At 41.1% G+C, this 258,941-nt stretch overlaps 11 protein-coding genes, 2 long non-coding RNA genes and 1 other non-coding gene across 27 annotated transcripts; 5 read left to right on the forward strand and 9 right to left on the reverse strand.

The window, feature by feature from the left end:
• Positions 1-60,823: 60,823 nt before the first annotated feature.
• Positions 60,824-82,322, forward strand: LOC120443096 (protein FAM163B). 2 transcript variants are annotated; one of them, XM_039620954.1, is made up of 3 exons: positions 60,824-60,951; positions 66,445-66,560; positions 81,302-82,322. In XM_039620954.1, the coding sequence occupies exons 2-3, from the start codon at positions 66,468-66,470 to the stop codon at positions 81,746-81,748; spliced, it is 540 nt and encodes a 179-aa protein (XP_039476888.1). In that variant the 5' UTR covers positions 60,824-60,951; positions 66,445-66,467; the 3' UTR covers positions 81,749-82,322. The 2 variants fall into 2 exon arrangements, with proteins under 2 accessions (XP_039476888.1, XP_039476889.1); XM_039620955.1 differs by having other exon boundaries at positions 66,445-66,549.
• On the reverse strand, positions 70,596-71,729 carry LOC116310278. Its single transcript, XR_005615130.1, has 3 exons — positions 71,570-71,729; positions 71,407-71,487; positions 70,596-70,916 (listed from the first exon to the last, which is right to left on the reverse strand). It is a non-coding gene; the product is annotated as an uncharacterized LOC116310278 (long non-coding RNA).
• Positions 78,736-80,113, reverse strand: LOC120443097. Its single transcript, XR_005615131.1, has 3 exons — positions 79,529-80,113; positions 79,364-79,444; positions 78,736-78,873 (listed from the first exon to the last, which is right to left on the reverse strand). It is a non-coding gene; the product is annotated as an uncharacterized LOC120443097 (long non-coding RNA).
• A 9,170-nt stretch (positions 82,323-91,492) lies between the features above and the next one.
• adamtsl2 (ADAMTS-like 2) lies at positions 91,493-124,741 on the reverse strand. The gene is made up of 19 exons (XM_039620343.1): positions 124,442-124,741; positions 113,074-113,179; positions 110,747-110,889; positions 108,235-108,310; positions 107,879-107,981; positions 106,383-106,528; positions 105,369-105,492; positions 105,110-105,190; positions 104,818-104,993; positions 102,824-103,124; positions 99,842-100,187; positions 98,317-98,420; positions 97,198-97,324; positions 96,886-97,099; positions 95,817-95,972; positions 94,635-94,805; positions 93,586-93,762; positions 93,325-93,469; positions 91,493-93,107 (listed from the first exon to the last, which is right to left on the reverse strand). The coding sequence occupies exons 2-19, from the start codon at positions 113,176-113,178 to the stop codon at positions 92,980-92,982; spliced, it is 2,823 nt and encodes a 940-aa protein (XP_039476277.1). The 5' UTR covers position 113,179; positions 124,442-124,741; the 3' UTR covers positions 91,493-92,979.
• trnac-gca lies at positions 93,845-93,916 on the reverse strand. The gene has a single exon. It is a non-coding gene; the product is annotated as a tRNA-Cys (tRNA).
• Positions 124,742-133,241: 8,500 nt separating the features above from the next.
• Positions 133,242-141,140, forward strand: mymk (myomaker, myoblast fusion factor). Of its 4 annotated transcripts, none has more exons than XM_031731343.2 (7): positions 133,242-133,319; positions 136,221-136,360; positions 136,480-136,594; positions 137,774-137,922; positions 138,234-138,350; positions 138,511-138,651; positions 140,121-141,140. In XM_031731343.2, the coding sequence occupies exons 2-7, from the start codon at positions 136,226-136,228 to the stop codon at positions 140,328-140,330; spliced, it is 867 nt and encodes a 288-aa protein (XP_031587203.1). In that variant the 5' UTR covers positions 133,242-133,319; positions 136,221-136,225; the 3' UTR covers positions 140,331-141,140. The 4 variants fall into 4 exon arrangements, with proteins under 4 accessions (XP_031587203.1, XP_031587204.1, XP_039476487.1 ...); XM_031731344.2 differs by lacking the exon at positions 133,242-133,319 and adding an exon at positions 133,346-133,458; XM_039620553.1 differs by lacking the exon at positions 133,242-133,319 and adding an exon at positions 134,680-134,816.
• Positions 141,141-144,446: 3,306 nt separating this feature from the next.
• Positions 144,447-153,689, reverse strand: LOC116313596 (tetratricopeptide repeat protein 16). Of its 5 annotated transcripts, XM_031731348.2 has the most exons (14): positions 153,504-153,689; positions 152,973-153,151; positions 152,602-152,692; positions 152,271-152,408; positions 151,365-151,465; positions 151,061-151,190; positions 150,125-150,339; positions 149,883-150,006; positions 149,699-149,795; positions 146,884-147,028; positions 146,603-146,768; positions 146,078-146,211; positions 145,835-145,976; positions 144,447-145,696 (listed from the first exon to the last, which is right to left on the reverse strand). In XM_031731348.2, the coding sequence occupies exons 1-14, from the start codon at positions 153,534-153,536 to the stop codon at positions 145,661-145,663; spliced, it is 1,731 nt and encodes a 576-aa protein (XP_031587208.1). In that variant the 5' UTR covers positions 153,537-153,689; the 3' UTR covers positions 144,447-145,660. The 5 variants fall into 5 exon arrangements, with proteins under 5 accessions (XP_031587208.1, XP_039476991.1, XP_039476990.1 ...); XM_039621057.1 differs by having other exon boundaries at positions 144,447-145,693; positions 145,853-145,976; positions 149,699-150,006; XM_039621056.1 differs by having other exon boundaries at positions 144,447-145,693; positions 149,699-150,006.
• Positions 153,690-153,746: 57 nt separating this feature from the next.
• slc2a8 (solute carrier family 2 member 8) lies at positions 153,747-166,871 on the forward strand. Of its 4 annotated transcripts, none has more exons than XM_039621059.1 (12): positions 153,747-153,852; positions 153,986-154,155; positions 154,242-154,473; positions 156,156-156,318; positions 157,249-157,455; positions 158,057-158,156; positions 160,393-160,604; positions 160,717-160,866; positions 161,158-161,266; positions 161,353-161,475; positions 162,460-162,605; positions 165,475-166,871. In XM_039621059.1, the coding sequence occupies exons 3-12, from the start codon at positions 154,385-154,387 to the stop codon at positions 165,619-165,621; spliced, it is 1,446 nt and encodes a 481-aa protein (XP_039476993.1). In that variant the 5' UTR covers positions 153,747-153,852; positions 153,986-154,155; positions 154,242-154,384; the 3' UTR covers positions 165,622-166,871. The 4 variants fall into 4 exon arrangements, with proteins under 4 accessions (XP_039476993.1, XP_031587170.1, XP_039476994.1 ...); XM_031731310.2 differs by having other exon boundaries at positions 153,795-153,929; positions 154,059-154,155; XM_039621060.1 differs by having other exon boundaries at positions 153,795-153,929; positions 154,059-154,155; positions 154,338-154,473.
• A 2,305-nt stretch (positions 166,872-169,176) lies between these two features.
• On the forward strand, positions 169,177-187,320 carry LOC116313566 (protein HIRA). Of its 2 annotated transcripts, none has more exons than XM_031731313.2 (25): positions 169,177-169,213; positions 171,945-172,007; positions 172,196-172,306; positions 173,441-173,531; positions 174,701-174,795; positions 174,951-175,046; positions 175,167-175,327; positions 175,461-175,628; positions 175,722-175,835; positions 176,074-176,144; positions 176,369-176,474; positions 177,552-177,773; positions 178,078-178,163; positions 178,601-178,801; positions 178,978-179,121; positions 179,196-179,418; positions 179,531-179,638; positions 180,362-180,510; positions 180,918-181,079; positions 181,289-181,347; positions 182,029-182,134; positions 182,224-182,346; positions 182,440-182,603; positions 182,853-182,941; positions 184,214-187,320. In XM_031731313.2, the coding sequence occupies exons 1-25, from the start codon at positions 169,177-169,179 to the stop codon at positions 184,328-184,330; spliced, it is 3,066 nt and encodes a 1,021-aa protein (XP_031587173.1). In that variant the 3' UTR covers positions 184,331-187,320. The 2 variants fall into 2 exon arrangements, with proteins under 2 accessions (XP_031587173.1, XP_031587174.1); XM_031731314.2 differs by having other exon boundaries at positions 179,199-179,418; positions 184,214-184,330.
• Positions 187,321-189,690: 2,370 nt separating this feature from the next.
• LOC116313567 (interleukin-6 receptor subunit beta) lies at positions 189,691-202,323 on the forward strand. 2 transcript variants are annotated; one of them, XM_039620956.1, is made up of 16 exons: positions 189,691-190,014; positions 190,125-190,178; positions 191,475-191,579; positions 192,005-192,125; positions 192,211-192,338; positions 192,457-192,587; positions 193,706-193,853; positions 193,963-194,042; positions 194,151-194,364; positions 195,151-195,351; positions 197,089-197,187; positions 197,522-197,659; positions 197,863-197,988; positions 198,991-199,075; positions 199,597-199,678; positions 200,058-202,323. In XM_039620956.1, exons 1-16 carry the CDS (start codon positions 189,987-189,989, stop codon positions 200,574-200,576), a joined length of 2,259 nt encoding a protein of 752 aa, XP_039476890.1. In that variant the 5' UTR covers positions 189,691-189,986; the 3' UTR covers positions 200,577-202,323. The 2 variants fall into 2 exon arrangements, with proteins under 2 accessions (XP_039476890.1, XP_031587175.2); XM_031731315.2 differs by having other exon boundaries at positions 189,693-190,178.
• Positions 202,324-202,459: 136 nt separating this feature from the next.
• On the reverse strand, positions 202,460-209,838 carry nudt12 (nudix (nucleoside diphosphate linked moiety X)-type motif 12). Its single transcript, XM_031731316.2, has 8 exons — positions 209,736-209,838; positions 207,692-207,898; positions 204,891-205,194; positions 204,542-204,809; positions 204,284-204,451; positions 203,599-203,712; positions 203,229-203,428; positions 202,460-202,991 (listed from the first exon to the last, which is right to left on the reverse strand). Exons 2-8 carry the CDS (start codon positions 207,895-207,897, stop codon positions 202,881-202,883), a joined length of 1,371 nt encoding a protein of 456 aa, XP_031587176.1. The 5' UTR covers position 207,898; positions 209,736-209,838; the 3' UTR covers positions 202,460-202,880.
• A 1,027-nt stretch (positions 209,839-210,865) lies between these two features.
• LOC116313570 (solute carrier family 12 member 2-like) lies at positions 210,866-231,231 on the reverse strand. Its single transcript, XM_031731317.2, has 26 exons — positions 230,348-231,231; positions 228,529-228,651; positions 227,719-227,794; positions 226,990-227,085; positions 226,700-226,839; positions 226,502-226,612; positions 224,105-224,213; positions 223,874-224,001; positions 223,485-223,569; positions 223,021-223,169; positions 218,272-218,379; positions 217,972-218,095; positions 217,775-217,876; positions 217,328-217,483; positions 216,223-216,322; positions 215,831-215,942; positions 215,600-215,740; positions 215,411-215,517; positions 214,781-214,860; positions 214,568-214,708; positions 213,995-214,108; positions 213,646-213,757; positions 213,465-213,551; positions 212,990-213,125; positions 212,835-212,902; positions 210,866-211,523 (listed from the first exon to the last, which is right to left on the reverse strand). The coding sequence occupies exons 1-26, from the start codon at positions 230,795-230,797 to the stop codon at positions 211,388-211,390; spliced, it is 3,291 nt and encodes a 1,096-aa protein (XP_031587177.2). The 5' UTR covers positions 230,798-231,231; the 3' UTR covers positions 210,866-211,387.
• Positions 231,232-235,712: 4,481 nt separating this feature from the next.
• Positions 235,713-238,023, reverse strand: LOC120442941 (testis-expressed protein 43-like). Its single transcript, XM_039620282.1, has 4 exons — positions 237,943-238,023; positions 237,226-237,334; positions 235,919-236,100; positions 235,713-235,804 (listed from the first exon to the last, which is right to left on the reverse strand). The coding sequence occupies exons 1-4, from the start codon at positions 237,972-237,974 to the stop codon at positions 235,759-235,761; spliced, it is 369 nt and encodes a 122-aa protein (XP_039476216.1). The 5' UTR covers positions 237,975-238,023; the 3' UTR covers positions 235,713-235,758.
• Positions 238,024-240,900: 2,877 nt separating this feature from the next.
• On the reverse strand, positions 240,901-253,919 carry LOC116313571 (GRAM domain-containing protein 2B). Its single transcript, XM_031731318.2, has 14 exons — positions 253,712-253,919; positions 252,850-252,972; positions 251,171-251,258; positions 249,589-249,658; positions 249,216-249,319; positions 248,103-248,198; positions 247,916-247,987; positions 247,563-247,652; positions 246,042-246,144; positions 245,529-245,666; positions 244,031-244,106; positions 243,685-243,789; positions 243,232-243,316; positions 240,901-241,684 (listed from the first exon to the last, which is right to left on the reverse strand). Exons 1-14 carry the CDS (start codon positions 253,801-253,803, stop codon positions 241,643-241,645), a joined length of 1,284 nt encoding a protein of 427 aa, XP_031587178.1. The 5' UTR covers positions 253,804-253,919; the 3' UTR covers positions 240,901-241,642.
• Positions 253,920-258,941: the final 5,022 nt, after the last annotated feature.

Genomic DNA, 258,941 nt, shown 5'->3' on the forward strand with positions numbered 1-258,941 from the left:
TTTTAAGCTTCACTGGTGAGAGTGTCCAGGTGATACACGTTGAGGGAAGATGAGAACATAGCAGGTTGATTGCATGCATGCTTACAATACATAAATCTAGCAACAGGCCTGAGCGCAGGCCCAAGTGTCTTTGACCTTTTTGTAACTGGCTGCCCTTTTACCTACTTAGTAGCAGATGACGGGAGGCAATAACCAGCCCTCAGACACTCTGAAGGCTTAAGACTATGATTGTGCATGGAAGGTGTTGCAGAAAGGGGAAGTTATATGTCTGTTATATGTCTGTTTATAGCTATTGAAGATGTACCAGATATACCATTGACTGTACACGATGAACTTTTGTTTTGTGTTGACGCCATGGGGGGGCGGATACCCCAGTGCTTTAAAATGTTCTTCACATGTATTTTTGTCAGAGGACATATCCTGATATGTCTTCTCCGCTGCTAATAAACTCATCGTTTGATTGCACTTTTCTGGGGCCTCCGTCGTTTGTTGTCTGGTCTGCAGTTGATCGATCTCGCTTCAAGGGCCGGGCTGATTTTGCGATCTCTGCTGCCACAACAAAACCAGCCTTTACAGCAGCCTCACTCTGTTATATGGCTTTTTTGAACATAGTCTGTTGTGAAACAAAACTTCTTTTCATCTCTTCTGCTTTCCGGCGCCTTTGAGTCATGTCCAGGTCCTTGTACTTCTCTTGGTGTTTCGTTTCATAGTGTCATCTAATGTTGTACTCCTTGGTTATAGCCACATGAGCTCCACATACAAGACAAACAGGTCTGTCTTTTACATAGGCAAACAGATATTCTGTCTCCCACCTGTTCAGAAAGCTCCTGTTTTCGTTCTTTGTTTTTGCCATTTTGGGAGAGGTAGTGCGGCAGTATTCGCACGGTTGCTATGACTATGGTCAACAGACCATAGTCAACAGAGGAGAGGGCTTTAATGGGTCCTGTCGTGATTGATGCGCCAAAACACCAACAAACCATTCTAGGATTTGTAGTATTAGCAGTACATGCGCTGTATAAGACCGGCGGGCCAGCTCTAATAGTAATTTGGTATGGCCTCGCGGGCCAAATGTAATTAGGCTGCGGGCCAAATTTGGCCCGGGGGCCAGAGTTTGACACCTATGCCCTATGGTACAGATGTCGAACTCCAGGCCTCGAGAGCCGGTGTCCTGCAGGTTTTAGATGTGTCCTTGATCTAACACAGCTGATTTAAATGGCGAAATTACCTCCTCAACCTGTCTTGAAGTTCTCCAGAGGCCTGGCAATGAACTAATCACTTGATTCAGGTGTGTTGACCGAGGGTTATATCTAAAACCTGCAGGACACCGGCCCTCGAGGCCTGGAGTTCGACACCCCTGCCCTATGGCATAGGTTTCTTCCTGTTAACCCTTTAAAGCCGGTCGGAGCGGGCACGCTCCGTTTTGCGTAACTATTTTTAAATCCTGGTAGCACTGCAACCACATAAGCTAGCGCAATAATTTTTTTTGCATATGAAACCGGAGGAGTTGTACTTACATCTTATGCCATCAGCTTGTCCTAAGTCACGGTTTCCTTCCACATATAGCTTTGCAAACATTGCATAAAAAGTGCTTGCAGCAACAAAAACATAATATTCGAGAAACACGCTTTGCCGATCCGATCGGCTGTTTATAACACTTCCTATGCTGGAATAGAGGTCAGCGCGAACTATCGCATGTCCGCCATTACCTGCCCGAAAACGGAAGTGACGTCATATTCGCGGAAATGTAGTTTTTTACCATCATGGCCTTGTAAGGCTATACTGGTGTTTTTAAAAGTTATGTTTGACTTTATAACTTTCTGTGTTGTTTCTGGGATGCTTAGAAGTCAAATTGCACTGCTGGAAATAGTTAATTTTGATGCATATGCTGTTTTTTTTTTGCAAATTTGCACTATAATATTTATTTTCTTTTTTTACTGCAGTATATAAAAATTTGTGTATTTCAAAAATAAAACTAGAAGACACTCAGAATAAATTTCCTGTGGTAGGAAACTATTTTGTGCAACTTTTTTGTATTTACAGTTTTGAGGGATAAGCCTCTTAACTTTTTCTGACTAGAAATATATGTTAAAAAAACAAAAACGATTTTCAATTTTTTGTAGTTTATTGCACTTTTTTGCAATTTATGTAATTGCTATGCACTTAATGCATACATATTATTAAAATTTGGGCTATAATGGTTGTATTGATGTATAGCAACTTGAAATGCTCCCAAAAATGGCACTACAGCATGTAAAAATATAATATAAGCTCTGGCGGACTTGGTTCTATGGTAGGTCTTAACCCTTGAACACTATCGCTATAAATAGTAACACAATCACTAACGCCGGGTGATTTTTACCCGATATAATATGACCAACTAAAAGTACTTGTCATTAAAATATATCAAACACATGACAAATCAGAGTGGTCAGCTTTTACTTTCAACTGTGCCATGTCTAACAAAATGAAAAAAAGTGTTGGGATGCTAAAATAATGCTCCAAAATTACAGAAAAATCTGGGATTCAAGAACAAAAAATTCCTAAAAAAAAAAAAAAGACGCTGGAAAGCTGGTCTTTGATACACCCATTCCTGGGACATTTGAGACTTCCCTGGTGAAGGCACAATCTCCTCGACACACTAACAGCTGCAGGAGACAGAAATCATGTAAATGTATTTACTTGGGTGAAAATCACCCAGCGATAGTGTTCTAGGGTTAAAGGGTTAAAAGGGAGCTTTTTTTGTCTCGCTGTCACCAAAGACCTTGCTCAAAGGGCTTATACAATTGTCTGGGTTTTCTGTCTGTACAATTGAATTAAATTGCTGGACAGATGTTTGAAAACATTAAAATTGGTACCTTTTCCCTGCCCATTTAATTTTAATGAAGCTTTAAGATTTTTTTTTTTTTTTTTGCCATACTGTAGTATTTGATATCATATTCAAGGAATCAAATCAAATCACTTTTATTGTCACATCACATGGCACACTGGTACAGCACATGTGAGTGAAATTCTTGTGTGCAAGCTTCACAAGTGACAGTGGTGTGCAAAATATAAGAAACATAAGATACAAGCTGTAGTGGCGAATTTCTGTCCCAAGCTTTGAAAAAATAATTCTTCCACTTCTTAATGTGAGCTGTCCAGATTTATTTCTGACGCGTACATACAAACAGATGATGTCACGGTCAAAAAACCATTTGCTGCTACAGCGCACATTTCTATTGCTGTTCTGGCTGCATCCTAACCTGCTACCACACATGCGCTGTAACGTTTTCTTACCCGACACAAATTAAACACGCAGCATCTATTCTCTAACAACATGTTATACAAAATCACACATGTAACATAATAACTGAAACAGTATCAAAATATTTTGCAATAGATTGGCTCTAACATTTCCAGCCCCATAATTGGAGGGCGTGAAGACTGACAATTATTGAACACTTACAAAAGAGCCAAATAACATCAATACTTTCTGTATCACACATGGTCATTCAAATTATCTTTCACAAACCCTGTAACCGATCAGAACATACACGGTATTTTCTCATTCCAGTTTACATGACATTCTCACAGATCAAGCATAGCTTGTCAATGGGTCTTTCTAAGGTGTTAGTCTTTGTCTTGATGATCACACGCCGCACCAGACCCTTAGCATCTGGAATGACACGAAGAACTCTCCCCAACACCCACGAGCTTCTTGGCGCTGACTCATCGACCACCATTACAACGTCCCCCACAGTTAAGTTTTTTCTGACCTGAGTCCACCTTTGACGCTCTTGAAGCATAGGCAAGTACTCGCGCACCCACCTCTTCCAAAACAAGTCAGCAAGATATTGCACTTGCTTCCAACGGCGGCGCGAGTATGAGTCTTCCTTTCTGAAAAGTCCAGGAGGCAAAACCGGCTTTTTCTTCATCAGTAGCAAGTGGTTAGGAGTCAGTGGTTCCAGGTCTGTTGGATCATCTGTTACTGTAGTAAGCGGTCTGTCATTTAGTACCGACTCCACTTCACACATCAGTGTCAGTAAACCTTGATCATTGACCAACTGTTCCTTCAGTATAGACCTCAGGACCTTCCTCACGGTTCTGATCTGCCTTTCCCATATCCCTCCAAAGTGAGAACCAGCGGGTGGGTTAAATACCCACTGGATTCCCTTTGCATGAGACAATCTAGGATCTTTGACTGATTCCACTCTTGAATGGCTTCGCGTAACTCCCGCTCAGCAGCAACTAGGTTGGTGCCATTATCTGAACGCATGACAGATACCTGACCTCTTCTGCACACAAAGCGCCTGATGGCGTTCAGACATGAATCAGTGTCCAAGGTGTGTGCAATTTCAATGTGCACTGCTCTCGTTGTAAGACAGGTAAACAACACACCATACCTTTTTACTGTGCTGCGGCCATGCTTCACATTAAACGGTCCAAAGTAATCCACCCCAACATTAGAAAAGGGGGGTTCATCAGGTAGAAGCCTATCCTCTGGCAAATCTGCCATCTTCTGTTCCAGTGGTTTGCCTCTAGTTTTCCTGCAGATTACACACCTTGACAGAAACTTCCTCACCTCTGAGTTAGCGGATGGAATCCAATACTTCTGTCTCAGCCGTGAAAGCATATACAGTCTTCCACAGTGCCCAATCTTCTCATGTATATCCTGCAAGATCAGTGTGGTGATATGTGAGCCCTTTGGGATAATGACTGGGTGCTTCACGTGTTCTGGCATCCCAGCAGCTGCGAGGCGACCACCAACTCTCAAAACTCCATCCTGCATCACTGGATCAAGCTTCCTCAAGTGACTAGTCTTCGTCACACACTTGCCTTTCTTTAACATGGTGATTTCTTCTGGGAATTGTTGACTTTGACAGAACTTAATGATCTCTGTCTCAGCTTGCACCAGATCCTTCAGGGTAAGTGTTGTCTGCATTGATTCGTTGTCTTGTTCTTTCTGTTTGACGTATGTCTCTTTCCTTTTTTCACATCGTCGTAGCAGTAAGCCTTTGAGTTTGATCATCCATGCTACAGCTCTCTTCACTCGATGCCAGCTGGAATAGTGATTGATCAGCTTGTTCAACGTGTGAACATTCTCAGCTGCATCTGTGAGATGTACCATGGCTGCATGCCTCACTTCGCTGTCGTCTTTATCAATCCTTTCCTTGTCAGGTCTTTCTGGCCACTGTCTTTCTGGGGTTTTCAGGAAGGCTGGGCCATGGAACCAGCTTAGATTCTTCATGAGCTTAGATGGTGCAAGCCCTCTGGATGCACAATCAGCTGGATTGATTGCTGTACCAACGTACCTCCACTGCTGAGGCTTTGTTAGCTCTCTAATGACCGCAATGCGATTGGCCACGAATGTCTTGAAGCGAAGATTCTCATTTTCAATATACTTCAACACAGTTGTGCTGTCAGTCCAGAACGTAGATTCATGAAGAGTCATCTTAAGCTCTCTTCTTAACATTTTGTCTGTCTTTGCAGCAACCACAGCTGCAGTCAACTCTATTCGTGGAATAGTGGTTTGCTTCAGGGGCGCCACTCGGGGATTTTCCCATCATTAACGCACAGTGAACACGTCCGTCTTTACTGGTCATCCTCAAGTATGACGCTGTTCCATATCCACATTCGCCCCATCAGAAAAATGGTGGAGCTGTGCTGTTGCGACAGGACCGAAGTCCAATGGTCTGACACACCTGGGTACGGTTACCTCTGACAGCTGGCACAGCTCTTGTAACCACTTGTTCCACTTACGACTGAGCTGTTCTGGGATCTCATCATCCCAAGCAAGACCCTCCTGCATAACTGCTGCAAGATCATTTTGCAGGGAGCGTGCCTGGGGAAAGGAATCCCAGTGGGTCGTAGATGGAGCTGGTGACGGAAAGTATCCCACGCCTCGTCACAGGTCTGTCTTTGATGTTAATCCTGAACTTGAATGCATCAGACTCAGGGCACCATAGAACTCCTAAAGCACATTCCATAGGCAGCAGGTCATGGTTCAAGTTCAGGTCTCTGACATCTTTGGCTCTCTCATGCTCAGGGATGAATGTGAGCAAGGCACGACTGTTGCTTGTCCATTTCGTTAGGTGAAATCCCCCACCAGAGCACAATTCAGTGAGGTCTGTGTATAACTCCATACCTTGAGTTTCCGTGGCAACAGACTTCAAGCAGTCGTCAACATAAAAATTTTCCAGAACTGTGCTTACAGCTTCAGGTGATGATTTGCTGCGGTTCTCCTCTGCTGTTCTTCGCAGTGCATAGTTGGCACAACTGGGAGAAGAAGTCGCACCAAAGATGTGCACCATCATCCGGTACTCAGCAATGCCTCGATTGAGGTCCCCTGCTGGCCACCACAGAAAGCGCTGCAGGTCAGCATCGTCATCCGGTACGCGCACCTGATGGTACATTGCTTCGATATCTGCTGTAATGGCAATAGGCTCTTCCCTGAACCGTGTCAGCACTCCGATCAACGTGTTTGTTAAATCTGGCCCTTGTAGAAGTTCACTATTCAGTGAAACTCCTTGGTAGCTGGCAGCGCAGTCAAAGACGACCCTCAGCTTCTTTTTTTGTGGATGGTATACCCCATGGTGGGGAATATACCACTGTTTGCCATCCTTGCGGTTTAACTGTGTTGTTGGAACCTCAACGGCATATCCCTTGCTCAACATGTCACTCATGAAGGCAGTGTATTCTTCATGGAGTGCAGGATTCCTTTTCAGCTTGCGCTGAAGGCTCAGTGCACGCTGTAATACTGCACTTCGATTGTTCGGCATCTGAACACACAGCTTCTTCGTAGGAAGACTTATGAAATAGTGTCCATCAACGAGATGAGTAGAGCTTGACACAGACTCCATGAAGTGGTGGTCCTCTTGAGACATTCCTGCTTTATCATCACAGTGACGCTCTGGAAAGTCGTGGTTATACTGTCGTACAAGCAGTTGTTCCACATTGTCCATGACTATTCTGTTCACAGTAGCACATGGTTGTACATCATTGGCTGCAGTATCTGTTTCTCTGAGTGGTCCATTCAGAATCCATCCAAGTGCTGTCTTTACGGCATATGGACCATTGTCCTCACTTGGGATCACCTTCCATGGCTCCAATATGGTGTTTTCTTTAGTTCCAATGAGAAGCTCCACTTCAGCGTCAATATGAGGCAACCTCACCTCGCGAAGGTACGGCCACTTGTCAACCTCTTTCTGAAGTGGGATGTTCTCTCTGGAAACAGGAATACTTTTCTGTGTGAAGACCTTTGACAGTGCGATAAAGTTGTTGTCTGCCAGACTGCTGACTTCTAATTCTGTGAGCACATAACTCTCCTCTCGACTTTTGGAATTTATGGTCCTCAGCGTTAGCTCAGTTCGTCTGCCTTGCACCTTCAACTGCCTTGCCAAGGCTTCGGTGCAGAACGATGCAGAGCTACCTGGGTCAATGAAAGCGTAAACCTCCACAGCCTTGTCACTCTTGCAGGACTTCACCCTTACAGGTACAATGGCAAGCACGCAGCTGCCTCCAGCCCCAGTACAGGCACTTGTCTCCTTTTCTTCAGACAACCCTGCTGGGCCTTTAGCAGTGCTATCCGTATTGACCTCAGTGGGAGGCTTCTCTTCCTCATAACTTGAGAAGTGCAACAAACTTGGATGCTTGAGTGAACAAACCTCGCACACCATCTTCTTTTTGCAATCTCTGCTCATGTGACCTTTTAGCAGGCATCCAAAGCAAAGTCCGTTTTTCTTCAAATAGTCCACTCTATCCTTATGAGTCTCCTCTCTAATCTTGTGACACTCTTGCAGTGTATGAAGTTTCCCACAGAACATGCAAGGTCTTGTGAAGGCGCAATTGAGTGACAGGTCACTCTGGTTCTTACTCACTCTGCTTCTTTTGTCCATTTCTGAACCTTGGTTAACCTTGATAGCAAAGCTGCTCCCATGTCTAATGTCTTTCTTCAACTTGTTTCCTTGCTGTGGCTTTTTTATGACCTTGTCTGACACTGCTGTTTCAAGATCGCCAAAGAGTGGGTCGGACATGATCTTTGCTTGGCGTTCAACGAAGGCCACCAGCTCTGTGAATCTTGCTCTGTTGCAGCGCCGCTCCTGGATGTCATATGCATGGGTTCTCCAGCGCTCTCTTATTTTAAATGGCAACTTGGAAATGATGACCCTCATAGTTGCTGGGTTGTCCATCTCTTCCATATAGTCGACATCCTCCATGGCATTACGACAGCTCACCAGGAATACAGAGAATGCGCTCAACGCCTTTCCATCTTCAGCCTTAATTTGTGGCCACTTTGACACCTTTTCGATTAGCGTGCTAGCAATCTGTAGCTCGTTTCCATATTTATCTTGAAGCAGCTGCAGGGCCCTTTCATACCCCCGATGTTCAGGCATATGCTGACAACTCCTCACAAGATCACGAGGCTCGCCTCGAGTATACTGCTCCAGAAAGTATAGCTTGTCTGAATTGCTATCAGCTCTGGTGTCGATAGCGTGCATGAATGCCCTCATAAACGACCTGTACTCCAAAGGATCTCCGTGGAACACTGGCACTTCCCTTTGTGGTAACCGAGCCAGCTGTTGGTTCTTTACAAGCATCTCTGTGATATCTGCCTGTTTCTGCATAACTTGATGAAGCTCACTTGGTCTGGTCTCCTGAAGTGAGACACCCTCTTGGCGTTGGCTCGGCCCCTGCAGTGGAGTTCTATGTGTCTTAGGTATGGCCCCTGCTGCAGCACCTGGATCACCAGGATTCCTCCGAGAGGCAGACCTCTCTATCTCTGTTGGCTTCCCTGGTGTGTGTTTTACGTTGCCATGACCATTTTCGTTGTTCATTTTCAGGAGGTCACGCCATGGCGTTACCGTAAGTCTGGTTTCACTCACGTGAGACTTAACACCTTCACATTCCTCATACACTTTCACTTTGGCAGTAGACACTGCAATGGCTGTTTCAATATCCAGCCTTTCTTTTGCAGCTTTAATTTCTGCTTCTTTTAACTCTAGAGCCTGTTTTTCTTTCAGAGACGCTGCTCGTGCCATCAGAGCTGCTCTGTTAGCTTCTTCCTTGATGCGCTCTGATGATGCTGTCGACACCCTTGACGTGTTGGATACTTTAGACGTGGTTGACGCTCTAGATGCTTTTGACACTCTGGATGCACTGTCCATTGGTGTTATCTCTTGATCACATGTTTGTGCTTCAATCCATGTATTAACTCTATTAATGAACTGCAAACATCGTTCTGACATTGGCTGAAACCAAAGTTGCTGGTCAGCCTCCTTTTCCTCCTCATCTTTAATACACAGCAACACTGCATAATTGCATTCTTGAAACTCTTCATACAACTTCTTGTAAGCCTTCAGTGCCCCTCTCACATCATTTACAGCCGGCAGAATTTCACGGCTCAAAAGTCGCTCAGTTTCATCTTCCTGTGCTGTCACTTGTCCTAATTTGCCTCTTCTCACCTTTGTGAGCTGATGCAGTTTGAACTCCAGACCCTTGTCTGTCATCGCCCTCTGGCGGTCATCACGCGTAACTACACCCACACTGTTGTTAATGCCGTCCGCCATTGTAATTATATAACACCGCTAATCCGTAATGATTTTTCTTCGGCACAGCTGACGGGTGGTGTACTGCACAAACTCCTTTATGCTACTTCCACAGGTAAGATGCATCTGAAAAAACACTTTTTACTTAGCTGTTCGCCGTGTTGTTGTGCGTAGGCGTCCTTATGCCGATGATCCGGTGACTTTTCTATGACTCAGTCGGTGGCTCCACCGTGCAAACATTCCTCCGTTATTCGCTGGTTTTTTGACTTTTATGTAGTGGCGAATTTCTGTCCCAAGCTTTGAAAAAATAATTCTTCCACTTCTTAATGTGAGCTGTCCAGATTTATTTCTGACGCGTACATACAAACAGATGATGTCACGGTCAAAAAACCATTTGCTGCTACAGCGCACATTTCTATTGCTGTTCTGGCTGCATCCTAACCTGCTACCACACATGCGCTGTAACGTTTTCTTACCCGACACAAATTAAACACGCAGCATCTATTCTCTAACAACATGTTATACAAAATCACACATGTAACATAATAACTGAAACAGTATCAAAATATTTTGCAATAGATTGGCTCTAACACAAGCCAACTGTAGAACAGGAATGTGAGAATTATAAGAACACAGTACACATCTAAGAATGTATGCACATTACTTAATATTTATAGCAAATGTAAAAAAAAGAATAAAATTACCCCCTCACTCCTGCGGGCGGTCTGTCCTTCAAGTTCGGGTCCTCTACCAGAGGCCTGGGAGCTTGAGGGTCCTGTATAGTATCTTAGTTGTTCCTAGGACTGCACTCTTCTGCGGGAGCCACTCACCTAGTTTGGGAGTCACTGCACCTAGTGCTCCGATTACCACAGGGACCACTGTTATCTTCACCCTCCACATTTTCACGAGCCCTTCTCTGAGCCCTTGGTATTTCTCAAGCTTCTTGTGTTCATTCTTCCTGATGTTGCTGTCATTCGGTATCACTACATTGATCACCACATCTTCTTGTGTATTTCTATCACCACTATGTTTGGTTGGTTAGCCACCACCATTTTGTCCGTCTGTATCTGGAAGTCCCAAAGGATCTTGGCTCAGTCATTTTCCACCACTCTTGGAGGCACATTCCATTTTGACTTCAGGACTTCCAGGCCATATTTGGCACAGGTGTTTCTGTACACTATACCAGCCACTTGGTTATGGCATTCCATGTATGCCCTACCTTGTAGCTTCTTACACCCTGCTGTTATGTGCTGGACTGTCTCAGAGGCATCTTTACACAGCCTGCGCCGACCTGGGGTCTTGCCTGGTGTGATAGACCCCAGCCTCTATGGATCTTGTGCTCAGAGCTTGTTCCTGTGCTGCTAGGATTTGTACCTCTGTGCTGTCTTTCTGTCAAGCTTTGTCCAGCCACTAGCAGGATTTCTGGATCTCAGCCTACTCTGCTATCTCGTGAAAGAAAGATGCTTTAATCACAGGAGTCACACATGTGTCCACTGTACCATCTGGGAACTCTTCTTGTTTAGCACTCGTAATAACACAAACACTAAATCCTCCTTCTCTTGTGCTGTTTTGTAGCAGTGTATACACCTGAGACTGTCACCTGTCTGTCTGTCCTGCACTCTCTCTCTTTTTCTTTCTCTCTGATTGTGGAATAAAAGTATGAACATGTATTTATAAGTTACACTTGTGTTTGAATCCTACAGCTTATCACACATTTGATTTCCATGTGTGACAACTGCAAGTGTCCAGAGTGAGGACAGACTGAGGGACATCATCTGTTAGGCTTTGCACCCCTGATGATCCACCAGGACAAACTCAGCAGTGTGTGAGGAAGAGGAGGAGGAAGATCCAGCAGCAGCTGACTGATGGAAAGAACAGACAGACTGCTCCCTGTTTGTGAAGGACTGCTAGAAATGTTTAAAAGAACTAATTGTCTGTCCTGAATCAGTCTTATTAGGTAATGTTCAAATAATTTTATCATTCCAGTGTTTTCAGTGTGGGAGAAAGTACTCAGGGCCTTCAAGTTACACACTATGAAAGGCAGCAACAAGTTTAATATTCAGAAATCTAAAGTATGTATCAGCAGCAGAATGGAGCTGAAAATAAATGTTTGTTTCAGTTCTATGAAGCTTTGAGTATTTTGGATTAGTAGTACTGCTGTGTTTGTTGCATCATATTGCTGTAATTGTATATATGCTTTAGATATTCTGAGCTAAGTTGTCACGGTCCTGGGTCGGTTCGACCCAGCATTTTGAGTTTCTTATGTTTTAGTTTATTTTCTGCATTATGGATTGTTCTTTATCCTCTGGTGCTTTGATTGCGATTATAAATATGTCTTATTCTTGGTGAGGGATTAATTCTTATGTGTTTGGTTTTCTCAGGATTATTAGTTATATGCTGTTTCTTTGTGATACTGTTTTGATTATAAATATGTTCTGATTCTGTAGCTATCTGATGATGATGATGATGATGATGATGATAATGATGATTATTATAATTTCTGGTTTAGGGTTTTGTTATCTTGCCCTTGTGGAGGTAAACACACATGACACGAGAGCTCTCGATTATCACTCGTCGTTTATTCTCATCACCACAGAACTGAACTCTTTTCCCTCCAAAACATAACAACAACACTTCCTGAGGACTGGGTGTGAGTGGAGCCCTCCAGTGGTCCACCACACATGCCCCCCGAACACCCAGTAGGGTCATCCCCTAGTCCAGAACCCTTGCCTTAATCAAACGTCCAGAACGGCTGAACCGGGGAGGTGGAGAGCTGGCTGAGGGGAAATGTGCCTGAGGACCAGGCTGGCATGGGCGGCCAGGAGAAGCTGAAGATAGCTCGGGCCCTGCCAGGTGGGGGGTGCTCCCAGAGGAAGAGGCAGGGTTGTCCAGTCCAGTGGAAGGCGGGCGGCCACGGCGGGGGGCCTGAGCCGGCACCAACTGATCATCCTGCAGCACATGTGCCGGCTTAAGTCTGTCAATAGAAACAGTCTCCTGACGACCCCCAAAGTCCAAAAGGAAATGCTTCCGGCCCGGTTGAATAACCCTGAAGGGGCCGTCATACAGTGGACGCAGCGGAGGCCTATGAGCGTCATGCCTGACGAAAACAAACTGCGAAGAGTCCAACGACCTCGGAACAAAGGTGTCGGGCAGACAATGGTGCACTGGGCCAGGAAGAGAAAACGAGTCTCTCGGGGGACGGAGAGACAGCACAGAGGGAGCGAAGCACGGGGGTGGGCTCTCGGGCAAGAATTCCCCGGGGACCCGGAGGGGCTGACCGAGGACAAGTTCAGCCGGGGAAACCCCGAGGTCTTCTTTAACCGCGCAGCGCAACCCCAGTAAAACCCATGGGAGGCGGTCAACCCAGTTGCCATCCGTGAGAGAAGCACGGAACGCGCCTTAAGCGACCGGTGGAAACGCCGCACATCCCGTTGGCCTGCGGGTGGTGTGCGCAGTGGTTTGGTGGACCTTGACACCCAGGCTGTCAGCCATGGCAGACCAAAGCTCGAAACAAACTGGGGGCCCCTGTCTGAGGTGATGTCGGCGGGGGGACCGAAACGCGAAACCCACGTTGACAAAAATGCCCTGGCCACTGCTGCAGCTGTAGTGGACTCCAGAGGCACTGCCTCAGGCCAACGGGTTGTGCGGTCCACCACAGTCAAAAGGTGCGTGAAACCTTGTGACTGCGGCAGGGGACCAACCAGATCCACATGTACATGATCAAAACGCCTCCCTGGAACGCGGAAGGATTCGAGGGGCGCCTGTGTGTGCCTATGGATCTTAGCGCGTTGGCATGAGATGCACGCCGCTGCCCATTCTTTCACCGATTTACGAAGGCCCGGCCAAACGAACCTAGAGCTGACCAGCTTGACCGAGGCCCGGACGCCTGGATGAGAGAGGGCGTGCACGGAGTCGAAAACGCGACGACGCCACGAAAGTGGAACTACAGGCGTGGTCGGCCGGTGGAAACGCACAAAGCAGGCTAGGCCCGCCGTTCCACACGGGTCTGTCCTCCAGCACAAGGCCCGTTTGCTCAGACCGAAGGGCAAGGACGTCGGGTCCGCCCGTTGATCAGCGGCCATAGCGCCAAAGTCTATGCCAACATAAACGGGAGAAACCAGTGCGCGGGATAGACAGTCGGCCACGCAGTTGGACTTACCAGCCACGTGCTGAATGTCAGTTGTGAACTCGAAATGGCTGCCAGCTGGCGCTGCTGGCGCCCGCTGCACGGGTCAGAGACCTTGGACATCGCGAATGTCAAGGGTTTATGATCAACGACGCGGTGAAACTCCGACCGAGAAAAACGAAAATGCCGGGTCGCAAGGTGCAGGGCCAGCAACTCCCTGTCAAAAACGCTATATTTGCGCTCACTGTCCCTAAGCGTGCGACTGAAAAAGGCAAGCGGTTGCCAGACACCGGAGACCCGCTGCTCCAAAACTGCGCCCACCGCCACGTCCGACGCATCGGTGGTCAACGCGATCTCCGCCGATGGAAACGGGTGGGCAAGCAGGGCGGCGTTTGCCAGCGCGGCTTTGGCATCAGAAAACGCCTGGATGCGTTCAGTGAGCCAATCAATCGGGTCCTTAGCAGTTTTACCCTTCAAGGCAGCATAGAGAGGCTGCAGCAGGTGCGCGGCTCTGGGGAGAAAGCGGTTGTAGAAATTGATCATCCCCAAGAACTCCTGCAGTGCTTTAACGGACGCGGGGACGCGGAAAAGCCGAAACGCCCGGACCTTGTCCGGCAACGGAACCACACCGTCAGCGGAAATGCGGTGGCCCAAGAAATCCAGAACCGGCAAGCCGAACTGGCACTTGGAGGGGGTGACGATCAGGCCGTGTGCCGCCAAGCGCTGGAAAACCTGACGCAAATGTGACGCGTGCTGACTCTCAGAACAGCTGGCCACCAATATATCATCAAGGTACACGAAGACGAAAGGCAGCCGCGCAAGAGACAGAGTCCATCAACCGCTGAAAAGTCTGGGCGGCGCCTTTCAGGCCGAACGGCATGCGCAAAAATTCAAACAGGGCGAAAGGGGTAATAACGGCAGTCTTCGGACGTCTTCGCGCAAGACAGGAACCTGGTGATACCCCGCACCAAGTCAATTTTAGAAAAATCGAGGTGCCGGCGAGGTGGGCGGAAAAATCCTGTATGTGGGGAATGGGGTAACGGTCGTTCTCCGTGACATTATTCAAACGGCGAAAATCCCCACACGGCCGCCACCGACCGTCGGACTTGGGCACCATGTGTAGCGGAGAGGCCCAGGCACTATTCGAACGCTGCACAATGCCGAGGCGCTCCATGGCGGCAAACTCTTCCCGAGCGACGGAGAGTTTTGCGGGGTCGAGGCGGCGCGCGCGTGCGAACACCGGGGGACCGACCGTCGGAATATAATGTTCAACCCCGTGCTTCGTTGCCGTGTTTGAGAAATTAGGAACAGTCAGTGAAGGGAACTCAGAGAGCAAACGCTGAAAAACATTCCCAGAAGTCACCAAATTAGCCCGATTCAGGGGCTCGATGGCGCGAGTGAAACAGGGTACTGAAGAAAAGACTGGGCGCCGATTAAGCGTCTGTTAGCGACATCGACCAGCAGTCCATGAGCACAAAGAAAATCAGCGCCCAAAATAGGAACAGAGCTAGCGGCAACAACAAAGGTCCATTGGAAATCCCGACCATGAAAACAAACAGTCACGAACCTTTCCCCGAACGTTGCGATGGGAGAGCCATTAGCCGCAATGAGCTGCGGTCCGCAGCCCGCTGCTAAACTGTCGGCGCCGGACGGGGGAAGGAGGCTCTTCTGTGAGCCGGAGTCGACCAGGAAACGTCTCCCGGAGCGCGAGTCTTCTATGAAGAGCAGCTTTTCCTTGTCGCCAGCGGTCGCGGCCGCTACAGCGCGCTGTCGGGTCCCGTGTCCCAGGGTAGGAAAAACACAAGGCAGCAAACAGCGGCGCGCTCTGGAGCCAAAACGCTGATGGTAGAAACAGAGGTCCCGTCCGCGGTGTGGCTACGCCGCGACCTTTGCCGCCAGCGAAGGAGCGGACACGTCGGGGCAGGTCAGCGGGGAAGTAGGAGGCGAGGCTGGATCTAGGTCGTGATCGTGGAAAGCACGGGTAGCCAAGAGAATACGATCCGCGTCCTCCACCAGGGAGCGATAATCCTTCGTGCCCAGAAGTGGAGAGTTGGCGAGGCCGGCTCTCACGGCCGCCGGCAGCTGTCGGAGGAAGATGTGGGCGAACAGGAATCCCCCGTCGTCCGGACCGAGAAAGGACAGCATGCGCTCCATCAGTTCGAGAGCCGCACCGCCACCCAGGCCTGAGAGGAGAGGAGCTTCTCGGCTCGCTCTGCGTCGGAGAGGGCATAGCGCTGAAGAAGCAGCTCCTTAAGGGCGGCGTACTTCCCTCGGGCAGGTGGGTCCCGGAGGAGAGGCAACGCACGACGGGTGGCTAGCGGGTCGAGAGAGGCCACCACCTGGTGATATTTCGTGTCGTCAGCCGAGATGCCACGAAGGGCGAACTGAGCCTCCACGTGCATGAACCACGACGGGGGATCGTGAAGCCAAAAGTCCGGCAGCTCGAGCGGCACAGCAAACGCAGCCGCAGCCGGAGGCAGAGGGCTGGCGGCTGCTGATGCATCCAGAGCGGAGTCGGTGCCACCATCGGACTGCAGCATGTTCGAGTCAGGGGTCACCAATGTGGAGGTAAACACACACGACATGAGAGCTCTCGATTATCACTCGTCGTTTATTCTCATCACCACAGAACTGAACTCTTTTCCCTCCAAAACATAACAACAACACTTCCTGAGGACTGGGTGTGAGTGGAGCCCTCCAGTGGTCCACCACACCCTCATGTTTAGTTTAGGTTGCCTGTGCTTAGTCTTCTCTGTCTGTCCATGATGTCTTTATGCCTGCTTATGAGTCTGCATCTGTTTCTCTGTCTGTCGTGTGCTTCCTGTTTTATTTTGTAGGTCTGTGTCCTATGTCAGTGCGTTCAGCTTTGTGCTCTCCCTGTCTCGTCAGTGTAATCAGCGTCAGCCGTGTCTCCCAGCTGTTTCCTCTTCGCTCCCTTCACCTCTTGTATTTAGTGCCTGTGTCTTCCCCTACTCGGTGTCGTGTCGTTAACGTCTTCTGCCCTCACTCCCTGTGTGTTCTGTTTGCCGTCATGCCAGTCTAGTTGTTTTTCAGTATAGTTAGTTTTCTGTTCAGTAACTCCTGCATTAAAGCTGTTTGTTTGTGTAGTGAAGTAGATTATGGGGTTAGGATGTTACATGATGTCCCTAAACGCACCACTGACATCCACACCTTTCAGCCAACAATTACCTGGCTATAAGAAACAGCTGCGCTTCACTACTGAGAGAAGGCATTTGGCAGTCTTGGCAATCTAAGGTGGCTGCAGCACTAGGCAGTTGAGCGCCACATATCTCTCAAGGAAAGCTACTCAGTTGCCCTTAGAGAGTGGTAAGTGCGACCTTTGTTTATCATACTGTGGCATAGTAGGGTGGACTTTTGACTACTGTTTTCCTCTTTTGTTGCAGGTGTATATTATACTGCTGCTGTCTTGTCAGATGCCGTTTTGTTTGTTATGCACTACTTTTATAATGTATAGTGATTTGGGATGTGTTGGTTTTATGTTGATCTTTTATTGATTGTTTAACGTTTTATCTTTTCTTTTATTGTTTTAGTGGAGGTGCGGCCGCTTGTTCAGAGGCTAGGCACATGAGGTGGAATCCCCTCCCCGATGCATGCGAGTGTACACACCGGGCATAGGCAGATTGCACCCTTTAGAGTTTAGTGGGAGTGAGGTTTGCTGTGAAATCACACGGGTGAGTAATTGGTGGCACCCTTGGGCACTCCTCCCGGTAGGTTGCCTCCTCAAGTGGCGGTCTCCACCATTTTGTCTAGTTGCTTCTTTTTAACATATTGTGCTTGTTTGAGGGTAGCATTGTGGTAGGGAGTATGTCGTTTTAATCATCGTTTGGTAATAAAGTGTTTTAATTAATTATTTTACCCTCTTACCCCTGCTACCCTAGGTGCCTTTTTAATCTTTTAGTTATGTTTTAGTAGTTTCTCTTAATAAACTTTGCATTATAAACTCCCTTTGTCTCACCTCTGCCTTTAAATAACGAGTCTGTGGGCTTTGGTAGCCAGTGTAATCTTCTCATTGGCTAGAGAAATCTGTCCTGGGGTTGGGGCGCTCTCCCCCAGGTGGCGTTGTCACTACTTTAGTAACCGTCTCCGGTTATCTCATTTTCGCGACACCACAATCTGGCGTTGTCGACAGGATATTTTCAGGCAGAGATCTGTTGTATGTTTTTTTTGTGTTTTGTTTTTGGGGGGTTAAATCTGTTCAGTTTGTTTGGTTATTGTAGTGCAGCGGCAAGACAGCAGCAGTGGCAGCGTCGGGACGGACTTTTTTGGTTTTTATAAAGTGATATTTAAATACTCTGGTTTATTATGGAGGAAGAGCTCACACAGCTACGAGACTTAGTAGCGCAGCTGCAAGCAGAAAATCGGCGGATGCGGCAAGAGCGAGGGTCGGAGCAACCTGGCACCAGTGCTGCTGCTGCAGGATCATCCACCAGTGGGCATTCTGCTTCAGCTCCCGTGACTGAGAGACTGATTTATATTCCTCGGGAAAGGAAGTGCCCATGGTTCAACGGTAAGACTGGTATAGGTATTTCTGAATGGGTGGAAGAAGTGCAGGCCTGTTTGAGGGTACGACATCTTTCACCAGCCGACCAAGCCCTCTTCATCTATGATCATCTAGAAGGCGAGCCCAGAGAAGAGATTAAATATCGGCCTTCAGAGGAGAAAGACGATCCCGAAAAGATTTTGACTATTTTACAGGAACTGTATGGATGTACTAAGTCCTATGTCTCTCTGCAGGAAGAGTTCTTTTCAAGACGACAGCAGGAGGGAGAAACATTGCAAGAGTTTTCGCATGCTCTTATGTGCCTCATGGATAGAGTTGTGAAACAGTCCCCTCATGTTCAGTTGAACAAAGATGTGTTGCTTAGAGACCAATTTGTTGAACATGTGCTTGATTGTTTCTTACGCAGAGAATTAAAACGGTATGTCCGCAGCCACCCTACTGCCACCTTGATGGATGTTCGTCATGAGGCTATATTATGGGAGCGTGGAGGTATGCCAGGGGGCGGGAGGGATAGAAGTTACTCGGTTCCCCCGGCGCTAGGCTTTCAACACACTGTTCAGGAGGTCCCTTTTAGAGGTAGTCCGGCAGGTATTGCACCCTATGCATCTGAAATACGGGAGTTAAAAGAGATTCTTAAAAGTCAGCAAGAGCAGTTGAATCAGCTCGCAAAGAGTCTTGCTGCTTTGAATAGTGCTTCCAAACCATATCCTGCCCCACGTAATAAGGCTGTCATTTGCAGACGGTGCCAACAGGTTGGGCATTTTGCCAGAGAGTGCCCTGGTGAGCCCACAGTCATGACTGTGCAGTCAGCTGGTACAGCAACGCAAGTCAGTTTAAGTAATGTTGTTTGTTCTTCCATGCAGGAAAACTTCCACCCCCTGAACCATTGAGCCGAGATTCAGGTGGGGGCATCCTAGGCTCAGAGTCTGTACTACCTGACCCGTTGCCGCAGGTTACTGGTAGGAAACCAGTAACTGGTAGGAAACCAGTAACCCCCGCTGTCAAAACCATCACTTCGCCCCTCTCTGGGTACGCATTGTCTGACCTTCGTATGTTGCAGGAGACGGACCCCGTGATCCGGGAGTTTCTGCAATTTTGGAGGCGGAGGCGGGGCCCTGACGCTAAAGAGCGTGGTCGCACTTCAAGGCTGGCCCTCGGATTGGTCAGGCAATAGCGTAGGTTAGTGGAGCAGGGTGGTGTGTTATATAGGAAGGTCTGTCATCCAAGGAAAGGAGACACGCTGCAGGTATTGCTGCCCAAGTCCCTTCAGGGTCAAGTTTTGCAACATGTGTGCCAGGAGCATGGTCATCAGGGTGTTCGGAGCACGGTAGATGTGGTATCTCAATGGTGCTACTGGGTAGGGATGTATAGAGACATCCAACGTTGGTGCCAGGAGTGTGAGCGATGCCATTTGTCTAAGGATGCACCAACCCATCGTAATGTGTGTGGGGGCCATTTGCCTGAACCCCAACCGAAACAAATCCCTGTAGCTGATTGGCGTAAGATGCGCCACGACCAGCAAGCAAAGGATGCTCCCCTGCGAGAAGGTCAGCTGGTCTATTTGAAGAAAGTTGGGCTTGGAGGTTGTGATAAAAGTAAGGGTGCTTTGAGTTCATTGGCGTATAAAGTGCTAAAGGCCACTGACCAAAATGGGTCCATGGATACCACTGCCCCTGTAGAAGAACCGATGGAAGGCGGCGAGTGGTTTTTATTGGTCTCTGAACCTATTTCAGCCCCAAGCAATTGTCAACCAAGACCAGAGAATCCTAGCCCTCGTAGATCAGATGAGCTAGAACCCTCAACGTCCTCCGCGGGGTCGGCCTGCCCTGATCAGCTGCCAGCTATGGCTGGTGTTCATAACGATATAGCCCCTTTACGCAGGACTAATCGTGGTAATGCTGGGACGCACCCAAATCCACACCATTTGCCCCAGGCAGCAGGAAGTAGAGCAATAGAGGCCGTGAACTCACAGGCACCTGTGCCTACTACAGTTACCCTGTTTAGACCTTGGCAGTGAGTGTCAATCGTCGGGACGATGATTCAAATCTCGGGGGTAGATTGTAGTGAAGTAGATTCTGGGGTTAGGATGTTACATGATGTCCCTAAACGCACCACTGACATCCACACCTTTCAGCCAACAATTACCTGGCTATAAGAAACAGCTGCGCTTCACTACTGAGAGAAGGCATTTGGCAGTCTTGGCAATCTAAGGTGGCTGCAGCACTAGGCAGTTGAGCGCCACATATCTCTCAAGGAAAGCTACTCAGTTGCCCTTAGAGAGTGGTAAGTGCGACCTTTGTTTATCATACTGTGGCATAGTAGGGTGGACTTTTGACTACTGTTTTCCTCTTTTGTTGCAGGTGTATATTATACTGCTGCTGTCTTGTCAGATGCCGTTTTGTTTGTTATGCACTACTTTTATAATGTATAGTGATTTGGGATGTGTTGGTTTTATGTTGATCTTTTATTGATTGTTTAACGTTTTATCTTTTCTTTTATTGTTTTAGTGGAGGTGCGGCCGCTTGTTCAGAGGCTAGGCACATGAGGTGGAATCCCCTCCCCGATGCATGCGAGTGTACACACCGGGCATAGGCAGATTGCACCCTTTAGAGTTTAGTGGGAGTGAGGTTTGCTGTGAAATCACACGGGTGAGTAATTGGTGGCACCCTTGGGCACTCCTCCCGGTAGGTTGCCTCCTCAAGTGGCCGGTCTCCACCATTTTGTCTAGTTGCTTCTTTTAACATATTGTGCTTGTTTGAGGGTAGCATTGTGGTAGGGAGTATGTCGTTTTAATCATCGTTTGGTAATAAAGTGTTTTAATTAATTATTTTACCCTCTTACCCCTGCTACCCTAGGTGCCTTTTTAATCTTTTAGTTATGTTTTAGTAGTTTCTCTTAATAAACTTTGCATTATAAACTCCCTTTGTCTCACCTCTGCCTTTAAATAACGAGTCTGTGGGCTTTGGTAGCCAGTGTAATCTTCTCATTGGCTAGAGAAATCTGTCCTGGGGTTGGGGCGCTCTCCCCCAGGTGGCGTTGTCACTACTTTAGTAACCGTCTCCAGTTATCTCATTTTCGCGACACCACAATCGAATTCACTTTCGCTTCCGTGAGTCCTGCATCTTGGGTCCTTCCTCTCTGCCTGCCTGCACACAGCCGAGACATGACAGAACGACACGACCACAACCTGGACCCAGCGGGCTCGTCCCGGGAGTGTGATATCTCCCGCATTCAATGTCTGGTTAAGCGGATTTCCCACACAACGGACGCTAAGGTGATGGCGATTGGAATTAACGCTATCAAGGCGGTCCTGGAGGGGAATCCTCATTTGCATCAGCTCAGAGAATACATGGCCTTGATGGACCAGCTGCATGAATCTCATGAGGTGTTACAAGCTCGGGAGCTTGCGGCCTTTGCCCGCACCCAGTATTCTTCGCCGAAGCCGTCGCATCGGCAGCTGCCACAACATACGGAGCTCTCCGCGGAGTCGTCCGCCGCACAGCAGCAATCGTCACGGGGGAGAGGCATTTCCGCACCGCAGCCACAGAGCTCCACTACTTGCCGCTCAGGGCTTAATTCACCTGCCTCCTGCTTGGCAGCGATGTGGTCGCAGGATGAGGACGAGGATGTCTTTTTTCCATCATCACCAGTTTCTCCTGTCACCTCAGCCCCTGCCGCCAGGAGGAAGCGGCGCCACCGCCGTCATTCCTCACTACTACCGGAGCCCAATCACTCGTCAGAACTGCAGGCAATGGTGAGTGACGTTGACTGTACCCCTATCGCTTCACCTGCGAATAGTAATGGCGACTGTTTTCCCCTCACGGCTAAGAGTAGTGAGGTGAAGGCGGTTTGTTCCATGGACATTGACCCCGGCCCTGTAAAAAGAAAAGACTCCCTGACTGATTACGTTGATGTTTGTTCCGCTGAAGAATCAGAATGTACAGGCAAAACTCTGATTGTGCACCCTCTGTTGGAGCCAACTAAGAACTTTTTTGTTGATACCAAGCCAACCCCGGACAGTTTGAATTCAGTTTTGACATGTACTGCTGAACCGATTAATAATGCTGTGGGTTCGCAATCCAAGAATGGAGAGGGAGACTTAATGGGCTGTTTCCGCCCTGTGCTCTTAGAGCCGAGAAGCCTAAGCAGAACTGTTTCTCCTGAACTCGTTCAGCCAGTTAAACCAAGCCCTAGAGGCTCAGGGGAGCCAATACCACCCCCTGCATTACGTTCACTACAAACACCGCTTCAACCGTTAGCTCATTCAGCAGCCCAGCTAGCTATCCAGCTGCCCTCAGCTCAGTCAGCGGCCCAGTTAGCTACTCCGTTACCTATAGCTCAATCATCTGCTCCTTCACTAGTTTCATTCACACCACAACCATCACTTCAGTCTTCTGTAACCCAGTCGCCTCCTAAACAGTCCTCTTTTCTCACTCGTGTTAAACAGAAAGACACACCCAATAAGACTGTTCTTGTTTTTCAAAAGCTGACCCGATTAGAGACCGTTACTCTCTCCAGGGCCTCCCCAGAGTCTGCGTTTCTGCCTGCGGTTAACTCTGGACCCCTGGAGGCTAAAAAGTCAGCCCAGGACTGCACCCAACTGTTGCTGTCTGAGCCTAACCTAGGGGTTACTCAGTTCCAGCCAGTGTCAACTTTGCCAGAGGCCCGTGTGCCTGCTGGTTCCGATCCGTCCCTGCCAGAGGCCCGTGTGCCTGCTGGTTCCGATCCGTCCCTGCCAGAGGCCCGTGTGCCTGCTGGTTCCGATCCGTCACTGCCAGAGGCCCGTGTGCCTGCTGGTTCCGATCCGTCCCTGCCAGAGGCCCGTGTGCCTGCTGGTTCCGATCCGTCCCTGCCAGAGGCCCGTGTGCCTGCTGGTTCTGATCCGTTCCTGCCAGAGGCCCGTGCGCCTACTGGTTCTGACCTGTTCCTGCCAGAGGTCTCTGCACCTGCTGGTCCTGTTCTGTCTCTGCCAGGGGCCCCAGTGCCCACTGGTTCTGAGACTGTTTTCGCTGGAGGGCCCGAGGAGCCCGTCCAGCCTTCTGCCTTGCCAGCTGGAGGTTCAGGAGAACCTAGCCAGCTTCCTGCCTCGTCAGCTGGAGGGCCAGAGGAGCCCGTCCAGCCGCCAGCTGCAGCCGCCTCCTCATCCTCGCCGCCAGCTGCAGCCTCCGTGTCTCCGGCTTCATCCTCGTCTGGTCCAGCTCCCGCATCAGCTGCATCATCCTCGTCTGGTCCAGCTTCTCCACCATCAGCCTCATCCACGCCTGCTGCAGCGCCTCCGTCTCCGGCTTCCACGCCGTCGCCAGCTGCAGCCTCAGAGTCTTCATCCTCACCAGCTGCTGCCTCAGAGTCTTCATCCTCGCCAGCTGCTGCCTCAGAGTCTTCATCCTCGCCAGCTGCAGCCGCCGTGGCTTCATCCTCGCCAGCTGCTGCCTCAGAGTCTTCATCCTCGCCAGCTGCAGCCGCCGTGGCTTCATCCTCGCCAGCTGCAGCCTCCGTGGCTTCACCCACGCCGTCGTCTGGTCCAGCTTTCTCATCCGCTTTACCCACGCCGTCGTCTGGTCCAGCTTTCTCATCCACTTCACCCACGCCGTCGTCTGGTCCAGCCTCCTCATCAGTTTCTTCAGCGTCGCCTGGTCCGGCTTCAGCATCTTCAGCCTCGCCGTCGCCCGGTCCGGCTTCAGCATCTTCAGCCTCGCCGTCGCCCGGTCCGGTTTCAGCATCATCAGCTTCATCTGGTCCAGCCTCTGCTTCAGCCTTGCCTGGTCCGGTCTCCGCCTCGCCTGGTGCTGTGGGGGCCACACAGCCTTCAGGTCCCCAACTGCCGTCTCAACATCGTCGGTCATCTGCCAGGCCGCTTGTTGGGCATCTTCGCCGCTATGTATGACCTCCTGAACGTCGCCACTGCCTTCCGCGTGCCCGGCCTCCGGACTTGCATTGCTGCCGCCGCTGCCGTGCGCACGGTCGGCTCCCTGAACTGCTTTCTCGCCGCCGCCGTTGCCGCCCGCACGGTCGGCCCCCTGAACTGCTTTCTCGCCGCCGCCGTTGCAGTCCACACGGTCGGCCCCCTAAACTGTCTCCTCGCCACTGCCTACTGCGTGGCTCGCCTTCGGACCTGCCCCGCTACCGCTGCTTTTCGCACGGTCGGCCTCCGGAACTGCACGGTTTTGGCCTCCTGCACTCTCGACCGAGTCACAGCCTTTAGTGGCCAGCGTCTACCAGACATTACTCATGTTACAGAACCGGTTTCCCTGACTCTTTCTGGCAATCATGTTGAAACCATACAGTTGTATGTCTTTAAAGCCCCGCTCACACCACTAGTCTTAGGCTATCCCTGGCTACGTCTACATAACCCTGTGATTGATTGGAGAAAGGAGAGTATTTCGGGGTGGGGGGAGGAGTGTCACATGTCCTGTTTAAAGGCCGCCACCCCCGCCATGAGCCTACCACCCAGTAAAACTATTTCAGAACCGCCTCTCCCGCTCCGTCGCCGACCACCAACGCCATGTCAGGCAAGTCCTCCAGCGTCTCCTCGAGAATCGTCTCTTTGTTAAAGGGGAGAAGTGTGAGTTTCATGTCTCCACTGTTGCCTTCCTGGGCCACGTCATCGATCATGGTAACCTCAAGACTGATCCCGCAAAAGTTCAAGCCGTGGTTGACTGGCCGACTCCTTCCAACCGTAGACAGCTTCAAAGCTTCCTGGGGTTCGCAAACTTTTATCGTCGCTTTGTTCGCGACTACAGTAAACTTGCCCTGCCTCTGACCCGTCTTACTTCTCCCAAGGTTCCCTTCTGCTGGGATGAGCTGGCTCAACGAGTGTTTGCCCATCTGAAGGACCGCTTTGCCTTGGCGCCCATTCTCGTCCAACCCGATCTCGACCTGCAGTTCATTGTGGAGGTGGACGCCTCGGACGCTGGAGATGGGGCGGTGCTTTCCCAGCGGCAAGGAGGTAAGCTGCACCCCTGTGCCTACTTTTCACGCCGTCTCTCCTCTGCAGAGCGCAACTATGATGTGGGAGATCGAGAGCTACTAGCCATCAAGCTAGCCCTGGAGGAGTGGCGCCATTGGCTTGAGGGCGCTGCCCAGCCGTTTGTGGTCTGGACCGATCACAAGAACCTGGAGTACATTCGATCGGCTAAACGCCTCAACGCCAGGCAAGCCAGGTGGGCCCTGTTTTTTACTAGATTCCAGTTCACGATCACTTACATACCCGGCTCCCGTAATGTCAAGCCAGATGCCCTCTCACGCCAATTCGCCGCCTCCGAAGACGCAGCTCGGGACTCTCCCATTCTACCGCCCACCTGTGTAATCGGGGCTCTGACCTGGGAGATTGAGTCGGCCATTCGAGAGGCTCAACGGACAGAACCAGACCCCGGAACGGGACCTCCAGGGTTGCTCTTCGTCCCCTCCTCAGTAAGGTCATGAGTGTTACATTGGGCTCATACAGCCAGATTCACCTGCCACCCGGGGGTCCACCGCACTATTGCCTTCCTTCAACGTTTCGCCTGGTGGCCTTCCCTTGCCAAAGACGTCTGCGAGTATATTTCCGCATGCTCGCCCTGCGCTCATCAACAAGAGCGTCCATCAACCACCCTCTGGCCTCCTCCAGCCTCTGCCGACTCCGAGTCGTCCCTGGTCGCACATCGCCGTTGACTTCATCACTGGTCTGCCCGTCTCGTCAGGTAACACTGTCATTCTCACCATTGTGGACCGTTTCTCCAAAACTGCTCATTTTGTCGCCCTCCCTAAGCTCCCCACTGCTCTAGAGACCACCCGGCTGCTAACTAACCACGTTTTTCGCCTCTATGGAATCCCCGCGGACATTGTGTCAGACAGAGGACCGCAGTTTACGTCACGTGTTTGGAAGGAGTTCTGCAGTGCCCTCGGAGCTCAGGTCAGTCTCTCCTCTGGTTTCCACCCACAGACCAATGGCCAAACAGAGCGTGCCAACCAGGAGCTCGAAGCGGCTCTCCGGTGCCTGGTATCCACTAACCAGTCAACTTGGAGAGAGCAACTGTCATGGATTGAGTATGCTCATAACAGCCTTACCTCCTCTGCCACCGGTGTGTCCCATTTTGAGGCATCCTTGGGCTATCAACCGCCACTTTTCCCAGCCGTCAAAGGTGAGCACTTTGTTCCCTCTGTCCAACAGCATCTTCGGAGGTGTCAGCACGCCTGGAGGGCGACTCGGGCCGCCCTCCTCCGCACAGTGGAACACAATAAGCGCCTGGCGGATCACCACCGGACCCCTGCCCCCACCTACGCACGTGGACAAAAGGTTTGGCTGTCCACCAGATTCGTCCCACTCAGGTCTGAATCCAAGAAACTGTCCCCCACTTTCATTGGTCCCTTTGAAGTCGACTCTGTGATTGACCCTGTCTCTGTCCGTCTTACACTGCCCCGGAATATGAAAATCCATAACACCTTTCATGTGTTGCAAGTGAAGCCGTGCCTCTCTAGTCCTCTGTGGTGACTGCTGTTCGTCGCTGGATCGTTGTCTACCACGCAGCTCCCTGGATTTCCCCCCCGTGTGATTCCCATGTGGCAGTGTCGGAGTGTAAGCCTGTGATCGTGTGAGTGGATATTCTGAAGAACGCGTGCTTTCCCCTGGACTTCCCTGGAGACCCCTTCTCCCCTCACTCAGCTGTATATAGCACCCCCCCGCACATTCTTGTATATACACCTGGTGCATTGTAAATAAACCCTTCTTGTGAACATCAGAACCGGAATCTTGCGCTTGAGACCTCCAAACCGTAACATACTGCTGTAATATATCATAATAATCTAATAATATTGTCCATATTATATTTACATTACCAAAGTGAGATGACTTTAGTCTCATGAACAACATCAGCTAATTGTTATTATTATTAGCTAATCTTAAAATGACTGTTCAGTACAGAAATTAAGCCCAACAATAATGTTTTTACAGTCCCGTGGTCTCAGCCTCAGATACTTATCTAATCACACAAAGCTCATATAAAAACAAACAGATGAACGAAAACAATTTTCTCCTTTATTTCTGTCAAACAATGCTGTATGTATTCTGTTACTCATCAACACTGCACTTAGACTGTCCCTATCAGCGAGCTAGTCCAGTGGCAAATGCATTAGTGAAGCATTGGTTTCATTTATTTTGGTCTCCAAGTCACAATTTCGAAGACATTTGGATAAGAGCCCTGAGTACAGCGGATTTTTTTTATGGGTTGCTGGGACTAAAATTGTTGATGATATCACTCTTAAAGAGTGGGTATAGAAACATCATCAGTCTTTGACTGCTGAAAATGAGTTTGTACAGTGACGGCTAGAAGTGAGAAAGGGCTCAGAGAGATTTCACTTCAATTTTCTTTTATTTATATAGCACCAAATGATAACAAAAATGGAGATATGACAAGCAAGACATGCTGTGGAAGAAAGCCAGAGACTGATAATAACTCATAATTAAATGCAGAGGGGTATATAAACATATAGTGAGTGTAAAGGGGAACTCTGCTGTGTGGGAGTAGAGTTTAGTTCTAGGGACCAAGAACACAGGGAGGAAAATATGACCTGTTTGGTTGGAGTGTCTCAAAGGTCAACAAGAAAGTATGAATTAAGAAAAAAATAATTCAAACCCATTCTCTTTCCAGCTCAGTAGCAGGTCACCGATGCACTTTGAAGGGAAAGCTTGGAACCAGTGCCACCATGTTTGTTCAATTTTATTGAAGCAGGAAACATTTTTAGTAATGTAATAATGTGGAATGTTCAACCACCTACTTCCTTAACACTTTTACCCTGTTGTAGTTCCTCGTTCCTTTGAATTAACAATTGTTTGTCAGAGATGAAAATGCCAAATATGCACAAGGAACTAAATATGCATATGTCTTCAATAGCACTGAACAGAACAAAGTGCACAGCAAAGCATAGTGATGAGTCCACCGTCAGAGGACTTTAGATCATTTGTTCTTCACTACGTGTTTATACACCACTTTGCATTTAATCAATTAATTGGAGTATTTTTTTTCTATTTTCCTCCCTTCATTATTAACTGGTCATGGCAGATGGCTGGTTCTCCCTGACCCTGGTTGTGCTGGAGGTTTCTTTTGGTTAAAATTACTTTTATCCTTGCTGCTGTCACAAAGTGCAGGCTCACAAGAGGTCATCTGATTTTGATGGTTTTCTCTGAATTCATGTAGGGTCTTTGTCAACCTATTTTTTTTAAACATTTTCTTATTTGGTTCTATATAATTAAAACTGAATACAAATTGAATGTTGTGCTGTGCCAAGGACCTAACAGGAAAAGCAGTGACATACAGGAAGTTTCAATTAAAAAGAAAAATCCCCAACATTTTTTTTTTATCTTCCACTGGTCCAGTTGGACCAGCAAAGACAAAATGAAAGTATCCCCAAAGGGGCTCAGCCACATTCCAGCTACAATATATAAACCTGCAGCAGACTGAAGGTGTATCATGCTTTGCAGATTGGTGCAATGGTGAGTACGACTTAATGCCTTTTCTCTCTTCATCTTAAATTTGAATTATCAATTAATTTTTTGCTTTCCTTGTAGTGCTCACATACAAATGATTAAATGGTTTATTTCATTCATGTGCTGTGCCTTGAAACATCAAAAATACTCTGTGAAAGATGTGTTCTGATGTGCTTTCTGAGAAACTCACTGATTTGAGTCAGTCCAAACTTTTGACACAGTGTCTTAATCACTTACAATTTACTGACTTAAGGTTTTTTATACAGTGCAGATAACTGATAAATATTTTTGCCGTTTTTTCTTTTTTTTTATATCCAGATGAATCTGTCAGTGTTGGTGCTGCTGGCCTTGCCAGTTTTTTCCTCAGCTAGTCTTCATGATACTGAAAATACCATAGATGTGAGATGCGGTAAGCACAAAATTACAGCTCAGATTTGTGACCTTTTTCAAAGTGATAACTTATTACCATTTTAATGTTTACTTATTACCATTTAAAACCAAAAAGCAGGAATAACATTTAACATTGCAGGCCTTGAATCATATCACAGTACGGAAAATGTAAAAATGATGAAAAATTAGGGTCCTGGGGAAAATTGGTTTGGGATATACTGTTTCACAGTACCCCAAACCTAAGTACATAAAAAGAAGCATTTTAATTTAATAGAGGATACAGTTTTAAGAACAGATTTTAAAACCCCTTGAGATGTATTTGTTTTATGCAATATTTAGTTACTTAATTAAAATGGAATTTTTGATCTCTGTTTTGTGTTAAAAATGTTTGTTTGTCTCCCTCTTCTTTTTTTATGCACTAATGAACAGATTTAAATGATTGTCCTGAAGCGACAATGGACACATCAATGTTAAGAGTGGAAAGTGCTTCTATGCTTTTAAGACAGAAAAAGCAGATTCAGTCTTCTGCTGGAGAAAGAATGGTGGTTTTGGAGTGGGTGGCCTTCGGAAACTCTCTCCCCAGTGATGCGGTCTCAATTTACAATGATTATGTTGGTCGCACTGATTATATCTGCAAATACGGTTGTGACACTGGCTTTTATACCCCTGGCAAGGGTCCTTATTGTTATTATCCCTCCAATGACAAAGAACACAAAGGCACCCCCTTTGATATACTAGTTAACATAGACAACTTTGAGCTTCTGGAGTGGAAAGATGATTCATATGGTTCAGTGCCTCAGGATTCAGTCTGTCCCTGCTCCAATATATGTGTAGGCAGGGATAAATATGGACTTGGCAAAGTGGACATTAAAAATAAGGCTTTCTTCTTGCCTTATAATGGTTATGAATATTGGTACAAATATTATCAGGTCCTGACCACCAGTGACAATATAGTCAGTGAGCACATCGATGATGTCCAGTACGATCTGCAAAACTACAAAATCTCCAACTTAGGGATTGTGACCATGACAGAATCAACCATCAAAAACTATGATTGTCATCCAGCACAGAAAACAGATACCCTCACAGCAACATATCAAGTAGAGAAGACCTGGGAAACCACCTCTTCTATTTCGTTGGGTGTTGAAACAACCATCACTGCTGGCATCCCTGAAATTATGGGCACAAGTGTTAAGATTAGCGTGGATGTGACATTCAAGTTCACTAAGAGAACAACTGTCACAGAGAGCATAAGCGATTCTTTTACCTTGACTTACACTGTGCCGCCAAACCGCTCCTGCAAAGTTCTAATGAAGGGGCAAAAAGCCTTGCTCTACATCCCATTCACAGCACGTGTCAGCCGCACCTATGGTGATCAAAAGAGGACCACAACCACAACAACCATCAAAGGAATGTATAATGACGTTCAGATGATAAATATTGAGACTGTGTTGGGCCAATGTGAAATTTTAGATGAATCTAAAAAATGTCCATAAAATCTAAAAATCTAAATAAAATGACCAGTTATATTCTATACTTAAAAAAAATAATCAAAATTGCTTAATGTTTAGAACGATGCTGAGGAGGCAAAGTTTTGCTTCATGTTTTAAAGTTTGCTTTAGTTTTACTTTTTTTAATCTCACATTAAATATCAAATATTAAAACTTGGGCAAGGGCAAAATATTTGAAAGTTTGATTTTTGTGTCAATCAATAAAAACTTATTTTTAACTTAGTTATATACTATCAATCACATACTTGTTTGTATATCCATTATTTTTAAACAGACTTGATTGATTTATATTAGCATGAATTCATTTGTATTGGTGAACATGAGACTTTAAAATGTTAAATGAACTTACATGTGCTGCATAACATTTTGCTTGTTTGCTTATTATGCAAATAAACACATGTAATTAAATACATTATTTTGCATATCAAAAGTCTTTTCTTTCAATGTGTAACTTTTAACTGGTTGAAATGTCTATTAATTAATGACTCCTAATTGAATTCCACTGAATCTTTCATATAAAATAACACAAAGAGAGAATTTGAAGCTTACTTCTGACTTGCATAAACATATAATATGGAAGGACTGACTTGCTTTTGGCAGAAATCAACATGACAGTAAAGCTTTCATTAAGCACAGACTATTTGTGAATTAGGCCCAGTGGTTTGAGGACAAACAAAAGGCACTCTTTGTTGGGTCCGTGTTTAGCAGGCCCACTAGTTCAGAGACTCATCTCCCATGAAGAAAGCAAGACAAACAGCTTAACCAGTTTTAACTTGCTAGCAAGGGGAGCCTGGTCAGCAGCACTTCTGCCCTCGACCTCAGACGACTCCAAAGAACCAGTCTCCCCTGCAGCCTTTTATTCTGTGACACAGTTTCACAAACACCCATTGTAAAACCCCGCTGTGATGGGCCATAAAACTAAGGCACTGGGTATGTGTGTATGTGCACGTGAGTGAGTGTCTCTCTCTGTCACAAAACGGTGTGTGCATGCAAACTCGCAGAGACGAAAAGTAAACTCAAAAAACACAGCTTTATTTCTGGCGTGGAAGGGAAACAAAGAACAAAACGAAACTGGGAAAACTAATAATAAATCATACATTGAAACACAGGGAGAACCACACAGCTATGATGGAGGACGCAACACTGACAAAGAGAAACATGGGGCTTAATTACACTGAGGGAAAATGAGGGGGAATGAGCCACAGGAGGAGTGCACAGCTGGGAGTAATTAGGCAGGACGAGACAATGGCAACTAGAAAAAGTTGCATTTCCTGCGAAAATGCAGCGTGAATGCCTCGTATTGGAATCTGCTGAAAACAACTGAAAAAGCAGAATTATCTGCTGAAAAGAGGTGTAGAAGCAGAAGTTCTTGCTCAAGATTGCTGTATATGAAAGGGTACACTGAAGAGTGTCAAGAAAGTGGAGTGCATGCAAGCGTGGAAGATGTGCGGCATCCATCACAGGTAGGATTTGAACCTTTGCCACCGGGTCTCACGGCAGCTGCTCAGCTCTCTGAGCCAAACAAGTTCTGGTCACAAACAAAGATATGATGAGAGGAAAAATGTGCACTATCGAGCAGAAGATGAAATTTGACGAAAAGAGGTGAAGAAGCAGAACTTTGTGCTGAAAAGAGGTGAAGAAACTAATATTTGTGCTGAAAACAAGTGAAAAAGCTGAACTTTTAGCTGAAAAGAGCTGAAAAACTGAAGATTGTGCTGAAAAGGGGTCAAGAAGCTGACAATTCTGCTAAAAAGAGCAGAAGAGGCTGAAAATTGTGTTGAAAAGAGTTAAAATAGTTGAACTGTTTACTGAAGAAAATGTTGCCATAAGCAGGATTCAAACCCCCTCCTGCTCTGAGAACGGCAGCTCATCTCACTGAGCTAAAACATGGCTCAGCCCAGTAAGCAAAACTGCTCATCACACTGATAATGTTTTCCCATTCAGCAAAATGGGCCAAAAAATGGTGTAAAAAGCTTAATATCTCAAAAAGTATAATAGTAATAAGTACCAAAAGTCACAGCAGGCATTAGCAGAAAGAGCAGAACAGTTTAAAGTTTGAACGGTGAAAAACAGCTGAAAACTGAGGGAGTAGTTAAACTGCAAAGAAAGCAGCAACTTGAAGAATAAAGTATAACTAGAAAAAATTGCATTTCCTGCGAAAATGCTGTGTGGATGCCTTAACGCTGAAGCTGTCTGCTGAAAAGCTGAAAAAGATGAAAAGATGAAAAAAGTTGCATGGTGGTGAAAGAAAAATGTTGTCCTAAGCAGGATTTGAACCTGGCCCTCCTAGGCTCAAGCCAGCAACTCATCTCACTGTGCCAAACTCACTCTGACAAAGAAAGAAATGGAGAGACTGACAATTATGGTGGAATGAGCAGAAGCTGCTGAGAATTGTCCTGATAACACGTAAAAGAGCTGAAATTTTCGCAGAAAAGAGGTAAATCAGCAGAATTTCTGCAGAAAAGAGGCAAAGAAGCAGAACATTGCGCTGAAAAGAGGTGAATCAGCACAATTTCTGCTGAAAAGAGGCAGAACAACCTGGTTCTGCTCAAATTCACCAATCAGAGGTACTGCTTCTGTCTGCTTCATCAGGCTGTGTACTTGTATATATTTCTGCAAATTTATTGTGCTGATAAGAGGTGAAAAGGCTGAAAATTTTGCAGAAAAAAGGTGAATCAGCAGATTTTCTGCAGAAAAGAGGCAAAGAAGCAGATACTTGCACTGAAAAGAGATGAATCAGCAGAGTTTCTGCTGAAAAGATTTTTTTTTATGAAAACAGCCAAAAAAGCTGGAATTTGTGCTGAAAAGGGGTGAAAAAAATGAAAACTTTGCTGAAAAGGGGTGAAGAAGCTAAAGTATGCCAAATCAAAGTATTTGTACCAAAACTTCCATATTGTGGTACTACTACATTAGAACATGAATACGGATTAAAGATGAAATAAACTGGCAACAAATTCCTCCACTACAAACCAGTCTGATACCACTACTTTGCAGTGTTCACGTTTACTAAGGCACTACCCAAAAGGCGCCACAAGAGGGCACTCCAACACAAGAGATGACCTATGTACACTGATGCACTTAGTAATAGTCAGCCTCCTACTTTGCCACTACGTAATACAGCGGAAATACAGTAGCAGAAATACAATGTTTTTGCAGAAACACTGTAATTTCACTCAAATACTATGAAATAGCAGTAATACTATGATTTGGCAGAAATACTGTACTTCGTACAAATACAATGCTTTGGTAAAAATACTATATTTTGATTTGAACTCTATGATTTGAAAAAGATGAAAGCATTGAAAAAGGTGAAAAGGCTGAAATGAGCAGAAAAGAGATGAATCAGCAGAATTTCTGCAGAAAAGAGGCAAAGAAGCAGAATGTTGCGCTGAAAAGAGGTGAATGAGCATAATGTCTGCTGAAAAGAGGCAGAATTTCTGCTGAAAAGAGGCAGAAGGTTCTGTATGTAGAAAAAGAAACACGATGAACCATGTGTGAAATAAATAAAGAAATGAAATGAAAGAACAACCTGATTCTGCTCAAATTCACCAATCAGAGCTACTGCCTCTGTCTGCTTCATTAGGCTGGGTACTTGTATGTATTTCGGTCCATATTAGAAAAGCTGCTAAAATTATAAAACTTTTGCAGAATTGTAAATCAATATAAATTACAGGTCTGTGATAGTGTATAAATTTGTAGTGAAAAAGACAAATGTTGACCAAGGTGGGATTGAACCCACGACCTTTGAGGTGCAGAGCCGTGAGAAGAAACGGCTTCATTTCCAGAGTTTGAAAACTGAGAGAAGGACAGATTTCTGCTAAAAAAAGAGGTGTAGACGCGCTTGATGGAAATGGCTTTATGTGTAAGGGTACACTGAAGAGTGCATGCAAGTAGGGAAGATGTGTAACAACTGTCACAGGCAGGACTCGAACCTCTGCCACCGGGTCCCACAGCAGCGGCTCAACCCTCTGAGCCAAATGAGGTCTGGTCACAAAGGGGGCGGGTGTCTAAGACACAGAGACTTGAGCAGTCAGAATTAGATCGCGGTGAGAGGCGAAAAACGCCGGTTTTTGGAGTTACAAAACGTCGTGTAACTCAAAAACTAGGAGGGCTAGCAGAATAATTCTTGTACTGGGTGAATCAGCGGACTTTGGTGTATTTTGACTGCGATTTTCATAGCTCTTTGTACCTCCGTCGCGGAGATATGATGAGAGAAGAAACGGCTTCATTTTCAGAGTGTGAGAACTGAGAGGAGGACAGATTTCCACCCCTCAAACAAACGTAATTTATGGCTCAACTGTAAGATGAATGTAAAAACTGCTTCCACTGTGAGTGTCAGCAGTATCTGAAGATATATTGGCACAAGCCTCATGTCCTAACTTTGTTTTGTTAAGGAGATATGGCAATTTCAAAATGCCTCCCGTTACAGAATTTCAGCTCTGAATTTCAAAACCTCCACATAGACTTTGAATGGGAAGTAACCAGACTATGTGTCACTTCGAGGCAAATTGCGAAAAAACGGTAAATCTCACAATAAAGATAGTAACATTGTCTGAAAGCCAGCAAAAATATCTACGTTTTGATGTATAATTTGTTTGGATTGAGTAAAAATTGAGCGAGTAGTAAGAAGTTGTTCAGACATGAAGAGAAAATTCAGAACAGACTAGCACTCACTCTGAGTTAATTGCACAGAATTGTGGAATTTTCCCATTCATTTCAATGGGATGGGACAAATTAAAAGAAAAAAGTGTAATATTTTAAAAAGTATAATAGTAATAAACACCAAAAGTCATAGCAGGAAATAGCAGAAAGAGCAGAACAGTTTAGAGTTTGAACGGAGAAAATCGGCTGAAAACTGAGGGAGTAGTTAAGCGGCGAAGAACGGAGCAACTTGAAGAATAAAGTATAAAGAATAAAGAGAAACAGGAACTCAATAGTGTGGAAGCCCTTTAGGGCATCCACACAATAAAGAGAAACAGGAACTCAATAGTGTGGAAGCCCTTTAGGGCATCCACACAATAAAGAGAAACGGGAAAACAATAGTGTGGAAGCCCTTTAGGGCATCCACACAATAATAAAGAATAAAGAGAAACAGGAAAACAATAGTGTGGAAGCCCTTTAGGGCATCCACACAATAAAGAGAAACACGAACTCAATAGTGTGGAAGCCCTTTAGGGCATCCACACAATAAAGAGAAACAGGAACTCAATAGTGTGGAAGCCCTTGGGGCATCCACACAAATAGTGTGGAAGCCCTTTTGGGGCATCCACACAATTAAAGAATAAAGAGAAACAGGAACTCAATAGTGTGGATGCCTTTGAAGGCATCCACACAATAAAGAGAAACAGGATCTCAATAGTGTGGATGCTGGAAGCATCCACACAATAAAGAGAAACAGGAACTCAATAGTGTGGAAGCCCTTTGGGGCATCCACACAATAAAAGAAACAGGAACTCAATAGTGTGAATGCCTGTGAGGCATTCAAACAATTATTATCAAAATCAACCTACTACTCTTCACTAACACCAAAACCTCATAAACCTGTGAAACATGGAAACATTATTGGTAACTGGGATATCTTGAGGCCTTGAGGCGACTTTTGTTGTGATTTGGCGCTATATAAATAAAATTGAATTGAATTGAATTGAATTGAATATCTTAATAACTATCTAAATCACATCATACAAGATTCTAATGCCAGACAATTGGTCTTGTACATAAACCATTATATCATTACAGTCTGAAAAGTCTTTAAAAGTGTACAATAAATAAAAATGTCATTTTAAATAAAAATATAGGGGCGTTGTTTAACACTGTCACCTCACAGATAGCTAGATAGAAACAACTTTATTAATCAGCAAATATTTAAATAAAGGATTACAAATGTAAGCAGTGTTTTCTGTAGCCTTCGTTCTCCAGCTTCAAACGTACCTCGTTTGATGTCAGTCGCACAAACCCGGTTTTCTGCGCTGTCATCTATCGGCCCCCCAAAATACAATAAGAACTTCTTTTCTGACTTCTCTGATTTTTTTTAGCTGGGATTATGCCCAACCATGATCATGTTCTTATTGTTGGAGATTTTAATATACATGTGTGCTGTCCTTATAAACCACTGGTAAAGGACTTTTTAAGCCTTATTGACTTTTTTAACCTGGTACAGTCCGTGTCTGGCCCTACACTTGAGCACAGACACACCTTGAAAAAGGACTGCAAAACTGCATGTATCATTTCAAATTCTAAAAAACTGCTGGCATCGCTACCAGAACACTTTTAAAGAGGCAAAAAGGGAATATTTTGTCATAATACACGTGTGTTATTTAAGACCATTGATTCTGTTCTTAATACTTCACCAAATGTCTGTTTGGAAGTTTTTCCTGATCCATCCATCCATCCATTCGCTTCCACTTATCCTTTTCAGGGTTGCGGGTGGCGCTGGAGCCTATCCCAGCTGTCATACAATATAGGGGCGCCCTATGACAGCTGGGATGACAGTTTTTCCTGATATGTGCAATAATTTTCTGAACTTTTTTTATCGACAAGGTTGTCACCACCAGGGCTCTTATCACAGCTTTTGACTCTGACCTCTCTGCCTCTGTCCCTTGCACTGCTGTTTTTACTCAGTTTGAGCTTGTGACTCTCTCCACTTTAGAGGATGTGGGTCGCCATTTTAAGCTCACAGGATCCTTTCACTCCACAATTTTTTGAAGAAATTTTTCCTAGTATAGGGCAGTCTGTTCTTGACATTATTAACAGCAGTCTGTCTTCTGGTGTGGTTCCTGAAAATTTCAAACATGCAGTAGGGCAGCCACTACTTAAGAAACCTGGCCTTGATCACACAGTTTTAGCTAATTATAGGCCTATATCCAAGCTGCCCTTACTTTCCAAGCCTTTAGGGAAAATAGTTTTTCAAAAACTGAAATATTTTCTAGATGACAATGGCATCGTTGAGGTTTTTCAGTCAGGTTTTAAAACCCTTCATAGCACAGAATCTGCATTATTAAGGGTTTTAATGACATCCTTCTTCCATGGGATTCTGGTAACCACATAGTTCTGGTCTTGCTTGACCTAACTGCTGCCTTTGACAGGAGTAGACCACAGTATTCTAATATCTAGATTAAATGATGTAGTGGTCATTGGTGGCACTGCACTTAATTGTTTTAGGTCTAATTTGACAAATAGAACTTTCTCTGTCAGCCCTCCTGATTCCAAATCATCTTCTGCTTGTCTCTCATGCAGAGAACGGGGCTCAATTTTAGGGCCACTGCTATTTTTACTGTATTTATCGCCTCTGGGTTCCATCCTTAGAAGGCATGGGATCGCATTTCATTGTTATGCTGATGACTGCCAGATCTATTTGCCACTAAAGCAGAAGGATGGTATCTTCATAAAAACTCTTTTGATGTGTTTAGATGACAAATTTTGGTTGGCTTTAAACTTTTACATTTTAATGAAAAGAAAAGAGAGGTGTTGGTGTTTGGACCTATTGGTCCCTGTGAGTCCTCTGTTGATTTGGGACCCCTGGAAAGTTTATTTTAAACCTGTTGTTGCTGACCTTGGTTTTAGTTGGACAGTGATTTTAAAATGGACAGCCAAATTAGAGCAGTAGTGAAGTCCCGTTTTATCATTTCAGGCAAGTGGCAAGAGGGAAATCTTTTCTTCGAGACAGCACTTTCTTCCTGTCTGGCCTACTTTGACTGACTTTGTGGGGTCTGTCCGTCGTTGCTCTCACGTCTGCAGCTGGTTCAAAATGCCGCTGCACAGCTGTTAACAGGAACTTGTAAAAGAGAGCATATAACCCCTGTGCTGGCCTCACTGTACTGGCTGCCTATGTGTTTTAGAGTTCATTTTAAAACTTCCGACTGCCCTCCAAGGTGCTCAGGAACTTTTACTCGTGCACCATAGAGAGCATCCTGACGGAAACATCTCAACCTGGTTCGGGAACAGCACCATGCAGGACAGACAAGCCCTACAGAGGGTTGTGTGATCAGCTGAGCGCATCATCCACTCCGAGCCCCTGACCTGCACTCCATCTACAGCAGGCGGTGCTGGACCAAGGCCAGGAAGATCGTGAAGGACCTCAGCCATCCCAACAATGGACTGTTCTCTCTGTTGAGGTCAGGAAAGCGATTCCGCTCCCTGTAGACCAACGCAGAGAGACTGAGGAGAAGCTTCTTTCCGCAGGCTATACGGTCTCTCAATCACACCACCACATAGTACTGACCCATACACATGGTTTTTACACACACACTGGACATTCTGGACATTTGTTTACACTAGTAGCCACTGCACAACTACACTGCGTGGTCATCTAATCACTCTATCACAAGTCACTTAAATAAATCACTTTTAACCATATTTGCACTGCACAAGACACTTAAATATGTGGATTGCACAACCCTGGGTTTATGCTTGACACTTTACAACAAAGCTCCGATTGATAGTTGTGGATATTTATAATGCATTTATGAAGTACAATATTATATGCTAAAAAATATGTTTACAAATGCTGATTGTGCTTACAAGATAGTAACTTAGTCTGAAATGTTTAATATAGCAACTCTAGATGAAATATATAGGTTAACACATTTGGCTCACTATTTGGCAAGAAACCGGTCAGGTTTTCTCTTTCTCACCCTTAACTAATACATAATAAACCATTAATAATTTTTATAAAGCATTTACAGATTAATTAATAACATAGCTATAAACTATTTATTAGCCATCTATAAGGGGAGTCTTATGGTAAAGTGGTACCCAAATATGTTTCTTTATTATTTATTATTCAAACCTCCATACAATTTTTTGTGGTGATGTTCACATTAAATCGCTGCATTCGAAATCCAACTTGATATTAAACAGCAAAGGCAAAAGTACTCACTATGCAAAATGTCAGATTATACAGTCAATGTCCATTACGTACTCCATTACAGTTATTGGTCCATAAAAGTTTACATTCTAAAGTTGAAGCTTTAGCTGTTTTCTGAGACAGAGACAGAGACAGAATGCACTTTCACTGAATTTGAGAGAAGAGAAGTCAATAATTTCAGTTTAGTAGGTAAAAGCATAAATCAATGAGACGTTGAAGGAGTTTGTCTTTGTGCTTATGCTGTGGTTATGAATAGATTGACCATTTCACTATAATTTTACCTCTTTAAATATTTTTTCAGTACTGTAACCACATAATTTAGGTTTGACAGCATTTCAGCAGGTAATAGCAGATGGCGTGAGCATAAACTGAGCCTGCGATGTTGATGGAGATCCAGTAAAATTATAAATTATCCTCTATAAACATTAATACAAATGTAAACATTGAAATAACATTTATATATCTTAAAGTTTAGATATCTTGACCTCAACTTTCTTAATGTAGGTCCCATGGAGTGGAAGAAATACTGTTGTATTTTTGTAAATCAAAGGAAGCAAAAGAGATATTTTCTGAAACATTTTGGAGATTCATGTCAGAGAAAACATTTCTGAATAAATTTTGGTCAAAATTTTAGTTTTCTTTATTTTGTAACTGAAGAAGTCATTATGGATTACTGGTACAAACAGGTATATTATGTGCTTTATTTCTCTGAGGCTTCAAATGGCATTAGCAGAGCATAAGCTTATAAGTGCATATGTATGTAGGGCAGAGAGTCAGCAGGAGGCAGCAACTGACTAGAAAACTCCAGCTTCTTGTCAGAAATGAATTCTCTTCCCTCATACGCATGTGTTTATGCTGCCTGACTATAATATCTGTAAATATTCAAAGATTTTGTGTGTAAGTAGGTAAGTAAGTAAAACTTTATTTATATATGAATGACAAGTAGACCCTCATTACATGACTTCAGAGACCTGCTGGGGACAAAGGACTGTAGAAGTTCAGTGATGTAGGCAGCAGCTTGTCCATGAAGAGCTCTATAAGTCAGTACCAGAATCTTGAAATTGACTCTGAATTCACTTGTGCACCTTTATTTAAATTGTTTAATTTTTCTATCCATTGTTCAAATAATGTTATTTAAATACACAACTATCATATTTATATTGTCCTACAGTATGACAGAGAATCTCAATAATCAGATGATCCTCTAAGACCTCCAGCAGAACCAGGCTCAGAGAGCAGCTGCCATTTATCTCAATTGGTAGAGAAGAAAGAAAAGACAGGAAAGAGCAGCATAAGCAGAGCACTAATGACAAAGAGGAGAAAACACAAAATACAAAAGAGAGAGCAAAAACAAACATGTAGTGGAAAGAAGGTTGGAGAAACAATGGTTGTACAAAATGGGACACTATCCCAGCAACCTCAGAGTATAACAATCTCACTAAAAGAGTGGTTCAAGGTCACCTGGTCCAGCTTTAACTTTAAGCTTTTTCAATCAAACAAACAAACAAAGGAATTAAAGTTAAAATGAAAGATTGTAAAAGTAGAGAGGGCTTCTGTCAACGGAACCCAGACTGGGAGCTGGTTCAAATGGAGAGGAGCCAGGCAGTTGAAGGCTCTGCTCTTCGAGACCCAAATAAATCTTTGTTAGCCTAAAATATAATGAGGGTTTTAAAAAGTATCAACACTTTGTGCTTTTCTGACAATTCCAAAAGCTCAGAGCATAAATAATAAACGGTGCTTATTCAAACTTTTTGTTCTGAACTTTGGATCGACTAAATTTTCTTAGCACACAAGGTGCTATGCTGGGTCACAGAATGGAGGTATATCAGGGACAGTGAGTGGTGAAAAATACTGATTTTAGTTAAAGAACAGTGCTCTGTAGGGCTGGTAGTGTGTTCTCATCCCAAGGCATCAAACATTGCTGTTCTGTCAGATACTACTCATGTCTTCAAATTATTAAGGTGTCTTTCTTTCTTTTTTTTAATTTTTGCTTTGCTTTCACTCATGACTCATGATTTTCATTTGTGCTTACTTTTTACTTTAGTCGCTGGTTAAGCTTAGACATCAGAGAGTGAAGTGCTTAAGTTTGAGCATTTACGTTAAAATACTACAAAAATCATGCTAAACCCTAAACGGTGCATTTAAAAGTGAGAACTTTCCTTGACAAACATCCATATGTGACACATCGGCAGCCACAGACCCACTATTTCTTTAGCCGGGTGTGTCGGGCATGATGCAGGTTATGCATAATTTGGAGACGTCAACAGGAGAGGTGATGTAATGGCAGCACTTGATTCGAATGAGGATGACTGCAGGACACTTCCTGCACACTTGGCTGCTGCTTTGGACGTTCCAGTGAAATGTTCTCATGCAGCAGTTTTACTGCAGCTCTCACTGCCACTTACCCACAAATAAATAAATCATAGACTCCCATCTTGCCATCTATCTATATCTTTCTGTCTCTTTGTCTCAAACACTCACAGATATACTCTCAAAGCTTCAAGTCCGCTGGCTCCTACTGAAGATTTAAATCTTTAAAATCCCACATTATAGAAGACGTGTATTTTATGTTTCCTAAAGCAGCTGGTCACAGTTGTTCTTTGCAAGCATCACTCAAACAGAAGATTGCAGCTGCAGATTTATTCTCACATGGGGCTCTGCTGAGTTTTTGTGAAGCAGAATCAGATCCACTGAGGGCAGCGCAAGCTAGCAAGACAGAAGCTAAGCTCGTTGCAACATGGCAACTGCCTCAACGCTACCCGAAACTGAACCCCCCCCACCCTCATTCAGATCTGGCCTTTGGAACTATCTTGGTTTTCATGTGAAGCATGACCCTGATGGTAAGCGCGTCATGGACAAAAGTAAAACAGTATGTCGGATGTGCCATGCAATGCTCAATTGGTGGGAACTAGTGCGTTAGCGCAGTTACCTTGTTAACGTGTTGACGCCGTCCAGCCCCACGCACGGGGCGATCCGCGGTAACTCGTTAACGGAGATTTGCGGCGTTATGGCGTTAAAGTCATTTTAATGAGATTAACGCTGACAGCACGAGTGGGAACACAACGAATATGACTGCACATTTACACCGACATCATCCTAGTGCAAAGACAAGTGGAAGCAGACAAAAACAACAAGCACGCATGCTACAAACTCATTAGACAGCCGTTAGCACATGATTCTCCTTATGGAGACCTGATATGTTTAATATGCTGCTGAGAATATATCCCAGAAGAAGCGTATAGTATAGCTTTTATTTTGGAAAGAGCCATTTCTCTGTAATAAACTCTCTTTTCCAAAGATGAGTGATTTCTCGATCAGATAGATTTTTTTTTATTATTATTATTTTGTTGTTTCAGCAACATTAAATTTAAAAACTGTACTTTTGAGTTAAAATATATATTTATAATTTTAATAAATGATAAATTAAAAAGGCATGAACATTTTTTGTATCGAAAAAATATCGAACCGTGACACCAAAGTATCGAACCGAACCGTGAATTTTGTGTATCGTTGCACCCCTAGTATCTACACTACACCTGAAAGTTTATTGAAGTGAATTAGTACTAAATTAATACTGAATTTAGTCGATGACTACATGTAATGTTTTCATTGGGCAGTACGAGCTCCCCATCAAGTCTGAATATAAAGAGAGAGAGAGAGAAGCCAACAGGAAAAACATCATAATCTTTGCAGATTTTTCATCCTGTCAGCTCAGTTGATTACAATTAAAAACTTACAAAAAAATGCATAAAGTATGTCCAGATATCCTGTTAGCAACCAATGCACTGCTGTTGAATTGTGGCACTGTAAATGCAGAACAACACTGAACTGAATGGACAAAATCGGTGCGCACAGTGGCACAGTTACCCGATCCAGATCAATATCTGATTCAAATATGAGATCCCTTAAAACAAGTACAGTTTCAAATGATTTCCAAGAATGTCAGACAGTCACAGTTCAGACCCTGTCAGCTGTGTGTGTTTACAGCAGCACATTCTGCAGACTGGGTCAGCAGTGCAATGGAAAAAAGGTCAGACAGGGTGATGAGAGGAGGTATTTTACTGTTATTTTATCATTGCATCAGAATCATATAATGAGCATTGCATTAAAGCATTTGTTGAAGCTATTGACATTACAGGGAGTGCAGAATTATTAGGCAAGTTGTATTTTTGAGGAATAATTTTATTATTGAACAACAACCATGTTCTCAATGAACCCAAAAAACTCATTAATATCAAAGCTGAATGTTTTTGGAAGTAGTTTTTAGTTTGTTTTTAGTTTTAGCTATTTTAGGGGATATCTGTGTGTGCAGGTGACTATTACTGTGCATAATTATTAGGCAACTTAACAAAAACAAATATATACCCATTTCAATTATTTATTTTTACCAGTGAAACCAATATAACATCTCCACATTCACAAATATACATTTCTGACATTCAAAACCAAAACAAATCAGCGACCAATATAGCCACCTTTCTTTGCAAGGACACTCAAAAGCCTGCCATCCATGGATTCTGTCAGTGTTTTGATCTGTTCACCATCAACATTGCGTGCAGCAGCAACCACAGCCTCCCAGACACTGTTCAGAGAGGTGTACTGTTTTCCCTCCTTGTAAATCTCACATTTGATGATGGACCACAGGTTCTCAATGGGGTTCAGATCAGGTGAACAAGGAGGCCATGTCATTAGTTTTTCTTCTTTTATACCCTTTCTTGCCAGCCACGCTGTGGAGTACTTGGACGCGTGTGATGGAGCATTGTCCTGCATGAAAATCATGTTTTTCTTGAAGGATGCAGACTTCTTCCTGTAACACTGCTTGAAGAAGGTGTCTTCCAGAAACTGGCAGTAGGACTGGGAGTTGAGCTTGACTCCATCCTCAACCCGAAAAGGCCCCACAAGCTCATCTTTGATGATACCAGCCCAAACCAGTACTCCACCTCCACCTTGCTGGCGTCTGAGTGGGACTGGAGCTCTCTGCCCTTTACCAATCCAGCCACGGGCCCATCCATCTGGCCCATCAAGACTCACTCTCATTTCATCAGTCCATAAAACCTTAGAAAAATCAGTCTTGAGATATTTCTTGGCCCAGTCTTGACGTTTCAGCTTGTGTGTCTTGTTCAGTGGTGGTCGTCTTTCAGCCTTTCTTACCTTGGCCATGTCTCTGAGTATTGCACACCTTGTGCTTTTGGGCACTCCAGTGATGTTGCAGCTCTGAAATATGGCCAAACTGGTGGCAAGTGGCATCTTGGCAACTGCACGCTTGACTTTTCTCAGTTCATGGGCAGTTATTTTGCGCCTTGGTTTTTCCACACGCTTCTTGCGACCCTGTTGACTATTTTGAATGAAACGCTTGATTGTTCGATGATCACGCTTCAGAAGCTTTGCAATTTTAAGACTGCTGCATCCCTCTGCAAGATATCTCACTATTTTTGACTTTTCTGAGCCTGTCAAGTCCTTCTTTTGACCCATTTTGCCAAAGGAAAGGAAGTTGCCTAATAATTATGCACACCTGATATAGGGTGTTGATGTCATTAGACCACACCCCTTCTCATTACAGAGATGCACATCACCTAATATGCTTAATTGGTAGTAGGCTTTCGAGCCTATACAGCTTGGAGTAAGACAACATGCATGAAGAGGATGATGTGGACAAAATACTCATTTGCCTAATAATTCTGCACTCCCTGTACATTAACGTTTGTATTACAGTGATTGTTATAACCTCATGTTAATCTTCTATTTACAGGTGTTGGTATAATCATATAATCTTTCATTGCAGGTGTAACCATGATCATCTTTATACATATTGCTGCTTGGTGCTTATTATGGAGTTGTGCTCACGTCAGTAAGGGTTAAAAGCTACAGTCAGTGGGATGTCTGGCTGATCTATTGAGGGAAGTGACGTAGAGCGTAGAAGGCCGCACATGCTTACAAAACACATATATCATGTTATTCATCATGATCCTTTATTCATTTATACTCTTTTGATTAAGCTTTGAGTAGTGGCATTTGATTAGAACATTTATTACATGTATGGTTTCAGTTAGGTTATTGCACACATGAAGTGTTGGCCTCTGTCCTTATAGACGGAGTGAAGGCCGAGGTCGAGGCACACACGCACACATACAAGCAGCAGTTAAACTCATGTGTAGGGGAGAGTTCAAATATTTAAATAATAGTTTGCAAAGCCTTGTAGCTGTTTGATTATGCTTGCAGGAGAGACTGTTTGTTCCAGGGGATAAGCAGAGTTAGAAGATTACTGGGAAGGATCTGGCCTCGGGAAGAAGAAGATGTTCTTTTAATGTGTTAAAAGTTGTCAACATTGATTGTATTGTACCTACTTTACGCATGAGGGGGCGTTCCAATACCCTGATGTTCATAAAAACTATTGTTGTGTGGTTTTCGGTGAGAGATCTGGTGCTGTCTGCGTACAGTGTCCCATCTCCCACATGTGTGTTCATTAAAATCATCGTTTGACTTGACCCGGCCGGACCAGTGTTGTTATTTTGGTTTTCCTCCATGTATCCATCCCCAATATTTTGAACCCGTGACAGTGACCAGCGTGTGTTTTAGGGCGAGCCAGCACTTTGCAGTGTCCTTGACGGCCGTGTCAGGCTTCATTTCAGCTGAATGAGCTGTTCTGTTTTGGATAGCTGTCTGTGCTCAGGGTGATGGTGATCAGGCAAACAGCTCATTAAAAAACAGATGAACTACCACACCATGCCAATTTTAATGAGACACTGACAGTAAGGAGTAGCTTAGAGCCTGAAGCCGCTGCTCTCTGAGGTGAGTTACTGTGTGTCTCTCACACAGAGACAAAAAGCAAAATGTGATGTACACCTCATATATATGTATAAAATGAATAATTCTCAAATACTACCCCAAAAACAATGGTAAATGGCCTGCATTTGTATAGCGCTTTACTAGTCCCTAAGGACCCCAAAGCGCTTTACACATCCAGTCATTCACACACTGGTGATGGCAAGGTACATTGTAGCCAAAGCCACCCTGGGGCGCACTGACAGAGGCGAGGCTGCCAGACACTGGCACCACCGGGCCCTCTGACCACCACCAGTAGGCAACGGGTGAAGTATCTTGCCCAAGGACACAACGACCGAGACTGTCCAAGCCGGGGCTCGAACTGGCAACCTTCCAATTACAAGGCGAACTCCCAACTCTTGAGCCACGATCGCCCATAATATAATAATATAATATAATATAAAAATATTTTTAAGTTGTTATCTGCCTTATAAAACTTGAACGTTGTGATCCAAAATATAAAGAAATCTAATCTTGAAAGATTTGAGTTCCTTCCAGGAGGAAACACAAACCCAGCTTCATGGAATCACAAGCTTGTATGCTGCATGCTGAAAGAGAGGGCTGCGTCAGGAATGGCATTCATGTGTGACATAAAGTCTGTGCCAAATCAAACATGTGGATCCATCTGCAGCAGTGACCCATTTGGGAGCATCTGAAAGAACTCTCCATGAACTCCAGACGACATTTTGATCTGTAGTGAGAGTAGGTAACAGGTAGAACTGAGCATGGAGAGGTAGAGGTATGCTCGGGAGAGAAGAGCAATAAAAGGCAGTATAAGTAAAACAGAATACATGTGTGTAAATGAGACAATGCACAACGATGAGAAGAGGAATGCTGGCAGTGTGGAGTGGGTGGAGATGAGAGTCAGGGGTGATTTGTGACAGATGGAGCGAGAGTGAAAGAGAAGTTTTAAAAGACACTAGTGAGACCTGCTATGATGCATGGCCTTAAGATGGTGGCACTAACTAAAGCAGGAGCACTGTAAAAGTGCATAATAAAATAACCTTAACCTGGTCATCTTTGTTTAACAGTACTGTATTCATTATTATTGCCCTAATTATTCAAGATAGCACTAAATGGCACGCATGCAGCGTGTCCACAGTCTGATAGGCACATGTTGGCTGCTCTGCATTGTTTTCCTGTTAGAGTCATATTGAGTTGATATGTACTAACAGGAGCATATCCTCAGGCTCTATGCATGTATCCATGTCAAACAAAATAGTTTAGTTTAGATAGTTGCTGAGGATCATATCAGTATTTTCTCAGCCAGTCTCACACAGGAAAGTACCAGTGCTTAAAACTTAAGTACAGGAATACTTTAGGCTGATATATCAGGCTGGTGGAAACAGTAGGCGGGCAACCAGGGCAATATGAAAACTATAAAAAAGATTAGAGTAGAATTGAGAGTATTAGATGCTTACCTGAATTGGGTAAGTGGAAGGACATTGATGGATGGATCAATTAAGTCGAATTTTGTCTCAAAAAGAAAATTTGAATCAGGGAAACACAAGGTAGTAAAGCAGCATTTCTAATTTTTCTGCTATTATCTCAATGTGGAAAGCAGACTTGCAGTTAATTAAAACAAAAAAGAAAGAAAGAAAGAATCTGAATGTTTGACCTTTTGTTGGCCTCACCAAAATAAAATGAAGCATTTAAAAACAAAATAATTCCCACTAATCCTAATTAACACTGAATTTTACAGACGTTACTGCTTAACCTCCTAAAACCCGAACTCTTCCACGGCATGCATTTTTAATTTCTCTTTGATATTTCGGCATATTGGGGTCCGATGAATGTAAAAACAAAGAATTATCAGATTTTTTTTTTTTACCTTATTTTTGTTTTTAAGAAAAGTAAGAGCCACATATGAGGATATTCTTTTAAAATTTTGATAGAACAGTAGCAGTATAATGTCCTAGTAAGTGGATATCAGGCCCTTATAGAGCAAAATTGAGTATTTTGGTCTAAATAACTCAAAATGTGATGTCCACATATGTGGACGCCAGGTCCTAGGAGGTTAAGTTGAAGTCAAATTTCTACAGTTCCTCCAATCACAAGATCAATCCGAGTGCCTGAATTCTAAGTTCTGCTTAAGAAATGTAATTAGATTTCCTCTAATCCTCGATTTCTTGTCAAGTATTTGAATCTCAAATGAAAACAATTTAAGACAGTGAGGTTGGAAGATACTGAAACATGAGCTAGTGGCTTGCTATATATATATATATATATATATATATATATATATATATATATATATATATATATATATATATATATATATATATATACGTTTATATATATATATATACGTATATATATATATATATATACATATATATATATATACATATGTATATATATATATATATATGTATATATATATATATATACGTATACATATATATATATGTTGTCACGCCCCCTGCCATGTTGCGGTTTTTAGAGCCAGAGGTTACCATATTTGGAAAAACGTAAATATAACAAGTCTGATTGACAGATAATCCAATTAAAAAAGTTAAAAAGTCACCAATAACACAGCTGAAAAGTGTTACACCCTGGCTTTAAATCTTCATCAAACACAATCAATATCAAATCAAACTAGATGAGTTGTAACTGGTAATAAGTCCTTTCATCAGAACCAGAATAGTCACTGGCATGAACTGGCTTTTGAAAATATTGAATCCCTTTCCTGTTTATCTGTAGATTTAATTTAAATATATAAAGCTGCTACTGTTAAAAAGCCATCAAGGATAATTCTGACAACCAAGGCCTGATACTGAATACTGCAAATAGATTTCACTCATGCCAGTAATCTTAAGATAATGTAGCATTAGCACATGAGTGTCATTAAACTCTTTCTAGTATTTCAGGAATATTGTGATCTATTGGCTCCACCCCCTGACAGGAAGTGAAACAATCAGTGAGGTTTTACCTGCCTCTAAACCTGCTGTTCCTGGACTTTAATGTTAGTATTGTGAACGATCTCCTTTGCTGCCACCACTTTGTCAGGCCTTCCTGCATCTTGTCCAGCTCATGAACATAATGAATGCTGACCTGCTGTCCCCTCAGGGGGCCGATCTGCCCACTCTCTCTCTGCATGCCCTCTGATTCAGCTGTTCCCCTCCTGCTGACATTTATGTCACTGGCTATGCTAATTCCCTGAAAAATATGCTAATTTAAGTGCCAGCGAATATTCATTAACTTACTGGAATACATTCAGGGTGACAGTTGGGAGCTGAGACTTGATGTCTTTGGAGGAAAGGTAAAACTTAACTTTATGGCTGCTTTGTCTAAATCTGACTCACCAGGTAACCTCAGGGTAGATCATACCTTCGCTGGTTCCAGAATGGCTGGTTAGGAGAAAGAAGGGTTCCCTGTGGGTAAAATCTCAATGTGACAGGACGGAGTGGGTGAGAAATGTTTAGTCAAGATTCATGTTCCCAAGAGAATAAGTACACGTGACTGTGAAAACAGAGTTTTAAGCTTGGTAATGATTTGATTTTCCTTCAAGCACCACTGTCAGGTTTGCCTACCTGAACATATTTCCAAGGAGCAGTTTTTATCAAAGCTGCAGGTGTGGCTCAGTTTCACACTCTATTATGATTTGAATGTAATAGATTTTTTTCTTTAAAGTTGGAGGTCACTTTAAAGTTCTATTCACGTGTAACAGAGCGTTGCTAATGAAAGCGTATGCACTCAGAAAGTGCCAGTTGTTTCTTCGACCTTTATTTTTATGCAATCTCCACCTTTTATGCATGGTTTATTAAAGTGATCTCTCTCTCTCACACACACACACACACACACACACACACATACACTTGTTTTTTCACCTGGACCTAATCTGCATATCTTAATAGCATGACCTTGAGTGTGACAAAGTTTTTAACCTTCACTTATTCATGGAAGACTTTTCCAGCTTTGTCACAATTCATACAGTACAACAAGCTTCCTTCTTCAACCCACCTGTCAGCAGGTAACACCTAAAATCTTTTACAGATATTGACAATTATTTTGAACCTTGCAGTTTCTCCTTTTTTTGTTTGTTAGTGTTATTTGAGATAAACAATCACACTGTCGTCTGGCTCTACACATTCTGTATAGATAAAAGAAACCAGAAAAAATACAAATGGAGGAAATGCAGAAAATGAAACTTTTAAAATTTTAGAGTTTTAAAGAACACTACAAATAAGACACGTTTATACTGTCACAGCTAGCAGAGAAGCTGACTGTGTGGAGTGAGGACTCATGCTGGACTCATGCAGTTGATATATGTTCTGTGAAGTGATGAATGATCTTCTCTATCAGGCAGATTGATGGATGAAAACTCTCTGCTTTCAGTTTTGTGTGAACAGTTTGGGAAAGGGTCTTTTCTGCTCCAGCATGACTGTAGCCCATTGTGCAACTAACCATAATAGCATGACACCCCGTCAAACACCTTTGGGATGAAGCAGGAGGCGACTGGCATCTTCTTGCCCAACATCAGTTTCTGACCTCACAAAGCCTTGACCACTGCAGCTGCAGAGGGGGGACCAACATCCACATTAATGCCTATGGAATGCAATAAAACCTTCCTATTACATCTGAAGGTGAAATTATTATTATTATCATTGTGTTATTACACTTTATTTATTACATCAGCGTTATTTTGACTCTCCCATAATAATAGTTTTGCTACCAGAGCATCAATATCCATCAGCTCTTGCAGGAACAGTAAATTGTTAGGATGTTTTTTCTATCTTCTGTTTCAGAGCAAAGATCTTTCTACTCCACTAACAATTCATCTGGTTCATCCTTACATCATTTTTCTCTAAGAAAAATTAAGAACTTTTTCTAGAGCCGAACATTTAATCCTTCCAGCCTCTGACATCTGAATGTTTGAACCGTCTTCTGCTGTGTTAGTGGGACAGAAAAGGCTGAGACGGTGCAGGAAGATGGAGACGGGCAGGCGCTCTTAGGCTCCACACGCCATAAAAGCTTCCTCAAAACAGAGATGCTCTCGGCGCGCTTCACTGGAGATAAGTTGAAATATTCTTTGAAAAAGCCTTTTTCATTTTTCTAAAAGTGTGGTCGGAGCATCACAGAGTGGGCCAAACCATCAAGTAGAAATCTTTGTGTTTCATTATTAATAATACTGTTGGTTCTCTGCAGGGGGAGGATAAGGAGGTGTCTCTGCAACCAGATGGCACATGTGGGATGACTTTAGACCGTACATCTCTGTGTTACTACAAACAAATATGTTACCTTTCTGACCCAGTAACAGTGTTCAAAATGATTAAACAATCATCACTATATTTTTAGAGATTTTTTCTTTATGTTTCATGCAAAAATGTCTCTAACTGCCGAATGATTTTCAGTAAGAACTCTAATACTTAGTGTCATTGTTGAAATGTTTCAAATCTAACTTTGTTACCAAACTGTGGACTCTCAAAAATACATGCAAGAGCACTTATTGGTTCTCTGGTGTTAGCTTTTAGTTTGTGCTCAAATTGGTGAACTTAGCAAAAGTATTAAGATCATTTTTTTTTTTTTCTTGTGAGACAATTTAGAATGTGAGCTATACTTGAAGCTGTAGTGTCATCCAGCTGAGCTTTCCAGCTGTGGAGAAAACCACAAGAGTTAAGAAGCAGATTTAACTGCTGCTGACAAAAACTGAAGCCATTTGTTTCATTTATTTAGCGTCTTCTTTGTGTCTAGTTATTTTTAGGTCTTTGTGTGCAAAAAACAGCTTATTTCTTTTCCATAAAATTCACAACCCAAACACAAAGACACAGATGCTAATTAATTAGTGCTAAGTTCACAAGGATTTCATTAATTAAACTTAAGAATAACATTAGCAAATTTATTATGCCTATACCAGACAGTAATGTAAGTATGCAATTAATATAGTCACATATCACTATAAAAATGCTCTAAAAGGCTCAAAAAGGGTCAGTGAAAGGATAAAGTCAAATGCATGATCTGTATTAAACCATAGACATGTTTGCTTCTGGTGTAAAACCTGACATTTTAACCACAGACAGCAGCATGAGCAAGATGCTGATTTTGATGACTCAGCTTTTTTGCCACTGTCATGGTGGTTTTTCAGGCGCCCAGACTTACCTTAATAAGAATTAGATGATGTGATTAGCTAACACTAGCAACCTTGGTTGGAAGCTGTGTCCACTTTATAGACATGACGCACGAGCACAAACATTTGCTAATTAGTGTTAATTAACAGACTAATAAAATACTAGAATTTCACTCACCAAAACTGAAGCATAAATTTCTTGGACAGGCTGTTTGTGCACAGCAAGACATAATAAGCAGAAAATTCCATTAAAAAGCCTTAAAAGGCACCAACAGCACACACACACACACACACACACACACACACACACACACGGTCCAGTTGAGTGACTCTAATTAGTGTAGATAAGGCCTAGCTGCCTGTGCACAGACGCCTGTCAGTTAAAGTAGCCACACCGCTAACTTTAGTATCTAGATGGATGATTTAGAAAAAAAAATCTCCCCACTCAGAGTTGACATGAAGGAGGAGACAAGTCTTTGTACCAGGCTGGACATGTTAACACAGGAGTCTATAGGATGTGACTTTTGGATCCAAACTGAAGTGGAGGAATTTCAGTTTTTGGCACTAGCCAATAAAGTATTGGTTATTACTTTATGATGATGATGATGATGATGATGATTATTATTATTATCATTACTATTATTATTATTGTTATTGTTATATTCAGGCCTGGAAGTTGATGATTTAAGGCAGAGATTGGTAGTGGAGAAGGACCCAAGTCCTCGCTGAGTCTTTCCTCTGCCCTCTTGTTTGAGCTCTGTACAAATATAGTGTCACAAACATCGTAACTACTGAGACTTTTTATAGAGTAGTAAATATTTTACTTATGCTGAGCCCATTCATTAACCCACTCCAATCATTTATTTACTGCGTTCATTTCTTTGAGACTTCACAGACTGCACAATAATTAAATAAAACATCAACTTATACACTTGTACATAAGTTGCTCAGACAGAATTATTACATCGTTTCTTGAAACTTGGTGTTTTGTCTGGGTAATTACAGGGATTCAGTATCACACGTAAAATCTTATAATATTACATTATTAAATCAAAGTGTTAAAAATATGAGCCACTAGCCAGTAAAATCCATACATTTATAACTTTATGGAAATGAATTAGTATTTCTCAGGGCTGTAGCTTTAGTAATATCCCACTGAGAGAGTCAACTGTCATCATTAAAGTAAAAGAAAAAAAAATCACATTTTCTAAAGCTTGACCTGTCAGCCAAAAACCTGTAAGTCTGCAGCTGAGGTTGGTTTATCGATCCTTTAAAAAAATCTAATTACACTCATTTAACCGCTGGAAACAAATCCACGAGGTAAGAACAGAAGCTCACGTCTGAGAAACACGGGTTCTTTCCTCTGTTTTGTCTGAAGGTGAGGGTCTGTTTGTGCACTCTTCAGGATCTTAGGCCGCTTGAATGGATCCAGGCTGACTGATGACGCAGGGAAACGGCGCAGAGCAGCAGCCTGACATCATGAGCTGTAACATGAGGATAACTCTATATATCCTATAAACATTGGGGTTTCATGGGAAAGGCTGGGAGGGTTAATGTAGCACTAACATCCCCATTGCTTTAAGGAAATCCAGCTCACCACAGCACTGAGGGCCTTCATGCCACAGCAGGTAGCCATCCAGGAGTCTGTCCTTTCAAAGACAACCTCTGAGCTGATGAAATGATAATAAGGCTGCCAGGTGCCAAAAGCTCCCTCCCTGCCTTCCCTTTACAGAGGTCATAGGTACCTGTTTTTCTCACACTGGAATCTCTAGACTAAATAACAGGCAGAATAATAGACACCTGTAAGCTCACAAGCCAAATCAGTGGAGGCAAACTGCTCTGATGCGCACTCTCTGAATGTAGACGTTCAAATGAAAGTCATCAGGATCAGGTGTCTGCAGCAGCACTCGATTTCAGTGTTGAAATGCAAAGAAAAGTCCAAATATGAAGCTCGTGTTTTCAGGTTTTATTTTGAGATTACAGTTCTTGTTGTTTTTGTATATTTTCTGACAGTGTTTTTGCTTTATTTTGTACAAACCCGTGTTCCCTCTTTTCAAATCCTTCACTTCCTGTTTTCTATTCTTGTCTGCCGTTCTAATTTTCTGTGTCTTAACTCATGTATGTTCACACTTTCACACTATTAAGAACTGCTACATGAAATGCTTTCATTTTTCTTCTAGTTTTGTATTACATTGTAATAGTTATTTTAAAGCAAAATAATTTTGTAATATGTGTGAAAATTGCAAATTGCTAACACAATTCAGTAGTTAGCATTAAGACAAAACTACATTATCAAAATTGAGATTCTTGTACTTATGTTCTCTGTGTGAGAGCACAGATACCAGAACTGAGACACAGTTTGTATTTCTGTGCCAGCAGACAAACGAGTGACGTGTTCATGAGTCAGGTGTTTCGCTATTCCTCGTCTTATGTTAGTCTTCTTCTGTGTTTTGAACCTCGCTAATTATGATTAAAAAAACTTTATATTTTGGACTTGTACCTTGGTTATGTTTGAACCCTGAAAAATGGTGACCAACATTTGCTACAGTTTCCAGATTAAACAACACATTTAATGATTTTTTAAAAGTGGGAAGCACGCTTGTTTGCCCTGGTTGTGTCGAAAGTGTTAGACTATTAGGAGTGATTTTGCTTCTATTAAATCTATTATATGCCTCTATAAAAAAAAGGAGTGCACATGTAGAATGACGTGCCATGCAATGCTTGCATAACCTAACAGGAAACTCACTAAGCTACATTTTCCTTTTAAAAGATAGTTTTCCATGTTTTCTCAGAGCTGAATGCAATACTTTTTCCCAGGAATCCAACATGACTTTAACCACCGTGATTTGCTGGGACGGAGGGCAATGCTGACACAATCCAAACCTGCAGGCCAGTTTGTCAGAGCAGATTTAACTGTAACTGAATGCCAGAAGACAGAAGAGTCATCTCTGCTAAAAAGCAGTTTTAATGAGGATCTGTCTCGGTTGATGACATGTAAAAAAATGTAAAAATTTGTTATGTGAACAAAAGTGGAAGTGAGTTCATTTTAACTCTGAAAGAACAGCGCATCAGTTTCTGACACTACAATCCAAGCAAACATATTAAAATAAGCCTGATTTTGCCAGAACACCAAAAGCAAGTCAGCTGAGGCTATACGTTAAAATATAGAGACCTCACTAAGAATTTGGGGGCTGGCGAGGTAATTTTAGGCTTAAGTCTGGGATTTAATTGCTGTTTCAAGAGCAAATTATGTTTGTGATGAGAGAACAGTATGGAGTAAGTAGTAGCAGTAAAAAATAATCATATTTGTATATAATAAGGAGTAAGACTTAAATCTTCCATAGAAAGCACTGATGTGTGTTTCAGGCTCTGGTCTTGCAGCTTGTTGTGCTGATGCGTCAGCTGTAAACAGATTTTGTGTGGAGATCCAGAGGGAGATGGAAACATCCTGTCAGCCCTTGGCTCGCTAAGTCAGGAGCCATGTTCTGGATGATGCTCCGACTGAAAAAACAAGAGCTCAGATCAGTCAGAGCGAAGCAGAATGTGAGAGATACAGAGGAGGACTGAAGGCATCTGGTGGGTATCATGACGCTGTGTCACATCAAGTATTCTGCAGTGCCTCCGTGCCAGTCAGGCTTATGAACTGGAGTGGAACATGTCCTGGAGGACAGATACTCGCCTGCTTAGAAGATGAAGAGTACGAAGAAAAGCACAGACACAGATAACTTTATTTTAACCCATTTTCAAACTTCAACAGGGCTCGGGTATCATTTTAATTATGAAAAAATTGTTACTTTTTCTTTGCTCTTTGAAAAAAAAAAATGAAAAACACAACACACTTAATCCCCGTAGAGTTGGCTAATATACATACTGCGTGATATTCAGTTTTTCACAGTTTAGGTGATCATTTAACAATTACACCTTACATTTTCCTAACAGAGGGACTGAATTGGTGATACTTTTTTATCCGCTTATTAAATACTTGTTGTTGTTATCAGCTTTATAAAGGAGCAAATTATCTTCTTTGTGTCCCTGTCAAATGAAGAAAATGATTTCAAATCCTTCTTTGCACATAGAAAGTCCTGAATGATTAAGCCCTGTCACATTTAAAGTACTCGCCACATCATACTATTCTAAAAGGACATTTTGGTCTGAGACTGCAGGTTTGCATGTGCCTAGAGTTTCTAAAATTAGAAAGAGAGGCAGAGACTTCAGTTATCAGACTCCTCTCCTGTGAACCGGCTTCCAGTTTGGGGTCAGAATTTGCTTTCTTCCACAGCTTACAGTTAGCCTGGTTCTTCCTGAACTTTCCCATATGGGTGCATAAATAGGTTGAGGCTGCCGGTGAAGTTCCCATGAAGCACTGAGCACTTTTCCTCTATTCCGGTCTTTTCATATATTTACATGTGTGTCATTAATATTTTTGTTTTCTTTCCTCTAGTTTTTGTTTTGTCTTTGGTCTCTTTATGCTCCTTTTTCTCTTCTCTTTCCCTTTATTGCCAAACCTGCCCCTGTCCTACCCAGAGCCTGGTTCTTACGGAGGTCTCTCCTGTTAAAAGGAATCTGACTTTTAGGGTTTTCTCTCTGACATTATAGGTTTTTGCTATTGCTAGATTAGTGCCATATAAATGAGATTGAGCTGGACATACTATGTACATGTATATAAATTGCAGACTGGCTTTTCAAGTTTCAGTTTCCAGGCTGAGAAATCCACACCTTTAATTTTGATAATGGAAACAGATTTTCAGTTGCTGGTTATTGTGACGTTACTGTGTGACCCACTGAATTCCTCATCTGTACCGGACTTCGCCTCGTCAGTGCTTCAGTGTCTGTTACCTGACCTTGGCAGGTGTAAAAAGCACCTGCTGTAAGCTAATCCATCGCCCCGAAGAGGAGATCAATGCGGATCTCCACATCAAAGTGGACGACTTACACCGAAAGCCTGTTTGTCTTATTGAGCGATGCCATTAAACGGCCAGTGAGAGGAGGAGGAGGATGGAGAGAGGCAGCGTTTGAGTGTGGAGTCATGTGTCCGTCCTTTCACCGAGGTTTAAATAGCTTCATGTTCACAGTTTAATGTAGTCAAAATGGAAGCAACGAACTCATCTGTGATCCCAGTGGTACTAACAAACAGTCTGTTAGACAGCAAATTTGGACCACTTTAAATTTTCCTTATGTTGTAAGTAGATACAATTTTGGAACTTTATTGAAAACCATTTTTCTTGATCCTGTAATGTTCATGTAGAAACATCAAATTCAAGGTGAATCTCATCTGCTGTGGAGTTGAGCTATATGAATAATCTGACCTCCAGTGGTGGGTGTGTCATCCCCCTCATCACCGGACTCCACTGCAGTGTCAGTGGGATTCAGGAGATGCTCAGTGTTCTTTCCACCACCCGACTATATCCTCAGTTGAAGTCAGCAATGCCCCGTCCACTCTCTACACAATGAATCTGAGTTTGCTCAGCTGTAGACTGTAAAATATTTCTCTTATCAGTTTGGTGGTTAACATAACAAAATCTGAAGCTGCCTTTTTTATGTCAACGCTTGACAATTAAGTCATCTCAGTGAGATTCAACTGAGAGCTCCAGCTGTGAGAAACAAATATGAGGACTCTCCATCTGTATCGTATTAGTACCTTAGTGCCTCTGCTGAGGTCCAATTACACACTGGGTCATGGCGTTAGTTAGAGAGGTCTGTCACTCCCAACTGATGTGTTAGCAAGCAGTGTGGTTTAGCCCTAAGAATATCAATTTTCCTGAACCCAACTAAGTAGGTTTTAGTGCTTAAACCTAATTAAACCAAATGTCATAGACAGTAAAAACTGAATGAAAAGAATCAGCAAATTCCAAAACATAAAGGTATCAATGGGGCACAAACCTGCACCTTATTCCAACATCACCCTGTCTGTCTAACGTGGAACATGTCAGTAAAACTAGATTGTTATCTCTCAGCAGTGAGGCAAGAACACTAAATGAGGCCTTGAATTAGTTTATACACTGAAATGTTGGTTCTACGACAAAAAATAATAAAAATGTTTTGCAATATTCCTTAAAAAACCAACAACACCCCCCACTAATGAGTTAGAAGCATGATTTTAAGAAGCATACTAGCATGATCCGAGCCTATTTTGGTGTATCAAAGTCTATAAGCAATTTACAACACAAAGCAACGTTGCCAACTTTAAACTCAACATCTGTTCTCTGGTCTGAAACAGCCTAATAAAAGACACAGTTTGTCACTGTGCTGTCACTGTTCCAGCTTTGACCCCAAGATCTTCACTTTTTGCTGCTCGGAGCAGAGGCTTCCTCAGGGAGCGGCTGCATGCTGAAAGAAAGAAGCACTGCAAGACCGCAGGAGCAGGAGAAAAGACGAAAAATAACCTCTAACATCTCAACTCCATTAATATTACACGCTCGTGTCTGTACAATACAGTGGAATCTCAGCCTGCTTTATCCTCTAAATAATTCACGCAATAAAATCTTTTCTTTCTATAAAGACCTTAAACTTGTCTCTTCTTGGTGCCGCTCCAAGTGTAGGACGGGAAAAAAGAGACTGTGGCAGACTACGAACAAAGAGTAACGCAGAAGAAACAAAAACGTATATTTATTTGGAACAAAGACAGACATATTGCAAATCTGAGCTTTGTTGCTTCCTTGCTGACTGAATCCAAATATCTTTTTGATATGTCTTTATCTACAAAATCAGGAAAAGCAAACAGCATGGAATTGTTTATCTATATCTATTTTGGAGGAATTTTAATCCTGTTGGGTCATTTTAAAGATAAAAACAAAAAAAACTCTTCATTAAACAAATTTTAATTTTTCTCTACAGTAAGTCAAAGTTTATAATTATGTTGTCTGTTTAAACACAAAAAAGGTGTGAATGTTTTATGGATAAGACAGGAATTTAAGAAATCACTTTCAAATTAGAAAACAAACATTAACTAAACATCTTTCAGTTTTTGTCAATTTGTACGTCGATAAAAATTCCTTGGTCAGATCACATAAGAACAACAAGTTCAGCTTTAATGTAGGTGTTTTGTCCCTTGAAGAGCGAATATGAAGAGCAAAATAAAGGGAATTAGATTTGATGCAGACAAAAATTAATTCAAGTTAAGCTAAGTTAAAGTTTTTATGTGACAGTCTAGGCATAATAGCTGCAGGTATGTGATCAGACAATGGATGATGTTTGGATCAAAATCACTACTTTTTGTTGTCATAAGAAACAACACTGACACTGTTCTGTTTGGAGGTGATATTTATTTTACGTGTTATTTTTAGTTGTCTCATAGCCAAGTTATGCCTTCTTAACTGTACACTTTTTTCTACATTTAACAAAGAAAATTGTATAAAGAGCTAAAGTTTAGCTTTAGTAGGGGCCTGATTGCTTGAAGTAACAGATGGAATCTGATTAAGGCAGCTGTAAACATCTGTTAGACTTCACCTCAGCTTCAGTTGCACAGATGCAGCCTGCTAGCAAAGCTTGTATTAGCTAATTAATTAGCTTTCCACCCTCTTTATGGCTTCCCCAGAAAAAAAACAGAAAAAACCAAGTCCAGAAAAGTCCAGAGACCAGTGGGTGATAAAATGGAGAGTCTATGGTGTTAACTAACACAAAATAATAACATAATTTAGGGTGAAACAGCTTCACAGTTCAGATCTGTTCACGTGTTTTGACCAAAGATAACTGGTGACTTTTAAGCTTTAAGCTGCTGACTTTAAAACTGAAAAAACACTCTCAGTATCCTATAATTATATATAATTATATGTATATATAATTGTGTATCTCACACAGTTTTAAATATGTTAAGAAAATTAGTGAGTTTAGAAGAACTTTTTTTTTTTTTTACAAAGGTCATTTAGTGTCGAATATTTTCATATACTGGAAATTTTTCCACGTATTCTAAGAAGAGGGCAAGTACATTATTACAATTCTTTCTTTTCCCCCCCTGAATCTACCTGGATTTTACCTGTTTCTGCAGCGCGCTGCTGTGACGCACGTCGCGTCCTCTCTCGGGTCAGCATCGGAAATGTGTGCTGCTACACAGACAGGATGAGACCGGATCCAGTGTGCACAGCATACACCTTCAGTTACTTAGAAGCGGACCCGACCCTTTCTCCTCCTCTCTCGTCCTTGGGATCAGCCGCTTTTTGAAGATTTTGTTGGGACCAAAGCCAAGAGAAAATCTGGGGACCAGAAACTCGCACTGGGAATATTTCCAATCAGATTTCGGGATTTTTGAGTTCATGAGCGCTTTTGTACCTCCAACTTGCAACACAGCCAGTCATGAAAAAGTAAAAGAAGAAAGTGTGAGAAGACAGCTCCTCGATGAAAAAGAGCTGTATTGTTTTTCAGAATTGCGTTTTTACGCATATGCGTCTCAAACCTCAAACTTGGAGTGAAACACAGGCTGTGAAATTGCAGAAGATATTTGAAGATTTGTTTCTCTCACTGACGCACAAATTTCTACTCCTGGTTGTCATGGCTCACATCAGCGCGCGGATGTAAATAAAGATAAACTCACAGAGTTACAGATTGGGTAACATCCAGCATAAACGCGACTTTCCTTCCCCGTCACCTCTGGTCACAAAACGGGACATCCTGAAGCGGAGGTGCCGTGGTTAACGCCATGAGACCATCCAAATACTAATGTGATGGGTAAGATTACCACTTAATGCGCACATCGCCTGTCACGCGCGTTAGTAAGTCAAACACCATCTAGCCACGCATTTTCTTCCTCTTATCAGGTCTCCAAAAAACGCTTCCCACTGTGGGGGCATGAAAAAGTCATTTTAAATCAATTGTAGGTCTTAATTAGTTTTTTTTCCTCCAAATTTGTGGATAACTTTGTATTTTTATTTAGAACATAAGAATCTGCAGATGATGAATGGACGGAATGAAAGAGTGTTTAATGAAGAGAACCTGAACTGCGTTGAACCGCAGCCCGTACGCAAAATGATTCAATTCAATTCAGTTCAATTCAGTATTATTTATACAGCACCAAATCACAACAGCATTCCCACAAAGGCGCTTTATATGGTAGATCCTACAATAATTATTATAATGCTGGGTAATAATTGGATCATTAACTTCACTGTATTTACTGGATTATCTCCACATTCTAGAAACAGAAAGTCAGTCATTAGATGTACTTTTATAAAATCATGTTAGATTCATGATCCTACTGTTATTTTGTATGAAAATATGAGAAATCAGATTCATTCATTTTGCCTCTGAACTGTTTTCCTAGTTGAAATCATACATTTAACTACAAATTTACTTCTTCTTTTTTTCAAATAAGAAGCTCTAAACATTTCCTAGGTTGTTTAAAAAAAAAAAGCTTTAATCGTCTGAATGTAATTTAATAAAATGGTTAAAAAAAATCAAGAACTGGGTATATTTTCATAATTTTCTGACTCAGACTCTATATGATGTTTGTGCATTTGGATCACACACTGTGATAGAATTTGAGTGAAACTAACAGAAAGGGTTGAAGGAGAAAACCAGGTTTAATAGAACGGTCTCTTTATAACATAACTAGCACTGCATTAGTGCATTTTTCAGCACCTTTCCACCTTCCTGCCCTCTTTAACACAAGCCAGTTACTCAACAAATTACGGCTTTGACGAAGAAGCCACAGATTTTGGATAAACTGACAATAATTGTTATTACCATAAATTTGCTTTATGCTTTTTAATTCGTTCAGTCGAGAGTAAGAAACATCTAAAAGAATCTGTTTAAAAGAATTTTTGACATAAGAGTGAAACTTTCTGTTTTTCCTTTACCTGCTTCACAATGTTTACCTCCATCACCAATGAAGAGAAATGTAATAACATCAGTTTGGTGATAAACATCAGCCTTTCCATTACAAATAAACTCGTGTAAAGAATTTTCTAAAATTAAGAAGTTATTTTTCGAATGCAGGAAAAAGGTTTAATTTGTCTGGTTTTAGGATGTTATTGTGCTTTTCTAGAACATGTGCACAAAATTAGGTTGAAATATTTATATTTTTCTTGTTTTAAGAAAATTTCACTTCTGCAACCCATTTACTGGCAACAAATATTTATGAAAGCTGGATTAACATATCAGATTTATTTTCATTTTTAAGTCTAATGAAGAAGATATGTTGTGCTTAGTTGGATTGAAGCGCTCAGTAAGCACTGAAGGGTGGACTGATGGCTGTTGACCTTTGAGTGTGTGTGTGCGAGTGTGTGTTTTGTTTGGTCATTTGTGTATAATGCTGACTGGCTGTGTGGGTGTAAATGACTCTCCAGCCCTCAGGGGTGACAGGGTACTGTCACTATGGAAACCCAACGCAATAGCCAGTGATGAGTTGATCCTCAGCCTGCTGATGAGGGAGCTCATCAGCTCAGAGTGTGTTGTGTAAAATTTCTGAGTGGCTTCAAGTTTAAACGTGTCCGACTTTGATCGTGTCACAGCACGCCGACATACTGTCATCTTCAGCCTGCAGCCTTATTACAGATCATATGAAAATGATGCTGAGAGTTCAGATGGATTACGATGACAAAACGCATGTAGCATGAAAGTGTGGTCAAGTAGACCTGTGATGCACGGCTAACTGAGAGTTTACACTTCTTACAAAGACTCATCAGACTTGGAGAGTTTAATTCATGCATTAGTGTTTGGTTGCCATAAATTATGATCCACAGAGTTCTTAATTTTGGTTTAGCAAGTAGCTGTGACAGGCCTTTATCAGAAGAAACTCGCATGTACGTAGCTCAAACATAATGAATATTATATTATTATATATTCAGTATATAATAATATTTATTATTTACTGGGAACTGCTCACCTTTTGGCTACTTAAAATATTGTCATACCAAAAAGTGCTCTAAAAAGACTGTGCATCATAAAGCAGACTAGTCACATCCTAGTTTTCTGAACCAGAGTTTGCACTCAACCTTGCCGTCATTTATTTTTAATTCTAGAAAGTACCTTTTGGCTACTGTAGTTGTATTTGTATGTTTCTCCTGTTTGTCTAGTATCATGCAATCTTACAGCTCCACAGAACATTTATGGCATCTGGTAGCTTCTAGGTGGATTACCTCCACTCTCTGGTGATGAAGCGAAAACCTGTGGTTCTTCAAAAACCTGCATCAGGTTGGCTCTAAATGTGGCACAGTCCCTGCAGACTCCCAAAGAAAATGACAAACTTCAAACCAGAAATATGTTTTCAGCCTGGTACAAAACACAGATTTGGAGTTTATGGATAATTATCCTATTCATAACAACTGTATGCTCAATTTGGATACTAGTGAGTCTTAGAGTTAAGGGTACAGCTGCCTTGATTGACAGTGGAAGCCCACACAGGTTGCTGTAGATCAGGGGTCTCAAACTCCAGTCCTCGAGGGCTGGAGTCCTGAAACTTTTCCACGTGTCCCTGCTGCAACACACCTGAATACAATTAGTAGGTCATTAGCAAGACTCTATAGAGCTTGACTGCATGCTGAGGTGGCAATTCAGCCATTTGATTCATGTTACAGCAGCTTATGAGTGAATGAACACGGTGCAATAAAAGTACTTTTAGAAGTACATTTTTCCAATCACTTACATTTGCTTAAATGTACTTGAGTAGGGTAACTGGTTGCCACCTCGGCATGCAGTCAAGTTACATAGTCTTGCTAATGACCTACTAATTTTATTCAGGTGTGTTGCAACAGGGACACATGGAAAAGTCTCAGGACACCGGGCCCTGAGGACTGAAGTTTGAGACCCCTGCTGTAGATGCAAGCTGTATGCTTGACAGACGTATCTGAGAGAACTTGGGCTTCAATATCTTATCTAAAGATACTTTGGCTCATGAACTGGAGGAGTCAGGGAATCGAGCCACCTGCCTTCCGAATGATAAACAGTCCACGACATTGTGAGTTGCATCTGCACAGCTTATGGCTGCAGCTTTGTAACAAAGGTTGCTATCATTAACAGATAACTTATCACTCCACCCCATCAGCCAAATATGGACGTTTCTGTCTCAAAAAAACAGAAAACAAACCCAAACTGCTGAGCGATGGAAGATGATTAAAGACTCATGTTCAGGATCCACCAATGAGGGAGTTTTTTCTCCCTGATGAAGCTCTTGGCAGTTTCAGAGAATTTGTATTGTATTAAGATTTTTATGTTAGTCACATCTCCTTTCATGTTACTGTCTGCATCTGCCTGCTGGCATTTTAGTGTCTGTCAACATTCATGATTTATTTTGTAAATCATCAAGAAAACTTAAAGTCATGATGCAACATTAGAGTGACTGACTGCAGCCATTCAGTTGCCTCCAAGGGGAACCCGTCAGATTTCCTTCTGTTGACGCATTAAATGGTTGACGAACATTTGCTAGTGACGCAATAGTGTTTTAATTTTTCTTTCAGTTTACTAATACACATGTAATTCTGCTTTGGGACCATATCTATTAATTAAATATGAATGAAAAGCAAATAATACAATGTAATTACATAATGTTTCTGTTTTTCTCTTATGTAGTTTGAATGAGACAAACTCGATTAGATATAACATTTTTTCAATTTCTAAACTGAAAACAGTTTAGTGCATGTTTGTGCGCTAATGACTGCTTTATTGTTTAATTCTCAGGTTGTTTTAAGTGCATTTAGCTGAATGCCATCAAGTAACAGGCGCCAAATGTTTAATGGACAGTTAGCCTTTAAAATACTGACAAGTGAGGCTTGTTTCGATTTTTTCAACCTTCACAAAGTGTCTGTGAAGCTCTGAGCCCAGCTGACCAAACTTGATCTGAACACAGAGAAATTATACCATTTCTATTAGAAACTATACATTTGTACACCTCCTGATTATTGTCCTTTAATAATCCAGACACGATGAAAGGTATGAATAAACGTCCACTCAACTTGACAATATTTCTTACATGATTTCACAATGTCATTGAAAACTTTGAGAAGAGCTGTTTCAGTGGAACAATGCTACAAAATCCAGTTAAAAATGTATCGAGGACGCTTGATTATGGTTTGCTATGTTTAACTGAGCTCTCCTTAAAGTCTGGATCAAGTGGGAAATGCATTTTCTTCCTTGGACCTCTGGATTGTTGGCCGGCTTTGCACTTGGCCTACTGTGACTACATTTTCTGACCAATTAGATTACTGACAAAAATGAAGTATGAGAATCAACAAGCAGTATTTTCTGTAATGGCTGCTGGCAAGAGTTCAAACATTTTAGAGCTTCACGGCAGAGCCATAAAGTATAGTTGTAAAAATGTAACAGCAACATCATTATCTTTCCTACAGCCTCCCCACCCACCATCTGCATCCCTTTTCTCCTTATATATCATCATCATCTCTTTTAATTTTCCTTCCCTGTCACTATGCTCTCTCCCCCATAACATGATTTTCCTCATTACCTTCTTTTTCTCTGACCTTCTCCATCTTTGTGTCTCCTTCACCCTGCTTCTTTCCCCTCCTCTCATTATTTTCTTTCCATCTGTTCTTTTGCACCTCCTGGCTGACCTGTGCCTCTCTCTCGTCTTCCTTCTCTTGCTCCATTTCCAACCCAATCTCTTCTCTAATAAGCGTTTCCTGCATAGAAACCGTTACTTTCTCCCAAAAAAGCTTTTGGGCAAAGCCAAAGGGAAACTGCCAGCATTGTAATAAGTTTAGGTTTTTAAATGAGTTATTTTAATGAGTTTCAGTTACTTGAGCATAATAAACATTCTTATTTACCGAGAATTGAAAAAATCCACAGATTTCTGTCAAATAACATAACAAAGACTCATTGCAGACTCATTGCTTTTGTGCTGACTAATTGTCCTTACGTTGGTAAGTCACCAGCCAAATCCCAGTGTGAGTCAGGAAAACACTGCTAATATTCCCTCTGTGGTCTCCTTCTCCCTTTTGCCTTCTCTTCTTAGAAATGTTTAAAATAATTCCAAACTTAAGACCTTCTTTCAATCTGGATTTTAATTGAGTTTCCTTCAAAGCAATCATACGTATGTTGCTTCCGTGTTTGACCATTTAACCAGGTTTGATCGCTGATCTGGGTTTGCGCCCCAAACCCAGATAAACTGCCAAAAATGGCTGGATGAATAATTATTAGTTTCTGAGTCATGTGTGAAGTCCTTTAAACTACTCTAACCAAAAAATAAACTCTGACTCAATGCTTTGATTGCAGGGTGTTGATGGAGAGGATTTCGAATGTCAGCCGGGACAGTGGTCATCGCAGGAGGAATTTTGGCTACAGTCATCTTACTGACGATCGTCGCTGTGCTGTGTTTATGTAGGTTGCAGGTATGATTGTCTCCCTGTTCATTGCACATCTAAGGTTTAACAGAATGCAAAATGCACCTCAGCACCGTATTCATGAAAACAAGAAACTTGACGAATGTTCACACATGTAAACAAATGGATGTGTGCAGTGCAAAAAGCTGGGAGTAATTTGTTGCCCCAGACAGTTTTCCTAATTATCAAAGTAGTCCAAGTGGAACATTTCTGTGTTTACTGGATTTGTGTAACAATCTTTGCTTTTTTTTAGAAATCTACAGCTGACATCCAAATAGTGCAACACAACCTGCCGAGACAGAGCATACACACTAATAACAAATAACCCATGTTGAAATAAACCTCAACTGTAAGACCTTTAAAACCTAATGGGACTTTTTCTGAGACTTTCAGAAACTCACATCCACATGTTTTCTTCCTGAGTGAGTCCTAGCAATTAGCATGTAAGGTTGCAACTGTAGTTTTAGGAGTGATGGATGCTTTTTGTAATCACCTGCCAAATATCGTTTGAAAGTGATGGTCTGCAAGTGCCTTTCATGCACACACTCTCACAGAAACGTCAAGTATATGCTAGCTACACTGTTAGACTTTTCATCGCCACTTTACGGTAACATACTGGCGTCACTGTTGCCAGCGTCATACCGTGACGCCGTGTTACGGTAGCTTACCGTTCTGCAGGATGATACCGTTTTTGCTGGTGTGGTATAATACTCTTGGACAAATTATGGTAACGCACCGTAGCTTTTTTTACGGTATCTCACTGGCGTCACTGTCGCCAGTGAGATACCGTTATGTCGTTATGTCGTAAATTACGTCAACAAAGTAACATCATACTGTGATTAAGAAATTGGTATACTACCGTTTATTCACGGTATGTCACTGTAAGCCCGCTGCAAGGTAATAAACTGCAATATATTAACCAGTAACTTACCGTTATCACGCATCATCAGTACCAAAAATATTCATCTCTGCTAGAGGATACCGTTCCCAACAGGCGGTCATTTACTGTTTAACAGGTCGTAATTTACCGTAATTTCAGTTAACAGTAACATACTGTAAGAGACTGGAGGGTTCCAAAAAAACTGGATGGATGGATGGATAGATAGACACACACACACAAAATATAATTCATGTGCTTTACACCACTTTTATTTCAGTTCTGATTTTCCTCTGCAGAAATACACATTTCCAAAATCAAAAACTGAAAAGAACTGAAAACATATTTTGATTGAGGAAGCACTTGTTTTTACTAAACCATGTAATCCATTATTTTCTCAGATGGTTGTACAAACAATAACGATATTATGTCATATCCATATCATGGCAGACAACATATGCTCAAGTGTTGGGTTTTCTTAGTTATATTTTGTAGGGTCTTAAACCTACAATGTGAAGTGCCTTGGCATTCATTTTGTTGGCACCATACAAATAAACTGAATTGTAATGAATATAATATCAAGCCCCACACTTCTGCCTTTATATACACTTTGTCCAAAATACTGGCTCACACCACCAAATCAATGCACAAAGCAGGGTCCACAAGGACATGGATGAGCGTGTGTGGTGTGAAGGAACTTGACTGACCTGCACTGAACCCTGACCTTGCTTTGTGGACTGAGTTCATTGATTTGTAGGGTGAGCCAATACATGTGACAATTAAAGTGTAAGTAGCTGCAATAATTTTTAACAAACGGGTAAAAGAAGGAAAAAAAAATCAACACTGTTGCACTCAAAAAACCTGTTGGACAGAGACAGCGTCTTGCAAGATGGCAAGAGAGCTTGTCTTCATTGTTGCTCATCTTGTGTAAATGTCCAGAAAGCATGGGCCATGGATCATCTGTGGAGACACAGGTAACAACACATTGGTCACTTAAATTATACAAGAAATTCACTAAAAATGGCAAAAACAGTTACCTAATTTGAAGTTCTCCACTCAAATTCAGTAAGCCACTGGAGGAAAGTTGTGACATGAGGGTTAATGTGAACAACCTTTTCGCTTCACAGTGGTCCCAGTCTTTCTGCTTGTCCCAACCTTGGAGGTACATTTTGTTCCCTCTTCAGGGTTTATCCTTACAAAAACCTTGCACACGCTGACTCCTGGTATTCCAGGTTCAATACATAGAATGAACCAAAGAAGACTGACATTGCATCAGCAAAGATGTTCTCTTTGTCCAGCTCAACAATTACACGCCCCTCTGCACTCACCATCCAGCAGGTGGCGGTCATTGAACTTTTGTCCTTAAATGTATAGGGGCAACATGTTGTCATTATGCAACATAAAATAATTTCAATACTTCACTTCTTCACACTGTCTAGATAGTCATAAAGCAAATAGCTATGTACAGTTAATTATTAATGGCCTTATGTACATAAGTCCGTTTTAACATATTATAATTGTACATAATTGGGAATTATTCTGCCCATTAAACACACCTAACAAAGAGTCAGCCCAATTAAATTACCGGAGATGAATCAACTGTATGGTTATTTTGGAGTTTATAGTTTGTTCTGCTGTTAAACTTTACAGTATTGACTTCAGTATTTTTGCTGTTGGTGTAGCTAGATTACTATGTTGATCAGTAATATGTAATGTGAAATTTGATATTGTTACTTTGCTGGATTCACTGAGACACATGTCCAACAACCTTGGTTTATAAAGAAAATTACAGAAATTTGAGCTAACAAAACAGAGACTGGATACCTGTGTCCACGAAAAGCTCCTGTGCCAAACAGAAATTTTAATATGGTCTAATCAGCTCTATTTCATAAATGACTTCTTACCAAGCATAATCAGCCTTGGGGTGCTTGGCAGGCTTTTTTAACATGCAAACTGAACAATATAAATTTGCGTGCACTGAAGCCACAAAATTTAGAAATACACAGTTGCAAAAGTTCAGTGACCAATTACCTTTCCTGAATGACATATGCAATGCAAAAAATAAGAGTATTGTCAATAGGGACCAATTCCCAGTTTTACATGATCAAAATTATTCACAAAAGGCTTCAATAAACAGAAAATGTGTGCCGACAAGAGAGCAGTGCACAAAACGAAAAGATATTTGAGCTCGACGCTTTAATGGGTTTAACATGACTTAGTCAGCACTCCGCACCGCACAGGTAGTACAAGCACACCTGAAAACACTGACCAGCTAACAGCTTTAAGCATTTGGGCGCAACCTCGGTAGTTCACCGATTCACCTGTTGCAAAAGCGTCCAAGTTTCTATCAAGTCTCATAAATCCATCGGCAACTATTACCTAACTAGTCTTTTGAGTCTCCACATTCATAGCTATTGACATTTTGTCTTAGCATTTGAATGAAAATATCCTGGTAGGGTAGCTTAAAAGTCAAAACAAACAGTAATAAGAACGCATTTCGGACTTCTCTCGAATAAGTGAAAAACACTTACCTTCAGACTGATTAGCTGGTTCGATCCAACTTTAATGTGTCCCATGTCAGTCCGTTTTAGGGAAAAAGTGTTAAGTGGTTTCATTTAATTTTGGGATACTCCCGCATGGACGAGCAATTTGGAGTCTAGCAGAGTTATCACGAATAGCATACGATCTTCAGATATAATCCAATCAACCTTGCATTTAACCCGATTGAACATCCAGTTACCTCTGACTACTTCTAAGTTGCACATGTTAACGGTCTCATCATCACTCTGTGCTGCAGCGAACTGGATCTGTGGCACAGAATAGTTGATGGTCATGTTGTTCTCCTGCTTTGCAGCTTTGTTTGAGTGTGAATTGCGGCTAAAGCGTGCAAAACTAAGAGAAGCAGATCAATATTTTCTTCTTGTTGTTATTTAATGGTGGTTGGCAACCAGCGAAAGGAGCATTAACCACTCGAGCAATATTTTCTATCCCCATTGTTGTTTTGAAAGTGAATACCCGACGTGTGTGTAACCAACTTTAAGGTATAAAGGTGAATTACAGCACAATAACTACTTGGGCTCGTAATGAGGCCCTAGCCAGTATCAGAAGATGCCAAATTCGTATGGAGCCAAAGTATTGAGCAGCAATAATGACCTGGACACAATGTCAACGTTTGAGTAGCCACTCTTGTATTGCTACAAGATATAAAAAAACAGTGTCCAATCTGTACAGGAAAAAGTACAAAACAAAACAAACAGTGTGCACACTTAAAGAAAATGAAAGTACTCGTTGGGGCCCTTTAAGAATTTAGAGTTAAGTTGGCAATAGCCAACTTCAAAGGTCCTTGTGAGTGTAATTGAAATGTATGAGTGTGTGGGTGTGTATCTTCTTTGGGGTAGATCGTCCTCAAAGTGGTTGGCTCGCCATCTATCACGACCGGAATTTTGTCCTGGTCCTCAGACTTTTCTGTCCTCTCCAAAAAACCTGACCTATAACCCAGGTCATAAAATGTACATTCTAATCAGACTTTCTTTCAGATGCATTGTTTAAGGTTAAAATGTAAAATCAAAATATTGCATCAACCTCGTATTCATTGCATCAACATCTTAAATCTTATCAAATCTCACAGTTCTGTTGTACAACATTCAATTTTCAAGTATATCAAATATGAGAACTAAACATCTAAGTTGCTCAAATATTTCTCTATTCATGTAAACATTAATTAAACAATACTTATGGTAAGTAACCATTGACATTCAAAATACAATACACCATAACAATTCAGAACTATGTGCAAATAAGCAATAAAATACACATGTGAGTTCAGTTCAGAGGCATTAAAGCAGTGTGCTTAATTTCTCCACACTAAAGGCCTATTTGTGAGAGAGAAATGCACTAAAAATTACCCTCCATGTTACTTTAAACTCACAGTGAACTGACAACAATTAGCTTTAGAGCGGCTAAGAACATGTTGCTCACCGTTGCTCTGTTTCACAAAAGCCTAACACACGCTGGTGTTGAAATTGCAGCAGCTCTCCGGATGAAAGGTGAGTGGTTAGCCTGTGAGAGACCGAGCTAGCATTAGCGTGATCACGACGGTAAGTCTCTACAAGTTTTTTCCTTCGAATAACACTCGTCTTACCGACGTTGCTTCTCTCCTTCATCCAGCCACTCGACTCCGGACATCCAGCAGGTAAGTATGCTGGCTTTCCTTCCTCTCAATTCTTAGTTTTTCCTCTCTTTCGTCCGTGGATTTCTCAGTTTCAGTAGCAGATGCCTCCACTCCTCTAGCTGAGATGAGAAAAACCGGGAGCACCATGCACCTTCACCTCACTTCCTGGCTGACAGGGTCAGTGCGGCCCGCGAGGCTCTGATTGGTCGCTGAGCTAGGTGCCGTCACGTGGGGTGAACTGAGAGGTGCATTCAATGGTCATAGGAAATATGACGTTCTGTTGATGTGGACAGTTCAAATAAAGAGAATAAACACTCTCTTTCTTTATCATTGGTGTAAATGTGTTTTTTCCATCTGGGCTACACCCTCCCCTCCTGAACTCATGCACGTCCCTGTGCATGGTAGACAGTTAGATGATGATTATTCGAGGGGTCAAGGAAGGGGGTGGAACCAATTCTTCACCATCACTGATGACATCTCCCCAAGCTGAAGACAGGCCTTGCAAGAATGATTTTGCCGCTGTGATCAGGGGATTGCCTAGCTCCGTATAGTCCAGCCGTCGTGGCGGGCGACGGTTTCTCTCAGATCTCCTGACAAAATCATTTGTATGTGTGGTTTCCCCTGTATCCATTTGGACTGCTTCCTCCATTCTCTCCTCAGGATTCGCACCTCTGGTGCCAGCCTCCTCAACTGGAAGTTGCTCTTCTTGGACGTCTGGATCATCAATGGGTGAGTCATTTTCAATCAAGGTTGTTTCATCCACTTGTTCGGTTGGTGTGACTCCATTGGTAGATAAGTACTCAGTATTAGCTGTAGTACTGTTAGGCATATCAGGCATGTTGCCAAAATCAGATTGGCTGTCAAAATCAGGTGGGTTGTCAACATCAGCAACATTTAGAGGTCTCTCACTCACCGTGTGGACAGGGGGACTGAACCAAACAGGAATGAGCAGATCATCATCTTCATCCGAGGAGTTCTCTTCCTCTAGCGCTGGATTTGCACGGGTTCTTGGCCTGCGTGACACTGGCTTCTGTACATGCTCACTGCTTTCCTCCACAGGTAGGTAGCCACATGGTAGCAACAGATCCCGGTGTAGTGTCCTTAGGGGACCATCTTTGTTTTCAGGCTTCACTGTATATACTGGGAGGTTGCCTGCTCTACTCACCACTACATGCACAGTGTGTTCCCACTTGTCTGAAATCTTATGTTTCCCCCGGATGCGGACATTCCTGACCAATACCCGATCTCCAGCTTCTAAGTCTGAGGCAGTTACATGTCTGTCAAACCTCATTTTGTTCTTGTGAGCTATCTTTGCAGCCTTGTCCATAGCTAACTTGTAGCTTTCTTTGAGACGTGATTTGAGTTTTTGCACATATTCAGAGTGAGATGAGTGTCGTTCCTCTTGTACTGGCAGGTTGAATGCAAGGTCAACTGGCAACCGAGGTTGGCGTCCGAACATCAGTTAAATGCGGGTGAAACCAGTCACTTCATTCCTGGTGCAGTTATAAGCGTGGACCAGGGGTCTTACATGGTCACGCCAACAGGACTTATCTTGATCACGGAGAGTGCCCAACATGTCAAGCAAGGTACGATTAAATCGTTCCACAGGATTGCCCCTAGGATGGTATGGGGTTGTCCTCACCTTGTGGATACCAGCCACCTGACAGAGTTCCTTGATTGTGCGGGACTCGAAATCTGGACCCTGGTCACTATGCAACTTTTCTGGGATGCCATAGTGTACCATAAAGTTCTCCACAGACACTTTGCTACTGTGCGGGCCTTTTGATTAGGTGTGGGATAGCAACCGCAAATTTAGTGAAGTGGTCTGTGATCACCAATATATCCTTGGTTCCACTCTTGTCAGCTTCCAGGGACAAGAAGTCCATGCACAAGAGTTCAAGAGGTCGTGTCGTGTTAATGTTGACCAAGGGGCGCTCTTTCGGTCGTGCCTTCCTCCGCACGCATCTGCCACATGTCCTCACTTTCCTTTCCACGTCCAGGGCCATCCTTGGCCAATAGAATCTGGCCCTTGCAAGGTCCAGTGTACGGTCGACTCCCATGTGACCCATATGGTCATGCAGGCTGGTGAGGACTGTGTTGCGAAGCTCAGCCGGAAGTACAAGCTGGTAGGTCGTCTGGGACCCCTCTTGGCGTCGCCTGTACAAGACATTGTTGCGGAGCTCAAGGCGGTTAAGCTCCCCGGAGGAGGTGGAAGTTCAGGGAGCTGTGTGCATGCGGTTGGAGGTGGTGTGTCCCCATGTTCGATCTGGGAGATAACATGCTTTATACACTGATCGGCTCTTTGCTCGTCTGCCAGCTCTGCCTCAGTTAGATGGGGAACGGTTGGCAGACCTCCAAACTGTTCCTCCTGCCCATAGCTATCAGGTACAGCGCTAGGAGACATAGCAAGAACCTCCACCAAGGCAACACAATCTGCATCTGCCTCTCTCTCATCGTCAGGACTGACGCTGTAGGTGAACTGCCTCTCACAGATTGCTTTCACCACAGACTGATTTACTGGCATTGACGTTGTCTGGATCACAAAGGTGATCTTGAGTGAACTGTTGTATCGTTCTCTCTCTTTTTGTGATTTCAGATCGTCCGCTAGCCCTCCGTGTGGTCTGCGTGATAATCCATCCGCATCTCCATTCTGTTTCCTGGACGATAGAGGAGTTTGAAAGAGAATGTGGACAGTGCTGCTAGCCACCTATAGCTAGTTGCGTCAAGTTTTGCTGAAGTCAGAATGTAAGTCAGCGGATTACTATCCGTTACAACGGTGAAGTGGTTGCCGTGAGAGATAGTCGCTGAACTTTTCTGTGACTGACCACTTGAGCGCCAGAAACTCCAACTTGTGCGCTGGATAGCGATTTTCGCTCCGTGACAGCCCTCTACTTGCATAGCCTATGACTCTAAGTTGGCCCTCTTGCTCCTGATACAACACAGCACCGAGCCCGGTGGTACTGGCATCGGTGTGCAATATATAGGGCTTCTGAGGGTCAGCAAAGGCAAATACAGGGGCTGAATTGGTGAGACTTTTGATGACTGACTCGAAGGCTTGCTGGCAAGCTGGCGTCCAGCGACCTCGAAGGGCTCTTTTGGGTCATGGTACTGATGTGCAATTTGTCTTGTGTTTGCTTTTGATTTCTTGTGGCTAGGTGGGTACCCGAGGTTAAGTTGTGGAGAGGTTTCACAATGCTGGAATACCCTTAACGAACCTTCTATAGTACCCAGCAAAACCAAGCGACTTTAACTCTCGCAGAGTCTGGGGACAGGCCATGTCTTAAGAGCCGAAATCTTCTCAGGGTCAGTCTGAACACCATTTCTGGAGACCACATGTCCCAGATAACGGACTGAAGTCTGGAAGAAGACGCATTTCTCTGGTGACAGCTTTAACCCAAACTCTTTCAGGCAGTGAGCACTTTCATGAGTCTTTCTTCGTGTTCCTCAAGGGTTCGGGAGAATACTATCACGTCATCAAGAAAGACCAACGCATCCTTCAAATGCATATCCCCATGCACCGCTCCATTAACCTCTGGAATGTGCTGGGGGCGTTCGTCACACCCTGAGGCATTCTGTTGAACTCCCAGAAGCCGAGAGGGCACACAAAGGCCGTCTTCGGTTTGTCTGCTTCTTCGACCTCGATCTGGTAGTACCCTGATTTTAGATCAAGAACAGAGAACCACTGAGAACCATTGAGGGCTGAGAATGTGTCCTCTAGCTTCGAAGGCTGTACGCATCTTTTATAGTCTGGAGGTTTAGACGCCTATAATCAATGCACAACCGGACTTGGCCGTTCTTTTCCGGACAACCACTATGGGTGACGCAAATGGGGACTCTGACTCTCTGATAACTCCTGCATCAAGGGTTCCTGAATGTGCTTCGGACGGCCTCAATGTCCCGTGGGTGGATTGGCCGGGCACGTAGTTTGAAAGGCGTGTCATCTGAAAGTTTTATATGATGTCGCACCTGGTCCGTCCGGCCAAAGTCCAGGTCATGCTGTGCAAACACCTCAGGCATGCTGCTGAGCTGCTGAGTGATGCGCTGTTTCCATTCCAGTGGAACTGGGGAGTCACCAAAATTGAAAGTTATGGTGGGCTCTTGGGATGACGGAGTCTCTGGAGTTCTCTGGGATGGTTCTGACTGTTTGGTCTTGTTGTGCTCCTTTAATAGGATGGTCTGATAAGCACTAACCTCTGCAATAGTGCACTTGGCAGGGATGACAATGTCGTGGTCAGACTCATTGCTTATAACAACTGGCAACTTGTGGGGCCACCGCTGGGGGAAGTCAACCAGACCGGCTTTAAGTAACAGGCCACCGGGCAAGGGGGACGATGACGGGTACTCAACGATAACTGATTTTTCATCCTGAAGGCCCCTGCCAAAGGCGACTCCCTCCACCACTACAGTTGAACCAGCTGGAATGAGTTGAGGCACCTTGCCTTGCAGCTTCACTACACCCTGATGGTTGTCACTTGTCTGCTTTCGTCTCAACTCAATGATTTTGAAGACTACTTTGTAGCCATGTGGAAGGGATTGACGATCGGCTAAGTCAGTCTCTGAGTAAATGTCGAACAGTACATCTAGGGTGTTTGTGCCTATGAGCATGAGGGATTGTGAAGTGTCAGGGACGATTAAAGCAAGTGTGTTCACATCTACTGGAACACCTATAAAGTCCTTTGGAAAAGTTATGGTCATTTCTATATAGCCAAAGTAAGGCACCAGCTGGCCATTAGCACCTTCCACTTCTAAGAGGTCATGTAGTGGCTTGATCTTCTGCTCTGAAAGGTGCTGCTTGTAAAATGACTCAGGAACAGTGGTAACTTGGGAACCTGAGTCAAGAAGGCAGTTGACTTCTTCACCTCTCACAGTCACTTGAGCTGTACTCTTGGTGCCAATCAACTGTTTAGGGAGTTGGAAAAATTGTTTCTGCTCGGAATGTTTTAAGCCAGAACATGCTTGTGCTTTGACATTCTTTGCTGGGCTACTTACTTTGTTAACCTCAGCTGTGATTTTGTCGCCATTGTTTACGTCTGAGGGACGTTGTTGACTCTCCTCAGCTCCTGTTTGTCCCACAACAGGAACTGTTAGTCGTTTAAAGCTGAGTCTGAACCATCTTGCGCTTCCCACTGACGCTGTTTTGCCTCCAACTGCTTCTTTTTCTCTGCCACTAGGTTAGGGTTAGCAGGGTCAACACAGCATGGAGCGATGTGCCCATCTTCACCGCAGTTGAAACAATACCAGGGCTTGGGTCGGCCTGTTTGCCTCTTTGAAGTCTGTCTTTGCATACGTCCATCTACATCATGTGGCTTTGACATCTTACTCAGCGGCTTCCCTGCAGATCCCTTGCTGTTAGCAAACTTTGGTTTTTCTGTGACATGAATGTAATTAATTGACTTTGCAGACTCGCTACCTGCTTTCTCAGATCCTCAATAGCAGCGATGCTACTCTCATGTTTCTCCTCTGGTTCACAAACACGTGCACCCTGGGACTGTAACTGAGTTCTCTGCTTTGTGGTGCCAATGTGTTTTCTCATGCGACTAGTTTTTGCTTGCTGTCGATCTTCCTCAGAGCGAATCATTAACAAGAGGTCTGAGAATTGGGGTGGGCTGCTCTTCTTTTGTTCAAGTTGCAGGGTGCTGATTAGGTCGTTGTCCCAACATCCCCTGCAGAACTGTTTAAGGAGATGTTTGTCCACTTCTTCACATGCGACTCCCCCCCTCTTCGTGGCTCTGTTTAATGCTAGCTGTAGCCGGTGAAGGTAAGTGGATGATTTCTCACCTGGATCTTGAAGGGTGTTGAGGAATTGAGCGAAAAGTTCCTCGCCATCTTCTACAGTGCCAAAGGCTGAATCTAGAAGCTGCAAATAAGTCGCAGGTGGTGACTCAGGCCGTAAACTCTTAACTATATCAGCTGCTGGTGGGAGCAGGCTCTCATGGATTTTTCTGGATATTTGCAGGGGGGACATGCTGGGATCATTTTGGAGCAGTTCAATCTGTGTGCGCCACGTGTCATAATCAGTTTCATTGTTAGGTCTGGGAACCTTACCAGAGAAGGAACGGAGTCTCACCTGGGACTGGATGTGTGGGACAACATCTTGCCTTAAATCGATATGCTCTACCACGACCTTCTGAATGTCAGGTGGGTTCAAGTCACTCACTGAAAGGGACGCTGCTCTCCTTCCATTAGTGAGGGGAACATGATCAGTGGCACCAATATCACTTGGTGTGACATCTGAATGTGAGGTGTGACACTGTTGCTCTTTAGGAGCGGGCGGAGATACGACAGTAGGCTCGGCATACGTGGGGGAAGGTTCTTCAGTGGTAGGTCGCATGGCTTCAACATCCTCCCCAATCTGACACATCATCTCCTTCAGCACCTCACCGTAGTCTTTGCCACTCAGCTTGGCTAGGTCCTTGAGTTCAGCTAAGTAGGTCTTTGTAACATTACTCCCAACCTTGGTAGTGTACATGCTACTGAGTGTTCTAATTTCATAGACAATGCTGGGGTCAGCTTGTGCTGTGCACGTGTATGGTAAGCGAGGTTCTAAACCTTCTAAGGCTGAACTGCTAGAGTATTCAACGATCAGGTTTTGGTAGAAGTCGGACAGTGAATCATCAACAAAAAGGACTCTTGCGATTTTACCATACTGTTTCAGGAAGTCAATAACCTGTTCATCTTTTTCAGATACCCGTGTTATCCCAGTGACAACAACTGCATTAGGTATTTTGACACCAGACTTTTGTATGAAATCCATACTGATCATTGCCTCAATATTGATGCTCAAATCAAATGGCTCCTGGCTGGCTCGCCACTTCTGTAACCAACTTTAAGGTATAAAGGTGAATTACAGCACAATAACTACTTGGGCTCGTAATGAGGCCCTAGCCAGTATCAGAAGATGCCAAATTCAGTATGGAGCCAAAGTATTGAGCAGCAATAATGACCTGGACACAATGTCAACGTTTGAGTAGCCACTCTTGTATTGCTACAAGATATAAAAAACAGTGTCCAATCTGTACAGGAAAAGTACAAAACAAAACAAACAGTGTGCACACTTAAAGAAAATGAAAGTACTCGTTGGGGCCCTTTAAGAATTTAGAGTTAAGTTGGCAATAGCCAACTTCAAAGGTCCTGTGAGTGTAATTGAAATGTATGAGTGTGTGGGTGTGTATCTTCTTTGGGGTAGATCGTCCTCAAAGTGGTTGGCTCGCCATCTATCACGACCGAATTTTGTCCTGGTCCTCAGACTTTTCTGTCCTCTCCAAAAACCTGACCTATAACCCAGGTCATAAAATGTACATTCTAATCAGACTTTCTTTCAGATGCATTGTTTAAGGTTAAAATGTAAAATCAAAATATTGCATCAACCTCGTATTCATTGCATCAACATCTTAAATCTTATCAAATCTCACAGTTCTGTTGTACAACATTCAATTTTCAAGTATATCAAATATGAGAACTAAACATCTAAGTTGCTCAAATATTTCTCTATTCATGTAAACATTAATTAAACAATACTTATGGTAAGTAACCATTGACATTCAAAATACAATACACCATAACAATTCAGAACTATGTGCAAATAAGCAATAAAATACACATGTGAGTTCAGTTCAGAGGCATTAAAGCAGTGTGCTTAATTTCTCCACACTAAAGGCCTATTTGTGAGAGAGAAATGCACTAAAAATTACCCTCCATGTTACTTTAAACTCACAGTGAACTGACAACAATTAGCTTTAGAGCGGCTAAGAACATGTTGCTCACCGTTGCTCTGTTTCACAAAAGCCTAACACACGCTGGTGTTGAAATTGCAGCAGCTCTCCGGATGAAAGGTGAGTGGTTAGCCTGTGAGAGACCGAGCTAGCATTAGCGTGATCACGACGGTAAGTCTCTACAAGTTTTTTTCCTTCGGAATAACACTCGTCTTACCGACGTTGCTTCTCTCCTTCATCCAGCCACTCGACTCCGGACATCCAGCAGGTAAGTATGCTGGCTTTCCTTCCTCTCAATTCTTAGTTTTTCCTCTCTTTCGTCCGTGGATTTCTCAGTTTCAGTAGCAGATGCCTCCACTCCTCTAGCTGAGATGAGAAAAACCCGGGAGCACCATGCACCTTCACCTCACTTCCTGGCTGACAGGGTCAGTGCGGCCTGCGTAGGCTCTGATTGGTCGCTGAGCTAGGTGCCGTCACGTGGGGTGAACTGAGAGGTGCATTCAATGGTCATAGGAAATATGACGTTCTGTTGATGTGGACAGTTCAAATAAAGAGAATAAACACTCTCTTTCTTTATCATTGGTGTAAATGTGTTTTTTCCATCTGGGCTACATGTGCGTCATACGTCACGTTGTACGTCAGGTGAAGGTGTGGTGTCGGCTATCGCACCTGTCGCATTAAAAAGCTTTGAAAACGTAACAATTGATTTAAAAACACAACCCAACGCGCTAAACTGTGATAATGTGCAGAGCATATTATTAGGTTAGTTCACTGTAGTTAGGCAGAGGTGTCTTAAAAAGTACCACCTTATACAAACAACAAATGAAGGTCCAGAAAGAATAAGAAGAGAAAAAGGAACACCCTGCTAAATTAAGTCATTTTTAAACATTACTCTAAATGTAGCCATTAGTATTTGTTGCTGGCCATACAAAAATAAGTATACTTCAATTATATTTCCCAAGTATACCTTACCTAGTACGTATACTAATAATGCTTCTTGGGACTATATTGGCCCCCGTTTTAGTACATAACAGTATTCTAGAAATTAACTTTTAGATGTACTTTTGTTCACCATAATTGTACTAGCATAATGTCATAATGTCTACAAGAGTATAATTAAAATATACGCGACTCTATCACAATACTAACCTTACAAGTATACTATTAATTAATAGTATTACTAATGTTTCACATTGTTTGACTTAACAAATACATTTATTAATATATGAGGTTCCATTCAGTTCAAGGAATTAAATTTTAGTGTGGCTGCAACTTACTCCTTAAGTTAAAAATTATGCTGTAGTTTATATGTTATACTACTTTCACAGTGAATCACATTTTATGGTAATACACTCTGAATGAGGATTTAAGTAATTACTTTTAGATCTACAGTAGAAAACAACAGAAAACCGGATGGTGTAATAGTATAATCTCAGTAACATCACCAGTTGTTACATTTGCTGTATTTACAGCTGTTTCCATGAGTACGGTGAGTTACCGTAAAAATAATGTAATCTCATGGAATTTTCCCACAATTACATGCAAATTACAGTACTAAACTGCTAACATCCTTTAGAGTTTTTTACTGTTGATTTTGCAGTACTAAGCTATGGAAATTACTGCAAAGGCTAACAGTGTACTTGCTAGCTTTGAAAGCTCCTCAGGTGGCAGTTTGTTCTTCATCTTTGTGATTCTGTTTACATCTGATTTCTTCCATGTTACCAGTAGGTGGTCATAGATAGACGGTTCACTGCTTTCATGAAAATGTTAAGACTCAGACAAAGACATGCCAACTAGCTCACTGCACTCGCTCGCTATCTTTCAAAGTTACACAAACCAGCTTGTTTTTTCACGCTCTATATTTACTGTGGTTCATACTCATAGTAAACACTGATCCGATTGGTTGAAACATTTGTTTTGAAAGAGCTCATTCTTTTCTCCTTTGGTTTATCGTTTGTCTTTTTAAATGTCTGACTCTCACCTGGTCCAGTATTACTGCTGTAAGAGGGAGGAGTCTGAGAAGGGGGAAGAGGAGGAACCTGAGCTCGCCACCATGTCGCCGTCTCGCCCACTGGCTCTGTCGGCTCCTCCTACACCTCCGACGCCAGAACAATACAGTGACGAGCCCGAGACGTACCCTCCCACTTTCCTCACTGAAGCCAACGGCCCCGTCAGCTACTCACCTCCGCCTCCGCCGCCACGCAGGTGCTATCGCTCGCACGCCTTCTGCCCTTCCTGTGCCCGCTGCTCACTGCCCTTCTACTTGCAGCACCCAGAGAGGCTGTGCAATGGCGGTCGCAGGATCAGCTACAGGACTGTGCAGCAGCAGGACATGGAGTTGCCCATGGATTTGGCCAGCTTCTACCAGAAGCTGAACCTCATCCGCCAGGTCACCATGAAGGAAGTAGTCACCCACAGCGTCAGCACCGACGTTTAGGAAAGCAGCACCGCTGATTTAAACGACTCGATACACATTCAATTATTTCAGCACTGTGCTGTCAGTGTTATACTGATAAATGGCTTTTAGACAAAACTTCAGGGCAGCGATGATGGAAGTCTGCAACGCTAAAGCAAAAAGGTGAATGCATCACTGAAACACACGAAGGGACTAATTTCAAAAACTGCTCCTTTTATTTGCTGAATAGCTAGGTAAGTAGCTACTCAACATATCTGCCGTCAAAGCATAAACAAGAATCGACATTAAAAAATATTTGTAATGTGAGTTTTTTTCAGTAACTTCAACACAGATTTCATTTGTTTAAATGCACCACACCAGTGCGAACAGCGGAGGTAAGAGAAGTAAGTCTGTTTGTGTGGATATTAAAGCTAATGTCAGACCAAAACAAGCAAATATTATGTGTGAGTGTATCGAAGCCTGCTCTCTCTGTCCCACAGAGCTCCACTGTTGTTCCTAAAATAGTTAAATATCTCACTGTTGACCTCGGTGTTCTTTCATTAGCATGAATGCAAACATTGTAGCTTACGTAGGCCTAGCCCCGCACACACCGTCCTGCTGTCACAAAAAACCACTGAAGCACCAAATGTAGATTAATCTGTCACTGAAAATAGTCCCCAGCTAATGGTCTGTTAAACCCAACGATTGAGAAAATAATATTTTCAATAGAGAGTATTTATTTGTATGTAAGCTGTTTTTCAACTCTTACACAAACACTCGGTTTAACTTCAGGTAAAAGCTCATAACTGCACAGACACGGTCTCTTCCTTTGAAAGAGTGATGGGTGTTGAGACCAAAACGAACAGCAAAGTTTTTACGCAGCGATTACATACAGATTCATGCCAAAATCATTTTTGGCAAATATATATGCTCCACGCAGAGTTGAGATTGTCCGAAAGCACTGACAATCAGAAACAAAGGACACGCTTTTACAAGTTGTAATCAGAACGTTCAGAGTAGAGTTTCATAAAAATCAAAAAGTCTACCCAGTTTTAATTTGGGCTCATATTCAAGTGCATCTCCTTGTGCACCTATGGACTGATTTCATCCTTGTTTCTATTATTGTTTTTTTAGAAGTTTTGTTCTGCCCCCTTGTTTTTGTTCCTATGCAGTCTATGCTGGAGCTCCTCCACTGTGTGAAAACATTGATCTTAAGAGTTCATTTTAATTTTGGTGGTAAAAATCCCAGTGAGGCAAACTGGGTGAGTGATTGTGTTGTTGTGGAGTTTTCAATGCACTCTGAGCGGACACGTCACAGCACATAGGACCACACCACTGATCGCATCGTTTCCTCTGACTGGTCTCCCTCAGACTCCTCGGGACTTTACAGTAGAAGTCTACATTGAATTAATAAACTGAGCAATTCTGCCTTTGAGCAGCTTCTTGGTCATCACCAAGTGCTGATCACCTTTTTGTGAAATTTGGGTCGGTTTTAAACAAAAGATGTTTGACCTCTGCCAAAGTTTAAGGTCACAGTGTAAATGCCCCAAATGAGACTTCATGACATGCTCTAAAAATCGCAGCTATTCGGACGTGGCTGAGAAGATGATTTTGAATGGGAGACTGGCTAGACTGATCACACCTTGTATAAAGAGACAGAATTACAAAAAACCGAATGTGCAGAGGAGGAAAAGAGGATGACCACAGAAAATTCCTGGATGTAGTGAAGGAGGACATGCAGAGGGTGGGTGTGACAGAAGAGGATGCTGGGATATGGTGATGATAAAGGCAGCTGAGCTGCTGTGGTGACTCCTGAAGGGAGCAGCTGAAAGAAGAAGAAGAAAACAGATACATAAAAATGCATAAAAGCTCAAATAATTTCTCATACAGATTCTGGTTGACTCGTATTTGTGTTCATTGGTGTCGCTGTCACACGGGGTTAACACGGGATTGTTGGTTTTTTGTTTGCCTTCAGAGTCAGAGGCTGGAGAGCCAGGCTGTGATATGTCAGTATGTGACTGTTTCAGTGCTCACAGAGAAAACTAACATCATTTTAAAGGGCTTTTCTGGAGCATTCAGTGATCCAGTGACTGTGAATTATGAGGGACAACATTTACATCCTGTTAAGACATCATGCTGTAAATAAATGCTGTGCTCCAACTTAGATATAAGTATTTAATACCTAAAAGAGGAGGAATGAATTGTATATACGGTATTTAAGGGGAAAAGATATAGATATATGTCAAATATTCTTGATGACAGAGCAGTAGATCCAAATTATATTTTACAAATTTTACATCCATAGTGAGAAACAACTCTACAGCTCCTGGACTCATTTCTTCTTCTTTCACAAAATAACACAGATGCTGACACATTTATCGGATCAGAATCTTTGTTTGGAGCAAACTTTCACTCTAGTAACATGTATGATAAAATAGTACGCTGCTAATCCAAAAGGTTTGTTCTCATAGGCTCACAGAGAGACTGGGTGTATTTGCTGTCAAACAGTGCACAACCTGCAGTGCTGTGATCTGAAACATATATTTGGAAGACAGCAGAAGACTTTTACTATATGATGAAAACTTATGAGACTGTATATGTATATATGTATGTCTCCCACTGGATTCCTGGAGTCTGATATTTTTTTAGCCATCTTTTTTGAGCAAGAAGGTAAATCTAACCAAGAGCAAGAGCAGACCACACAGTTATACAACCGGACCTTACCAGCCATGCCCCCAATCATACACTGCTTCACAATTCACTCTAAATGAGACGATGATTTAAAATAAACCTCATATTATATCAAATAAATAAAGGCTTGAAACTAGCAATCGAAGCTACCACTTCAGGAAAGCATTATCCTTCTTTTTCACAACCAGAGCAGTTGCTACATGATGGCCATTAAGAAATACACAGGTTTACTTAGTTTAGTGCAGTATTACTGCAAAAAAAACCTTAAAACTGGCTGTTTGTACACTGACACAGCTAAACTGACTGCACAGTAATTCTGTTCAGTGTTTGGTAAACATGATTCTTCACTTTTCTAACAAGCTTCAACCCACATGGATGACAGAATCACAACCATAAGGACAAAAACAGAGAAGCACATCATCCAAGTCCTGTCCCCTCGTCACAGTGTGGTCTGTGCCAGCTGGTGCTGAACCCACCGTCGTGAGTCAGTGCATTTGGTTTGTTTCTGTCCTCTGCTCTCTGTTTCACCTTGTTTGTGTGAGGTGCTTTTAGTACTTCAGTTCACAGCATCAAAAAATGAATGAACATAGATGTGCAGCATCTCCACATCTTTCATTTCCTCATACATGGATTTTTGTCTCTAAGTTTAATGTCCACAGAAAAACCATGTTCCATACATTATGTATCATATGGTCATCTCATGATTTCTCCATGCAGCCTCCAGAAAGCTGAACATGCTTAGAGCAGATGTCAAGACAAGTTATATTTTTATTTGGTCGTCCTAAGTAAAGCACTGTCCTCACAGCTCCTTCTGTGCTGTGTGAGTTTGGGTCATGGCTTGCTTCTGTTCATTGAGGAATGACAACATTCAGGGTAAGAGAACATGTTTGTGCCACTTAAGCTGTTTTGCGAGATACAGCTGCAGGTTGCCCACTGTGATGACTGCAGAGTTTTTCTCCACAGCAGTTCTTCATTTTTCATTTTATTATTATTATTATTTTTTTTTTAGAAAAGATTTAAACTGTTGCTTTGGTTTTTTGTCTGCTTCATTAGTTGATGTGTTTCAATTATCCTGTCAGTGCAGCAGATGAGACGTTTGGGTCTGTCAAACTGGCCAGCAGGAGGCGTCAGTCACCTCTGCAGTCAAACCTTTGTTTACTGTTGCTGCTCTGTGTGTGAAGTTCATTTACTGTGTTAATAAAATGATGCAAAACTTTGGGGTGTCTGTGTAATTCCCTCCAGAAGAAAAGGACCAAAGCAAAATGTGCATTATTTCACTGACTTGTCTACATCCAAAACAGCTTCAGAGAGGAGAGGGGGGTCTTGGAGAACAATAAACACAACGTCCTCACCACCACTTTCACACTTTACATTACTCTGTATGAAAAACATAACTACACTTACTCACATATTGTAGTTACGGTATATTAGCCCAGCTAAATTACAGACCACAGACTCAGTTTTAGGACTCTGAACTAGACTAAATTAGAAGATGCTCCTCTGTCTGCTACAAATGAAACTCTTACACTTTCTTGTCATTTAAATAGCAGTTTGCTTTGAGCCCTTGGTCCCAGATTTCTGTGCTGTTTTAGTGTTTGCTTTTCTTATTCTTGAAGTTGTTGAGTTTGTGGTTCCTGTTTGCCTTTGTTGTTATTTTTTTTACAATATGTTTGAGTTGTGTGATATTATCTTATTTCTGTGGTCTCTGCATTGATTTTGTTATTATGACAGTCTCCCTGTTTATGCCTCTCTTTGTCTCATCTTCATGCTCAGGCTTATTGTTTACTTCCTTACTTTTTACTTCCTGTTTTATTTTTTAAGATGAGTTTGCTTTCGTGTCTTACATTAATTTTACATTCTGCCCTGATTGTCTTCACCTGTGTGCATTTCTTTTCATCTTTGTCTCTTTCCTTGTCTGTCACGTCCCAATCAGCTCTCAGTATAAATGTAGCCCTATTTTCCCTTTTCCTTTGTCAAAGCATCTGAGCTCATTTTTGCTTACTGCATGTGGTTTTCTCTCATTTTTCTAAGCTCCTTCCTATAGCTGGACTTTAGTTTATGGCTTGGATATTTAGCATTTTGCAAAGTAGACCAAAGAGCTTGTTTTTAATTTTGACTGCATACTGCATTTTTATGTCGTCTATACTGCACAGCCTTGACACATATCTTTGACATCTGCTGTCAAATCCCTAAGTGTATGAGATGTTAAAAAATTAAAGAAAAGACATAACCATCAACCGCTGCAGAGGAGTGGCATATACAAGACCTGGGCCCTGTACTACGAAGCGAGTTCACATACCCGGGATATCTTGCTTCACTTAACCTAACAATAAGCCTAAGCAGTCATGAGAAGGTGGATATCATCTTATTAAGATAATCTAGGGAATGAGCAAGTTTATGTGAAAGGGGCGGTGTTATGAGGATTTAACCAGTCTCAAATTGGCAGCAGAGCAACTGACCCTATGAAGAAGGAGCTACTTATAATATGTCACAATCTGCAGGAGAAATGGGGACCCAAATGCCGACACTTGGAACAAAACTATAATTTAACAAAAGGTTGGGAAGCGTATCTGCAACCGGAAGGTTGCCGGTTCGATCCCCGGGCTCTCTGTCCTGGTCGTTGTGTCCTTGGGCAAGACACTTTACCCTACCACCTACTGGTGTTGGCCAGAGGGGCCGATGGCGCGATATGGCAGCCTCGCTTCTGTCAGTCTGGGCAGGGCAGCTGTGGCTACAACAGTAGCTTGCCTCCACCAGTGTGTGAATGTGAGAGTGAATGAATAGTGGCATTGTAAAGCGCTTTGGGTGCCTTGAAAAGCGCTACATGAAATCCAATCCATTATTATCATTAAAACAAAGGGCAGACGCACACTGAGGAAAAACTAACTAGAACTAAAGTGGGAAAAACTAAATGCTAAATACAATCGACAAAGAGAAAATCCTCATACATGATAAAAATCTGAACATGGAAAAACCTGGAAACATGATGAGAACTCAACAGATGACCTGACACTGGACAAAGGAAGACATAGGACTTAAATACACACAGGAGGTGATCAGGGGAAGTGGAAACACCTGGAGAATCAGCTGACTGGAATGAACATAATGAACCATAACAGGGCAACCAAGGCAAAATAGAAATGAGCTTCGATAACTAAATGAAACTTAAACATAAACAATGAATATCAAAATATAAGAAAACTCAAAACCCTGGGTCAAACGACCCAGGACCGTGACATAATCTTTGAATATTAATGTGTAAGTTGATATGATATGAAATGATATACCTTTATTAGTCCCACAAGGGGAAATTTCATAAGGCTGCTGACCTATTGCACGCAATGGCGGCGCCATCTTACCCTCCGACCATACATACATTACACAAAAACATCACATGGGGAAGACAGGTCAGAGAGGTATAACAATGGAAAATGCACCACATGAGGAAAGATAAGGAGAAAAAAATAACTCCCCCCAGACTGAGCTGCAACAGGGAGATCAGTTTGAGAACAGAAAAAAAACACCTCTGCACATAGCACATGAAAAAACTCTTAATACACCAAAGAAACACATGACAAGCAACAGGGGTGGGTAAAGGGTGAGAGACAGCCGATGTAGACAGTACATCCAGAACTGCAGCATAAGCGCTGGTCTCCATGATCCACCGTCAGCATCGGAAGGGAATAAGCGTCAAAGGCGTTTGGAGGAGGGGAGGGGGGATGAATGTACATCTGCATGTACATGTGCATATGTCTGTGTGTGTGTGTGTGTGTGTGTGTGTGTGTGTGTGTGTGTGTGTGTGTGTGTCCAGAGTTCAGCTGAGACAGTGTCCTTCGCCCTGCCAGGCTAAGTAAACAGTCTGCCAGCCAACCCAGGTGGCCTTGCATAGAATGGGAAGAACAGACTCAACACAGTTGTTATCAGGGTGTTGTTGTTCAGCTCCAGCCTTGCAACTGCAGCTGGCACCGAAGGGGTAGCCGCATGAGTGATGGTGCTTTTTACTTTAGTGCGAACAGCTCATATGAGTTTCCAAGCAGTTCTACAGTCCAACACTGGTCTCTCAATCTCCCGTTGGAGAGCCGCAAGCTTCGCCATACTTGCGCTCTGTGATGTTGTCATTCTTGTGCCCAAACAGCCGATTCTGAGAACTCACGACAGTGCGCCTCCCCGAGATATCATCCAATTTACGCTCAGAGATGTTATGCCGAGCGAGCCCTTCCGAGATATAATCCAGTCTGCACTCAGAGATCTTATTCTGAGTATTCACGGCAGCCATAAGCCTTTCTAAGATCTTATCTGTGCTGCACTCAATGAGCCCATTTTGAGAAACTCACGCCTCTTCCCATTCAATTCAATTCAATTCAATTTTATTTATATAGCGCCAAATCACAACAAAAGTCGCCTCAAGGCACTTTATATTGTACAATAGATCGCACAATAATAAATACAGAGAAAACCCCAACAATCATATCATATGACCCCTATGAGCAAGCACTTTGGCGACAGTGGGAAGGAAAACTCCCTTTAACAGGAAGAAACCTCCGGCAGAACCAGGCTCAGGGAGGCGGCCATCTGCTGCGACCGGTTGGGGTGAAGAAGGAAAACAGGATGAAAGACATGCTGTGGAAGAGAGACAGAAATTAATAACAGATATGATTCGATGCAGAGGTCTATTAACACATAGTGAGTGGCTGGAAAGGAAAAACTCAATGCATCATGGGAATCCTCGGCAGCCTACATCTATTGCAGCATAACTAAGGGAGGATTCAGGGTCACCTGGTCCAGCCCTAACTATATGCTTTAGCAAAAGGAAGTTTTAAGCCTAATCTTGAAAGTAGAGATAGTGTCTGTCTCCGAATCCAAACTGGAAGCTGGTTCCACAGAAGAGGGGCCTGAAAACTGAAGGCTCTGCCTCCCATTCTACTTTTAAATACTCTAGGAACAACAAGTAAGCCTGCAGTGCGAGGCGAAGTGCTCTAATAGGGTGATATGGTACTACAAGGTCATTAAGATAAGATGGGGCCTGATTATTTAAGACCTTGTATGTGAGGAGCAGGATTTTGAATTCAATTCTGGATTTAACAGGAAGCCAATGAAGGAAGCCAAAACAGGAGAAATATGCTCTCTCTTTCTAGTCCCTGTCAGGACTCTTGCTGCAGCATTTTGGATCAGCTGAAGACTTTTCAGCGAGTTTTTAGGACATCCTGATAATAAAGAATTACAGTAGTCCAGCCTGGAAGTAATGAATGCATGAACTAGTTTTTCAGCGTCACTCTGAGACAGGATATTTCTAATTTTAGAGATGTTGCGCAAATGGAAGAAAGCAGTCTTACATATTTGTTTAATATGTGCATTGAAGGACATGTCCTGGTCAAAAATGACTCCAAGGTTCCTCACAGTGTTACTGGAGGCCAAGGTAATGCCATCCAGAGTAATTATCTGGTTAGATACCATATTTCTAAGATTTTCAGGGCCGAGTACAATAACCTCAGTTTTATCTGAATTAAGAAGCAGAAAGTTAGCGGCCATCCAGGTCTTTATGTCTTTAAGACATTCCTGCAGTTTAACTAATTGGTCTGTGATACCTGGCTTCATGGATAGATAGAGCTGTGTGTCATCTGCATAGCAGTGAAAATTTATGCTATGTCTTCTAATGATACTGCCTAAGGGAAGCATGTATAATGTAAATAGAATTGGTCCTAGCACTGAACCCTGTGGAACACCATAATTGACCTTAGTGTGTGAAGAGGACTCTCCATTTACTTGAACAAATTGGAGTCTAGATAGATAGATATGATACAAACCACTGCAGCGCAGTACCTGTAATACCTACAGCATGTTCTAATCGCTCTAATAGGATATTATGATCAACAGTATCAATCGTTTCAATCCCAGCGGGCAGCCTTGTGGGGGTTTGAACAGCCGGTTCCGCTTCCTTAGTTCTCCGGTAAGTCAGGGCCAAGCCAGCTCCGATCAGCCAGAACCCTGTTACCATGGTTCCGAATAGGTAGATATCTTCAGCACTCAGGCTCACCCAAGCCCAAACTTCTCGTTGAGAAAGGGGTGTCAATTGCGTTCACAGATTTATCAGTATCACATCATTAATACACAGGATAATCTGATTGATTATAATTGTTATTACATTAAATGAGTGTTTAGATATGTATGTGAGGCACAGCTGTCATGGTGGTGTTTTACAGTCTGAGAGAAATTAAATAAATAGAATTTAAATGCAGGCTTAATCTGCATCCAAATATGATATGAAGTAAACAAGTAAAAACAGGTGGTTTGTATAATAAAATAGCTGTAAAGTTATTTGCAGCAACATTTAAAAAAGTAGATTTTTGGGGGTGTTTTTCTCCCTGTTCATGTTGCAAAGACAGTGTGAGAGAGTAGCTCAACATTTGTCTGCAGATAGATCCAAACATTTAAGCCATTTTTCAGTTCCAACAAGCCCAGAGTCAAGGACAAGGAGACATGTGCCAGAGCGCAGTTCATTCATTCACAGTTCACATCTTGCTATGATATAGCAGTGCAAAACAAGCGCAGTAAAGCCTTTCTTTTCAGTTTCAAGTCTTCTGTTATAGCCATCTAAAGATATTAACTCTTCCTAAGATGAAGAAGATTATTTTGGCTGCTCCTTTATTCACAAAAGATGATTTGGCAGACTATTCTTTGTGGCAGTTGCCCTTCCTGACACAATTTTATAGGAGTTTGGGTCTCCTCCTGAGTTTTAACAGTCATTTATTAGGTAAATGTGTAAAGCACTACACTATGGGACCAACAGACTAACCTTTCTTAAAGATGTGTGATTGCCCCAGTCTAACTGAGGCTTTGAAGATATTTGACTAACAACAAACTACCATCCTCTGAACTGGCACAATAACTAAAAGTAGCCAATCCCAGTTGTGGTTTTAAAAAAGAAATCTTCAAGCCAGACAAGTCTTGTTATGACTAGGTGTTAAAATGTTCCCACAGATTTCTTTCTACAGTTTGTTACTCAAATGAAAGCTGAGATTTGGCAAATTAATGTGGTATCTATTCCTATAAAGAAAAATATCCAAAGTGCAAAAGTTAAACACGAGAGAGGCAAAATGTTTGAACTGTTATTTAATTGAAATACATGTCAGTACCATTAGGTTTTCAGTTTATTATCAACAGTACACAAACTCCATATTTAGTTTTGTACAAAGAGGTATCGGCAATATAAAAACACAGTACACATTAGTTAGACATACACGTACACGTCTTCTGAATACATTTCACCCATACTTCAAGTTTCAGGGATCTCTCTGTCTGTGTTCGGATCAGCTCTCTCCTCTGTCGCGCACACAGACCAGAGCTGGTATCAGTTGACCTGATGAATAACCATAGGCTGGCATCAGGAGCGTCACGCTAAATGAAAATGTTCTATCACTAATAAATATGCTTCCATATCCTGCAGGCACGCCGGTGTGGCACCAAACGGCAGGAGACGGAATGGAAATATAGGCTATATATATATATATATTTATATATATTTAATTTTTTTTAACTTCCTGTTTGGCCATGCCAGACGCTAAAACTGAAACACATTTAAATAATATTTCATAAACAGTATCTGTATTAAATATTCTACTCATGCAATATCTTCAGTTGAGAAATAATTTAATAGATCTCTTCCTTGCAGCGATAACCGGAGCATGCTGCTAGCTGGTGATAGAGGTTAGTGAGACCGCTTTACTGTTGACTCCGTTGTGTCTCCAACTCCGCATGTTGTTTAAATTGTTCACAGGAACTGAAATGATGGACCCATAAATATTCAGTAACACCTGGTACAACAGGGTCTGCAGGGTTAAATATAAAGAAAATAAGAAGACATATGATAATAAGGGAGAGGCATGCTCTGCTTTATTTTCCCCGAGGGCCTGATAAATGATATATGTGCCAAAAACGGTGCTTCCTGGGTTGACCACTAGAGGCTGGGTCAAAAAGTGAGTGAGCTCAGGAGCAAATTTCGAGGACACACAGCTCTCGCTGTGAGAACAGAAGCTCCACCCACCTGCTGTTTATACCTGCTGTTACTGAGATGCTGCCACAAGGGTCTTTATAAGATACGCGAGGATTATTTTGAAATATTACTCATGCAAAGCTACTCTGGTAGAATCTAAAAATACAAATATTTACTGGAAATGAGCAGAAAGGAACTATTTAATATTTGATAATGCATTGTGTCAGAAATCCTCTCAAAACAAGAAGAAACTAAAAACTTTTTGCAGCAGTGAAGCAGAAAAAAGAGACGTTTGTTTACTCGTCCTCATTAATTTCAAAGTGCCTCCCAAAGTGCACATTTCTTTTGTCTAATTCTGTGTGAGAACACTGCAGCTGATGTTGTAACATCAACAGGAACTGACAGGACATCATTTGAGATCATTTAAACTGACCCATCTAAATCCAAGTTATCTGAGGAAGTTCCTCTTTTTAAAAAAGGGAGACTGACATTTAGCTTTCCCTCATTATTCACAGTAACTGCTGTACAGCTGAATGTATTTCCTCATGCCGGAGTTGAGAGTCAGGTTGGAGAGAGGCTGCGGTGTCCTCGACTAGGAGGCTGGAGGTCGAACGGCGCGGCAGGAGTGGCAGCAGGCCTTGCTGTAGTACCAGTGGCTGCACAGGTTGACCTTAAGAGCCAGCAGGCAGTTGGTGGAGGGCCGATCCTGACAGCTCTCATCTGGGAAACAGTCAGACTCACAATTAGTCCTGGAGGCAACTTTCAAACAGTTTCAAACAGTACTCCACTCTGAGCTGTCTATCTTTCTTCAATACTGCCTCTGCCAAAACTGGCAAACATGAGTAAAAAAAAGCAGCTGGCAGTTCACTTATAACGCCTGCAAGACTCATTAGGAACAATGGTTAGGAGGAAAGTAGCAGATTCCCTTTGTTGTTACCTGGAGGCTCAGTGGGGCACGGCTGCAGAGTGCAGGTCTGTTTGGCCACCGGTTTGGTGAGGGGGTCACAACCTCGAACCAGCTCCCTGCCCTGGTAACACTTCACGTCCCTCATCCTCACACCGATGCCGCATGTCTTAGTGCACTGAAAGCACATGAAGCCAGAAACACAGTCATTAAACATGTCTGTTTTGCTGTTATCCTAATTTATCTTCATTTTGAGAGCTTATTTCACACTAGAAGACTTTCTGTGGAGCTCACCTCAGACCAGGGGGTGGTGTACCATTTGAAGCATGGCCTCTCGAAACAGGTGTTCTCCTCTTCAGGCTTCTCGTTCACCACACATGCCTCCTCATCGAAGATCTGGAACTTTCCTCCGCTGATGCCGACGCATAGAACGATCCTCCGTTTCACACCACGACCACAGGTTGTGTTACACTGCAGTTAAAGGTAAAATCTTTGTAGCATTGTTAACATTAAAAAAGAACTTTGTGCATTCATATTTTTAAAGCAACAGTGCAGGGGGCATCCGGAATTGAACCAGAGACCTCTTGATCTGCAGTCAAATGCTCTGCCACTGAGCTATACCCCCTTGTCTCACACTTTCCAACAGAAAGCAAATGCAGCACGCATAAAGCAGGGCTTATGATCTGTCGCAGATATCTGCAGACATCACAGGTGAGGAGTCTCTCCGAGTACACTCACATCTGCTCAAAACCACCTGAAGGGCGGATGGATAGCTTGTGCACTGACGAATAGTGTCTCAGTGGACAAATATGAACTATCACAAAAAATGTGCAGGCAAGCCAACATCTGCACATATCCAAGTCACTCGGACCCAAGCAGACCCTAGCATGCTCACTGAACTGTATGCTCTAATAGATGTTAAAACCAGATCCTTAGAGGCTGTTATTGGTAGGTTTAGAATGTAGAAACATTTCTTTAGCAAAAGTTTAAAACTAGAGTGAATTAGAATAAAGCCTCAATCAAATCCATTTATAAAGGAACTATATCTAAGTGTTTTCATGAGATTAGTCAGTATCCATCCAGAGGAAACAGCTGCATGGAGCTCTTTACTCATAAACTAGTTAGAATCCTCTTGTAAAGCATATATTTCTTTCCCCTTCTATTACTCTGGGCACTGGGACTTGAACCAGAGACCTCTTAAAGCGCAGTCAAATGAGCTATAACTCCACCTCACCCCAAACATGTGTGTCATGCTTTTCTGTGATTACAAAAATCACTTAAAACGTGCTTCAGGTCTGCTCGCAGTAACATCTTAATTCAGACAGTGTGTATCCGGGCCTCACCCTCTCCCAGTCTTGGCTCAGCCAGTGCGGAGCGCAGTCTCTGTCTCCACAGGGGTGAATGGCTAAGGGCTTGTTCTCTGCTGAGCACTGGTTCTCGGGAACCACGCGACCCTCCGGAGCCTTACAGTACACATGACGCACCATCTTCCCCTGGCCGCACGACCCCGAGCACTGCAACAAACAAAGGTCACGCCCGATGAGTCATTATCAAGTGGGAGCAATCGAGTTCTCATCGCAGTTATCTGCAGCCAAGCTTTGTCGCACACAGCGTGAAGTCATATCAGGTCACCTCACATCATGGAAAATAAAAAATCAGCATGTGAGGCCGTGTTTGGGCAGATGTTAAATAACAACACATGTCACCAGAGTTTAGTATTTACTGCAGTTAAAGTAGTTCATCAACAACACAACAGCAAAACCTCACTATGCTGCGCACACTGAGTTTATTATTAAAAACTATATTTGTTGGTCGTGCTGCGATTAAACTTTTAGACCAGGAGTGTGTAGCTCAATAAGCTAGTTTTTTTTTAGCAGCATGGCTTTATCCACGTCATTTACATTTATGAAACAGGCGTCATTTCAAACCAGTTTCCTTCCAGTACATCTGTACAGAATAAACTTGTAAATCTGAAGACATCAAAAATGAAAAGTTACATCTGGTTACATCTGTTCTCAGTTGGCAAATCTATGAAAAAAAAAAACTTTTTTGGCCTTGTGTTGTGAATTGTATTTTTTGTGTGTCAAAGTGACAGCTCTTTAGTCTTCTGTGTTTTTCCAAGTCGGAGGCTGTGGTTGTAAATTAGTCCTGCGATTTTCCAGACTTTCACTTTGAATGGAACATCGGCAACTACACCTCGTGTCCGTAACACAATAAAAGCAATAAATTCACACCGTGGCACTTAAAAGACAGCTGGGACAGACGAGCTGTTTTTCCAACAACCCTGAAAATGATGGAGGAATGTTAGACGCAGGAAAAATAATTTAAAATAAAAGAAATAGAACGTTTAACTCAGACACGGATTGTAACATTAAACCATAAATTAAGTGTCTTTCCTTTTTTTCACTGTCTGAGATTCCAGCCCTGCAGGGACGAGAGATAAAATATGCAGATATGGTAATATTTTAACTTCTCATCACTCATGTTCACTGACATGCAGGTTTGTGTAAAGTAAAAACACTCACGGGTCCCCACTCGGACACAGTCCAGTGGCGTTCGCAGGGAGGACCGGTGCAGTTTTTGACGTTCGGCGGTTTGGTCAACGGGTCACATGGTCTGGTCTCGTCAGAGCAGCGCACATCACGGGCTACCTGAGCTTTGCGGCCACATTTAGCAGGACACTGCAATGAGGAAAGAGTCGTTGTCATGAAGAAGATGACGCACGTTGATTGGTAGAAATCCATTAATTACATTATATTCTTTATTGTTTATCTTTGCTTTGAATGAATATGTTGAAAAGACAGAAAAAATCAATTTAGAATCAGTAGGAACTGTTTAGTATACTTAAAATGTATGGGTGGCCTAGGCAAAGCTTTTTCCTCAAAAATGCACAAAACCACCCCAAAAAACACGTTTATTACGTTTTCCTAACAGCACAGTTTACTGTTCGTTTAACTACAATGTAAAAGAATGAATGAATGACTGTGAAATAACCCAAAAAGTACAAAACTAATAGAAAAACATTGCAGACCTTGGTCAAAGATACATGGGGAACAACTGATCTGTAATTAAGTGGTCATGTCTGCATTGATCCACAAAGAAAAAAAAGATCAGCATGCGTACCCGACATTTCTGTCATTCTCTCTCTGTGTCGTACAACCCCTAACAATCTAACAGAGTCACATTTAGGGTTTTTGGTGTCTGCTAAGTGTTTCTGGAGAATCCATCAGTGACCACAATCTGACCACAAGACTGTAGCACACAGCTGCAGCACTCAAAGCTTGACAAGAGAAAGACAGAGACATCTGCACTGCAAGAAAAAACAAATCCTGCAGAGTGCCGGGGAATGTTTGCACAGAAATCAAATGCAAAAATCCAAACAAACAAAGAAATATGCAAAGTAAAGATACTCTGTATGTTTTAAAGGGACAGTTCACCTCAAAAGTACATGTCTTTCTTCGGCTTGTAGTGCTATTTATTTAGCTACATCTACTCAACACACGGAATCAGTAAAAATAACAATTAAAGTTCTTTTTAAGTGGATTGGATTGTTTCAGTATATTAGTACAAGCTCACATTCCTGGTTTATCATACCTCCATCCACTCGGCCACCTCCCACTGTGGGCCGCACGCGGGGCTCTTGCAGGCTCGTCTCTCCACGGGTCTCTCCAGGTCAGCCATGGTGCAGAGGTCACTGTAGACCGAGCTGTCCAAACCCGGCGAGAGCATCTTCCAGCAGCGCACCTGACGAAACTGGAAACCTTCCCCGCAGGTCCTGGAACACTCGCTCCAACTGCTCGCCTCCCACCTGAAAGACCGCATTTGTCTGTAATTATCAGAGGAAAAGAAGCAGCCACAGTAATGATCTGTTTATTAAAAGGTTTATGCTCCTCCGGGGGATCGCACCTGGGCTGACATTCTCGGCCAATGCAAAAGTCATGGACCGGCTCTGGTCTGGTCAGAGCATCGCAGTACATATCGTGTACTTCCACGCCATCGTAACGCACACATGTGACAAAGGACCTGGACACTCCTGGATTGTGGGCAGAGTGAACTGATTTATGCAACACATTTTATATACAAGGAAAAAAGAGCACAGTGCACACAGAGTATCAAAAATTCAAGTTCTTTTTAAATGCATTGGATTTCTGTATATTAGTACAATTCCTGCTTTGTCTTGAAGCTGTACCTATATTGAAAAAAAAGTCCAGTGGAAATCAAAGTGACCACTAGTTCAGATGAAGTCAAGTCAGCAGGAATCTCAGTAGATCAGCTTGTCCTAAACTGATGGCTTAGGTGTTAGCTGTCCGCTAAAAATCTCTATACTGCATGCTATCTGAGAAGCTTTCACCTGTTCACTGATTTTACAGGTAAAGTTGCTGTGCTGCTTTCCAGAATTGAAAACAATTATTCATTCATAACATTTATTCATTAAAAAACAGAGAAAAAACATGAAACATAAAAGTAAGAACGGGAGAGGAGGTGGGTTGCAATGCAAATCATCTTGCATAGACAGGTATCAGTACAGCTATCAGCTCACGTGGTCCGGCACTGAGACCAAATTTGCAGGAATTGGAGCAGAGTTTGATTTTGTGCCCTGGCACAACTTACATATCAATAACTTGTTAAATCTATCTTCATTTTAGACATCAGACAGACATTAGAAATCAGAAGTTTAAACTTTTTTATCAGAGGTGTTGACCCTGATTTGCATACAGAAGTCTAGACCTCCGATTTAAGCAGCTGACAGACAGGCACCTCAGTTACTGGAAACACAATACAATACCAGAATGCATTGCATGTCTTACATAGACAATGGGAAAATTACAAATTATGTGGAGAGAAACAATCAGTTCGCTGCACTGCAAATGCACAGAAAGTTGCTGCACCACACAAGCTCTGTCAGGTTTCAAGAGTCAAAGGTGTTACAGCAACCTGTCAGGTCTGGGGTCTTAACAGATATCACACTCTCACTGAACATGGATGTTTTCATGAATGTTTTGTGTGCTTTGAGTGTTTGCATACCTATGGAGCAGGTCATGCTGCACGGCTCCTGTGATGAAAGTTTCCAGCGGTACATGTCAGCAGGACTCAGCTTCAGGTTCTTCTGGTAGAGCCGCTGATTCCCCCTGTCACGCACGAAGGACACAGGTCAGTTGTGTATATTTGAGTATACAACTGCAGCATGCTACGCAGATGCAGTTCCTATGAATCCTCAACCTGCGGATATCAAGTTTTCAGGGCAACATTTTAAGAGCACGTCTTCAAACCAGGCAATTTGAATGAAATATTCTTTTCAGGACTTTTAAGAATACCCAGGAGTAAACACACAAACACCCACGCAGAGGGAGGCTGTCTCCCAGGCCTCAGACAAGCACAGCATGACAGCTGATTCACAGCCTGCATCCCAGCAGACGCACTTTGTTTTTTCACCACGTCACAAAACAGTCATGCACACATTCCTGTCATAACACGGTCGTTCCCTCGTTCCCAGACATTTATCTGAAAATCGGAGACACGTTGAGTTATACCTCACCGGCATCCCTCCATGTAAGAGGACCAAATCCTGTCCATTATTTTCTCACCAGAAGTGATGGCAGCCTGACAGCAGAACACGTTCCCCTCTGCATCATATTTCTCACTTTTCTTGCAAATACCTTGAATTATTTGTTTCTAAGCACGGCTGCATTTCCCACCTCCTCCACCTTCCTCCCCTCTGTGCTCCTCTGCTCTGCTCATTTCCTCTCCTGTCTCTGTCTCCCAGAGGAAAGGGCGTGTCACTGTATGTTTTATAGCTGCTGGCTGCAGAACGGGTGAAGCCAACATGAATTATAAATATGACGAATGCAAAACCTGCCAAGTCTACCTGTCGGCCTGTCCTGCAGCATATATCTGCCTGACTGCCGTACTGACCGTATATCTACTTGTCTGTCTGCATTGCTTCCTTGTACAGTACTGGTCCACCTGCTTTTCTGCCTATTGGTCTACCTGTCTGGCTGATTTACTGCCTGCACTGTTTATCTATGTGTCTACCTGCTTTGCTGCTTGTCAGTTAACCTGGCTGTTTTTTCTTGCAACCAGTACAGTGTATATTCTGTATATTGTCTCATCTAACTCCCTAGCTACATGCACATGTGCCTGATTACCTGTCTAAGTGGCCGTCTGTCTTTCTACCTGCGTCACACTGACTACCTGTTATTTTGGCAAAGCTGTCTGTTCCACTAGCACTCTCACTTTGAACCTTTTCTTGCCGTCAGTCTTGTCTCAGTGTGACACTCTCTAGCGATGTCTCTGCCGGGACATCTCTTTAAAAGAGCCCATTTCTCTCAGCCTGCTTCTCTTTAGCCTGCAGCCAGAACCAAGTCCAGAGGTTTGACAGTGTGTGTAAAGTCTGAACAGTCTGAACACTTTCAGTCCAGACTTCATCTGATTTGAGAGGAAATGTCTTTATGTGAGCCCAAACCTGAACCTGTGAACAACGGGCTTCTGCGCTGCATCATCTTAAAACTCATATGCGATGCTGATGTCCTTTATGCTGTTTTTACATTACCTGGTTCTGTTGGAGCGGTTGGAAGTCCTCCCACCGCTCAGCACCGTCCTGTTCTGGCTGTCTCCGCTGTCGTTGCGTTTCTGGCCCAGAGTAAACTCGAGTGTATCGTTTAGATCATCTCGTTCCAGGCTGCTCAGACCCACTTCTGCTGGTCCCACCTCAGAAGTGAACAAACTGTCTCCCTCGGTCAGCAGCTGGTTGGTCGAAATGTTGATAAGTAACTCATCTGCACCAATTCGGCCGTCCATCAGGACCCTCCAGATGAGGTTTGGGGAATTGGGTGGTGTATCCAGGCCCCCACCAATAGTAACAGGTTTGGCAGTGCTGTCTATTTGGCTGCTGTTACCTTCACACAGAGTCAACAAATTCAGCTCTGCTTATGATGGAAGTGGTAACAAGTTTTCTGAATATAGGATTTCATAAAAGTATATTGAAAAAAAAACGGAAACACCAAAATTACCAATAAAATCTGTGATTTTCTGGAATCTGGAGAAATTTCTGCATGGAAAGGCTGAAAACGTGTAAGGGTGTCAAACATAAGTCCCGGGGGCCAAAACTGGGACCAGAAAACCTCTAATCCAGCCCATTGGATGGCTTTGGAAAATGTGAGAGACGACATGCTCTTTGGACTTTTAACTGTCTATTTATTTTTTGTAGGTATTTTTATTTATTTAGTTTTATAGCTTTTCCTAATGATAAAGATCTCAACCACACTGTAAAAAGAAATCCTAATATAAAAGTATTTTACAGTTTTGTTCTGTTCTTCTAGAATATCATTAAATTTACATAAATAGACTGTGATTTCACATTTCAAATGTAAATTAACATAAAATCACTGTAATGTAATAAAACATAATTTTCATGTTTATTAAATGTATTTGTCTGTACATATGCATATTTAGATTGTTAAAATACATTCACAAATGTATCATGATTTCACAAATATCTGTCTGTTATTTGAAAGATTGAACTGTTAAATTCAAATGTAATGCTGTGCAAAAATATATAAAATGATTCTCATAAACTTTTTTTACATCAAATAATAATTATTATTATTGCTATTTAGGGCGATCGTGACTCAAGAGTTGGCAGTTCGCCTTGTAATCAGAAGGTTGCCGGTTCGAGCCCCGGCTCGGACATTCTCGGTCATTGTGTCCGTGGTCAAGACTCTTCACCTACCACCTACTGGTGATAGCCAGAGGGGCCGATGGTGCGATATGGCAGCCTCGCCTCTGTCCCAGGGCATGCAATCCATTATTATTTAAACCAACTGTATATTTCTGTACATTTAAGTATTATTATTCATATTGCCACATTCATTGACCTTCCATCCATCCATCCATTCGCTTCCGCTTATCCTTCATTGACCTTGTTTATAGATAATTTCATTGTTTAATCACATTAACATGTTCCTAATTTCATGTTTAAAAGCATTTGAAAAAGGCAAAATCCCATGTAAAATTAGGGCAACAAACTGTATTGTCATTACTGAAAATAACTGTATTTTTATGAGAAAGTTATTTTCTGTTATTTTCTGGTATTATTTTGGCGCCCCAGCTGCCGGAATATTACTGTTTTTCTAGGATTTTTTTTTTTAACAGTGCATGGCCACCATGTATTTCTGTGTTTTACCCTTTTACTAGTTACAGAGAGCTGTGCTGGCAGATTTCTTTTATTTACTAAAGCAGAATCTTTTAACATGTAGAGAAAGTGAGACATACTATTTAAAATTTCACTTCTTTTTCTTGCATTGAGATATCTCACTGAGCAAATGTGGTTACATTTCTGTATACTGACAGGAAGGTGAGTTTCAGCCCACATAAGATCAAAGTGTGCTGCTGTAACAAATGGCCGTTTGAGTAGCTGTAGCTCAGGCAGTAGAGCTGTTCATCTGCTAATCGGAAGGTTGGAGGTTTGATCCCTGGCTGCTCTAGTCTACATGCCAAACATTCATGGGTAAGATGCTAACCCAAAGCTGCTCTCCGGCGCACCCACCGGAGTACGAATGTGTGTGAATGAGTGTGTGAATGGTTTAAATGATCGAGATTTTGTTTTTGAGTGATGTTTCATTTACTTTCATCATATGTAGTTTTATTATTGAAATTTTTTGCACTGACTGAAAGGCCTCGCACCTACTTAGCACCTACTCTAAATGTTCTTAGCTTCCAAATGCTCATTAAGTTACTTTTGTAACGACATGTTATAGCAAAGCCCAAAGACTTTTCGCTGAAATACAATTGTATTAAAATGACAGTACCAACACTTGCTTCTCCTGAATAAGAGGTACAGAGACAACCTAATGAGGATTATTGGAGGATTTCTGTACTGGCTCACATGTACAAGCAATGTATTTAAAATCCTGAATGACTTTGTAAAAACTCAGTGAGTAAAAACAGAGAGTGGAGAGTGAAAACACGAACGAGTTGTTTCAGTCAGAGCGCAGCATCTTGGCCGTAGTATGATGTCGACTGGAGTAAAAAGTGTACGGCGAGCCTTTCACCACCGCTGTCTCTCCCTGAAGCAGTGGTGTAATGGCCTCAGCAGTCAGCTGAATGAGCTGAGAGCCCTCAGGAAGTGCCATTACTGCTCATGTTTGTGATGCTGCCTTTCTTAAAAGGAGAAAACGCCGCAAAACTCTGAATTTTTCATCTACTGCTGATTCTCTTTATCTAGCCGTATCATGAATAATGCAGAGTTGCAAAGGGCCATGTTACACACATCCAGAATAAGGCAGTAAGATGGAGGGTGGTGTTAAAAATCTGACCTATGTGCTACGTGGCTTGGGATCCATCATCTGCCTTACAGTCATCTTATATCAGAGCTTAGTTTTTATATTGCTTTATATGCCCTGAGCTACACTTCCAGGAGGTATAAAGGTAAAGGAAATCTTTCTCTAAAAATGTGCATGTAAATGCATTGTGTTCTGCTGTATTGTATGTATTAGTGTAATAGTTTATAGAAAACTTGTCACATAATCTCCACCTGTAAACTTTGGGGTAGCTACTCCATCTTCACAGTCGATGGCTGCTGTCTCCTCATACACCTCGTTGGTCTCTTTGCCCTTCTGCCCATCTGTACCTTCTGTCTCCACCTGGCCCCCAGGAGCCACCTGGTCACAGATGCTGCCATTGGGGGCCAGTAGACCACTCACTTCTACAGACGCCTCTCCAGCTGAGGTGTCTGACCCGGTGTAGACAGGAGGAGGAGGAACGGGTGGCAGGGAGTCTCGGAGGACTGTGTATTCGTAGGTGATGTAAGGTGTGCGGCCATTTTGGTTCCACACCTGTCAGATGAGGAGAGTAAATTGAGGATGTTTGTGGAGTCAAAAAACAAAAACTATAATTAGACCAACTCAAGGTGGTCTCAAAGATAGACTCAAACATTCAGCCAAAAAATGTTCAGTTCAATTTAGTTTTTTATATAACTGTTGCCTCAAGGATGAATGTGTTGGCAGTCTCCCCTGCTACGGTGAAAAAAACCCATGCCGTCTGTCTGAATCAGCGGGACCTTTAGCCCATAGCTGGCCAATAAAAAGAGGCCATGACAACAAATATACCTACATTTCTATCATATAAAGGCTTTTGTGAAATATTGTGTAATGATGTTTAATGAGGAATTAATTTGTGATATGTGAAGTCAGTTTTCATACGTTCTCAGTTTTCACTTTGATCCGACTGTTTGTGCAGCTTTTCAGCTGTCCAGCATCTCCCTGCATAGCTATCTCCTCGGTCCCAGCGACCTCCCAATAAAGGGAGAGCCTGATTAGCCCTTTCAACCCCAGCTGCTCTGCCAGCCTCCTGACACCCCCTGAACCCACTGCACCACTACTCCTGTGCAGGAGAACTGCAGACCACATCTCGATTGCCCACAGGGGCGATTGTGGCTCAAGAGTTGGGAGTTCGCCTTGTAATCGGAAGGTTGCCGGTTCGAGCCCCGGCTCGGACAGTCTCGGTCGTTGTGTCCTTGGGCAAGACACTTCTCCCGTTGCCTACTGGTGGTGGTCAGAGGGCCCGGCGGCGCCAGTGTCCGGCAGCCTCGCCTCTGTCAGTGCGCCCCAGGGTGGCTGTGGCTACAACGTAGCTTGCCATCACGAATGTGTGGGTGAATGACTGGATATGTAAAGCGCTTTGGGGTCCTTAGGGACCATAAAAGCGCTATATAAATACAGGCCATTTACCATTTACATCTCCACCACAACAACATTGCTTCATTGAGTTTTGCCCCGTCACAGACACAAGGTTTGTACTGGGCCATTGCGAAACCTTCATTTCTTTTTCAGCCATTCTGTTGTAGACTTGGTGTTGTACATGAGATCATTGTTATGCTGCATGACCTAGTTTTGGCTTTAGCTGTCGGACAGATGGCCTCTTTTCTGGCTGCCATGGGTTAGGGTTAGTTCATGGGCAACTCAATGCAAGATGCCCAGGTCCTGAGGCCACAAATCCCAGATCATGTGACCCAAATTATGATCCCTCCACCACCGTGCTTACAGTTGGTATGAGGTGTTTGTTCTGGTATGCTGTGTATGCTTTTCTTCAAATGTGGCTCTTTGCAGTAAGCTTCTCCACTTTGGCCTCCAAATTGTTCCAGAATTATTGTGGTTCATTCATATCAGACTTGATGAACCTAAGCCGTGTTGCAATTTTTCCTTTAGAGAGGTTTGGGCTCACATATGCTCTTGCATATTCAAAATTGTTCATCCTAAAATTGCTAACTGGTCACCGATTGAACCAACACAATTAATGCTCGCAACGAAAACTCATAGTTCTTTTGTGTGCAGGTTTGAAATTCATATGTCTTGTCTGTGCACATCTGCACTTTCCAAGGTGAAAGCATCGATTTCATTTTGGTTTTTCATGGATGAGGCCACAGTACTTTAACTTTGCACCATGGCAGCAGCGTGGTTTCCACAAGCTATAAACAACATGACTTAAATCATGGAATTCAAGAGTAAGGGAGGATAGGGTTATGTGTACCAGAATATTGATGGGTTGGTCAATGGGGCCTTTGGCAACAATGTACTCGATACCAGTCTCATACACGTCCATAGGTCGGCGGTATTTGAAGACGGTGCCTGCTGCATGGAAATTCTGTGGACTGTCCACCTTGTAGGCACCGTTAAAAAAGAAGTTTCCTGCCTGATCAGTCACAGCTTTAGGGGGGAAAAAAGCAGAATTAAGAGAACTTTAAAAGAGTTCTTTGCTTTCTTTCTACACACTGCAATAATATATGTGTGTGTGTGTGTGTTTGGCGGGGGGGGGCATGTACCGAGAACATCAGCCAGTTTCTTCCTCTCGATGATCTGTATGTCCCAGGAGCCTTCAGGGATTTGAGTTATAAAAGAGTAACCTACATGACAGCAGAGAGAAAGTCATCAGCAACACGGCATGCTCTTTGTTTATTTATTGATTTGATCAACAGTAACGATAGATCGGTCAGTTTTTAATTCAGTGTCTGGTCCTGTCCTAGTTAGTCCTGTCCTAATAGTTTGTGAACATGCATTGGGTAACTGAACTGCGAGGTTTACCCAGAGTCGAGGGTCCTCGACGGAAGTTTCCCGTGACTCTGCTGCAGCTGCTGCCGTCACCCTGACAGACACCACACTTATCCAAAGTGTTGGAGGAGAACAGTACCCCATCACATCCAATTGGCTGAGCAGCAAGGCAAGATGTGGGAGTACAGAAGACAAAGAATCATACTAAACATGAGATAATAATTAGCTGGCTTAATACCACAATCGTTTTGGGAAGGATATCCAGAAGTATTTACTGTGCACAAAAGTATCATGTGTACAAATGGTACTTCTGAAAGATTTAGCTTCTTCATTGCTTCCTGACTTCTTCATGTTTGTTTTTTAATCTACACATTGTAACTCTTTCCAATTATTGTCTCAACCTTAATGAGAAAAAAACATAGTTCCTCATGTTGCATTGAAGGTGTCTGTATCTTTATTGTACTGCATCTAAACAATGTTTCAAAGCAATGTAAAACCTGTACTTCCTGAAGTGTCCACTTGAGGCTGGCTCCAAATGCCCACAGAGTCACATCTTAACATATCTAACTTTGGCTATGTAATTAGCACATTTATAGTCTGAAACAAAAAACAGTTTCAGTCTCTATAGCTAATTTCCGCCCTTCTGTTCTCTTCCGCTTATCCAGTGCAGGGTTACGAGGGCGCTAGGAACTATCCACACTGCCATAGAGCAAGAGGCAGGGTACACCCTGGCAATTTAACCTAACCCCACCTACATGCTTTTGGACTGTGGGAGGAGGCCAGAGTACGCAGAGAGAACCGACACAAACATGGGGAAATATGTAACCTCCACACAGAAAGGCCATGAACCCAGTACTCTCTTGGTGTAATGTTCATTATAGAGTGCAGAAACCAACAACTGACGTGATGCTACATCCTTTATATGCAGTCAGTCGACAGACACGTTTTGCAGTGTGGCTCGGCAATAAATACAAATAATGTTGTGTTAAATTTGATTGGGAGACATTAGCATTTAGTGATGCCAAATAAATGAGAAGCTGGACTCACCTCACACTTACCATCCACGCAGACACCGCGGTAGCTGCTGTACTTGCAGGACGTGCCGTCTCGTGCCGTCACCATCAGCTGCCTCTGGCCGTCGGTCGTGGTGCAGTGGAGGTCACAGGGGTTGCTGGAGATATGAACGTAGTCATCTGGAGACAAATGGTAGATGTTTTTCTCTGTTTTATAACCACTTAAATTCGCAAGGTCAAACTGTGTACTGCATATTCCTAATAACTTATGGCAATGTTATACAATTATTCTTTAGCCACAACTGTTCATTTCTTTACTACTGTACTCACACTGCATCATAGTGGTACAAATATATGCTGGTATATACCAGTATGATCTATATAAATAGTATACAACTATGACATGTAAACGGAAAACTGATCAGTATTCCGTTTACATGTCTCAGACTGCTTATTGTGGGTTTATTTTTGGGTTTTTGGGGGGGGGTTTTGGGTTTTTTTGTTTTTTGTTTTTTCTTCTTTCTTTTATTTTTTTTTGTTCTTCTGTTTTGTATAAAGGGAAAAATAATTTTTATTTTTTTTTTTTTAAAAAAAAAAAAAAAGAAAGAAACATCTCAAACTGTTTTCATTCTTGTTAATTTTGCTTCTACTTCCCAAGACTGCCTCAGTCCTGCTGCAGTAAGTCTGAGACTGTCTATCGCGTTACCCTCTGTTCCAATAAATTAGGCTGTGCCTGTTAGATGCTACATGGGCATTATAAAAGTAGCTTTTTTGAAGGAAATGCTAAAGCATCTCAAATGTGCACTATTTTTAAACACCACCAGAGGGCGATAGCTCAAGTTGCAAAAACACTACTGGTCCTATAGGAGTCTTTAGGAAAACGGCCCTTTGCTGGTGTTTCTGTAAACACTTTCCGGCTGAGTTTATGGGCTCAGTCACTCATTTCATGTCATATGAATAAAACATCAAGTCCATTTTATAAATCTTGGTCATTCTAGGTTTCAATATGCTCCACCCATAAATCACAACCAGGTTCAAGACACCAGAATGAAAACTGCGGTAATGTCACGTCTTTTTCAGTGTCTACTGGTCCCACCTCAGCTACAGTAACTGATCTGAGTTGGAGCTCTTGACCGCTCTTTCAGGAGCATTTTCATGGCTGGTGTGATGAATTTTCAGATGTGCTGCAGTTTCAGTGAAGAAATTCTGTGATTTTGTTTATTTAAATGCTTCGTAGCACTAATTGGCCAGTGTCTGTGTGACACTCCCATACAGTCTATGAATGCACTAACAAAGATAGCATTGACTAATGCCTTAGCACTTGACCTGGTCATCCACTATCAGCACATTAAAATCAAAGAGGCCAAGTCCATCTTTTATATACAGTTAAAACCACTTAATCAGAAGATATACAAAGTTTGTTATTTTGGTTTCTGGTTGTGTTGAAGACTAGCAGGTCATAGAGAAGAATTCCCTCATCACTGCACTATTTAAAGAGAGGCTGTCAAGGTTTTTTATTGGTGTTATTACCGGGATATAGAGGTTTCCACTGATAGTTCCTCCCATTATAACGTTGTGAGTTAAAGGACCAACACTGCTCCTCTCTGAAGCTCCTCCCAGTGGGAGGACATTCCTGCAGAGCAGAGACACAACACAGACCATTTAAAGAGGTTTGTTTCACACTTGTTAATATGTGGTTTTACGGTATGCTATACAAATAAATTCTTGTTAAGCCTTTATTTGTGCAGAGGTGGTTTCTGAGAGTACACTGTTGGGAACTCCACCCAGCTCCATGACAGCCATCCTGTTCAGTCAGCCAGTCAAATCCACCGTGTTTGTTTTAATAAAGGTGTGAGACAAAAATGAACTGGAAGTGTGTGACTCACTTTGGTGTTGCAGAGATGATATTTCTTAGCAGTTCCCGTACAGGTCATGTTGTCCTTCCCAGCAGCAGCTTTCTTTCTTTGGACCGAAAACAAACATTCAATGAAAAAAACAAGGCAATAAAAATCATACTGAGTAGAAAACACAGTAGAAATATATCAGCGTTGTTTATGTCTGTAGCTAAGCATAAAAAACAGTTTACCCCCAACTTATCACTCTACTGAGTGATATACCTACTATATAGTCTCTCTACAACTGAGAGGCTATATAGTAGGTAGCATTGAAACTGTTGACTGTCAGGTCCTACTCAGTATGAGTATTTGACATACACTTCATTGGGTACACCTTGCTGAAGAGGAGATTTTGGCCCATATTGACATGATGGCATCAAATAATAGCTTCATATTTGTTGGCAGCAAATCCAAGATGTGAATGTTTCATTCCGCCACATCTCAAATGTGCTCTATTGGAGTGAGATCTGGTGACTCTGGAAGTCATTTGAGTACAGTAAGCACATTTTCCTGTTCAGGAAACCAGTTTGAGATGATTTGAGCTTTGTGACATGCCAAGTTATCCTGCTGGAAGCAGGGATCAGAAGATGGGCACACTGTGGTTACAAAAGGATGGACAGAGTCAGCAACGACATTCACACTATAAGAGTTTAAATGATGCTTAGTTGATATTAAGGGGTATTAAGGGGAACAAACTATCCTGCACCACCACTAGCAGCCTGACTTACTACTAACAACAAGGCAGGATGGTTGAATGTTTCTGTGTTGGTTATGCCAAATTCTCACCCAAGCGCTCGAAAAACTGAACGTTTCTCTAGTTTCCTGTTGTTAGCTGACAGGAGTGGCACCTGGTGTGGTCTTCTGCTGCTGTAGGTCATCTGCTTCAAGGTGCAGCAAGTGTGCATTCAGAGATGCTCTTCTTCATAACTTGGTTGTGTTGAGTTACTGTTGCCCTACAGTCTGGCCATTCTCCTCTGACCTCTGGCATGAAGGAGACATTTTCAGCCAGAAGTTATAGTTATAGTAGGAAAAGTTCAAGTATCTCGGGGTCTTGTTCACAAGGAGAGGGGAGACAGGAGAAGGGAGCGGGAGATTGACAGAAGGATTGGTGCTACGGCTGCAGTGATGCGGACGCTGCACCGGTCCGTCGTGGTGAAGAGAGAGCTGAGTGTAAAAGCGAAGCTCTCAATTTACCTGTCGATCTACGTCGCTACCCTCACCTATGGTCACGAGCTGAGGGTAGTGACTGAAAGAATGGATATAAGCGGCAGAAATGGGCTTCCTCCGAAGGGTGGCTGGCCTCTCCCTTAGAGATAGGGTGAGAAGTTTGGCCATCTGGGAGGGGCTCAGAGTAGAGAGCCGCTCCTCCACATCGAAAGGAGCCAGTTGAGATGGGCATCTGGCAAGGATGCCTCCTGGGTGAGGTGTTCCCAGGTGTTCCATATCCCACCGGAAGGAGGCCCCGGGGCAGACCCAGGACATGCTGGAGAGATTATATCTCTCGGCTGGACAAGCTGGAGGAGGTGGCTGGGGAGACAGAGGTCTGGGCTTCTCTGCTTGGGCTGCTGCCCCCGCAACCCGGCCCCGGATAAGCGGAAGAAAATGGATGGATGGATGGATGGATGGATGGATGGATGGATGGAAGTTATAGTTTCTGTTTCCTCTTCTCAAATTTCCTACATTTTACTGTGAGCTCATTGAGTTAGAACATGCAAAACTGGCACACAATACTATTAATGTTTCTGCATGAATATGTACTTTAATGCTTTCCTGTTACTGCCATTAAAACACGATAGTCTAAAAATAAGTTGTGTATAATAGACTGTATTCAAGGGCTAATGTGTGTTCGAACTGGTTAACAGACACAATTACTCACTTGATATATCATTAAATATCACAGACGCTTTGAAATATAATAATATCAAGCTAGTTAACACGATGTGTGCTGCAGCCCGATGCTGCATCCTGAAACATAAGGACACATGTTTTTTCTTCCCTTCTCATTTCTGCCATATGGACATATAGCAGAAATGTATGTTTAAAACAGCTCAACAAAAATGTACAGTACAGTTATATGTTAATGTGTGATAACATGACTCTTGGAGATGTAGAAAGATGTAAGAAAGAGAGATCAGGTATTCTTTTCTAGGAGACTGTTAAGGAAAAAAAGATACATTTAAAGCTTTTTTAAAAGTTTTTTAGATTTTTATTTTTCACTTGCCAAATTTAACCTGTATGCTTGCTTTATAATGGCTAGGTACTGGAAAGCAATCATCTTATAGGACAGTCTGTCTACAAAGAAAATCAACTGGAGCTCACAGTAGAAAAATTTGGAAGTTTATTGAAGGCAAGTTAATTTCCCCTCTGCAGTGATATTAGGCTAAATCCCACTTTAACCGCTGATACCAGATAAAATACCAGAACACGAACAGTATTGAACAGGACTGGAGATGTGTCCATTTCTGGGATATTTTAGCTTGTCCTCTGGTGCAGACTGACTGACCTCTGTTTGAGGCAGTGACGCTCTTGTGACATCACTCCTCCTCCACAGGTACGAGTGCATGCTGTCCACTTGGCCCATTCCCCCCACCAGTACGTGGTCACCTCGAGCTGCTCCTCCAGACTGTTGGAGGCCACTCCGTCCTCCCACACACACACACACACACACACACACACACACACACACACACACTCACAAACTTTACTACATGTAAAAATAAACAAACACTGCTAAACCAGCCAATGTAGTAGTGGCTTTGTTTCGTGTTAATACTCTTAAAGATGCCATATGGTTTTTATTTTTAAAACAGTTTTATAAAGCAGCTGGCCGAGGTCTTCCTCAGTGCCATTTGGGTTCCTCTCCAGTGAACCAAAGATGGATTGTAGCCTTGATGAACTTGGCCTAGCAGTAGAATAACCTCGTCTCCCATTTACTACTATATACTCATATCTTCTGTAACTGTAAACTTTCAATTTGTAAATATTTGATCAGTTTCTTTGCAGCACAGGAAATCACATTATCAAGTTTATTTAAAACACGCAAATTTCGATCCATAAAAGGGGGTATTTAATTTGTTGCATTTAGCTCAGAATTGCAAATCACTGCAAATTCCTGATTGTACGGCTAATGCGCTAATAAGTTCCTAAACTTAACCATATTCTGGGCATCTGCCACTAGTGCTAGCACTCGCAGTGGAATATTGACACAAGCAAAAGTGGCAGAAAAAGCAGAAGCAGCATTAGCAGCTGTCATAGCGTTGATGCTAGTGGTACAAAAACAGAGTTAGCACAACAGCGTGCGTCACAGTCGAGCAGAATCACGCTAAATGATCGTCAGAGTGTTTTGTGCTGAGGCTTCGGCTCGTGAAGACGTTCAGCGTTTCACACATTCCTGATGTGCACCAGCAGCATTAACTGAGGCCGGTGGCTGTGTCGCCTTTTATTCAGACAGATTTATCAGAGTGACTGCTGGAATGTGCACTGAGCTCCTTGAAAAGGTGTGAGATGGAGCAGCTGTGGGAGGGAGAGAGAGTGAGAGACACTAGAAATACCAGACACTCAGCATAAGTGAGAGAGAATGGGAGATGGGCAAGAATCAGAGGTAGAGGGAGCTGGGAAGAGTCATTGATCGGTGGGCTTACAGATCAGTTTTACGGCCGTTCATCAAACTGCTTAAATTACTGAGTATTTGGTATTTTAGACTTTTATCTCTTTTAGTTTCAGCTCAGTTGGTTTAAATTGATTTATTTTGCCTTGTTGGTGCATTCTGTCACTCTTTAATTTTCGCTCTCAGAGAAAGAAGTGATATTTATCAGTCTGGCATCCTATTAAGATCAATTTAGTTTGGACATGCCATGAAAAGCGTAAGCTTTGTTCCATAATTAATTATTTCTAATATGAAGTACACGCCATAGATGGACCTAGCCACTGTGGTCATTTTGAAGCCTCTTTCATGGTTGCTATGTTGTTTCTTGAAGCTCAAAGTTACCATATTTGGACAGAGGCTGGAGTTATCAGTTCACCCCATAAAGCTTGATTAACAAGCTGTATTAAAAATTAGGAGAAACTTACTGGACAGTCTTTACCACACAGCATGTCCTTTTTAGTGACTCTTATTAGAGGAGGTTAGGCTACAGCTGCCTGTCTCAATCAAAACCATAATCTCAAGATTTAGATTTTTTTTAATTCACCCCTGTATAATTTTTATTAAGCTAAAAGTCATCGAGATCAAAGCTGTTCTTTGTAGCTGACCGTAAACATGCATTTCAGTGCTGCAAAGTTTTTCGTTTTAACATGGACATCTACAGCAACTGACTCGCATTTGAGCCACCCTCAAGTGGCCACTGGAGGTACTGCAGTTTGAACTAAAAGTTCAACTTTCTCATCTGCCTTAGAGATATCATATGACCATCTCATCATTCATCCTCAAACTGATTTTGCTTCCTATGTGTCAGGCTTATTGTTCAGCACATGTTGAAGGTTCTAAAGCACCAGATCCAACACATAAAATAATTTTTACTTGTTTTAACAGGTTTTAGTTACCACATCAAGACATGAGCGTTCTGTACAGTGATGTTTATTCACACTGAAGTATAAGTAATGTTTCTGAAGACAGAACATTTACTAGTTCTGGTTCTACAGCTTTGGAAGTACTGACAATCTTGCCTTCATATGCAGTGTTACAGTGCTCACTCAGTCACTGCAGCAGGGCTACGCTTCATCCATCTCTGAGAGTCCTAAAGTTCTTGTTAGAAAAAAATGTGCTTCAGTTTATCCGAGTGTAATGGTTCCCTGTAACAGAGGAAGAGTGTTTTCCTGTTTGCTGTGTACCTGCAGCCCCCTGGTGGACAGGTTCCCCAAACACATCGTCAACGTCAGGAAGCCCAGCAGAACCACGCCTGTCTCCCCACACTGCTCCCATGACCACACCCTCATCCTGATGAATGAGAGAGAGGAAAGGATAAAAGAAAGAAAAATAAGTTTTAAATGTCAACAATAATATCTTGAGGTTTATGAGACAGCAGCCCTGATGCTGTGATTAATGAAGGGTATTTGGGTAAAAACCTGTCTGTGGATGGAAGCAGCCAGAGATGTGTGTTTAACAAAGGTGGAAGAGTTTGAAGGGAAATCTCATGACCGCTAATGACTTCTTGTGGCCAACCACTTAGGCGAGCTATGGATGCTGAGACATGTGGGTGTTTTTTCACTCTAAATTGAGGCTTCTCAGCTTCCAGACTCTCAGAAGGGTTTGAAGTGGGACACATTTGTGGTCATAATATTTCCTTTCTGACTCTGCAGTGAAAGCCCTCACCTCTCACATCTGTAGTTGTTTAGCTGAACATAAGTGGTGCTGCTGTCTTTTACCTTTGCAGAGAGTGGAGGGTGTTTTACAAGAAATCACATTATTGCTGATCCAAGATTCAAGAGAGCACTGAAGCAATTACAGGAGTGGTGTCAAACAGCAGATACACAATAGACACGCAACAATGTGCAAAAGAGCACCACTGGCACTAAAATATTCTGTCAATCCTATTTTAAAAAGTGAAGATCTTGCAAAGATTTCATTGTGGCAGTCCTATTTGATGATTAGAAATATTTATGCCAATTCAAGAAATATGGTTACATAATGAAGCAGCTAAGGAGGTAAAAGGTCTTGGAGTTGATTCAAAATGTTGCATTTGCAAGGGTGATCTCAGTGCAAATAAAATCTTTTCCTTTAGTAGCACAAAAAAACAAAAGCAAAACATTAATAAGAAACAAATTCATCAGAGAGTTAAGCGAGGTCAAATCAGTAATTCTAGAATGACCTCTGTAATATAAAACTGCCTGGATGCAAACATAGATCAGCAGTAAAGGATGATCACGGGATCGTTTCCACTGTAGAGAAAAAATACGGTTACGATATCCAGCCAAGAGAATAACACACTTCAAGAGGAACACATATTATTATTTCAGTGTAACATGAAGTGTACAAGACGTCATGCAAAAGACAAAGGGGGCTCATCAAAAGTCACAAATCATTCATCGGCCTCAAGAACTGAAAGGGTTAGATTAGATTTTTTAACATAAAACAGCTACAAAAAAATCCCATCAGTTTTTTAATTACTTCATGATAATTTAGGTTAAATTAGAGCATTACGCAAGATGATTGTTACCACTGGAGAGGATTAACCTGTGCTGTCATCTTTCTTAAGATGTTTCAGGCTGTTTCCATAACTTTCTATAATTCCTATAGGACTCATTTTTTAATAAACTAAACAGAGTTAAAAGTTAACTGCCATTATTTTCTTAATTGCATTAAAGTATCTAAAAGATCATCTTCATCAGGTGAAGTCTGCTTTGAATAACCCAGTACGTTATGCACAGTCAGATTTCCGAGCACATCAGACAAATGCAGACAAAACAATGGCAAGTAAAGAGCATTTTCTCAGATAATGCACGCTGGTTTTGGTGTACCAGCTGTAGGTATCCAAATGTGTTGGCAGTCTGTGGAGACTAGCGTTGGCAGGTGGAGGGTGGCACAGACAGGCTGTTGAGAGGCCACAGGTGTGGGAGACGGGAGTTGGACAGCACAGAGGCCAATGTAAAACTTAAACAAGTCCCGATGTGCTGGAAGGATGAAGGTAAGTTTCCTAGGACTTTACACAGGTAGGTCTTTGTTCAGCTGTTCAGACTATAAGGAAATGTAGATGTCTGTATGTAGAGGCTAACATAAACATGTACAGACATACAGGAAAAGGAGGGTACTCAAAGGACTCTGCAGTTGTATATATGAGTTTGAGGAGTGTAAGAGTGAATACTTAATTGTTGAAAGGGACGCAGAAGAGGTAAATGCTCCTGTTTCAATGCACAGAAATTAATTTCTGCAACATATCCCAGTTTTCTTTTGTTCATTCGAACATTGCAGCCACATACCTTTAACTTAGCACTGTCTGCCGATTACTTTTATCATACCAAACTGTAGTGCTGTTTCAAGAGCAGATACATTTTATTTGTGGACTATCATCAATTAACTAAATTTTTCACAAGAAAAGATACAGGAGAATTTGGAGGAAGGATAGTTACATTAGGGGGAAAGCTGCAGAAAGGTGCGATGAAAAAACAAAACAGGAACTCCAGCAACACTTGAGGAAATAAGAACAACTTACAAGTCGTTCTTCTTTCCTCAAGTGTTGCTGGAGTTCCTGTTTTTTTAATTCTCTCATCTTCCCCATGCACCTTGGAAGCAGGTGAAGTTGTGCCAGGATTTTTTGCTGTGAAAGGTGCGATGAAGAAAGGGATTCAGCAAGCTGCCCATACCCGAGGCCTTGGAAACTGCCAAGCAAAGACTCACAGCCTTGACCAGTTGCTTGAGCAATACTGGAAGAGCAACTGGTAGAAGGACACAACACATGAGCCAGTAACCATAATAGTGGCAGACGTCCAAGAAAGGGTCTCCAGTATGAAGAACTGGACAGCACCACTGGCTGAAGAAGCTGACTGCACTCCATAAGCGTCTGGCAGCATAAATAAACCAGTTACTAATCAACGAGAGACACCTGGAATGGCTAACAGAACAGTCCAGATCCCCAAGGATCCCCACAAGGGACCGGTCCCATCCAACTATCAGCCAATAACCTGCTTCAGCCAAAACACCAGCTACTGGTAGACAGAACAGTCGCTCAAGATTGCAAGACTAGGCTCACTAGGCACACCACCTAGTGAGCCCACACATTGATCCTGGAATGCCTAGAGCTATACAAGATCAACATGACCCTAATGGCCTTCATCAGGAATTCAATGGGGATGTGGCGTACAACACTAGACAACTTCAAATCTATAGCACAAGTCACCATGTAGTGCAGGATCTACCAAGGAGATGCTCTGTCCCCACTGCTCTTCTCCAAAGCTCTGAACCCCCTCAGTGAGATCATTAACAAGACTGGCTACAGATACAAACTACGGAATAGAGCAATTACCAGCTACCTCCTCTACGTGGATGACATCAAGCTGCATGCCAAGAGTGAATGAGACATCAATTTACTCATCCACACCACTAGGATATACAGCAATGACATGGGAATGTCATTCGGATTGGAGAAGTGTAGTTGGATGATAACAAAGAGAGGGAGGGTAATCAGAACTCAGGAGATTGAACTACCAGAAGGGAAAATTGCAGACATCAAGGACTGCTACAAGTAGATGGGAACAGCATCAGCAGGTCCATGCATGGCATGTACCACCGTCAGATAGAAGAAGTGGCTGACATTGAGAAATCCTACCAGTTCCTGGACAAAGGCAGGGCATAAATAGAACTCCATAACCAAGTGGCTGGCATAGTATACAGGAACATGTGTGCCGTGTATGGCCTGTAAGTCTCCATGTCAAAATGGGACACATCCCTGAGGGTGGTTAAGAATGACTGAACTAAGATCCTGTGGGACTTCCACAGACAGACAAATTGTTGGCTAACCGAGCAGTGGTGGACAAGCAGAGGAAAACGGCCACACTGATAGATGTAGCTACACCAGGTAATAGCCACATCAGGAAGAAGAAGAAACATGCGAAGTTTTACAAGTACCAAGGGCTGAGACAGCTCAGATATAGAGATAAGGAGGGTAAAGGTAACAGTGGTCCCAGGTGGGGCCAGCCCAGCCCACAAGTGCCAAACTTAGCAAGTGTCTCCAGCAGATCCCAGGAGCGACATCTAAGATATCTGTCCAAAAGAGCGCACACTGAGGAACAGCAATGATGATGCGCAGGACCCTCAATCTCCCAGGCCTCTGATAGAGGACTCGAGCTTGAAGGATAAAGACCGCCCATGAGAGGGTGTGTGTAGAGATAAAAACATCGATAACCACAGTAGCCATAACATTTGATTTGTTTGTTATGTTGTTTTGACTTGTCAGTTTTGACGCAATCACCATGTTGGGTTAGGCTAGCAACATTGTTACCAGGTATAACACACAAACACCTACCTGCTGCGTAAAAGAGTAATAAAATACTGCCTGAAATACCTCACCTAGGAGGTGTTCAAGAGACAGACCAAATGAAGTGCCCAAACCACCTCCTTCACTTGTGGAGGAGCAGCAGCTCTATTCTGAGCTAGTCCTGAATCACTAAATTCCTCACCCTATTTCTAAGGCAATTCCACCCAGACTACAGAGGAAACTCATTTGTGCCTCTTGTGTGCAGGATCTCCACTTTTTTGGTAAATGACCTCAGCTCCAGTGGGGAAGTGAGGGTAGGAACATAGATTGCAGAGTAAATCAACAGCTTCACTTTCACGCTCAGGTTTCTCCTCACTACCAGACCGGCACAGCATTCACACCACTGTTGGCTCTATCCATCTGTTAGTCTGTCCTGTTCCACTCTGTCCTCATTTGTAAACAACACCTTCCTCGACTGAGCAGAAACTTATTCCCAACCAAGAGTAGGCAATCAACTCTTTTCCAGCTGGAGTCATGGCTTCAGACTTTTGAGATACTAGTTCTCATTCATATTCAGCTGCAAAAAAGTGAGGTGGAGATTGCTGGTCACTGAAGGCAAAAGGACGAGACCATCATCAAACTGACTAGCCATTGGAAATTTATATCCAGTCCAGTAAGACAGCTAAAATGGCAGAATTGGCGTAACTGTTACAACTGATTTAGTTAAAACCACACTTTCTTAAGCTTAGGCAGTGTTTCCAGCTGAAAATGCTTAAAGAATGATTCAAAAATAAAATAATACAAATGTATAAAATATAAATGTTTGATGGGTTCTAGTGCTTTGCTCCGCAAAACATATGTTTTTAAGCAAACGATTGTATGTACAAGTCTGCAAGCGATAGTGTTCAAATTCCTGCTGAAATTAAATGTTTTCTCTCCCTTAATTTAAAATCCTAAAATTATGTTTATTCCATAACAAATGATGCAAATATATGTTCATTTATTTTGAATTTTGAAATCTTGAAAATCTTGTTCCTTTTGAGGCTAAATTTCAGGGAAACAATGTGAATCCGCAGTAGCAGACGGAGTTGAATGAGCTCCGGAGACGCATATGCAGACGTATACGTTCATATACACATTGAGTTTCTAGGAAAGATCTCATAGTACATCCTGTCTCCTCAGGTCCAGTTAGGCAGCCTTGTTAAAATAAGCAAGCAGCTCGTCTCGCCCCTGTTTGCAGTCTGGCTTTCTCTGGCACTAAATATTGGTGACAGGTGTCTTAAAGCAGGCACAGCAGCACCTGGACTTCATTATCCAACCAGACGCAGCTGGAGCCCAGCCAGCTGCCAAACACACATACAGTCAGACACAGCCACACATGTGCATACACTCAGCCAGTGGCGTGACTCCGTACACACACACTTACACACATGCACATTGAGTATTGTGCACGTACAGGTATGCAGACATCATGGCATGAATGTACGCACTCAAACACACACAGTCAATCACTTTCTCCAACTCTCCTTCTTTGCTGCTTATGCAGCAAATGATTGGAGAGTTGCACAATGATATTAACCTACACCCAAGTGTATTTTAATTTCAACCCTAATTGCTCTTTTGAGAAAGTGAACTCGCCAACATGTCAAAAGTTGGTGCTACTTTGGATGGTCTGCTATTGTAATTATCATGGTGTCAGCTATTAGCCATATCTGACACTTGTTGAGGAAATCATTTCAACTGCTTTTCCGAAGTTTCCAAGTGTGGCCCACAGTTTTCGATGAGCCACATCTGGACTTAACAGACGGTGTTGAATCAGGGAGAGTTTGGCGGCTTTAACTTAGCCACAGGTACGCGTTATATCACTGCAGGCCCCACCTAATGACGTCTGGGCCACAACATTTGCCAGTCTAATAATTGAGCTGTCAGTGTCAAAAGTAGCCTAGACTAGCCCCAGATGTTTCTATTAGCTGAGGTCGATCTGGAAGACTACGCCAGCACGGACAGAGTGTGACGTTTACACAGGAGGGAGGACAGCCTTCAGGTCTCCAGGCGCTGCACGATTGACAAAGAGGCTGTTCATTCCCCAAATCATTTCGATTAAGTAACAATAAGGCATTGATGTTTTTACTTATTGATCTGTCTGTTCCTCCTCACACCTGCCCAGCCATCTAAAACACCACGTATTGGTAGTCAATGCTCAAAAACTCAAAAACGCTGAAAAAATATTATCTCTCACTGTTAAAAGATTTTATGTTTCTGTAATTCTTCATTATACAGTTGTGTGCAAAAGTTAAAAATGTATTCACAATGGTTTCATTAGCGACAGTATCCTCTTTTTTGTATCTTTCTTGGTCCATACTACAAGTATATTACGTGCAGAAATGTTACCCTAAAATTCAGTTTAAATACACTGTAAACTGCATCAAAAGTCATAGGCACTATTATAACTAAACACATCTGGTCCTGGTAGAAGGAATACCTTATACCTGGAGAGAAATAAACGTACACACACACACACACACACACACACACACACACACACACACACACACACACACACACACACACACACAATCCAGACACAGTCTTCCTTTTTCCTTCTTTCCTCCGCTGTCGTTTCCCAGGCGGCCAGGCATAAGACAAAAGTAAACAGTCCCTCATCCTCCCTGACTCTCCCTCCCTCAACCCTGAGCCGTCCCCACCCTGAAGGCCCCCTGGGGCCCCTCGCCTTGCCGTTTTGTTTATGTAGCACTGGCAGCCTCAGCAGATAGACAGACAGCAGTAGTCTGTCCCCTGAGAGGTTGGACTGAATAAGACTGGTCTGATATATCAAACAATATATCAGACCAATACTTGATTTTTATTATCTAATATTGGATGTTTTCCAGTCTCTGGTGGCCACATGTAATATGAATATAATGCTGAAAGTCTTCTAGTGGAGATGGATACAGTTATGCAGTTGGACAGAAAATAACTGAATAATTTACTACACATTGTTTACATTGTGTTTTAAAGGCATTCTTCTGTTAATACCAATGAGATATATGTTAGGCACTGGTGTTAGCAGGACTCTGTCTACGAGCTTCCATAAATGATAACCCTGTCTTCTGAAATACCGAATGAGCCTCTCGCCCAACAATCTCCCTCTCTACTTTTAGGATTAGATTTCAAACTTTCTTTTTGATAATGCTTATAGTTAGGATCAGATGACCTTAAAGTATCCTTTAGGTATTCTACTACAGCGCTGTGCAAATGCCTTGAGTCACCCTTCTTTTCTTTATATTTCGGTTCTTGAGCAATGGCTCTCCAGGCTTTCTGAAGGTTTTTCAAAGTTGTTCTTTGGACATTGTCTGCACTCTTTGTCAGCCCAGTTCTTGTTTCTGAACATCAGAGTAGACTCTTAACACTGACCCATGAAGGCACCTAACTCAAGGGATGAACCAGTGTCGGGTTCAAACTTGGCACAGTGTGCAGTGTGTCCTTAAAAAATGTGAGGAAACTGGATCAGAGGAGGACAAAATAAGATGTGGCAGGCATAAAAAAGCAAAAGCTAGCTTTAGCAGATAAACAGTATCTGAAAGTCACGTCCTTAATAAATAGGAAAAAAATACTGCAATCCAGTCATCAGTATGCATGAAGAGTGACGATCCCTGTCATCTGTAAAACACAGTGCAGGCTCTGCTATGGATGGGTGGCAAAAACGTTTCTCCCACTGAAAACACTACGTCCAGATGAACAGAATCTACTTTTTAGGTATTTCCTTACCTGGACGATTGAGCATACATAAACACAAGCTCTGTCATGGTTTGGGGTTACCTTTGGTGTTGGGGATTTTGTCCAAATTAATGGAATTATGAACAGAGAAAAGTACCATCAGATTTTGGTCCACCATGCAATATCATCTGGCTCCATTTTTCAGCATGACAATGATCCCAAACACCCTACCAATCCTGCAAAGTCATACTGAGACAGAAAAAAAAAACCCGAAGTGGAATCCTAGCAGCCATGGCTTGGCCTCCCCAGAGCCCAGATCCCAACATTATTGAAGCAGTGTGAGATCATCTTAACAGAGAATGGAACAAAAGAAAAAAAACATCCAAAGAAGAGTTTTGAATGTCCTTCAAGAAGCCTGGAGAACTATTCCTGTAGACTACTTAACGAGACTAATAGAGTTCAGGCTATATTGGAGAATAAAGGGGGTCATACTGAATATTGACATGCAAGCTCATTGTAATTGAAAACTCTGTTTTGCCTCTACACATACTGTACTGAAATTAGCTTTTGGCTCAGCCTACTGGTGGACTTGATGCAATGAGCACTTTTTCTCCGCTTGTATCATTCCTGATCTGTTTCTTTGCCATTATTGCCTGTCATCAGTTTATTTACCTCAGACTCCTGTAGTATGTATTTTGTCCTGTTTGTTCTTCATTGTTTCTGTATGCTCATCATTTCTCCCAAATCTTTCTGTTAAAAGGGAGTTTGTATTGGACTGTGTGATTGTTGGAGCTCGCTCTAATATCTGTGGGTACAATATAAAAAGATTTTTTTTTCGGTGGCAAATTGGAGCCTGGTATTTCTGATACTCCTTCATCTGCTTCCTAGAGCAGATGAAGGAGTATCAGAAATACTGATATCATGTTCCCATTGTCTGCAGTCATCAGCGCTGTGGGCTGCAGTGGAACTTCTCTTGGTATTTTACAATTCATTCTCACACAGCAAACTGCCATGAAAGGTGCCAGCCTGACCATCAGAATTCAGATTTCAGTGACTTGAAGCACCGAATGTGCGATTAACAGTTCATTCTCTCTGCTGAGTCTGGCAAATTTTGCAAGTATTGTGTTTTTTCCACAAGAAAACAAACACAACTTGTGAAAACTGTGGCGCACTTTACAGCTAACTCATAAGAGTTAACAGGATAATGCTTCTCCAAGATTTGAACCCAGAAAATTAGAGTTAATAGTAAATGCAATTTAGATGTAAACTGCATACTTTTGACATAAAAAGTCCAATGACACATAAGTGAGCAGAAAAATCCCAGTGTGTCATTGCTTCCCAAACCTCGGATAACGTCATGGAGGAGTATGGGGCGGTTGGGGATGTCTGCTTGTCTCCAGGAAGATTCATTCTTCTGCCTTTTACCCCTTGAGCCAAACTCTTTTCCTTTCTCAAGTGTGCATGCAAAGCTGAAACAGGATCCAGGCTCTTCCCTTGTATACAGAAAGGAAAAAAGCCACCAAGAGAGCCAACAATGATGGATAAGTGAGCAAAAGAAACAGAAAGGAGAGAAGACGCAAAGGATGAGTAAGCAAGGCAGTCTGAGAAGTTGAAGATGGGTCAGCAGAGTTCAGATGCCCCTGGGACAAACAGAGACTGGGTTAAATTGCTCACACTTGAACCCTGACCTATTTATTGATTCACTTTTCAGAGCTGGCTTTCCCAGGAAAAGGACCACGCTCAATTCATCTTTATTAGACTCACTCACAGTGAAAAGAAGCAGGTTTTTTGACTGTGCTCAAACCAATCAGTAATCCACTTTGACCACAAGGCATCTTGGACTAAATCTGTGGATTGATAATCATATTGGTGAAGTGCAACAGTGCTTTGTTCACGAACTAAAGGTGAATTCTGTTGTTATTGTGAGCAGTTACAATCTGTAAAAAAAAACAGCATATTTAACCTTATTAAGGGAACTCAACAATTGATTGAGTAATGCTAATCAGCAGCTCATTCATGTATTTATATATATATATATATATATACATACAGAACTGTGGATAACAGCCAACGAATCTGCATGTGGTTCACAGCAGGGAATGGTCCACTTCATACACATTTGCTCTACTAGCAATACTTGTTTTGGTTTCGGCAAGGGTGGAGCCTCGGTACAGCGTGCAGGAAGCAGGACACACAAACTGTGAATTCACTAGACAATTAACTTCTCTGTTTCTCTATGAGCTCAGTCCAATTTATTGTACGTGAACTTTTGCACTGTGGAGCTGGCTGATTACAGACCTCTTTCATCTATTTGAACTGTATTCTCATAATGACCCTACCAGAATATGTCATTCTTTGTGGACAGTTTCACTTTTATTTTGGACAGAATAGTAGAATAGACAGGAAAAGGGGGAGAGAGGGCAGAAGGAACTCAAACCCAGGCCTCCTGCAGTAGCTCTTAGAAATATAAGTCATCTACTCAGTCAGTGAGTTGCCTTTGTTTTTGAATGCGCTCAGCAATCAGAGGACCAACAAAGTAATAATTCTTCCCAACAAAAGTCATTTAAATTTTTCTAAAAAATTAGGTTTTTGGTTAAATTTGGAAACTTGTGCTAAGATCATCAGCAATGGTGACTTGTATTTTAGAGTTACACAAAGAAAGTATATTCTCAGAAATTACAAAATATCACCCTACTGTGTATTTTTGTTTAAGTACATGGCCAATAGGTTAAAAAAACTGTAGACACTGTCTAAACCTAACATTTAATAGATCAGTGGCAATTTGTTATGTGTTATGAGTTTAAACAATGAACTATTCCACACCTCTTCATCTACATTTTTTTAATGGCAAAACCATCAAGTCTGTGCTTTTTAGGCATTTTAAAGGCTGACACAGCAAAAAGCCTTGACATTTGACTTACTTTCTAAAGTGTTACTTTAATAATGACCTAAATGTAACTTTCCTAAACCATTAGGAGGACCTTTTGTGAGGGGAATGCAACAGGCAAGACGTGGGGAGATTTTATTCTTCTAATTCTCTACAGCAGTTTAGAGCCACAAGAGAGAGAGAAAACTACACTTTGACAAGTAGCACTGGCACGAATATTAGCCTCTACCTCACCAGTTTACACACACACATACACACACGCACACACATCTCCCAACAGCTGACAAGTTTCCAGACAGACTCGGGCCTCTCCAGGATCTCACACACAAACACACGCACACATGCATGCCTGCACAAAAACACACACTACTCTGAAGGAGAGTCAGCATTATTTTGTGGATTTGTTTTGGTCTGGTGCAAAGCACAAGTCTCATTGGCTCTGGTGTGCCTCGTAAACACACACAGACACACACATGCGCATGCACACTTAGGTGCACACACACATTGTACACAAAGAGCAGAGGCCAGAGGCAAACCAGCACATGCAGACATGCAAACAATCACACACAAAAACACACAGGATGGAAAACACACAACTCAGAAAAACTCTCACACAGTATAAACACACTCACACACACACAATCATGCACACATAGAAGGAGGTTGCAAATATTTACCCACTCACCTCGCCTGCAGCAGTCCAAGGGCGTCTCAGTCTGTGTTGAGGATGCCGATTAATGTGTGTATGTGTGCGTGTGTGTATGTGTGTGTATAGGTGTGTGTGTGTGAGTGTGTGTGTGTGTGTGTGTGTGTAGGGATGTGTAAGTGTGTGTCAGCCTGCCAGAGACAGTGGTGGTGTGTTGTGGTGTTTTGGTGAGAGCTGCTGTGGAGTGAAGAGTGGGAGAGACAGAGAAAAGGAGGAAGAAAGTGAGGAAGGAAGGGAGGGAGGTAAGGTGTGCTCTCCCTGCATCCCTCTTCCTCCTCCTTCTCCTCCTCCTTAGTTAGCAGGAGCAGCAAGAGTGGTAGCAAAGGGAGAAGGTGGGAGGATCAGTAAAGTTAAAAAAGAAAAAAAAACAGGAGCACCCCTGGTTTGGTGCTCTGGCTTCTTTCTGTTTTCTTCCTGAGTTTATTAGAATCTCAAGTCCAAAAACATACAAACAAAAACTTCATATGTTTATATTCCATCCAAATGTCCCTTAACTTCAGTCTGCCTCCATCTTTCCTTCAGAGACTGCCGTTGGGATGAAGCGTGTCACTCTGAGAGGCAGACAAATGATTTAACAAAGACACAGACAGACAGGAACTGCCCATTTCCCACAGTGCTCTCCTCCCCTGGGTCCTCTGCCCTCCATACTGAGCTGAAACTTCACTTTCCGGAAGTTCTCAATCATTTTCTTGTGTTGCACTGATATGGATTTTCTATGGAAGCAAAAATAGATGCTGATACACTTTTCTATGAGCACACACAGAGCAAGATGCGTCTGTCTTGCAGTTTAAGGACAGTTGTAATGTCCTGAAATACAATCACAAACTTCTCAAGGTGGATGCGATGAATTTATGATCGTTTTTTTCCATCTTGTGAGATGTGTCACTTCAAATTCAGTTACACTCAAGTTTTATATATACGTAAAAAGAAGGCGAAGACATTTAACAAGGTTTTTTTTCTCTTTCTACTGATAAATTCTATGACGTCAATTGATGGCAAATGGAAGCAACACAAAAACGTCAAGTTGCTTGTTTTTGTACCAACATTGAAAACCATCTAATCTTGCACTGATCCCTCACACGCCATCAAGAGCACAGACCCAACAGGGGCATACCAGCACATCTCTTGCAGATACCTTGGGTACTGTGGATCGTGGGGGGGATCTCTCAAGAAACAGGAAAGCTAAGTGTCTGGGTTAACACCTCGAGTTCTTTGTTGGGTTCTTCAATTTGTTCCTGAGTAGATTTTGCAGCTTTTTGGGGAAAGCTGTTGCAATAAGAGGCTGATACAATCAAAGAGTGTAGCTGTCATTTGTAGGTTTGCTTGGAAATTGAAGTCGAAAAGGAGACTTGAGAAAACAAAAAAAACCTCAAAGAATGCTGCATAAATACAATAAAATATAACAAAAATCTGCATGAAATGTCTTTGGTTTTAGTGTTTGTCAATTTATTGAAATTTGTAAGCACCCACAGACTGAAACGGCAATAATGCAAATGTTTATTGATCATGGGACGTCTACATGACAGCGACTGTGTGTTTGCATATTTTTAATCGTACTATTGTACTGTTGTGATCTAATAATCCAAACTGAACAGTGAACTGAAACAAACAAAAGCACTCCAACGGAAATGAACCTGAATTGAAAATAAAAAATTTCAAACAAAATACAAATAAAATCTAATTAAAGATTTGGAGCTATAAGAGCGATGGCTTGCAACAAGGTGACATCCACAGGACTGTCAGGACCTCACAGAGCATTACATAGTAACAAGGTGATCAATGATGTGGCCGATCAATAAATATCCATTGTGTTGAACAAAGTGGACATGGAGCTGTTTTGTGTTCAGTGTGAGGGATATGCTGCGCTTTCTTTTTCAGGTGAACTAGTCCTTTAAGTGATCTGAAACACTCTGAGGAAGCCAAAAACAGACGGGAGGACAGCGATTCAGACAGAGGAATGAGAGACGCTGTGGGAAGAGTGAATGATGAGAGGAGGACAAGCAGACATCTGAGGACCACCGTGTCTGCCCACCATGTTGTCTTCCCCTCTTTTCCCCCATCTGTCTGCCTCACTCCCTCCTGTTTCGTTACAATTTCTGCTATTCTCACGTATGTTTTTCTCTATCGTCTTCTGCTGTTATTTCTCACCCCTCCCTCTCCTCCTCTCCGTATGTGTCTCTCTCCTCTTTCAGTTTATTCGCTTCTCTGTTTCTACAGCTGTCTTTGCAGCGCTGCACTTGTTCTCTCTCCACTGTCTTGTCTCTTTTCCCACCTTGATCTCTCATTTAATTCTGTCCATGTGTACCTTATGTCCTTTTTTTTAATCCAAAAATAATGTGTTAGTTACTTAATAATGAACTTGGTAATAACTTTTAACATATTATTTGAATAAGGATACAGATGTCCATTTCTATTAATGGTCACTTCTGTGTTGTATTGGCACATTGTGAAACCTAATGTGAGTCATTCAGGTGGGTGACTGTGTGGCCCCTTGGAAAACATTATGTAAGGTGCATGTTGGGTTATTTGGTGATTTAAGTTGGCCATCAGTTGGAGGTAGGTAAAGTGTTTTAAGTGCATAGTATTAAACACTTTATGAATGTATGGTATGCAATGTATCCTATGTAAATGGTGCCCCATTTAAAGTATCACACAACATTCTGTACTGTTCTTTTAACAAAGAAGTGCAATCTGGCCACCTGTGCAACAAGCCCAGCTGTGAAAATTCCTTGGTCCTAAATATTCCAAATTCAACTTTTAATTCAATTCAATTCAATTTTATTTATATAGCGCCAAATCACAACAGCAGTCGCCTCAAGGCGCTTTATATTGTACAGTAGATACAGAGAAAAACCCAACAATCATATGACCCCCTATGAGCAAGCACTTTGGCGACAGTGGGAAGGAAAAACTCCCTTTTAACAGGAAGAAACCTCCGGCAGAACCAGGCTGAGGGAGGGGCGGGGCCATCTGCTGCGACCGGTTGGGGTGAGAGAAGGAAAACAGGATGAAAGACATGCTGTGAGATGGTGTTAGTGGTGTTATGACAAAGTGGAAGCGATTAATAATAACACCAACTAAGCCACAAAGTGGTAGGTGTTGCAAAATCACAGAGCAATCACTCTGTGGTTTTACATTGTCCCTACTCTGACCTCACAATTTTCTGCAGACTCAATAGCTGCAGGCCTCCTGACTTCATTTGGCCTTCAGATTAGCTCAAGAACACTGCATACAGAGCTTCATGTAATAGGTTTCCATGGCTGAGAAGCTGCATCTGAGCCTTACATCACCAAGCACAATGCAAAGTGTCAGATGCAGTGGTGTAAAGCACGACATAAATGGACTCTAGAACAGTGAAGATGTGTTCTCTGCAGTGGCAGATCACACTTCTCAGTCTGGTAATCCGAATGATGTGTATGGATTTGGTGGCCCCTCTTCTATGGAACCAGCTTCCAGTTTGGATTCGGGAGACAGACACTATCTCTACTTTAGGACTGGATCAGGTGACCCTGAATCTTCCCTTAGTTATGCTCCAATAGGCGTAGGCTATTCCCATGATGCACTGACTATTTCTTCCTCCATCACGTTTCTCACTTTAATAGATCTCTGTGCATTGAATCAGCAGCACAGTGGCACGGTGGTTAGCACTGTTGCAGCACAGCAAAAAGGTCCTGAGTTCAACTCCACCATCAGCCCGGTTCTTTCTTTGTGAAGTGGGCATGTGTTCTACTTGGGTACTCTGGCTTCCTCCCACAGTCCAAAGACATGCAGTTAGTGGGGATAGGTTAATTGACCAGTCTAAATTGCCCATAGGTGTGAGTGAGAATGGTTGTTTGTCTCTGTGTGTTAGCCATGCAACAGACTGGCGGCCTGTCCAAGGTGTACTGTGCCTCTTGCCCTATGACAGCTGGGATAGGCTCCAGTGCCCCCCGTGACCCTGAAAAGGATAAGTGAATGGAAGGATGCATTGAATTGTGCCTGTTATTAATCTCTGGCTCTCTTCCACAGCATGTCTTTTATCCTGTCTTCTTCCCCTCACCCCAACCGGTCCCGATAGATGGCCCCGCCCCTCCCTGAGCCTGGTTCTGCCGTAAGTTTCTTCCTGTTTAAAGGGAGTTTTTCCTTCCCAATGTCGCCAAAGTGCTTGCTCATAGGGGTCATATGTTTGTTTGGGTTTTCTCTGTATGTATTATTGTAGGGTTTGCCTTCCAATATAAAGCACCTTGAGGCGACTGTTGTTGTGATTTGGCGCTATATAAATAAAACTGAATTGAATTGAACTGAACTGGTTTCCAGGAGAACGGTACATAGCTGACGACATGTTGCCAAGTGTAAATTTTGGTGGAGGATCATGGTGTGGGGTTGTTTTTCAGGAGTTGGGCACAGCCCTTCAGCTCCACTGAAAGGAACTGTTAATGCTTCAGAATATCAAGACATTTTGGACAATGTCATGCTCCCAACTTTGTGGGAACAGTTTAAGGTATAGCCCCTTCCTGTTCCAACAGGGCTGCACACCAGTGCACAAAGCAAGGTCCATAAAGACACTTTTGGGATGAATTAGAGCGGTGACTGGGAGGCAACTGACCTCACAAATACGCTTCTGAAAGAATGATCAATGTGCACTGAGAGCTCTTATGCTAATTATAGATGCAAAACAATATATTTTTAAGTTTTCAGCAGATATGCCTCACATTTATCCACTGGCTATCGTTCTCCAATTCATTTACTTACTTAAAACTCAAAGGATGTGTGAGACTTTGTTTTTAACTTGCAACCCTCATTAGAGTAAAATGTTTTATGGTTTTAACCAGACCTCTGCTAGCTCCATTTCCTCGTGGTTGCATCTTGTGCTTCAGTGCAGCTGCCATATTGTTACAGAACAACCACGCCTCCTACTATTTACGACAGCAGGAGTTCTGTCCAGACTTGAAATGATCGAGTGGTTTGGTTTGGTGTATATTTCTGATATGGTTTTCTGATTCCTCGTGAATTACCCTTCTTCTTGGTCCCTCCTTTTGACACCCCATTTAAAATATCCTCCAAACACCCTTGCTAGAGGCTGTTGTGTGAATTCTTTTGGGCAGTTTCCTGCATGGAAAAGCCTTAATTCCAAAAATATTCTGTACAGTTTCCGCAAACTCAACAAGCCAAATTTATTGCTTCTTTAATCGGCATAACACTTTAGCTGAACTAAAGGGATTAAAGTCTTCAATCCTTGTGAATTCTTGTTCATTTTTAGTTAGTTTAATCCACATCTTCTGCAGTGTTTCATTCAAGTGCAGGTGAGAAATGTGCCTTTTATTATATTCTCCATCATTTTGTGCTTTCTCTAACTTTCCACTGATCCTCCTCCATCCATTTTTCTCCTTCCTCTAAGCCTGCTGCCGGTGTGTCTGCTGGCTCCCCGCTCCAACGCTAGATTTACAAGCTGATAGAGGGAGTTTATGGAGGCTGCCAAACCAGAGGAATATGCCCCATCAACCACTAGCAACACCAATTAAAGCTACCCTCCCTCCGCATGACAACAAAATAAAAGCTATTATGAAAATGTGTTGTGCGAGGGCATACAACACTCCCATGGGTGTGATTTGTGTGTGTGTGTGTGTGTGTGTGTGTGTGTGTGTGAGAGTGTGACCATTTGCAGCATGCCAAACAAAGTCTGGAGTCATTAGGGTTGGCGCATGCAGACAAAAAAAGCAATTAAAGCAGTTATAAACACAACCACAGAGAGAAGAGGAGAAATTAGGAGGAAAAAAAGTTGCCAGTTTCAGCCTCAGCCTTAAATGTGTGAAACAAAACCCACTTGTACTTTCAGGAAGAAGGAAATGCAAAAGTAGATGAGCATTTGAGAAGGTGACAACTAAATATCTGAAAAACTAAAAGTAAGAGTGAAAATACTTTAGTCGGGGTGAACGTTCGCTCTCAAGGTAAAATGACACGAGCAGCGTGTTGAAGAAATCTCTCGAAGTTGCTTTGCATTTGTCCTCGGTGACTGGGCTCACTAAAACTCAAGCACCTCCAGTTATTTGGAAAAGAAGGCCCAGGGGTCAGAGGTCGCAGCTATTCCTTACTGAATCAAAAAGAAGCCTGTTGTTTTTTCAGATGCGTTCAGGAAGTCTGGCCTGCATTCCCACACTAACCCGCCGTGTTTAGACTGAGGGGTGCTGAAGTGAAAGTCACCACAGGCCACAAACTCTCCTCAACAAGAAGAACTAATGGTCCTCACACTGTACTGCCAAAAACTGTGCATTCATGGGCATGTAAGTAAGTAAGACGTCTCAAACCTGCATTAGAAGGGCTTTTTCAGCTCTTCCTAATTCCTACTGACATTACATGGAGGACAGAAAGCGCCACAATTAAAAATAAATGCAAATCTGACTCAGTAGCAATTCGACTAAACCACCTCAGTTTGTTTTTTGGCATTCTCCTGACTTAGATATTCAATCAGCTATTTGTGACGTGAGTCTGGTTAATGAATAAATTGGGATGTAAGCTATAGAGGGGAGTTCATGAAATGCAAATACATGCTGATGATGATGATGATCTATTTCAGTGCTTTACAAGTGCAGCACACTTTTGCCTCCTGGGAGAAATGATTACATCATTTAAATGACACATTCACATATCTGCAGTGATCAGCTCTCGGCCGTCAGCTCTCCATATGAAGTGGCCTCTTTGACCTTTTGACTGCTGTCTTGAGGGTGAGAGAGGGCTCAGTTCAGGGTCAGCTAAGGCCATCTGACTCTTTCTGCCACTGGCAGTGGTCATGATGAAGACTTGCTTTGCTGCCTCAGTTTAATCCAGTGCAGCGTTTTCAAGTTTTCAGCAAAGTGAGTTGAAGACACACATTTCTCTCCCTGAAAATGAACCTGTGCTGGGTCCTGCAGTGGGAAGCCAAAGGTTACAAAGACTGACCCACATCTATTTGCACCTAATTAAATAGGTACTCATTACTTCAACACTTATATGTTAGAGTGGCCACAAAGATTGCAGACACTTTTCGAAAACAGCGTGAAGTTCCCGGCAGAGGGCGTGGTGAGGCGACTCGGGTTACTGAAGCACTCCGAGAATCTGAGGCGTGTGGTGAAAGCCCTCGGCAATACTGCACCCTTTGTGCCGTTCAGCAGGTGTAGCAGCTGACAGGAGAGCACCAACTGCTGCCTTGCTGCTAAAGGGGAAACGTTCAGGCTGAAATTCTTTCTGGGAACAACAGTGCAGAGAGAAGTCAAATATGGCTTCGCTTTGAGGAGGCAAACAGAAATCTGCCTTATTTGGCGCTCAAGTTTATACACAGAGCTTTGACTCAGCTGAAACTCTCAAATTACACCTAAGATTCATTAATCTGATTAGATTGTGTGCCGTAAAAACGACATGGCTGTGATCGATTACTGCGATCGTTCTGGGGATCTAGTTGTTCCCAGCTCAGATCGCAGTCTCCTCAGGTCACTTTCAAATGAATTGTCTTTTATTTTTTATATATTTGGGAAGATGAGCTCTCAGGCATGTTTTCTACTGTGCATTTCAAGTCTTCTTTCAAAAACCATGAAAGTTTTTCTTTGTTTTCTTTGCTTTCATTGTTGTATCTCTAATACTTTAATCTAGATTAAAGTATTAGAGTATTAGTATTAGTCTTGGAGCATATACTCGAAAAAAAGTATTGTATTACACATTACTTCTTAAAAGTAGTGGAGTATGTTACTGAATTACTCACAGAAAGCACTACTTGTTACGTTACTTTTGGAATACATTACCTGGAATGCATAATCACTCACACACTGACACAAATCCCTATCCTAATGATGCCACATGTGATCTTTCTTTTAGTGTTTTGTATGAACACAAAGACAACAACACAAAGCAACAGAAAACCAGCCAAAGTGATCGCCACAGTGATTCTACTTAAGAAGCATTTACAGGTAGAAGGTGGCTACAGTGGCACAAGCCTGACAGCTCATCGCTGGCTTTGTTACCTGTTGAAGATCAGCCTGATAGGCTGAGATGAGCATGCACTCTGCTTTAATATCCCTCTGAGCTCTTTGCTGGCTTTTTGTTGACATGCAAAGACGCAGTGTTGTGATGCAGTTGTTTCTGTCCTGGACGTAGTTTGCGCTTTACCATTGTGCTCCTGTTCTTTCATGTAATAAAAAATGGTTGAGTTCTCTGCTGTTGTCCTGCTCCCTGCAAAAAAACAAGAGCAGCACAAGTCTGAAGGATAATTTTGTCTGTCAGGCAAACACATAGCTGAAGAACCTTCATAATGTAATGTGATTACAGTAACGGCTTATTTTGGAACGAATTACACTTAACCATCAAGCCAAAGTCTGTCAATAAGCAGAGCTCGACACTCAGGCCACGTCCACACTAATATGTTTTAGTTTGAAAATGTATCTTTTTCTCTCCGTTTTGGCCTCCCGTCGTTTTCGGTCAAGGAAAACGCAGCGTTTTGAAAACGCTCTCCAAAGCAGATAAATTTGAAAACGCCGTTTTTGTCTCGCAGTGTGGACAACGAACTCGGAGCCTTTTCGAAAACGATGACACATTTTAGTCATGTGATGCAGTCATGTGACCAATTAAACCAAGATAGCGGAGGGCATTATACAGCAGCTGTTTTGTTTACTCTCAATTTCGACAGCCCTATTAAAGATTAATATCAGTCTGTACATGCTCCAGATAGCTTTCCTTCAAATTCCTTAATTCTCACAGCAACAACTCCACCTCATTGTTAGTCCATTTAAAAAATTCGGTGCTTTTCCTCGACATTTTGTCGCAAGGTTTCAAAGAGCCGGAAAGTAAATAAGCAGCAAACAGAAAGGCAGGCTGAATCGTCTTGCGTTTCACGCATGCGCAGTACTGGAAGGTAAGCGTTTTCGGCCAATTCAATGTGGACGCACAACTCTGTGAAAACGACTGAAAACGATAGTGTGGACGCGGAGCGTTTTCAAATTTATCCGGGCTAGTGTGGACGTAGCCTCAAATGCCTTCTTGAAGGTTTCCAGGTAGTTACTCAGGCTGCTACTTTAGCCTTTATCAAAATTAATTTTATTTCAGCGGTAGTAGGAGATGAAAACTGCATGCATAGAGTCACTGGTGAATGGAAAAAAAGCAAAATGCTTAAAAATGTTTCAGATTTTTGTCCTAAAAAGGGCTTAAAAACTTGTTTTCACACTCCTGGAAATTACTTTACAGTCCTTAAAGTATGCACAGTCTGCGGTCTATTTCCAGTAGGTTTCTTAGTCGCATATGACTCCCACAGTCTACAGACATGCTTGTTAGATTAGTCAGGGATCCTAAATTGACTAAAGGTTGAGTGAGAATGTGATTGTTGTCTAGCCCTCTGTGTTAATCCTGAGGTGAACTAGCAACCTGTCCAGAGTGTATCCTCCCTCTAACCCAGTAATCTATCCAGCTCAACCCCCCCCCCCGGTGACCCTTAACTGGGTGAGCGGTGAAGAAAATGTATGGCTAGAAAAAGAGCAGATTTTCTTTGTATTTGCTTGGCTTTCTAATGATGCAGACTAACCCTGCTGAGTTTACTGCTATCGCAAGTTTTGAAACATTTGAATGAAAGACAGAGATCTGGAGCTAGAACTACCTGTTTTGTATTATGAATGAATACAAGTGTCATTTTATATCATTTTATTAGGTCAGACAAAAAAAAAAAGATCGGCTGGCAGGAGAACAGCGGCACAGTCAGTTGAGAGAAAAACTAAATCTGAGTTTTATGTTTTGGTATTTGAGTCATGTTGAGATAATGACAATTCTCCAGAAAAACAGACGATTCTCCAGAGCAGCAGAAGTATTTACCACCATACCCAGAGCCGGGTGAATGTCTTTACTTTAATGGGAGAAACTCAGCAGGGTCGGCTCAATGCCACATCGCACAGCCGCAGCACGCTGAAACATATGACAGCTGTTTCGCAACAGATTTCATGTGTTGGTTTAGAGTGAGACTCCAGACTTGGTTAAAATTTAATTCAGAAAAATGGTTGGTTTGTTTAAACCTCACTGAGCAACATATTCTTTGTAGTTTTTAATATGTTAGTGAGGTTAACTGCCAACTATTGCTATCGGATTCGATATTTCACTGGAGAAATACGGCCATCTGAAGAGTAATTCACAAGGAAAGCAACCGCAGAGAAGAGCTGACCATAAAGTCTACTCCCTCACAGTAAGGGACAAGTAAAAAATACAAACTGTCTGCAAACATGCTGTTTGAACAGACCTGGACTCACCAAATGTACATATTTTCCAATCATCCCGGCTGATAGAAAGTACCAGACTGACCTCAAAGCACTTCTGAGAAAGTGCTTCTTGAGAGCAAAGCTAGATTGAAGATGGAAGTTAATCAGTTCTGGTAAGAAAGTCTCCTTCCAACTTGTCCTCTGTGGTACGGTTGTGTATGAATGCATTACTAGAGCTGGTAGCAATTTTGGAGCCATATTTAATGAATTCCAACTAAAAAACTGCAAAGATGTATGAGATTAAAGCAAATGGAAAACATAGTTCACCCAGGATGCTGTTAACTGCACAAAAACTTATTTATGTAGTATTTTATTATTAAAGCTTTATTAAAAAAAAAAAAAAAAAAAAAGACCCTAGCAAAAATGCTTTTGTGCCTAACTGCGACTCCTTCCAACAATGAAGGTTCAGGGGAGAGACATAGTCATACGTTGATTCAATACCTGTTCTGATACCAGCCAAACTCACTGGATCAAATATCAAAGAAAAAATACAGAATGATCTTATCTGGTCTTTGAATGACATCACATAAAGATAGATGCAGCATGAGTAGCACAGTCCAGAATAATGCATTTAGCAAGATTGTTTCCAAGGCTTTTTAAAACGGTGTGACACAACTAAGTTTATTTATATAGAGCCTTTCAAAATAAAATCACAGGGTTCTTCACATAAAATAAAAACGGCAAAATAAGGAATAGACACTAAGTTAAAATAAAATGAAATGAAGTTTTACACATTCTTTGATTTAAATTTGCAAAGCTAAGAAGTTAGGGATGGAGAGTGGCACGAGGTGAGTCAGATTTCTAAAACTTGCATCATATTTAATCAAAAATGATCTGCAGTTAGCAAAAGAAGATGTTTACATGGATTTTTATTTACCAGGAAAGGGGGATTTAGACGCCATTGTTTCCACCCATAGTTGTGTGAAGGACTTGTGAGGGGAGGTGGTCACATTGTGCGAGAGTTGTGTTGGGATGATATCATTAGATAAAGTTGCACAAATGTGGATTCGACCCAGATCTTTCAAACAAGTTAACCACAATAAAGATTTTGGGATTGATCTTTCCACTGGACGTCTGCTCATTCCAGCCTAAACTTCAAGTTGACTCACAACCACTTAGTGTCCAGGCCTGGTTTCAAATAGTCCATAGATGTGCTACATTATATTATGATGGCTCTCACCCTGCCCACAGCCCTTCCCATGTTGCACTGGTATGCAAACAGCTGACCAGCGATGACACTGCACATACAGGCCTCAGTGGACCTGCCATCCATGAGGACATTTAAACTTTAAAGGGCCAAAGTGGACAGCTGGGTGTGTTCATGCTGCGTGGGAGTGTGTGCTGTATAAGCATCCTTATTCACTCACACACAGAAAGACATAAGACACTCAAGGACTGTACCAGCTGATCTCACACTTTATTGAAATTTGAATAACTTTAATTTTACCTGCCAAAAACTGAAGAACCTTTGAGGCTTAAAGGATAAACTATCATCTAAAAGTCGACCATCCCTTCAGGAGCCATGGGTGCATTTATTGCCAAGATGCTGCTCCCTACAGTCAGCAGCCTGGTGTTCCTGCCTACAGCCAGCGTGGCCGCCAAGAGGGGCTTCCACATGGAGGCCATGGTCTACTTTTTCACCATGTTCTTCACTGCGGTGAGAAACTGTTGCTGTTCTTTAATCTCAATGACCTGACAAGCAGTTGGCTGTGTTGAACTGTGAATGGGATGATGTGAGAGTGGTTAATATCCCTCCTGAATGCTGTTTTCCTGCAGATCTACCATGCATGTGATGGACCAGGTCTCTCCATATTGTGTTTCATGAGATACGACATCCTGGAGTACTTCAGTGTTTACGGCACTGCACTCTCAATGTGGGTCACACTTATAGGTGAGTCCTGCTACACAGAATGTGTTCTGGCTTGACTAGTTAATAGCAGTATTTAACATTTCCACATGCATCTCCATACAGCAAATGTGTTCTTTTGGATTGATCTTTTTCACTACAGTCTGTTTCGGTACCAGATATTTAAAGGACACAAGCAAGCGATGAAAAACAAGCTCAGTTTGCAGCAGTGATAACACATGTTCAGGCTTTGCGCACAAGTGGTCATGAAGGCTTGCACACACAGACATTTGCTTCTTACTCCCACCTGATCCCCCAGAGGCTTTGCAACAAGGGCTTTAAATCACGTTCTGCTGAGAGCCAAATGCTCCGACAGCTGATTTAACTGATGGGGCCCTCCTGTGTCTGTGGGAAGGCTGCCAGAAAAATATCAATCCATTTTCATTTTGTCACCTTCATTTAATCAATAAGGGAAATTGTTAAAATTAGAACCTCTTTTCCAAGATGGTCTTGAACCATGATAGGATGCATTCAGATTGTTTTCAATCTTGAAATTATTTATATAAAACCTTTAATGTTTAATAGTGCAGACAAACTGTGCTGCAACTTTCCATAGTTATTTTAAAATATTGTACTTAATTGCATTTGCTGAGGATTTTTTCTACTAATTTCAGAATTTTTTAAGAGGTCAGCTCCCATAAAATCTTTTTTTCTTAGTTTAAGAAGATCAGGTCTGTTGTTAAATTCAAACTGCCTTTACAATATCTAGTTGTAAACATGTCCCTCACGAGTTTATGGGCCTAATAGCTAATTTCAAGTCTTATTTAATAAAACTTGAGTAAATTGCGGTCTCTATGAGAATAAAAAAGTATGATAAAATGTAGCATGCTTCACAACAGGACTTCGCAAACCAAACTCAGTCTTTTGTAGAGAGTTGGTGGCAAAAACATTGCAGGAAATGTTCAGTTTAGGCTTTTTAATCTTCTTTCCTTATACACTTCAATCTGTATATATTATTCACATCTCACATCAGTGGTTTTATGAAATTTTGTTGTTCCCATCTATGTATTAGTGAAATTTTGGTCCTGAATTGATCAAATTTAGCCCAACAAGAGAATAAACTTCATCTGTAATCCCTACTTGGCAAACGGTGCAGCACCTCTGCAGTGTAATGATTTTATCCATGAGGGAAAGAGTTTGAAATCCTTCATCTGCTTGTCTCAGCTCTGGGTGACTTTGATGAACCCCAGCGCTCCACTATGACTATGTTTGGAGTGTTAACCATCGCTGTGAGGATCTACCAGGACCGCTGGGGCTACGGGATCTACTCCGGGCCAATCGGATCAGCTGTCTTCATCATTACTGTCAAATGGGTTAGTGGCAAAAGAAATGGCAACGTATATTTCAAATATTTTTTCAGTGTTTCTTCTACTCCTCTTCTACTCCTTCTCCTCCTCTACCTCTTTATTCATGATCTCCACCTTGAATAACTTCACCCTTGCTGTTATTCTAATGTGCTCTTGTGTATTTCTTCTTCTTTTTGATTAATGCATCCATTCCTTGTAATCTTTCCTTTCTTTCCTATCCCCTCCACCTTTCTTCTTCGCCTTTTGCACTTTCTCTTTTGTCTTTTGTGTGAAGTCTGATCTGTGAATATGATTGTGATGAACTCCTGCCGTTGCAGCTGCAGAAGATGAAGCAGCTGAGGGCGGTTTATCCAGAGAAGACAGTGTACACGCAGCAGGTCGGTCCAGGCTGCTGCTTCGGTGCTCTCGCTCTAATGCTGCGCTTCTACTTTGAGGTGACTGCCATCAAATCACAAACAGATATTTAATAAAAACATACAGAATACTAGAACATCTACTTAAAGAGACTGAGGTTTTATCTTCTGTCACAACATTTTGTGTTGTTCATCAATATCCGGTTACACACTGAAAGAGTGTGATGTTTTCACTCCACAGGAGTGGGACTACGCCTATGTCCACAGCTTCTACCATCTGTCTCTGGCTGTTTCCTTCGTGCTGCTGCTGCCAAAGAAGAACCGCTATGCAGGGACGGGAGAGAACGCTGCTAGGCTCAGCTGCTTCACTCTCTGCTGCTGTGTACGTTCCATTTATACACACTATCGAAATCCAGCAATAATGAGACTTTCAGTTATTTCATCTAAAAGTAAAATGAGCTTGTTCCAGTCTATCTTATACTGGGGTGCAATACAAAGACCTTTTATGAGATGTGTTTCTCTACAATGGTAGAGAAAGTGGGTGTGGCTCAGGAGGTACAGCAGGTCATCCAGCAATCAGATGGTTGGTGGTTTGATTCCTGGATGCTCCTGTCTGCATGCCAAAGTAGCTTTGTGCAAAATACTGAACCTCAAGTTGCTCCTGATATGTTCACTGGAGGGTGAATGTGTACGACAGAAAGCACCTACACTTAGAAAAAGTGCTTTTATGATTGCCTGTTTGAATGAGTCTCGTAGTATAACGATCTTTGAGTCCTCAAGCAGAGCAGAGAAACTATATAAGAACAGTCCATTTACCATTTACTTTGGCGGTGGCGCCCTGACCAGCGGTTCCAGTAAAAGCCACTGAGGGATAGTGATCCCCATTGTAAAAACCTAAAAAGTCCATATTATGAGGGTGAAAGTCACAGGAACTAGAATTTTTTGGCACGTCTGTTTTGGCTTCACTTTTCAACCACAGAGGTTTCTGGTTGACTTCGACAGACCTGTCTGAATAATGCTATAAACAGAGCATCAGGCCACAGATGCCTAAATACAACTTCAGTGTAAGCGAGCAGCTGAGAGTAGGCTGATTCTTTCAATGACTTTATGTTCATTCCCATAAATAAGGTCTGTGGTTAACATGACATTTTTTTTTTCTATGTTGTTGTACAAAATAGAAATACAGCCATAAATAAGCCACTGCTTTTATATGTTCCCAAGAAGGTGTTAGCTGAGCAGCTAAATGGAGTCCGTTTATCACCCATGATTAGCATTCTACCTCTTGGGATGGTTTTTACGCTTCAAAAAATCATATATCAGAAAGTAGTGACAGAATGGGGAGAATATACTGACGAGCAAAACCTGTAAGTATATACTTTTTTCCCCAATGAGATTATTTTCTGGGATAATCCAAAAGCCTACAGTCATGAGAGCATGAAAAGAGGGGGAAACTGGACTGACTTTGCTTTGCAACATTTGTGACATTTCACCTCTTAAATAGCTGGGACTCAAATATTTCTTTTTAGAACTGAAAAAGTCTTTTAAATGAGAAGCCAAACTTCTTCACAAACCTACAGAAGTCACTTTGCCTTTTATTTTAAGGCTCTCAAAACTACCTCAATGAATAAGAATGTACACAGACAAGTGTATCGGAGTATGGGTTATTGTTTTTTGACAAGGGGACCGACATGCCACTACCTTTAAAATAAATGTCACCCCCAAAGGCCTTTATTGAACACCAACAAGAAAGCTGGATGTGTTTGACAGCCTTGGAGGTGATCATTTCAGCATTTTTTAAGCTCATGTCATTAATTTTGCTCTAATCCTGTTACCTAATTATCCTTACTGCAGACCATGTCCCCCGGTTCTTCTAAAGAGAAGAAAGACAAGAAAGACAAACCGAAAAAGAAGTCATCTCGGACTGTGTGGACGGTCCCCACAGAAAAGCCGTGGGCACGAGGCTGTAGCACCCCCACCCTGCCTCTTTATAACCCCCCTCCATCCACACCTGTCAAAGGGACCAGTATCAGCAAGCTCAAAGAGATGAACGGCTGGAAGTGAACCCAAAAACATACCTACATGTCAGTGTGCGTAACGAAGGACGACTTCATGCAGAAGGACAGGCGTAGATAGAGGTCAACTGGAAAATCACCAAATAACTGACAGCCGAATGCTGATAGACTTGTATATGGCTGGTAAGTTAATCTACTTCAGCAGGAAACCAACAATCATGTGGATGTTCCTTTCTACTCCAAGAAATCATTTTTGGCTGGTAGATTATTTAAGGTCAGCAGCGACTTTAGGAATCCACCAGCAGATAAAGAAAAAAAAAAGTACAGAATTAGGTCTCTGGTGCCCTCAGAGACCCGATAAAAAACCCAGCTGTCTGAAGCTGAGGACAGGCAGCACGCTACTAAAGAACACACGCAGCACGAACAGGGAGACGGTGGCTGAGACAAGCCAGTAAAACTGACTGGAAAATTTATGAGAAGAACAAACAGGCAAATGGTTTATCTCTCCAAAATATATAAATTGTCTTTAGAAATGTTCCTCAGGGGAGACCCTTCGTCTGCTCGCCTCTGTCTGCCCTGTTCCCCTCCTCTTTTCTCTTTCCAGTCTCTCTCAAGGAAAGGAACCACGTGGCCTGTGAGAATTATAAGATTGTAAAGCACCTTTTAGCATTTTATGCATCTTTGAGGTGCCAAATATGTCATGTGGAGCATCAGTGACGCAAAGCAGAGGCCCAGACATCAGTCTGAAGTGTAATGTGTTTCTGGAGGTGCAGATGGACTCTGACTATATTTGAACATGTGTAATATACTGTTATTTATTATAATATGAAAGGTTCAATACTTTGTACGATGTGTTTTTGTTTTATAATGTTTCTAAATGAAAATAAAAAGTCAGTACTCTGTAACTTGTCTTTATGGAGCGGGTGAAACTTTAAGTCTCTTTATCATAATCCAGTGATATGTACTTTACAGAAGCAAATCAAATCATACTTCAAGGACCTCTTCAGTCTAGCAGCACTAATCCAATTCCAATCCCACATATCCCATTCTGCTTTCACTTCAGGAGCCATGCGTCCAAGCACGTCACCTGCCCCAAACACTACCCAAAGACTACAAACGTGCTCAGCGTATCTTAGACAAAACAGAGAATGTACCTACCCTCCACCAGGGAATGTTTTGAGCTGGGGCCAAGCCGCCAGCTCCTGTGCCCAGAGAAAGGTGTTTTTGTCTGGACTCAGAAACCTGGCTGGCTGGGCCACCGGCACCTCCTGGCTGGCTGCACGTCCCGGCCCTGAGCGGAGAGTAACTTGAGCCTTTTATTGCACAAGCGTGAAGCACTTCTCGGCTCCTTTACAACCACTGTCTGTGCCACACTGCTCTGCAGAGAGCCCACACACATTCAAGACTGTATGACTACACTTGTGAAGGCTTTATACTATTCATAATCCCTGATACGGCTAACAAACTTTATACATTAAGTTACCACCTGAATTTTAATCTTTACAAGGCCTAACCTTTACAGAATACAAGTAAATCTGAGCTTTTTACAGACTCTCGGGGTGATGTGGATCACACACACTCACATCGTCTGAACCTCAGTCTGCCAGCTCACAATCATACTAGGCTTCTGCACTGTGGACATCCACAGTGTCAAAACTGTAAGCCTTGATTGACATTAGCGTGACCATGTCCTGTGCCCCACACTCCACGGCAGAGTGGAATTTTAACGTCCATTGAAACGTAATGAAAAAAAACATCTGAACAAATGGAAATTACAACTTTTAGGCCAGAAAGCACAACTTTTCCCAGAATTAAAAATGCTGACGAAAATAAGGATTATTAGTTTTTATTAGATCCAATTAAACACCAGAGTGGATGGCGTGACGCGACTGACAGACTCTGGTATGTGTGGTATGTTCGTGATTTTAGCTGTTGGTACTTTCTGTGGTGAGACAGCAGCCTTTGTGCCACAGGTCCTTTCTCTGCGTCAGCTGTTGCCACAGCTGCTGTTATTGCCACGAGGTCAGCTGCCTCGTAGAGACAACAACAGAGCTGCAGCCACAACATATCTCCACCTGTGATACAATCAGATTTAATCCTTCTGTTGAAGTCTGGTGTGGTTAAGCTAAATGGAAAATTAACCATCAACATGTAACATATAGTGCTGTAAAACAAAACAAAAACAGTATTTGACTAGTGTGTAACTATGACTTCTAACAAACTGATGCATTCTCATAAATTTCTAATTAATTAATTAATTAATTACATATAAGTGAGAGCCAATGAAAGCCACAGTGTTGCTTCTTGAATACATGGACACTGATGTTATACCTAAGAGACCTCAGGTACGCGAGAGGTATAGGAAAAGAGAACTGGTAGGCATGTGTGTGCTGTGGAGGCAAATTTTGATTTGTGCCCTGACCTTCAGACTCAAGATATGAAAGCTCGTCCATATGTTCTATCACCTGAGAAGGAGTTTCCTTCAGCAAGGAAGCAGAAAAGTGACAAAAAGCAGCAGGAACACAATTCCCACAACTACTTTCAAATTACTGGACAGCCTTGACAACTAGTCATGTGCACAATCGCTTGTCATGTAAGACAAAAAAATTAGCAACGTCACCCCCATTATGTAAGACATCAGTATTGTTGTTCTGCTTTTTAGAATAGCTTTCTGAAAAAACTTGTGACAGCAGAAGTGTTTGGACAAACCAGCACAGACCCCTCCATGTCCTCAGACAGCTGTCAGTCAACACATATGACTCCCAAAGGGATTTTTTGTGAGGAAATAATACCAAATTAGATGTGCTGTGGCACATGTTTGGTCTTTGGATTGGAAAGGATCAGGTTTCAGACAGCACGGCTTCAAAGAGCGGGTGGTTTTACCGTATATTGGCAATAAATCAAGTTATTAATGTTCAATCAGAATGAGAAATAAGTGGAACTGAAACTAGGTTACTATTCATGTTAAGTCACATGATTCTGTGCAAATCTGTGGTTTGGCAGTGACATGTGGAACTAAACTCCTGACTGTGAACAGTGGCACATAGTTTTTCACCTTTAACCCTGTTCAGCATGGGTTCACTCATCAGTCGAGTAGACGCTCACCAACACTACACTTTCACCAAAGCACCTGTTTGTTGTAGCATTAAGCGATCACACTGTACTTCAGGCATCCAATATCATCCTAAATTACACCTGAATTAGTTAAACAAATTACATTTATAGATGCAGATCTGTTGCTGAATTAAAACAGCCTAAATTTTGTTTGATGCCAAATATAAAAGAAGATATTACCAGTCCAACATCATGTGAAAATGCCATACTAGGATATTATGCCTCTGCTGCCACCTATTGCACCTACCTGCTACAGTACATGATCATTAAAGGACAATACCACTGTGCATTAGATAAATGTTGTTACTGTTGATTTAGAGTTTAGTTAACTGTTGTTGTATGATGCAATTTAAGACTATAAATCATTAGCAATATGTTTTCTCATTGTCTGTCTTGTGAACATAATATTGAAGAAGTGCTTTAAACTAGTTTCTTGTCTTTCTCACAAAAATCTTCCTGGACTTATGAATGAACTGATTAGATTTTACTAGTCAAAAATAAAAGTCGGAGGCCACTTTGACCTAACCAAACACATTTCAGTCAGGTCCTCCTTTTTATCTGCAATAATTTATTTTTGCCTGTATGCACTCCAGTTAAGCACAGAACAGAGCACATACCAGTGACAACAAAAGTGACATTTATTAGAAGAGAAACAGCACAGCTGTAGGCAGACTAGGTTTAAACAGCACACCCTATATCTGACTATATGACAGCTGTGCTTTTGGCTATAAGCAGACCAATCACTCACTCTGGGCTAGAATTCAGTTCAGCTGATCTTGCAGTTTGACTTTGTGGCCTCCCAAAACTAACCCCATACTTGATTTTTGGTCATAACTCAATAACTTTTGCACTAAATACGAGAAAATTTCAATTTTACAACTGTTTGTTGAACATTAATAACTTGATTGTGACATTTAATTACCAAAAGGTCAGGGACCAATTTTACTGTGACGTAATGGTTTACAAAATCATTTTTGCCACTCACATGGAAGTAGAACAGGTCATCTACTAATCATTTTAGAAAGATCCCTGGCTTCTCCAGTAAATTTGTCTTAGTGCCCTTGAGCAAGATGCTGAAACTTAATTTAGACCTAAATGCAGTGTAACAGTGTAACTGTTTTTGATTGCTACAAACTCCATAAAGGCATACAACAACATGCTGTATGAATGTGACTGTGAAAAGGTGGCTTGTCATAAAACCACACTGAGTGTACAATTAGAGTATAACAATGAGTACCAGTCCATATAACATTAATTAATTACATAACTCAGAAACAAAGGGAGAAACTGTCACCACATTACATTTCTGGTCAGATACTAAGCTGGGCAACATTAATCTTTAGAGCCCATCTCCAAACTGTAAATACTGTATAGAAGAGCTGTGTAGAAACATTATCTATATTTTAGAAATCATAGCTGTATTTGTAGCAGCAGCTATATGTATTAAACTTTAGGTTCATGTAAAGGTTTTATTCACAAAAAATAAACACGCCTAGTATCCTTTATGTTCTTCTCAACAGACATAAAACTGCAGTTTTCTAATTTTATTCAGCATCTTCACATGAAAGGTTTGTTGTGATGTATCCAGGTAAAGAAATCCTAGAAAAGTGATCCTGTTCATCTGGATGCAGTATTTGCAGTGAGATAAACACCGACCCCTGCTGGCCAACAAAAAGAATGTCGTCTCTGAGACCGAAGAAGTCATTTCAATGAATGATGAAATGTTTCTCCTACTAATAAACACTACGTCTAGATGAACAGAATCATTTTTTCCTTAAGGCGCATGAACCGTTATACTTTTCTTGATTTTAATGAACACAGTTCTACACAATTTTGTGCAGGGATGAACTGACACGTTGTTTCATATCAGCTTTGTTGACATGATATTTATCTTCGCTGTGTCTCATAGATTTCGCTAAGGCAGAAGGAACAACTAAAAGTACAAATACAAAAATCTGCACTAGCTATCAGTCAAACTAGGATTTTAAACTCTGATATCAATCTACAGCCAATGTATCAGGAAGCACATTGTCATCAGGCACTGTTAAAAATGATTCTCTCGATCATCAAACTCCTGTGTAATTTTAAATTACAGGAAAACACAGAGTTACAGCTGATGATGGTTGTTCCACTCTCTGTATTCCTGCTATCACTTCTGAGATGTGGAACCCAAACAGCCCAGCTCTGCAGCACTGCATCCCCTCATGTTTACAGATGCACTGATGGATGGTAGGTGGTGTGTAGTGTGTCACGTCCCAGTGTGGTTTAGCGATGCAGTGTCAGGAATGAACGGCTGACCTGCTGCACAATAACACAGAACAGCTGTGAAGTCACTGCAAAAAAGATCAAAACTGATCTGTAGCTGAAAATTACTTAAATTATCTGAGTAGAATTTTTAAAGAACTGAACTTCTAAAATAAATGAAGTCCTGCTCGGTACCTGCAGGAGGCTCCTCACAGTTATCTGCATGTCCTCTTTGTTCACACACAGCTCCAGCTCCTTTCCTTCTTCACTTGGCTCTTTTGATTGGCTCGCTGCACTCTCATTAGTCAGAGTCATGTTGCAGAGCTTCTCACTCAGTCTAAGAACAAAATTCAACACAAGACAACGAAAGACTGACTTTGTCAGCTACCTCAATGTCAGGTATCCTCCAGCCTTCAAATTAACCTCCGTGTTTCTGACCTTTGTGGATCAGAGGAGGAGCTACACGCCTGCATGGTTTCCATCAGCTGAGCTCTGATCGCTTGTCCTTTTGGGCTGGACAATACATCAGAGACCCTGCAGCCTGGGAACAGACTCATAAGCATAGGAGCCACCTACACAAACAGACACACACAATTACTACCACAAGATTTAAAAATATTAAAATGAAATGCATCAGTAAAGTTTTACTGATAAAACTTTTGAAAGTGTTTTCAGTAAATGTTTATCCCACAAGAGGTTTTAAAGTTTCTTGTTAATTGATTAGAAGTTAACACGCAGATGACCGGCCAATAACGTCCTTATTTTAGCTGTTAATTGGCTCCTTTAATGTTGGGCTGGGATGACTATTCGCATTAAAACGACTTCTATTCAGGGTTATTTGAGTGTCGTGTCTTCTCCTTATCTAAGGGCTCTGTCAGACATTGTGTTAATCTTATTGAATGAAATATTTTGAAATGAAATGTGGTTTTACTGAAAACCACAAAAGATCTAAGAATTTGAGACCTCCTCGTGGGTGGGGTCCAGAATCAGCATGCAGATGAAGTCCTGCCTGGCCCCGCTCAGGTTCAGCAGCTTTCGAAAAGCCTTCGATCTGCTCTCGTAGTAACGGCTAGAGGCGGGGTTGTGCTGGATGGCCAGAGAAAACATATTGACTGCCTCCTGGAAACGCCTGCAGATCCAGACACACACATTCAACAGTATATCAGCTAAGTGACATTTGATAACTTGACTCCATAAGTTTCTCTGTGTGGGTGTTAATGGGATGTTCTCCGTGTGGTTCTGACCCATCCTGGAAACACAAAGATCCCAGCGTGTTGTAAATGACAGCGAGGCGGAGGCGGACAGCAGGATCATTTGGCTGCATCATCTCCTCAGCCTGCCGGTAGTCAGCCAGAGCATAGTACCAATAACTCTGCTTAAAGAAACAGTCTGACATACACAAATAAGCATCAAAATGGTTCCTCAGTTAAGCATTTAGTGTCAATATTTCATTAACTTTACACACATTAACTCTGGTTTTAATTTTCATAATAGCTGCTTTGATGATGTAAAGAGAGGTGAAAAACTAAACCCTAACACGATGAACGCCACTCTTCCTACAGATATTCACATATTTGGTGTTTGATTGATGCTGAGAGAGTTGGGTCTCACATGTTCATCCAAAATCTCCCCACAAGTGCTCAGCTGGATCGAGATCTGGTAATCGTGAAGGCCAAGCAAATGGTTCACATCAGTTTCAAACCATTTAGTCTCTTACAATCATTATCGTGGAAGAGTCTGCTTCCAGCAGGATCAAAATGTTTCATCATATGATGACAGGAAACTATTTTTGTGTTGTTTTTCAGTGATGATTCTCTCTGAGGGAACACGTGTGGCCAAAACATATCAACAAAATCCCCAACTGGCATTTCTGAACTGGCTTCATTTTCCAGTGCTACTCGCCTCCACCTCATTCCTCCTCCTCTCTGTGCCACCCCATTTAACAAAAATCCTGCAAATGCCCCTGGATATAACAATGAGAGGGAAAATGAAAGACAGGGTAGTGGGAGTGGGATGATGTTTAGCAAAGGGCTTGGGACTGAACTGAAATCCAAGAAGGATTCATGCTTAACTTATGCTCCCGTGGTTGTGTTAGCTTATGGAGGGATTTCCCTGTAGAAAGCCTACAGAGAGACGGAGAGGGGTTTTGAACAACTGCAAACGTGCTCCCATGCAGTCCTCCAAAATCCCAACTGCATGTTGCTCGACATGAATGACACTGTGCATCAGTCAAATGCTGATTAGCTGACACGTGGGCCAGAATAGGGAGAGGAGTCACAGTGGAGCTCACCAGGAACGGGAAAAGTATGAACTAAAAGTACAAACTATTGTAAAAACATCATTGTTTTTAACATTTCACATCACCTTTTTACATGTTATATGTCAGTTCTTCTCTGACATTGGTTAATGGACCAACAACAGCGTAAGCATGAGTGGCCCACAGACTGGTTGTACAACATATTTTTTATACAGCCCGCATCTGACAGCAGATGCTCTCTGCAGTCTGAAGCTGCATATGTACTGCCAACAGACTGTCAACGTACTACTGTCGCTGAACCATTCATTTCCAGTCACCCTGGTGTCGCATGGTAAGATGTGAGATACAGGGGCTATCCAAATACATGGCTATTAAATTATGTTTTATCCCCATCCATTCCTGATGGAGAGTGTAGAGTGGTGAAACTCTAAAAACGGTGCATGATCTTCAGCTGGAGCAGCTCTTCAGTCTTGCTGCTTAAAAATCTGGTTTGTCAGGTTTCCCCTGTCACATTAGATGTTTTGCCTCTTTTACCGTGAAGGAAGTCACATGCTTCAACTCAAACACTTAGAAGGACACCCAGTGTAAGATCCTCTTTGACTAAATACCCTGATTCACAGTGCTGATGATCCATGACAAAAGCTCGTCAAGTATAAGGTGTACTTTTGGCTTGAAAGTCTCACACTCTGGCTGTTACAAAGCATTACTTAAACTTCCAAAGTGCTGAAAATGAATGTGGGCTTGCACAGAAAGGAGACATTTTCACACATTAATTTTCAAAAATGTCGTAACAGGTTTTGAGATCATGCAAAGTTGTTGTCCAGGCAATCACTCGGAAGGGGACATCAAACATACTTTGTACAAAACATTAGTTTCCTTACATTCAACTCAAATCAATAATGTTTAGAGCATAGGTGTCAAACTCTGGCCCGCGGGCCAAATTTGGCCCGCAGCCTAATTACATTTGGCCCGCGAAGCCATGCCAAATTACTATTAGAGCTGGCCTACTGGTATTATACAGCTAATACATATATCGTTTAGTATCAAGCTTTGCTTGTTCCATATTCAGTTTTTCAGCAAAACTTGTTTGAGTCCATAAGAAAAGATTCATTCTTATATCTGGAGGAAGATTTTTTTTTTTCAATAAATATTAATGATAGCCCGCGACTTTGTTCCAGTTTTGAATTTTGGCCCACTGTGTATTTGAGTTTGACACCCCTGGTTTAGAGCAAGCAGCAATCTCTGGGGCGGAGTGCCAAAGCCAATGCTGAAGGGCCAAAAGCTGCAGTTCCTCCAATGGCCACTTGAGGCTGACTCCAAAAGTGAGTCTACTGCCATAAACTCCTATGTAAAATGGCCAGTGTTACAGCAGAAATAACAGTTTCCCCTTTCATAAGAACTGTACATGGGATGTATAAAAGAAATATAAAATGCATTTTTTAAAATATGAGCATTAATCATGAGCATTTAAGTAGGTAATGAATATCAATTATTAAAATCACGCTATGAGATTGCAGTTATATGTCTATGTTAAAAACCTGGTGTCTATCAGACAATCAAAAAAAAGTTGCTGATGAGAATCAACCGAAACAAGGAAATCAACAGAAAAAGAAAACAAAAAGCAGGAAATCGTTTATCTAAGTTTTACATTTCCATCAGAGATCTGATTAAAGGTTGAGGTGAGTCAAAGAAGATGTTCAGTACTTTTGGGAGTGCTTGATCTAAGAATGTTTGGGGTTTCATTGCATGGGTGAAAAGAGCAGATGACTCACACACAGACAGGTCAGGTGTCACAGCCTCACCTCCTCGGTTCAGGTACAGGCCTGCCTGGCCCTTTTCTTCCTCAATGGCTTTGTTGAGAAGCAGAGTCGCCTCTGCGTAGAGACCTTTGCAAAAGCACTGAACGGCAAAATCATTGTAGATGAGAGCCAGCTGAAACTGCGCCTCCTCCTGCACAGAGCAACTCTCAGCGTTATCATCTCTGACCTCCACCTTCTGACTCCTGATTTCCTGCGGTCCCTCCTTCTCTTCTTCTCCACTCAGCTCCACAGCCTGGATTATATCCTCAATGGCTGGTATGAAGTTCTTCATCCGTCTATACAGAGTCCCTCTGTGAATGCAAGGGAATAGCATTCAGCTGAATTAAATACATGTCAGCAAGTCAACATTCAGCTATGTAACGGTCCCAAAACAGATTTTGTTAAGGTCTACACATTGGCTGGACACACCTGAACAGGTAGAGGCGTCCGTCCTCTGGGCTGTTGGCTAGAGCAATATTAATCATGCAAAGGGCTTCAGGCAACTCTCCACACAAAGCTTTATCCACCGCCCTTTGTCTCGCCTGTTCACTCGCTTCCCGCAGCTGGAGTTGCAGAGCTCCAGCCACCGGACAGGTCGGGTTCAACGCCAACGCCGACCGCACATCATGATAACAAACTGATGTCTGGACAGAAGAAGAAGGTTTCTGCTGGTTTAATCATAAATGTTAAACAGTAGGCAAAGTATACTTAGAACACTATATTGACTTGAACTGTTGAGATCTTCAGAAGTAAAAAAAAAAAACAAAAAAAAAAACAGACTACATTAAATTGTTGAGACTTTACAAAAGTTTGCAGGTTATATCTGATATGAAACTTAAACACTTAAAGACTGAGGAAATTGGCAACAGCAGCAACTGCAAATCTGGCCAAGTCTGGCTGTTTTAATACAGCAGTCATTATGATAGCAACATTAGTGTATAATGTTTGTAGACACTTTATCTACAACATCACTTAGCATTTACACAAACATTTCATATGACTTTTTTCCACTTGGCTGAACACTAACTGAGACCACATGATATCTTTGTGGTTACAATGTGATGACAGACAAGATCTTACATGACAGGCATCCATGGATCCACAACCTCAGCACTTTGTTCTCTTATTGCTGATTTATTTTTGCCAAAATCAGTTTGTGGAAGCCTCAGTTCCCAATTTCAACTGTTTTTTACAGCCTATGTGTTGTAATGCTGCACGTTCCGTCCTGTTCTGTAGCTATAGTTAATACATTGGCCCATTACACAGAGATCAATCAAAGAATCTTGGTATTAAAATATCCTGAACATGAATGCAAAATGCTGAGATTTTTACATAGGTTATACAGAGAGGTGTAAGAGATGAGACCTTGTTAAGCTCTTTGTGCAGTCGGGCTCTGAGGATGTAAAGGTCGGAGGTGGGACCTTCTGATGCCATCCAGTCATTTACCAGCTTCAGACAGTCAGTGTGGCGACCTGAAGCTGTCAGACAGGCCAGGCTGGGATGCAAAGTATATATATGTTTGTTAATTTCACATTTGAACTCTTGGGGACTTGTTTTACCTTCTGTACACGAATAACAAATACTATCAATTATAAGGGAACTATAAGGTAACTTAGACACTAAACATATATTGTACTTCAGTCTAGATGTTATGGCTCAGGTTCCTGACCTTCTGACCTTGTGAGCTCTGCAACCCGGTTTCACCTCAGCAGCTTTGCTGAAAGCCTCCAGTGCATCTACAAAAAAACCTTGGTCGAACAAACACTGACCCTGGAACAATAAATGGCAGAGGGATCTGTTAGGATAGTTCTCTAATGCCCACTTAAATCAAAATAGGATTCTTATTTCAACTGTAGTAATTAATGTTTGGTTGCTCTGCTCTGCAGCAGTATGCATCCCCGCCTTTCCATGGAAAGGCTAAAGGCAAGGAAAACCGCACCAAAACCCTTCTCATAGAACAGAACAGGCATTAATGACATCAAATAATCTTTAATCTTACAAATAATCAAATAATCAATAATCTTGAATATTTCATAAACAGAAGGAAACAGAGAACCTGGATGGTAGGTGGGTTGCAAGGAGGCATACATTGGCAGCAGTAGGTAAATCAGTGCATGCTATATGAGATTTGCGACTTGGGTGTGTAGTTTGGCACTAAGATCAGCTGATCTGCCAGGCCTGTGGCTGAGTTTGACTCAGTTAGCCACTAGAACTAAGTATAAGCTCAGTTCTATGTAGAATAAACTTAGATTTCAAGGAGATATATGATATAATGAACGTATATTTGAGAGAAACACTGTCAAACAATATGCAATCTTTTTCATGTCAACAACTTTAAATCAAACAGAAAATAACATGTTTTTTTCTTTTAAATTATTTTTTACTTAAGAGGTGCTCACAGCTAGAGTCGTGTCCTGAGATGACCTGAATAAAAATCCTCAAATAGAAAAAAAACTTTCTGAAACTGAGTGTTCAGACCTTCTGTGTGTATCCAGCATTGTAGCAGTATATTCATGACAGAAAATAAGGAACGGCATGGCAGGTCTTCATCATTGGACCCCGCGAATACTTCTACCTGTAGATAGTAAATGAAGGCCAAACGATCCCTGAAGGCTCCAGGCTCCAGGAGCCAGGCCTGTTTGTAACAGGCTGCTGCTGACTGGAAGTCACACAGCTGTAGGTAGGCCTCTGCCTGGCTCACATACAGCTGAACCTAGAACATGTAATATCACAGGCTATAACAATATAGAGAGTATAAGACACAGGCCAGAAAAGAGACGCATACATAATATCCAGAAAGCATAACTAAAGGTTATGTAAAAAAAAAAGAAAAAAAGAAGAAGCCTCTTCTGATCTATTTTACATGAAAATCAGCAACATCTTGTGTGACCACTGTGGAAGGTGACCTGTTGTGGCTTCAGAGTGATGGCTTTGGAGAAGCAGGTGACAGCCCTCTCATACTGGGACTTCCCCATTGCCTCTTCCCCATTTGTATAACTGCAATAACAAAAACAAGAAAAATATTACTTAACAATGAAAATACTTAAAATTCAATAAAACTGTCTGTATATAAGTGGAAGGTAATCAGATACAGTTTGGTTTTAAAGGAAGTGGAAGGGAGCTAAAACAACTTATTCCACACAGAGGATGAACTTAGATGAAGCACAAAGGCCCAATATAACATCAATAATGACTATAATAAGAAGTATAACACCATTTTAAATTTACTGCTGTACGTATTCAAGACACATAGATATCAGTCACTGTTGATTCTCACTGCTCAGCGGCCTTGCTCTGAATGATGAGGCTCCCCTGCAGGTCTGGTCTTTGACAGGATTTTTCTGTGTGAAGAAAGATTTTACTGGAGCCAAACAGACGTTTTAGGGTGCTTTTTCTCTTGGCCTCAACCAGCTCCTCTTCTGATACAGCAGTGGGGAAAAAACTCTGCTCTGCATCCTGGAGGTGGACAATCAAAAGATTTCAGTTCACTTTTTTCTGAGGTGGCACACTGTTTTATCTGGACAACATCACATAACAGTTTATTAGTGGGGCTATTATTAAGGTACTGGAAAACATTTATTGTGTGCTGTTATACATTTAAATTTTTAAATCACAAGTGTTATTCCCACCTATAAACACTTTGCATCCCTTTCAGTGTTCACTCAGTAGCGGTAACTTAACGTTATTTAACCTGGGTTAGTGCTAGTTAACTAGCTCAGGCATCATAAATGAAACAAACATCTTTTATACACAGCCAACAGGCTGGGCATGTCTACATTTTCACTGTTGCTTTTCAGTCACTTTTTACCGTTTGGTCATCTGTCTCCTCAGATGTGTCCATTGCGTCACTGAAATTGCTGTTTCGAGCTGTTTTACACTGACGCAGTCACTTTTACGACCTTTATTTTTTGCTTTGCTTGTATAAAGTTGTTACCTAATGTTGAAAATCCGAGGGTCGCCATGGAAACCTACTTCAACACTCCTAGAAGCTCTTATTTTGGAAACAAATCGTGAGCGGGAGATCGCTTCCTTCCTGTTGTTTCGCCATGTTGAAAAGCAAAATAAGTAACATTAATGTTTTTTAATAAGCTGTACCGATAAAGTGAAATTAAAACACGAGCAACAATTAATGAACTTCTGTATCTGCTAGCTTAAAGGTATGAGCTTTAGCTAATTCTGAAGGAATGACCGCGATTAACCAGAATATCTGGCCGTCTTCGTAAAACGTTAAAAAGTGAGTTTAATTTTTAGAGTAAATGTGTCTGTTACTATATCTTTCTTTTAATAAAGATGGGAGACTGCGGTCTGCTTTGGGAGATAGACCTCATACTAGAAGTTTTACTGTGAAACTCCTTACATGCAGGGAACAGGAAATAAGAGATCATGTTATATGAGATCAAATCAGCTGACTTCAATGTTGACAAAGCAAGTTAACCGCCGGTGAGAAGCAAATGTTCTCGGTAATGGTCACATTGTTTTTTCCAGCTGAATTGTCCGATATTTTCTTCACGGATATCTCAGATGCTCTAACTTCTTCTTTTTTCAGATTCCGTTCTGGTGCTTTATCGCTTTCTCCGACTGCTTTTCCAGCTTTTGTTCGGGGATTTTTAAATTAGTTTCTGACATGTGATCATTGTCGAAGGTGAACAGAGGTAAAAACCAGGAAAGATTGCTACTACTGCTGTCGGTATGGACATCCAAGATGAGAGGAGAAGGCTGCTGGATGCCGAGGGTGGAGATCCAACAGGACTCATGTCCGAGCAAGATGCTTATCTGAGGTCAGTGTAGCTCTACCACAGCAGATCATTTCAGAGGGTTTACATGTCATCTAAATATACAGAGTTGTCTACACCATGCAGATAATGTTTCCGACTTGTAGTTTTTACTCTCCCCTTGCTGGTTCAGGGAAACCAGTTTAATTACGGATATTATTGCTAGGTTAGTTTTAATGGTGCAGTATAATTTATCGGTGTGTGTGTGTGTGTGTGTGTGTGTGTGTGTGTGTGTGTACTAAATGTAAAGATTATGGCATACTGAACAAGCAGTTCATCTTTGCTTAGCTTCTTATTGCTTGCTTATGTGGAACTTGAAAGGGCCACAGAGGAGAATCTGGAGTTTGCTTGACAACAACTGTTGTCTGTTGACCTAGATGCAAGCCAATGGCTACTAGAGGAATTACACGGATGAGTGACAAATTAAAGGAAAACACTGAACCCTTCACCTCTGGATTAGGGAGATGTGGTCTGCTGTCATGGACGGGTTTTTTTTCCCCCTCAGCAGGAAGCGCACTGAATATCAATACAATGTTCTTCTGAGTGATCGCCTTTATCCTACAGTGAAACATTTCTGTCCTGCATAGGTTTGATGAGGATGAAAATTATGTAAACCATGTTGCTATGAACAAATATAGGGATTTTAGACTTGCATACATCATCAGCAGAGAGATTGATTGAATATCTTTTGGAAAAATTGTGTTGATCCCATTAAACTTCCAGAAAATCAGTGCGAAGCAGTACTGATGTGTATGTGTTTTTGTTCGTGTGTATGAGTCTGAATGTTTATATGTTTGTGTGTGTGTGTGTGTGTGTGTGTGTGTGTGTGTGTGTGTGTGTGTGTGTGTGAGTACATGTTTAGACATCTATGTGAGGACAGAAGATTGCATGCAACTATACTTGTGTTGGCTCAAAGAAAAATCCATGAAGACATGGATGAGCAAGTTTGGTGTGGAAGAACTTGACTGGCCTGACCTCAACACCTTTGGTTTGAATTATAGTGATGATTGCAAGACCGGCTTTCTCATCCAACAGTCCAAGGGTGACTTGAACATATGGTCATGTGGTACACCACATACTGGTGGTGTAGCTGTAAAGTGGGGGGTGGGGGCAAAAAAAGCTTTTATTTTTATTTTCTTGAGTTTTAATAAAATTAATGTAATTACATTTTTTATATATTAATGTAAATCTGCAAAATATTGTTAAAAACCCTGAAAAAAATATCATTTAGTAAACCCCATGCCCCCTTTAAACTCACTGGAGCTTACAGACAATCTCATGTGCTATTAAAGCTGCTTTATTCTTCCTGCACTCAGTTTAAAGCTGCAAACTACTGTGCAGCACTGTGATCCTAGCTCTGCTTTTTCGTTCTTAGTCTGAGTTAATTAGAGTCATATCTGCTCTTTTTGACCCGTGCTCTATTCTGTACTGGATTCCTATTGTTGCTGGTGCTCTCCCAGTTTAAATACAAATCAATATTCTCTTGATTACAGTGTTCCTGACTGAACAGCTGTTAGAAATGATGCATGTGTCATCCATGCCATGATATTCTAGGCTTAAAAGAAGTAGCAGAAATGATTTTCTCTTGTGTCCCTGAAGCAAATTAATGAGGCTGAGCTTCTTTCTATCATATGTGAGACCTGACCTTTACCTCCTACACTCATCTGTGTTCCTCTTTCTCTCCACAGCAAAGTGAAGAATCGAAAGTTGTACCTTGCGACACTTGCCTCTGTTCTGGGTCCCATGAGCTTTGGGTTCGTGCTGGGATACAGCTCTCCTGCCATCCCCGAACTCACCAAGATTGAGGACTCTCGGCTGAGACTGGACGATAACCAGGCTTCCTGGTTTGGGGTATGATGGCAGCCATGTTCATTTCATATTGCACCAGGCAATTTTAACAGCAGATTTGTGTGACATCTCATTTCTTCCAACACATCCTGTAAAAAAGACACAAAAGAAAGAGCCGGATGAAATTAAAATGTGTTGACTGTATGTATAAAATTAATCATTTTAGCACATTTTAAGCCAGGCTTCAATAATTATGGTCATAACAGTTTATGACATAAAACGGTGGAATAGTCACTGAAGGAACAACTTAAAATACTGAAGCCATGTGCCTAGTGGTTTGTAGGTTCCCTTCTTGGTAACCGAGTGGTAACATTTTGGCCGCCTCCATGTTTGTGTTTTTTTTGAGCCAGAAGTGACCACACTTGGACGAGAGGCTGGATTGTTTAGTGTAATTGTTTAAAATAATAGAAGCTGGCATCCGTAACAGCCACAACTCTAATGCTAAGCCTTAAGACAATCAAACCGTTGAGTGGCTATAAAAGAAGTCACCTCCTGTATAGTGATTGATAAATGGGGAAACTAGCCATAGAGACCCCAAAAGGTTGATTCTTTTCATCTTCAAGTCCCGTCCACTGTAATGAGAGGATCTGTGTAATTTTTTGCCCTTTTAATGTTGGGAATAAAGAGTATATGCACCCTTTAAAGCCGAGCTGTCTGTTTTAAAATAGGTTGAAAGTATTTCACTTAAACAAATGGTCATGTGTTACATAGCATACTGGTGTAAAGTTGTTCGATATACTGCGAGTGCTGGAGCTTTGGCCTTTTTCAAAATAGGCGTTAATGCAAAATAGAATATGTTGTCCAGATGTTAACTAAACAGAAATAATTAAAACCCTGTAGTTGTTCTTTTAAAACAATACAATTGATCAAATGCAACATAAAGTTCAAATAGTACATCGGCGTTTATTGCTGATGATCTGTTGTCTGTTTCAGTCCATAGTGACGGTGGGAGCAGCGTTGGGCGGGCTGTTTGGTGGCTGGATGGTGGAAAAGATTGGCAGGAAGGTCAGTCTGATGTTATGCGCGCTGCCATTTGTCTCCGGCTTCACCATCATCATCGCGGCGCAGAACGTGTGGATGTTTTACGTTGGCAGAATGCTGACAGGCCTCGCCAGCGGCATCACCTCGCTGGTTGTCCCGGTATGTCATTTAAAAGCAGATTAAATGCCTCTTTAATATTTGACCCGACATCTGTTGATGTGAAGATTAGACAGAGTTTGATTCCAGAAGAAAAAAATACATCTCCAAAAAACTTGGTTGTTGGACAGTAAATTGAAATATCAGGCAGAAAAAACAAGGTATGCTTTCATTTTGTGGGATTAAGAAGTAGCTGCACAGTATCACTTGAACACTGATTACAAATTAGAGAGTATAATCTGACACATTGCCATAAATGGTGAGATATGATGACCTGATGTGCTGAACCTACACTCAGTGAGATAAATGAGGATTGTTTTGAACAGTGAATCATGCAAAGCCACTGTAGAATAAAAATATGGAGCTAGAAATGAACAGATTAAGACCACCTTTGCTTTAATAACATAAATGATTGTTAATATGGATCAGTCCATTCAAACGCCAAACATTTGTTGGCTTTGGCTTCTCAAATGTGAATCGTAAATGTGCTCTTAACTTTATATAAATAAAATTATATGTGTTTGGTTTATAAACCATTAAGAGAACAGTTCTGTATACTAAAGGTTTGCATTTTTGATGTTCTCCTTTGTCTCCCCTCAAACAGGTGTATATTTCTGAGATGGCACATGAAAAGGTCCGTGGGACTTTAGGCTCCTGTGTGCAGCTCATGGTGGTGATAGGCATCATGGGAGCTTATCTTGGAGGTATGAAACTGATGTTTAAAGTTTTTATGGCATCTTTAAAAGTCCCTTTGTAAAGTCTACATGACTACAAGAACTGCATAAACTTTAGTACCAAAGAAAAGTGTCGGATAACAACAACGTTTTACAACCTAAAAATCATTGAAAGATGATGTAACAAATGTGGCATTCACATGATCATCCTCATATACGATCCGATTCCTCTGCTGCTTCTTAGACAACAGCCTCACTACTTGACCTGTGTCAAAAAGGCTGCTTCTGGCTAATCTTGTTAGCTGCGTGCTGTGCATGATTTCCTAATAAAAGCTGGTATGTTTTGAGAGGTGGATTTGTCTCGTGGTGCTCTGGAGGTGGGTTGCTGTGCAGACACAGCAGTTGTGACACACTGCAGTCAAACAGTTGTTTGGTTGTGGGTAGATGTGGTTTTTGAATTGTATCAAAAGTCTCTGAGAGATTGCAGTGATAACTTGTGGAATAACATCATGAGGTTAAAAATAGAACAATTTATTTATGAATCAGTTGAACAGGAAATGATGAACAACTATTTAGCTGATCAGTAAACTGGTTTAGAACCTGTTTCTCTGTCTGAGCCTCGTGACTGAATTTTGACCTGACCATAATATAACTGCACTCCCTCTGTGTGTCCCGCCAAAGCTAAAATTCCCAGAATAAATAAAAAAATCTGAAACTCAATTTTCTGTGTATCAGTTTAGAGTGTGCACTTGAGTTTTATAACTAATCAAAAAAAGAAAAGCCCAAACCTCTTCTTATTCAATGCTCTGAACGAATGGTTCCTGTGCAAAAGGTGCTCTGTTTTCATTCTTGGTAGACTGGCTGAATCGGGAACTGTAGTCACTAAAGTACTGAAAACATCGAGAGAGAGAGAGAGGCGCGCACACACACACACACATACTTGTTTTCAAGTGTGAAGACATCGAGACATCTCATTGACAGAATGCTTTTCCTAGCTGCTTACCGTAACCCTAACCATGAAAAATGAATACCTAACCCTAACCCTCAGCCTAAATCTAACTACAACCTAATTGTAAGCCTGACCCTAAAACCACATTTTGAGCCTCAAAAATGCCTTCAAACTGGTGGGAACGGGCATTTTGTCCCCATAAGTGACTGTTGCCCCCCACAAGTATAGTAGCATCCCAATTTTCTGTCCTCACGAAGATGTCTAAACATGTGTGTGTATATATACACACACACACACACACACACACACACACACACACACACACACACACACACACACACACACACACACACACACACACAATCTGGTAACTTGGGTAACATTTGACAAATAGAACTTATGGATAAAGTTTGAGAAACAGGAAAATGCTAAGGCATAAGGCAATTGTATAAGAATGCAGGAAAAACCTGAAGCAAAAAGCACCTGTTGGAACGACATCACATTGGTCTGTAATGCTTTTAATGACCAGCAGGGGTTCACTACTCAGTTTCAAAAATAGCTTATCACTCACTTGATTTATAACCTCAGTAAACAGGTTCCTAATTAGTTTATTGTAACAGTCACTAGCCTGCTCAAGTCTTCCTCAATATAACATGATGTTCACTGTATAAATTATGGTCTCATTAGCATACAGAAGGATCATGAGAGTACACTTTAGGACAGGCTTACCTTAATATTGACACGTTGCTGCCCAGTCAGCATGCATTGTCTTGCTCACTTGAATCCGCCCCTCACTTGTAATGTTTTGTTTTAAACACTTAGATGGGGGCAGCATAAAGCTCACCTTGAGGCTTCAGTAAAAACTAAGTGTCAGTGCAAGTGGTTCTCACTGTTAAGTTGTTTCAAAACAGCTGCATGGTTTGATGTGATGGATCACACATGGAATTTGTTAAAAGGTTATATGAATCACATTGTCTTTCATATGTACAAGAAATGTTGCTTATTTCTATTGAGGCTTTTTTTTTTGTTTAGTTTTTTTTTTAATTGGTAAAGGGGGAAATTTCTCTGTTAGACATTTTTAACTCATGATTTAGTGACTACCTGTTTGGCCAAAATTAACAACCTTCTCTGAGCAAAAATGAACACATATAACACTTAAGATGCTGATTTTGAAGTATAATAAATATCCTTGTTCCTGTTCTTGTAAAATAAAATTGAAAGCCTTCTAAAACCTCTTTTTCCACATCCCTTTAAACAAAAGTTGAGGAATAGCTGTAGAAATGGCTCATCCTGAGTGTGTGTGAACCTGTCCTGCAGGTCTCTTTATAGACTGGCGTTGGCTGGCGATCTGCTGCTCCATCCCACCGACGCTGCTGATGGTCTTTATGTCCTTCATGCCTGAAACGCCCCGCTTCCTGCTGTCACAGGGCAAGCGAAGGGAGGCTGTGGAGTCACTGCGCTTCTTACGAGGACCAGACGCTCCTGTCGAATGGGAGTGCGCCCGCATTGAGGAAGCATGTGATGAGCAGGTGATATAAGACAAGATTTTCTGGCCACAGCGCCTTTGCCCTCCTCAAATGTAATTCAACCACTGTGGGAAAACGTTGGTTGATGATTGATGTTATTCTGTTTTCCTCTTAGGGCTCTAAATTCCAGCTGTCTGACCTGAAGGATCCTGGTGTCTACAAGCCTCTGGTGATTGGCATCATGCTGATGATCTTCCAGCAGATGAGTGGGATCAACGCCATCATGTTCTATGCTGAGAATATATTTGAACAGGCACATTTTAAGGTAGCTCATTCACAGGCACTACTGCTCTTTCTATCACTCACTAAACAAAGCAGATGAAGAATTTATCAAAAATTGAAAAAAGGCCAAGCCTTTTTGGGAAATAGGAGTAGGGCTAAAAACAAAAGTCATAAGTTATAATGTAACAAAATGCAAAACATTTCAGTGCACACACTGATAGAAAGCTCTCCTCTTGGAGGTGAAAATTGAATTCAACAGCAAAATTATCAATTTACAAGTTTTCAGTGAAAACATAAATTCATTATAGACCTGTCTTTCTTTGTTATTCTGCAGCAAAGTGACCTGGCGTCAGTGATCGTGGGTCTCATTCAGGTCGTCTTTACTGCAGTAGCAGCGCTTATCATGGACAAGGCTGGAAGGAAAGTCCTTCTCATTATCTCAGGTAGCCAGAATCTTTAAATGTAATTATTAACCATAATTCCTGAGATCTCTCTGTGACACCTCCTTGATTTTAATTTCATAACACAGGTGTTGCCATGGCCATCAGCACCACAGCATTTGGAGTTTACTTCTACCTGATGTCCTTACTTCCAGAACCCCATGGTGACCTGGCCTGGATGGCTCTGGCCAGCATAGCGGTGTTCATCACAGGTCAGTTTTCCAGCATATTTAAATGGGTCAATCAGGCTCCACTTCAAGATGCAAAAATTATTTAGTCCTCACACCTTTTTCCTTACCATATACTTACTACAAATAACTTTGGATATTTAATTGTTTTGGCTATTCCATCACAAATTCAGAGATAAATTTGTCAGTCATCTGCAAAACATTTAATTGGGGCTGTGCGATATGACCAAAATCTCATATCCCGATATAAGACATTTATCGTCCCTAACAACGATATTTATCACATAAGTTTTCTGTAAATTCTGTGAATCTCGGGCAACTCGACTTGCGTGAAGTGTTTTCAGCTGGGAGTCGTGTACCTGAAATCGAGTGTTACATAAGTTGAAACGGCCGCAATTTTCACAATTTTGTGAGTATTTATTACACGGCATGCTGAGGGGAAAAGCCTGTCCTAAGGTTTATTTTTTTAAGGACCTGACGGCTCTTTTTAGCTTCTCACCCGTAAACACTCTGCATACTATTTCACGTGATTCAGTTTATTTTGAAAAATCTCAACAGGATCTTCAGCTTTATTGTGAAAGGTTTACGTAAAAAATAAACAAGCGGACGGCGGAGTCGGGCGATGATTTTGCCGTCGTTGTTGCTAACGACAACGCATAAAAACAGACGTTTGTCTGTCCGTAGTGTGGTTATTTTATATATAAGAGAAAGAGAGAACTTTAAGAAATTCTACAGTGACCATCAAAACGATGAAAAACTATTGCCATAAACAGTTTATTTTGCGACACCACGAAACAAACGATAGCGTAAAATGAAACATTAGACGTTTTCATATCGTCATCCGATATATATCGTTATATCGAACAGCCCTACATTTAATACTCCAAAAACCTAAACAAATTCGTGCTGCTGATGGTGATTTTTTTTTTTTTTTTTTTTTTGTTAAACTTGTGGGTGTATTCCCCCAACAGACCATGCCACTTTAATAACTGTTGCTGTCCTGTTCAGGTTTTGCTCTCGGTTGGGGTCCGATCCCGTGGCTCATCATGTCAGAGATCTTCCCAGTGAAAGTGAGGGGGTTTGCCAGCGCTGTCTGTGTCCTCACCAACTGGAGCATGGCATTCATCGTCACCAAAAACTTCCAGGATATGATGGTGAGCAGTGTTGGTCAAGTTACTTGAAAAATGTAATCAGTAACTAATTACTGATTACTTCCCCCAAAAGTAATCCCATTACTTTACTGATTACTTATTTTCAAAAGTAATTAATTACTTAGTTAGTTAGTTACTTTTTAAAAACATGATTTAAATGGTAAATGGACTGATTCTTATATAGCGCTTTTCTACTCTCCCGGAGTACTCAAAGCGCTCTATACAACATGCCTCATTCACCCATTCACACCCACTCATACAAGCACTTCTATACACAAGTGCAAACTAACCTGCATTCACACACATTCACACTCCGATGAACGCATCGGAGGGCAATTTGGGGTTAGTATCTTGCCTAAGGATACTTGACATGCAGATTGGGGAAGCTAAGGATCGAACCACTGACCTTCCGATCAGTAGCTGATCTGCTCTACCACCTGAGCCACAGCCACCCTGTGGTAAACCTGAATAGGTGATAAAGCGATAGATCTTTCAGCCCAATTCTACTTTTTCTGCATAATCCATCATACAAAATGTAATCAAATGGAAACGTCTCTTTTTAAAACTTTAAATCTTATAACTTTATGCATCAAGCAAAAAATTAATTATATGCAACATTCTCTGACTGGAAGAAATTTGTTTAACATTTAAACCTATTTTCTGCACATTCCAGCACATAAAATCAAATATTTTTTTGTGTTTACACTCACTCTTTCAAATAGATGCAAGTGAAACACAGCAGAAAATAAATAAAATCAAAGACTAGCGGTCCTGTTGCTCTATTTTCACCTGTAAAGCAGGAGTGGGGTAGGCGGAGGTTTACATTGGTGCAGGTGTGCCGCAGCGGTCAGTGGAATAATCCGCGAGTTTCTCTGTGAGTTTCCCATTACAGTCGTAGCGCACTCGGTGTTTGCTTGGAAGTTTGGGGGTGTTTTCGCTGTAAAAAGAAGTTTTCTTCCCACGCACAACGGACACTAATGTTTTTGTCACTTTTTATGGAATCAAACTCAAAATAAGGTCAGTACTTCCACGCTTTAAATGCTGCATGCTCATACTCTCTCCCGCACTCGATATATTGTCCATTGTTGATCTGCACACAGCTGTTGTCACGAACGTCGCACTCGCTTACGTCACTGTCATGAGACATTCTCGCAAAAAACTCACGGTTTTAGTAACGCAGTAACGCAGCGTTCCTATGGGAAAGTAACGGTAATCTAATTACTGTTTTTGCAATAGTAATCCCTTACATTACTCATTACTTGAAAAAAGTAATCGGATTACAGTAACGCGTTACAAGTAACGCGTTACTGCCCATCTCTGATGGTGAGTGCTGAACAGAATAGCAAATCTTATCTGTTAAAGATCCATAAAACCACATTTCAACCAGGACTGCAAACAGAAGTGAAATTTAATTAAACAGAAGTGAAATTTAATCTTACATCTGGGATCCTTTTTTTAGTGAATACATGAGCATACAACATGTTTACTTAAGATGCCATAAAAAGACTTGCACTTTGCAGCACCATCCAGGGGACCAAGTAGAGCCCTTTGCTGGGCTGGTTCTGGCACATAGGTCACATGTTTACCACAATTGGTTCAATGGATGTGGAATAAGATCCTGTTGGAACAGTTAGCATAACGTAACTCACCAGAAAGTCAAAGTGATGTCACACAGTAATCATGGTTGTGATGAGATAGCAGAACACAGAAAACATTGGAAACACATCATCACTGACTTATGGCAAAATTTTGATGACTCGCCCCCATCAAACATAGTTTATTCCCAGAAAGCTTCCCTGCCAACGCAAGACGAGCTGCAGAGAAGTGCGTTCCTACTTAATGAGCATGTTAAGGGAAGCATTTAGTCCAGTATACACATAGTTGTAGTTGTTGTGACTGCCTTGTTTTGCCATCAGTCATAACAGACTTAACTGGCCATTTATGCTCACCATTGTCGCTCTCACAAATGCTGCATGACTCCTGACTTAGTCAGGCTGGAAAAATTAGTGTTTGAAAAGCTTAATGTCTGTTGCTGTTTCAGTGATGGATCAGTACAGGCACATTGAGATAACCAGGGTACAAAGGGGAAAAACTAACAGCTGGAGTAGAAAAAGATAAGATTTTGTGGAGAAAACTTTCAAACCACCGTAATTATTTTGTTTCCTCTTTGGACTTGTATAATTTTTTTTCCTCTGAGTTGCAAAACATGTTGTTTACGAGAAGACTTCACCACATCCAGTGTACCACAAGCACCCTTACAATAGTTATGGGTCTGATGTCACATTTAGACTGAGCAGTGACCAACATGCCAACCATAACAGCAGCTTAAGTAGTCAGTAGTCACTCCATAGCCTGCTTAGGTTTGCTGTTTTGTCTCAAAGCGCTGTCACTTTTAGATTGGATATTCTCAGCTCAAGGATAATGGGTTTCATTTGTTTGTACAGGATTATAGTTTTGTTTATTTTTTTTTAACCATCTGTATTTGTGAATTTAAAAAAGAAAGTTTACTGTACAGCTATATCCTCATATAACTTCCTCCTGGAGGTAAAAAAAAATTGCATGTTACATTAATTGGTCATTCTAAATTGGCTTTGGATGTTGGATTGTGTAGTTGTCTGTCTCATTGCTGAAGGCCACCTCTGCTACCTTGAGAACCCTCCCCAACATACTGAGGATGGAAAAATAACAGTTAAATTCATATAAGTGATAATTTGTGATTATGGGAAGCTGTGAAAACATATTTTGATGCAGGGATGAAAATTTGAATTGAATTTGCGCTGCAGTCACGATATTTTGAATGTTTTGAGTGTTTTTGACATATTTCTCTGTGGCCTTTCCTTTCTCTCTCTCTGGATACCTGTTTGCCTTGCAGAATCTTCTAACCAGTGCAGGAACTTTCTGGCTGTTTGCTTCTATGTGCATCCTGAATGTCATCTTCACCATGGTCTTCGTCCCAGAAACCAAGGGCAAGACACTGGAGCAAATCGAAGCAACTTTCAGAGGGATGTCAGGTCCCTGAAGATGCCACATGTAAAGACTAAAAGACAAAACTGCTCATTTCTTAACTCACTGCTCTACCCGGGACACTGTGTGGGTATTCTTTGTTATTATTAACACTTTATCACCTTTGGTTTTTACAGAAACGGCTGAAAGAAGTAATCCTTCATGAAGGTTATGATTTTCAGTATTTGTGTACGAGGCATTGATTCGTCTGTTGTTTGTGATACCATTGAACTGTAATGCATCAGTGAGGTTCTCCTAAATTTGAGCTGTTTTCAGGTGAAATCTGTCCAGAATCCTTTAATGTTAGATAATCTGATAAGGCAATTAAGTGCAGACCTTTCAGTTTTGTGATACTGAGAGTCTACAGAGGGGACCAGCTTCAGGCCAAAGGGGGGCTGACTCTATACTGCTCCCAGTTGTACTTTTTTTTTTTTTTTTTTTTTTTTTTTTTTTTTTTGCAGTTCTGATCAGTAAAGACAATTTTGGCAAGTTTTCCTCAGGACAGCAGTTTAGCATGAAGTTGGTATTTATGAACACAGCACAGGCACATATAACACACCGAGGGTTGTAGTAATGGATTCCAGTGTTGCCTTCCCTCTAAAATGAAATGCCAAAAATACATATAAGCTACTGTTTTTCCCTCTGTTTGTTTAAACAGAGCTTCTAAATTGAGCGGGCAGACACGTGCAGTGACTTCTTAAGGGTCATTTAGGGTTTTTTTTCCGTTGCTGGATAAGAATATTTTCTATTGTTCTGACTCTTTTTAAGGACTCTAGCAGAAGACAGAACAAAAGTATAACATTTTGGTAGAAGTGAGTCAGTTGTTTACACTAATTTACCTGTGTAATTTACACCATCAGGGAAGATTTATGTGATGGCATTGTTTTTTGGGGGGGGTTTTAGCTGTGAACTGTAAAAATGTCTTTTTTCTTTAAAGTTTTATAATCATTTTTCTTTTGGGATACACTTGAAAAATGTTTTAAACACACATTATATGACTTATACACCCTTTAGGTTATGATAATAGTCACGTAAGTCACATTGTGAAAGAGTGACTTATGTTAATTAAATATCACCTTTTCTTAAACGTATTCTTTTTGTTGATCACGCTACTGGAAAAGAATAATAATCATGTTTTTGTTTTTGTTTTGTTTTTTTTATTTAGTTTGTGATCGATAAAGATGTTTGTATTAGTGTGTTTGTGTATTCTTTACAAATTCATTGTGAATTTCACCTGAACAGAATAAAGTCATGGTTATTTCCCTAGTTTCTCCTCTATGACTCTGGTATGACACAGAATAATTACATACACTCATAACATTTTTTGATGAAACATCTAAGTTCCAGGTGATAAATGTTTCAATCTTATCATAAAGACCCCTTAAGATGTTTTTGACTGCCACTTAACGGTAACATTAACAAGCAGGAAATTTAGGTCACTTTGAATGTTGCATGGTTGTTGGTGCCAGGTCTTAAAGATGCCACTGATTGCACGTAGCTGGATCCTGGCAGAAATTAGTGAGGAGGTTCTGAAGCAGCCCAACTTTCCTCAGGAAGTATACACATTGTTGAGCCCTGCCAGTGACAGTAGAGATGTGAGTGGTCCAGATCAGGTACTCTGAGAGGTGGACAGAGACAAATTTAATCTCCACATCCTGACCACTGTTTCTCTTTTCAAGAACAGAAGCACATTCATTTTTGTGAGTTTTGTGGGGGGTGGGTCTGTTCTCCTGGACCTTCAGAAATCCACTACTATCTCATTTCTCATTTATCTCTGTCTCATCATTGTTGGTAACCAGCCCCATGCCTGTTGTGTATCTGATGAATTTGAGCCACATACACCTGGGGTTGTTGTTAAAATCACCTTCTATCATCAGCCTTCATACAATGGTTGAGACTAGTAACTCAAATAACCACTCGTTACGACCAAGGTAAGCAGAAGAGGACCTCTGAATGCACAGATGACCATACCCAGTGTCAGTCCTGTCAGGTAAGAACCATAAACTGAGGCTGAGTATTGATTTCTGCTTCAATATTCAGATTACAGATTCAGCATTTGGCATAAATAACATATAAGCATGGCTCCAACCTCTATGCATACATCCTTGTATCAACGATTTAAGCTGCTGCTGGTGTAATGATGTGAGAGGTTACTTTTTTGCAAAATTTGGGACCCTCCTAACTGAGTCTACTTGGCCTACTCAGTCTACCTGTGTATTGTTGACCATATGCATCCTTTTACTATAGTGTACATATTTTTTGATGACTGCTTCCAGCAAGATAACGCACTGATTTTTCTAGTACCTTGTTGAATCTATGCCATGAAGAATTAAAGTAGTTCTGAAAGTAACAGGAAGTCCAACTTGTAGAGTCAGATTAAACCTAATAAAGTGGCCATCAATAGTACATTTGAGAAGAGAAGAGTTCCTCTTTTAATTGTGGAAATGACACTGCAGAATTATATGTTGCAGACACTGACAAAAGAAAAGTTATACATGGCTATACAAAAAAAAGATGAGACACATTTTCACAAAAGCAAAGGATGTGTGCAGTTTTTTGTTTGTTTGTTTTACCTTTCTGCTTAATTATTCTGCAAATTTCAGTGACTTGAAATAAAGGACAAAGTTCTGTATAAACACACTGTAAAAAGGATTAGATTCCCACCACACAAGCATATTTATCCAAAACAATATCTGAATTTTTTTTCATCTTGGTAATCTATAAAATAAACGATATAACTAAAGAAATGAGGGCATCTCAGAGGCAGTCAAGGAGGGGTTAGTAATGTCTCTAAAGGGCAAGAGTTGAAATCTTCCAGATATTTTTGTCTGATATTCAGATTAATAATAATTCGGTTATCACGTTTTTTACCCATCAAATTACAACACTTTTTTCCAGCTCTAAGGGGTGAAGCAAAAAACAGATTAGAAGTTGGCCAGAAACTTCTCAGCTCCAATATAAAAACATATTTTAACTGTTCTTAATTTATGTTTGTTTTATTTTCAAGAATATTTAAAAGACATTTTAAATTGTGCTAATTTGTCGAAAAGAAACTCCGAGTTTGCGCACTAATCTGCTATTTAGCCTTTCAAAATAAAAGCCGCGTCAGATCCAATCGACACAAACGGTGTGAATTTGAGTTGATTTTCGGGTCTAACATTTGAGTATTTGCACTCGAAAATAAAATAATAAGTAAAAAAAAATCACAAATAATTATCTTTTGGTTGTTGTTTTCTATTTTAACTCTCTCCGTGGGTGTATTATGATATGTTGCCTGCACCCTCTTCCTGTCCGCGGCCAAAACTAACGGAAACACTTCCTGAGCTGCCTGGTGTTCGCCCGTTTGTCGTCCGGGGCCGCCTGCCTGCTTGTCTGTTGCTGTCTGTCCGTTGCTCGACTCGGAGACTCGGGGATGCTGCGAGATGGGAGTTGAATCGCGCAATCAACAAAGTGTCGGACGGAGTTTGAGACAATAGGAGGGAGCTTTTCGTTAGTTTTCTCACGAACCGAAAGTGAGCGCTGGATGGATTTTTGTTTCGAAGGGATTTAAAATAAAATACCCGGGGTGAAAATGAAGCTGCTGAAGCCGAGCTGGGTGAGCCACAACGGTAAGCTTGTGCAGGAATCTGTTGGACCAAGTTGGGCTTTTGTTGTCGGAGGGGGGCGACTTGATAAGGACGCATGATGATGATGATGGTTATGGTGCTGGTGCACACTTGTTTGACTTGTTAGTCACTTAAAAGTCACTCACATGCTAAACCTAAGCCAACGTTTGGGCACTTGCATTTGGTGTTTGTGCCATTGTCAGTGTCTCTGTGCTCAAAGTATATTTGTTTGCTAACCTTAGCTAGCTAGCTAGTTAGCCCCCCCGGCTAGCTCTGGTGTCCTGACGTTAGCTAACTTACCTGGCAGATGACCCGTGTCGAAGTTACTGCCTCGGAGTGACTTTTTAGGGTCAGATTTACTCACCTCCCGTGGGATATTTTAACATTTTATTTGTGTAACGGCTTCACAGAAAGCTCAAAAAAATAAACAAGTGTCTGCTGGGATACTATTTTAAGCTGTCAGTTTGGAAAGTTAACCGCCAGGGAAATGGCCTGAATTTAGGGTGCAGCTAACGACTGTTGTTAGTAGAGCACATTTTGCCCCTGAAATAACTGACATTTTGAAGACTCCAACAAAATTGCACAACAGCATCAATATAGCATGAAACCAAATGTATTAAATGTATAATTATATTAGCAGATGGGTTCCAGCTGCTAATATGTTTACAAAGAAAACTGAGGAAATAATGCTTTGTTTTTTGTTTGTTTGGGTTTTTTTTAATTCAGCATTCAACGGGAGTTTCTTTGTAATTTTTAGACATACATTTTTGTACTGTTGCTAAAATTAAGCACGTACTCAGGGGTGTATACAGAGTGCACGGTTAGGTATGAACCTCAGCTTTAGTCACGTAGTACACAGTACTGTATCTTTTATAAGTATCACTTTAAGTAATGAAAAGTTTGTAATAAGTCACAGTTTTTATTGTACAGTTGTAGCTTTTTTCAAATATATTTTAGCAATTTTAACCTTATTTTAAATTGTGGTTTCTTAGGCAAAAAGGCACCGACTATTAAGTAAGGGTGTATTGTATAGGCTGTACAAAAAAGGATGGACATGCACCCCCCACCCGTCACACACTGGTTCTGTTCTGAAGCCTCACTATTAGTTTAATACATTGACTTGACCATATCTGAATTAACGAGATAATTATCTAAAGAAATAAAAAAGAAATCCCGAAAAGCCTCTATTGACTCGAACTCTGAGGAACAGTAGTGACCCTGCTGCTTAGTTTAATGTGATTTGGATTTCACTTTGAAATATAGGAAGATATTGCCATATTTGTCTCTTGTATTTAACTGCTCATTTCATTCAACTGATCCTAAAGAAACAGTGTGTGCATAACTTCACAACAAGTCACATTACTTTTTTTTTTTAGCTTAAAATAAAACAATAAAAAAGTATAAATTACATAGAAACCAGCTAATGATGATGTTTTTGAAATGCTGTGTAATGTATCTCCATGGCTTAACGGAAGAGTTAGGGAATTAGGTTATACACCAAAGAGATTTTGGAGGATTTACCAGAAAGGTTTCCTTTCAGGAAAATCCTCGAGTGCATGTCGACTGTAAACCTGACAAGACACTGAAATACAGTCTCGGGTGTGGGCATGTTCTAACATACCTGTGGAAAATCACAGAACAGTTGAGTAACTTTCCATAAGGCAGACTAAACAAGGCCTGGTGAAAAAAAACAGCTGAGGTCAATGCCATGTTCCTGTGTTATGTTGAAATGTGTCCAACATGCAATGTGCTTGGAAAGTTTTCATTTACATGCTTTTTTGCATTTCAGGCGGATCTGTGCACAATACTTTGCAGCAACAAAGCAAAATAAGATTGAATTATCTAATTTACAGAAAAATGAAGATCATTTGTTAAGACAGGAAAGATTCTGATAGGCTGCCACCTTAATGTCATTTTGAACGTCCGCACTGTTGAACATACTTGTGGGAACTGTAGCCTCCATAACTTAAAATATAAGAAGTTTGCCGTGATCAGCAGTCTTCTTAGAGCTGCCTACTAAGCCAAACTGAGTAACTGAGGATGAAAGGCCTTTGTCAGACCAGATATTCAAGAGCCCAGCTGTCACAATCAATTAGGATCCAGATTTCCTTTGTAGAGCTTGCAGGACCTAAAGTTGGTGCAGCACTCTACTAGTCAGTGTTCATTAACCAGTAACCATAGACGCCATTAGTTTTTAAAGGTAATCAGAAGTCATCTCATTAGTGTCATCACTACAACATAGTGTGGTGCAGCATCATGCTGTGGGCATATTAGTGAGACAATTTAGGAGAGAGTGTAGCAATCTTAAGCTTCAGATATCAAACCAAAGCATATCGCCAAGAAAATATTTCCAGGAAGTCACTGTTATCAGATGTGCTTTAGCCAGGTACTGAGCAAATGCTCCAAATATGCTTGTCAGTGGAAAAGTTCAGTGCTGTCATTTAACACACTAGAAAACCTGTTCTGGCTTGTGACTGTGGGACATGTGTGTGCTGTATGGATTGGTGTAAAAATTATGAGTTTGAATCAGCAAAATGTGGAAAACTTGGAAGGGTTTGTAAACTTTCCAGATGCACTCTGGTGTCTTTCCTTTTAGTTACTCCTTTATTTCCTCCAGTTTTCTCAGTATCTCTAGGTTACCTGTGTACAATATCAGTCTGCAGTTTTTGTGTTCTTTAGATTTATTAAAATTGAGATGTCACTGATATTAAATGTTGATTTTTGTGTTTCTCAGGTAAACCCATATTTTCAGTTGACATCCACCCTGATGGAACAAAATTTGCAACTGGTGGCCAAGGTAAAACCAACAACTGCTGAAATGAAAGTTTCTCTCTTTAGGCTCATTTTTTAAACAAGAGCTTAGTATTCTAACTGATGGAAAGTTACAGCTGGGTTCAGGTTTACTTTCCAGCTTAAAAAAATGCTCCCTCACCTGTTGCTCCTTGTGAAGGCGTTTCATGTTTAAAATACTTGGATTGTTTCCAGGGGAGGATTCGGGGAAGGTGATGATCTGGAACATGGCGCCAGTCCTCAGAGAGGAGGATGAGAAGAACGAGAATATTCCCAAAATGCTTTGCCAGATGGACAATCACTTAGGTAATCAAAATCTGTATATATATGGTTGGTTAATGAGTGTATTTGTTCTCTAAATCCTTTTTTCCCCTTAATTAAACTTTAGGGTTACTTATGGTCTCTAAAGATAGTTCCACACTGTGTGTATATGTAACTTTCTTTAATTAATTTTTTTAACAGTTATTGAAAGCTGCACAAATAAACATTTGATGCATGTAGACTGTACTGCAATACCAACATGCACAGCTGTTATCGTTTCCTTGCTGCAGAACAACTCATAGAAAAAAAGCTCTGCTTCCAAAAACTCTGTTACATTTTCTCCTTTGCCAGAATCACCAAACAAGGTTTTCCACCAGTGTGTAATAAGCCTAAACATTGTAATAGAAAGCCTGCAACTGTTTACTCATCCAGTTCATATCATTAGCTTAGTGTTGCTGATGAGGTTGTACAGCTGTATTTGTCCACTGATCTGGATTTTTTATTTTTTTTTTAAACACTCCCAGTTTTAAGTATAAAGTAGTTGAAGTAGAATAGTCTAAAGAATTTATATATGGCAAATAAATGAATAAATGACAAGAAAACTTTGAGAAACTATCTCTAAAAATAGGTTATTTAAATTGATGAAATAGTAAAAATAAAAAGGCTCATTAAATAAAAATTTAAATCAAATACAATGAAACACAATGTATAAAGTTGAATATAACACATCAAGGGGGTCAGTGAGTAAAAAGGTAAGCTAAATACTATAAGATAAGCCTAAAAGAGTTTAAGATGTAGTCAGAATGTGATTTGAATAAAAAATATCTAAGGAAAAGTAACTATTTTAAAAAATGACTAGACCTTTTACAGTATACAAAAAGAAAGAAAATAAATCCATAAATATAAACCCATCTGACTAAAACGTTCGGAAACGTTGACCTTGGATGGATGGAGATAACAGCTGCAGGAAATTAAAATCACTTCATCTTCCATGAACTGCCACTGACATAAACTGCTGCTGTGTTCAGTGACCTAATAACAAGCAGCCAGATTTAATAATGAGAGCATCATGATCTGCAGGTGCTGTTATTGTCCACCCTAACAGCCTCCTCAGCACAAATCCATACAAACTGTATTTATAGCCTCAGTGAGCAGAAGTGTTTGTGTGTGTCTCTGCAGCCTGTGTGAACTGTGTGCGCTGGTCCAACAACGGGCTGTACCTGGCCTCTGGAGGAGACGACAAGCTGGTCATGGTGTGGAGGAGAGCTGCGTATGTATACACACAGTCACCGGCTCAATATGATAAACAGCATTCACTATCTGTCGAGAAACGTCTGGAAAGACGGCCAAACAAGGACGTTTCCATGGTGACTGAACTGAAAGCAGAACGGGAAACTTTTGGTGTCAGCGTGAACGCACACTAGACTGTGTGTGTGTGATAGGCGGCAATTTTATGGCTTTCCACAGTGCATTAGATTACAATGATCTACACTTTAATAAACTTGCATCGATATTATTTATTTATCCTATTCTATTTTTTTTGTTCTAGTAACACCTACATGTTGTTAAATGGTCAGTCATATGAGTTACTGTTATAAACTAGGGCTGTTTAATTAAGCCAAAAAACAAAAATCTACTTTGTTTTTATAACCTTAATAATTCTGCAGCACCGTGATCCAAAAATTGCCAGTGGTATGCTACTGCTGGAGTTGGGGCATATGCAGATTCTACAGCTGTCAGCTACTGTTGGATGATGTGCTGCTGCTGATAGATGGTATACAGCTATAATCGGCGTATTCCACAGCTCCAGGAGAGGCATGCCACTGGCCACTTTTGGATCTTGACACACTGTTTCCTACACATATACTTTACTTGGGTGGGCCGCAGAGGTCAGAACGGTCACATAAATATATCTAAATATATTTTGGACCTAATTTTAGCTTTTATTTATTTATTTATTTATTATGCTGCATGAATAAAAATAACACCAGAGTGTAACTTAGACTGCCAGACGGGGTTTTTGAACAGACTTCAACATCTTATACTGCAGCTGGTAGCTCTTCTCTGGAAATTTGCTTCCAAGCCGGACAACCAGAATAACCAGAACTTGAAGCAAGTAGGTGGATATCTTGTTCAGTTGCCGGTATATGTTACTCACACGAAGTGCTCTTGTTGCCAAAAGCCATAAAAGATGATTATTACACAAGTATTTTTGGTAACAAAGTCTATATTTATTATTCTTTGCTACTTTAAAGTATGTCCCAGTTCTTTCTCTATGTATGAACTGATTGGATGCATGCTATCCTTTTCCTGCTAGTTCAAGCTAACTTCCACTCACTGATGTTTTCTGGTGAATCTCCATTGTTGATAATTATGTCAGCCTTCACATTTGCTGCTGCTTTTTAATCATGTCTGTCTGTATGTGTCTTTTCCCTGTAGGTTCATCGGTCCCAGCACAGTGTTTGGGTCAAGCAGCAAGTTGGCCAATGTGGAGCAGTGGAGGTGTGTCACAATCCTGAGGAACCACACTGGAGGTAATAGACTCAGAAAATGCACAGAGAAGTTGCAGATGTTCACAGATATTGAACATCTGCCCGCATCCACCAACCTGGCTAGTAAAAGAGCCCTCTGAAAAAAGAAAAGTGTCACACCATTGTCATCATTTGTTATCATTGTGGTGTGTTTGCAGATGTGATGGACGTGGCGTGGTCTCCTCATGATGTGTGGCTGGCCTCCTGCAGTGTGGATAACACCATTGTGATCTGGAACGCTCGCAAATTTCCAGGTAAAGTTTAACCACAGCTCAGCCTCCGGAAAATAGAAAATGCTCGTATTTATAAAAGTCTTTTGTTTTTAACTGAGAGGGAAAAAACACTTTCTGCAACTGTCTTAATGACCTATTCAGAGATGGTCACTACTCTGCGAGGACACACTGGCCTGGTTAAAGGCCTCACATGGGATCCAGTGGGGAAATACATCGCCTCCCAGGCTGACGACCACAGCCTGAAAGTGTGGCGGACGGTGGACTGGCAGATGGAGGCGAACATCACCAAACCTTTCAGTGAGGTACAGAAACACTCACTCTCACTTTGATTGGAACCCATTGGATATGTTGTGTGTTTCCACTAATTGATTTAGGTTTTGATTTTATTTTGTCATCACAGTTTAAGTGATTTTTCTCTTTCTGTCTCCCTCTCAGTGCGGTGGGACGACCCACGTCCTGCGTCTCTCCTGGTCTCCAGACGGTCAGTATCTTGTGTCGGCTCATGCCATGAACAACTCCGGCCCCACCGCTCAGATTGTGGAGAGAGATGGCTGGAAGACTAATATGGACTTTGTGGGCCACCGTAAAGCTGTCACCGTGGTGGTGAGGATGTGCTAGCCACATGTTCAGCCAGTAAATCTATATTTAAACAAAAGAAAAGCTACTTATTGATGCGTCTGGTTTCTGTTCCTGCAGAAATTCAACCCAAAGATTTTCAAGAAGAAGCAGAAGAACGGCAGCTCTCCGAAGCCCAGCTGTCCGTACTGCTGCTGCGCTGTCGGCAGCAAAGACCGATCGCTCTCCGTCTGGGTCAGTAAAAAACCCACAGTTTTAAAGTTTAAAATAATGATAGTAAAACATAAAAGTTAGTACTCTCATTCCTTAGTCAAGCTGCAGTTTTCATGACTTATTGATGTGATGACATGTACATTAATACCCAAGTGAGGGCAGTTTTTCCAGTTCAGTGGTTTCTCACCAGGAATTGCCAAACCTAGTTTTAGTGGCTGTTTGTAAAAAAATAAAGTCTCACTCGCTCTCTCTGCTCCAGCTCACCTCACTGAAGCGCCCTCTTGTGGTCATCCATGATCTTTTCGATAAATCCATTATGGACATTTCCTGGTGAGTGAAGACATTGTGGGCTGTCACATTCTGTAGTCTCTCTTATTCTAAGTCCACCGGCCTGACATCAGATATCTGACTTCAGATATCATTTTTAATGTCTCAGTGCGTGGATGCTTTTTTACCTGCACCCTTCTCTGTTTGCATACAGGTGTTTTGTGTAGGCTTATTAAACATTACTGGTGGTGATAAATGTCTGAGTTTGATATGTATCTGTGTATCAGGACATTGACGGGTCTGGGGATGTTGGTTTGTTCAATGGATGGCACAGTCGCCTATTTGGACTTCTCCCTGGATGAACTGGGAGACCCACTGAATGAAGAGGAGAAGGTAAGAATCATCAAAGGATAACTGAAATTGTGACTGTATGTTTACAACTAGTCCTGTGTGCGCTTTAAACCTGTTTCATATGTATTCTACTACAACGGTAGATGCTCATGTTAAACATAGCTAGAGTTTCAAATAATGAGGTCAGCTTGTGTACAAGGAAATCATGTAGGTCAAGTCTCAAGCTTTGAATGCTTGGTTTCAGATCGTGTTTTCTACTCTTGGCTCCGTTTTATGACATATGGGGGATATCCCAAATGTGGTCATCTCAGGCACATGGCTCTGCCTGTGTGCGGAGAAATCTGCCCCACTTACTGTTTAAACTTTGTTTAAGAGTTGCAGCCAATCAGGAGAAAATAGGTTTAGAGAATAAGGAGCTAAGACGGCTTGTTTTAAACAGGGGAAGAACTGAGGGATTTAGACCAAGGCCCTGTATAAGATTAGTAAGGTTTATTTTAAGTGCAGACTATGCAAGGCTATTCCAGTAGAGTATAACAATAAATATATGGAGCTGGAAAAAACGAGGTCCAATTTAAACATTATTTTGGAGCCTGAGTAAGTCCCCAGGAGTGTTGACCATCTGAGCAGCTTGCCTTCTGTACTGTCTTTCTTTACTTGTGGGGGGTAATTTAGGAGCCCAGTAAGATAAATAAAGATTATTTGAACTGTGGCTCATACAGATCTACTCTATTAAAGTGTTGCAATGAAAATGTAGAGCTGAAAATTTGTACTGCAGATATATTTAAAGTCCAAGTCTTCCCCATATCTTTTATTTATTTAGCTAATAATAAACACTAAACCAGCTAGCAGGCACAAAGTTTTATTTAAAACAGATAACAAAGTTGTCCCTTCTCATCTTGTTTTTCATTCTTAGAAGTAGAAAAAAGTAATCAATAAATAAAAAATGCACCAGATGAGGCCCAAACTCTGCTTTATGTATAATTATTCGTCGACATCTTTATATTCCAGGTTTTTATTGCTAAGCAGTTTAACAGATTTTTTAAATTTGTTGGTGGTTCTTGCTTAAATAAGGTTTCTTCCCTTCTATAAAACTTTTCTTTTCCTTCTTGTGACAAATAGAACAGCATCCATCAGAACATCTATGGTAAGAGTCTGGCTATAACCAGCACCGAGGCTCAGCTCTCCACCACCATCATCGAGAACCCCGAGGTGCTCAAATACCAACAGGAGCGGCAGAACTCTGCCCAGGCCAACTCAGGACCAGGTGGGGCTGCACCTGAATCCTCAGCACCCAAACTCAACAGTGTGATGAACGGGGAGTCTCTGGAGGACATCAGGAAGGTAGATGGAGCAGCCATCTATAATAAATGAAATTAAGGGAAAAATGCTTACAGAGTTCTGGGAGGTGCTTCCTATCAGAAACCTGATAATTATATTTTCGTTGGGTTTTTGGAAAACTGTTAGAGAGAGTTGAGACAACAGACATTAGAAATCAAAGTCCAACACAGTTCAAAATATACTAATACTTATGTATTTTAGATATATATTAATGTTTTAAACTTTTAATTTTCCAAAGCTGTCAAAACAACCTTTTTATATCTGTGCAGCCTAAATTTCTTGGATGCTTTATTCTCTCATCTGGCAGAATCTTTTGAAGAAGCAGGTGGAGACGAGAACAGCAGATGGCAGAAGAAGAATCACACCGCTCTGCATTGCTCAGCTGGACACGGGGTAAGAAAGCATGAAACACACTCCGGTGAACAAGATGGCTGATCTCACAAAAATAGCTAAATAGCTGGTAGATCATGTTTGGACTCCAAAGATATCGGCTGGACTGATTAAAGATTTCTTCTGTGCCGTCAAAGCTACAGCAACACAATAAGAGAAGAGCTTGAAGTACCAAATCTTTGGTTTTGAATCCACGCAAGTTCAAAGACTCCTCTCAGTCTGAACCGGATCTAGATTTATTTAACCATTGAAACAGGGGACTATTGTTGCTGGTTTTAACAATATAGAAGCCACATGGTGCAAAGTGAAGATGATTCTGGTCCACAGAGCTAATGCATTGTAGACATAGTGATGGTTAAAGTTAGTTATTGTTGTATAAAACTAATAATAATGTTAACCAGATGAAGAGTAGAAGATCACGGGCCCTTTTCTCTCTGCAGGGATTTCTCTCCGGCTTTGTTCAACAGTGTTCCCATCCTGCCCTCGGGCTCATCCATGTCCAGCCAGCTCACCCCCCAGCTCAGCTCAGACTCCAGCCCAGGACAGGCCTCTTCTATGGGGCTTAAGCCCACACATGACCCCATGCTTACCTCACCTCCTCCCAACAACACTGCTAAGCCACTGGAGGACAACAATGATGGGTAAGGAGATCACAGATAGGAAATCTTTGCTGTTGTTTTCTGTTTTACCATCTCTGTGTTGTCGTTTTTTATACTTTCAATTCCCAAACCTCCCACTTCCTCTTTCCAGTCGTTTACATGGCGCTTGGTTTTCTCATTCCCGCCTTCACTTGTCTTTCTCATTATCTTCGTTCTAGTGTCAAGTCCAGTCTGCTGCTCACCTCTGCCTCCAAGATTGAGCCAATGAAAGCTTTGGACTCCAGGTTTACAGAGAGGTCAAAGGCCACACCAGGTGTGACAGCTGCCATTTCGTCCACAGCTGGACTCACACCGTTAGACAGGTGAGTAACTGTGCAGATGAAGAACATCAAACACAAGAACAGAACACAGAGATATATCTGATGTCCTGTTCTAGCAGCAGGCCGAAAGACGGCATCACCGCCCAGAAGGAGGCAAAAACCAAAGAAGAGACCAGTAGTGACAGCGAGGATAAGATGGCTGCCATCAACAAGAACCTGACATTTGGCAAGAGAAAACCAGAGCTGCTGCTGGATGGGGGAGAGGTGGTGGAGAAGAGGAAGAAGGGACGGCCCAGGAAAGACAAGATGGCCGCTTCCATGGCCCAACCGTTCACTCAGGTAGAGGGATACGTGGACGGATCTGAAGCCTGAAAATCTGTTATTTTAAGCTCTCTGGGTGCAGATAGAATAGATTAACCGAGTGTGCTTTTCTACTTTCTCATCATAACAGATAACTCCTCCGGTGGAACGGGAGCCCAGCAAGGTTGTAGCTCCTCCAGCTCCTGTTGCTGTTCTCAAACTACCAACACCAAGTACACAGAAAGCCTTCAGTCTGCAGGTAACACTCCGTCTGTCATCTCTTTGGTTTGGACGTTATGTGTTCAGTGCGAAGATGTATTGTACTTTTAGAACCACCTTAATTTACAGTTTTTCACCTCAGATTATACCTGTTTGCATCCCCCGTCTGATTTCTCACAAGCTGTATGGTTTTGCTTTGGATCTTTATTTTTATTTTTTTGCTAAGTTCCTCCTCCTGTTCTGTCAGCTAAGGTCGTCCTTGTTCTCTGCCTGCTTGTTTTTTGTCTTTTTCTTCTTTTTAGTGTTTTTCCACTGTGTGGCGACTCATTTTGTAGCCTTTTCTTTCTTAAGCCCACATCTCAAAGGTAGCAATTCTTATGTTAGTTCAAGCCTATTTGTTTGTTTGTTTTGTTTATATGTATTAATAAATAGCCATCAGCACTTTAGAAAGCCTTCTCTGGCTTCCTCCTTGGACACTTATTGTTTCAGTTTCTTCAGTTAGAAATTCTCCCTTTTCTGTTTGAGCAGTGTAGTCTTCTCTCTTGTCTTGAAACATCAGCTTTGGTGGATTTGTCATTGATGAAGGCGATGCTGCATACATTATCCAGAGTGTTTGTTGTTCAACTCATGCTTCTTCCTGCTCCTTTTTGAACATGTATTTGTGGTCGCTTGTTTTCCTTTGTTTGTTTGTCTCTTTTGATTTCTATGTTGTTGTACTTTTTTAACATGTTCAAAATAAAGATTCAATTCAAATTCAATTCAGGTGAGCATGGAGCCCTCAGTGTTCCTGGAGGTGGAGAATGAGGTGTCCATGGTTGCAGGTTCGAAGCTCAGCCAGCTGCGATGCTCCAGAGACGGACGAGACTGGAACACGCTCCTGCCCAGCTCTGTGGTCGTTGCTGCAGGCAGCAGGTAGGAGGCGCTGCTGAGTTTTCATACAGACATAGAATCTCTGTTTATACTTGAATTGATTCACTTTCACTTTTTGATGTGACTTGGAAGAAAAACTAGCAGCTTCAGAACTTAAAAGGTCAGGGACTAAAGATAAAATAGACATTTAAGTAAAGTAATTAAGTAAATTCATTGCCTAAATTACATGCAGAATATTTTTTTATGTGTGCAGTCATCCTCTAAAATCCCACTTGTAGGAGGGAAAGCCTGGGAGGTATCACTGAAAAGGGGAGGATATTGTCACACAGTGCTACTGATTTTAATTTAGGCCACATGGTTATGGAAATGAAAACATCAGCAGGTTTCATGAAGACAGAAAATGTGAAAGAAATGAATGAACAGCACTAAATTCTCCTCCACTCCCTCAGTGACATCCTTGCAGTCGCCTGTGAGGACAGGATGTTGTCAGTGTTCTCTTCCTGTGGGCGGCGACTCCTTCCTGCCATCCAGCTAGGCACGCCTGCGTCTGCCTTACACTGCTCTGCCCACTACGTCATGGTTCTGACCGCTGGAGCGACTTTGTCTGTGTGGTCAGTGTTCAGCTGCTCTGTTTGATTTGAATTGCTTGGGACCTTTTGTTGCATTTTTTTCTTTAAATCTCTGAGGTACAATACTAGTTTTACAGAGATGCCTACGCATTTAGAAAGTGCATTAATTTATGTTGGTAGTATTTAAAGAATATTTGTCATTACTCTAAAATCTTTGCTCTTTGTAATAATTAAGTCTTTTGTCTGTGCAGGGATGTACAGAAACAGAAGGCTCTGGTCAAGAACGAGTCTCTGCTGACTATTTTATCTGGTGAGTCATCGCTACATCAAAACAAGCTTGACCGATAAAACAGCAGAGAGATGTAGTGAGGTGCACTGTGTAGCGAGATTAATGCGTTAATGGGTATATTTATTTAAAGCTGCCTATCTAACACTAAATTGACTAATGCTGAACACATAACCTGCTGCAGATAAGTCATATTGAGATTCTTGTTTAAAATTTATACTTTCATTGAAATTTATTTTAATATGTGCAGTCTGTTGAGCTGTGCCTTACTGACGACATTCACTTGCACCCAGTTGGTTATGAGGAAAACAAATATTATGCTTGATGCTAATCTGCTGCCAATGCTGTTTTACACTGCTGGCTTTGCAGCTAATAGAACAAAAGTAATTAAAAATGAGTTCATTCGTAGGCCATTTTACACTAAGGCTATAAAATCTGTAGCGTTTCACCAAAAGCTGAAAGTATTACCCCATGACCACCATGAAGCTATGGGACAGAGGCAGAGCCATCTGTTATCTCTCACTGGGGTTTTTAGAGTTTGTAGCGCCGGCTAACAGAGAGAACGTGTGGTTATGACCAACTTGCTTCACTGCACTCTCCAGGCCAGATTTGATTTGATTACAATATATAATGTCTCAGGTGATCATTAATAAGTGAATCGAGCTGTGTTATTCTCCATGAAAACTACTTTGTTTGTGTCTTCAGGTGCTGACACTACAGTGTCCCAGTCTCTGCTGACTCAGCAGGGAGTTCCAGTCATTGGACTGTCCAACGGGAAGTCGTACTGCTTCAGCTCCTCTCTGGAGACATGGTGAGAAACACTACGGAAGTACTCACTGTACTCACAGATGAATAATGAACCGATGGATTTGACAGCTGTGATTAAACCATCTCTTTCAGGACTCTGATAGCAGATAAAAGCGACTCTCTGGTTCAGTGTGCTGACTTCAGGAGCTGCCTCCCTAGCCACGATACACCGGCGTCCTCTGGGCCTCTGGCTGTCATGCAGGGACGCAACCTCAAGTATGTCTTTAATTTTTAATCTGCACTTCTCATCTTCAGTAATATAAAATGTAATAAAGAAAGTCAATAAAAAAATCTTGGTGCTCCACGCAGTGCCGGTCGGCTGGCTTCCCGCCTCTCCTCCACTCCCCACCACATGCAGCAGAGCATGACGCTGGCCTTCCTGGAGAATCAGCTGGCGTCTGCTTTGACTCTGCAGTCAGCACAGGAGTATCGCTACTGGCTGCTCATCTATGCCCGTTTCCTCGTCAATGAAGGTACCAAACTATCAGCTGAAGGGACAAACATCAGATTTGAGTATTGCAGATGCATTCAGATGAAATGAGAAACGGTGGAAACTAAAACAGCCTAGGTGCTTTCAGAAAATTTGGACTCAATTGTCTGATTGAACAAGCGGTAACAGACTGCAACTGTAGAACAGCTAGCTTGCACAGTGTGATATGTAGTACACAAGCCTTGTATAAACACCTGTTATATTTCATATATTTTTCCGTTTTTCCTTCCAGGCTCAGAGTATCGCCTCAGAGAACTCTGTAAGGAGCTGCTGGGTCCCGTCCACAAATCAGCGGCTACATCCTGGGAGCCCACCACACTGGTACGACAACAAAAATCAGTCTCCTCTCTTGATTTAGTCTTTTAACTTGATCCAAAGTCCAAAAATATTAATTTTTTTTATTAGTACAGTCACTACAAAATGTGACATGAAACACAGCTTATATTAAGGTATTTGTTTCAAATAGTAAGTGAAGCACATAACAGCTCAGTTGTCTTTAAAGGGTTTATTTAGATGGTTGAGACAAGTCAGTTGAGGATTGGACATGAGTTTAATCTTAGTTTAGTTGAAAGTTTGCACTTATAAACTGCACCAGGATCTGTTTCTGACAGCCTAATATTTCATCTTTGATTGTGAGAAACAATTTCAGAGATTTGATTGGTATTAGTGGAGTCAAACTGAAAATAGTGAAAATAGAGAAAATACTACAAAAGGGACCTACAGCACAAATACAGTAGTGAGGTGATCAACAGACGTTCAGACAGTGGAAGCTGGAGCTGATCAGTATCTGCTGTGTCTCAATAAGCTGTATTGCTTCACTGTGTCTGTGCTCTTGGTGTCTTTTGAACCTTTTTGATGGACTGCCTCACTAATATTATGTCTTGCTGTGTGGTACAGACCGTCTAGGAAATGTTTGCTTCAATTTGCTGATCTAATATTTTATTAGTCTGGTCCTAATTAGCACTACTTAGGATGTCCATCTGTGTTTCTGTGTTACACCTGGACGGGTTATGCAGCTTGCACTTTACCTTTTCTTCCCAAAAAGATAACTCGTGGCACCAAAAAACAAACAAACAAACACAAAATATTGTTGAGGCTTTAACATGAAGACCACAAAACCTCTAGGCGACAGTGCCTATGTACATCTTTATACTGTTCGTGCTGATGGGGTATTGTCGTCACCCCATTGTCAAGGTGGTGAATGATTTAGAATGTAGAATTTTGAAATTGATAACATAGGTGTGTCTGCTTGGAGGCTGAGGGGAAACACTGGCAGTCGGCGGTGGTTTTTTTTTTTTTTTTTCTTTTCTTTTTTTTCATTTTAGTCTTTGAGGTTGCTACTCTGTTTTGATCATTTACTTATTTCCCAGAATCTCTGATACACATTACTGGTAAGTGTGCTTGGATGATATAAACCGAAATTATCTGAACTAAAGAACACTTTGTGACGACTCCACACATGCTGTAAACAATGTCACCTCTGCAAGATGACAGCTCTGATTTCTCCCATATTTTGCTTCTTTTTGCACATTAAGAGGAAAATACGAGTCGCTCCGTGCTCACATGTTCACTGTTTGACTTGTGTGTTTTTAGGGTCTACGTAAGCGTGAGCTGCTGCGGGAGGTCTTGCCCGTCATCGGTGAAAACCTTCGATTCCAGAGACTGTTCACTGAGTACCAGGACCAGCTGGAGTTGCTGCGCAACAAATAGCACTCGCTGCTACGCAGACAGAAACTGACACAAACACACATGGACTTAAAACAGTTCGGTTTGCCTCGGCTCGGCTCAGCTCCAGTAAACTTTGACTGCTTTCTTCAACTTGAAACGCTGCTCTGGCTCAGACCTGAAAAATACGACCTGGGTGTCTTCTGAGAATTTTCACATCAGCCGGTCCTCAGCTTTTTGAGCGCTGGGACTTTTCAGTGCTGTCGTTCACCGGGGACAGTTTTTTTTTTTTTTTCTGGTTTTCAGTTTCAATTCTCCTCTCCTGTCTTTATTCCTTCTAAATGTGATCTTTTTGACCTATGCACCTCCTGCCCTCCTAATCATGAACCTAGAAAAGGTAACTCAAGGGAGATGATGATAGAAACGGTCGTCAGCAGCTGTATGGAATCATTCTCAGAGGTCTTGGAGAGAGAACAGAGGTAAAATGTAAAGAGAAATGTAAATTAGAACAGATTTATAGGAGCAATATGCTTGCACCAAAGTGATGCCAATTTAGTGAGAAATAGTCTCCCACCTGCATCTGCAAGGTGAAGGAAATAAAGGGCATCCAGACTAGGGATCAGCTGGGATTTTACACGTTGGTATTCCCGAGTGTACCGTTATCTTTAAAATCAGCAGTTCTGATACCAAAATGTGAAAAGGGTGGTAAAATGCAAGGCCATGACTGAAATACAGGATTGTTCTCTGTGAAATAAAATTGGAAAAATTAAAAAAGAATTTGTGCACAAACATTAAGCACGAATTTATGTAAGCACTAAACTAGGGCTATCTGTGAGTCTGCACCTTGGATTGGTGCATTCGCCATTCTTTGGTCCTCCCTCCACTGAATGAGCTTTTATATTCTGTAATTTCTCCACAGTGTAGCTCCATTCTTAGCTGTTAAAAATAGATTTTGTTTGTAAAAGAATAATCCTTCACTTCTGCAGAGATGGGCTGGTGGATCTAGACGAAGGTGATTTTAAAAAAGTCATCCCCTGCAGAGAATGGGATCGGGTGCAACTGGGAAACAACGTCTGACGCTACGACTGCTCATTAGACTAGACCAGTATCACACCTCAGAATCCCTGGCTGCACTAAAATAATCGTAAACACAAATTCCGACAAAATAAAGTTCTTTAAAAATGAACGAAACCGCAAATGGTTTATGGCATTGCAGGAATCTCTGGTAGATGTGCAATAGTTGTACATCGGTACAAGCTCTTGGTGCTAGACATTGTTTGTAAACTGTTAGTGCCGAGTCTTACAGTTTGAGAGACAGAATCGGCTTATGGAATCAAAATTTCTTCATTATTTTTTAACTGTTTTCTCAACACAAGACACGTTTTAGAGTGTTGAGAAAATGGTTCAGTTTTCAGGCCGGCCTTAGTCATTACACGGTATTATTCGGTGGCTGAATGAATCATAATGTACAATATACAATTAACCCAACAGTAGGCCTTTCAGACATGAGTAACATGGCTGACTTACCAGTCTGTTACATCAGTGGCACTCTGTCGTTCATAGGGCACTTTTACACTTTAACTGTGGTGTCAGACAGACTTACTGACAGCGATGAAACAATGCAAAGTGACGGGATGTGCAAGAAATTTGTCATAGTTGCAAAAGACATGACGCAGATCTAACCCACAGACTGTATAAACGATGTATGCCGTTAAACCTGCAGTCTAATATTGGCCACCAGAGGGTGATAAAGAGTTCTAGTCCTTTGGGAAAGCTGCCCTTATACTTGACCTCTGTAAAAGCTTTGCTGGTGAGTTAATGGTCTCAGTCCATCATTTCAGGTCTTCGTCAACATCAAGGTTATTTTGTAAATTTAGCTTATGATTTTTGATTGACAACTTGTTTCACAGTTGTTTGTTTTTTGCTCGTCACACCCAGTTTCAAAACAGCAAGATGGCAACAGCGAAAAAGCTTCTCTTGAATCTTCAAAGTGTGACCACAGAAGAATGTTTTCATATAGAAAACTGTAATAATGAAGACACATGCTGTCATACAAGTTCTGCTTTTTTTGTTTGTTGATTTTTTTTGTTTTCTGTCATGTGTAATCTGTCCAAACTTTGCAGTGTCGAATTTTTCCTCTGTCCAGCTGAGCAACATTGCTGACCCACTTAAGTCTAAAAGTGACCAGTGTGCGGGGTCAGGATGATGGTAATGGAAAGAGGCTAATCACAGTTACAAATCTCTTAACTCGCATGTCCAGAGTAGCTGCAGGGTTTTATTTTTCTCAAGTCCACCAAAAATGGTTCTGGATTTGTCAGATAATTATGTCTTATATTTGAAATCATGTGGACATTTCAGGAAACCACACTCGGTGAAATGTTCTGTATATGTTTTCATCTTTCTTTCTTTTTTCACTTGGTGTGTAAATAAGCTGAACTCAAAAACACAACCAGAGCCGGTAAAGGCTCAGATTTCTCTCGATTTCTCTTCACGTTTCTCTGCTACTGTGCAAGAATCACTGCATACAATTCAGGATTAAGGAGGGAAAATTGTTTTCTGATATCCATTAACTTGACATTTGACCCAAAGGTCATGAAACCCAGTGACACATTAATGAAGTTCATTTACATTAATAGTATGTGTGTTTAGCCTTTTGTTAGTCTGCAGCAGCATTAATGCACTCCTCTGCCTGCTCGTTGTGATCACACAGGAAGCTTGTTTAGTGCTATATTTCACTTATGAGTGTGGTAAGCAGCACAGAGGAATCCCTTTTACTAAACACCCCCCACCCATTTTTTTTTTTTAATCTGTACAGAACTTCCTTCCTTATTTGTTTCATTTCTTTTTGTTGTTTTTTTTTCGGGGGTTTTCGCTGTCAGTCATTTTTAAATGTTTCTACAAGACGTTTTGTTTGATTTGTTTTCAATTTGTATAAGAAAAAGGAAAAAATAACCAGAGACAAGCTGAAATTTTTGCTTGGAAAAAAAAAAAAAGAGGAAAGATTAAACAAATGAGGAACAGTTGTGGCTTGTTAATTTCCTGTGTGGTATTGCTTCATTTTGTGCTACTGTGTGTGTTACTGGCTCTCAAGTAATGGATCCTGATGTTCATAATTCCCAACCAGATTTCAGCTAATGTCCCCCCACAGCTCTGAATCCCATCATCAACGCCACTTGTTATGCTAACATTTTTTTTTAACTTGTTTGAAATTCACTTGGACCTTTTTTCTTAATTTTTTTTTTACCCATTTCCTCTCCTTCTTTATAGTAATTCTTGCCACTACTTTGTAAACACATAGCGCCTATTAATTTGTTGTATTTATTTATTATGCTACCATTATTTAAGAACAGTGTTGGGTAAGTTACTTTAAATTAGTAACTTAGTTACATTACTAGTTACTTCTCTAAAAAGTAACTCAGTTACTTCAAGTTACTCGTTACTTTCAAAGTAACTAGTTACTAGGGAAAGTAACTTTGGTTTTACTCAGAATTCTCTTGTTAATGTGTTGCTTCTGTAACTGGATACCCAGCCAGACTGCCAGTCTTCTATCTTGCTTACTTGCCACAAGTGCACTGTGCCACCTACCAATAGAAAGGAAAAAATAATGTGCACATTTCCACGAGAGAAATCCCACGCCTGGACCGTCGTTGACCGCCACATGATTCTAGCCTGCTTTTTACATCCAACACAAAAACTGCAGTCGTGGTGCTTTCAACTGTACTCAGAACTCGGAAATTCTGCCTTCTGAATAGGAAGATGTAGGTAACACCAGACTGCAGATGAGCTGCATACAGGGCTGGACTGGGTTAAAAAAAATCATCCCGGGCATCTTGACTGGAGACCGGCCCACCATTATAGGAAAAATCATAAAGCCTTTGAATGAAAATAAACACTGTTGTGACAGTGATGTACACTGTTCTGATGGTATATATGTATCAATCTATCAATTGTTTGTTGTAAGACTCAGATAATTATATTTTTAAAAGCTAGACATTTTAAATGAGAATAAGAAAGAAAAGTATTTCCTTGTGCCCCCTTTCCCTGTTAATGCCCTACCTGCCCCCCTGGCAACACTTTGCTAGATCCGCCCCTGCACAGTTACCAGCTGTCAGCTACATAGAAAAGGATCCTGGTGTTATTTGTCTCTCAGAAACAGTTCATAACTTCCCTTCAACTCATTCATGTCACCTAAAAGGTAAACCTGTTTCTCCATCACCTGTTCAGCTCTGATGATTCAGTAAGGACATCTCCTGGTTTCATCTTCATGTTTCCCTCTCACCAGATAACCAAACCGACATCATGACCAGCAGCTTTACAGCTGTGGCTCCAGCAAACATCAGCTGATACTAGAAATTAATATTAAATAAATTCTAACAACAGCTGATCAAGCTTAAACGTGCTGCTGTTGTTTAGCGCGACATCCGCTGGATTCCTCTTTAGTGGGCGATAAATAAACAAGAGAGAAAAGCCGATCAGCTGATCACTGATCAGTTTCATGATTGAAGTAGCAACAGGAGAGGGAGGGGGAGAGAATGAGAGAAGAAGAGGCAGCTGACAGCGTAAACAGAATAAATCCAGCTTTGTGTCTTTTTATTGTAGCTACAGTCCGGGACAAACTGTTCCTTTTCACCTCAATACCAAACGCGTAATATTTTCTCTGAATACAAGACGATTCCGTTTTTTAGGGCACGTTTGGCAACTCTAATAATTAACTGTATGAACAAAATAAAGTTCGACATCAGTAACATAGCACCCACCCAGCTGTATAGAAACTCTGTCATGCTAGCTAGCACGCAGTACGAAAAAGTCAGCACAACGAAAATAAACTCCACCTAAACTTGGTTTATATCTGACCCAGATAGACTGCAGGTCATAACTTCTTACCTGAAGTTCAGTTCACCTGACACTCTCGGACAGGCGGCTGCTTCGGGTCTCTCCTCTTGCCTCCCTTTTCCTTCATCAACCTGCTGGCTTCCACCACTTGCTAATGTTATTGAATCTGTGGAAGCTCCGCGATAGCCACCACACGAAGTAACGAATAACGAGCCTTTCTAAATCCCAGTAACGAGTAACGCGTTCCTGGTTTGGGCATAATAACTAGTTACCGTGCTCGTTACCACAATAATAACGTAGTTACTGTAACGCGTTACTTAATAACGCGTTAGTCCCAACACTGTTTAAGATTAATGTTAGCTAGCAATAACCTAAATATCGTTTGCTAGCAGTAGCAGCGTAGCCATTCTGTCCATCAAGTTTGTTTCTTTTGTATCGTTTCCTTTAAATTCGTGAAACTATCAATATTTTCTTCTATATCTCGTAACAGTTTACCCTCTAACAGTTTAATAACTCATTTTTCATTAGACTAGCTCAACAGGTGGCTGTTTTGATGAACAAGTAACATTACAAATTTTACACCCTATGGCTGCTAGCCAACATGTAATATATCTGCTATATTTAGCTAACGCTTTTGTTTTTATGGTTGGTAGCTCACTACATGAGTCAAATAGCTGTACACAGTTTATCCACCAGAGTGCGCTGAAAGTTACCGTAATCTCACTATGCTTCATATACATATAATCCTCTACATACAAGTGAAGCATAAACTTTTACAAGTTTGTCGCTTGATTACACGAGTGGAGCAATTTCCTGAGCAAGCTGTGTTTGAGCTGAGAGCTGAACAGAGGCGTCTTCCTCCTTCCTCATGCACACACCAGAGACGCGTGTTCTCTGTGGGTTTTGAACCTTTTTTTTAAAGACCATACAGATTAAATGTGGATGTCCTTGGATGTTTAAATGAAAATCATTTTTACTGTTAAGATGGATGTTTGGATTCTTAAAGGGCACTTCTGTACCTGGACAGTGATGAGTCTCCTGATTGGTGTGTTTTCTTATGGTAAGTTATCCACAAATATTAAAAAACAGATTTGGCATTTTAATGTTACTAAAGTGTTTTCTGGACTGGAAATATTTGGCTTGTGAGGCCTCCGTACTGAATTCACTAAATCCCTGAAGAAAAATTTGTTCAGGACTTTTTTGTTGTTGTTGTTATTCTGAATAAGGTCTTTTATTGATCCGTTCAAAGTTTTGTGTGTGTTTCAACTGTAGCTCTTGTAGACGTTTTTTTGTTTTTGTGTTTTTGTAAAGGGAACACACTTTCTGAATGAAGTACAGCTTTTTTCAATTTTATTTTATTTTATTGAACCATTTTAAAACCAGTGCGTTAGAATTAGCTCACGTTAAGTTTACTTAATCCGAAGTGGGCCGGGCATTGTTTTCACCTTTCTTTCGGTGTAGAGAAGTTCGGTTATACACTATAATGCAAAAAGCATTTGTCTGCGTTCACGCACGCATATAAACACGATTGATTGACATCGGATTCTTAATTCATGGGTTTAATATGATATCGATATCGCCTTCTGGAAAGGTTTTCCATAAAGTTTTGGAATGTTTATGGGATTTTTTTATCCATTCTTCCAAAAGCACATTTGTGAGGTCAGACACTGATATTGGACAGGAGGGGCTGCCTCCTCTCTGCTCTCATGAATCCCGTAGACGTTCTATCAGGTTGACGTCAGGACTGTGGAAGCGAGTCTAGTTCTTTCCACACTGCATGTGTTCCCTGCATCCATGTTTTTATTGACCTTGCTTTGTGCACTTATGTGCAGTCATGTTGAAACAGGAAGGGGCCATCCCCAAACTGTTCCCACAAAGTTTAGAGCATGAAATTGTCCATGCTCTTCACACTGCTCAGTGCAGTCAGACAAGTTCTGTAATTTTAGCCAAATCATTTCCACTTTGTTATAACCACTTAGAGTCGACTGTGGAATATTTAGTAGTGAGGAACTGGATTTGTTGCACAGGTGGCATCCTTTCACGGTACCATGCTGGAATTCACAGAGCTCCTGAATGCAACCAGTTCTTTTACAAATGTTTGTAGAAGGAGTCTGCACGTCTATGTGTTTGATGTAGTACACCTGTGGCCATGCAAGTGATTGGAACACCTGAATTCAGTGATTGGGTTAGGTTAGTGAATACTTTTGGCAATGTAGTCTTTGTCTTTAGCGAATAAACATTGTCTCACTTTCCATTTCACACTTTACAAAAACATCCAGGGCACCAAAATCATTCAAATCTTTATTTAGTTATCTTTTTCATTGACTTTCTCTGTTTCCCTGTTTCGTCGTGTCAGGAGTGACAGTTAGAGACTTTCAGCTGGAGATCTGCAAAGAAAACACGCGGGTGTGTGTCACCAGCCCTGCAGACTGTGACCCTCGCCCACCCTCGTCCACACAGAGTGAGCACACACACCGACAGGACACAGATGCTGGATCTTCATGTTTGCTTATCGTTCTTGGTTTTTATCCTCTGATTTAAAAAAAAAATGAAGTAAAGCTGCCTCAGTATAAGGATAAGGATCTATGAGAAATCTGATCTGTTTAAACATGAGTGAGAAGTTTTTTTTATTTAAATAGAAGCTAAAAAACATATCCGGTTATATGTTTCTGGATGTTTGTTTTTTGTTTTTTTGTTTTTGGTCTCAGTGACTGGTTTGAAGTTTTCATTTAATCATGTTAATTTTATAAAACATTAAATGTAGGTCCAGTAGAAGAACGTATTCAGTTAACCCGCTCTGATGTGTCGACATGTCGTTCGCATGACCCAAAACTAATGTCTTCAGCTTTTTGTAGTGATGTGTTATTTAAACTTCTTTTCCTGCAGATACTCTGAACATGTCATGTTACTACCAAGAGTCTCCAGACAGACAAATATCCATGACATGCGAGTGGAGTCTAGACTCAAACAGCGACACTGAGACTACCGCCTCCCTGATTTTCAGCAGGTATAAAACTTGATGATTTAGTTACGATAATAATTACAAAGTGATCTTGTGTAATCTTCTCAGATGTTTTATCTTTCATATTTAGGGACCATGAAATTATATCCTGTCAGGGCATCTTCAACTCAGCATCCTTTGTCAATGTGACAGCAAGGATTAAAAACCACATGACAGAGATCTGGTCTGAGCCTCACAGTATCTTTCTTTTTGAAGCAGGTTAGACACCCCCACGTTTTGTGACTGTCACCTGTAATCCACCTGGCTTCCATCTTCCTCTGCTGTTTGCTCATATAAATGATGATGAAGTAATTCACTCCTTGTCTCCTCCTCTCAGTCAAACCCCCTACACCTGTATTAACTGTGCTCAGCTCTACTGAGGACTCACTTGTTGTGTCTTGGGCAAGCACCAGTGATGGCACATGTCAGCTTCGCTACAGACTCGACAGTGAGGACATGTGGACCCAGGTTAGCATCATACCAACACTCTGTAGGCTTTTTCTTTGGGTACCTGCACTCCAAGAAAATAAGTCCAAGAAGAACTGCACATTATTTTAGTTTCCACCACAAAGTATGAGCCAAAAAGACCTGAAAACGTTTAAATAATATGTAAATTCTTACAATATTTCATATTGCTGTTTCCTGCTGAAGTGAGATGCAAACAACAACAGAAACTGTTTAATGACATTTGCTAAGTGAAAAGTTTTAAAAAAAGGTGTGTTTAAGGTAGCTTAGTTCAACCAAAATGATACTGAAAGTGTTGCAACAAACACTAATAACAGAGTAATTTAAGACTGTTGTTTATGTTCTGCAGTTTTTGCTGATCCCTATATATACTGATTATGAATGTGTAGACATAAGCATCAAATTCTTTACTTTTTGTAGCTTGTTACCTTAAGCCAGTGTTTCTGACACTGTGAGCGGTGGAACTGCTGCAGGTGGAGAACGTGGAGAAAAGTATCCAATGAAAATAAGTAAACTTTAAGTTTCTTTTAGGAAAATGAAACAAGAGTTTGTGGAAGATTTTTGCACTGAGCTTAAAATTCAACTCAGCGTCTTTTGCTGTTGGTAATGATTTATGAAATTTCTGTGTTGTCAGATGTGAAGTTCTCTTTTTTTTTAGTTTCTTCTGAAATAGGGTTTGTGGCTTAATAAGCTTCGGAAAATGTAAAAACGATCAAAAAGGGAATCACAATATGACCATGTAGGTTATCCATGTCATGGTAATCTAAGGAGAAGCTTCTTCAGTTCAGGACTGAAGAAGCTTCTCGGATGAGACGTGGAACGTCTTCAAGAAACTTAAAGAAGTCCAGTTGCTTTTCTTTACAAGCTCCTTAAATTACAAATGTATTTTAATTGTTTAATAAAGTTTTAATAGAGGCAACATTTTGATCCCAAAATAAAAATGCCTGAAACCTGAGCTTTTGACTTACAGTGATTCTTGTACATGCACTAACCTCATTATTTGAAGCTTTGGCCATCCAGCACTGTGACAGAGTAGACAGGATAGAAGTATAGAAGAGCATAGTAAGTCCACTTACAGTCAGCTTTGTCCCATAGGTTTGGTTGTCTGCTTTTGTGTCCAGGTTCCTGATTTATCTGCAAATCTGACGTTGAATTACACCATCAAAGGCCTCCTGCCGTTTACAGTGTACAGAGCTGCTGTGGCCTGCAGGGAACAGATCTTCTGGAGTAACTGGAGCTCTGAAATCAGAGGAAGAACACTGGACAGAGGTAACAGGCATTCACATCAGGGACAGAATACCTGGAGCTACAACACTGACATATATAACTGACATATATAACATAAATAAATAAATAAAAAAAGCTCATTTTTTTTAAGTTCCTTCCAGGCCACCAGAGGTGTTTTACAGACTGGAGAAAAAAGGTGGATCTCTGGAACTTCATCTCATTATGTTGAAGGTTCGGTGTCTCAGATAACTATGATGATGATTTCTCATATAAATGCAGAAAAATACCGTTCTGATTTACTAAAACGAATCTCTTATTATTGTTTCTTTTTCATCTTAGGCTCCCGAGTCTCTTGAAACTGAAGGTCGAATCCTTGGATACCAGATGAGCTATAAAGAAGGTGGACGGATTCAAAACACCACTGATGTGACGCGCCTAGTGGTGGAGGAGGGGAACTGCAGCATCACAGTCAGAGCCTTCAACACAGCTGGCTACGGCCCTGCTGCCCATCTCAGCTTCAGCACACAAAGACAGAAGACGCTGGTTATGACATGTAATTGTTGTTATTATTATATTTTTGTTCTGAGTGATGTGCTGGGGTATTTGTAGAATATTGTTCAGGTGAGACAGTGATCCCCACAGACATCACAATTTTAACATGAGTTGCTTCAAATAATGTATTTCTTCCTAAAGCTACTGAACTCTTTCCTCCATAAAGGGAATATTTGACAGCAGCTCTAAAAGCATCCAAGGGGAAAGAATTAATGCATTTTAGGCCTCAGTCTTACAGGTGTAGAGGCAGTTAGCAACCCACTGATAATATCTGGTCACTACGGACATATATACACCCAGGCTAGCTTATCAGTCACCTGGTCAAAATGTAGATATGTAAAAAAAAAACAAATAGCAGAAGCATCCATGTTCTGTATGCATGTGCCTACAGCAACATTTCAAATGAAAAAGATATTTGCAGTATCTTACACGATCGTGACTATTGGCCTCCAGCTCTAGATATTAGATATCATATGCGTGCTGCTCACTTTTGCAACATCCTGCATGTTATTTGTTGCTGTTAGGAAGCAGCAGACCAGTGACATGCTGTTTTTACAAAGCCTATTGCGAAATCTTTCCATGATCTCGTCTGTTTTTTTACTTAAAAACTTGCCTCATACGTTTAACAAGAAGAGAAATTTCAAAAATGCGCAGTGCATTGGACCAAGTGCGGTTTGTGAATCTCAAAAATTGGAGACTTAGAAATGGTAGCTTATTTTACTGTTGATGATGAGCATTGTCTTCTCCGTCTTAATCTAAGTAATAATGTGGGCCCTGTTTTCGGCAGCTCTTCCCTCTGTCAGAAACATGTGGATTTCCAGCTCTTACCCAGGAAAAAAAGAGCTTCTGGTCCAGTGGAAGATCCCCATCAACCCAGGTCACACCCTGCCTGTCAGCTATTTCCTGATTCAGTGGCACCCTGAGACGAGTCCATCCACCAGCCACTGGTCTCGAGTTGACGGCTTCACCACCTCCACCGTCATACAAGGTGAAAAGGGGGAAAAAACCCAAAACAAAAGTCATTTTATTTTTTAATGAATATAATATATTGGCTTCACCTTGAACTCCGTGTCCTGCAGTCATTTCAGAATAAAAGCATACTGCTCAGGCATCATCTTCTGTTTCGTGAAGTCCCATTTCAAAGCTGTACCATACAACAAGCCTTATTATTGTCAGATAACTCCATTAAAAATGCTCAAAAAGCCACAAACAGGACAAACTTCAGTTCACTAAATTGGATTAGCAGAGGTGGGGGCCAAGCAGTCAGCCGCTCTAGACCTGAGCATTTTAACCAGAGACTTTATATAGACAAACCCGCTGTGACATCACAGATGCCTTAAAAGCCTTAATATTAGTGTTTTTGTCATAGCATTGTTAGCAAACTGCATTATTTGTCAGATAATATAATTAAAATGCTCCAGAAGGCAAAGACAGCACAGAAAAGTCCAGTTCAGTGACTCAAATTCATGGAAGTGAAGCCAAGCAGAGAGGCAGCAGCTACAGCAGCCAGCGGTGGTACAAAGCATGATCAGATCTAATAATGCATATCTTTAATTGGTTACTTTTAAACAAGTTTCTTTGAAAAGAAAGCCATATTAAGTGTTTCTGGTGTAAAGGAGTGCTTTTTAACATCTATGTGGTTTGACTCACTTTTGAGGCAAGCCTCTTTCTGCTACTTGTTCTTTGGCTTTATCTTTGAGTCCTTAAGGCTGCTACGTGCTGCTGAGTAAATTTCTCCACTAGCAGGCTTTTACTGTAAAGCTGATGCAAAATAGGAGGTGCAGTGGTGCTGATAGGACCTCATCATCACAATCTAGATGGTGTTAGATAACAGAGCCCCACATGGGGGAAAAAAGCTATCATCTTGTGTGTATTTGATCTGCATTTGATTAGTGGGGATTTTTTTTAAATGGAGATTTCCAGATAAAGAAAAAGGTAAATGTCATAATTATGTTGTGTTTTAATAAGAGCTATTACAAAAATGTGATGAATTTTACAGCAGTTTCCTCAAACAGCTCATCATTAAGTCTTTAAAAATATGTTTGGGCATTTGTTAGGGACTAATTTTAGCAGCAGATTTTCTACACACACTCTCACACTTTGGGCTGTTGCTGAGTTTTGAGGAAGCAGAGCAGTTTATGTTCAGACAAAGTATACTGCAGCATACTGAGGGCGCGGTGTGGGGGTGTATTGATGCTGGAGACTGTCCATGTGGATTTAAATAGTGCAGATGGAAATTAGATAGTAGGTAAATTTGGTACAATGCATCTTTTCTCTTAGGTGAACTTTAATGTTAGCTTTTTTTGTTTGTACATTGTTCCTGACAAATAAAGTGGAAATGAAATAAATTTGGTTTAAAGCAGTAGATAGTCTCTCTACTAATAATATTAATTTGGTTCAGTTCATTTTACATTTATTTATAGCACCAAATCACAACAACCATCACCTTGTGGCCCTCTATATTGTAAGGTAAAGACCCCACAATAATACAGAGAAAACGCAAACTATCAGCAAGCACTTGGGGACAGTGGGAAGAAAAAAACACCCATTTAACAGGAAGAAACCTCTAGCAGAACCAGGCTCAGGGAGGGGCACCCGTTTGCTGCAACCTGTTGGGGGTGAGGGGAAATAAATAAAACTGAATGAGTGACTTGTATTTGGTGTTTTAGTCTATAACAGACATTGTATTTAATACAGCTGTTCTGTTTACTGTGCATGTTTCCAGATGTTGACCCAAATAAGGAGTACCTGATCAGTGTGTTTCCTGTTTACAACCAGCAGTATGGGTCTTCTCAGTCTCTGCCGGCAAGTCTGCAGTATGGAGGTAAACACGAGCTCAGATAGAAATGTGTGGTGGTGATAACCTCTGCGTCTGCACAGGATGATTCAGATTTACCCAGTAATGTGAATCATCAGCTAAAACCTTGGTTTCAATCTCAGTATTAGTATTCTCAGTTAGTATTGTTTCTGTGAATAGAAAATGAGAAAAGTCTTATCTAAGAGTCAATTAATAGTGATGCTAATGCAGTAAAATGGTCAAATAATATGCAAAGTAATTTACAGCAGAACAGAAGTTATTTACATTGAATTAAATGCGGGGAAAAAAATTGAGGAATCAATATTTGACTTTCGATCTGTCTGTGTGTTCATCTTCTCAGCTTTGATGGAGGTGGTCAATTTGAGGGTCAGTGTGACTAAGACATCAGTGACCATTATGTGGGAGTGGCAAAGGAAGTCTGAGCCAGTCAGAGTGAGCAGATATGAAGCAGTTCTGAGGAAAGACTCAGACAAACAGTGTATGTTGTCATGATGAAACATGTCTGTGGGTTAATGAGCCTTTTGGCATAAAATCTCACTCCACAGTAAAAAAACCCAACTTTGTCTTTTTTTCATTAGATTTGTCCATGTATATTTTCTCGCTTGCAGAAGTGTTACAGGAAACTGTTATGCATATTTTATCACCTTTCTGCAAATACAACGTACATTCTCTCATTTCCAGCTTTACCTTTGTGGCCAAATGACCAGCAGCACACTTTCTATAACCTGATGCCCAACGCTCAGTATTCTGTTACGCTGTTGGCTGATAATGATTCTAAAAGCATCGTTCAAGTGACGACAGATTTCGGTGAGTTTCACTGAACCAGATTCCTTTATGTGGTTTTTTTTTGCATTGCAGCATTGGCTACATTTCTTTGTAGTAGATTTCTTCTCAATATACTTAGAATCAATGATTGAAGCCATATCTGCAGCGCCCCCTGGTGTGTGGACTGCAGCATTTGTTCACCTGTGAAACCTAAGACCGTCTCCTCCTAAGAAGTCTGAGATCTCTATATCAAGCACTGCTTATGCATCTCTTTCTATTGATGTCTCATTTGTTGGGGCTGAGCTAACAGAGCACATGGACTTTCATTTAAAATTGACAAAAATTGCAGCTTCCACATTTCAAACCCACAAGGGAGGTTAAGTGACAACTTTTTTTCAGATATTATCACTTTATTGCCAAAATTGAAATGGTTTCTCCAATTTGACAGTCTTGACTTTGATTTTGCAGGATTTCAGAAATGTGCAGTAACTTTACCCCTTTCAAAACAAAACAGCATCGTTTGTAGTGGACAGCACAACTTGCTACCTCACATTTTCAACCCATCAAATAAAAACACTTTTCTGCTGTATTTCTGGAGGATATGCAAAAAAAAAGAAAGAAAGTCTACATCATACAAATGCAAATAAGAACTTTTCACATGTTACAAGACACAATTATGTGAAACACACTTTGCAATTAAGATATATTCTATTATAATTATAAATGAGTGCACTGCCTACATTAAAGTCGGCTTGATGGCTTTTCTTTCAGCATCAAAAACTCTTATAGTAAAATAAGAGAAATAACAGAATAGAGAGCAATAAAATGTTGAATTTGTTATATAGGCTTTTAATTTGAAATGCATGGATGGATGGATAAAGTGCAGGTGGCTATTACAGAAAATGCTCGACAGTGAGGTACACAACTGACCCAGATGATGGACATAAGTATGGGTGATAGAAACATACTGCTGTGACTGCAAGAAAGTGATTTATTTATTCTGATTTTTGAAACATAAGAAGAATCTCATATTCTTCTTTCCAGATGATGTAAGGGTGGTGGCTACAGCGATTCCTCTGCTGCTGGTGGCTGTCACTGTGTTAATCCTCTCCATCCTGTCCAGGAATCTGTGAGTGCTGGGCAATCTGTTCTTTTAGCAATACTAATGCGTTTGTTTTTCATGTATGCCATGTGATCTTTGGCCCAAACAGCGCATGCAAGGCATGGCATAAAAAAAAAGTATGTTAAATGTTATTTGCTAATAACTAAAGTCATATTTTGCGGTAGCATTACCAAAACTTGTCTGAGAACAGTTTAATAAATGAGAATATTTACCAGTATTTCACATTTTCTAGGATAGTAACAAGAACATTTATGGGATTTAACAGCTGTTAACACAATACAAAACATCTGAATGTATTACAGCAATACAGCTTAGCCTTTTATCATCTGACCTCAAGTCAGTGGCCCATGAACCTGCTTTTTCTGGTCAATCCAGCTCTGAAAGATTAAACATGCTGCAAAAATGCAAACAATTTCCTGGAGATTCTCCTGGTTTCTAGGACTTACAGGAAGTCAGAAGTGAATGTTCTGATAGTACGCGGTTAGTCCTCGTCACTGATAATGACTTTAATCAACATCACTTTTTAGGTACAAGTCATACTTCTTCCCGCTAATCTCTAGCCCTCGACTAAGCAAAACAGGCCAGTGGCTGATGGACCCAAACCACGAGGTAATCTGTTTTTTACAGCTTTCATATTTGGGTTACTTATTTACAGCTCATATATCTGTGCATGGGAGACTTCGTACCCATCGTCAGACTCAGATTTAGAATATTAGTCCAACTAATTATAACAAAAACACCTGTTAATGATATCTACCATCACACAAAATTTGAACATGATATCTTGAAAACTGTGGATACTAATAAACAGACAACAGGGGGAATGGCAAAGACACCATACAGAAACAGGAACAAGAAAACTTCTAAGATTGACAAAATGACCACAAAGGATTTGCACATCTAAAAAAAAGAGAAACAATAAAAACAAATATATGTAAAGCTACAGCAGTCAGTCACAAAATGACCACTCATTCATTCTTTTCAACAGAAATTTGCAGAGAGGAGCATCCTTAATATTGAAGACTTCCAGGTGACTGATGTCCTCAGAGACAAAAGTCTCATCATAGCTGAGCGAACCTCTCAGCTCTTACCAGATGATGACCAGCGTGAGGATACCTCTCTGCTGTTGATTGGCTGCCTCACTCTAGACTCTGAGTATGTTTCTTATAGTGCACAACCCACAGAGAACCAGTCCCCTCCTCCTATCAAGGTTTTCATATCAGAGGAAAATCAAGAGGCTGCCGGCGCTCCGCTGCACGAAACTAAGCTCTGGCTTCCTCAGAGCGACAAGGACAGAAATCAGGCTGACATCTCCGAGATATCACATGAGACCGAGGCTGCTGTGAAAAGTTACTTTCCTGGTTTGTCGACTGAAAGTCAGCCTGTTTATGCGATGACCTGTGAGACAGAGAACGTGTTGAATTGGGGCAGGCAGAGTGACTGCTCTTATCTGATCTGTGATGCAGGTTACATTTCTAACAGTGGCACAGGGGTGAAAACACATTGAGACAGACTCAGCAACGAATGAGCTCAGATAAGATGTGGCCGAAAGGTTTATTACAGCAAGGAAAGCAGTTGCCTGTCTTGTGGGGCAGACACAGGGAAATAATTCATTGGGTCTGCATTTTTGTTTTTTTGGTATTTTTGTATAAAAAAATATAGAAAGTTCCACAGCAGCATAATAAGTAAGGAGTGCCTCCTTTTATCCTAAGATCATTGTTACTCCATGTTTGTCAGGCTCATGTTGGTCAAATTGGTCAAATGCTTAACTGAAGTACATGTTCTTCTCTCTACTTCTGCTTCACTATGTTTTGATTATGAACATTATACTTTTACTCTGTACCACTTATTTTAAGGGTTACTAATTATTTTGCAAATTTGAAAATGTTAATCTACTATTGCATTATGCTGCACTAATATAGATAAAGCAACCCAGCAGTGTACAGTACAAGTAATTCAAATCATTAACAGACACTTATACGCTATGTTCAAAAATATTCTATATTGTGCAGAAGAGATATAACTTGGACTTTTCACCATTTCAGACCACAAAATGTTGCAGGACGGCAGTGGAACTTTTATTTAACCAGACAAGTCATTAGAAAGACCTTATATGTAATGACAGACAAGACACAGACAAAGTAATGCTCCATTGGAGTCTTATTTATTATGAAATATCATTATAGGGCTCCATGTGAGACTGAAAATAGTGCCCAGTTTTTTCTTTTTCTCTTCAGCTACAACCAAGTCTTCTAGAAAGATACTGAGGCATCCTCAGTGCCACCAGGTGGCATCTTAGTCAGATACTGAACCACTTCTACTGGCTGCTTTTACTGTGAGCTGGATGGTCTTGCTGGTTAATGAAGCCAGCAAGACCATATAATTTGCAAAACGCAGAGTCTAGATCCAAATTTGACACCTTCCACTCCTTGTAGACATCTAGAAATTCTCTTCATGAATGTTATTAAATCAATTGTTGAAAAGGGACGCCCCGGTGGACTCCAAACTGCAATATATTTCTCATAAAGCAAACCATTCTCTCTATGAATGTACAAGGGACAGATGGCTCATAATCACAGGAGCATTGAAGAGAATCAGACAAAATCACTGTCTGTTTTAGAAGCAACCTTGTTTTCTGAATTAACTTTGGGAATATATAAAATGTATCTGTTGAGGGTAACCCAGTCATTGGGGTAACCTTTATATATTTAGGGATAGGCTTCAGACTTCTTGCAATCCAGAATGCTAAGATTCTCATTGGAAGTGAGCAGAAAGGTCAGGATTAGAAATGAGCTGTCACTCAAGGTTGAGATGGTTGGGACAAGCGTAGAAGAGTGATAGGGGATGAGATGCACATAGGATGCTGAGTATGGAGCTGCTAGGCAGGAGGAAAAGAGGAAGACGGTGTGACAGAAGGATGCAAAGCATAGGCAAGGATGAATGAGATAAATCAGTTGATCTGTTGTGTTGAAGTTCAGCTTTCAGGGAGAAATGTTAGGCACATCCTTGCAGATATGCAATGTTCAGGTGTAACCATTATAAGGCATCTAAAAATTCCATATATAGGCTGGAATATTTGGGGAAAAAAAGGCCCCATACAACAAAAATGGCTTACTTTGAGCAATTTATTTAATACTTGAAGTTTATTTTGACTCCTAGAAATAATCCAGCAATTATGTAATTTTACTCACATATTTAGATTTAATTAACTTATTAACGTAAATGAAAAAATTTAAAAATAAACTAAAGGCCCCACCCCGAAGACTCTGAATGGTTTAGCAGAAAATGGATGTATGGATGTTTGAGATTACATTTCTTGTAAAAAATGTTTTGTTTAATTAAAGGAAAGTTGAATGTGTTTTATTATAAAACAAATGAAGAGAATTCTACTTTACATAATCAAACTTTTATTAAAATACATTTGTTTTAAACAATTACCGTTTCTGACAACTACTTCTGGACTGAATCTTGCTCTTGTTAAACTGTCAGGTTGACACGAGTGGCCCTGTGTTGCGTTGACTGGACTGCTCCTGTTTGCAGACGACAGCCCTCTTCATTTGTCCACCCGGGCAAATGAAGAAGAGCACGCTCCTTCTTCCATATTTAATCATCGTACTGCAGATATTTCCGAGGTGAAATGTCAAACCTGAGATTGTTGTACATGCGTGGAAGTCGCTTCGCAGTAAACTGATATTAAAGCACAACGTGTACAATCTGAAGAATGTGGTGAGTCAATTCAATGGGGACAAATTCGTTCCTATCCATCGAACCTCCTCAGCTGGGCGGGAGGTCGAGTGATGAAGGTGTTCTGTTAGAGATTAGCGTTTATGCCGATCCAATGTCTGATCAGCTGGTGAGCGATGGTCTGCCTTGGGGGGATGTTAAAAGCTGGAGATGCTCCTCTGAACAAGGAGTCGATCACCTAAACAAGCAGAAAAGTTGGATTTCTGTCTCATTAATGTCTAGAATTGTTCATTATTAAGCATTAGAAGAATTGGCCATGGAAATGCATGAAAGCTCTGGAAAATTTCTAGTAACTGGAGCTGATGCTAACAGTTTCCAGACTGTTGTTATAAAATAATCTTCAGTAGACTTATTATTAACTCTTAACATCATGATCCCTGTTGGCAGTTCCACTAATAGTCGCACTGTTACTTACCTGTTGCCGTGTGAACCACTGAGCTTCCTCTATCTCATTCTCATCCACTTTGATGTCGGTTGATATGGCAACAGCAAGGCAGCCAAACATGAGGTTGGATGGCATTGGCCAGGGCTGGCAGGAGACATACTGAACCGGTCCGACCTTCACGCCGCTCTCCTCCTCCACCTCCCGCCTTACTGCATCCTCAATCGTTTCCCCTGCGGGGTATGACAGGGAGAAGCTGTCACCCTAATTTTTATAGCTGAGACTTGATTTATGGTTAATATTCCTGTGAGGATTAGCTTCAGGCACACATCAGTTGTTTAACAGCTGAGCAGTTTTTCTGTTTTTCTGTGTGTGTGTGAGTTTGTGTGAGTGTGTGGTATACCAGGCTCTACAAATCCTGCTAAACAGGAAAACATCCCAGCTGGGAAGACCTTCTTCCTTCCCAGTAAACATTGGTTTCCATCTGGGTGGATCACCAGCATGATGACCACTGGGTCTGAAATCACAAACATATGGAAACTTTGTTACTCAGAGTGGGCAAAACCTACTATAGTATATGATGTGACGTCAAACATTAATAAAACTGAAGCAGGTGAATTATAAAAATATTAGATTTCTGTTCATTTGTTATAAAAAAGGAAATGGCTATAGAGATAAAAACTATATTTAACCCCAGGCTGGGAACATGTCTATTTCTGTTGGGCTTTTGTAAAGACTTTTTTTAGGGACATTTTTGAATTTATCTGACATTGCAACAGTAAAGAGTAGACAGCAAAGAGGGGCAAGAGAGCAGGGAAGAAACACAGGAAAGGGCTACAGGTCAGGATCATGGCCAGGCTGCTGCATACGGCCGTGTCTTCAACCAGCTTAACAGGCACCCATGGGCTTTTTTAATATGGGGGTCTGTAGGACTTGACTTAGAGCAAGCCTCAAGAAGCCACTGGAGAAACTACAGTTTTCTGTTCTTTTTAGCTTTTACATTTTTTGGTCATGTTTTTTGTGCACAGCATGATGGTACACAGTATTAACTACAGTGCCGATGAGCTGATAGATGAGCAGAGTCATACCAACTCGTGGATAGCAGGTATTGTGGACCCCCTTTAGACTCCTGCACTCAGAGTTCAGGCAGCTTCTCTTGTGTCCTCCATCCTCCAGTTTGGTGCTGCTGCCACATGTCGGACAGAAGCTGTAGCGACCGTGCCAGGCCAACACCGATCGAGCCTGAGCCACAATCCCTTGCAGACAAGGAGAGCGGGAAGAAGTATTATACCCTGATACAAGAGAGGCAGGTGATCAAACAACAACACACGTTTTGTGTGTCTCACCGGCCTCTTCCTCATTTAGTTTCAGCAGGTCTCTGTTTGGCATCTTTGGAAAGGAGCAGTTCTTCTCCCTGCACCGTTTAACAAGGTCAGCAGCATCTTCATTAGTGCTGAAAGCAAACCAAGCAGGGGCCTCCCGGATACCCTCCTCAGGAGAGGAAGGGGAGGGATTTTTCCTCTTCTCCACTCCGAGGAAAATGAGCACAGTTGCAGGTTTCTGTAGGAGATCCTTAACAGCCTCATATCTGAACCGACACAGTTTGCTCTCAACCTGTTGCAATCAGATTCACAATTCACAAGACTTTCATCTTTATCACTTAAACTAGCCGTAGGCTGTAGGTTATAAACATACCGCTGCGCCGTCGTCTTCCTGGGATGTGCTGACCATGGGGCTGAGGTTCGAGAATATGAGGTAGACAGTATCTGGTTCTCTTTGTTTGGCCTCCAACCAGGCCTTGTCAGTCCTCTTCCCACTCAGGCGGTCCAGCGTCTCCCTGCTGAAGTAGTTTTCCTGCGGACTGATGTCAGAGCCCTGCAGGACTCGCCGGCAGCCATCGTCAGTCTGGGAGAGTAGGTTAGCGATGTGTTTGTGACCCCAGAACTTGGCAACATCGTAGGCGGTCTGTGATGAACTGTTTACTATGAACTTATCACAGCTTAAAAAGTAGAATAAAACAAAAAAGAGGTTTTAGAGAAGTCAGGAATCCATTTATACATTCAAGGATACAACATATCAAAGTTTGGGGCTCTTTACAACTTAGACTTTTAAGTTTTTAGATGTTTGTCATTTAAATTGCACCAACATTTTTTCTGTACCTGCTTATTATAGCTTCTTTGAGGAGGTTTTTCTATCCTAAATGGGGGTTTTTGCGACTATTTTTGTCTCTTCAGCTTTTATATTGATTTCTTTCACTAAAAGTTTTTGCCTTATCACACTGTTAATGCAAGTTTATTACTTTTAGTCTTGTTTGGTCTTCTTGCAACTCATAATTGTACTGTATTTTCACCACTAGTTTTATCCCTATTTTGCCTTGTTTTATACTTTAAAATATCATTTTAGCATATACCTCCTAGTTTAAATCCTTTTCATTGAATAAATTTAGCTACAGTTTTATCTCTCTCTTATTTTCAGTCTACTCCTATTTAATTTTTAATAAGTTTTAATTTAACGTAGCTGTGTGTAGCCAAGTTTTATTCTAGCTTCATTTATTTGTTTCAGAAAGAGAATCATCTTTATTTGGCCAAGTTTGTGCACACAAATAAGGAAATTGACTCCTGTTCACTTTGCACTTTCAGTTTCTTTAAATATTTTAAATCCTAGCTTTAGCCACTTTTCATAATGCTTGTCAGTTCCTGTTGCAGCATGTTTCTGCCCATCAAGTCTGCAAATGTTTACCTAAAAGTAACACATGTGGAATAGATACATCCCCTAAATCAGGGGTAGGCAACCTTTCTGATGGCGAGTGCCATCTAAAATTTCCTGTGAGGTCAGTGTGCCATATGATTGCATTAGCAATAAATTTAATAACACTCTATATTAACAGTTACACACTATATAGAACCACTTTATAGAATTATATTTGTTCACAGATGTTGGCAGCTATCAGCAAATAGTTATCAGCTATTTGAAACAAAAAAAAGACACTTTTATCAATAACAAGAACTCCATGACAGCAAATGAACTGTACAACAGAAAATACAAATGCTATTTATGGTCTCCTCACAACAATGATAAGTAAAATAAACTGGGCCAATATGGCATGTTTGTTAATACAGGGATACACATGTTAATGTGATCTCTGGTCTCCCACTCAGAGACACAGGTCTCCGAGCGGCTAAGCGAGGACACTCTTCATGTGAGAGAAAATCTGCTCACACAGATATGTAGAGCCCAATACTGTCAATAAGGCCTCAGCAATGTTCTGAAGACAGTTAAACTTGTCAGGTAGTGATGTCCAGCAGGTGAAAATGCAGCTCCATGAACACACACAGCTGTAGATTCCAGCTGCTTCGATGTTGCATTAACTGGCATTAACTCAGCCAGTTAACGCGAGACAAATCTAGCTGCTCATTAAAGATTTCTGGTTTGATCAGAAAATAAAACATTGGTCCATACACCTGAAAGTCCCAAAAACGCATTGGGAATTCTGTCTCGAGTCTACGGATGTATCCGTGTATCTCCGTGGTGCTGATGCTGCGCTGAGCGGAAAGCTCCTGAAGCTTTTGAAGTGTCGGAATGTGGAAAGCTAACAACGTCCCCCTCAAACAAGAGAGACGGACTTGCGCCAGAAAAGCCGATCAGCTGATCATTGATCAGTTTCATGATTGAAGTAGCAACAGGAGAGGGAGAGAATGAGAGAAGAAGAGGCAGCTGTGCAGCGTAACGACAGATTAACTCCAGCTTTGTGTCTTTTTCCATTGTAGCTGAAGTCCGGGACAAACTGCGTTCCTTTTCAGCTCAACACGAAACGCGTAATATTTTCTCTGAATACGAGGCGATTCCGCTTTTTATGGGACGGTTGGCAACTCTACTAACTAACCTTATGAATAAAATAAAGTTCACTACAACAATGCTGATGAAAACTCCGTCATGCTAGCTAGCACGCAGCACGAGTTATTGTAACTGACTGTGAAAAGTCAGCACAACGATAATAAACTCCACCTAAACTTGGTTTATATCTGACCCGGACAGACTGCAGGTCATAACTTCTTACCTGAAGTTTAGTTCACCTGACACTCTGACCGGTGCTGCCTCGGGTCTCTGCTCCTCCTGCCTCCCCTTTCCTCATCCACCTGCTGGCCTCCACCACTTGCTAATGTTACTGAATCAGTGGAAGCTACGCCATAGTCACCACCAAACAACTGAGTTATTTTTTACACACCGCCAGAATCTGGCCAATCCACCACCTTTCATTGTTTATACCGCTAAAAAAAAAAAAAAAAAAAATCATCGGCCCACCGAGCGTGCCATCAGTTAACCCTTCGCGTGCCAGCTGTGGCACGCGTGCCCAGGGTTGCCGACCCCTGCCCTAAATACTAAAAATTATTAGTGCAGCTTTGAAAAAATATTCCACAATATCTCTCTTTAGTATTGTTCACTTAACAAATGGTACATTAATAACATTACAAATTAAGAGAAATGCAGTGATGTACCCATGTGACAGCAGCTTCTCCACCACATGAGAATGTCCATTGCGAGCTGCAAGCATTAGCGCGGTCCAGCCGCTGTATCCTGTCTGGTTGATGAGCGAGGGCACGTGGGACAGCAATATTGACACCTGGGACATATCTCCTCTTGCTGCAGCATCCAGAAACTTCTCCACCATGTCCTCCTTCGCGCTCAGTTGATAGCTCGTCATCCTGGATCCAGAGACAAAGACAATGTAACCTGTGCTAATATATGATCTGGCAAAATGTCAGAGGAGATATTATGAACAGATGAAGCAGCTAGCTACAAATAAATGCTAAAAAATGAAAGTGAAATGTTATTTTAAAAGTATTGGTTTAAGAGCTAAAACAATCAGAGATAAAAAGGTAAAAAGTTTTGAATAATTGATTGTAGGGCTGTGCGATATGACCAAAATCTCATATCCCGATATTAAGACATCTATCGTCCGATAACGATATAAATCACAAAAATGTAACATTTTCTGTAAATTCTGTGAATGTCGGGCAGCTCGACTTGCGTGAAGTGTTTCCAGCTGGGCGTCGCCTACCTGGAGTCCAGTGTTTTAACTGATGCATGAAACGATACATTTTTAGACATAGGTTGTAATGGCCGCGGTTTTCTTTGTGAGTATTTATTACACGGCGTGCTGCGGGGAAAAGCCTGTTCTAATGTTTGAGTCTAAGGTTTATTTTTTTAGCACCTGAAGGCTCTTTTTTGCTTCTCATCCGTAAATACTCTGCATCTTTCACGTGATTCAGTTTATTTTGAAAAGTCTCAACAGGATCTTGAGCTTTATTGTGAAAGGTTTATGTGGAAAATAAACAAGCGGACACGAGGTGGTTTTACCGTCGTTGTTGCTAACGACAACGCATAAAAACAAGCGCTTGTCCGTCTGTAGTGTGGTTATATTAAATATAAGAGAAAGAGAGAACTTTAGGAAATTAATATAGCCACTACAGTGACCATCAAAATAATGAAAAAATATTGCCGTAAACAGTTTATTTTGCGACACCACGAAACAAACGATAGCGTAAAATGAAACGATAGACGTTTTTCTATCGTCATCCGAGCCCTAATTGATTGATGATTAATGTAAAGAAATGGGAATTTGGGTTTAACAACCTTAAAATATAGCTCAGTTTAAAATGCTGAAAAAACAAAGTACAACAGTAAAACTGACCCAAATAAATACCAACATGTCACTAGAATGCTATTTTTTCTATTCCATCTATTGAGTGGTTTGATACAACATCCAGAGAACGACTAAAATACGGAAAACAAATACATTTTGCTCTTGTTTTACTAACAGTTAGACCCAAGAACATTTGAATAATTTGCCAAGTTACGGTAACTAATTGTGCCATCTTGTGGCACTCACCGGTATTACTGTAAAGAACAGCTTGACCCTTGTTCACTTCAGTTGACATCGCTGTGCTCTTTAAGATTTAGACATCAAGTCAAAATATTTTTTAATCGCATTCACTTGACAGCTGCACTTAATTTTAAAATATTTTTAACTATTTCAAATTAGTGATTTTGAAAAAAGTGCCTGACAAATTATTTTTTTTTGATCAAATGTTGTAATTTTCTGAAAACAATAAAAATAGCAAATACATAAAGTAATGCAATTATAATTTAGCAAAATAAATAAGTAAATAATCCTACAGCGTCAATTCTACACTGTGCCTTTAATTAATCCTCCCTGTCTCATTAGCGCATCGAGCTGTCAATCACTGAACCCTTTGACCTCAGCAATGGTTGCGAAATGAACTTACAGGAACCACCTTGAATTGCAGGTGTGCTTTTATAAATCCCACAGTGTTGAAGATTAAGCTTGGACACAATATTTGTTTGTCATGTGGTTTTAAAAGGCCTCTGAATACCGGCTCTGTCTCACTAACAGTTCAGGAAACGAAAACAAGAACGAACAGGAGCGACTTTCGCCGTTTAAGCTTCGTTTAAAGGAGACCAAACTTCACATTTCACTTTGAGTTTCATGTGAAAGATTATTAAAGCGTCATCTCTTGCCTTTCGCTTGGCGTCCACTTCCCCTCCGTCTCCTGTTGTTGGAGAAAATGTTACGAGGTGCGTTCAAGAGCAACAACCACGCTGATTATGGGTGGTGCTGCCTTCAGGTCCTCCCGGCGCTGTAGTATTTCCGACTTATAAAGGCTTCTCATACAAGAATGAAGCTATGTTAAAGTTCTTTACATAGTAAAATTGCTTCCTCCTATATGCTCTCACCTGCCACTATATTGAGTATTACTGCTAACTGAGTCCTCTAATTATTACATAGAAGAAAACTATTGCAATTAGGCATAATGCCAATGTTAAGTTGACCCTTTGAAGTTCAAACTGAGCATCAGAATCTCACTGAAAGGTAATTAAAATGAGTTTGAACATTGCATGGTTGCTGGTGTCAGAGAGACTGATTTGACTTTTTAGAAACAGAAAGGTTCCCACGTAATCATCAGAAAGTAACCATCAATTTTCTGTGTGAAAATAGGAAGGAAACAATAATTTAAGTAACCAGTCATTACAACAGAAGTTATGCAGAAGAGCATCTCTGAATACACAACACAACGTGCTGCTTCCAGAACAGAAAACTGAAGCTATAATTAAAATGGTATTAACAAAACTTGGCAATGAAAGATTAAAAACAATGTTGCCTAGTCTGATAAGTCTTCATTTCTGCTGCAACATTCACATGGTTGGGCCAAACCACAGTATACTTCTCTTCTGATGGCTGGAACAGGATATTCTAATCATGGATGTGCAGCTGACAAATCTGAAGCGATCATGTCAACATGGACAAAATTCTCTGAGGATTGTTTTCATCATCTTGTTAAATCTATGTCACGAAAATGAAGATCGTTCTGAAGTTGAAAGCTGGTCCAACTATACTAAGGTATACTTAATAAAGTGGCTAGTGAGTATATATGTTATGCATTGTTCTACTATACCTCTTATAATACCACTATCTAACCGAGTTTATATAAATAAAAAAAGAGTTTATGTTAATTGTTTTTTTCAGCCCTTCACTGAAGAATTGTGTCATCAGATTAAAGTTGCTGAGGATGAGATTATATTCTGATTTTGACTTTAAGTACTTCACTAATGCAGGAACAGGAATAAAGCTGACGAAAACCAAACTTGAATAAAGCATATGTTTTAGTTAATCCTTTATTAAAATAAAGTACAAAATAAAGTTAACAAAGACGGAGCCTCTCCCTTTGTGAACACAGTGGGGAAAAAAAACATACAAACGTCATTTTATAATCACAGAAACTTACATTCTCAAATCCAAACTTTTATCCTTATAAATAAACTTTTACTCGAATTTACCTGTAGTTACTCTCATTCACATAAAACTCACAGAGGAAACGGAACAAGCAACCTGTTAGTGTTAGTGTCAAATCTAAATGTTGACCGGGTTTAATTAACATGTTAAAAACAATCGATTTAAGACAAATGGAAAAAAAAAATTAGTCTAATCATTTTTTCCTTCACAGCTGAACAGTTTCACAAGCTTAAACCATCACGACGTTTCTGTTTTGGTGCAGATGGAGGCTTTCTCATACTGTAATAAATATGGAGAGCAAAACACACTGTATGTTTGTGCGTGAGCAGAGTAGGTATATGACTCTGTGTGTGTGTGTGTGTGTGTGTGTCTGTGTGCGTTAGGAGTAAAAGGTGAGGACGCTCTGGTGGTTTCCTCGCACCAGCAGCAGTGGTGGGAGGCCTTTGGACAGAGTTTCCAGCCAGCACATGTAGAGGGCGCTCGACACTGTGCCCTTTCTTGCCAAAGGCATGCTCCTAGACACACAGATAGAGAAAGAAAAATTCAATTTTTATGATATTTATACATATCAAAATCAAACCTAGAGCAGCATTAGAAAGCTAAAGAAGACTGCATGATCTTGTAATTATGAGTTATGAGCAGTTAATGTAAGCTTAAAGGTCAAATTATTTTGACATGTTAAATTCAATGTGAGAAGTCTAATTTACTTTATATGTAACAGCTACGATGAGTTACACTCCATGTCTCACTATTTTAACTCTATATTTGCTTGTTTTTCCATTAACTTCACTGAATTAGCTTTAAGCAGCTTATAAAATATTAACTATGAATTATGGAGCTCAGAGCTTTATGGGTCCTCCATTTTAATGCTTCTGAAGTTCCCTGAGTGTCATCAGCATTTTAAGATTTCTTCAGTATGAAAGTTTAAGATATAGTCAAACTTTCCCAACTTTGAATCTGCGGGATAACTGTTTTTTGGGTTCCAGTGTAATTGGACAAGTTAACACAGTCATATATAAAATGCAGTTTTTAATACTGTGACGAAACATGTTTCACAATCTGCTGCACACGTGGCCAGGTCGTGCTGGAAGCCATGCATGCCCATCCGTCACACCATGTCTGCTGCAGATGATGTCGTATGCTTCAGATCACGAATGGTTCCAGGACTTCTCCACACTGTTGTCACTTTGTTACAGGTTGACGTGAACAGACAGAATGCTGCTTCAGAACTGCTGGAGCTTTTTTAGAGGTGTTTTGGTGAAGTTTAACTTGGCCTTGTTGTTCTTGAGTTTGATGAATGGTTGTGGTAAATCCTCTCTTTTTTCTTTCATTGGCGCCTTCTCTTTATGGTTGAACTTGGAACTTTATGCCTTTCTCCTGGAGATTGTTCTTCTTCCATCCCCCTGGTGTATCTGCTAAATGTCCAAGGCTTTTATAAGTTCACTGGTGTTCTTTTTCATAGTTCTAAGAATTTTATTTTTAATTAATTTTTTTAATTAAATCGTCCCACTAACTGTCTTATGGTTTTATTTCATTTTTGCAGAAAGCAGTGTCCATTCACGAAGGGATTTTCTTGTCATGCATTATTTTGTCAATTAATGATTGACACTGGTAGCTTTCCAGCTTCATAACCACTTATCTAACTTAGGGATGCTGGGAATGCTTTAACATATCCCAACCGATACAAGGCGAAAGGCAGGGTCCACACTGGACAAGTCACCAGTTCAACACAGACAGCTGTGTGCTCATATTAACCAGGTTTTTGTAAATGCTAGTTTGTCAGTAAATTAAAACAAATGATGAAAAAGTTATTACAAAGTTCTTACATGACGATGAGTTTGGCAGTGCTGGAGTGTTCCTTCAGCAGCTCGTTCAGCCTGATCTGACGATTGGTCTGAAAGTAACACACAGTATATTTACATGAACCACTTGAAGAGAGCACTGTGATTGGTCTAAGTGTGTCTGCAACATGAGGACAGACCTTGGCCTTGTACAGCTCCAGTTCGTTGTCAGTGATCCTCCAGGGCTCCTGGGCCTTCAGCCTCTCAGCAGCCTCCTGCTCCATGTCGTCTTCCTTCAGCCTGTACGGCTCGATCAGCTCCTTAAAGGTCAGCTTACTGTAAAGTAACACATTCATTAGGTTTTTAGAGCAGCACTATCAGTTTCATCCTCTCCACATGATGCTTCATTCTAAAATAACATTTAAAAAATATTTCAAAGCACTTCAATTTTTAATATTACAAACTTTCTACATGTTGACTTTCACAGTCATCAAATAATCGATATATTAAAAAAAGAAGAATTCATGAACAAATCATTCACCTTTTGACTTTGGCTTTATAACACTTTGTAAGCAATTTACGCAAGTAACACAGATGCTAAAGACATTAAAAACACAATAGAGAAAATCCATAGTGATCAAAGCTGCTGAGCTCAGGAAGTTTCAGAGGCCTTACTTGTGTTTCTTGGGTTTGGTGTTGATGTCACCGAGGACGTTTATGTCAGAGAAGTCGATTCTGAACCTGCTGAGCAGTGTGGCCATCCTAACGTGACATAAAAACAATAACACAATAATAAATTAAATGTATGTGGATATAAAGTCAAGTTCGTAGTAAAGATAAGCAGCTGTTGACTCACGCTCGGCGGTCGTGGTCGATGCGGTTGATCTTTCCGCCGATGAACACGCGGATCCTGCAGTCGCCCCACTTACTCCTGTTGGTCAGCAAGTAGGGAATCAGCAGAGTCAGGCCTGCAAACCAACACACGAGCTTAGATCAGAGATCATACGGGTCATTAAAAAACCCCACTGAACAAAAATCTGTTTTCCAGTATAGATCAGGGAACCACAGATTTGAATGGGTTTTTTAAGCTTATGAATTTTTCACCTTACTTTTTATGACAGTGTCAATGGCATGACAGAATCATGGAACCCAAAGCCTGTTCATCAAATATGTTTTTATTTACATATAAGAATGAGAACACTAACCTCCATCATCAAAGAGCCACCACACATCAATGGTTCCTTTGCCCTGTTTCTTCTTAAACTGCTGGCTGCTCTCCAACAGACGCTGGTCGGTCAGGCTCAGAGGAGACTTGGTCTCTGGTAGGCGACGTCACATGGAGGAGCACGGTATGAGACAAGGTAAGGTCAAAGAAACACAAAAGCTCCTGGGCTGTATCACCAGCTGCTAGAAAAATGCTAGAAACATAAATCAGTGGAATATTTCACAAGCTTAGCCGTGAGACTGTGCAGGGATTGTGCCAGATGTTTTTTGGGCTAGAAGTCAGCCAATTTCAATCACTGCTGATTTTAAATAATTTCCATAGCACATGGCTGATAAGAAAAAGAGATCAATTTAATTTCTTCCTTTTTTGTTCACTGCTAACGATGAGCTGCCTTCTAAAAGTACTGAAGCAGAAGTTGAAATAGATTAAAATGGAAATACTTGAATAAAATATAAGAACAACAAGTTCAGTGACAGTGAGAGTTGTATGAAAAATAAACATTAGAGTAATCGGCTAAGCTGAGGTATAATTTTAATTCTTCCTCACTGTTTACCTCTCGTGATGAGCGGGCTGCTCTGGTTGCTGGTGGTTTTTGAAGGACAGGAGTCAGAATCGGAGTCTTTAGCCGGAACGACAGAAATCAACACATCCTTAGTGATGACTGGAGGCTTCTCATGGGATGACAGCAGTTCGTCTGCAGGGATACAAGCACAGTATAAACAGAAGGTAGACAAAGTGATGGATATAAAGAAAAAGACAGACGTACCTTGTCCCTGGATGTGAGAAATATCAAGTCCCTCCTGCAGCCGCAGGATTACCACACCAAACAGAAGGTCGAAGGCATCACTAAAATTAAAAATAAATAAATAAATAAAACGCTATACAAAAATGACTCCAAGTGTGATGCAGAACCTCAGCTGCAAAATTGCATGAAAGACAAAGATTAGTCCATTTTTTTAACCTTAACTTTTAACATTACGATCTGAAAGAGAGAGCCTACATGAAAAATCTGTGATATTTTCATGCCTTGTTCTTGGCCCTCTGTGACTCTTTATATTTAAAATCCTGTTGATGCTTGCCTCGAAAATGAGAAGGATCCCAAAATATAATTATGTTTTTGCTCCCACCGAAAAAACAAAACAAAAACAAAAACTAGTGCTGATCACCCAGTGCGTGGGGCTGGATGGCACAAACGCGTTAACGAGCTAACGCGTTGAGGCCGTGCAGCCCCACCAGGGGGCGATCCGTGCTAACTCGCTAACGGAGATTCGCCGCGTTAATGCGGTTATGGCGTTAACGTCATTTTAACGAGATTAACGCTGACAGCACTACAAAAAACAGTATGATTGTAAAATTGGCTGTTGGTAGATCTTTAAAAAGGCGCATTAGCCCTTACTGTATAGTGTTGATGTAATTCTCCACATCTCTCATGTTTCCATCACTCCAGTTGTTCTTGAAACCCATGACCAGTGTGTTGGGTTTCAGACGACCTAAACCAACAGCCTAGCATGGGGAGGAAACACATATTTGTAGATGGTGACTTTAATATAGGATGAAGGGTGCAAAAAGAAGCCTCCTTCTGTACCTGCAGGAGTAACTGAGCTCCGTGCCTCAAGTTGTCTGAAAAAACAGGAGCATAAAAAGCCTTGATGCGTTTTTTGTTGAGGTAGCGCTGACAGCGGGCATAATCCTGATACAGCTCCCTAAAGTTCGACCGACGGGACACCTGGAGTGGGAGGAGATGAAGCACGAAATGTTTCAGCCATGTGAAAGAAAGCGTAAAATGCAGACCTAACAGACGACATTTGGTACGTACAGTTCTGACGTGACTGCAGACCATGAGGCTGACGTTCTTGGTGAAAGAATTCACCAACTGAAGCAGAGCCGGACGAGCGTTTGGATAACCCGCCAACACCAAACACTGCGGCCTGTCAATATACATTTTATACAGAAGGTCAAGTTTAGGTAGTTTTAAAACAAGAAGTTAGGTTATTTTGGTTTAAATAATTACTTTTTAAATTGGATTAAATTTTGATCATTTAAATTCAGAGCCAAGTTTCGACTGTTACTTTGTGTTGGTAACGAGTGCCGAGAGTTAACCTCGTAACATCTACCAGGTCAGCATGTCTAGAGTTAGAGGTAAGGTTTGGTTTCACTTAAGTCATTTTTAGTCCATGAGTTCAGCTCCGCTCAAAGCTTCATGCTGACCTGAAGTTTTTAACGTGGTCCTCGACTCCAGTGAGGTTCAGGCAGTGAGTCAGAGCCTGGTTGTAGATCAGAGCCTGAGTGGATGAACCCCAGTTCACATCTAGAGGAAACAGCAGTTTGAATTTGAGTAGATTGGTCAGCTCATGGAGTTCAATTGTCCACAATGTAATAATGATAATCATCATCATCGTCATCATGGTCATTATCATAATTGCAGCATATAAAATGTGAACTCATAATACAAAAATATTTGCAAGATAAACATTAAAGAAAGTAAAAGCACGTAATGCAGTATATGCAATATTAATATGTTAATACAGTAAGTATTGTTGCAGGTCATGCAGGTGGGACTAATGTTACCTGCTTTGCATTATATGTTTTAAATAATACATCACAGTTTATTAAGTAATTATATTTAGTTTGTTTTTCACGAGCTACTTGAATTCCTCAGGTAGCTCATAAAAGCCAAGATGCAGAACGTATACAGAGTCAAAACTGAATTAGGCAAGAAAACTTTCAGATATAAAGATTATGATTATTATTCTGTTCATTGGACTGTTTTAATTAACACACAGAAATCTCTTTTAAAATGTTGGGAAAACTCCAACATATTGATTAATAAGCCAAAAAATTCCTACTGGAGCAAAAGTTTAAAGTAGATAAACATGGAAACACTCAAGTAAAGAATGGGCACAACTAAGAGTTACATACATTAAATATGTCAGCTGTCCTGAGCTCAGGTATCAGTACCACTCTATCTCTATTAAAAAGCCACATAGAGGGGTTTGTTTTCAAGCATTTTTATTTATTTATTTATTTGTTATTTTTTGCTGCAGTTGCTCCATTTTTATTTAATTTCCCAGTGACTTGAGGATGACACCAGTGCATTCATTCTCGCAAGAAGTCGGACATCCAGAGAATGGGAGGTGTTGAGTATTTAGAAGTTCTTTGGTGACACCGAGCATTTAGTAGCCATTGATGAAACAGCCACTAAATGCTGCCACATGAAATCAGCTGGAAGTACCTGACCCAGAGCTTCATATTGGCGAGCAGGTTGTTGTTAGAAGTTTGGAAAGGATAAAATGTGTTGCCATTGTCTTCTTACCGGGTTTCTTGTAACTGACGTAGATGTAGAGCGCGAGGACAATGAGCAGCGTAACGAGGGCCGCCCACCAGTTAATGACAAACATCACCACGCAGCACAGGATCGCCCCCGCAAGAGATACCCACATGTTGTAGTATTTGAAGCTGGGGCGCCACCCTGAAGTGAAGGGGTCAGAGTAGATCAGATGTTAACAGGTCCAACAGAAGGATTTCTTTTGATGTTTTTAATAGAAATGATGTTTAGTCCAGTGAAAAAAGATAACAACAAAGGACTTTTTCTACTATAAACATCATTCACCAATTTGTATACTAGCTAAAATGCCATTGAGAGATGAGTCGAGACAAGGAAGATAGGAAGGAAAACTTTCAGAAATACCAGCATAACCCCATGGTAATTTTCATATAATCTACAATCTAGTCATAGTTCCTTTTCAGTTCCAGTGATTACCTGGAGAGCTGGCCAGGGAGGCATGGAAAACTGAGAAGTTGATGAGAGCATATGAGGCCAGGAAGAAGTTGGAGATGATTGGAGCAATGATGTTCAAATCCGCTAGTGGACAAAAGACAGGTTTAACATTTATTTGTAGATATTTTTATTCTTTATGTTTCTTATGCAGCAGCTGAAGATTTACTTAAACAGCTTACCAATCAGGATGAAGGCAAGACCGATGCAGAAGGTCAGAACGTAACCACGGAGTGGCTCATTGTTCCTTCCATAACCCTTTGCAAACATACCAAGTCCAGGATAGATGTTGTCCTTACAGAGAGCCTGGAATAAACACAGCTTTTGTTAACTTTGAAATCACCCAGTTTAATAGATATAGGAGTAATGTTGGCATGTTGACTGTTCGTCAAGCAACTTTGAAACAGTCAGGAGAAGGCAGATGAGGAAATAAGTCAGAGAACAGCTGAAACAGAAATAAATTGGAGCTTTATGGTTCTGACCTGGAAGACTTTGGGTGCACTGACGAGCGAGGCCAGAGCTGACGACAGAGTGGCTGAGAAAATCCCTGCGGTGATCAGAGGACCGAAGGCCGACACCAGACTCATAACCTGTACGACATAGGAGCATCTTTTAAGGTCACACTGACCAATAAACATCCAGAGTATATCAAAAGTCACATGATTCAGGTATTTTGAAAGATAGATTATATACATTGGCCAATGTTAGTGGAGTTTGAGTTTTTAAAGTCTCTGATTTTATTGTAGATAATTGATGGTGTGCAGTGACCTACATTTCTGCCATTTTTCCATTCAATAATCCGCCTGTGTGAGTGTGTTTATTCTGTTTATGTCACTCGTGTGCCATTTCCACAGAGGTGTTTTCTGTAAATTTGCTTCTAAATTTACTCTGTTCAGTACTGAGGCTTTTGTCAGAGGATTTAAATATTTGTTATTAAAATGTATGTTCTGTCATTTTTCGATGGTTGCAGAGCACAACACATACAGTACTCAAGCTTAATCTAAACTGAAATGAAGCACAAATTGAAGCATTTTAAAAATATTTCCATTGACTGTTTTTTGTGAGTTTTTGCCACAAGCCACAATGTTACTGTCACTGCACTTTTGCACCAAGCTGCGATCTCAGTCCTGGTTCTGTTTACATTCTTATAAACATTTGCTTATACAGCCTGATATTACAGTTTGAATATTGCTTTTTCTACTCTGATAATATTGGTGTTTATTGTTGTGTCTGGGACAGAGGTTGTGACAGATGTGCTCGGCAAAATGACACAACTGTCCCTGAATCGTAGTTACTTTCATATAAAATCAAACACATTTGAAAAATCTTCCCAGCATTTTAGCACAAATATTATAGTTAATGAAAGCACTCGTACCTGCATGATGTAACGTTTTCCAAGTTATAGGCTGCAGATATTTTTTTCCCAGGCATAGCTGACCCCTCACAGAAGATCTCAGAGTCAGTGGATGCTCATTTTGCGTTTTGTTACTTTGTTGCCTTTAACTTGTGACAGTTTTCTTTTAGCGTATCTGAATGCCAATGTTGTTTTTAAATTTCACACCCATTGTGTTCAGATATGACTTTATTAGAAATTTTATTTAATACATATGAAATCATGGTTAGAAGATGGTCCTGATATCAAAATTTAGCTAAAAACTGCTGAAAACAGCTTGTTCTTACAGGGTTGGGTAGGAGGTCCTGAACGTTTTTTGTGTGTTTTTGGTGAAAATCACAATCCAGATGAACAATTTTGCACATGAGAAAGCAACTCTTAGATTTTAAAAGCGTATTCTGATGCAGGACCGACTCAACTCACTGAGACGAGGCGCATCATTATGAAGCAGTGGCGTAGATATTTGGTGCAAAAACATCACCCATTCAACTGAGTTTGTTCCTAAAGAGCCGATAAATCACTTCAAGAGATAATATTTTCATATCTGATGGAAGTGAAGGAAGGAGGACAGCTCTACAGACACCTGCGATCAATGTATGATGTCTAAGACCAAACCCATCCAAAAAATCGCCAGAAAATTCAGATTTTTTGGAACTGAGATGTTTATTAACCCTTATAACAAAATCCACATTTTTTTTGCTATCATGTTGTGTATGATATATTTTTATTATATATTTATTATATATTTTTGTGTCGCATTTGATACATTGGGTGTTTTTGGCAACTTTTTGTTATCGACAATGTTAATTTTAGACAAAAAAAAGAGTTTTGTCCATAACATTTTAAAATTATGGCAAGTATTGATCATGTTGATGAGAGAGAGGTCTCAGAAACTCATGTAGCAAATATGATACAAAGGGCATTATAGGGTTAAAGATGATGAGATTCATTCAGATCTGCTTTTCTTCTTCAACAACAGTAATAATCAAACTCGAGCAGCTGCTTCGGTCTGTAGTGCTGCAACATGTCAGCGCTATCAGTGTCAGTGAGCTCTGTGTGTGCGTGTGTATGTGTGTGTGTGTAGGTGGATGTTGTCAATGCTCTCATTCAGCACTGAGCCACGAGAACCTTGTGACTCAAAACAACAGTGGCTATTATCTCTGCTGCACTTTGCACTTTGTTTGAGAACAGCTTCGTCTCTCTCTCTCTCTCTCTCTCTTGTTCACACACACACACACACACACACACACACACACACACACACACACACACACACACACACAGACACACACACACACCCCAGCCATCTACATTACGTGCACATGCAGTGGAAGAGGGTCAGAGCAGCAGTCTTGCTCATTCACACGCGTGTTAAGTAGCATTTTTTAAGTATAACTTATATCCACGAGTTATAATAACAGCAGAAATGTGCACCCAGTGCCTGTGCAGGGTGTCAGACAGGTCCCAACGTGCAGTTTATTGACATTTAAATGAATCCATAAAATGAAAATATCTTGGATCAGATTGTTGCACGTCTCAAAACGTCCTCTCAGATACAGTTTGGTCCACATAAAAAGAATACAGAGATTTCAGTTGTCTTGCCATATATGCCATCATATTGCTCAGTCAAGAAAAGTAATACATTTATCATAGTTTGTTGAATTTGGATTGTTGCTTTATGCTTCTGAGAGCTTTGGTTCCTGATTTTCACAGAGGTTGGACTGTAGTGATATTTGTTTTTTTATTTTAATTTTAATTATTGTTTTTTTGTCTCCTGGTGTTTCCCGGTCTGTATGCTCTTCTTTACTGTGTGTAGTGTCAATCTTGTCCTGCTGAGTGTATAGTTAGTCTTTACTTGTGTCTTTCTTCTTATGCCTTTCAGTCTTCACTTGTCTGGGCTACTTTCACCTGTGTCTCTGTGTCTTCGTCTTTATCAGCGTGCCTTCGAGCAGTACCCACTGCTCACACAATTTATGTGTAAAAACGCTGTCAGTCTGATTAAACAGCTGTTTTTGTGGAGGTGTGTGGACGACAGGAAATAGGACAGTTTTGCATCCTGACACAGCACTGACGCCACTGTGTAGGCTTCCACTGGAAACAATAGAAGTGGGTGATTCAATTCACGTCAAACTGCCTGTGTGCGACCCACTTTATGTAATACAAATTCCTAGGCTTGTCTGGCATTTTTGACTGAAGTAAACAATAAATACCTCTTAATGTGTCTTAATATCAGCTGAAAGCATCAATTTCCATATCGTGATGCCATCCTGGTCACCTCACCCAACTTGCTGCGACTCTAACACACATTTTCCTCATCATTTCTTTCTATGCTCTCCTTTTCTTACTTCGCTTTCCAGTCATGCCATGACCCTAACCAGTCCTGGCACATTGCTCCCCCTCCCTGAGTCTGTTTCTGCTGGAGGACTCTTCCTGTTAAAAGTGTGTTCTTCCTTCCAACTGTTGCCATGTGCAGCTCATAGAGGTCATTTGACTCTTGGTGTTTTCTCTTTTGTAGGTTCTTTATTATATATAAAAAACAAAAACTCTTGTTGTGAGTTGGCGCTATGCAAAATAAAACTGAACTAAATTTTTAGATGTAAATTTAAAACAGTTCTATTCTGGCTTGGGTATACTTTAGACATCACTTACTTTACTAATGTTTTCTACTTTACTTACTACAGTTTAACTGTATTTGTTTATGTGTACTCATCTGTGATGTTCTCCTTTTTAGTCCAATTTATCCAGCGTTACATTATTTAATCTCATTTTATTTTATTTCTTACATTGTAGTGTAATTGTAGTCTACTTGAAACTTTATTTTACTTTCTGTACTTTTTACAATTAGTTTTGCTCCAGTCTATAAACAGCTTGTCAGTAATCTGACTGACCTGCATGAGAAGGTGCTATACAAATTAAGTTTGACTTTTTTCTCTGCTTGTATCCTGTCACATCTTTCTGCTGGGGTGAAATCATCAGTACCCTAGTTGAGCATAAAATACTTTTAATATTTCATAGCAGCAGGAAGAAACGGACCCATTTCAGCCTGTGACCTTTAGCAGCGTCACCAAGCAATCATCTGATTAGCATTAAAGCAAAGAGCCCAAACATCCAGCTGAGTCAAAATGAACTGCCTTTAGCCACAAGAGGAAGAAAGGATGCTGCACCAGGTGGTGCTCCAGACCCTCATTTACTTGAACTTAATCTTAAGATCCTTCCCAGTGGTGTGCGCACACTTGATCCATAAAAGATTATCATCATAAAAACAAATAAAAAACTTAAACAGTCTCACATGTGCAGCTGGGAGCTAAAAAAATCTACTTACACAGATGGTAACAGCTTTGATATTTACTCACATATAATAGAGCATGAATGAGGGTTTAGTCATTAATAGCCGTGAACCAAAAGAGAAACAAAATATACTTTTCTCTCTCCCTCCTAAAAGCACAGTTTTGTCTTTTATTAATGCAGCTTCTTTCTGATTTAACCCACTGTTTGTGGAACATGGCACCCTGTTTATAATTCAACCACCTTGCATCTTGCACTTAATTGATTAGATCTCATAATTCCTATCACAGTGTTCATAAAGTAAACGCGCAGTTCACCACAGGTGTGGAAACGTGTGTCACAAACTGCAATATCCCCACATCAAAGCAGGGTTTTATAAATAACTTATTTTACACAGTTTTATGCCAAAGTTATACTTAAACTCCAAACTGGTCATTGTCACAATTATGATATGAATTATGAATTGTGATATGTTCGCCATAATCTTTGGAACAACCAACACGGTAAGTACCAAGAAAACATGTAGTGTTAAGATCATCTGCTTCAGTGTTACCTGGAAGTCATTCATCAAGCCAAACGGACAGCCTCCCTCCTTACAGATGGAAAAATCATAGCCGAGTGTGCAGGCAGCATCGGTGCAGTTCACTGTGGGGCTCACTGTGTCATTCTGGTCACCAGTTGCATCTCTCACAATACAGGAGCCTGCAGGAGGCAAAACCAGGACACAAATGTAGATCAGTGATTGGTAAAGTGACATATATACAAAGCCTTTACTTCTAAATCCATCTGTCTATCTATCTATCTATCTATCTATCTATCTATCTATCTATCTATCTATCTATCTATCTATCTATCTATCTATCTATCTATCTATCTATCTATCTATCTATCTATCTATCTATCTATCTATCTATCTATCTATCTATCTATCTATCTATCTATCTATCTATCTATCTATCTATCTATCTATCTATCTATCTATCTATCACAGGTTGACAACTGTTAAAGTGTATCTACCTGCAGAGATGGCGACAGCGACATAGGTAAGCCCTGTGATGAGGATTGCCAACAGAGTGCCTTTAGGGATTGCAGACTGAGGATCCTAAAGAGAGAATAGGATACATTTTTATTTATTGGAAAGGATGAATTATGTTATACATCTCAAACATCAGGTGCAAGAAGTATGAGCATTAAAAAAAAGAACAAAAACTAAACTCAAAAATTATAAACTAGTAAAAAAGATTCTATGTAAAAAAAATACTTTGGAAGGTGAGTTTTCTTTTCTCACAAGTCTCTGTGTGATCTGGTTACTGTGTAACTAAAAAGCAATACTGTCACAACATATGACCAAAATGACGAAATGCATCACTTGAATTTATGTAAATGTACAAAAATGAAAAACCCACGGTTAGGTCTCCAGAGATGTTGGCTCCAGCCAGAATTCCAGTAGCTGCAGGGAAGAAAATGGCAAATACGGAGAAAAACGTCTCCCCGTCTCTGAATTCTGGACCAAAGTTCTCTAAAAGGATGGCAGCTGTAAGAGAAATGAATCAAGAGAGAAGAATATACAAGTCATATACAAATCCTAACACTGAATTTAGAGGACGCTAATTCCCATGTGAAGAATGCAGACTGACTGTGGTATCCGAAAAATCCTTTAGGCTCTTTGCTTTCTGATGGCATGAAGGATCCAAAGAAGAAGTTAACAATGGCTGCCAGCAGAATCACCAGGAGGACAATCTGAGCCTGATGGACAGTAGAAGAAAACATATCAGTTAGAAAGAAGAGAGATTTGCTCCAGTTTCTCAGTTAAAATCACCCTGTTACCAACGTGAATGTTGGTTGATGTGTTTATATAACTACCATCTATATAACTGTCTATATAAGAGATGAGTGTACCTTCCAGGTATGAAAAGTGATAAAAATCTCAAACGATCTTACAGTTTTTCTCAGTCGCTTTGGTGCGTTTCTCAGAACACCATCAACATTTGCACAGCAGTTAGTGCATTTCCCAAAACAATTAGTGCAAACTGCAAAACCTAGTGGATAGCCTGCAAAAGCACGTCACATGCACAGAATTGATTATCCATACCGCAAAAGCAAGTATCCATGTCAATGAAACTGCCAGTGCCATCAAAATGAAAAGTCTTGACACCATCTGTATGAACAAGATAGTCAAATGGCATTGTCATGTTTCCACTATGACAGTTTATAATTTCAGTGTTTCCCATTGCAAAAACAATTGGTGACACCTGAAAATGCTGACGACAGCACTATGGCCTACCTGTACAGCCATCTGAAATGTGCAGTGAAGTCACTGTAGATGTTATGGGAGTCTTGGGAGTAACTGAGACACTGAATACGTACGTTTCACATTTCCATTGTGTAGAAGTGTTTGTAATCCTACAGAATTGTGCAAAAGAAAAATATGCTACAGTCACTTGTTCACTGTAGAATACATGTAAACATAAAATCACCCATTTGGTAGAGCTGTGCACTAATGTGAACAATAAACAGCACATGTAACAGTACAGTAAATCATTCTGACACATCCAGACGTTCCTGTCTGTCTGGCCACATATTTTCATCTACATCTCAACAGATGTTATCCTCGCAATGCAGCGAGGAAAGTATCTCCTGGAGTGGCGAATCCACCCTCTGCAGGACTCTGCTGTGATGTCATCACAAGCTTTTGTAGATTCAGTATGCACCTCATGCCAATCCTGTCTGTTGGTTTACATTATATATATACTTGTAGAGTAGGGGATACTGTAACGCGATTCACCTATGACTGTGTAGAAGAGGCTTTTCATTGGTTGCAAGTAAGAGTAACACACACCAATTTTCATTAGTGTGAGATAAGGTTCACCTGAGAAAAGTAATTTATGGAGATTTTCATGGAAACTCCTTAAAAATAGGGTTTTCAAAATGGATGTACAAATTGTTTGACAAGATGTTCAACAATTTTGAGTGCACTGACACAAGCAATGACATGAAGACTATTAGTTGTATGGACAATGACTATTCAGCCGGTACAAGTATAAATAATTGTGACATTCATGATAGAAGCAAGGAGATAGTGATGAATAGCAAGTCAAAAGTGACCATTCTTTAGATATTTGTACTTACTCAACTGCTTCATGTCCAAAGGCATTTGCCTTTGGACGAAATGAACATGAAACTGCCACAAGGTTGTGCCAAAACGACTACATGTTGTGGAGGTTGAACTAACTATTGTGCAAAGTTTAATTCTGTTGTGAGAAATGCACCAAAGCAACTGAGAAAAACTGTAAACTTGCATTCTTTTTAATGGCCAGTAGGGGGGTCACCTTCGCTGCAAGGAGGAAACCAGTTATAAAGGCTTTCTTGGGATGATTTCCCTCAGCCTCCTTGACTCATGCACTCAGTAACACTTTCCTAGTGAGTTTATGTCAAGTCATATTAAATACAACATGGTGATATTTAATTTTTGAATTGTTATCTCCATTAGTGTCATGAGGGATGACTGAGCGGAGTATGCTTTTTGTCTGTACAGACACTCAAGTCACCAATGTATGCAGAGGCAGAGGCAGAGGTGGAGGGATCGATCCAGATATCAATTGTATCAGTATTTTATATCCTCTAAATGAAGTACATGCTTAATTCAGGTGCTAGAAAGACATCATGAGATTGCAATGTCTTGGTTACATGTTTATGAGTGCAAGATTTCATTTGAATTGTTTCAGTATTTGTAGATATAGGTCAGTCTGGACCGGTGGGTGGGGTTTTTAATACTGTAGCCATGCCACTAACGCACCAAAAATTGTTCTTTTTTATTTATATTTAGTTTGATTGCAGATTTGCATTCAGAAATGAACACATACACTGGCAGACCTTTTCTTAAAAGCTCCAAATCCCAAAGTTAACTCAGCAGCTTTGATGAGAAATACATAATCAACATTTTTAAGGACACAAATGATTTATGTCCTTTTATTGAAATCTCACTGAAGCCTTTGGTTTTGACGTTTTTTTCTAGGACATTATTGTAATTATACCTTGGCTTCCCACTCCATCCCAGCTACAGAGATTCCCAACAACAAGATGATGGTCAAAGTCCCAACAATCCGAATGTCATTGAGCTCATCAGTCATCAAGGCATCAACGTCCTGCAACCAATTAACAGGTTAATTCGATATGAGAGTCTTTCGCATATCACAGAGAGATTTCCGTAAGTACACCAGAGCATTTCTTACATTGAGCAACTCAACGACCGTCTCTGCAAAGCCTACGACATACATGGCCACAGCTACGGCATTGGCGAAGGCGAAGATAAGACCGATAGAGCCTCCAAATTCAGGCCCCAGACTTCTGGAGATCAGATAGTATGCTCCTCCTGGATGACATGACATTCAGATGTTAAGTGATATAAATTATTGCTGCTGTCATACATTTGAGCAGTTTCTAGTCCATTTGTAGGTTTAGTTTTGAAATTCTAGAAGTTAAAGACCTTTTGCAAAAATAAAATGTCTTATGTGGGTCTCACCTCCTCGTACAAAGCCGTTGGTCGCTATAGCAGATGTAGACAGTCCAGTGATGGTGGTGACCACAGTGGCCATCAAGATGATAGCAATGGTCAGTCCTGTTTTACAAAAACATGAAAAATATTTGAAGTTACAGGCAAATGAGCAAAAATCAGCAGTCTTCAATAAAATAACATGAGGATGTTATCTAAGTTCAAATCAGTACAGTTGCAAACAAAATATAAAAATGCATATGGGCCAAATGGGCTTCCTCCCAGCTTATTTATTTATTTATTTTTAGATTCAGTTCATCATCACAGGTAAGATTACATAAAATTCTAATTCTACTGTACCTTTATGCACAACTTAAAGATAGTATACATTCCATTTAGGTGTTTTACTGTGTGGGTGGAGGACTGTTTAATACTATTATCTCTACTGAAATTTAAAAGAGACCTTTTCTGCTCATTTCAGACTCCGTGATTTTATGCTTAGACTTTACTAGAGTAGCTTGAACAAAATCAGACCTTAAAAACAGCCTCCCTCCTTACACATGCATGAATAGCGTGAATCAGTTCAAAACAATCCTCATTTATCTTGGTTCAGCCTCTCAGTTCATCTTCTTTCTGCAAACAAGCTGTTCAATATTCTGATGGCTCCCAAAGCAATGTTTGTTTGCATGTAAGCCCGTCATATGAACACTGGGTGTTGAAGGGTGTCGCACATTCCCTCAAGTGACTAATTGTTTGTACCTATTCCAGCCTGTCCCACAATCCAGGACATTCTGATGAAGAGCATCACACCCCAGATATTCAGCATGCAGCGGATCTGCAACACACAAACAGAAGTTAGTTAAAATGTAAAGATGGACAACATCACAGCTGCCAAAAAGAAAGCCAAAATACCTGAGAAAAAGACGCTGCTATATTTATGTGGTACATCGTTTGCTTTTGAGCAGAGTTTACTGTCTTCCTTTCTGCACTAACCTCAATGACAAGCTCAAAGTACAATCAACCTATGGGGAAAATAGTTTATATGTAGCCAGCTGGCTATAAAACTACCACTTAATATTTTCATGTGCAACGTGACAAGCAAGCTTCCATACTTCTATACAGCGCATTCTCATTGATGCAGTCATATTCAGATGAGAGGCAAGACCTTAATAGCACATTTCCACCCCTGATCACCACTGTGTAGACTCTATGCAGAACCAGTTTCTGCAATGTTTTAGCTTAGCTTACTGTAGCTGTAGAGAGAAGGAGTGAATGTCTCATTGTCTGTAGGGATCTTTGAAGTTCATTTACATTTCCTAAATCTAGAATTATTCTCAAATGATCAAACCTGATAGGAATATAACCACAGAAAATACATTTTATACTTTAAGATGATGAGATTATGTATTTGATCGTCAAATTATGGGACACTAAAGGGCTTCATTCTTGCCCACTCTGTGCGAAGAAATTCTACTGTTTACAGTTTTGTTTAAGTAGTTCAACACATTTAAATACCACAAGAAGAAGCAGAATGCACCTTGTGCTTTCATTCATGACATGAACACTAACCAGGACTCCTTTAACCCAACCAAATTTGACAGTTCCTCCTTTGGCCTCCTTCGCTGCCAGTGCCGCCGCTTCCTCAGCTGCTGATGGTTCTTCTCCATTAGCCAGACCATCCTCAAAGGGCTCCTGATGGGGGGAAAAAACATCCAGACAAGTCAGGAAAACAGAAACCTGAACAGAGCTGAAGCCTAACAATCAACAGGATAATCACAAGCACTTTAAAGTTGAGAACTTGCGGCTCTTGAGTTCTGATTAGACAGTCAGTGGTCTTAGTTTTGTGAGAGAGAAGCTTTTTAGTCAAATGATCAATATATTTTTTAAAATGTTTTATGTAATGGTAATCCTAACAGAAAATCTGAAACTCTGGGTAGAAGTGAAATAGGTGGAACAGGAAAAAATAGAAAATAAAATCAACAAAAGCAGTGATTAAATGTGGTCTTATCTTATTGATTTTAATATATATTTGATTTAAAACTTTTTACTATTTATTAATCTGCTTATTAAGTGGTTTCAAATTGAAATATGACTTCTGAAAATGTAAAACTGTTTAGTTAAATAAACTTACCTGGGTTGGAAACTTACATCTTTGGTTTAAAGGTGGCGTTTCACAACAATAAGGATAAAGATAGTGTGTGAATCAGTTTTCTGTGGCTTTGTTATATAATAAGTGAAATCATTTCAGGTGCAGTGTAACTCATTTTCCATGACCTCCACAGCAACAAATGCTAAGCGGTAAGTTATCCACAGCCTCACTCAAGCAAACAAACTGATGTCCGTGTGTGTGTATGCTGGTGATTCTGTGAGATGGCTACATATCTGTGTATGTGCACATACAAGGAACAATTGATGGATTCCACTAAACACACTAAAGTGCCTCCAGTTTGGCATCTTAGAGTCCATCAGGGTTGATTTTGAGCCCAGTCATAAAAGGCAGTTTATCCAATTTAAAGCTTTTATTAACTACAGAAATAAGAACCAGTGACATTTATGATTTTTGACGCATGAAATCAAGAAAAACACATTTCATTTCTATGACAAATCAAACGAAAAAATGTGAGTGAATCAGAGGCAAAGAGGACTTGATGATAAATAACACAAATCATTTCACGTGGCCTTCACTGTCACTGGGAGAATTTGGAGAGATGTGTCAGACTGTCCAATTCCATCACCAATACAATAACTTTGGATGTACTTTAGTGAACTTGTTCAACAAGAACCACAACTGGAAGTAGGGCGACACCTTTACGAGATGCCTGATTTTCGTGTTTTTTCACTGTTTAAATGAAGGCACGCCTAAAGGTCCTGGTGGTGCTTTGCCCAGTTGGTGTTCTGGCTCACTGTTATTGTACAATGGTGGTCTGTTACCTTGAACTGTATGTAAGGAGTGGGAGCGCGGCTGGGGGTGCCTGCAGGGTCATGAGAAGCAGTATTGTGTAGAGGGAAGAGCGAAGGGAATCTTTTCTGTTTACTGAAAAATGAACTGACTTGTATCAGGTGAACAGGGAAGTGCGTCATGACGTGCTAGTTCTGTTTTTAAATCTGGGAAATAACCTTTCAACTCTCTGCGTCAAAACTGCCTTTTAAAGTTGACGATTTTAACATGAATTGCGTTTATGATGAACTGAACTTCGCCCGATAAATAAAATCTGAATTGCCTGACTTGTACTTGTAATGATGTTTTAAAATGCAGTTAAGCGTGAATAAAACTCTTTCTTCACTCTCGCATTTGTCTTGTTTGATGTGAAACTTGAGAGGAACTATTTTAATAACAAATTTAATAGCATTATTTAATAACGAAGACAATGAAAAATGTTTTTGTTACTTTATCGAGTTCGTCGTGTAGCTCCGACAGCGACGGTCTGGTCAACTTCTCCCCAAATGGCGCAGCTGTCTGCCGATAGAAGTCGATGTTAGGCACGGCGTCTATAGTGTTGTGTCCGAAGGTCCTCATGTAGTAGGTGTTGGAGTGGGAGTCAGAGATGTGAGTGTGCCCCGTGCCAGTTGAATGGAGGCTGACTGAGTCGCTTTTTGCTGTGTCCGGCTCATGGGAGACATCAGGTGGGAGTCCAATGTCCATCGCGCCCGGATCTATGAAGCCCACCACCCTGAACCGGCCTTTGGACTCCTCGGGAGGTCTGGATCCATCAGTGGATGCCGGAGCAGAAGGGGGAGCCGGACCGGGCGCTGCAGATGATGCCTCCATTACCACATCCACTTGAAAGCGGCTCTGCGCGGAGTCGTCGCTCCTCAATGATGGTTTCTGACCCGACATTTCTGTCAGTGATGCACCGAGAGACAAACGGTTACCGGGAAAAAGCACCTGCTCCAAAACTACAGGGAAGCTGCCACATTTAATTCCAAACGCGGGTAAACTGAAGTACAGTCATTTACTATCCCGCTGTACTTTGGAAACCTCTGATCACTGGATGCGCCAGGACGCACGACAAGCGTCTCTGAAAGTGTTCATAACATGCGTAAAGGACACGAACTCGTTCTCACTCCCTCTGTCTCTGTCTCTCCCTCAGATGGTGACTCAGACGATTTATTGTCATCTCTGGCTTTGTCTCCTCCTCTCTCTGGACTCTGGAGACAGCCCAGCATGCCAGGAACACGGAGAACAATGAGGAGAAGGCAAGAGTAGAAAGGATGGATGGGTGTCCATTACGCACCAAACTCCGGCACGCGCTCCAGCGCGTTTCAGTCAAGAGGAAGAGACTAACACGACGCTTAGACAAATGAGGTAGAGCAACAGAGTTCCTCCTCATAAAGTTTGTAAACCATATAAACATGTTTATTTTTCATTGGCAGTGTTGCGCAGGAAAGCAAAACCTCTTCAAGAGGCACTGTTTTGGAGCCAGTTCATCCAGTAGGTGCAAAGTAAACAGTAAAATCACTATAAACACAAACACAATGTCTGTAATTTACTCTTCTGTTGCATCAAGGCTCACTGCCGTAAATAATATATGCAAAAGACACCAACTCCCTCTTTACCACCCCCTCTCGCTCTGCTGCATGTGAGTGTGTGTTGGCATTAAACAATGACATTTGTAATCACTGCTGGTGACACACTGAGACATTCACACAGAGGCCTAGATACGCACGAAGCGAGGCAGCAGCAGCAGCATTAGCATGGGGAACAACAGCTGCTTTCTCTGTCGAAGCTCTTGATGCTGAAACCGAACACCGAACAATAAAAACAAAGACAGAGTGACGGAAACCAGTTAAATCAACCTGACCATCTAATCTTTATTTAGGATGTGGTTTTTGAGTTAGTGGCAACACTTCATCATAACTCAGACACGTTTTTTAAACTTTGCAAAACTAATGAGTGATCTTTGACTGCCTTGGTAACCCTGGTAACCCTGATTTTAAGGACTGTATTGGTTTAACAGGAAGGTGCGGCTTAACATTTGAATATTAATGGAATGATGAAAAGTTGCAGAGGAAATCCTGAAAACTGGAGTATACAGATGAGTAACACCAGCATCAAAGATTGGTTGGCTGTTGTGAACTGTGAGCTGTGGAACTGCTAATTGAGCAGTGTTTACTTAAACTTGCAGTCTTGCTATCAGCTCATCACTGGTTTTGACAGGAAATAGCAGTGTGTCAAGATGTTCTGATAAAGACTGAGGTGCAGGCGCAAAGTCTTTACTATGTGAGTTGATGTTTATTATATAAACCTGGCTTTCCTTTGAGTGTTCCTGGGTGTTTCTCTCTTTTATTTTTTGTATGTTTTTTACATGATTATGCTTTCAGAGCCCAACAAATTTTTTTACACTGTTTTTTTTTAGTTTGTTTTAAAGACAATCATCATATTAGAAAATATACATAAACAATCTTGAGTTTACTTTCATAATACTTTATTTAGCTTTAACAACTGGGATAATTAGATTCCTGAAAGTAGATAAGAGACAAATCATTCTAGTTCAGGTGCCCAAGTGGACTGGAGCATGAAAAGTACAATGACTTATATAATGATGATGATGGTCCATAGATATAATTCATATAAATAATATATTGAAACAAATTATCCATCCACCCTCTTTCACTTAACCAATTCAGGGTCACAGGAGGTCTGGAGTCTATCCCAGCTGCCACAGGTCATCAGTCTGTTGTAGGGCTAACACGAGGGACAGACAGAGATTCACACCTATGACCAGCTTAGAATGACTACTTAACTTAACCCCACTAACCGCTTTGGACTGTGGGAGGAAGCCAGAGCACCCAGAGAGATTTCATCAGGATTCAACTTTTCAGATTCCCATAGACTTGCTGATGTAGGCTGAAGCTACTGGTGGACTTCCCATGATGCACCGTCATTCTCCTTCACTCCCCATGTTTTATATACCTTTGTTTAATACAATGAACTTTTTTTCTTATCTCTTCTGTAGTTGTTTCTCATTTGTGGTCTCTCTATGCTCCTTTTTTGTCTCCTTCCATTTCCCTCATCCCCAATCAACCTTCCAAGGCTTCTTCCTGGTTCTCTTGGTGGTCTTCCTGTTAGAAGAGAATTCTTCCTTTACACTTTTTCCAAATGCTGCTCATAGGGGATCATCTGGTTGATGGTACTCTCGCTGACAATGTACAGTCTTTACTTTTGCAATTTAAAGGTAAAGATACCCCCACAAAATCTACACCAGTGGTTTCGGGTATATACATTTAGGACACATTTCAAAAAAGTGACTGACTCCTCACAAAAAGTCCCATCATTATTACTTCAGGTTAAGCTTTGTCCATTAATCTGTTCAAACATCTCCTCCCTCCACAGACACAAATCATCAGCCAGTCACAGCTAAACAAGGGCACCGGGTCATCTGGCATTAGGACTGACCCTGAGACTGTTTGCGAGGCAAGAAAGTGCAACGAAACAGTCCGACTTCTAGGAAATAACAAGTTAAGCTCAAACAAGGATAAGACTCACGGATGGGAAACAGTTGTGCAAACCATAGACGAGTAATGTTTAACACCTCTCAAAGAAAAACAAAATGATTGGCCCGGATTAACAAACATTCTTAGAGCTTCTAACTGAGCCTAAAATGTGATTTTATGGATTAAGGAAAGTTTGAGCAACTCTGAGCAAGGAAAGGAGCAAGAGTTTAATCTTCAACACGCTCAGATGGTGTGATTGGCCAATTCTTCTAACAAAGGAACAAAAGTAGTGACAAGGATCTAATGGTTAATGGTTATTCACAAGTTATGGAAAAACAAACAAACAACCCCCCCCCCCCAAAAAAACCAACCTCTGTTTACACTGCATACTGCAATTATCAAAACTTTCATGCAGTGAACATATCTGTTGAATAAACTGGAAGCAAGACTCCACCTGTTCAAGGTTAGATTTTTGTAATGGAGTGAAGCAGAAAAAGAAAGCAGCATAACACAGAAATACTTAAACAGAGTACATTAAAACTGCACTTCAGTGAAGTACTTGAGCAAATGTACTAAGGTGCATTCCACCACTGCTCTGATCCATGCTCTCACGCAGAGTGTTGGGCACTTTAAGATTAACAGTTTATATTTCAGGGGAACTCTGGTTAAAAGGCTCTGGAAGATCCAAGTCATCATTCCTGTTCTGTTTGCATGTTTCACATTTTCAGTTGTCCTTTCTCGTGGTGAGCGCTGTGAGAGAGCCAATGAGACTGACCGTGCACAATCTAATCTGAAGCATTTAACAGCATTGGAAAGCTTTTTCCCTTATTTTGTATCTACTATTTGCCTAATACCAAATATTTTAATGTGAAAAAATACTTTTTCACAGTGTGTACATGTATACATTAAACAGTTGTTTCTTCATATTCTGTTGATTTATTTAATACTGAAAGTTTTTGAGACATTTTAAATAACCAGTGCGATACCGACTCTGTCTGTCTTGGTTTCTTTCACATTATTGTTGTGAATTAATCACTACATGTTAAATATCAACATACCAGCTTTGTCCATTTAGTTCGTTTTTTCATGTTGTATAATAATCCGAGCCTCTGAAGCAGCTCAAGCTCATTTTACACTGCAGGACACAAACAGTCCACTTTGTGGCACAGAGCAGTGAAACTCCCCTTTCTGCCAGTGTAAAACCATAATATGCATTTAATCCCTGAAATTAATGAACTTAATATAAGGAAAAAAATACAATTACAAACAGAGGTCTCTTTTTTCTAATGTCATGCTGTAGTAAATGAAAGAAATCCATCAGCATGACTCTTTGGACAAACAAACAGAAAACGCTCAGATTTCTGTAGTAAATCGTGGAAAAAAGGGGAGTTTTTCTGGAATTTTATTGTTTGTCTCTAAACATGATATTTTGGTGTTATATGAATGGTGAAGGTCTTTATCAGTAGCCAAAGCTGTGAAACTTGTGAAAATACACTTAAAAGTCCAAAATGTATACCTTCCTTAACATTTTCCAAAGCTGTCCAGTTGGGCTCATTCTGGCCCCCAGGCCTTATGTTTGACATCTCTGCTCTAAAGCTTAAACAAGATAAATTTTATCAGATTCTGCAAATACTTTGTTTGCTCTCTTGGAGAGGAAACACTGGCAGCATGCTGTCTCTGCTTAACAAAAGTTTCAAAGCTCTTAAAATCCTTCCTACCTGCTCCTAACAGGTTTCCACCTGAACTCTTCTGGGGGCGAGGATGCTTTGGGAATAACATTTATCTTTACCAGGATTTACTATTCTAACTTTCGGGGGAAATTCTTAGAAAGGATCATGATTAATAGACTTTTTCTTAGAATTTCATCAATAGGAAGCTTTGTGAGCCTTCCTGTCCCTGAGCACAACTTTACCACCTTAAAACCTAAAGTTAATGAAATCTGATAAGACAAGCAGAACAATGGGCCCATTAATGGACACTCAAGCCCGAGTAAGTGCGTGTTTTCTCTTCTCAGAAGGGGCGTTTAACACGTTTAGGGTCAAATCATCTGTTTTTTTATTTGTTTGCTTTTTTATTTCTATTATTTTTCACTTTTACTCCTGGTGCTCACAGTTCTTATGTCCTTCATTGACCCTGTCTCCACTTTTATTTCTTCCTTTCTTATTTTGTTTTTATGGAAGAAGCTTTAAAGCTGTTAAAGTCTTCTTACTCTTCACTAGCGGCTCAAGTTCAACCAAAGAAATACTTAAACTCGAACGTTTCTGCTACATTTATATTTTGGATATCAGTACAAAACACACAGGATTCAGAGCTTTGTTTCTATAACAGATATGCATGTTTTATTGGTGTTTCTGTGATCTGTGCTCAGGTTTGGAAAAGCCCTCTGGTCGTCACCGCAGAGCTGTTATACCTGTGAGGAAAAAAGTAGCAAAGATTTTATTTTATTTTAAGCAAATCACCAAAAATGTATTGTAATAGGTGGTTACAGCTGGCCTTTTCTCAGTCAGTCTCTGTGGGGTTTCACCTGGAGAAGTGGGAGGAGCAATGAGCGGGCAGTCCTGTCTGGCTGAACGGAGGCGAGGAGGAGGAAGTAGAGGAAGAGGTGGTGCTGTAGGCGGAGTCCTGGCTGTGGCAGAGACGTTCTCGACCACAGAAACACAAAGACTCCTCAAGAGGAACCACGGGGATCCCCGCCAGAGCTGCGTTCTGAGCAAGCGTACCATAGTTAACAAAAAGTGAAAAGTGTGAAAATCAGTTTAGGTCAATGACATAAAAATACAAACTGACTTTTAGGAAAAGGGGAAATGAAACTGAATCAATGGGAAAAAGTAATTTTTTTTTTTTTTTTTTTTACATTTACATGACTTTCACAACAAGCCCAAGGAAGCTTTTGCTTAATGAGACTCCATTATATACATGCCTGTGCTTATACTTTATAGTTAATTAATTAAAAGCATATATATATATATATATCTGATCTGGACAAATACCAAAACACCCCCGGATCCCTGATTAAATAGACAGTATTAAAAAAGATGACAATTTGAAAGCTAACGTGTAACAATCTTCAACAGGAAAAATAAAACAATAAAGAGCAAACTTACTCTAAGTGAAACTTCATAATAGATCCTACTACTTTCCCGACATTCCTCATGTAATTTTTCTGTATTTAGGGTGTAATTTTCAACTTAATATGACTTGCACCTCTTAAGGTGGTGGACCAAAGGCATTGTAATGATTAGGCCTTTCCCATTAAAGCTGCTCTTGAACGCTCCTTTAGTCACAGGGGTCACCTGAGTTTTACACCAGACGCCCTTCTTCATGCAATCCCAAATGGATTTGTCTCCTCCCAGGATAAAATCAGGGATCTTTCATTTGTTAGGAGAATGTGTAAACTACCACACTACGGAGCTGCTAGGCCTTTGTCATAAAAAATGTTTTAATTGTTCACTACATTAAAAAAAGCTTGCATTTTCCTTTAAAGCATTAAGCTGTTAACCCTTCTACTGGTAAGCATTTTCGTGTAGAAAAGTTATGCGGTAAATGTTGGGAAATTACACAATATGTCACATACTTTATATGAAAATATTTTTCTAAACTTCCACCCATGCACCCTATTCTGCTTATGCAGTTCAGCCAGCTGCCACAGGGCAAGAGACAAACTCCACAGAGCCAGATGATGGAGTCGTCCTACCCACCACACACCACGCTGTCCTTAGTTTAAACCCCCCAAAACAAACATAAATAAATAAATAAAAATAAAAACCAATAATAACATTGTTTCTGGCATAAAGAAATCTGATTGGATGTGTTCTCCTGACTGACACCTGCCTTCATCAGGAGTCTCCGGTTCTTCATGTCCTGCTTCCACGGCATCACGTAGAGTTTGGGGATCATTGGATGTCGGGCTGAAAATGTTGGGATGTGGCATGATGATTGTCTGGGAGTAAATAATACAGGATATGAGGTGTGGCTCTGGAGCAGGATTCATGCAGTTGGTTCAGTTTATCTGCTAGTTTGTAAAGTTTAGAGACAACTAAAGAAGCTGCAGTTTTGGTGCTGCTGCGCTGCAAAGACTTTGCCACTTAGTTCTAGTGAATAAGCCTGAGGAAATGGAAGTGCAATGCAATCACGTAGGGTCATTTTTTTCTAAATTAGTCTCAATAATCTCTTGATTTAAACTTGATTTAAAGTCAATGATGAATTGCCTGCTTCCTTGAATATAGTTTCCTTTGGTTCTCAGACCCCACTCCACCCTAACACAGTCTGAAACACTGGGAGATGGTTGCAGTTACTCTCCATATCAGAAGAACTAATATAGATTCTTGATATAAGATAATGCATCTAAAATACATTCAGAAAAAAAGGAACATTTTCTGATTTTACACATATTTTTGTACAGATTTTATTTTCAGTAACAAACCATTTAATGTACTACATATAACTGACTGTATTAACTTCTTGTATTATTTGCTGTTACACTGAAAAACATTTAATAACACTTTACAGCTCTGTGTTCAGTGTGAAATAATCAGAAAATGTACTCACTCATGCTGGTCAGCGCTCCCTGTATCAGCCATGTTTGTTGACTGTCAGAGTCACCATAGAAACCCTCACTCCCCCCAGTGCATCATGGGCCTTCACGGTAGAATTACAAGTAGACACTTTGGGGCTATTTGTGTAACTTCAGTCAGTGATGAAGAAGAGCAGTAAGTATTTTCTGTTTACTACATCACATAAACTGTAACTCGGGAAAAAATAAAACACCACCAACTGAAACTGTTTGAAATGGATCTTTGAGGAAATAAATTAAGATTTAGCAACTGGACAACATACAGTAGGACTGATGGTAAAGAAGAGAAATATTCCTGTGTTTCCCTCTTACAGCTTTCACATCATGTCTGTGTTTGTTTGCTGTTACAGTATAAACATATAATCGTCATTTTTTAAACTTCACCTGAGTGTTTTTGTCCTCACTGTTAGATTTTGGAAACCAGATCCTCCAAGATAGGGATGAATCTGGCTGATCATCACACTGCATGGCTGTTGTGTCTTTTTCATTTTATGTTTTAGATTTTCTGTGAAGCACTTTGTGATTTTTGTCTTAAAAGGTGCAATACAAATAAAATTTTACTTTACTTTACTTTACTTTACTTTACTTTAATGGGACCACGAATTGAACATAATGCTGGTGTTTAATAAGACTCAGAACTAATGACTGAGACCATAAACTAACCAGGAAACCATTTACTGTGGCCTAATAAAATATAACCATACTGAAAGATATAACCTGCTCACTGTACATTGTCTCTCAATAATGTCTCATCCATGAGCATTTTATAATAGGCTTAATTTCTTTGCCTACTGTGGCTAAAAAATCAGATTGCAATTCTGTTCCCTTAAAAACATATTTTTAGGTGTATCCTTACATGTTTTAGGAAAAAGTGTTGTTTAGGAGTAATGTGATGTGTCAGGCTCACACTAAAATAGGCACGTCACACAGCTGAAATATACAAATCATGGTGAGAGGAGGGATTTTTACATAACTAGCCCTTTTCATTGGACCATTTTGTTGATTTAATTAATAGTAGCCTAAATTAAAAAAACATACCATCAATACCCATCATGACATCATAACACATCAATTTCTAGTGCAGCATGATCAAAAATCATGATTCTTATAACTAATTTCAATTTAAAATGAAGCTTCAAAATCCGTCTTATTTTGTGACTGACTGGAGTTCCTTCAGCTCCTCTTTGGCAGGAAGACGAAGAAGAAGACGACGAAGAAGAAGAGAAGCTATGCAATCTGAGAAATGACAAATGTTTTTGCAGTAAATGTAGCTGCACATAATAACTGTATGCTATTACTTTTCACTATCATACAGTTAGTATGTAAAGAGTAACTGTGAAGTGTTAATGTTTGAGGCAAACTGCAACTTTTTTTTCTGACTTTGGTGCCACCCAGTGGTCATATTAAGAACAACACAGATGACAGCACATGCCACTGGAACTGTTTTGTTCCATAATTTGCAAATTAAAGGATTGTTTTCAACCGAAGATTTTTTTCTGTGTGCAATTAATTGTTTTGTTAATTCTAACCACAAAATGTTTTATTTTATTTTTAACTATTTGAAGATTACATGTAATTTATTTATTTTATTTATTTTACTAGGGATGAAGTCATGGAAGTAAATGTGGGATTTTTCAGGAACATAACGCAAACAGACAGACAAAGGGGTATAAATTAAATTAAATTAAATTAAATTAAGAGAGGAGGGTCGAGTTTCTCGGCAGCACGGTGGCACAGTAGTTAGCACTGTTGCCGCACAGCAAGAAGGTCCTGAGTTGTCTGTGAAGGTTCTCAGTCATCCAGGTCATCGTAGTCAAAGGAATTTGCAAAGAAAAGCGTCTGGACTTCTTTGAGTTGCTTGAAGACGTTTCACCTCTCATCCGAGAAGCTTCTTCAGTTCTAAGGTCAAATGGCCGAGAGTCCCTGAGTTCAATTCCACCATCAGGCCGGGGTCTTTCTGTGTGGAGTTTGCATGTTCTCCCTGTGTTTGCGTGGGTTCCCTGTACTCCGGCTTCCTCCCACAGTCCAAAGACATGCAACTTGTGGGGATAGGTTAATTAGATAATCCAAATTGCCACTAGGTATGTGCGAGTGAATGTGAGTGCGAATGGTTGTCTGTCTCTGTGTGTTAGCCCTGCGACAGACTGGCGACCTGTCCAGGGTGTACCCTGCCTTTCGCCCTATGATAGCTGGGATAGGCTCCAGCACCCCCCGCGACCCTGAAAAGGATAAGCGGATGGATGGATGGGTCGAGTTTCTAAGGAAAGTCTTACAAATGAAAGAAATACAAAGATTAGAAGGCTTGGTTTGTGTGGTATTATATCACTGAATGTTGTATTTTGTTAATTACACATTAGAAATGGCAGTGAGTACAACACTTAAGAGTTGGGCTTGCTTGGGGGGGAAAACTGAAACATTTCCACGGCTGTCGCCAAAATGAGCAACCTTGGGCTTCAGAGACATTTGTGGAAGAATCTAAAGAATCTGCTAAAGCTAAGGCTTCATAAAGTGGTTCAAAACCAATTGGTGACATCATCATCATAGTAATTGTTTATATTAAATAGACAGTCTGTGATTATAAAGTGCTTCACACAAGGCAAAACTTCATAACAGTGAGTAGCATAAAGTTCATAGTTTGCCTGTGATGAAAGTTAATGCCATAAGTTGCATGCTAGCAACTAATGGTATAAAATGGAAATGCTTCAAAAACAGTTAAATTATAGTATGCAAGACTTTGTATCATGTGACGGGATTATCTCTCTGTTCCTTTGAAAATGGTTGGTCCAGTGTATCCTCTGCAGAATGAGGTAACAAATACATGTAAAGCAGCAAAGCAGCTTTACTTTCCTTTTCTTTTTCTAGGAGAGTTTGGCCTCCAGCCATGACCACCACCTGCGTTCCGGTGTTTTATTTTTTGAGCAGAATTCATTAAATGAATGTAAACTTTTTGCTTTATTTTTGGTAAATGTCACATTTAGACAGAAGTGTTTCAGCTGGCTCAGACATGACTGTGATCCACCAAACTGAAACAAGTACAGTAAACAGAAAGCCTCAGTAGAAGCACATAAAACGTGACGTTTCCACCTTTAAATCATCAAATGATCATTTGAAATGCCAGAACCTGGCACAGGTTTAGCAACTACTTAACAACAGCTAAAGATGGTTTAACTATGACCAAGTTGAACACCAGGGTGCACACCCATAGGTGGGTGGGGTTATACATGCAAAACAGTTCAAATTTCACCAGAGGGGACATTTTTAGCACTAATGTTTCTCTTAAAATGATTTATTTTGTGTGTATCATTATTGTTGCTGCCCTACAAAGACAGACAACAGTACAGAAACCTGATACCAATGTCAGGGAGTTTCTGAAAAAACTATCATAGAATGCTACTGTCAATGCTAGCTGTGACTTCATGCTAGCTGTGACTTCACTGTCAATTACACATTTGAAACACAAAAAGTCTTGAAATAATACAAAAGTAAGTAAGTAACAAATATAAACCCAGATGTAGGGCATATTTGACCAAATATATACTGTAGTTACTGTATTTTGGCTTCATAGGGCAGAATACATTCCAGTAGTGTTATTTATAACAAACATACATATTTACACTTTATTTACAAAAATAATATACATGACTTTCACTGTGCTTATAATGGTTTCCTGTACTTTCAGGCAGCTTCCTCCAGCAGTCTCTGCAGGTTCTTCTGCACCTGAAAGAACAAAGTTTGCTTTTGCTTAACTGTATTGGCAGAAAACTCGACTGCAGATAAACGTATCTGATGATATTGCAAGTGTTTCGCTTGGTTAGTAAGTGTAGATTTCAAAATGAAACCTGCTTCTGTTTATCTTGTTGTTAAGGTCATTTTCTTGTCCCTGTTGAAAGCTAGAGACTCAGACTTGAAGCAGGTGATTTGTGCTACGGTCAAACAGCAGTTAGGGTCATGTCGCCATGAATATCTATTATAACACAGAGGATTTGGAGAACAGTACAAACATCATTGACAAGTGTACTACTCTGGCACATGTGAAGCTGGCATAATTGCTGTGCAGTCAGTCTGCAGAGAGATCAGGTAGACCACTGCAGACACATGGAAACCATAGACTGTATATAAAAGATGGAGGTATCCATCAGACAGCATTCATGATTTTTGACTAATTTTGACGACCACTTGATTTGAGTAAACAATGTGAAGTTAAATAATGCTTATTTAACAAAGTAGTGCAATTAGCAGATTTCCATGAAGCCAATATGAAAGTGCAGAAAACTGCAGTTCAAAGGTGAAGATTGATGTTTATTTCTTTTGAACAGAAGTGAACATGTTTACAGGCCTAACTTTTTTTGGCAGCTGTGGATAGTTTCTCCCTAACAAGCGTTTTAAATTAAAATCATCTCTTTCAGTAGTGGGTTTAATATGAAATAAATATTTCCAGTCAAGTTCCAGTTTTCATCTCATATCATTTAATGTTCACTCAGGATGAAGATGGACCAGGCCTCTGCAGTCTGACACAGCTCTGAGCCTTTACAAACTTCTTGCTGATGAAAATGTTCTTTATTTTCTGTCTAAAACACTGAGGCGGCTGTCAGCTGCTGCTTTTTGTTTGTAAGGAGACGAATGTCAGCCTGAAATATAAATGGAGTGTAGACTGATGGAGCTCTTCTTACAAATGATGCTCTGAACTGATCACTGACTATAAATGTTTGATCAATGGCAACAGGCATCCAATTACACTTTGCTCTTTGGAAACTGCTGAAGCCTTCCTGCTGTGTGCTTTCAGAGGCTCATGAAAGAAACTACTGACAACACATTCACACAATTTTTAAAGGTGACCTGTTAAGTTTTTCCTTGTCTTTTTTTTTGTGTATACACTTGTAGACATGGCCCAAACGTCAAATAATGAGATCTGTGTAATCCCAACTCAGGCTTTAGACCCTCTAACTGCTCAGATTTGAACATTTTTGCCTATTCTTGGATCTGCAGGGTACTAAAAAGTGGATATTTCTGTAACATCGCCATCTCTGCATTTTATTTAAAGAGATGGAGCTAAAACAGCACTTTCAGACAGAGGATTAACTGCGGGGTTGCACCCAGTATAACATAAATTTCATATTTCTAAAACTGTGAATCATGCAAAGCTACTCTAGTTGAGTAAGAATATGGCCTAATAATTTAATTATTAAATTATCAATGGGGATTATAGCAAGTCCAGACGGCTGTATCTATCAACACTTGATCTGAAAAACCAAAGACAGACCAACCTTCTCCAGCTTCATCAGGTTGATGGTTAGCAGTTCAGATAAAAGATTCGTGCCCACATCAGCGGACCCACTCAGAAAATTGTTTCTGGGAATAAAACACAAAAATAATCATCATGAAAATAATTTAAAATCTTCAGAAGGTTCAGCTCTATTAGCAAAAATCTAATATCAATAAATTAGAGTGAAATAAATCTTGCAGATTATTGTAATATAGTCCTTGAGACAAAATAAGAAAACCATTTTATGTCTGTGAATCCACCTGCTTGCCTGTTCAGTTTGAATCATTAGTTTAATTATTTGTGACATTTTTTTATTTGTTTTAGTGAGAATGTGGGTAAAATCCATCATGACACTTATGCAGTTTTTGTTTCTCTTTCATCTGGTTATCATTTCCATGTCTAATTTGTCAGTTTTCTAGAGCTTTTCAGAGTCTCAGACAGTCTGACGACTCACTCCGGGTGTGTGAACTCGGTCACAGCACCGAGTGTTGTCAGTCTCTGCTCCAGTGAGATGATCTTAAACGCCAGGTAACACGAAGACAAGACCAGGGTGCACACTCTGAGGAAAAACACAGGTAAAAGAGGAGATGAGCAAAAAGAGGCTAAAATGTGCTACAAGTGAAAATGTAATGATAAACTGAAATGAATGTGCATCATTGAAGGATTCGATGATTGACTGAATGGATGGGATGAATCCACAGATCATATAACTGATCAGCTTAATTTAATTTAACAGGATGAGTCACAGAAGAATCCTTTAGCGAAGAAATGAATGAATGAATCAAAGGCAGCAAACTTACAGGAACATGTAGACTATCAGCAGAGTGTTGAGAGAAACTGGCTTCAGACACCTGCTGTCAATCACCACATCCGAACCTGAGGAAAGATCAAACAAATATGTCTTTGTTTACGCCAAAAGTACAGTAAAATGCCCTACGCGTGTGAGAGCAGCACTGCATTAAAAGGTTGGAATAGACTGCTTCATCAACTCATAGAAATCAATATGAAAAGGAGTCGTTATAAATAAAAGCAAGAAAAGAAGTGGGGCTTAAAGAGTTATGGTTGGATAAGCAGAAGAGAACCGATGGAAGAATGGATCATATGGGCGTATTTTTCATTAATATGGAAGAAGCAGCACGGCGACACGATGGTTAGCACCGTTGCCTCACAGCAAGAAAGTCCTGAGTTTAATCCCACCATCAGGTCGGGTCTTTCTGTGTGGAGTTTGCATGTTCTCCCTGTGTTCGTGTGGGTTCTCTCCTCCCACAGTCCAAAAACATGCACTTAGTGGGGATAGGTTAATTGGAAACTAAATTGCTCATAGGTGTGAATGTGAATGCTGTCTATGTGTTAGCCCTGTGACAGACCGTCGACCTGTCCAGGGTGTACCCTGCCTCTTGTCCCTAGGCAGCTGGGATAGGCTGCAGCCTCCCCCGCGACCCCAGGGTCGCGTCCCCCGCAGAAGCGAATAGATGGAAGAAGAAGATGCAAGAAATTTGGGCAGCTGTAAGGGAATCTGGGAAGAAGATATCTAATGCATTTAGAAAAAATATTTATCCAGGTGGCGTATTTCTATATTTAGAAACAAATGTTTAAAATGAGTTTCGTGCCAAATCTCTACTGCAAATGTGCAAAATTATGGCCTATACAAACACACATGAATGCTGTAAATAACAAATAAAGAAATAAAGTTTACTGTTGGTACATGATAATATTATTATTTGACAAAAACATCAGAGTTTTTTTTCAGTGATAAATATAGATCATTCAGGACTACATTTATTTATATCTGACAAGTTTCTGTTCTGGGAAATACCCGCGGGTCAGTTTGCATACACGACACATGTGAGATTACAATCGGTACTTGGTTGCACCTCGGCTCACCTCTCGTGGCTTTTAGAGTTAAATGTTGTTGATTTTTGCCGTTCTCAGGCTGACTCCTTAATCCTGAGTACAGCTGAGGATATTTTCATTTTACCGCTTCTAAAAGCGATTTGTTATTTTACTGTTACAAAGTTAGCAGCAGTTTATATTTGGCTGTAAAAATAGAGGTGGGGAGAGCAGCAGTACAGAACGGTGCAGGCAGCAAGGTCAACAGAAATAAGTCCAAACAGAAGGAGCTGAGTCAGCTAAACCCATGTTATGATGAATTTGACCAAAAAGAGAATGGAAATAACATGTAGGGACTAAAATAATAAAATTATAAATTCATAGTCCCATGAGAGGTTCAGTGCCAGTTGTTTAAATAAAAGTCTTGATGTTTAAACTAACACGGCCCTGATTAAAGACTCATCCTACCTCGGTGGTGCTTGGAGTGCTGCTTGTTGTCTGGACCCTGCTGGTTCAGATGTGGGTTGTTCACTTTGTGCTGGTGGTCTGGAGATGATGCACTGTCTGTGCGCTTCAGCATATCCAGGAAAGGCGGAACGGCGAACTCTATAGAAGCAAAAAGGCAAGCAAAGCATTCAAAACTGGAAACCCAGGGCCTGTTATGACTTGGGGCAGTTTTGTAATCCCGATTAAGTCCTCCTGAGAAAAACATACTGAGTATGTTTGAATAAGGCGCACTACAAGCTGCTCGTTTTCAACTTCATCACAGCTGTGTGTGTGTGTGTGTGGGGGGGTAGTGAGAAGAAAAGTCAACAAAAGATAAAGAGTAAAGAAGGAGCAGCACTAAGTAGCACAAGATTCTGCTACTGAAGTGCAAAAGTGGTTCAGGTTTTGTGAGTAGAAACATTGACAGCCACAGACGATACGTGTGACGATGCATGCGACTGCTTCTAATTCATCAGCTGCACAGCGATGCAGTACCTTCTATCTTCTCGTAGTCTGGAACCTGAGAGTCAGAGCTGCTGCTCTCCTCCATCTCCTGCCTCCTGTGTCTCATCGCTCCATCCAGGTCGCTGAATTCACTCTGCAGAAATTCACAGACACAGAGAGATTAAAGCTAGCAGGCACTAGCAGCTGCTTCACCCTCTCATCCAAACATGATCATATCTATCATATCGATCGTAGCTGTACAGAAAAAACTTCACACTTTCCTACAAATTATATTTTAATTGGAGCAAACAAACACAAAAGTGAATAATGAGAATAAACATTTAAAAATGGTTGAACCCAAGTCTCCAGGCTGGAAATAAGAAATGACAATTCACTGAACATTTTGCTTTTAGAAAGCTGCAATTTAATTCAACTGAATACAATTTCTGTTGTAGTTTTGCTTTTATGAAGGTTATAATTTCTCAGTGCTTGTGCAAAAGACTTCTAAAAAACCCTCAAACATCTGAAACAATATTTATACGTTAAAAACTAAACTAAAATCTAACATCCAGTTGCAGATGTTGCTGAAACTGGACGTCGGCTTGGCTGTGTCAGCTAATTTTATCTTTTATCTTAACTTCCAAAATGTATCCCTTGGCAAATATCCCATGTAATATAATATTTAAAAAGTCTAAAAACAACAGCTAAACTAATAAAAACTAAACTGTAACTCAAGACTATCAAACAATAATAAGTAAAATGAAATGAGCCAACCCACATGGGAAATTAACCGAAAATAAACTGAACTCGAAGCAAAAACACACATAAACATATTTAGAATCAAAAGCAATTAAAAATGATAAAACTACAATAACTCACCTACAACCTCAACATTAAAAGTAAATGATTACGTTAAAACACATTTGCTTTGTGGAGTTTATGCAGTTGTATTAAATTGCACAGGAACTCTAAAAACATCACTTTTAGAGATAAAGACTTTTGGGGTGAGAGAAAACACAAAATGAATTAATATGGTAAAAGTAACATTTCAAAAATCCTGTTTGGGGATAAAGTGGCCAAAAATAAATAAATACATGAAGCTTTAGGCACAAGGATGTCTGGACCTGGGGCGATTGATGCTGACATCAGGAAGTGGCTCACAGCCTTATCTCTCTTGGACACAGCTTTGTTGAATGCACAAACACAAGACTAGAATATCCAGTTGTAACATATGCAAAATGTTACTAAACGATTTGCCAACTGGCTCCTGCTCTCATGCAGGGAGTCTTTTTTTTTCTGAACAGCTTCTGTCTCCATAGGTCGAAATGCTTCGTTGCCACGTTACAGCTCCAACTCTCGAGCATATTGGTTTTATTTCACCTCAAGTTTGATGTGTTAAAATATCTTTCTGTCAGAAAAGAGACCAGAGAGATAAGTGCGAGGATGGACCCAAAAGCATGATGCTTTCTTATTCTTATATATTTTATTATATGTAGCCAGGATAAAAACAGTATCCTTTGTATCACTTGTACTACAGACATCATGCTTTATGGCATTGTGTGTTTGACCTACCAGAGGAAAGCGAGGCGATAGCGGTGACCTCCGACTTCTGAAGCTGTTTTCAGCTGAGGAGGGAATGGGACTGCTGCATGGACTCTTCTCCTATTTATATTCATATAATCAATAACCAGACATCATGTGTTTAAATGATCCTCAAGTCTTCAAACTTATTTAAAATGAATAACATAAGAAGGCGAAAGAGTAAAAAAGAAAACTATCTGAAACTGAGTGTTTAGTTTAAAGCCCGAGTTTTCGGATAACAATGGCTACCTGTTGGTCATGAACATCTGGAATGGTACATATATGACAGAAGACAAGGAAAGCATAATAGGTCTGTATGGCTCTAAATAAAAAGCCTTTCTTACCTCCAGATGAGGACAGATCGACATCAAAAACTTGTAGGTGTTGTCTCTGGACAGGAAGGACACAAACACGTACTGCAACACCAGAAATAGAAAAAGTGTCTTTTGGAATACTTTTCCACATGTGCAAAAACACAGTTTTTTTCTTAATTCATCGAATCGTGGTGAGAAGCAGCGAGATTCCTCTCACCCTGTCATTTGTGGTGGCGATCACCAGAGCGTTTGGCAACAGGATGGCAGTTTTGGTCTTCTTGATGTTTTTGATGGACACCACTGGGATGGCGATCTGGGACACAGAACAGTTCGATCCTTCATATCAGCTTTGAAACCAGAGAAAAAGATTCACGCACCTGTAGGCCGGCTTCACTGTGCGACAGCACAGATCAGAAGCAGAGACGAGCTGTTCACTGACCTCCGGCAGCTTTAATTATCACCATCTATACACATTAACTGCAATTACTTTCTCAGCCTAGATTGATAGTTCCAGATGTTTCCCATACAGTGACAGATGTAAAACAATCCAGTCGTGACCACACAGCAGCAAGGTGTCATCTGCACGTGTTCATGCATGCAGCAAAATATTAGTCCCTCTGCAGGCTGTACCTGCAGGCTGCGTGTGTGTAAACACAGCTGGCTTACAAAATAAAGAATAATGCTCTACAATGCCCGCACAGTATCACCTATCCACTTAGCATGTCCCTTCATGGAGGAAAAACAATCTTTTTTTATTGCAGAAGCATTGCTTGAATCAAGAGGTGGCAAAAGTTTACTTAAGTGGAAGTCCAGATATTTAAAAAATACTCCTGCAAAACGTCTTTACTGAAGTAAAAGTGAAAAAGCTCTCAAATGTGCTCAGACGTCCTTTATTCATAAAGCAAAGCTCCATGATTGTGCTGCCAAAACAAAGAAACTCTTACTATTGAATTAAATTGTGTTGATAAAAATCAAATTGAGTTTAAAAATCTTATTTTACATCACTGAATTCTCCTTGGTTGTGTTCTCAAGTGTCGTGTAACGGATAAAACTGACTGTTTGCTGTTTTCTGAACGACAGCAAATTGTTCACTGTTTTCTGTGAAACTTCTCCAGGTAACTGTTAAATAATTTAAACCGACATATCTCATCAAATCAAATGGCTGCTGCTGCTGGCACCTCACTGTGTTCGCCACTTTAAACAGCATCAACACCACAAAGAGTCTGACACTCGCGTGGAACCGAGAAACACCACTGAAAACATCTGTGGATTCTCTTTCAGATTCTCAGCCTTTCCTGTGGGCCGATACAAAACAGACATCAGTGCATACCTTGGTATCTTTTCCAAACACCTTGGAGTGGAAGCAGAACCAGTGGTCGGAGACAAACATGCGTCCTTGGTAGAGGATGTCTTTCTGCAGAGCACAGGTGTAACCTGACAAACAAGTAAAGCACATTAAAAAACACATTATTTTTAGATGTTTGTGAGGAAAAAACAAAAAAGACCAGTTCAGTGTTTGTATTGAACAAAAGAGTTTGATAAAGTTATTATTGGACTTTGATTTGACACTGTAGTTCTATCATAAGGATTCTGTTATTATCAGGTGGTTAACAAGAGGCTCTGGTATCAAATGTTCAACTATGACCTAATCCTTCATTCAGTATTTAAGGTGGAGTGGATAGCTGTGATCATTAAAGACTTACTCTGTCTGAGCTGTTCTTCTTTGCTGATCTCCTTAAATATTTTATGGTACTGGCAGTTGGTCTTCGAAAGCTGAAATACAACACACACACACACACACACACACACACACACACACACACACACACACACACACACACACACACACACACACACACACCAATATCAGTTAAAGCTAAGGCTGACATTTTGATGAATTCTTATCAGAGAAAAGTAATAAATAAATGTGGCTTGTAAAACTCACGGTACTCTCAAAGTAAAGTTCTGAAACAGAGCTAACTTTCTTTGGGCGGTTCAGGAGAACTGCAGAGCATTTATTTGTGGGATTGTTGTTTTGCAGCAGTGTATATATATGTGTTGTTAGACAGAGAAAAAGTTCTAGTTCCACTCCATCATAGAAACATCACTCAAACACCAAAATAAGCTCGTGTGTGTGCAGGCATCATGGTGTTTAAATCATGTGGATACCAGTTACAGTTTAGAATTTATAAGACATTTTTGCAAGAGAATTGCAAAGGACATTTCAGAGAAATGCATTTTTAGACCAAGTCAGGCAAACTTAACCAAATAACTGTGGTATTAAGTTAAACCAAACCAACTGGTTTAGGCATTTTCAACCATTTACAAAGTATAAAGATATTTTTTGTAATTACTCTCAGCAGAATCGAGCTAAAACGTTCACCTCTAGGGAGCAATATTTTCCCCTGGACATGTGACGCTGTTGTTTTAACACTCTTGTCCTTAAGAAGTTTTGCCTTTTGCGCTGTAAAAAACAATGTGTTCTTAATGTTTTGCCCAGTTAAATAAAGGTCACACTGACTCACTGCACCATCATGTAGCATTACATGAATGTTTATTCTTGTTCTAGCTCTTCAATGTAACATACAGATATTTTGGACATGAAAGCATAGCTGAAAATGTAAAATAATATTTAAATATACAAATTTAGACTAAGTATCTTTAATACTGGTAGAATTATTCAACACTTTATAAACATCACTATAATTCCACTGTTAGCTTTGAATAAGCTATAGCTAACAATTCATTAGCTAATTAATCTATTTACTAACAATTTATCAGCAACAGTTATTTTTAAGTTTTTTAATTCTTTCATTTGAAAGTGTACAAAAACCTCTTTGTGAAAACTGATTAAAAAAGATAATTTTTGAATTGTTGATTGACTTTCAAATGCCTAAAAAGTACCAGATATAGACAGGCTGTATCTTTATTATTATTATTATCATCCATTGTCTTTGTGAAGAAAATTTAAAGCAGCAATTTAGTGATGTAATTTAAACTTTCATTCCTTAGATGACTTTGATTAGTGATGCCATGTCAGAACACTGGATGTGTTAATGTTGGTGGCATGAAGTAAAGGAAGCACCAACCAGAAGGAGGCCTGACCCACAAACTGTTTATAACCTGATACATTCCTAAGGTAATAAGGTTGCTTGGAAAAAAGCCAGTCAGCAGAAATTTTATCTGATATTACTCATTTGGAAACCAAGTGACCGAGAATGGCCTACATGTAACATTTATAGGTGTAATAAAATATGTATCAGAGTTTACTTAATGACCTCTCACCTGGCTGTAGTGAGACTTCTTCCTCTCGATCTTGGAGTCTCGGTCTGTCTGAACCTGAGTGAGGAGAGAATTGTCGAAGGTCTTTGACCTGAGGACAGAGAGAAAATTCAGAGAGGGGATTTAACATATTCCATGGCCAATAAGACAGAAGCTAAACACAAGTCAGCAACCTTTGGTAATCTAATTTCAGTGTATTTAAGAACTACAGCTGTCGATTCCTGACATCATACTTTTATGAGAACCTGGAAATATTAAAATAATTTGAGGCTGGAGAAAAAAAATGTACTAACCAATATAAAGGTTGAAATTGAGTTGAAATGATTAAGATTATGCTCTTTTTCTAGGACAGCATTATAATTAAAGCTGGGGCAGATTAGCACCATCATATGACTCCTTTGTTCAAAAAATCGGATTTTTTTTGAATTTATGCTTAAAAAAAAACACAATTCAGAAGTCAATTTGTTCAAATGGTTCAAAACATCAACCTGCAGTCATTGTTCCACTGTTACACATTTTGAGGTTACAGAGGAATATTGCTGCCTAAGGTAGTGGGAAAGAGTCAGAGGTCAGATTATTATTCTGAACAATGAGGAACCTTCTCAGAGTCAGATCATGGTGAGATTAAAGGTTTCTGTGGGTGCTGAGCATGAAGTCAAACAACACTTTGTGGGAAACTGATCATTCATCAATCCATCAGTGCATTTTCTTGTTGTGGTTCCAGCAGGTTTAACAGGAAATGGTCTCTTCTCCAGCAACATTTTCCACTTCCTCCTGTGGGATCCCGAGAAGCTCTCAGGACAGATTAGATTATTGTTCTGCCTCCACCGCCACACCAACCTATTTGAGTCGTATCATTTATTCAGTCATTACCCAGAAGTCATGATCATACGTGAGGGTTGTAACATGAAATGATTGGTAAGGCAAAATCTTAATTTTCACACTTAACTGACTCATCACCACAATGATGTGGTACAACGCCTGCATTGCTGTATATGCAGCAACATTCACCATCTGACACTCTACTGTCCCATCACTCTTGTATAAGAGCCAGAATAATTAAACTCCCTGAGTGGGGCAGCGATTTCCTCCCTATCCAGAGTGAGAAATCTACTATTTTCTTGATCAGCTGGATCGAAAACACCAAAGTTAACACACCACGAGGATTACGATACATCAGTGTTTGTCCAAAAGAAAAGAAAAGAAAAGCTTTATAGAAAACATCACACGAGATATAGAATTTACTCCAATCAGCAAAAGTCCCTTTTACACTCAGAGGATAGAAAGTGTCTTGGAATTGCTTCTCGGGAAGGAAACAAGGAGTGGACTGAGATATTACAGCATTGCAGAGGTCAAGAAGGGAAAATGTGTTGTTTTCTGGTGAATCCCAGTTAAGGAATAAGACCAACAGGAGCAAATATTATACCGTAATGTACCTTTAGTGGTATTATGGTTTGTCACATGGTTGTTTAACTCAACCTTGAAAGTGGGTAATTATTTGTTCTGTAGTTGTTTGAACCTTACAGACCTTGAACCTTTGGTGACCAAAGGGCAAGCTAAAATTTCAAGGCAAACCTATATTCATAACTGGGCATATTTGGACCTAGCGTGATGTATGCAACAATCTAAACAATACAAAGATATTTATGGATAAAAACCAGAGAAAATCTTTTGTAACTTACCTGACTAACACTGGCTTTCTCCTCCCTGTTAGCTCCTGCTGCTCCTGATCAGCAGCCTGCAGTGGTTCACTGCACATCCTGCTAAATCTTTGCTGCTCCTCTGCCACGGCCTCTGTATCTGAACTACACACGAAAGGAAAAAGTGAAATAAAACCCCAAATCATACTGTCCAAGAAAAGTGGGAATCAACACAACCTGCAAAGATTTTTTTCTTTCTTTTTTTGTTTTGTTTTGTAACTCTCTGGAGTTTTATGTAAGGAAAATCCTGCAATAGCACATCTTGCTTTCTTGTCCAGCTGCAGTGCAAAAGCCAAGTTTCCCAACTTTCTGTTGTGACATTGCAAAACAATAGATAACACCTTAGATATCGCTCAAGGTGAAAATTTCCAAATGATGAATAGACGAAGCAGAATTTTTACAAGTCAAGAAACCCACCATGGTGCCAATAAATCACGAATCCAACAGTTTGGTAAGTAAACATAAAGAATCCAGACAACTAATTTTGAATAAAAGCCAACCTTCATAAAATGTGCATCCCTCATTTCCCATTATGCATTTTTTTTCTTTGCAGTGAAGGTTGTGTGATGAATATCCAAGTCTCCAGGGGATCTAAAGACTCCATATCCACCATGTGGTAAATTCACGACTGAATCATTTTAATTCATACAATTCCAAAAGCTGACAAGCCAAGAAGATCTGTCAGTTAATCAGTCAATAATCTGAGTGATTGTTCTGCTATTCAAAAAGATATGAGTACTGCTATAAGTTTTACTAATGCAACCAAAACAGCTAACACAAATATCTGTGTGACACTGCCTTTTGTACTCTAGAGATGTTTTTGTTTTTACAGCCACAGACTCACTGAGAATCCCTTTCTTCATGCTTTGCAGCTCCTCTGCAACATTTCCTGGCATCCTCCTGCGACGTCTGCTGGTTCCCACACTGTTCTGTCATTATGCTCAGCAGATATTTTCCAAGCAAATGCTCAGCTAGACGTCCTGACTGCTGCCGTGAGAACTGCAGCCTGATCCACTGCTCCCTACACCTACCTGCTTGCCTGTCTGTGGGAGTGTCCTTTGGGCCCCTCGGTTTCACATGTCACAGCCAACCAGATCACAAAAGGGTGACGTGTGTGTTTGTGTGTGTTCGAGATAGTGCGCATTTGAACCTTTGATCAGTGACATTTTACTCGGCTTTGTTTGTGTTCCTAAACTTAAAATGGTCTCATAATCAATCTAGTTTTGTTTACACAGGAACAAAACTTCTACCTTCCACTTCTGTCTAAACAGGGTGAAATCTGATCTGCTTCCCTTTGCTGAGGGGAAATGATTTCACATGTTCAGCCTGCTGTATCCCCGTATCCCTGCCGACTTTCTTCATGTTGAAATGTGTATGTTTGTTTTCCAGTGGGGAATTAGAACGCTGCACAGAGAAGCCCCTTAAAGATTTAAGAAAAAGCTGGCTTGGCTTGCAAAAAATAGACCCACATCTTAATTTTCTAATCCCATTTTTATGTCCCTCCTGTTGGCATGATTTACTGCATTCAATCTTTAAAACATCTGTAAGTGCATGACAAAAAACGGCGGCTATGTAAGTAGTATTTACACAGGCTGCATGCAGCCTGCACTCAAATCCACATGTTGTTGCACAAAACTGTAACTCATTACATTACAGTTAATGTGATTGAAGTGCTGGTAAGAAACAAGGACCCAACAGTTCAGGTTCAGATGTTTTTTTTAACATGTTGATATCCTCACTCAGCCTGAGTGAGGATACACGATCCAGCTGTTGTTCTGGCCATGTGTGTGTGTGTGTGTGTGTGTGTGTGTGTGTGTGTGTGTGTGTGTGTGTGTGTGTGTGTGTGTGTGTGTGTGTGCGCGCGCGCTGCAGTGTACGTGTGTAATGAGAGCTCTCAGCCGAGGATTGCTGGGTCATGAAAACAGTCTGTCTAAACACGTTTTATCAATACTTCTTTGGACTTAAAGTGTTTAGCTTATATATCCTTAATAAATTTCTGATTGCTCCACAGGAAATGTGCACCAATGACACCATTTTAATTATGGCAGAAAATACTTCCTGTATGGAGCTAAAAGTGCAAACAGCTTGGAGAAGGTACCAAAGTGGCTTCGGTCTTTAACATTTAATGTTTAAAAAACACACACACACAAAAACAGACAATTCATAGTCAAAAAGCTTCAAGATGGTGTATAAGAATGTATGTTGAATAAATAAAGATGACTGGGTGTCATACTCATCTCAAGTGGGCCAGACCATTAAACTGATTGTAAAATGACCTTTTTTGCATAAAGAAGTAAAAGTAACCATCCAGTTACAAAATAATGAACAGCCTTTAAAAAACCAGTACGTCTCATTTCATGTACATTACTAAATAATTATTACATTTTGCTTTTTCTGATCCAAACAATTTGTCAAGATCTAGAAAAATGTGAACTTGTGAAAATGTGAAGTTGCAAGTATTCTTAAGTAGATCATTTGGAGGGCCAGCTGTGGCCCCTGGGCCATATTTTTGACACACGCAGACTGATCACAGTGGACGCTGTACCGGTCCGTCGTGGTGAAGAGAGAGCTGAGTGTAAAAGCGAAGCTCTCGATTTACCAGTCGATCTGCATCCCTACCCTCACCTATGGGTCCCTACCCTCACCTATGGGACTCCACAGCTCAGATGAAAATATTTTCTTTGGTCGTTATCGTTGCTTTACCTGCGTCTCCCCAGCTCATTTTCTAACCCACACAAAGGAGAATCTACTGTGACCACTGATGACATAAAAGCCCAGTAAAGACTCTACTTTTAACTATTATTTCACTGATAAATACCTTTTTACTACATTACTTTTTAAATGTATTTATTTGTGAAACTAAAGCCATGTTTAAGTCAAGTCTTACAGAGAAAAGTCAGAGTGAGCAATACAGTCTTATTAGTTTAACACTGATAGTCTGAAGTAAAAAACAACAACAACTCTGGACTCTCCAACAGTCCTGTGAAGAACTGCTCACCAGTCTGTTAGCGACTGCCAGATTTCTCCAACATTTGTTGTTGTGTCTTTCTATTTGTTGGCTTACAACCGACTTTAGCCCCCTTTAGGGAACGTACACACAGAAACAACGTGGTGCACTTTGAAATACAAACAGAGCTGAACTGTTTGCCAAGTGTTTTTTTTCCTGGGGTCTTTTAGTAGCTGATTCAGCTTTTCCCTCATTTTTAAAAGAACAGGTTATAAAGATAAGATGAAGACAGTCTGTGATCCAAATGCTGACTTTCTCGCAAAATCCTCATGTGGCCCATGTCGTGGTATGAAATAACTAAAATTACTCTGTTTTGGTTTTTAGTACTTTTATGGCCAGTTCTGGGCAGTTTGCTTCACGTGAGCTAAGCTGAGAAAATAATCTGCATACTGAGAGCACTGGATCAGAGGTGTGTAAACAGACCAGATGTCCTTTGAAATGCAAACATAAACCAAAAGAACTGCAGGTTTCAAATGCTTATGCCTAATATTTAAGATTGTGTATATTAATTGTAAATAATACCTGAATTCCATATGAATTTTGACATAAAGTAACAAACTGAGTGTACTAAATACTGCATGCGTCAGTCAAATATTAATATTTAAAATGTTTTAAATAGTTTTGTATTCAACATGAGGTGTTTCAAATGCATTTATTCTCATTTTGGAAAAATAAACAGGCTCAATTAGCTGTTACTAGTTTCTCTATTCTAATCTGTGATAAATGTAACACTAAAAAAATTGACACTTTTTTGCTTACCGACGCATTAGACACAATTACGAGATCTTTTTATTACATATCAGACTAAGTTATGAGGCCTGTTGTTTACATTAGTGACTACTACTGGCATGACACACAGTTTGCCATCACTCAAGCTGTGGGCATAGACTGTAAATAAACGATAGCTTTGTTCATGATTAAGCTCAAGGCTTTAATATGCAGGTGGATGACATGCATGCATCTGTTTATGTGATGCTTTTTTTATACGTTTAGCCTGGCCCCACAGTTCTGCAGCTGTCGCTGATAGAATCGCCGATGCTTTTTAAAAGAGGGAAATTTAAAACAAAACAGCCTAGGCCGTAATGGGCTAAGATTACAAGCATAGATATAGAGACGTGACACCAATTTACATATCTGAGCAAATGTGGCTTGTTTTAAGTAAACAAGAGTAGCAGTGAGCACTGCCAGCTGGATGTAGTGCAAACATCTGGGATGTTTTTGTTGCTGTTGTTGCTTTAAAATTTTACACTCCATAAAGAACTTTTTTTTTCCCGTGACACCCAGTTTCCTCTCCATCCAAGACAGGTGTGGACATCACACCTCTTCCTTTAATAGTGAGTAGTCTGTACTGAAGCTCTCAGGATCACCGAGTGACACTTCACAGGAGGCACAGCTGACTCTCGTCTCTGCATCATAAACTATTTATCACTGCTGTCTTCTAGTTCATATTGTGTTGGATTCGATGGAGTGTACTCCATTCTTCCTCAGGTATACTGCAGGGCACAATGAGGTCAGATATGACATACCTGCTGGATCCCGGCAGGGATTTTATCTGCTGTCGGTCTATGCTTTGACACGGTTTGATTGATAGGCTTCCTTCTCCTGCTATCCTAAACCTTTTATCTCTGGTTACTGATTGACACACTCATAAATGTGTTTTGTACAAAATTAGACATTTCACGGGAGCACTCCAGCATTTTGCCAAATATATTTGTTTGAGCTCCCTCTCAGTCAGATTGCTTCATTTCTGTGACTGGAAGCAGGTGCACACTGCAAATAAAAGAAGCCCAGTCTCATTTGCATGTTGTGTTATGCTTATTTAATGCATGTAGGAACGGAGCAGTGTTTGTGCGAATTTGTTTTCGCCATAAACTGTAAAGAAAAGTTCATATACACCCAAGTACTCACCAGCGTTTGTCTTTTAAGTTCTCCGTTTTGAATTTGTGTTTCCCTTAATTATGGATTTTGTCTTTACACACTTAATGTGTAAAGATTGTGTTACTCAAAACTGCTATTCCACTCTCATTAATAGACACTGACTATGATTTTAGTTTGTTTGATTGTTCAGATTTGCAGAGTACTATTTCTTAATCACAACCAATTCAGCTGCAGACATTAGAAAATATCTTCACACTAGAAGCACTGAGCAGAGTGACAATATTACTTGGATATACACACTTGTCATTCATGCCATTTTATTCCTCCTCTGCCTCTTGATTCTTTCATTTATCTGTCAGTGAAGATGGTTTCACTTCCACACTGTGAAGGAAACACAGATGATGCTCATACATCATTCTTACGTCTCATAACATGTTGGGATGATGGAGGTTTTTATATAGTGCTAACTGCATGAAGTTATGATTGCTTCGGGTCTTTAAACCATGTGAGTGTATTTGTGTAGTTTTTGTGACTAGTTTTGTTCATTTGGGTCTAAATGTGATTATTCATCATCATATGATCATTTTGAGTCTCTTTAATGTTATTTTGTTGTGTTTTTTTGGTTCAATGTCATATTTTTTAGAATATTTAAGGGCATTTTAAGCCTTCCCTTCAGAGTTTCACATTTTTTTGTGGTAATCATAAACTAACTGATTAGGGTCTCAAATAGAATCTCTTGGTGGTGTGAAGGGTCTTCTGCCCTGGCCAGGTCTGCTGTGTGTTTCCTCCTGTTTGTCCCTCTGTGCTGCCTTGCAGGTTTCTAGAAGCATAGTTAATCATAGCAATTGGAAACACCTGGACAGTCTCCCTGGAGCGTGTATGCTCTCTCTCCATTCACCCAGCGTTGTCCTATTTGTTTAGTTGGCTGTGGCTTGGTTATTTTAGTTTTTGCACCACACAACACCGCACACCTAACATGCAAATACTCATGTAGCTCCTGACACGCTGTTAACACTGCCTCACACATCTCATGAAGATTATCGCAGTTTCTGCTTCTTTTATTTAATAAATTAGAAAGTTTTAGTTAATTATGTGTCTCTTCCATCATTTTCCATGATGACAAAGGCTTTTTCTGTGCTTACCGTGAGTCTATTTGTGCTTAGTGTGCATGTGATTAGATCACTCTGCT

This window comes from Oreochromis aureus, linkage group 12, assembly GCF_013358895.1.
Source record: "Oreochromis aureus strain Israel breed Guangdong linkage group 12, ZZ_aureus, whole genome shotgun sequence".
Classification (NCBI taxonomy): Eukaryota; Metazoa; Chordata; class Actinopteri; order Cichliformes; family Cichlidae; genus Oreochromis; species Oreochromis aureus.

Excerpts from the sequence above, each read along its gene's own strand:
- LOC120443096 (XM_039620954.1), top strand. The coding sequence starts at position 66,468 with ATGTCAGCCGGGACAGTGGTCATCGCAGGAGGAATTTTGGCTACAGTC. Across the intron at positions 66,561-81,301 it reads TGTGTTTATGTAGGTTGCAG|TATTACTGCTGTAAGAGGGA; the intron begins GTATGATTGTCT and ends CACCTGGTCCAG.
- adamtsl2 (XM_039620343.1), bottom strand. The coding sequence starts at position 113,178 with ATGAGGGTGTGGTCATGGGAGCAGTGTGGGGAGACAGGCGTGGTTCTG. Across the intron at positions 105,191-105,368 it reads TCGAGGACCCTCGACTCTGG|GTTACTCTTTTATAACTCAA; the intron begins GTAAACCTCGCA and ends GCTGTCATGTAG. Across the intron at positions 103,125-104,817 it reads ACCAACCCATCAATATTCTG|GTGTGGAACCAAAATGGCCG; the intron begins GTACACATAACC and ends CTCATCTGACAG.
- mymk (XM_031731343.2), top strand. The coding sequence starts at position 136,226 with ATGGGTGCATTTATTGCCAAGATGCTGCTCCCTACAGTCAGCAGCCTG. Across the intron at positions 136,595-137,773 it reads AATGTGGGTCACACTTATAG|CTCTGGGTGACTTTGATGAA; the intron begins GTGAGTCCTGCT and ends TGCTTGTCTCAG. Across the intron at positions 137,923-138,233 it reads TCATCATTACTGTCAAATGG|CTGCAGAAGATGAAGCAGCT; the intron begins GTTAGTGGCAAA and ends CTGCCGTTGCAG.
- LOC116313596 (XM_039621055.1), bottom strand. The coding sequence starts at position 153,536 with ATGGACACATCTGAGGAGACAGATGACCAAACG. Across the intron at positions 153,152-153,503 it reads AGGAGACAGATGACCAAACG|GATGCAGAGCAGAGTTTTTT; the intron begins GTAAAAAGTGAC and ends GTCCACCTCCAG. Across the intron at positions 152,693-152,972 it reads CAGAGCAAGGCCGCTGAGCA|TTATACAAATGGGGAAGAGG; the intron begins GTGAGAATCAAC and ends TTGTTATTGCAG.
- slc2a8 (XM_039621059.1), top strand. The coding sequence starts at position 154,385 with ATGGACATCCAAGATGAGAGGAGAAGGCTGCTGGATGCCGAGGGTGGA. Across the intron at positions 156,319-157,248 it reads ACCAGGCTTCCTGGTTTGGG|TCCATAGTGACGGTGGGAGC; the intron begins GTATGATGGCAG and ends TGTCTGTTTCAG. Across the intron at positions 160,605-160,716 it reads AGGAAGCATGTGATGAGCAG|GGCTCTAAATTCCAGCTGTC; the intron begins GTGATATAAGAC and ends TTTTCCTCTTAG.
- LOC116313566 (XM_031731313.2), top strand. The coding sequence starts at position 169,177 with ATGAAGCTGCTGAAGCCGAGCTGGGTGAGCCACAACG. Across the intron at positions 172,008-172,195 it reads ATTTGCAACTGGTGGCCAAG|GGGAGGATTCGGGGAAGGTG; the intron begins GTAAAACCAACA and ends GATTGTTTCCAG. Across the intron at positions 175,047-175,166 it reads GAACGCTCGCAAATTTCCAG|AGATGGTCACTACTCTGCGA; the intron begins GTAAAGTTTAAC and ends TGACCTATTCAG.
- LOC116313567 (XM_031731315.2), top strand. The coding sequence starts at position 190,079 with ATGAAAATCATTTTTACTGTTAAGATGGATGTTTGGATTCTTAAAGGG. Across the intron at positions 192,339-192,456 it reads TATCTTTCTTTTTGAAGCAG|TCAAACCCCCTACACCTGTA; the intron begins GTTAGACACCCC and ends TCCTCCTCTCAG. Across the intron at positions 197,660-197,862 it reads GAAAGACTCAGACAAACAGT|CTTTACCTTTGTGGCCAAAT; the intron begins GTATGTTGTCAT and ends TCTCATTTCCAG.
- nudt12 (XM_031731316.2), bottom strand. The coding sequence starts at position 207,897 with ATGACGAGCTATCAACTGAGCGCGAAGGAGGACATGGTGGAGAAGTTT. Across the intron at positions 204,452-204,541 it reads ACTAAATGAGGAAGAGGCCG|GGATTGTGGCTCAGGCTCGA; the intron begins GTGAGACACACA and ends CTTGTCTGCAAG. Across the intron at positions 202,992-203,228 it reads AGTGGTTCACACGGCAACAG|GTGATCGACTCCTTGTTCAG; the intron begins GTAAGTAACAGT and ends CTGCTTGTTTAG.
- LOC116313570 (XM_031731317.2), bottom strand. The coding sequence starts at position 230,797 with ATGTCGGGTCAGAAACCATCATTGAGGAGCGACGACTCCGCGCAGAGC. Across the intron at positions 224,002-224,104 it reads AGGATTTTTCGGATACCACA|CTGCCATCCTTTTAGAGAAC; the intron begins GTCAGTCTGCAT and ends TTTCTCTTACAG. Across the intron at positions 215,741-215,830 it reads TCTGCAGTCACGTCAGAACT|GTGTCCCGTCGGTCGAACTT; the intron begins GTACGTACCAAA and ends CTCCCACTCCAG.
- LOC120442941 (XM_039620282.1), bottom strand. The coding sequence starts at position 237,974 with ATGGCTGATACAGGGAGCGCTGACCAGCATGA. Across the intron at positions 236,101-237,225 it reads ACCGGAGACTCCTGATGAAG|AACGCAGCTCTGGCGGGGAT; the intron begins GCAGGTGTCAGT and ends ACGCTTGCTCAG. Across the intron at positions 235,805-235,918 it reads TGCTCCTCCCACTTCTCCAG|GTATAACAGCTCTGCGGTGA; the intron begins GTGAAACCCCAC and ends TTTTCCTCACAG.
- LOC116313571 (XM_031731318.2), bottom strand. The coding sequence starts at position 253,803 with ATGACAGAACAGTGTGGGAACCAGCAGACGTCGCAGGAGGATGCCAGG. Across the intron at positions 244,107-245,528 it reads GCACTCCAAGCACCACCGAG|GTTCGGATGTGGTGATTGAC; the intron begins GTAGGATGAGTC and ends ATCTTTCCTCAG. Across the intron at positions 241,685-243,231 it reads ACCTGATGAAGCTGGAGAAG|GTGCAGAAGAACCTGCAGAG; the intron begins GTTGGTCTGTCT and ends TTGTTCTTTCAG.